The sequence below is a fragment of the Eleutherodactylus coqui genome, chromosome 3, assembly GCF_035609145.1.
Source record: "Eleutherodactylus coqui strain aEleCoq1 chromosome 3, aEleCoq1.hap1, whole genome shotgun sequence".
NCBI lineage: Eukaryota > Metazoa > Chordata > Amphibia > Anura > Eleutherodactylidae > Eleutherodactylus > Eleutherodactylus coqui.
The window spans coordinates 54,910,877-55,186,284 of NC_089839.1; the positions used below are offsets into that span (position 1 = coordinate 54,910,877).

Below are 275,408 nucleotides of genomic sequence, written 5' to 3' on the forward strand. Positions count from 1 at the left end.
TTGGCACCCGTGAAAGTGCGAAATCAGCAGCAAGTGTGGCAGTTTGGGAAAATTCTAAAAATAAAGCAAGACAAAGCAGGTCTGTGAGAAGTGTGTTAAAATGACAGTCCCAGACACATTCTTGGTTTTCTGCAACCTATTTTGAATATGATTTTGATTTCTCTTTTCCTTTGTCGATGTTTGGAGTTTTCACCGTCGAAAAGATCAAAACACCACAAATTTGACGGTCTTAGAATATCGTAAAAAGTTGTGCTTGCAGCCGAAATAGCTCAGTTGGGAGAGCGTTAGACTGAAGATCTAAAGGTCCCTGGTTCGATCCCGGGTTTCGGCATGTTGCTATGAGTGTACTTGGTACTCGTTTCTCTCTTCGTGTGTTGTAGTTTTGGCACCCATGAAAGTGCGAAATCAGCAGAAAGTCTGGCAGTTTGGGAAAATTCTAAAAATAAAGCAAGACAAAGCAGGTCTGTGAGAAGTGTGTTAAAATGACAGTCCCAGACACAATCTTGGTTTTCTGCAACCTATGTTGAATATGATTTTGATTTCTCTTTTCCTTTGTCGATGTTTGGAGTTTTCTCCCAGGAAAACATCAAAACACCACAAATTTGACGGTCTTAGAATATCGTAAAACATTGCATATGCAGCCGAAATAGCTCAGTTGGGAGAGCGTTAGACTGAAGATCTAAAGGTCCCTGGTTCGATCCCGGGTTTTGGCAGGTTGCTATGTGCGTACTTGATTCTCTTTTCTCTCTTCGTTTGTTGTAGTTTTGGCACCCGTGAAAGTGCAAAATCAGCAGCAAGTCTGGCAGTTTGGGAAAATTCTAAAAATAAAGCAAGACAAAGCAGGTCTGTGAGAAGTGTGTTAAAATGACAGTCCCAGACACATTCTTGGTTTTCTGCAACCTATTTTGAATATGATTTTGATTTCTCTTTTCCTTTGTCGATGTTTGGAGTTTTCACCGTGGAAAAGATCAAAACACCACAAATTTAACGGTCTTAGAATATCGTAAAAAGTTGTGCTTGCAGCCGAAATAGCTCAGTTGGGAGAGCGTTAGACTGAAGATTTAAAGGTCCCTGGTTCAATCCCGGGTTTCGGCATGTTGCTATGAGCGTATTTGGTTCTCGTTTCTCTCTTCGTGTGTTGTAGTTTTGGCACCCATGAAAGTGCGAAATCAGCAGAAAGTCTGGCAGTTTGGGAAAATTCTAAAAATAAAGCAAGACAAAGCAGGTGTGTGAGAAGTGTGTTAAAATGACAGTCCCAGACACAATCTTGGTTTTCTGCAACCTATGTTGAATATGATTTTGATTTCTCTTTTCCTTTGTCGATGTTTGGAGTTTTCTCCCTGGAAAACATCAAAACACCACAAATTTGACGGTCTTAGAATATCGTAAAACGTTGCATATGCAGCCGAAATAGCTCAGTTGGGAGAGCGTTAGACTGAAGATCTAAAGGTCCCTGGTTCGATCCCGGGTTTTGGCAGGTTGCTATGTGCGTACTTGATTCTCTTTTCTCTCTTCGTTTGTTGTAGTTTTGGCACCCGTGAAAGTGCGAAATCAGCAGCAAGTCTGGCAGTTTGGGAAAATTCTAAAAATAAAGCAAGACAAAGCAGGTCCGTGAGAAGTGTGTTAAAATGACAGTCCCAGACACATTCTTGGTTTTCTGCAACCTATTTTGAATATGATTTTGATTTCTCTTTTCCTTTGTCGATGTTTGGAGTTTTCAACGTGGAAAAGATCAAAACACCACAAATTTAACGGTCTTAGAATATCGTAAAAAGTTGCGCTTGGAGCCGAAATAGCTCAGTTGGGAGAGCGTTAGACTGAAGATCTAAAGGTCCCTGGTTCGATCCCGGGATTCGGCATGTTGCTATGAGCGTATTTGGTTCTCGTTTCTCTCTTCGTGTGTTGTAGTTTTGGCACCCATGGAAGTGCGAAATCAGCAGAAAGTCAGGCAGTTTGGGAAAATTCTAAAAATAAAGCAAGAAAAAGCAGGTCTGTGAGAAGTGTGTTAAAATGACAGTCCCAGACACATTCTTGGTTTTCTGCAACCTATGTTGAATATGATTTTGATTTCTCTTTTCCTTTGTCGATGTTTGGAGTTTTCACCGTGGAAAAGATCAAAACACCACAAATTTGACGGTCTTAGAATATCGTAAAAAGTTGTGCTTGCAGCCAAAATAGCTCAGTTGGGAGAGCGTTAGACTGAAGATCTAAAGGTCCCTGGTTCGATCCCGGGTTTCGGCATGTTGCTATGAGTGTACTTGGTACTCGTTTCTCTCTTCGTGTGTTGTAGTTTTGGCACCCATGAAAGTGCGAAATCAGCAGAAAGTCTGGCAGTTTGGGAAAATTCTAAAAATAAAGCAAGACAAAGCAGGTCTGTGAGAAGTGTGTTAAAATGACAGTCCCAGACACAATCTTGGTTTTCTGCAACCTATGTTGAATATGATTTTGATTTCTCTTTTCCTTTGTCGATGTTTGGAGTTTTCTCCCAGGAAAACATCAAAACACCACAAATTTGACGGTCTTAGAATATCGTAAAACATTGCATATGCAGCCGAAATAGCTCAGTTGGGAGAGCGTTAGACTGAAGATCTAAAGGTCCCTGGTTCGATCCCGGGTTTTGGCAGGTTGCTATGTGCGTACTTGATTCTCTTTTCTCTCTTCGTTTGTTGTAGTTTTGGCACCCGTGAAAGTGCGAAATCAGCAGCAAGTCTGGCAGTTTGGGAAAATTCTAAAAATAAAGCAAGTCAAAGCAGGTCTGTGAGAAGTGTGTTAAAATGACAGTCCCAGACACATTCTTGGTTTTCTGCAACCTATTTTGAATATGATTTTGATTTCTCTTTTCCTTTGTCGATGTTTGGAGTTTTCACCGTGGAAAAGATCAAAACACCACAAATTTAACGGTCTTAGAATATCGTAAAAAGTTGTGCTTGCAGCCGAAATAGCTCAGTTGGGAGAGCGTTAGACTGAAGATTTAAAGGTCCCTGGTTCAATCCCGGGTTTCGGCATGTTGCTATGAGCGTATTTGGTTCTCGTTTCTCTCTTCGTGTGTTGTAGTTTTGGCACCCATGAAAGTGCGAAATCAGCAGAAAGTCTGGCAGTTTGGGAAAATTCTAAAAATAAAGCAAGACAAAGCAGGTCTGTGAGAAGTGTGTTAAAATGACAGTCCCAGACACAATCTTGGTTTTCTGCAGCCTATGTTGAATATGATTTTGATTTCTCTTTTCCTTTGTCGATGTTTGGAGTTTTCTCCCTGGAAAACATCAAAACACCACAAATTTGACGGTCTTAGAATATCATAAAACATTGCATATGCAGCCGAAATAGCTCAGTTGGGAGAGCGTTAGACTGAAGATCTAAAGGTCTCTGGTTCGATCCCGGGTTTTGGCAGGTTGCTATGTGCGTACTTGATTCTCTTTTCTCTCTTCGTTTGTTGTAGTTTTGGCACCCGTGAAAGTGCGAAATCAGCAGCAAGTCTGGCAGTTTGGGAAAATTCTAAAAATAAAGCAAGACAAAGCAGGTCCGTGAGAAGTGTGTTAAAATGACAGTCCCAGACACATTCTTGGTTTTCTGCAACTTATTTTGAATATGATTTTGATTTCTCTTTTCCTTTGTCGATGTTTGGAGTTTTCACCGTGGAAAAGATCAAAACACCACAAATTTAACGGTCTTAGAATATCGTAAAAAGTTGTGCTTGCAGCCGAAATAGCTCAGTTGGGAGAGCGTTAGACTGAAGATCTGAAGGTCCCTGGTTCGATCCTGGGTTTTCGCAGGTTGCTATGTGCGTACTTGATTCTCTTTTCTCTCTTCGTTTGTTGTAGTTTTGGCACCCGTGAAAGTGCGAAATCAGCAGCAAGTCTGGCAGTTTGGGAAAATTCTAAAAATAAAGCAAGTCAAAGCAGGTCTGTGAGAAGTGTGTTAAAATGACAGCCCCAGACACAATCTTGGTTTTCTGCAACCTATGTTGAATATGATTTTGATTTCTCTTTTCCTTTGTCGATGTTTGGAGTTTTCACCGTGGAAAAGATCAAAACACCACAAATTTGACGGTCTTAGAATATCGTAAAAAGTTGTGTTTGCAGCCGAAAAAGCTCAGTTGGGAGAGCGTTAGACTGAAGATCTGAAGGTCCCTGGTTCGATCCTGGGTTTTGGCAGGTTGCTATGTGCGTACTTGATTCTCTTTTCTCTCTTCGTTTGTTGTAGTTTTGGCACCCGTGAAAGTGCGAAATCAGCAGCAAGTCTGGCAGTTTGGGAAAATTCTAAAAATAAAGCAAGACAAAGCAGGTCCGTGAGAAGTGTGTTAAAATGACAGTCCCAGACACATTCTTGGTTTTCTGCAACCTATTTTGAATATGATTTTGATTTCTCTTTTCCTTTGTCGATGTTTGGAGTTTTCACCGTGGAAAAGATCAAAACACAACAAATTTAACGGTCTTAGAATATCGTAAAAAGTTGCACTTGCAGCCGAAATAGCTCAGTTGGGAGAGCGTTAGACTGAAGATCTAAAGGTCCCTGGTTCGATCCTGGGTTTCGGCATGTTGCTATGAGTGTACTTGGTACTCGTTTCTCTCTTCGTGTGTTGTAGTTTTGGCACCCATGAAAGTGCGAAATCAGCAGAAAGTCTGGCAGTTTGGGAAAATTCTAAAAATAAAGCAAGACAAAGCAGGTCTGTGAGAAGTGTGTTAAAATGACAGTCCCAGACACAATCTTGGTTTTCTGCAACCTATGTTGAATATGATTTTGATTTCTCTTTTCCTTTGTCGATGTTTGGAGTTTTCTCCCTGGAAAACATCAAAACACCACAAATTTGACGGTCTTAGAATATCATAAAACATTGCATATGCAGCCGAAATAGCTCAGTTGGGAGAGCGTTAGACTGAAGATCTAAAGGTCTCTGGTTCGATCCCGGGTTTTGGCAGGTTGCTATGTGCGTACTTGATTCTCTTTTCTCTCTTCGTTTGTTGTAGTTTTGGCACCCGTGAAAGTGCGAAATCAGCAGCAAGTCTGGCAGTTTGGGAAAATTCTAAAAATAAAGCAAGACAAAGCAGGTCCGTGAGAAGTGTGTTAAAATGACAGTCCCAGACACATTCTTGGTTTTCTGCAACTTATTTTGAATATGATTTTGATTTCTCTTTTCCTTTGTCGATGTTTGGAGTTTTCACCGTGGAAAAGATCAAAACACCACAAATTTAACGGTCTTAGAATATCGTAAAAAGTTGTGCTTGCAGCCGAAATAGCTCAGTTGGGAGAGCGTTAGACTGAAGATCTAAAGGTCCCTGGTTCGATCCCGGGTTTCGGCATGTTGCTATGAGCGTATTTGGTTCTCGTTTCTCTCTTCGTGTGTTGTAGTTTTGGCACCCATGGAAGTGCGAAATCAGCAGAAAGTCTGGCAGTTTGGGAAAATTCTAAAAATAAAGCAAGACAAAGCAGGTCTGTTAGAAGTGTGTTAAAATGACAGTCCCAGACACATTCTTGGTTTTCTGCAACCTATGTTGAATATGATTTTGATTTCTCTTTTCCTTTGTCGATGTTTGGAGTTTTCACCGTGGAAAAGATCAAAACACCACAAATTTGACGGTCTTAGAATATCGTAAAAAGTTGTGCTTGCAGCCGAAATAGCTCAGTTGGGAGAGCGTTGGACTGAAGATCTAAAGGTCCCTGGTTCGATCCCGGGTTTTGGCAGGTTGCTATGTGCGTACTTAATTCTCTTTTCTCTCTTCGTTTGTTGTAGTTTTGGCACCCGTGAAAGTGCGAAATCAGCAGCAAGTGTGGCAGTTTGGGAAAATTCTAAAAATAAAGCAAGACAAAGCAGGTCTGTGAGAAGTGTGTTAAAATGACAGTCCCAGACACATTCTTGGTTTTCTGCAACCTATTTTGAATATGATTTTGATTTCTCTTTTCCTTTGTTGATGTTTGGAGTTTTCACCGTCGAAAAGATCAAAACACCACAAATTTGACGGTCTTAGAATATCGTAAAAAGTTGTGCTTGCAGCCGAAATAGCTCAGTTGGGAGAGCGTTAGACTGAAGATCTAAAGGTCCCTGGTTCGATCCCGGGTTTCGGCATGTTGCTATGAGCGTACTTGGTTCTCGTTTCTCTCTTCGTGTGTTGTAGTTTTGGCACCCATGAAAGTGCGAAATCAGCAGAAAGTCTGGCAGTTTGGGAAAATTCTAAAAATATAGCAAGAAAAAGCAGGTCCGTCAGAAGAGTGTTAAAATGATGGTCCCAGACACAATCTAGGATTTCTGCAACCTATGTTGAATATGATTCTGAGTTCTCTTTTCCTTTGCCGATGTTTGGAGTTTTTTCCCTGGAAAACATCAAAACACCACAAATTTGACGGTCTTATAATATCATAAAAAGTTGTGTATGCAGCCCAAATAGCTCAGTTGGGAGAGCGTTAGACTGAAGATCTAAAGGTCCCTGGTTCGATCCCGGGTTTCGGCATGTTGCTATGAGCGTATTTGGTTCTCGTTTCTCTCTTCGTTTGTTGCAGTTTTGGCACCCGTGAATGTGCGAAATCAGCAACAAGTGTGGCAGTTTGGGAAAATTCTAAAAATAAAGCAAGACAAAGCAGGTCCGTGAGAAGTGTGTTAAAATGACAGTCCCAGACACATTCTTGGTTTTCTGCAACCTATTTTGAATATGATTTTGATTTCTCTTTTCCTTTGTCGATGTTTGGAGTTTTCAACGTGGAAAAGATCAAAACACCACAAATTTGACGGTCTTAGAATATCGTAAAAAGTTGTGCTTGCAGCCGAAATAGCTCAGTTGGGAGAGCGTTAGACTGAAGATCTAAAGGTCCCTGGTTCGATCCTGGGTTTGGGCAGGTTGCTATGTGCGTACTTAATTCTCTTTTCTCTCTTCGTTTGTTGTAGTTTTGGCACCCGTGAAAGTGCGAAATCAGCAGCAAGTGTGGCAGTTTGGGAAAATTCTAAAAATAAAGCAAGACAAAGCAGGTCTGTGAGAAGTGTGTTAAAATGACAGTCCCAGACACATTCTTGGTTTTCTGCAACCTATTTTGAATATGATTTTGATTTCTCTTTTCCTTTGTCGATGTTTGGAGTTTTCACCGTGGAAAAGATCAAAACACCACAAATTTGACGGTCTTAGAATATCGTAAAAAGTTGTGCTTGCAGCCGAAATAGCTCAGTTGGGAGAGCGTTAGACTGAAGATCTAAAGGTCCCTGGTTCGATCCCGGGTTTCGGCATGTTGCTATGAGCGTACTTGGTTCTCGTTTCCCTCTTCGTGTGTTGTAGTTTTGGCACCCATGAAAGTGCGAAATCAGCAGAAAGTCTGGCAGTTTGGGAAAATTCTAAAAATATAGCAAGAAAAAGCAGGTCCGTCAGAAGAGTGTTAAAATGATGGTCCCAGACACATTCTTGGTTTTCTGCAACCTATGTTGAATATGATTTTGATTTCTCTTTTCCTTTGTCGATGTTTGGAGTTTTCTCCCTGGAAAACATCAAAACACCACAAATTTGACGGTCTTAGAATATCGTAAAACATTGCATATGCAGCCGAAATAGCTCAGTTGGGAGAGCGTTAGACTGAAGATCTAAAGGTCCCTGGTTCGATCCCGGGTTTCGGCATGTTGCTATGAGCGTATTTGGTTCTCGTTTCTCTCTTCGTGGGTTGTAGTTTTGGCACCCATGAAAGTGCGAAATCAGCAGAAAGTCTGGCAGTTTGGGAAAATTCTAAAAATAAAGCAAGACAAAGCAGGTCTGTGAGAAGTGTGTTAAAATGACAGTCCCAGACACAATCTTGGTTTTCCGCAACCTATGTTGAATATGATTTTGATTTCTCTTTTCCTTTGTCGATGTTTGGAGTTTTCTCCCTGGAAAACATCAAAACACCACAAATTTGACGGTCTTAGAATATCGTAAAACATTGCATATGCAGCCGAAATAGCTCAGTTGGGAGAGCGTTAGACTGAAGATCTAAAGGTCCCTGGTTCGATCCCGGGTTTTGGCAGGTTGCTATGTGCGTACTTGATTCTCTTTTCTCTCTTCGTTTGTTGTAGTTTTGGCACCCGTGAAAGTGCGAAATCAGCAGCAAGTCTGGCAGTTTGGGAAAATTCTAAAAATAAAGCAAGACAAAGCAGGTCCGTGAGAAGTGTGTTAAAATGACAGTCCCAGACACATTCTTGGTTTTCTGCAACCTATTTTGAATATGATTTTGATTTCTCTTTTCCTTTGTCGATGTTTGGAGTTTTCACCGTGGAAAAGATCAAAACACCACAAATTTAACGGTCTTAGAATATTGTAAAAAGTTGTGCTTGCAGCCGAAATAGCTCAGTTGGGAGAGCGTTAGACTGAAGATCTAAAGGTCCCTGGTTCGATCCCGGGTTTCGGCATGTTGCTATGAGTGTACTTGGTACTCGTTTCTCTCTTCGTGTGTTGTAGTTTTGGCACTCATGAAAGTGCGAAATCAGCAGAAAGTCTGGCAGTTTGGGAAAATTCTAAAAATAAAGCAAGACAAAGCAGGTCTGTGAGAAGTGTGTTAAAATGACAGTCCCAGACACAATCTTGGTTTTCTGCAACCTATGTTGAATATGATTTTGATTTCTCTTTTCCTTTGTCGATGTTTGGAGTTTTCTCCCTGGAAAACATCAAAACACCACAAATTTGACGGTCTTAGAATATCGTAAAATATTGTGTATGCAGCCGAAATAGCTCAGTTGGGAGAGTGTTAGACTGAAGTTCTAAAGGTCCCTGGTTCGATCCCGGGTTTTGGCAGGTTGCTATGTGCGAACTTAATTCTCTTTTCTCTCTTCGTTTGTTATAGTTTTGGCACCCGTGAAAGTGCGAAATCAGCAGCAAGTGTGGCAGTTTGGGAAAATTCTAAAAATAAAGCAAGACAAAGCAGGTCTGTGAGAAGAGTGTTAAAATGATGGTCCCAGACACAATCTAGGATTTCTGCAACCTATGTTGAATATGATTCTGAGTTCTCTTTTCCTTTGCCGATGTTTGGAGTTTTTTCACTGGAAAACATCAAAACACCACAAATTTGACGGTCTTATAATATCATAAAAAGTTGTGTATGCAGCCCAAATAGCTCAGTTGGGAGAGCGTTAGACTGAAGATCTAAAGGTCCCTGGTTCGATCCCGGGTTTCGGCATGTTGCTATGAGCGTATTTGGTTCTCGTTTCTGTCTTCGTTTGTTGCAGTTTTGGCACCCGTGAATGTGCGAAATCAGCAACAAGTGTGGCATTTTGGGAAAATTCTAAAAATAAAGCAAGACAAAGCAGGTCCGTGAGAAGTGTGTTAAAATGACAGTCCCAGACACATTCTTGGTTTTCTGCAACCTATTTTGAATATGATTTTGATTTCTCTTTTCCTTTGTCGATGTTTGGAGTTTTCACCGTGGAAAAGATCAAAACACCACAAATTTGACGGTCTTAGAATATCGTAAAAAGTTGTGCTTGCAGCCGAAATAGCTCAGTTGGGAGAGCGTTAGACTGAAGATCTAAAGGTCCCTGGTTCGATCCCGGGTTTTGGCAGGTTGCTATGTGCGTACTTAATTCTCTTTTCTCTCTTCGTTTGTTGTAGTTTTGGCACCCGTGAAAGTGCGAAATCAGCAGCAAGTGTGGCAGTTTGGGAAAATTCTAAAAATAAAGCAAGACAAAGCAGGTCTGTGAGAAGTGTGTTAAAATGACAGTCCCAGACACATTCTTGGTTTTCTGCAACCTATTTTGAATATGATTTTGATTTCTCTTTTCCTTTGTCGATGTTTGGAGTTTTCACCGTCGAAAAGATCAAAACACCACAAATTTGACGGTCTTAGAATATCGTAAAAAGTTGTGCTTGCAGCCGAAATAGCTCAGTTGGGAGAGCGTTAGACTGAAGATCTAAAGGTCCCTGGTTCGATCCCGGGTTTCGGCATGTTGCTATGAGCGTACTTGGTTCTCGTTTCTCTCTTCGTGTGTTGTAGTTTTGGCACCCATGAAAGTGCGAAATCAGCAGAAAGTCTGGCAGTTTGGGAAAATTCTAAAAATATAGCAAGAAAAAGCAGGTCCGTCAGAAGAGTGTTAAAATGATGGTCCCAGACACATTCTTGGTTTTCTGCAACCTATGTTGAATATGATTTTGATTTCTCTTTTCCTTTGTCGATGTTTGGAGTTTTCTCCCTGGAAAACATCAAAACACCACAAATTTGACGGTCGTAGAATATCGTAAAACATTGCATATGCAGCCGAAATAGCTCAGTTGGGAGAGCGTTAGACTGAAGATCTAAAGGTCCCTGGTTCGATCCCGGGTTTTGGCAGGTTGCTATGTGCGTACTTGATTCTCTTTTCTCTCTTCGTTTGTTGCAGTTTTGGCACCCGTGAAAGTGCGAAATCAGCAGCAAGTCTGGCAGTTTGGGAAAATTCTAAAAATAAAGCAAGACAAAGCAGGTCCGTGAGAAGTGTGTTAAAATGACAGTCCCAGACACATTCTTGGTTTTCTGCAACCTATTTTGAATATGATTTTGATTTCTCTTTTCCTTTGTCGATGTTTGGAGTTTTCACCGTGGAAAAGATCAAAACACAACAAATTTAACGGTCTTAGAATATCGTAAAAAGTTGCACTTGCAGCCGAAATAGCTCAGTTGGGAGAGCGTTAGACTGAAGATCTAAAGGTCCCTGGTTCGATCCCGGGTTTCGGCATGTTGCTATGAGCGTATTTGGTTCTCGTTTCTCTTTTCGTGTGTTGTAGTTTTGGCACCCATGAAAGTGCGAAATCAGTAGAAAGTCTGGCAGTTTGGGAAAATTCTAAAAATAAAGCAAGACAAAGCAGGTCTGTGAGAAGTGTGTTAAAATGACAGTCCCAGACACATTCTTGGTTCTCTGCAACCTATGTTGAATATGATTTTGATTTCTCTTTTCCTTTGTCGATGTTTGGAGTTTTCACCGTGGAAAAGATCAAAACACCACAAATTTGACGGTCTTAGAATATCGTAAAAAGTTGTGCTTGCAGCCGAAATAGCTCAGTTGGGAGAGCGTTAGACTGAAGATCTAAAGGTCCCTGGTTCGATCCTGGGTTTCGGCATGTTGCTATGAGTGTACTTGGTACTCGTTTCTCTCTTCGTGTGTTGTAGTTTTGGCACCCATGAAAGTGCGAAATCAGCAGAAAGTCTGGCAGTTTGGGAAAATTCTAAAAATAAAGCAAGACAAAGCAGGTCTGTGAGAAGTGTGTTAAAATGACAGTCCCAGACACAATCTTGGTTTTCTGCAGCCTATGTTGAATATGATTTTGATTTCTCTTTTCCTTTGTCGATGTTTGGAGTTTTCTCCCTGGAAAACATCAAAACACCACAAATTTGACGGTCTTAGAATATCATAAAACATTGCATATGCAGCCGAAATAGCTCAGTTGGGAGAGCGTTAGACTGAAGATCTAAAGGTCTCTGGTTCGATCCCGGGTTTTGGCAGGTTGCTATGTGCGTACTTGATTCTCTTTTCTCTCTTCGTTTGTTGTAGTTTTGGCACCCGTGAAAGTGCGAAATCAGCAGCAAGTCTGGCAGTTTGGGAAAATTCTAAAAATAAAGCAAGACAAAGCAGGTCCGTGAGAAGTGTGTTAAAATGACAGTCCCAGACACATTCTTGGTTTTCTGCAACTTATTTTGAATATGATTTTGATTTCTCTTTTCCTTTGTCGATGTTTGGAGTTTTCACCGTGGAAAAGATCAAAACACCACAAATTTAACGGTCTTAGAATATCGTAAAAAGTTGTGCTTGCAGCCGAAATAGCTCAGTTGGGAGAGCGTTAGACTGAAGATCTAAAGGTCCCTGGTTCGATCCCGGGTTTCGGCATGTTGCTATGAGCGTATTTGGTTCTCGTTTCTCTCTTCGTGTGTTGTAGTTTTGGCACCCATGGAAGTGCGAAATCAGCAGAAAGTCTGGCAGTTTGGGAAAATTCTAAAAATAAAGCAAGACAAAGCAGGTCTGTGAGAAGTGTGTTAAAATGACAGTCCCAGACACATTCTTGGTTTTCTGCAACCTATGTTGAATATGATTTTGATTTCTCTTTTCCTTTGTCGATGTTTGGAGTTTTCACCGTGGAAAAGATCAAAACACCACAAATTTGACGGTCTTAGAATATCGTAAAAAGTTGTGCTTGCAGCCGAAATAGCTCAGTTGGGAGAGCATTAGACTGAAGATCTAAAGGTCCCTGGTTCGATCCCGGGTTTCGGCATGTTGCTATGAGTGTACTTGGTACTCGTTTCTCTCTTCGTGTGTTGTAGTTTTGGCACCCATGAAAGTGCGAAATCAGCAGAAAGTCTGGCAGTTTGGGAAAATTCTAAAAATAAAGCAAGACAAAGCAGGTCTGTGAGAAGTGTGTTAAAATGACAGTCCCAGACACAATCTTGGTTTTCTGCAACCTACGTTGAATATGATTTTGATTTCTCTTTTCCTTTGTCGATGTTTGGAGTTTTCTCCCTGGAAAACATCAAAACACCACAAATTTGACGGTCTTAGAATATCGTAAAACATTGCCTATGCAGCCGAAATAGCTCAGTTGGGAGAGCGTTAGACTGAAGATCTAAAGGTCTCTGGTTCGATCCCGGGTTTTGGCAGGTTGCTATGTGCGTACTTGATTCTCTTTTCTCTCTTCGTTTGTTGTAGTTTTGGCACCCGTGAAAGTGCGAAATCAGCAGCAAGTCTGGCAGTTTGGGAAAATTCTAAAAATAAAGCAAGACAAAGCAGGTCCGTGAGAAGTGTGTTAAAATGACAGTCCCAGACACATTCTTGGTTTTCTGCAACCTATTATGAATATGATTTTGATTTCTCTTTTCCTTTGTCGATGTTTGGAGTTTTCACCGTCGAAAAGATCAAAACACCACAAATTTAACGGTCTTAGAATATCGTAAAAAGTTGCGCTTGCAGCCGAAATAGCTCAGTTGGGAGAGCGTTAGACTGAAGATCTAAAGGTCCCTGGTTCGATCCCGGGTTTTGGCAGGTTGCTATGTGCGTACTTAATTCTCTTTTCTCTCTTCGTTTGTTGTAGTTTTGGCACCCGTGAAAGTGCGAAATCAGCAGCAAGTGTGGCAGTTTGGGAAAATTCTAAAAATAAAGCAAGACAAAGCAGGTCTGTGAGAAGTGTGTTAAAATGACAGTCCCAGACACATTCTTGGTTTTCTGCAACCTATTTTGAATATGATTTTGATTTCTCTTTTCCTTTGTCGATGTTTGGAGTTTTCACCGTCGAAAAGATCAAAACACCACAAATTTGACGGTCTTAGAATATCGTAAAAAGTTGTGCTTGCAGCCGAAATAGCTCAGTTGGGAGAGCGTTAGACTGAAGATCTAAAGGTCCCTGGTTCGATCCCGGGTTTCGGCATGTTGCTATGAGTGTACTTGGTACTCGTTTCTCTCTTCGTGTGTTGTAGTTTTGGCACCCATGAAAGTGCGAAATCAGCAGAAAGTCTGGCAGTTTGGGAAAATTCTAAAAATAAAGCAAGACAAAGCAGGTCTGTGAGAAGTGTGTTAAAATGACAGTCCCAGACACAATCTTGGTTTTCTGCAACCTATGTTGAATATGATTTTGATTTCTCTTTTCCTTTGTCGATGTTTGGAGTTTTCTCCCAGGAAAACATCAAAACACCACAAATTTGACGGTCTTAGAATATCGTAAAACATTGCATATGCAGCCGAAATAGCTCAGTTGGGAGAGCGTTAGACTGAAGATCTAAAGGTCCCTGGTTCGATCCCGGGTTTTGGCAGGTTGCTATGTGCGTACTTGATTCTCTTTTCTCTCTTCGTTTGTTGTAGTTTTGGCACCCGTGAAAGTGCGAAATCAGCAGCAAGTCTGGCAGTTTGGGAAAATTCTAAAAATAAAGCAAGACAAAGCAGGTCTGTGAGAAGTGTGTTAAAATGACAGTCCCAGACACATTCTTGGTTTTCTGCAACCTATTTTGAATATGATTTTGATTTCTCTTTTCCTTTGTCGATGTTTGGAGTTTTCACCGTGGAAAAGATCAAAACACCACAAATTTAACGGTCTTAGAATATCGTAAAAAGTTGTGCTTGCAGCCGAAATAGCTCAGTTGGGAGAGCGTTAGACTGAAGATTTAAAGGTCCCTGGTTCAATCCCGGGTTTCGGCATGTTGCTATGAGCGTATTTGGTTCTCGTTTCTCTCTTCGTGTGTTGTAGTTTTGGCACCCATGAAAGTGCGAAATCAGCAGAAAGTCTGGCAGTTTGGGAAAATTCTAAAAATAAAGCAAGACAAAGCAGGTGTGTGAGAAGTGTGTTAAAATGACAGTCCCAGACACAATCTTGGTTTTCTGCAACCTATGTTGAATATGATTTTGATTTCTCTTTTCCTTTGTCGATGTTTGGAGTTTTCTCCCTGGAAAACATCAAAACACCACAAATTTGACGGTCTTAGAATATCGTAAAACGTTGCATATGCAGCCGAAATAGCTCAGTTGGGAGAGCGTTAGACTGAAGATCTAAAGGTCCCTGGTTCGATCCCGGGTTTTGGCAGGTTGCTATGTGCGTACTTGATTCTCTTTTCTCTCTTCGTTTGTTGTAGTTTTGGCACCCGTGAAAGTGCGAAATCAGCAGCAAGTCTGGCAGTTTGGGAAAATTCTAAAAATAAAGCAAGACAAAGCAGGTCCGTGAGAAGTGTGTTAAAATGACAGTCCCAGACACATTCTTGGTTTTCTGCAACCTATTTTGAATATGATTTTGATTTCTCTTTTCCTTTGTCGATGTTTGGAGTTTTCAACGTGGAAAAGATCAAAACACCACAAATTTAACGGTCTTAGAATATCGTAAAAAGTTGCGCTTGGAGCCGAAATAGCTCAGTTGGGAGAGCGTTAGACTGAAGATCTAAAGGTCCCTGGTTCGATCCCGGGATTCGGCATGTTGCTATGAGCGTATTTGGTTCTCGTTTCTCTCTTCGTGTGTTGTAGTTTTGGCACCCATGGAAGTGCGAAATCAGCAGAAAGTCTGGCAGTTTGGGAAAATTCTAAAAATAAAGCAAGAAAAAGCAGGTCTGTGAGAAGTGTGTTAAAATGACAGTCCCAGACACATTCTTGGTTTTCTGCAACCTATGTTGAATATGATTTTGATTTCTCTTTTCCTTTGTCGATGTTTGGAGTTTTCACCGTGGAAAAGATCAAAACACCACAAATTTGACGGTCTTAGAATATCGTAAAAAGTTGTGCTTGCAGCCAAAATAGCTCAGTTGGGAGAGCGTTAGACTGAAGATCTAAAGGTCCCTGGTTCGATCCCGGGTTTCGGCATGTTGCTATGAGTGTACTTGGTACTCGTTTCTCTCTTCGTGTGTTGTAGTTTTGGCACCCATGAAAGTGCGAAATCAGCAGAAAGTCTGGCAGTTTGGGAAAATTCTAAAAATAAAGCAAGACAAAGCAGGTCTGTGAGAAGTGTGTTAAAATGACAGTCCCAGACACAATCTTGGTTTTCTGCAACCTATGTTGAATATGATTTTGATTTCTCTTTTCCTTTGTCGATGTTTGGAGTTTTCTCCCAGGAAAACATCAAAACACCACAAATTTGACGGTCTTAGAATATCGTAAAACATTGCATATGCAGCCGAAATAGCTCAGTTGGGAGAGCGTTAGACTGAAGATCTAAAGGTCCCTGGTTCGATCCCGGGTTTTGGCAGGTTGCTATGTGCGTACTTGATTCTCTTTTCTCTCTTCGTTTGTTGTAGTTTTGGCACCCGTGAAAGTGCGAAATCAGCAGCAAGTCTGGCAGTTTGGGAAAATTCTAAAAATAAAGCAAGTCAAAGCAGGTCTGTGAGAAGTGTGTTAAAATGACAGTCCCAGACACATTCTTGGTTTTCTGCAACCTATTTTGAATATGATTTTGATTTCTCTTTTCCTTTGTCGATGTTTGGAGTTTTCACCGTGGAAAAGATCAAAACACCACAAATTTAACGGTCTTAGAATATCGTAAAAAGTTGTGCTTGCAGCCGAAATAGCTCAGTTGGGAGAGCGTTAGACTGAAGATTTAAAGGTCCCTGGTTCAATCCCGGCTTTCGGCATGTTGCTATGAGCGTATTTGGTTCTCGTTTCTCTCTTCGTGTGTTGTAGTTTTGGCACCCATGAAAGTGCGAAATCAGCAGAAAGTCTGGCAGTTTGGGAAAATTCTAAAAATAAAGCAAGACAAAGCAGGTCTGTGAGAAGTGTGTTAAAATGACAGTCCCAGACACAATCTTGGTTTTCTGCAACCTATGTTGAATATGATTTTGATTTCTCTTTTCCTTTGTCGATGTTTGGAGTTTTCTCCCTGGAAAACATCAAAACACCACAAATTTGACGGTCTTAGAATATCGTAAAACGTTGCATATGCAGCCGAAATAGCTCAGTTGGGAGAGCGTTAGACTGAAGATCTAAAGGTCCCTGGTTCGATCCCGGGTTTTGGCAGGTTGCTATGTGCGTACTTGATTCTCTTTTCTCTCTTCGTTTGTTGTAGTTTTGGCACCCGTGAAAGTGCGAAATCAGCAGCAAGTCTGGCAGTTTGGGAAAATTCTAAAAATAAAGCAAGACAAAGCAGGTCCGTGAGAAGTGTGTTAAAATGACAGTCCCAGACACATTCTTGGTTTTCTGCAACCTATTTTGAATATGATTTTGATTTCTCTTTTCCTTTGTCGATGTTTGGAGTTTTCAACGTGGAAAAGATCAAAACACCACAAATTTAACGGTCTTAGAATATCGTAAAAAGTTGCGCTTGGAGCCGAAATAGCTCAGTTGGGAGAGCGTTAGACTGAAGATCTAAAGGTCCCTGGTTCAATCCCGGGATTCGGCATGTTGCTATGAGCGTATTTGGTTCTCGTTTCTCTCTTCGTGTGTTGTAGTTTTGGCACCCATGGAAGTGCGAAATCAGCAGAAAGTCAGGCAGTTTGGGAAAATTCTAAAAATAAAGCAAGAAAAAGCAGGTCTGTGAGAAGTGTGTTAAAATGACAGTCCCAGACACATTCTTGGTTTTCTGCAACCTATGTTGAATATGATTTTGATTTCTCTTTTCCTTTGTCGATGTTTGGAGTTTTCACCGTGGAAAAGATCAAAACACCACAAATTTGACGGTCTTAGAATATCGTAAAAAGTTGTGCTTGCAGCCAAAATAGCTCAGTTGGGAGAGCGTTAGACTGAAGATCTAAAGGTCCCTGGTTCGATCCCGGGTTTCGGCATGTTGCTATGAGTGTACTTGGTACTCGTTTCTCTCTTCGTGTGTTGTAGTTTTGGCACCCATGAAAGTGCGAAATCAGCAGAAAGTCTGGCAGTTTGGGAAAATTCTAAAAATAAAGCAAGACAAAGCAGGTCTGTGAGAAGTGTGTTAAAATGACAGTCCCAGACACAATCTTGGTTTTCTGCAACCTATGTTGAATATGATTTTGATTTCTCTTTTCCTTTGTCGATGTTTGGAGTTTTCTCCCAGGAAAACATCAAAACACCACAAATTTGACGGTCTTAGAATATCGTAAAACATTGCATATGCAGCCGAAATAGCTCAGTTGGGAGAGCGTTAGACTGAAGATCTAAAGGTCCCTGGTTCGATCCCGGGTTTTGGCAGGTTGCTATGTGCGTACTTGATTCTCTTTTCTCTCTTCGTTTGTTGTAGTTTTGGCACCCGTGAAAGTGCGAAATCAGCAGCAAGTCTGGCAGTTTGGGAAAATTCTAAAAATAAAGCAAGACAAAGCAGGTCTGTGAGAAGTGTGTTAAAATGACAGTCCCAGACACATTCTTGGTTTTCTGCAACCTATTTTGAATATGATTTTGATTTCTCTTTTCCTTTGTCGATGTTTGGAGTTTTCACCGTGGAAAAGATCAAAACACCACAAATTTAACGGTCTTAGAATATCGTAAAAAGTTGTGCTTGCAGCCGAAATAGCTCAGTTGGGAGAGCGTTAGACTGAAGATTTAAAGGTCCCTGGTTCAATCCCGGGTTTCGGCATGTTGCTATGAGCGTATTTGGTTCTCGTTTCTCTCTTCGTGTGTTGTAGTTTTGGCACCCATGAAAGTGCGAAATCAGCAGAAAGTCTGGCAGTTTGGGAAAATTCTAAAAATAAAGCAAGACAAAGCAGGTCTGTGAGAAGTGTGTTAAAATGACAGTCCCAGACACAATCTTGGTTTTCTGCAACCTATGTTGAATATGATTTTGATTTCTCTTTTCCTTTGTCGATGTTTGGAGTTTTCTCCCTGGAAAACATCAAAACACCACAAATTTGACGGTCTTAGAATATCGTAAAACGTTGCATATGCAGCCGAAATAGCTCAGTTGGGAGAGCGTTAGACTGAAGATCTAAAGGTCCCTGGTTCGATCCCGGGTTTTGGCAGGTTGCTATGTGCGTACTTGATTCTCTTTTCTCTCTTCGTTTGTTGTAGTTTTGGCACCCGTGAAAGTGCGAAATCAGCAGCAAGTCTGGCAGTTTGGGAAAATTCTAAAAATAAAGCAAGACAAAGCAGGTCCGTGAGAAGTGTGTTAAAATGACAGTCCCAGACACATTCTTGGTTTTCTGCAACCTATTTTGAATATGATTTTGATTTCTCTTTTCCTTTGTCGATGTTTGGAGTTTTCAACGTGGAAAAGATCAAAACACCACAAATTTAACGGTCTTAGAATATCGTAAAAAGTTGCACTTGGAGCCGAAATAGCTCAGTTGGGAGAGCGTTAGACTGAAGATCTAAAGGTCCCTGGTTCGATCCCGGGATTCGGCATGTTGCTATGAGCGTATTTGGTTCTCGTTTCTCTCTTCGTGTGTTGTAGTTTTGGCACCCATGGAAGTGCGAAATCAGCAGAAAGTCAGGCAGTTTGGGAAAATTCTAAAAATAAAGCAAGAAAAAGCAGGTCTGTGAGAAGTGTGTTAAAATGACAGTCCCAGACACATTCTTGGTTTTCTGCAACCTATGTTGAATATGATTTTGATTTCTCTTTTCCTTTGTCGATGTTTGGAGTTTTCACCGTGGAAAAGATCAAAACACCACAAATTTGACGGTCTTAGAATATCGTAAAAAGTTGTGCTTGCAGCCAAAATAGCTCAGTTGGGAGAGCGTTAGACTGAAGATCTAAAGGTCCCTGGTTCGATCCCGGGTTTCGGCATGTTGCTATGAGTGTACTTGGTACTCGTTTCTCTCTTCGTGTGTTGTAGTTTTGGCACCCATGAAAGTGCGAAATCAGCAGAAAGTCTGGCAGTTTGGGAAAATTCTAAAAATAAAGCAAGACAAAGCAGGTCTGTGAGAAGTGTGTTAAAATGACAGTCCCAGACACAATCTTGGTTTTCTGCAACCTATGTTGAATATGATTTTGATTTCTCTTTTCCTTTGTCGATGTTTGGAGTTTTCTCCCAGGAAAACATCAAAACACCACAAATTTGACGGTCTTAGAATATCGTAAAACATTGCATATGCAGCCGAAATAGCTCAGTTGGGAGAGCGTTAGACTGAAGATCTAAAGGTCCCTGGTTCGATCCCGGGTTTTGGCAGGTTGCTATGTGCGTACTTGATTCTCTTTTCTCTCTTCGTTTGTTGTAGTTTTGGCACCCGTGAAAGTGCGAAATCAGCAGCAAGTCTGGCAGTTTGGGAAAATTCTAAAAATAAAGCAAGACAAAGCAGGTCTGTGAGAAGTGTGTTAAAATGACAGTCCCAGACACATTCTTGGTTTTCTGCAACCTATTTTGAATATGATTTTGATTTCTCTTTTCCTTTGTCGATGTTTGGAGTTTTCACCGTGGAAAAGATCAAAACACCACAAATTTAACGGTCTTAGAATATCGTAAAAAGTTGTGCTTGCAGCCGAAATAGCTCAGTTGGGAGAGCGTTAGACTGAAGATTTAAAGGTCCCTGGTTCGATCCCGGGTTTCGGCATGTTGCTATGAGCGTATTTGGTTCTCGTTTCTCTCTTCGTGTGTTGTAGTTTTGGCACCCATGAAAGTGCGAAATCAGCAGAAAGTCTGGCAGTTTGGGAAAATTCTAAAAATAAAGCAAGACAAAGCAGGTCTGTGAGAAGTGTGTTAAAATGACACAATCTTGGTTTTCTGCAACCTATGTTGAATATGATTTTGATTTCTCTTTTCCTTTGTCGATGTTTGGAGTTTTCTCCCTGGAAAACATCAAAACACCACAAATTTGACGGTCTTAGAATATCGTAAAACGTTGCATATGCAGCCGAAATAGCTCAGTTGGGAGAGCGTTAGACTGAAGATCTAAAGGTCCCTGGTTCGATCCCGGGTTTTGGCAGGTTGCTATGTGCGTACTTGATTCTCTTTTCTCTCTTCGTTTGTTGTAGTTTTGGCACCCGTGAAAGTGCGAAATCAGCAGCAAGTCTGGCAGTTTGGGAAAATTCTAAAAATAAAGCAAGACAAAGCAGGTCCGTGAGAAGTGTGTTAAAATGACAGTCCCAGACACATTCTTGGTTTTCTGCAACCTATTTTGAATATGATTTTGATTTCTCTTTTCCTTTGTCGATGTTTGGAGTTTTCAACGTGGAAAAGATCAAAACACCACAAATTTAACGGTCTTAGAATATCGTAAAAAGTTGCGCTTGGAGCCGAAATAGCTCAGTTGGGAGAGCGTTAGACTGAAGATCTAAAGGTCCCTGGTTCGATCCCGGGATTCGGCATGTTGCTATGAGCGTATTTGGTTCTCGTTTCTCTCTTCGTGTGTTGTAGTTTTGGCACCCATGGAAGTGCGAAATCAGCAGAAAGTCAGGCAGTTTGGGAAAATTCTAAAAATAAAGCAAGAAAAAGCAGGTCTGTGAGAAGTGTGTTAAAATGACAGTCCCAGACACATTCTTGGTTTTCTGCAACCTATGTTGAATATGATTTTGATTTCTCTTTTCCTTTGTCGATGTTTGGAGTTTTCACCGTGGAAAAGATCAAAACACCACAAATTTGACGGTCTTAGAATATCGTAAAAAGTTGTGCTTGCAGCCAAAATAGCTCAGTTGGGAGAGCGTTAGACTGAAGATCTAAAGGTCCCTGGTTCGATCCCGGGTTTCGGCATGTTGCTATGAGTGTACTTGGTACTCGTTTCTCTCTTCGTGTGTTGTAGTTTTGGCACCCATGAAAGTGCGAAATCAGCAGAAAGTCTGGCAGTTTGGGAAAATTCTAAAAATAAAGCAAGACAAAGCAGGTCTGTGAGAAGTGTGTTAAAATGACAGTCCCAGACACAATCTTGGTTTTCTGCAACCTATGTTGAATATGATTTTGATTTCTCTTTTCCTTTGTCGATGTTTGGAGTTTTCTCCCAGGAAAACATCAAAACACCACAAATTTGACGGTCTTAGAATATCGTAAAACATTGCATATGCAGCCGAAATAGCTCAGTTGGGAGAGCGTTAGACTGAAGATCTAAAGGTCCCTGGTTCGATCCCGGGTTTTGGCAGGTTGCTATGTGCGTACTTGATTCTCTTTTCTCTCTTCGTTTGTTGTAGTTTTGGCACCCGTGAAAGTGCGAAATCAGCAGCAAGTCTGGCAGTTTGGGAAAATTCTAAAAATAAAGCAAGACAAAGCAGGTCTGTGAGAAGTGTGTTAAAATGACAGTCCCAGACACATTCTTGGTTTTCTGCAACCTATTTTGAATATGATTTTGATTTCTCTTTTCCTTTGTCGATGTTTGGAGTTTTCACCGTGGAAAAGATCAAAACACCACAAATTTAACGGTCTTAGAATATCGTAAAAAGTTGTGCTTGCAGCCGAAATAGCTCAGTTGGGAGAGCGTTAGACTGAAGATTTAAAGGTCCCTGGTTCAATCCCGGGTTTCGGCATGTTGCTATGAGCGTATTTGGTTCTCGTTTCTCTCTTCGTGTGTTGTAGTTTTGGCACCCATGAAAGTGCGAAATCAGCAGAAAGTCTGGCAGTTTGGGAAAATTCTAAAAATAAAGCAAGACAAAGCAGGTCTGTGAGAAGTGTGTTAAAATGACAGTCCCAGACACAATCTTGGTTTTCTGCAACTTATGTTGAATATGATTTTGATTTCTCTTTTCCTTTGTCGATGTTTGGAGTTTTCTCCCTGGAAAACATCAAAACACCACAAATTTGACGGTCTTAGAATATCGTAAAACGTTGCATATGCAGCCGAAATAGCTCAGTTGGGAGAGCGTTAGACTGAAGATCTAAAGGTCCCTGGTTCGATCCCGGGTTTTGGCAGGTTGCTATGTGCGTACTTGATTCTCTTTTCTCTCTTCGTTTGTTGTAGTTTTGGCACCCGTGAAAGTGCGAAATCAGCAGCAAGTCTGGCAGTTTGGGAAAATTCTAAAAATAAAGCAAGACAAAGCAGGTCCGTGAGAAGTGTGTTAAAATGACAGTCCCAGACACATTCTTGGTTTTCTGCAACCTATTTTGAATATGATTTTGATTTCTCTTTTCCTTTGTCGATGTTTGGAGTTTTCAACGTGGAAAAGATCAAAACACCACAAATTTAACGGTCTTAGAATATCGTAAAAAGTTGCGCTTGGAGCCGAAATAGCTCAGTTGGGAGAGCGTTAGACTGAAGATCTAAAGGTCCCTGGTTCGATCCCGGGATTCGGCATGTTGCTATGAGCGTATTTGGTTCTCGTTTCTCTCTTCGTGTGTTGTAGTTTTGGCACCCATGGAAGTGCGAAATCAGCAGAAAGTCAGGCAGTTTGGGAAAATTCTAAAAATAAAGCAAGAAAAAGCAGGTCTGTGAGAAGTGTGTTAAAATGACAGTCCCAGACACATTCTTGGTTTTCTGCAACCTATGTTGAATATGATTTTGATTTCTCTTTTCCTTTGTCGATGTTTGGAGTTTTCACCGTGGAAAAGATCAAAACACCACAAATTTGACGGTCTTAGAATATCGTAAAAAGTTGTGCTTGCAGCCAAAATAGCTCAGTTGGGAGAGCGTTAGACTGAAGATCTAAAGGTCCCTGGTTCGATCCCGGGTTTCGGCATGTTGCTATGAGTGTACTTGGTACTCGTTTCTCTCTTCGTGTGTTGTAGTTTTGGCACCCATGAAAGTGCGAAATCAGCAGAAAGTCTGGCAGTTTGGGAAAATTCTAAAAATAAAGCAAGACAAAGCAGGTCTGTGAGAAGTGTGTTAAAATGACAGTCCCAGACACAATCTTGGTTTTCTGCAACCTATGTTGAATATGATTTTGATTTCTCTTTTCCTTTGTCGATGTTTGGAGTTTTCTCCCAGGAAAACATCAAAACACCACAAATTTGACGGTCTTAGAATATCGTAAAACATTGCATATGCAGCTGAAATAGCTCAGTTGGGAGAGCGTTAGACTGAAGATCTAAAGGTCCCTGGTTCGATCCCGGGTTTTGGCAGGTTGCTATGTGCGTACTTGATTCTCTTTTCTCTCTTCGTTTGTTGTAGTTTTGGCACCCGTGAAAGTGCGAAATCAGCAGCAAGTCTGGCAGTTTGGGAAAATTCTAAAAATAAAGCAAGACAAAGCAGGTCTGTGAGAAGTGTGTTAAAATGACAGTCCCAGACACATTCTTGGTTTTCTGCAACCTATTTTGAATATGATTTTGATTTCTCTTTTCCTTTGTCGATGTTTGGAGTTTTCACCGTGGAAAAGATCAAAACACCACAAATTTAACGGTCTTAGAATATCGTAAAAAGTTGTGCTTGCAGCCGAAATAGCTCAGTTGGGAGAGCGTTAGACTGAAGATTTAAAGGTCCCTGGTTCAATCCCGGGTTTCGGCATGTTGCTATGAGCGTATTTGGTTCTCGTTTCTCTCTTCGTGTGTTGTAGTTTTGGCACCCATGAAAGTGCGAAATCAGCAGAAAGTCTGGCAGTTTGGGAAAATTCTAAAAATAAAGCAAGACAAAGCAGGTCTGTGAGAAGTGTGTTAAAATGACAGTCCCAGACACAATCTTGGTTTTCTGCAACCTATGTTGAATATGATTTTGATTTCTCTTTTCCTTTGTCGATGTTTGGAGTTTTCTCCCTGGAAAACATCAAAACACCACAAATTTGACGGTCTTAGAATATCGTAAAACGTTGCATATGCAGCCGAAATAGCTCAGTTGGGAGAGCGTTAGACTGAAGATCTAAAGGTCCCTGGTTCGATCCCGGGTTTTGGCAGGTTGCTATGTGCGTACTTGATTCTCTTTTCTCTCTTCGTTTGTTGTAGTTTTGGCACCCGTGAAAGTGCGAAATCAGCAGCAAGTCTGGCAGTTTGGGAAAATTCTAAAAATAAAGCAAGACAAAGCAGGTCCGTGAGAAGTGTGTTAAAATGACAGTCCCAGACACATTCTTGGTTTTCTGCAACCTATTTTGAATATGATTTTGATTTCTCTTTTCCTTTGTCGATGTTTGGAGTTTTCAACGTGGAAAAGATCAAAACACCACAAATTTAACGGTCTTAGAATATCGTAAAAAGTTGCGCTTGGAGCCGAAATAGCTCAGTTGGGAGAGCGTTAGACTGAAGATCTAAAGGTCCCTGGTTCGATCCCGGGATTCGGCATGTTGCTATGAGCGTATTTGGTTCTCGTTTCTCTCTTCGTGTGTTGTAGTTTTGGCACCCATGGAAGTGCGAAATCAGCAGAAAGTCAGGCAGTTTGGGAAAATTCTAAAAATAAAGCAAGAAAAAGCAGGTCTGTGAGAAGTGTGTTAAAATGACAGTCCCAGACACATTCTTGGTTTTCTGCAACCTATGTTGAATATGATTTTGATTTCTCTTTTCCTTTGTCGATGTTTGGAGTTTTCACCGTGGAAAAGATCAAAACACCACAAATTTGACGGTCTTAGAATATCGTAAAAAGTTGTGCTTGCAGCCAAAATAGCTCAGTTGGGAGAGCGTTAGACTGAAGATCTAAAGGTCCCTGGTTCGATCCCGGGTTTCGGCATGTTGCTATGAGTGTACTTGGTACTCGTTTCTCTCTTCGTGTGTTGTAGTTTTGGCACCCATGAAAGTGCGAAATCAGCAGAAAGTCTGGCAGTTTGGGAAAATTCTAAAAATAAAGCAAGACAAAGCAGGTCTGTGAGAAGTGTGTTAAAATGACAGTCCCAGACACAATCTTGGTTTTCTGCAACCTATGTTGAATATGATTTTGATTTCTCTTTTCCTTTGTCGATGTTTGGAGTTTTCTCCCAGGAAAACATCAAAACACCACAAATTTGACGGTCTTAGAATATCGTAAAACATTGCATATGCAGCCGAAATAGCTCAGTTGGGAGAGCGTTAGACTGAAGATCTAAAGGTCCCTGGTTCGATCCCGGGTTTTGGCAGGTTGCTATGTGCGTACTTGATTCTCTTTTCTCTCTTCGTTTGTTGTAGTTTTGGCACCCGTGAAAGTGCGAAATCAGCAGCAAGTCTGGCAGTTTGGGAAAATTCTAAAAATAAAGCAAGACAAAGCAGGTCTGTGAGAAGTGTGTTAAAATGACAGTCCCAGACACATTCTTGGTTTTCTGCAACCTATTTTGAATATGATTTTGATTTCTCTTTTCCTTTGTCGATGTTTGGAGTTTTCACCGTGGAAAAGATCAAAACACCACAAATTTAACGGTCTTAGAATATCGTAAAAAGTTGTGCTTGCAGCCGAAATAGCTCAGTTGGGAGAGCGTTAGACTGAAGATTTAAAGGTCCCTGGTTCAATCCCGGGTTTCGGCATGTTGCTATGAGCGTATTTGGTTCTCGTTTCTCTCTTCGTGTGTTGTAGTTTTGGCACCCATGAAAGTGCGAAATCAGCAGAAAGTCTGGCAGTTTGGGAAAATTCTAAAAATAAAGCAAGACAAAGCAGGTCTGTGAGAAGTGTGTTAAAATGACAGTCCCAGACACATTCTTGGTTTTCTGCAACCTATGTTGAATATGATTTTGATTTCTCTTTTCCTTTGTCGATGTTTGGAGTTTTCACCGTGGAAAAGATCAAAACACCACAAATTTGACGGTCTTAGAATATCGTAAAAAGTTGTGCTTGCAGCCAAAATAGCTCAGTTGGGAGAGCGTTAGACTGAAGATCTAAAGGTCCCTGGTTCGATCCCGGGTTTCGGCATGTTGCTATGAGTGTACTTGGTACTCGTTTCTCTCTTCGTGTGTTGTAGTTTTGGCACCCATGAAAGTGCGAAATCAGCAGAAAGTCTGGCAGTTTGGGAAAATTCTAAAAATAAAGCAAGACAAAGCAGGTCTGTGAGAAGTGTGTTAAAATGACAGTCCCAGACACAATCTTGGTTTTCTGCAACCTATGTTGAATATGATTTTGATTTCTCTTTTCCTTTGTCGATGTTTGGAGTTTTCTCCCAGGAAAACATCAAAACACCACAAATTTGACGGTCTTAGAATATCGTAAAACATTGCATATGCAGCCGAAATAGCTCAGTTGGGAGAGCGTTAGACTGAAGATCTAAAGGTCCCTGGTTCGATCCCGGGTTTTGGCAGGTTGCTATGTGCGTACTTGATTCTCTTTTCTCTCTTCGTTTGTTGTAGTTTTGGCACCCGTGAAAGTGCGAAATCAGCAGCAAGTCTGGCAGTTTGGGAAAATTCTAAAAATAAAGCAAGACAAAGCAGGTCTGTGAGAAGTGTGTTAAAATGACAGTCCCAGACACATTCTTGGTTTTCTGCAACCTATTTTGAATATGATTTTGATTTCTCTTTTCCTTTGTCGATGTTTGGAGTTTTCACCGTGGAAAAGATCAAAACACCACAAATTTAACGGTCTTAGAATATCGTAAAAAGTTGTGCTTGCAGCCGAAATAGCTCAGTTGGGAGAGCGTTAGACTGAAGATTTAAAGGTCCCTGGTTCAATCCCGGGTTTCGGCATGTTGCTATGAGCGTATTTGGTTCTCGTTTCTCTCTTCGTGTGTTGTAGTTTTGGCACCCATGAAAGTGCGAAATCAGCAGAAAGTCTGGCAGTTTGGGAAAATTCTAAAAATAAAGCAAGACAAAGCAGGTCTGTGAGAAGTGTGTTAAAATGACAGTCCCAGACACAATCTTGGTTTTCTGCAACCTATGTTGAATATGATTTTGATTTCTCTTTTCCTTTGTCGATGTTTGGAGTTTTCTCCCTGGAAAACATCAAAACACCACAAATTTGACGGTCTTAGAATATCGTAAAACGTTGCATATGCAGCCGAAATAGCTCAGTTGGGAGAGCGTTAGACTGAAGATCTAAAGGTCCCTGGTTCGATCCCGGGTTTTGGCAGGTTGCTATGTGCGTACTTGATTCTCTTTTCTCTCTTCGTTTGTTGTAGTTTTGGCACCCGTGAAAGTGCGAAATCAGCAGCAAGTCTGGCAGTTTGGGAAAATTCTAAAAATAAAGCAAGACAAAGCAGGTCCGTGAGAAGTGTGTTAAAATGACAGTCCCAGACACATTCTTGGTTTTCTGCAACCTATTTTGAATATGATTTTGATTTCTCTTTTCCTTTGTCGATGTTTGGAGTTTTCAACGTGGAAAAGATCAAAACACCACAAATTTAACGGTCTTAGAATATCGTAAAAAGTTGCGCTTGGAGCCGAAATAGCTCAGTTGGGAGAGCGTTAGACTGAAGATCTAAAGGTCCCTGGTTCGATCCCGGGATTCGGCATGTTGCTATGAGCGTATTTGGTTCTCGTTTCTCTCTTCGTGTGTTGTAGTTTTGGCACCCATGGAAGTGCGAAATCAGCAGAAAGTCAGGCAGTTTGGGAAAATTCTAAAAATAAAGCAAGAAAAAGCAGGTCTGTGAGAAGTGTGTTAAAATGACAGTCCCAGACACATTCTTGGTTTTCTGCAACCTATGTTGAATATGATTTTGATTTCTCTTTTCCTTTGTCGATGTTTGGAGTTTTCACCGTGGAAAAGATCAAAACACCACAAATTTGACGGTCTTAGAATATCGTAAAAAGTTGTGCTTGCAGCCAAAATAGCTCAGTTGGGAGAGCGTTAGACTGAAGATCTAAAGGTCCCTGGTTCGATCCCGGGTTTCGGCATGTTGCTATGAGTGTACTTGGTACTCGTTTCTCTCTTCGTGTGTTGTAGTTTTGGCACCCATGAAAGTGCGAAATCAGCAGAAAGTCTGGCAGTTTGGGAAAATTCTAAAAATAAAGCAAGACAAAGCAGGTCTGTGAGAAGTGTGTTAAAATGACAGTCCCAGACACAATCTTGGTTTTCTGCAACCTATGTTGAATATGATTTTGATTTCTCTTTTCCTTTGTCGATGTTTGGAGTTTTCTCCCAGGAAAACATCAAAACACCACAAATTTGACGGTCTTAGAATATCGTAAAACATTGCATATGCAGCCGAAATAGCTCAGTTGGGAGAGCGTTAGACTGAAGATCTAAAGGTCCCTGGTTCGATCCCGGGTTTTGGCAGGTTGCTATGTGCGTACTTGATTCTCTTTTCTCTCTTCGTTTGTTGTAGTTTTGGCACCCGTGAAAGTGCGAAATCAGCAGCAAGTCTGGCAGTTTGGGAAAATTCTAAAAATAAAGCAAGACAAAGCAGGTCTGTGAGAAGTGTGTTAAAATGACAGTCCCAGACACATTCTTGGTTTTCTGCAACCTATTTTGAATATGATTTTGATTTCTCTTTTCCTTTGTCGATGTTTGGAGTTTTCACCGTGGAAAAGATCAAAACACCACAAATTTAACGGTCTTAGAATATCGTAAAAAGTTGTGCTTGCAGCCGAAATAGCTCAGTTGGGAGAGCGTTAGACTGAAGATTTAAAGGTCCCTGGTTCAATCCCGGGTTTCGGCATGTTGCTATGAGCGTATTTGGTTCTCGTTTCTCTCTTCGTGTGTTGTAGTTTTGGCACCCATGAAAGTGCGAAATCAGCAGAAAGTCTGGCAGTTTGGGAAAATTCTAAAAATAAAGCAAGACAAAGCAGGTCTGTGAGAAGTGTGTTAAAATGACAGTCCCAGACACAATCTTGGTTTTCTGCAACCTATGTTGAATATGATTTTGATTTCTCTTTTCCTTTGTCGGTTTGGAGTTTTCTCCCTGGAAAACATCAAAACACCACAAATTTGACGGTCTTAGAATATCGTAAAACGTTGCATATGCAGCCGAAATAGCTCAGTTGGGAGAGCGTTAGACTGAAGATCTAAAGGTCCCTGGTTCGATCCCGGGTTTTGGCAGGTTGCTATGTGCGTACTTGATTCTCTTTTCTCTCTTCGTTTGTTGTAGTTTTGGCACCCGTGAAAGTGCGAAATCAGCAGCAAGTCTGGCAGTTTGGGAAAATTCTAAAAATAAAGCAAGACAAAGCAGGTCCGTGAGAAGTGTGTTAAAATGACAGTCCCAGACACATTCTTGGTTTTCTGCAACCTATTTTGAATATGATTTTGATTTCTCTTTTCCTTTGTCGATGTTTGGAGTTTTCAACGTGGAAAAGATCAAAACACCACAAATTTAACGGTCTTAGAATATCGTAAAAAGTTGCGCTTGGAGCCGAAATAGCTCAGTTGGGAGAGCGTTAGACTGAAGATCTAAAGGTCCCTGGTTCAATCCCGGGATTCGGCATGTTGCTATGAGCGTATTTGGTTCTCGTTTCTCTCTTCGTGTGTTGTAGTTTTGGCACCCATGGAAGTGCGAAATCAGCAGAAAGTCAGGCAGTTTGGGAAAATTCTAAAAATAAAGCAAGAAAAAGCAGGTCTGTGAGAAGTGTGTTAAAATGACAGTCCCAGACACATTCTTGGTTTTCTGCAACCTATGTTGAATATGATTTTGATTTCTCTTTTCCTTTGTCGATGTTTGGAGTTTTCACCGTGGAAAAGATCAAAACACCACAAATTTGACGGTCTTAGAATATCGTAAAAAGTTGTGCTTGCAGCCAAAATAGCTCAGTTGGGAGAGCGTTAGACTGAAGATCTAAAGGTCCCTGGTTCGATCCCGGGTTTCGGCATGTTGCTATGAGTGTACTTGGTACTCGTTTCTCTCTTCGTGTGTTGTAGTTTTGGCACCCATGAAAGTGCGAAATCAGCAGAAAGTCTGGCAGTTTGGGAAAATTCTAAAAATAAAGCAAGACAAAGCAGGTCTGTGAGAAGTGTGTTAAAATGACAGTCCCAGACACAATCTTGGTTTTCTGCAACCTATGTTGAATATGATTTTGATTTCTCTTTTCCTTTGTCGATGTTTGGAGTTTTCTCCCAGGAAAACATCAAAACACCACAAATTTGACGGTCTTAGAATATCGTAAAACATTGCATATGCAGCCGAAATAGCTCAGTTGGGAGAGCGTTAGACTGAAGATCTAAAGGTCCCTGGTTCGATCCCGGGTTTTGGCAGGTTGCTATGTGCGTACTTGATTCTCTTTTCTCTCTTCGTTTGTTGTAGTTTTGGCACCCGTGAAAGTGCGAAATCAGCAGCAAGTCTGGCAGTTTGGGAAAATTCTAAAAATAAAGCAAGACAAAGCAGGTCTGTGAGAAGTGTGTTAAAATGACAGTCCCAGACACATTCTTGGTTTTCTGCAACCTATTTTGAATATGATTTTGATTTCTCTTTTCCTTTGTCGATGTTTGGAGTTTTCACCGTGGAAAAGATCAAAACACCACAAATTTAACGGTCTTAGAATATCGTAAAAAGTTGTGCTTGCAGCCGAAATAGCTCAGTTGGGAGAGCGTTAGACTGAAGATTTAAAGGTCCCTGGTTCAATCCCGGGTTTCGGCATGTTGCTATGAGCGTATTTGGTTCTCGTTTCTCTCTTCGTGTGTTGTAGTTTTGGCACCCATGAAAGTGCGAAATCAGCAGAAAGTCTGGCAGTTTGGGAAAATTCTAAAAATAAAGCAAGACAAAGCAGGTCTGTGAGAAGTGTGTTAAAATGACAGTCCCAGACACAATCTTGGTTTTCTGCAACCTATGTTGAATATGATTTTGATTTCTCTTTTCCTTTGTCGATGTTTGGAGTTTTCTCCCTGGAAAACATCAAAACACCACAAATTTGACGGTCTTAGAATATCGTAAAACGTTGCATATGCAGCCGAAATAGCTCAGTTGGGAGAGCGTTAGACTGAAGATCTAAAGGTCCCTGGTTCGATCCCGGGTTTTGGCAGGTTGCTATGTGCGTACTTGATTCTCTTTTCTCTCTTCGTTTGTTGTAGTTTTGGCACCCGTGAAAGTGCGAAATCAGCAGCAAGTCTGGCAGTTTGGGAAAATTCTAAAAATAAAGCAAGACAAAGCAGGTCCGTGAGAAGTGTGTTAAAATGACAGTCCCAGACACATTCTTGGTTTTCTGCAACCTATTTTGAATATGATTTTGATTTCTCTTTTCCTTTGTCGATGTTTGGAGTTTTCAACGTGGAAAAGATCAAAACACCACAAATTTAACGGTCTTAGAATATCGTAAAAAGTTGCACTTGGAGCCGAAATAGCTCAGTTGGGAGAGCGTTAGACTGAAGATCTAAAGGTCCCTGGTTCAATCCCGGGATTCGGCATGTTGCTATGAGCGTATTTGGTTCTCGTTTCTCTCTTCGTGTGTTGTAGTTTTGGCACCCATGGAAGTGCGAAATCAGCAGAAAGTCAGGCAGTTTGGGAAAATTCTAAAAATAAAGCAAGAAAAAGCAGGTCTGTGAGAAGTGTGTTAAAATGACAGTCCCAGACACATTCTTGGTTTTCTGCAACCTATGTTGAATATGATTTTGATTTCTCTTTTCCTTTGTCGATGTTTGGAGTTTTCACCGTGGAAAAGATCAAAACACCACAAATTTGACGGTCTTAGAATATCGTAAAAAGTTGTGCTTGCAGCCAAAATAGCTCAGTTGGGAGAGCGTTAGACTGAAGATCTAAAGGTCCCTGGTTCGATCCCGGGTTTCGGCATGTTGCTATGAGTGTACTTGGTACTCGTTTCTCTCTTCGTGTGTTGTAGTTTTGGCACCCATGAAAGTGCGAAATCAGCAGAAAGTCTGGCAGTTTGGGAAAATTCTAAAAATAAAGCAAGACAAAGCAGGTCTGTGAGAAGTGTGTTAAAATGACAGTCCCAGACACAATCTTGGTTTTCTGCAACCTATGTTGAATATGATTTTGATTTCTCTTTTCCTTTGTCGATGTTTGGAGTTTTCTCCCAGGAAAACATCAAAACACCACAAATTTGACGGTCTTAGAATATCGTAAAACATTGCATATGCAGCCGAAATAGCTCAGTTGGGAGAGCGTTAGACTGAAGATCTAAAGGTCCCTGGTTCGATCCCGGGTTTTGGCAGGTTGCTATGTGCGTACTTGATTCTCTTTTCTCTCTTCGTTTGTTGTAGTTTTGGCACCCGTGAAAGTGCGAAATCAGCAGCAAGTCTGGCAGTTTGGGAAAATTCTAAAAATAAAGCAAGACAAAGCAGGTCTGTGAGAAGTGTGTTAAAATGACAGTCCCAGACACATTCTTGGTTTTCTGCAACCTATTTTGAATATGATTTTGATTTCTCTTTTCCTTTGTCGATGTTTGGAGTTTTCACCGTGGAAAAGATCAAAACACCACAAATTTAACGGTCTTAGAATATCGTAAAAAGTTGTGCTTGCAGCCGAAATAGCTCAGTTGGGAGAGCGTTAGACTGAAGATTTAAAGGTCCCTGGTTCAATCCCGGGTTTCGGCATGTTGCTATGAGCGTATTTGGTTCTCGTTTCTCTCTTCGTGTGTTGTAGTTTTGGCACCCATGAAAGTGCGAAATCAGCAGAAAGTCTGGCAGTTTGGGAAAATTCTAAAAATAAAGCAAGACAAAGCAGGTCTGTGAGAAGTGTGTTAAAATGACAGTCCCAGACACAATCTTGGTTTTCTGCAACCTATGTTGAATATGATTTTGATTTCTCTTTTCCTTTGTCGATGTTTGGAGTTTTCTCCCTGGAAAACATCAAAACACCACAAATTTGACGGTCTTAGAATATCGTAAAACGTTGCATATGCAGCCGAAATAGCTCAGTTGGGAGAGCGTTAGACTGAAGATCTAAAGGTCCCTGGTTCGATCCCGGGTTTTGGCAGGTTGCTATGTGCGTACTTGATTCTCTTTTCTCTCTTCGTTTGTTGTAGTTTTGGCACCCGTGAAAGTGCGAAATCAGCAGCAAGTCTGGCAGTTTGGGAAAATTCTAAAAATAAAGCAAGACAAAGCAGGTCCGTGAGAAGTGTGTTAAAATGACAGTCCCAGACACATTCTTGGTTTTCTGCAACCTATTTTGAATATGATTTTGATTTCTCTTTTCCTTTGTCGATGTTTGGAGTTTTCACCGTGGAAAAGATCAAAACACCACAAATTTGACGGTCTTAGAATATCGTAAAAAGTTGTGCTTGCAGCCAAAATAGCTCAGTTGGGAGAGCGTTAGACTGAAGATCTAAAGGTCCCTGGTTCGATCCCGGGTTTCGGCATGTTGCTATGAGTGTACTTGGTACTCGTTTCTCTCTTCGTGTGTTGTAGTTTTGGCACCCATGAAAGTGCGAAATCAGCAGAAAGTCTGGCAGTTTGGGAAAATTCTAAAAATAAAGCAAGACAAAGCAGGTCTGTGAGAAGTGTGTTAAAATGACAGTCCCAGACACAATCTTGGTTTTCTGCAACCTATGTTGAATATGATTTTGATTTCTCTTTTCCTTTGTCGATGTTTGGAGTTTTCTCCCAGGAAAACATCAAAACACCACAAATTTGACGGTCTTAGAATATCGTAAAACATTGCATATGCAGCCGAAATAGCTCAGTTGGGAGAGCGTTAGACTGAAGATCTAAAGGTCCCTGGTTCGATCCCGGGTTTTGGCAGGTTGCTATGTGCGTACTTGATTCTCTTTTCTCTCTTCGTTTGTTGTAGTTTTGGCACCCGTGAAAGTGCGAAATCAGCAGCAAGTCTGGCAGTTTGGGAAAATTCTAAAAATAAAGCAAGACAAAGCAGGTCTGTGAGAAGTGTGTTAAAATGACAGTCCCAGACACATTCTTGGTTTTCTGCAACCTATTTTGAATATGATTTTGATTTCTCTTTTCCTTTGTCGATGTTTGGAGTTTTCACCGTGGAAAAGATCAAAACACCACAAATTTAACGGTCTTAGAATATCGTAAAAAGTTGTGCTTGCAGCCGAAATAGCTCAGTTGGGAGAGCGTTAGACTGAAGATTTAAAGGTCCCTGGTTCAATCCCGGGTTTCGGCATGTTGCTATGAGCGTATTTGGTTCTCGTTTCTCTCTTCGTGTGTTGTAGTTTTGGCACCCATGAAAGTGCGAAATCAGCAGAAAGTCTGGCAGTTTGGGAAAATTCTAAAAATAAAGCAAGACAAAGCAGGTCTGTGAGAAGTGTGTTAAAATGACAGTCCCAGACACAATCTTGGTTTTCTGCAACCTATGTTGAATATGATTTTGATTTCTCTTTTCCTTTGTCGATGTTTGGAGTTTTCTCCCTGGAAAACATCAAAACACCACAAATTTGACGGTCTTAGAATATCGTAAAACGTTGCATATGCAGCCGAAATAGCTCAGTTGGGAGAGCGTTAGACTGAAGATCTAAAGGTCCCTGGTTCGATCCCGGGTTTTGGCAGGTTGCTATGTGCGTACTTGATTCTCTTTTCTCTCTTCGTTTGTTGTAGTTTTGGCACCCGTGAAAGTGCGAAATCAGCAGCAAGTCTGGCAGTTTGGGAAAATTCTAAAAATAAAGCAAGACAAAGCAGGTCCGTGAGAAGTGTGTTAAAATGACAGTCCCAGACACATTCTTGGTTTTCTGCAACCTATTTTGAATATGATTTTGATTTCTCTTTTCCTTTGTCGATGTTTGGAGTTTTCAACGTGGAAAAGATCAAAACACCACAAATTTAACGGTCTTAGAATATCGTAAAAAGTTGCACTTGGAGCCGAAATAGCTCAGTTGGGAGAGCGTTAGACTGAAGATCTAAAGGTCCCTGGTTCGATCCCGGGATTCGGCATGTTGCTATGAGCGTATTTGGTTCTCGTTTCTCTCTTCGTGTGTTGTAGTTTTGGCACCCATGGAAGTGCGAAATCAGCAGAAAGTCAGGCAGTTTGGGAAAATTCTAAAAATAAAGCAAGAAAAAGCAGGTCTGTGAGAAGTGTGTTAAAATGACAGTCCCAGACACATTCTTGGTTTTCTGCAACCTATGTTGAATATGATTTTGATTTCTCTTTTCCTTTGTCGATGTTTGGAGTTTTCACCGTGGAAAAGATCAAAACACCACAAATTTGACGGTCTTAGAATATCGTAAAAAGTTGTGCTTGCAGCCAAAATAGCTCAGTTGGGAGAGCGTTAGACTGAAGATCTAAAGGTCCCTGGTTCGATCCCGGGTTTCGGCATGTTGCTATGAGTGTACTTGGTACTCGTTTCTCTCTTCGTGTGTTGTAGTTTTGGCACCCATGAAAGTGCGAAATCAGCAGAAAGTCTGGCAGTTTGGGAAAATTCTAAAAATAAAGCAAGACAAAGCAGGTCTGTGAGAAGTGTGTTAAAATGACAGTCCCAGACACAATCTTGGTTTTCTGCAACCTATGTTGAATATGATTTTGATTTCTCTTTTCCTTTGTCGATGTTTGGAGTTTTCTCCCAGGAAAACATCAAAACACCACAAATTTGACGGTCTTAGAATATCGTAAAACATTGCATATGCAGCCGAAATAGCTCAGTTGGGAGAGCGTTAGACTGAAGATCTAAAGGTCCCTGGTTCGATCCCGGGTTTTGGCAGGTTGCTATGTGCGTACTTGATTCTCTTTTCTCTCTTCGTTTGTTGTAGTTTTGGCACCCGTGAAAGTGCGAAATCAGCAGCAAGTCTGGCAGTTTGGGAAAATTCTAAAAATAAAGCAAGACAAAGCAGGTCTGTGAGAAGTGTGTTAAAATGACAGTCCCAGACACATTCTTGGTTTTCTGCAACCTATTTTGAATATGATTTTGATTTCTCTTTTCCTTTGTCGATGTTTGGAGTTTTCACCGTGGAAAAGATCAAAACACCACAAATTTAACGGTCTTAGAATATCGTAAAAAGTTGTGCTTGCAGCCGAAATAGCTCAGTTGGGAGAGCGTTAGACTGAAGATTTAAAGGTCCCTGGTTCGATCCCGGGTTTCGGCATGTTGCTATGAGCGTATTTGGTTCTCGTTTCTCTCTTCGTGTGTTGTAGTTTTGGCACCCATGAAAGTGCGAAATCAGCAGAAAGTCTGGCAGTTTGGGAAAATTCTAAAAATAAAGCAAGACAAAGCAGGTCTGTGAGAAGTGTGTTAAAATGACAGTCCCAGACACAATCTTGGTTTTCTGCAACCTATGTTGAATATGATTTTGATTTCTCTTTTCCTTTGTCGATGTTTGGAGTTTTCTCCCTGGAAAACATCAAAACACCACAAATTTGACGGTCTTAGAATATCGTAAAACGTTGCATATGCAGCCGAAATAGCTCAGTTGGGAGAGCGTTAGACTGAAGATCTAAAGGTCCCTGGTTCGATCCCGGGTTTTGGCAGGTTGCTATGTGCGTACTTGATTCTCTTTTCTCTCTTCGTTTGTTGTAGTTTTGGCACCCGTGAAAGTGCGAAATCAGCAGCAAGTCTGGCAGTTTGGGAAAATTCTAAAAATAAAGCAAGACAAAGCAGGTCCGTGAGAAGTGTGTTAAAATGACAGTCCCAGACACATTCTTGGTTTTCTGCAACCTATTTTGAATATGATTTTGATTTCTCTTTTCCTTTGTCGATGTTTGGAGTTTTCAACGTGGAAAAGATCAAAACACCACAAATTTAACGGTCTTAGAATATCGTAAAAAGTTGCGCTTGGAGCCGAAATAGCTCAGTTGGGAGAGCGTTAGACTGAAGATCTAAAGGTCCCTGGTTCGATCCCGGGATTCGGCATGTTGCTATGAGCGTATTTGGTTCTCGTTTCTCTCTTCGTGTGTTGTAGTTTTGGCACCCATGGAAGTGCGAAATCAGCAGAAAGTCTGGCAGTTTGGGAAAATTCTAAAAATAAAGCAAGACAAAGCAGGTCTGTGAGAAGTGTGTTAAAATGACACAATCTTGGTTTTCTGCAACCTATGTTGAATATGATTTTGATTTCTCTTTTCCTTTGTCGATGTTTGGAGTTTTCTCCCTGGAAAACATCAAAACACCACAAATTTGACGGTCTTAGAATATCGTAAAACGTTGCATATGCAGCCGAAATAGCTCAGTTGGGAGAGCGTTAGACTGAAGATCTAAAGGTCCCTGGTTCGATCCCGGGTTTTGGCAGGTTGCTATGTGCGTACTTGATTCTCTTTTCTCTCTTCGTTTGTTGTAGTTTTGGCACCCGTGAAAGTGCGAAATCAGCAGCAAGTCTGGCAGTTTGGGAAAATTCTAAAAATAAAGCAAGACAAAGCAGGTCCGTGAGAAGTGTGTTAAAATGACAGTCCCAGACACATTCTTGGTTTTCTGCAACCTATTTTGAATATGATTTTGATTTCTCTTTTCCTTTGTCGATGTTTGGAGTTTTCAACGTGGAAAAGATCAAAACACCACAAATTTAACGGTCTTAGAATATCGTAAAAAGTTGCGCTTGGAGCCGAAATAGCTCAGTTGGGAGAGCGTTAGACTGAAGATCTAAAGGTCCCTGGTTCGATCCCGGGATTCGGCATGTTGCTATGAGCGTATTTGGTTCTCGTTTCTCTCTTCGTGTGTTGTAGTTTTGGCACCCATGGAAGTGCGAAATCAGCAGAAAGTCAGGCAGTTTGGGAAAATTCTAAAAATAAAGCAAGAAAAAGCAGGTCTGTGAGAAGTGTGTTAAAATGACAGTCCCAGACACATTCTTGGTTTTCTGCAACCTATGTTGAATATGATTTTGATTTCTCTTTTCCTTTGTCGATGTTTGGAGTTTTCACCGTGGAAAAGATCAAAACACCACAAATTTGACGGTCTTAGAATATCGTAAAAAGTTGTGCTTGCAGCCAAAATAGCTCAGTTGGGAGAGCGTTAGACTGAAGATCTAAAGGTCCCTGGTTCGATCCCGGGTTTCGGCATGTTGCTATGAGTGTACTTGGTACTCGTTTCTCTCTTCGTGTGTTGTAGTTTTGGCACCCATGAAAGTGCGAAATCAGCAGAAAGTCTGGCAGTTTGGGAAAATTCTAAAAATAAAGCAAGACAAAGCAGGTCTGTGAGAAGTGTGTTAAAATGACAGTCCCAGACACAATCTTGGTTTTCTGCAACCTATGTTGAATATGATTTTGATTTCTCTTTTCCTTTGTCGATGTTTGGAGTTTTCTCCCAGGAAAACATCAAAACACCACAAATTTGACGGTCTTAGAATATCGTAAAACATTGCATATGCAGCCGAAATAGCTCAGTTGGGAGAGCGTTAGACTGAAGATCTAAAGGTCCCTGGTTCGATCCTGGGTTTTGGCAGGTTGCTATGTGCGTACTTGATTCTCTTTTCTCTCTTCGTTTGTTGTAGTTTTGGCACCCGTGAAAGTGCGAAATCAGCAGCAAGTCTGGCAGTTTGGGAAAATTCTAAAAATAAAGCAAGACAAAGCAGGTCTGTGAGAAGTGTGTTAAAATGACAGTCCCAGACACATTCTTGGTTTTCTGCAACCTATTTTGAATATGATTTTGATTTCTCTTTTCCTTTGTCGATGTTTGGAGTTTTCACCGTGGAAAAGATCAAAACACCACAAATTTAACGGTCTTAGAATATCGTAAAAAGTTGTGCTTGCAGCCGAAATAGCTCAGTTGGGAGAGCGTTAGACTGAAGATTTAAAGGTCCCTGGTTCAATCCCGGGTTTCGGCATGTTGCTATGAGCGTATTTGGTTCTCGTTTCTCTCTTCGTGTGTTGTAGTTTTGGCACCCATGAAAGTGCGAAATCAGCAGAAAGTCTGGCAGTTTGGGAAAATTCTAAAAATAAAGCAAGACAAAGCAGGTCTGTGAGAAGTGTGTTAAAATGACAGTCCCAGACACAATCTTGGTTTTCTGCAACCTATGTTGAATATGATTTTGATTTCTCTTTTCCTTTGTCGATGTTTGGAGTTTTCTCCCTGGAAAACATCAAAACACCACAAATTTGACGGTCTTAGAATATCGTAAAACGTTGCATATGCAGCCGAAATAGCTCAGTTGGGAGAGCGTTAGACTGAAGATCTAAAGGTCCCTGGTTCGATCCCGGGTTTTGGCAGGTTGCTATGTGCGTACTTGATTCTCTTTTCTCTCTTCGTTTGTTGTAGTTTTGGCACCCGTGAAAGTGCGAAATCAGCAGCAAGTCTGGCAGTTTGGGAAAATTCTAAAAATAAAGCAAGACAAAGCAGGTCCGTGAGAAGTGTGTTAAAATGACAGTCCCAGACACATTCTTGGTTTTCTGCAACCTATTTTGAATATGATTTTGATTTCTCTTTTCCTTTGTCGATGTTTGGAGTTTTCAACGTGGAAAAGATCAAAACACCACAAATTTAACGGTCTTAGAATATCGTAAAAAGTTGCGCTTGGAGCCGAAATAGCTCAGTTGGGAGAGCGTTAGACTGAAGATCTAAAGGTCCCTGGTTCGATCCCGGGATTCGGCATGTTGCTATGAGCGTATTTGGTTCTCGTTTCTCTCTTCGTGTGTTGTAGTTTTGGCACCCATGGAAGTGCGAAATCAGCAGAAAGTCAGGCAGTTTGGGAAAATTCTAAAAATAAAGCAAGAAAAAGCAGGTCTGTGAGAAGTGTGTTAAAATGACAGTCCCAGACACATTCTTGGTTTTCTGCAACCTATGTTGAATATGATTTTGATTTCTCTTTTCCTTTGTCGATGTTTGGAGTTTTCACCGTGGAAAAGATCAAAACACCACAAATTTGACGGTCTTAGAATATCGTAAAAAGTTGTGCTTGCAGCCAAAATAGCTCAGTTGGGAGAGCGTTAGACTGAAGATCTAAAGGTCCCTGGTTCGATCCCGGGTTTCGGCATGTTGCTATGAGTGTACTTGGTACTCGTTTCTCTCTTCGTGTGTTGTAGTTTTGGCACCCATGAAAGTGCGAAATCAGCAGAAAGTCTGGCAGTTTGGGAAAATTCTAAAAATAAAGCAAGACAAAGCAGGTCTGTGAGAAGTGTGTTAAAATGACAGTCCCAGACACAATCTTGGTTTTCTGCAACCTATGTTGAATATGATTTTGATTTCTCTTTTCCTTTGTCGATGTTTGGAGTTTTCCCCCCGGAAAACATCAAAACACCACAAATTTGACGGTCTTAGAATATCGTAAAACATTGCATATGCAGCTGAAATAGCTCAGTTGGGAGAGCGTTAGACTGAAGATCTAAAGGTCCCTGGTTCGATCCCGGGTTTTGGCAGGTTGCTATGTGCGTACTTGATTCTCTTTTCTCTCTTCGTTTGTTGTAGTTTTGGCACCCGTGAAAGTGCGAAATCAGCAGCAAGTCTGGCAGTTTGGGAAAATTCTAAAAATAAAGCAAGACAAAGCAGGTCTGTGAGAAGTGTGTTAAAATGACAGTCCCAGACACATTCTTGGTTTTCTGCAACCTATTTTGAATATGATTTTGATTTCTCTTTTCCTTTGTCGATGTTTGGAGTTTTCACCGTGGAAAAGATCAAAACACCACAAATTTAACGGTCTTAGAATATCGTAAAAAGTTGTGCTTGCAGCCGAAATAGCTCAGTTGGGAGAGCGTTAGACTGAAGATTTAAAGGTCCCTGGTTCAATCCCGGGTTTCGGCATGTTGCTATGAGCGTATTTGGTTCTCGTTTCTCTCTTCGTGTGTTGTAGTTTTGGCACCCATGAAAGTGCGAAATCAGCAGAAAGTCTGGCAGTTTGGGAAAATTCTAAAAATAAAGCAAGACAAAGCAGGTCTGTGAGAAGTGTGTTAAAATGACAGTCCCAGACACAATCTTGGTTTTCTGCAACCTATGTTGAATATGATTTTGATTTCTCTTTTCCTTTGTCGATGTTTGGAGTTTTCTCCCTGGAAAACATCAAAACACCACAAATTTGACGGTCTTAGAATATCGTAAAACGTTGCATATGCAGCCGAAATAGCTCAGTTGGGAGAGCGTTAGACTGAAGATCTAAAGGTCCCTGGTTCGATCCCGGGTTTTGGCAGGTTGCTATGTGCGTACTTGATTCTCTTTTCTCTCTTCGTTTGTTGTAGTTTTGGCACCCGTGAAAGTGCGAAATCAGCAGCAAGTCTGGCAGTTTGGGAAAATTCTAAAAATAAAGCAAGACAAAGCAGGTCCGTGAGAAGTGTGTTAAAATGACAGTCCCAGACACATTCTTGGTTTTCTGCAACCTATTTTGAATATGATTTTGATTTCTCTTTTCCTTTGTCGATGTTTGGAGTTTTCAACGTGGAAAAGATCAAAACACCACAAATTTAACGGTCTTAGAATATCGTAAAAAGTTGCGCTTGGAGCCAAAATAGCTCAGTTGGGAGAGCGTTAGACTGAAGATCTAAAGGTCCCTGGTTCGATCCTGGGATTCGGCATGTTGCTATGAGCGTATTTGGTTCTCGTTTCTCTCTTCGTGTGTTGTAGTTTTGGCACCCATGGAAGTGCGAAATCAGCAGAAAGTCAGGCAGTTTGGGAAAATTCTAAAAATAAAGCAAGAAAAAGCAGGTCTGTGAGAAGTGTGTTAAAATGACAGTCCCAGACACATTCTTGGTTTTCTGCAACCTATGTTGAATATGATTTTGATTTCTCTTTTCCTTTGTCGATGTTTGGAGTTTTCACCGTGGAAAAGATCAAAACACCACAAATTTGACGGTCTTAGAATATCGTAAAAAGTTGTGCTTGCAGCCAAAATAGCTCAGTTGGGAGAGCGTTAGACTGAAGATCTAAAGGTCCCTGGTTCGATCCCGGGTTTCGGCATGTTGCTATGAGTGTACTTGGTACTCGTTTCTCTCTTCGTGTGTTGTAGTTTTGGCACCCATGAAAGTGCGAAATCAGCAGAAAGTCTGGCAGTTTGGGAAAATTCTAAAAATAAAGCAAGACAAAGCAGGTCTGTGAGAAGTGTGTTAAAATGACAGTCCCAGACACAATCTTGGTTTTCTGCAACCTATGTTGAATATGATTTTGATTTCTCTTTTCCTTTGTCGATGTTTGGAGTTTTCTCCCAGGAAAACATCAAAACACCACAAATTTGACGGTCTTAGAATATCGTAAAACATTGCATATGCAGCCGAAATAGCTCAGTTGGGAGAGCGTTAGACTGAAGATCTAAAGGTCCCTGGTTCGATCCCGGGTTTTGGCAGGTTGCTATGTGCGTACTTGATTCTCTTTTCTCTCTTCGTTTGTTGTAGTTTTGGCACCCGTGAAAGTGCGAAATCAGCAGCAAGTCTGGCAGTTTGGGAAAATTCTAAAAATAAAGCAAGACAAAGCAGGTCTGTGAGAAGTGTGTTAAAATGACAGTCCCAGACACATTCTTGGTTTTCTGCAACCTATTTTGAATATGATTTTGATTTCTCTTTTCCTTTGTCGATGTTTGGAGTTTTCACCGTGGAAAAGATCAAAACACCACAAATTTAACGGTCTTAGAATATCGTAAAAAGTTGTGCTTGCAGCCGAAATAGCTCAGTTGGGAGAGCGTTAGACTGAAGATTTAAAGGTCCCTGGTTCAATCCCGGGTTTCGGCATGTTGCTATGAGCGTATTTGGTTCTCGTTTCTCTCTTCGTGTGTTGTAGTTTTGGCACCCATGAAAGTGCGAAATCAGCAGAAAGTCTGGCAGTTTGGGAAAATTCTAAAAATAAAGCAAGACAAAGCAGGTCTGTGAGAAGTGTGTTAAAATGACAGTCCCAGACACATTCTTGGTTTTCTGCAACCTATGTTGAATATGATTTTGATTTCTCTTTTCCTTTGTCGATGTTTGGAGTTTTCACCGTGGAAAAGATCAAAACACCACAAATTTGACGGTCTTAGAATATCGTAAAAAGTTGTGCTTGCAGCCAAAATAGCTCAGTTGGGAGAGCGTTAGACTGAAGATCTAAAGGTCCCTGGTTCGATCCCGGGTTTCGGCATGTTGCTATGAGTGTACTTGGTACTCGTTTCTCTCTTCGTGTGTTGTAGTTTTGGCACCCATGAAAGTGCGAAATCAGCAGAAAGTCTGGCAGTTTGGGAAAATTCTAAAAATAAAGCAAGACAAAGCAGGTCTGTGAGAAGTGTGTTAAAATGACAGTCCCAGACACAATCTTGGTTTTCTGCAACCTATGTTGAATATGATTTTGATTTCTCTTTTCCTTTGTCGATGTTTGGAGTTTTCTCCCAGGAAAACATCAAAACACCACAAATTTGACGGTCTTAGAATATCGTAAAACATTGCATATGCAGCCGAAATAGCTCAGTTGGGAGAGCGTTAGACTGAAGATCTAAAGGTCCCTGGTTCGATCCCGGGTTTTGGCAGGTTGCTATGTGCGTACTTGATTCTCTTTTCTCTCTTCGTTTGTTGTAGTTTTGGCACCCGTGAAAGTGCGAAATCAGCAGCAAGTCTGGCAGTTTGGGAAAATTCTAAAAATAAAGCAAGACAAAGCAGGTCTGTGAGAAGTGTGTTAAAATGACAGTCCCAGACACATTCTTGGTTTTCTGCAACCTATTTTGAATATGATTTTGATTTCTCTTTTCCTTTGTCGATGTTTGGAGTTTTCACCGTGGAAAAGATCAAAACACCACAAATTTAACGGTCTTAGAATATCGTAAAAAGTTGTGCTTGCAGCCGAAATAGCTCAGTTGGGAGAGCGTTAGACTGAAGATTTAAAGGTCCCTGGTTCAATCCCGGGTTTCGGCATGTTGCTATGAGCGTATTTGGTTCTCGTTTCTCTCTTCGTGTGTTGTAGTTTTGGCACCCATGAAAGTGCGAAATCAGCAGAAAGTCTGGCAGTTTGGGAAAATTCTAAAAATAAAGCAAGACAAAGCAGGTCTGTGAGAAGTGTGTTAAAATGACAGTCCCAGACACAATCTTGGTTTTCTGCAACCTATGTTGAATATGATTTTGATTTCTCTTTTCCTTTGTCGATGTTTGGAGTTTTCTCCCTGGAAAACATCAAAACACCACAAATTTGACGGTCTTAGAATATCGTAAAACGTTGCATATGCAGCCGAAATAGCTCAGTTGGGAGAGCGTTAGACTGAAGATCTAAAGGTCCCTGGTTCGATCCCGGGTTTTGGCAGGTTGCTATGTGCGTACTTGATTCTCTTTTCTCTCTTCGTTTGTTGTAGTTTTGGCACCCGTGAAAGTGCGAAATCAGCAGCAAGTCTGGCAGTTTGGGAAAATTCTAAAAATAAAGCAAGACAAAGCAGGTCCGTGAGAAGTGTGTTAAAATGACAGTCCCAGACACATTCTTGGTTTTCTGCAACCTATTTTGAATATGATTTTGATTTCTCTTTTCCTTTGTCGATGTTTGGAGTTTTCAACGTGGAAAAGATCAAAACACCACAAATTTAACGGTCTTAGAATATCGTAAAAAGTTGCGCTTGGAGCCGAAATAGCTCAGTTGGGAGAGCGTTAGACTGAAGATCTAAAGGTCCCTGGTTCGATCCCGGGATTCGGCATGTTGCTATGAGCGTATTTGGTTCTCGTTTCTCTCTTCGTGTGTTGTAGTTTTGGCACCCATGGAAGTGCGAAATCAGCAGAAAGTCAGGCAGTTTGGGAAAATTCTAAAAATAAAGCAAGAAAAAGCAGGTCTGTGAGAAGTGTGTTAAAATGACAGTCCCAGACACATTCTTGGTTTTCTGCAACCTATGTTGAATATGATTTTGATTTCTCTTTTCCTTTGTCGATGTTTGGAGTTTTCACCGTGGAAAAGATCAAAACACCACAAATTTGACGGTCTTAGAATATCGTAAAAAGTTGTGCTTGCAGCCAAAATAGCTCAGTTGGGAGAGCGTTAGACTGAAGATCTAAAGGTCCCTGGTTCGATCCCGGGTTTCGGCATGTTGCTATGAGTGTACTTGGTACTCGTTTCTCTCTTCGTGTGTTGTAGTTTTGGCACCCATGAAAGTGCGAAATCAGCAGAAAGTCTGGCAGTTTGGGAAAATTCTAAAAATAAAGCAAGACAAAGCAGGTCTGTGAGAAGTGTGTTAAAATGACAGTCCCAGACACAATCTTGGTTTTCTGCAACCTATGTTGAATATGATTTTGATTTCTCTTTTCCTTTGTCGATGTTTGGAGTTTTCTCCCAGGAAAACATCAAAACACCACAAATTTGACGGTCTTAGAATATCGTAAAACATTGCATATGCAGCCGAAATAGCTCAGTTGGGAGAGCGTTAGACTGAAGATCTAAAGGTCCCTGGTTCGATCCCGGGTTTTGGCAGGTTGCTATGTGCGTACTTGATTCTCTTTTCTCTCTTCGTTTGTTGTAGTTTTGGCACCCGTGAAAGTGCGAAATCAGCAGCAAGTCTGGCAGTTTGGGAAAATTCTAAAAATAAAGCAAGACAAAGCAGGTCTGTGAGAAGTGTGTTAAAATGACAGTCCCAGACACATTCTTGGTTTTCTGCAACCTATTTTGAATATGATTTTGATTTCTCTTTTCCTTTGTCGATGTTTGGAGTTTTCACCGTGGAAAAGATCAAAACACCACAAATTTAACGGTCTTAGAATATCGTAAAAAGTTGTGCTTGCAGCCGAAATAGCTCAGTTGGGAGAGCGTTAGACTGAAGATTTAAAGGTCCCTGGTTCAATCCCGGGTTTCGGCATGTTGCTATGAGCGTATTTGGTTCTCGTTTCTCTCTTCGTGTGTTGTAGTTTTGGCACCCATGAAAGTGCGAAATCAGCAGAAAGTCTGGCAGTTTGGGAAAATTCTAAAAATAAAGCAAGACAAAGCAGGTCTGTGAGAAGTGTGTTAAAATGACAGTCCCAGACACAATCTTGGTTTTCTGCAACCTATGTTGAATATGATTTTGATTTCTCTTTTCCTTTGTCGATGTTTGGAGTTTTCTCCCTGGAAAACATCAAAACACCACAAATTTGACGGTCTTAGAATATCGTAAAACGTTGCATATGCAGCCGAAATAGCTCAGTTGGGAGAGCGTTAGACTGAAGATCTAAAGGTCCCTGGTTCGATCCCGGGTTTTGGCAGGTTGCTATGTGCGTACTTGATTCTCTTTTCTCTCTTCGTTTGTTGTAGTTTTGGCACCCGTGAAAGTGCGAAATCAGCAGCAAGTCTGGCAGTTTGGGAAAATTCTAAAAATAAAGCAAGACAAAGCAGGTCTGTGAGAAGTGTGTTAAAATGACAGTCCCAGACACATTCTTGGTTTTCTGCAACCTATTTTGAATATGATTTTGATTTCTCTTTTCCTTTGTCGATGTTTGGAGTTTTCACCGTGGAAAAGATCAAAACACCACAAATTTAACGGTCTTAGAATATCGTAAAAAGTTGTGCTTGCAGCCGAAATAGCTCAGTTGGGAGAGCGTTAGACTGAAGATCTAAAGGTCCCTGGTTCGATCCCGGGTTTTGGCAGGTTGCTATGTGCGTACTTGATTCTCTTTTCTCTCTTCGTTTGTTGTAGTTTTGGCACCCGTGAAAGTGCGAAATCAGCAGCAAGTCTGGCAGTTTGGGAAAATTCTAAAAATAAAGCAAGACAAAGCAGGTCTGTGAGAAGTGTGTTAAAATGACAGTCCCAGACACATTCTTGGTTTTCTGCAACCTATTTTGAATATGATTTTGATTTCTCTTTTCCTTTGTCGATGTTTGGAGTTTTCACCGTGGAAAAGATCAAAACACCACAAATTTAACGGTCTTAGAATATCGTAAAAAGTTGTGCTTGCAGCCGAAATAGCTCAGTTGGGAGAGCGTTAGACTGAAGATTTAAAGGTCCCTGGTTCAATCCCGGGTTTCGGCATGTTGCTATGAGCGTATTTGGTTCTCGTTTCTCTCTTCGTGTGTTGTAGTTTTGGCACCCATGAAAGTGCGAAATCAGCAGAAAGTCTGGCAGTTTGGGAAAATTCTAAAAATAAAGCAAGACAAAGCAGGTCTGTGAGAAGTGTGTTAAAATGACAGTCCCAGACACAATCTTGGTTTTCTGCAACCTATGTTGAATATGATTTTGATTTCTCTTTTCCTTTGTCGATGTTTGGAGTTTTCTCCCTGGAAAACATCAAAACACCACAAATTTGACGGTCTTAGAATATCGTAAAACGTTGCATATGCAGCCGAAATAGCTCAGTTGGGAGAGCGTTAGACTGAAGATCTAAAGGTCCCTGGTTCGATCCCGGGTTTTGGCAGGTTGCTATGTGCGTACTTGATTCTCTTTTCTCTCTTCGTTTGTTGTAGTTTTGGCACCCGTGAAAGTGCGAAATCAGCAGCAAGTCTGGCAGTTTGGGAAAATTCTAAAAATAAAGCAAGACAAAGCAGGTCCGTGAGAAGTGTGTTAAAATGACAGTCCCAGACACATTCTTGGTTTTCTGCAACCTATGTTGAATATGATTTTGATTTCTCTTTTCCTTTGTCGATGTTTGGAGTTTTCTCCCAGGAAAACATCAAAACACCACAAATTTGACGGTCTTAGAATATCGTAAAACATTGCATATGCAGCCGAAATAGCTCAGTTGGGAGAGCGTTAGACTGAAGATCTAAAGGTCCCTGGTTCGATCCCGGGTTTTGGCAGGTTGCTATGTGCGTACTTGATTCTCTTTTCTCTCTTCGTTTGTTGTAGTTTTGGCACCCGTGAAAGTGCGAAATCAGCAGCAAGTCTGGCAGTTTGGGAAAATTCTAAAAATAAAGCAAGACAAAGCAGGTCTGTGAGAAGTGTGTTAAAATGACAGTCCCAGACACATTCTTGGTTTTCTGCAACCTATTTTGAATATGATTTTGATTTCTCTTTTCCTTTGTCGATGTTTGGAGTTTTCACCGTGGAAAAGATCAAAACACCACAAATTTAACGGTCTTAGAATATCGTAAAAAGTTGTGCTTGCAGCCGAAATAGCTCAGTTGGGAGAGCGTTAGACTGAAGATTTAAAGGTCCCTGGTTCAATCCCGGGTTTCGGCATGTTGCTATGAGCGTATTTGGTTCTCGTTTCTCTCTTCGTGTGTTGTAGTTTTGGCACCCATGAAAGTGCGAAATCAGCAGAAAGTCTGGCAGTTTGGGAAAATTCTAAAAATAAAGCAAGACAAAGCAGGTCTGTGAGAAGTGTGTTAAAATGACAGTCCCAGACACAATCTTGGTTTTCTGCAACCTATGTTGAATATGATTTTGATTTCTCTTTTCCTTTGTCGATGTTTGGAGTTTTCTCCCTGGAAAACATCAAAACACCACAAATTTGACGGTCTTAGAATATCGTAAAACGTTGCATATGCAGCCGAAATAGCTCAGTTGGGAGAGCGTTAGACTGAACATCTAAAGGTCCCTGGTTCGATCCCGGGTTTTGGCAGGTTGCTATGTGCGTACTTGATTCTCTTTTCTCTCTTCGTTTGTTGTAGTTTTGGCACCCGTGAAAGTGCGAAATCAGCAGCAAGTCTGGCAGTTTGGGAAAATTCTAAAAATAAAGCAAGACAAAGCAGGTCCGTGAGAAGTGTGTTAAAATGACAGTCCCAGACACATTCTTGGTTTTCTGCAACCTATTTTGAATATGATTTTGATTTCTCTTTTCCTTTGTCGATGTTTGGAGTTTTCAACGTGGAAAAGATCAAAACACCACAAATTTAACGGTCTTAGAATATCGTAAAAAGTTGCGCTTGGAGCCGAAATAGCTCAGTTGGGAGAGCGTTAGACTGAAGATCTAAAGGTCCCTGGTTCGATCCCGGGATTCGGCATGTTGCTATGAGCGTATTTGGTTCTCGTTTCTCTCTTCGTGTGTTGTAGTTTTGGCACCCATGGAAGTGCGAAATCAGCAGAAAGTCAGGCAGTTTGGGAAAATTCTAAAAATAAAGCAAGAAAAAGCAGGTCTGTGAGAAGTGTGTTAAAATGACAGTCCCAGACACATTCTTGGTTTTCTGCAACCTATGTTGAATATGATTTTGATTTCTCTTTTCCTTTGTCGATGTTTGGAGTTTTCTCCCTGGAAAACATCAAAACACCACAAATTTGACGGTCTTAGAATATCGTAAAACGTTGCATATGCAGCCGAAATAGCTCAGTTGGGAGAGCGTTAGACTGAAGATCTAAAGGTCCCTGGTTCGATCCCGGGTTTTGGCAGGTTGCTATGTGCGTACTTGATTCTCTTTTCTCTCTTCGTTTGTTGTAGTTTTGGCACCCGTGAAAGTGCGAAATCAGCAGCAAGTCTGGCAGTTTGGGAAAATTCTAAAAATAAAGCAAGACAAAGCAGGTCCGTGAGAAGTGTGTTAAAATGACAGTCCCAGACACATTCTTGGTTTTCTGCAACCTATTTTGAATATGATTTTGATTTCTCTTTTCCTTTGTCGATGTTTGGAGTTTTCAACGTGGAAAAGATCAAAACACCACAAATTTAACGGTCTTAGAATATCGTAAAAAGTTGCGCTTGGAGCCGAAATAGCTCAGTTGGGAGAGCGTTAGACTGAAGATCTAAAGGTCCCTGGTTCGATCCCGGGTTTCGGCATGTTGCTATGAGCATATTTGGTTCTCGTTTCTCTCTTCGTGTGTTGTAGTTTTGGCACCCATGGAAGTGCGAAATCAGCAGAAAGTCAGGCAGTTTGGGAAAATTCTAAAAATAAAGCAAGAAAAAGCAGGTCTGTGAGAAGTGTGTTAAAATGACAGTCCCAGACACATTCTTGGTTTTCTGCAACCTATGTTGAATATGATTTTGATTTCTCTTTTCCTTTGTCGATGTTTGGAGTTTTCACCGTGGAAAAGATCAAAACACCACAAATTTGACGGTCTTAGAATATCGTAAAAAGTTGTGCTTGCAGCCAAAATAGCTCAGTTGGGAGAGCGTTAGACTGAAGATCTAAAGGTCCCTGGTTCGATCCCGGGTTTCGGCATGTTGCTATGAGAGTACTTGGTACTCGTTTCTCTCTTCGTGTGTTGTAGTTTTGGCACCCATGAAAGTGCGAAATCAGCAGAAAGTCTGGCAGTTTGGGAAAATTCTAAAAATAAAGCAAGACAAAGCAGGTCTGTGAGAAGTGTGTTAAAATGACAGTCCCAGACACAATCTTGGTTTTCTGCAACCTATGTTGAATATGATTTTGATTTCTCTTTTCCTTTGTCGATGTTTGGAGTTTTCTCCCTGGAAAACATCAAAACACCACAAATTTGACGGTCTTAGAATATCGTAAAACATTCCATATGCAGCCGAAATAGCTCAGTTGGGAGAGCGTTAGACTGAAGATCTAAAGGTCCCTGGTTCGATCCCGGGTTTTGGCAGGTTGCTATGTGCGTACTTGATTCTCTTTTCTCTCTTCGTTTGTTGTAGTTTTGGCTCCCGTGAAAGTGCGAAATCAGCAGCAAGTCTGGCAGTTTGGGAAAATTCTAAAAATAAAGCAAGACAAAGCAGGTCCGTGAGAAGTGTGTTAAAATGACAGTCCCAGACACATTCTTGGTTTTCTGCAACCTATTTTGAATATGATTTTGATTTCTCTTTTCCTTTGTCGATGTTTGGAGTTTTCACCGTGGAAAAGATCAAAACACCACAAATTTAACGGTCTTAGAATATCGTGAAAAGTTGTGCTTGCAGCCGAAATAGCTCAGTTGGGAGAGCGTTACACTGAAGATCTAAAGGTCCCTGGTTCGATCCCGGGTTTCGGCATGTTGCTATGAGCGTATTTGGTTCTCGTTTCTCTCTTCGTGTGTTGTAGTTTTGGCACCCATGAAAGTGCGAAATCAGCAGAAAGTCTGGCAGTTTGGGAAAATTCTAAAAATAAAGCAAGACAAAGCAGGTCTGTGAGAAGTGTGTTAAAATGACAGTCCCAGACACAATCTTGGTTTTCTGCAACCTATGTTGAATATGATTTTGATTTCTCTTTTCCTTTGTCGATGTTTGGAGTTTTCTCCCTGGAAAACATCAAAACACCACAAATTTGACGGTCTTAGAATATCGTAAAACGTTGCATATGCAGCCGAAATAGCTCAGTTGGGAGAGCGTTAGACTGAAGATCTAAAGGTCCCTGGTTCGATCCCGGGTTTTGGCAGGTTGCTATGTGCGTACTTGATTCTCTTTTCTCTCTTCGTTTGTTGTAGTTTTGGCACCCGTGAAAGTGCGAAATCAGCAGCAAGTCTGGCAGTTTGGGAAAATTCTAAAAATAAAGCAAGACAAAGCAGGTCCGTGAGAAGTGTGTTAAAATGACAGTCCCAGACACATTCTTGGTTTTCTGCAACCTATTTTGAATATGATTTTGATTTCTCTTTTCCTTTGTCGATGTTTGGAGTTTTCACCGTGGAAAAGATCAAAACACCACAAATTTAACGGTCTTAGAATATCGTAAAAAGTTGTGCTTGCAGCCGAAATAGCTCAGTTGGGAGATCGTTAGACTGAAGATCTAAAGGTCCCTGGTTCAATCCCGGGTTTCGGCATGTTGCTATGAGCGTATTTGGTTCTCGTTTCTCTCTTCGTGTGTTGTAGTTTTGGCACCCATGAAAGTGCGAAATCAGCAGAAAGTCTGGCAGTTTGGGAAAATTCTAAAAATAAAGCAAGACAAAGCAGGTCTGTGAGAAGTGTGTTAAAATGACAGTCCCAGACACAATCTTGGTTTTCTGCAACCTATGTTGAATATGATTTTGATTTCTCTTTTCCTTTGTCGATGTTTGGAGTTTTCTCCCTGGAAAACATCAAAACACCACAAATTTGACGGTCTTAGAATATCGTAAAACGTTGCATATGCAGCCGAAATAGCTCAGTTGGGAGAGCGTTAGACTGAAGATCTAAAGGTCCCTGGTTCGATCCCGGGTTTTGGCAGGTTGCTATGTGCGTACTTGATTCTCTTTTCTCTCTTCGTTTGTTGTAGTTTTGGCACCCGTGAAAGTGCGAAATCAGCAGCAAGTCTGGCAGTTTGGGAAAATTCTAAAAATAAAGCAAGACAAAGCAGGTCCGTGAGAAGTGTGTTAAAATGACAGTCCCAGACACATTCTTGGTTTTCTGCAACCTATTTTGAATATGATTTTGATTTCTCTTTTCCTTTGTCGATGTTTGGAGTTTTCAACGTGGAAAAGATCAAAACACCACAAATTTAACGGTCTTAGAATATCGTAAAAAGTTGCGCTTGGAGCCGAAATAGCTCAGTTGGGAGAGCGTTAGACTGAAGATCTAAAGGTCCCTGGTTCGATCCCGGGTTTCGGCATGTTGCTATGAGCATATTTGGTTCTCGTTTCTCTCTTCGTGTGTTGTAGTTTTGGCACCCATGGAAGTGCGAAATCAGCAGAAAGTCAGGCAGTTTGGGAAAATTCTAAAAATAAAGCAAGAAAAAGCAGGTCTGTGAGAAGTGTGTTAAAATGACAGTCCCAGACACATTCTTGGTTTTCTGCAACTTATGTTGAATATGATTTTGATTTCTCTTTTCCTTTGTCGATGTTTGGAGTTTTCACCGTGGAAAAGATCAAAACACCACAAATTTGACGGTCTTAGAATATCGTAAAAAGTTGTGCTTGCAGCCAAAATAGCTCAGTTGGGAGAGCGTTAGACTGAAGATCTAAAGGTCACTGGTTCGATCCCGGGTTTCGGCATGTTGCTATGAGTGTACTTGGTACTCGTTTCTCTCTTCGTGTGTTGTAGTTTTGGCACCCATGAAAGTGCGAAATCAGCAGAAAGTCTGGCACTTTGGGAAAATTCTAAAAATAAAGCAAGAAAAAGCAGGTCTGTGAGAAGTGTGTTAAAATGACAGTCCCAGACACATTCTTGGTTTTCTGCAACCTATGTTGAATATGATTTTGATTTCTCTTTTCCTTTGTCGATGTTTGGAGTTTTCACTGTGGAAAAGATCAAAACACCACAAATTTGACGGTCTTAGAATATCGTAAAAAGTTGTGCTTGCAGCCAAAATAGCTCAGTTGGGAGAGCGTTGGACTGAAGATCTAAAGGTCCCTGGTTCGATCCCGGGTTTTGGCATGTTGCTATGAGAGTACTTGGTACTCGTTTCTCTCTTCGTGTGTTGTAGTTTTGGCACCCATGAAAGTGCGAAATCAGCAGAAAGTCTGGCAGTTTGGGAAAATTCTAAAAATAAAGCAAGACAAAGCAGGTCTGTGAGAAGTGTGTTAAAATGACAGTCCCAGACACAATCTTGGTTTTCTGCAACCTATGTTGAATATGATTTTGATTTCTCTTTTCCTTTGTCGATGTTTGGAGTTTTCTCCCTGGAAAACATCAAAACACCACAAATTTGACGGTCTTAGAATATCGTAAAAAGTTGTGCTTGCAGCCAAAATAGCTCAGTTGGGAGAGCGTTAGACTGAAGATCTAAAGGTCCCTGGTTCGATCCCGGGTTTCGGCATGTTGCTATGAGAGTACTTGGTACTCGTTTCTCTCTTCGTGTGTTGTAGTTTTGGCACCCATGAAAGTGCGAAATCAGCAGAAAGTCTGGCAGTTTGGGAAAATTCTAAAAATAAAGCAAGACAAAGCAGGTCTGTGAGAAGTGTGTTAAAATGACAGTCCCAGACACAATCTTGGTTTTCTGCAACCTATGTTGAATATGATTTTGATTTCTCTTTTCCTTTGTCGATGTTTGGAGTTTTCTCCCTGGAAAACATCAAAACACCACAAATTTGACGGTCTTAGAATATCGTAAAACATTGCATATGCACCCGAAATAGCTCAGTTGGGAGAGCGTTAGACTGAAGATCTAAAGGTCCCTGGTTCGATCCCGGGTTTTGGCAGGTTGCTATGTGCGTACTTGATTCTCTTTTCTCTCTTCGTTTGTTGTAGTTTTGGCACCCGTGAATGTGCGAAATCAGCAGCAAGTCTGGCAGTTTGGGAAAATTCTAAAAATAAAGCAAGACAAAGCAGGTCCGTGAGAAGTGTGTTAAAATGACAGTCCCAGACACATTCTTGGTTTTCTGCAACCTATTTTGAATATGATTTTGATTTCTCTTTTCCTTTGTCGATGTTTGGAGTTTTCACCGTGGAAAAGATCAAAACACCACAAATTTAACGGTCTTAGAATATCGTAAAAAGTTGTGCTTGCAGCCGAAATAGCTCAGTTGGGAGAGCGTTAGACTGAAGATCTAAAGGTCCCTGGTTCGATCCCGGGTTTTGGCAGGTTGCTATGTGCGTACTTGATTCTCTTTTCTCTCTTCGTTTGTTGTAGTTTTGGCACCCGTGAAAGTGCGAAATCAGCAGCAAGTCTGGCAGTTTGGGAAAATTCTAAAAATAAAGCAAGACAAAGCAGGTCCGTGAGAAGTGTGTTAAAATGACAGTCCCAGACACATTCTTGGTTTTCTGCAACCTATTTTGAATATGATTTTGATTTCTCTTTTCCTTTGTCGATGTTTGGAGTTTTCACCGTGGAAAAGATCAAAACACCACAAATTTAACGGTCTTAGAATATCGTAAAAAGTTGTGCTTGCAGCCGAAATAGCTCAGTTGGGAGAGCGTTAGACTGAAGATCTAAAGGTCCCTGGTTCGATCCCGGGTTTCGGCATGTTGCTATGAGCGTATTTGGTTCTCGTTTCTCTCTTCGTGTGTTGTAGTTTTGGCACCCATTAAAGTGCGAAATCAGCAGAAAGTCTGGCAGTTTGGGAAAATTCTAAAAATAAAGCAAGAAAAAGCAGGTCTGTGAGAAGTGTGTTAAAATGACAGTCCCAGACACATTCTTGGTTTTCTGCAACCTATGTTGAATATGATTTTGATTTCTCTTTTCCTTTGTCGATGTTTGGAGTTTTCACCGTGGAAAAGATCAAAACACCACAAATTTGACGGTCTTAGAATATCGTAAAAAGTTGTGCTTGCAGCCAAAATAGCTCAGTTGGGAGAGCGTTAGACTGAAGATCTAAAGGTCCCTGGTTCGATCCCGGGTTTCGGCATGTTGCTATGAGCGTATTTGGTTCTCGTTTCTCTCTTCGTGTGTTGTAGTTTTGGCACCCATGAAAGTGCGAAATCAGCAGAAAGTCTGGCAGTTTGGGAAAATTCTAAAAATAAAGCAAGACAAAGCAGGTCTGTGAGAAGTGTGTTAAAATGACAGTCCCAGACACAATCTTGGTTTTCTGCAACCTATGTTGAATATGATTTTGATTTCTCTTTTCCTTTGTCGATGTTTGGAGTTTTCTCCCTGGAAAACATCAAAACACCACAAATTTGACGGTCTTAGAACATCGTAAAACATTGCATATGCAGCCGAAATAGCTCAGTTGGGAGAGCGTTAGACTGAAGATCTAAAGGTCCCTGGTTCGATCCCGGGTTTTGGCAGGTTGCTATGTGCGTACTTGATTCTCTTTTCTCTCTTCGTTTGTTGTAGTTTTGGCACCCGTGAAAGTGCGAAATCAGCAGCAAGTCTGGCAGTTTGGGAAAATTCTAAAAATAAAGCAAGACAAAGCAGGTCCGTGAGAAGTGTGTTAAAATGACAGTCCCAGACACATTCTTGGTTTTCTGCAACCTATTTTGAATATGATTTTGATTTCTCTTTTCCTTTGTCGATGTTTGGAGTTTTCACCGTGGAAAAGATCAAAACACCACAAATTTAACGGTCTTAGAATATCGTAAAAAGTTGCACTTGCAGCCGAAATAGCTCAGTTGGGAGAGCGTTAGACTGAAGATCTAAAGGTCTCTGGTTCGATCCCGGGTTTCGGCATGTTGCTATGAGTGTATTTGGTTCTCGTTTCTCTCTTCGTGTGTTGTAGTTTTGGCACCCATGAAAGTGCGAAATCAGCAGAAAGTCTGGCAGTTTGGGAAAATTCTAAAAATATAGCAAGAAAAAGCAGGTCTGTGAGAAGTGTGTTAAAATGACAGTCCCAGACACATTCTTGGTTTTCTGCAACCTTTGTTGAATATGATTTTGATTTCTCTTTTCCTTTGTCGATGTTTGGAGTTTTCTCCCTGGAAAACATCAAAACACCACAAATTTGACGGTCTTAGAACATCGTAAAACATTGCATATGCAGCCGAAATAGCTCAGTTGGGAGAGCGTTAGACTGAAGATCTAAAGGTCCCTGGTTCGATCCCGGGTTTTGGCAGGTTGCTATGTGCGTACTTGATTCTCTTTTCTCTCTTCGTTTGTTGTAGTTTTGGCACCCGTGAAAGTGCGAAATCAGCAGCAAGTCTGGCAGTTTGGGAAAATTCTAAAAATAAAGCAAGACAAAGCAGGTCCGTGAGAAGTGTGTTAAAATGACAGTCCCAGACACATTCTTGGTTTTCTGCAACCTATTTTGAATATGATTTTGATTTCTCTTTTCCTTTGTCGATGTTTGGAGTTTTCACCGTGGAAAAGATCAAAACACCACAAATTTAACGGTCTTAGAATATCGTAAAAAGTTGCACTTGCAGCCGAAATAGCTCAGTTGGGAGAGCGTTAGACTGAAGATCTAAAGGTCTCTGGTTCGATCCCGGGTTTCGGCATGTTGCTATGAGTGTATTTGGTTCTCGTTTCTCTCTTCGTGTGTTGTAGTTTTGGCACCCATGAAAGTGCGAAATCAGCAGAAAGTCTGGCAGTTTGGGAAAATTCTAAAAATATAGCAAGAAAAAGCAGGTCTGTGAGAAGTGTGTTAAAATGACAGTCCCAGACACATTCTTGGTTTTCTGCAACCTATGTTGAATATGATTTTGATTTCTCTTTTCCTTTGTCGATGTTTGGAGTTTTCTCCCTGGAAAACATCAAAACACCACAAATTTGACGGTCTTAGAATATCGTAAAACATTGCATATGCAGCCGAAATAGCTCAGTTGGGAGAGCGTTAGACTGAAGATCTAAAGGTCCCTGGTTCGATCCCGGGTTTTGGCAGGTTGCTATGTGCGTACTTGATTCTCTTTTCTCTCTTCGTTTGTTGTAGTTTTGGCACCCGTGAAAGTGCGAAATCAGCAGCAAGTCTGGCAGTTTGGGAAAATTCTAAAAATAAAGCAAGACAAAGCAGGTCCGTGAGAAGTGTGTTAAAATGACAGTCCCAGACACATTCTTGGTTTTCTGCAACCTATGTTGAATATGATTTTGATTTCTCTTTTCCTTTGTCGATGTTTGGAGTTTTCTCCCTGGAAAACATCAAAACACCACAAATTTGACGGTCTTAGAATATCGTAAATCATTGCATATGCAGCCGAAATAGCTCAGTTGGGAGAGCGTTAGACTGAAGATCTAAAGGTCCCTGGTTCGATCCCGGGTTTCGGCATGTTGCTATGAGCGTATTTGGTTCTCGTTTCTCTCTTCGTGTGTTGTAGTTTTGGCACCTATTAAAGTGCGAAATCAGCAGAAAGTCTGGCAGTTTGGGAAAATTCTAAAAATAAAGCAAGAAAAAGCAGGTCTGTGAGAAGTGTGTTAAAATGACAGTCCCAGACACATTCTTGGTTTTCTGCAACCTATGTTGAATATGATTTTGATTTCTCTTTTCCTTTGTCGATGTTTGGAGTTTTCACCGTGGAAAAGATCAAAACACCACAAATTTGACGGTCTTAGAATATCGTAAAAAGTTGTGCTTGCAGCCAAAATAGCTCAGTTGGGAGAGCGTTAGACTGAAGATCTAAAGGTCCCTGGTTCGATCCCGGGTTTCGGCATGTTGCTATGAGAGTACTTGGTACTCGTTTCTCTCTTCGTGTGTTGTAGTTTTGGCACCCATGAAAGTGCGAAATCAGCAGAAAGTCTGGCAGTTTGGGAAAATTCTAAAAATAAAGCAAGACAAAGCAGGTCTGTGAGAAGTGTGTTAAAATGACAGTCCCAGACACAATCTTGGTTTTCTGCAACCTATGTTGAATATGATTTTGATTTCTCTTTTCCTTTGTCGATGTTTGGAGTTTTCTCCCTGGAAAACATCAAAACACCACAAATTTGACGGTCTTAGAATATCGTAAACCATTGCATATGCAGTCGAAATAGCTCAGTTGGGAGAGCGTTAGACTGAAGATCTAAAGGTCCCTGGTTCGATCCTGGGTTTTGGCAGGTTGCTATGTGCGTACTTGATTCTCTTTTCTCTCTTCGTTTGTTGTAGTTTTGGCTCCCGTGAAAGTGCGAAATCAGCAGCAAGTCTGGCAGTTTGGGAAAATTCTAAAAATAAAGCAAGACAAAGCAGGTCCGTGAGAAGTGTGTTAAAATGACAGTCCCAGACACATTCTTGGTTTTCTGCAACCTATTTTGAATATGATTTTGATTTCTCTTTTCCTTTGTCGATGTTTGGAGTTTTCACCGTGGAAAAGATCAAAACACCACAAATTTAACGGTCTTAGAATATCGTAAAAAGGTGTGCTTGCAGCCAAAATAGCTCAGTTGGGAGAGCGTTAGACTGAAGATCTAAAGGTCCCTGGTTCGATCCCGGGTTTCTGCATGTTGCTATGAGCGTATTTGGTTCTCGTTTCTCTCTTCGTGTGTTGTAGTTTTGGCACCCATGAAAGTGCGAAATCAGCAGAAAGTCTGGCAGTTTGGGAAAATTCTAAAAATAAAGCAAGACAAAGCAGGTCTGTGAGAAGTGTGTTAAAATGACAGTCCCAGACACAATCTTGGTTTTCTGCAACCTATGTTGAATATGATTTTGATTTCTCTTTTCCTTTGTCGATGTTTGGAGTTTTCTCCCTGGAAAACATCAAAACACCACAAATTTGACGGTCTTAGAACATCGTAAAACATTGCATATGCAGCCGAAATAGCTCAGTTGGGAGAGCGTTAGACTGAAGATCTAAAGGTCCCTGGTTCGATCCCGGGTTTTGGCAGGTTGCTATGTGCGTACTTGATTCTCTTTTCTCTCTTCGTTTGTTGTAGTTTTGGCTCCCGTGAAAGTGCGAAATCAGCAGCAAGTCTGGCAGTTTGGGAAAATTCTAAAAATAAAGCAAGACAAAGCAGGTCCGTGAGAAGTGTGTTAAAATGACAGTCCCAGACACATTCTTGGTTTTCTGCAACCTATTTTGAATATGATTTTGATTTCTCTTTTCCTTTGTCGATGTTTGGAGTTTTCACCGTGGAAAAGATCAAAGCACCACAAATTTAACGGTCTTAGAATATCGTAAAAAGTTGTGCTTGCAGCCGAAATAGCTCAGTTGGGAGAGCGTTAGACTGAAGATCTAAAGGTCCCTGGTTCGATCCCGGGTTTCGGCATGTTGCTATGAGCGTATTTGGTTCTCGTTTCTCTCTTCGTGTGTTGTAGTTTTGGCACCCATGAAAGTGCGAAATCAGCAGAAAGTCTGGCAGTTTGGGAAAATTCTAAAAATAAAGCAAGACAAAGCAGGTCTGTGAGAAGTGTGTTAAAATGACAGTCCCAGACACAATCTTGGTTTTCTGCAACCTATGTTGAATATGATTTTGATTTCTCTTTTCCTTTGTCGATGTTTGGAGTTTTCTCCCTGGAAAACATCAAAACACCACAAATTTGACGGTCTTAGAACATCGTAAAACATTGCATATGCAGCCGAAATAGCTCAGTTGGGAGAGCGTTAGACTGAAGATCTAAAGGTCCCTGGTTCGATCCCGGGTTTTGGCATGTTGCTATGTGCGTACTTGATTCTCTTTTCTCTCTTCGTTTGTCGTAGTTTTGGCACCCGTGAAAGTGCGAAATCAGCAGCAAGTCTGGCAGTTTGGGAAAATTCTAAAAATAAAGCAAGACAAAGCAGGTCCGTGAGAAGTGTGTTAAAATGACAGTCCCAGACACATTCTTGGTTTTCTGCAACCTATTTTGAATATGATTTTGATTTCTCTTTTCCTTTGTCGATGTTTGGAGTTTTCACCGTGGAAAAGATCAAAACACCACAAATTTAACGGTCTTAGAATATCGTAAAAAGTTGCGCTTGCAGCCGAAATAGCTCAGTTGGGAGAGCGTTAGACTGAAGATCTAAAGGTCCCTGGTTCGATCCCGGGTTTCGGCATGTTGCTATGAGTGTATTTGGTTCTCGTTTCTCTCTTCGTGTGTTGTAGTTTTGGCACCCATGAAAGTGCGAAATCAGCAGAAAGTCTGGCAGTTTGGGAAAATTCTAAAAATATAGCAAGAAAAAGCAGGTCTGTGAGAAGTGTGTTAAAATGACAGTCCCAGACACATTCTTGGTTTTCTGCAACCTATGTTGAATATGATTTTGATTTCTCTTTTCCTTTGTCGATGTTTGGAGTTTTCTCCCTGGAAAACATCAAAACACCACAAATTTGACGGTCTTAGAATATCGTAAAACATTGCATATGCAGCCGAAATAGCTCAGTTGGGAGAGCGTTAGACTGAAGATCTAAAGGTCCCTGGTTCGATCCCGGGTTTTGGCAGGTTGCTATGTGCGTACTTGATTCTCTTTTCTCTCTTCGTTTGTTGTAGTTTTGGCACCCGTGAAAGTGCGAAATCAGCAGCAAGTCTGGCAGTTTGGGAAAATTCTAAAAATAAAGCAAGACAAAGCAGGTCCGTGAGAAGTGTGTTAAAATGACAGTCCCAGACACATTCTTGGTTTTCTGCAACCTATGTTGAATATGATTTTGATTTCTCTTTTCCTTTGTCGATGTTTGGAGTTTTCTCCCTGGAAAACATCAAAACACCACAAATTTGACGGTCTTAGAATATCGTAAATCATTGCATATGCAGCCGAAATAGCTCAGTTGGGAGAGCGTTAGACTGAAGATCTAAAGGTCCCTGGTTCGATCCCGGGTTTCGGCATGTTGCTATGAGCGTATTTGGTTCTCGTTTCTCTCTTCGTGTGTTGTAGTTTTGGCACCCATTAAAGTGCGAAATCAGCAGAAAGTCTGGCAGTTTGGGAAAATTCTAAAAATAAAGCAAGAAAAAGCAGGTCTGTGAGAAGTGTGTTAAAATGACAGTCCCAGACACATTCTTGGTTTTCTGCAACCTATGTTGAATATGATTTTGATTTCTCTTTTCCTTTGTCGATGTTTGGAGTTTTCACCGTGGAAAAGATCAAAACACCACAAATTTGACGGTCTTAGAATATCGTAAAAAGTTGTGCTTGCAGCCAAAATAGCTCAGTTGGGAGAGCGTTAGACTGAAGATCTAAAGGTCCCTGGTTCGATCCCGGGTTTCGGCATGTTGCTATGAGAGTACTTGGTACTCGTTTCTCTCTTCGTGTGTTGTAGTTTTGGCACCCATGAAAGTGCGAAATCAGCAGAAAGTCTGGCAGTTTGGGAAAATTCTAAAAATAAAGCAAGACAAAGCAGGTCTGTGAGAAGTGTGTTAAAATGACAGTCCCAGACACAATCTTGGTTTTCTGCAACCTATGTTGAATATGATTTTGATTTCTCTTTTCCTTTGTCGATGTTTGGAGTTTTCTCCCTGGAAAACATCAAAACACCACAAATTTGACGGTCTTAGAATATCGTAAACCATTGCATATGCAGTCGAAATAGCTCAGTTGGGAGAGCGTTAGACTGAAGATCTAAAGGTCCCTGGTTCGATCCCGGGTTTTGGCAGGTTGCTATGTGCGTACTTGATTCTCTTTTCTCTCTTCGTTTGTTGTAGTTTTGGCTCCCGTGAAAGTGCGAAATCAGCAGCAAGTCTGGCAGTTTGGGAAAATTCTAAAAATAAAGCAAGACAAAGCAGGTCCGTGAGAAGTGTGTTAAAATGACAGTCCCAGACACATTCTTGGTTTTCTGCAACCTATTTTGAATATGATTTTGATTTCTCTTTTCCTTTGTCGATGTTTGGAGTTTTCACCGTGGAAAAGATCAAAACACCACAAATTTAACGGTCTTAGAATATCGTAAAAAGGTGTGCTTGCAGCCAAAATAGCTCAGTTGGGAGAGCGTTAGACTGAAGATCTAAAGGTCCCTGGTTCGATCCCGGGTTTCTGCATGTTGCTATGAGCGTATTTGGTTCTCGTTTCTCTCTTCGTGTGTTGTAGTTTTGGCACCCATGAAAGTGCGAAATCAGCAGAAAGTCTGGCAGTTTGGGAAAATTCTAAAAATAAAGCAAGACAAAGCAGGTCTGTGAGAAGTGTGTTAAAATGACAGTCCCAGACACAATCTTGGTTTTCTGCAACCTATGTTGAATATGATTTTGATTTCTCTTTTCCTTTGTCGATGTTTGGAGTTTTCTCCCTGGAAAACATCAAAACACCACAAATTTGACGGTCTTAGAACATCGTAAAACATTGCATATGCAGCCGAAATAGCTCAGTTGGGAGAGCGTTAGACTGAAGATCTAAAGGTCCCTGGTTCGATCCCGGGTTTTGGCAGGTTGCTATGTGCGTACTTGATTCTCTTTTCTCTCTTCGTTTGTTGTAGTTTTGGCTCCCGTGAAAGTGCGAAATCAGCAGCAAGTCTGGCAGTTTGGGAAAATTCTAAAAATAAAGCAAGACAAAGCAGGTCCGTGAGAAGTGTGTTAAAATGACAGTCCCAGACACATTCTTGGTTTTCTGCAACCTATTTTGAATATGATTTTGATTTCTCTTTTCCTTTGTCGATGTTTGGAGTTTTCACCGTGGAAAAGATCAAAGCACCACAAATTTAACGGTCTTAGAATATCGTAAAAAGTTGTGCTTGCAGCCGAAATAGCTCAGTTGGGAGAGCGTTAGACTGAAGATCTAAAGGTCCCTGGTTCGATCCCGGGTTTCGGCATGTTGCTATGAGCGTATTTGGTTCTCGTTTCTCTCTTCGTGTGTTGTAGTTTTGGCACCCATGAAAGTGCGAAATCAGCAGAAAGTCTGGCAGTTTGGGAAAATTCTAAAAATAAAGCAAGACAAAGCAGGTCTGTGAGAAGTGTGTTAAAATGACAGTCCCAGACACAATCTTGGTTTTCTGCAACCTATGTTGAATATGATTTTGATTTCTCTTTTCCTTTGTCGATGTTTGGAGTTTTCTCCCTGGAAAACATCAAAACACCACAAATTTGACGGTCTTAGAACATCGTAAAACATTGCATATGCAGCCGAAATAGCTCAGTTGGGAGAGCGTTAGACTGAAGATCTAAAGGTCCCTGGTTCGATCCCGGGTTTTGGCATGTTGCTATGTGCGTACTTGATTCTCTTTTCTCTCTTCGTTTGTTGTAGTTTTGGCACCCGTGAAAGTGCGAAATCAGCAGCAAGTCTGGCAGTTTGGGAAAATTCTAAAAATAAAGCAAGACAAAGCAGGTCCGTGAGAAGTGTGTTAAAATGACAGTCCCAGACACATTCTTGGTTTTCTGCAACCTATTTTGAATATGATTTTGATTTCTCTTTTCCTTTGTCGATGTTTGGAGTTTTCACCGTGGAAAAGATCAAAACACCACAAATTTAACGGTCTTAGAATATCGTAAAAAGTTGCGCTTGCAGCCGAAATAGCTCAGTTGGGAGAGCGTTAGACTGAAGATCTAAAGGTCCCTGGTTCGATCCCGGGTTTCGGCATGTTGCTATGAGTGTATTTGGTTCTCGTTTCTCTCTTCGTGTGTTGTAGTTTTGGCACCCATGAAAGTGCGAAATCAGCAGAAAGTCTGGCAGTTTGGGAAAATTCTAAAAATATAGCAAGAAAAAGCAGGTCTGTGAGAAGTGTGTTAAAATGACAGTCCCAGACACATTCTTGGTTTTCTGCAACCTATGTTGAATATGATTTTGATTTCTCTTTTCCTTTGTCGATGTTTGGAGTTTTCTCCCTGGAAAACATCAAAACACCACAAATTTGACGGTCTTAGAATATCGTAAAACATTGCATATGCAGCCGAAATAGCTCAGTTGGGAGAGCGTTAGACTGAAGATCTAAAGGTCCCTGGTTCGATCCCGGGTTTTGGCAGGTTGCTATGTGCGTACTTGATTCTCTTTTCTCTCTTCGTTTGTTGTAGTTTTGGCACCCGTGAAAGTGCGAAATCAGCAGCAAGTCTGGCAGTTTGGGAAAATTCTAAAAATAAAGCAAGACAAAGCAGGTCCGTGAGAAGTGTGTTAAAATGACAGTCCCAGACACATTCTTGGTTTTCTGCAACCTATGTTGAATATGATTTTGATTTCTCTTTTCCTTTGTCGATGTTTGGAGTTTTCTCCCTGGAAAACATCAAAACACCACAAATTTGACGGTCTTAGAATATCGTAAATCATTGCATATGCAGCCGAAATAGCTCAGTTGGGAGAGCGTTAGACTGAAGATCTAAAGGTCCCTGGTTCGATCCCGGGTTTCGGCATGTTGCTATGAGCGTATTTGGTTCTCGTTTCTCTCTTCGTGTGTTGTAGTTTTGGCACCCATTAAAGTGCGAAATCAGCAGAAAGTCTGGCAGTTTGGGAAAATTCTAAAAATAAAGCAAGAAAAAGCAGGTCTGTGAGAAGTGTGTTAAAATGACAGTCCCAGACACATTCTTGGTTTTCTGCAACCTATGTTGAATATGATTTTGATTTCTCTTTTCCTTTGTCGATGTTTGGAGTTTTCACCGTGGAAAAGATCAAAACACCACAAATTTGACGGTCTTAGAATATCGTAAAAAGTTGTGCTTGCAGCCAAAATAGCTCAGTTGGGAGAGCGTTAGACTGAAGATCTAAAGGTCCCTGGTTCGATCCCGGGTTTCGGCATGTTGCTATGAGCGTATTTGGTTCTCGTTTCTCTCTTCGTGTGTTGTAGTTTTGGCACCCATGAAAGTGCGAAATCAGCAGAAAGTCTGGCAGTTTGGGAAAATTCTAAAAATAAAGCAAGACAAAGCAGGTCTGTGAGAAGTGTGTTAAAATGACAGTCCCAGACACAATCTTGGTTTTCTGCAACCTATGTTGAATATGATTTTGATTTCTCTTTTCCTTTGTCGATGTTTGGAGTTTTCTCCCTGGAAAACATCAAAACACCACAAATTTGACGGTCTTAGAACATCGTAAAACATTGCATATGCAGCCGAAATAGCTCAGTTGGGAGAGCGTTAGACTGAAGATCTAAAGGTCCCTGGTTCGATCCCGGGTTTTGGCAGGTTGCTATGTGCGTACTTGATTCTCTTTTCTCTCTTCGTTTGTTGTAGTTTTGGCACCCGTGAAAGTGCGAAATCAGCAGCAAGTCTGGCAGTTTGGGAAAATTCTAAAAATAAAGCAAGACAAAGCAGGTCCGTGAGAAGTGTGTTAAAATGACAGTCCCAGACACATTCTTGGTTTTCTGCAACCTATTTTGAATATGATTTTGATTTCTCTTTTCCTTTGTCGATGTTTGGAGTTTTCACCGTGGAAAAGATCAAAACACCACAAATTTAACGGTCTTAGAATATCGTAAAAAGTTGCGCTTGCAGCCGAAATAGCTCAGTTGGGAGAGCGTTAGACTGAAGATCTAAAGGTCCCTGGTTCGATCCCGGGTTTCGGCATGTTGCTATGAGTGTATTTGGTTCTCGTTTCTCTCTTCGTGTGTTGTAGTTTTGGCACCCATGAAAGTGCGAAATCAGCAGAAAGTCTGGCAGTTTGGGAAAATTCTAAAAATATAGCAAGAAAAAGCAGGTCTGTGAGAAGTGTGTTAAAATGACAGTCCCAGACACATTCTTGGTTTTCTGCAACCTATGTTGAATATGATTTTGATTTCTCTTTTCCTTTGTCGATGTTTGGAGTTTTCTCCCTGGAAAACATCAAAACACCACAAATTTGACGGTCTTAGAATATCGTAAAACATTGCATATGCAGCCGAAATAGCTCAGTTGGGAGAGCGTTAGACTGAAGATCTAAAGGTCCCTGGTTCGATCCCGGGTTTTGGCAGGTTGCTATGTGCGTACTTGATTCTCTTTTCTCTCTTCGTTTGTTGTAGTTTTGGCACCCGTGAAAGTGCGAAATCAGCAGCAAGTCTGGCAGTTTGGGAAAATTCTAAAAATAAAGCAAGACAAAGCAGGTCCGTGAGAAGTGTGTTAAAATGACAGTCCCAGACACATTCTTGGTTTTCTGCAACCTATGTTGAATATGATTTTGATTTCTCTTTTCCTTTGTCGATGTTTGGAGTTTTCTCCCTGGAAAACATCAAAACACCACAAATTTGACGGTCTTAGAATATCGTAAATCATTGCATATGCAGCCGAAATAGCTCAGTTGGGAGAGCGTTAGACTGAAGATCTAAAGGTCCCTGGTTCGATCCCGGGTTTCGGCATGTTGCTATGAGCGTATTTGGTTCTCGTTTCTCTCTTCGTGTGTTGTAGTTTTGGCACCCATTAAAGTGCGAAATCAGCAGAAAGTCTGGCAGTTTGGGAAAATTCTAAAAATAAAGCAAGAAAAAGCAGGTCTGTGAGAAGTGTGTTAAAATGACAGTCCCAGACACATTCTTGGTTTTCTGCAACCTATGTTGAATATGATTTTGATTTCTCTTTTCCTTTGTCGATGTTTGGAGTTTTCACCGTGGAAAAGATCAAAACACCACAAATTTGACGGTCTTAGAATATCGTAAAAAGTTGTGCTTGCAGCCAAAATAGCTCAGTTGGGAGAGCGTTAGACTGAAGATCTAAAGGTCCCTGGTTCGATCCCGGGTTTCGGCATGTTGCTATGAGAGTACTTGGTACTCGTTTCTCTCTTCGTGTGTTGTAGTTTTGGCACCCATGAAAGTGCGAAATCAGCAGAAAGTCTGGCAGTTTGGGAAAATTCTAAAAATAAAGCAAGACAAAGCAGGTCTGTGAGAAGTGTGTTAAAATGACAGTCCCAGACACAATCTTGGTTTTCTGCAACCTATGTTGAATATGATTTTGATTTCTCTTTTCCTTTGTCGATGTTTGGAGTTTTCTCCCTGGAAAACATCAAAACACCACAAATTTGACGGTCTTAGAATATCGTAAACCATTGCATATGCAGCCGAAATAGCTCAGTTGGGAGAGCGTTAGACTGAAGATCTAAAGGTCCCTGGTTCGATCCCGGGTTTTGGCAGGTTGCTATGTGCGTACTTGATTCTCTTTTCTCTCTTCGTTTGTTGTAGTTTTGGCTCCCGTGAAAGTGCGAAATCAGCAGCAAGTCTGGCAGTTTGGGAAAATTCTAAAAATAAAGCAAGACAAAGCAGGTCCGTGAGAAGTGTGTTAAAATGACAGTCCCAGACACATTCTTGGTTTTCTGCAACCTATTTTGAATATGATTTTGATTTCTCTTTTCCTTTGTCGATGTTTGGAGTTTTCACCGTGGAAAAGATCACAACACCACAAATTTAACGGTCTTAGAATATCGTAAAAAGTTGCGCTTGCAGCCGAAATAGCTCAGTTGGGAGAGCGTTAGACTGAAGATCTAAAGGTCCCTGGTTCGATCCCGGGTTTCGGCATGTTGCTATGAGTGTATTTGGTTCTCGTTTCTCTCTTCGTGTGTTGTAGTTTTGGCACCCATGAAAGTGCGAAATCAGCAGAAAGTCTGGCAGTTTGGGAAAATTCTAAAAATATAGCAAGAAAAAGCAGGTCTGTGAGAAGTGTGTTAAAATGACAGTCCCAGACACATTCTTGGTTTTCTGCAACCTATGTTGAATATGATTTTGATTTCTCTTTTCCTTTGTCGATGTTTGGAGTTTTCTCCCTGGAAAACATCAAAACACCACAAATTTGACGGTCTTAGAATATCGTAAAACATTGCATATGCAGCCGAAATAGCTCAGTTGGGAGAGCGTTAGACTGAAGATCTAAAGGTCCCTGGTTCGATCCCGGGTTTTGGCAGGTTGCTATGTGCGTACTTGATTCTCTTTTCTCTCTTCGTTTGTTGTAGTTTTGGCACCCGTGAAAGTGCGAAATCAGCAGCAAGTCTGGCAGTTTGGGAAAATTCTAAAAATAAAGCAAGACAAAGCAGGTCCGTGAGAAGTGTGTTAAAATGACAGTCCCAGACACATTCTTGGTTTTCTGCAACCTATGTTGAATATGATTTTGATTTCTCTTTTCCTTTGTCGATGTTTGGAGTTTTCTCCCTGGAAAACATCAAAACACCACAAATTTGACGGTCTTAGAATATCGTAAATCATTGCATATGCAGCCGAAATAGCTCAGTTGGGAGAGCGTTAGACTGAAGATCTAAAGGTCCCTGGTTCGATCCCGGGTTTCGGCATGTTGCTATGAGCGTATTTGGTTCTCGTTTCTCTCTTCGTGTGTTGTAGTTTTGGCACCCATTAAAGTGCGAAATCAGCAGAAAGTCTGGCAGTTTGGGAAAATTCTAAAAATAAAGCAAGAAAAAGCAGGTCTGTGAGAAGTGTGTTAAAATGACAGTCCCAGACACATTCTTGGTTTTCTGCAACCTATGTTGAATATGATTTTGATTTCTCTTTTCCTTTGTCGATGTTTGGAGTTTTCACCGTGGAAAAGATCAAAACACCACAAATTTGACGGTCTTAGAATATCGTAAAAAGTTGTGCTTGCAGCCAAAATAGCTCAGTTGGGAGAGCGTTAGACTGAAGATCTAAAGGTCCCTGGTTCGATCCCGGGTTTCGGCATGTTGCTATGAGAGTACTTGGTACTCGTTTCTCTCTTCGTGTGTTGTAGTTTTGGCACCCATGAAAGTGCGAAATCAGCAGAAAGTCTGGCAGTTTGGGAAAATTCTAAAAATAAAGCAAGACAAAGCAGGTCTGTGAGAAGTGTGTTAAAATGACAGTCCCAGACACAATCTTGGTTTTCTGCAACCTATGTTGAATATGATTTTGATTTCTCTTTTCCTTTGTCGATGTTTGGAGTTTTCTCCCTGGAAAACATCAAAACACCACAAATTTGACGGTCTTAGAATATCGTAAACCATTGCATATGCAGCCGAAATAGCTCAGTTGGGAGAGCGTTAGACTGAAGATCTAAAGGTCCCTGGTTCGATCCCGGGTTTTGGCAGGTTGCTATGTGCGTACTTGATTCTCTTTTCTCTCTTCGTTTGTTGTAGTTTTGGCTCCCGTGAAAGTGCGAAATCAGCAGCAAGTCTGGCAGTTTGGGAAAATTCTAAAAATAAAGCAAGACAAAGCAGGTCCGTGAGAAGTGTGTTAAAATGACAGTCCCAGACACATTCTTGGTTTTCTGCAACCTATTTTGAATATGATTTTGATTTCTCTTTTCCTTTGTCGATGTTTGGAGTTTTCACCGTGGAAAAGATCAAAACACCACAAATTTAACGGTCTTAGAATATCGTAAAAAGGTGTGCTTGCAGCCGAAATAGCTCAGTTGGGAGAGCGTTAGACTGAAGATCTAAAGGTCCCTGGTTCGATCCCGGGTTTCGGCATGTTGCTATGAGCGTATTTGGTTCTCGTTTCTCTCTTCGTGTGTTGTAGTTTTGGCACCCATGAAAGTGCGAAATCAGCAGAAAGTCTGGCAGTTTGGGAAAATTCTAAAAATAAAGCAAGACAAAGCAGGTCTGTGAGAAGTGTGTTAAAATGACAGTCCCAGACACAATCTTGGTTTTCTGCAACCTATGTTGAATATGATTTTGATTTCTCTTTTCCTTTGTCGATGTTTGGAGTTTTCTCCCTGGAAAACATCAAAACACCACAAATTTGACGGTCTTAGAACATCGTAAAACATTGCATATGCAGCCGAAATAGCTCAGTTGGGAGAGCGTTAGACTGAAGATCTAAAGGTCCCTGGTTCGATCCCGGGTTTTGGCAGGTTGCTATGTGCGTACTTGATTCTCTTTTCTCTCTTCGTTTGTTGTAGTTTTGGCTCCCGTGAAAGTGCGAAATCAGCAGCAAGTCTGGCAGTTTGGGAAAATTCTAAAAATAAAGCAAGACAAAGCAGGTCCGTGAGAAGTGTGTTAAAATGACAGTCCCAGACACATTCTTGGTTTTCTGCAACCTATTTTGAATATGATTTTGATTTCTCTTTTCCTTTGTCGATGTTTGGAGTTTTCACCGTGGAAAAGATCAAAGCACCACAAATTTAACGGTCTTAGAATATCGTAAAAAGTTGTGCTTGCAGCCGAAATAGCTCAGTTGGGAGAGCGTTAGACTGAAGATCTAAAGGTCCCTGGTTCGATCCCGGGTTTCGGCATGTTGCTATGAGTGTACTTGGTACTCGTTTCTCTCTTCGTGTGTTGTAGTTTTGGCACCCATGAAAGTGCGAAATCAGCAGAAAGTCTGGCAGTTTGGGAAAATTCTAAAAATAAAGCAAGAAAAAGCAGGTCTGTGAGAAGTGTGTTAAAATGACAGTCCCAGACACATTCTTGGTTTTCTGCAACCTATGTTGAATATGATTTTGATTTCTCTTTTCCTTTGTCGATGTTTGGAGTTTTCACCGTGGAAAAGATCAAAACACCACAAATTTGACGGTCTTAGAATATCGTAAAAAGTTGTGCTTGCAGCCAAAATAGCTCAGTTGGGAGAGCGTTAGACTGAAGATCTCAAGGTCCCTGGTTCGATCCCGGGTTTCGGCATGTTGCTATGAGAGTACTTGGTACTCGTTTCTCTCTTCGTGTATTGTAGTTTTGGCACCCATGAAAGTGCGAAATCAGCAGAAAGTCTGGCAGTTTGGGAAAATTCTAAAAATAAAGCAAGACAAAGCAGGTCTGTGAGAAGTGTGTTAAAATGACAGTCCCAGACACAATCTTGGTTTTCTGCAACCTATGTTGAATATGATTTTGATTTCTCTTTTCCTTTGTCGATGTTTGGAGTGTTCTCCCTGGAAAACATCAAAACACCACAAATTTGACGGTCTTAGAATATCGTAAAAAGTTGTGCTTGCAGCCAAAATAGCTCAGTTGGGAGAGCGTTAGACTGAAGATCTAAAGGTCCCTGGTTCGATCCCGGGTTTCGGCATGTTGCTATGAGAGTACTTGGTACTCGTTTCTCTCTTCGTGTGTTGTAGTTTTGGCACCCATGAAAGTGCGAAATCAGCAGAAAGTCTGGCAGTTTGGGAAAATTCTAAAAATAAAGCAAGACAAAGCAGGTCTGTGAGAAGTGTGTTAAAATGACAGTCCCAGACACAATCTTGGTTTTCTGCAACCTATGTTGAATATGATTTTGATTTCTCTTTTCCTTTGTCGATGTTTGGAGTTTTCTCCCTGGAAAACATCAAAACACCACAAATTTGACGGTCTTAGAATATCGTAAAACATTGCATATGCACCCGAAATAGCTCAGTTGGGAGAGCGTTAGACTGAAGATCTAAAGGTCCCTGGTTCGATCCCGGGTTTTGGCAGGTTGCTATGTGCGTACTTGATTCTCTTTTCTCTCTTCGTTTGTTGTAGTTTTGGCACCCGTGAAAGTGCGAAATCAGCAGCAAGTCTGGCAGTTTGGGAAAATTCTAAAAATAAAGCAAGACAAAGCAGGTCCGTGAGAAGTGTGTTAAAATGACAGTCCCAGACACATTCTTGGTTTTCTGCAACCTATTTTGAATATGATTTTGATTTCTCTTTTCCTTTGTCGATGTTTGGAGTTTTCACCGTGGAAAAGATCAAAACACCACAAATTTAACGGTCTTAGAATATCGTAAAAAGTTGTGCTTGCAGCCGAATTAGCTCAGTTGGGAGAGCGTTAGACTGAAGATCTAAAGGTCCCTGGTTCGATCCCGGGTTTTGGCAGGTTGCTATGTGCGTACTTGATTCTCTTTTCTCTCTTCGTTTGTTGTAGTTTTGGCACCCGTGAAAGTGCGAAATCAGCAGCAAGTCTGGCAGTTTGGGAAAATTCTAAAAATAAAGCAAGACAAAGCAGGTCCGTGAGAAGTGTGTTAAAATGACAGTCCCAGACACATTCTTGGTTTTCTGCAACCTATTTTGAATATGATTTTGATTTCTCTTTTCCTTTGTCGATGTTTGGAGTTTTCACCGTGGAAAAGATCAAAACACCACAAATTTAACGGTCTTAGAATATCGTAAAAAGTTGTGCTTGCAGCCGAAATAGCTCAGTTGGGAGAGCGTTAGACTGAAGATCTAAAGGTCCCTGGTTCGATCCCGGGTTTCGGCATGTTGCTATGAGCGTATTTGGTTCTCGTTTCTCTTTTCGTGTGTTGTAGTTTTGGCACCCATTAAAGTGCGAAATCAGCAGAAAGTCTGGCAGTTTGGGAAAATTCTAAAAATAAAGCAAGAAAAAGCAGGTCTGTGAGAAGTGTGTTAAAATGACAGTCCCAGACACATTCTTGGTTTTCTGCAACCTATGTTGAAAATGATTTTGATTTCTCTTTTCCTTTGTCGATGTTTGGAGTTTTCACCGTGGAAAAGATCAAAACACCACAAATTTGACGGTCTTAGAATATCGTAAAAAGTTGTGCTTGCAGCCAAAATAGCTCAGTTGGGAGAGCGTTAGACTGAAGATCTAAAGGTCCCTGGTTCGATCCCGGGTTTCGGCATGTTGCTATGAGAGTACTTGGTACTCGTTTCTCTCTTCGTGTGTTGTAGTTTTGGCACCCATGAAAGTGCGAAATCAGCAGAAAGTCTGGCAGTTTGGGAAAATTCTAAAAATAAAGCAAGACAAAGCAGGTCTGTGAGAAGTGTGTTAAAATGACAGTCCCAGACACAATCTTGGTTTTCTGCAACCTATGTTGAATATGATTTTGATTTCTCTTTTCCTTTGTCGATGTTTGGAGTTTTCTCCCTGGAAAACATCAAAACACCACAAATTTGACGGTCTTAGAATATCGTAAAACATTCCATATGCAGCCGAAATAGCTCAGTTGGGAGAGCGTTAGACTGAAGATCTAAAGGTCCCTGGTTCGATCCCGGGTTTTGGCAGGTTGCTATGTGCGTACTTGATTCTCTTTTCTCTCTTCGTTTGTTGTAGTTTTGGCTCCCGTGAAAGTGCGAAATCAGCAGCAAGTCTGGCAGTTTGGGAAAATTCTAAAAATAAAGCAAGACAAAGCAGGTCCGTGAGAAGTGTGTTAAAATGACAGTCCCAGACACATTCTTGGTTTTCTGCAACCTATTTTGAATATGATTTTGATTTCTCTTTTCCTTTGTCGATGTTTGGAGTTTTCACCGTGGAAAAGATCAAAACACCACAAATTTAACGGTCTTAGAATATCGTGAAAAGTTGTGCTTGCAGCCGAAATAGCTCAGTTGGGAGAGCGTTACACTGAAGATCTAAAGGTCCCTGGTTCGATCCCGGGTTTCGGCATGTTGCTATGAGCGTATTTGGTTCTCGTTTCTCTCTTCGTGTGTTGTAGTTTTGGCACCCATGAAAGTGCGAAATCAGCAGAAAGTCTGGCAGTTTGGGAAAATTCTAAAAATAAAGCAAGACAAAGCAGGTCTGTGAGAAGTGTGTTAAAATGACAGTCCCAGACACAATCTTGGTTTTCTGCAACCTATGTTGAATATGATTTTGATTTCTCTTTTCCTTTGTCGATGTTTGGAGTTTTCTCCCTGGAAAACATCAAAACACCACAAATTTGACGGTCTTAGAATATCGTAAAACGTTGCATATGCAGCCGAAATAGCTCAGTTGGGAGAGCGTTAGACTGAAGATCTAAAGGTCCCTGGTTCGATCCCGGGTTTTGGCAGGTTGCTATGTGCGTACTTGATTCTCTTTTCTCTCTTCGTTTGTTGTAGTTTTGGCACCCGTGAAAGTGCGAAATCAGCAGCAAGTCTGGCAGTTTGGGAAAATTCTAAAAATAAAGCAAGACAAAGCAGGTCCGTGAGAAGTGTGTTAAAATGACAGTCCCAGACACATTCTTGGTTTTCTGCAACCTATTTTGAATATGATTTTGATTTCTCTTTTCCTTTGTCGATGTTTGGAGTTTTCACCGTGGAAAAGATCAAAACACCACAAATTTAACGGTCTTAGAATATCGTAAAAAGTTGTGCTTGCAGCCGAAATAGCTCAGTTGGGAGATCGTTAGACTGAAGATCTAAAGGTCCCTGGTTCAATCCCGGGTTTCGGCATGTTGCTATGAGCGTATTTGGTTCTCGTTTCTCTCTTCGTGTGTTGTAGTTTTGGCACCCATGAAAGTGCGAAATCAGCAGAAAGTCTGGCAGTTTGGGAAAATTCTAAAAATAAAGCAAGACAAAGCAGGTCTGTGAGAAGTGTGTTAAAATGACAGTCCCAGACACAATCTTGGTTTTCTGCAACCTATGTTGAATATGATTTTGATTTCTCTTTTCCTTTGTCGATGTTTGGAGTTTTCTCCCTGGAAAACATCAAAACACCACAAATTTGACGGTCTTAGAATATCGTAAAACGTTGCATATGCAGCCGAAATAGCTCAGTTGGGAGAGCGTTAGACTGAAGATCTAAAGGTCCCTGGTTCGATCCCGGGTTTTGGCAGGTTGCTATGTGCGTACTTGATTCTCTTTTCTCTCTTCGTTTGTTGTAGTTTTGGCACCCGTGAAAGTGCGAAATCAGCAGCAAGTCTGGCAGTTTGGGAAAATTCTAAAAATAAAGCAAGACAAAGCAGGTCCGTGAGAAGTGTGTTAAAATGACAGTCCCAGACACATTCTTGGTTTTCTGCAACCTATTTTGAATATGATTTTGATTTCTCTTTTCCTTTGTCGATGTTTGGAGTTTTCAACGTGGAAAAGATCAAAACACCACAAATTTAACGGTCTTAGAATATCGTAAAAAGTTGCGCTTGGAGCCGAAATAGCTCAGTTGGGAGAGCGTTAGACTGAAGATCTAAAGGTCCCTGGTTCGATCCCGGGTTTCGGCATGTTGCTATGAGCATATTTGGTTCTCGTTTCTCTCTTCGTGTGTTGTAGTTTTGGCACCCATGGAAGTGCGAAATCAGCAGAAAGTCAGGCAGTTTGGGAAAATTCTAAAAATAAAGCAAGAAAAAGCAGGTCTGTGAGAAGTGTGTTAAAATGACAGTCCCAGACACATTCTTGGTTTTCTGCAACCTATGTTGAATATGATTTTGATTTCTCTTTTCCTTTGTCGATGTTTGGAGTTTTCACCGTGGAAAAGATCAAAACACCACAAATTTGACGGTCTTAGAATATCGTAAAAAGTTGTGCTTGCAGCCAAAATAGCTCAGTTGGGAGAGCGTTAGACTGAAGATCTAAAGGTCCCTGGTTCGATCCCGGGTTTCGGCATGTTGCTATGAGAGTACTTGGTACTCGTTTCTCTCTTCGTGTGTTGTAGTTTTGGCACCCATGAAAGTGCGAAATCAGCAGAAAGTCTGGCAGTTTGGGAAAATTCTAAAAATAAAGCAAGACAAAGCAGGTCTGTGAGAAGTGTGTTAAAATGACAGTCCCAGACACAATCTTGGTTTTCTGCAACCTATGTTGAATATGATTTTGATTTCTCTTTTCCTTTGTCGATGTTTGGAGTTTTCTCCCTGGAAAACATCAAAACACCACAAATTTGACGGTCTTAGAATATCGTAAAACATTCCATATGCAGCCGAAATAGCTCAGTTGGGAGAGCGTTAGACTGAAGATCTAAAGGTCCCTGGTTCGATCCCGGGTTTTGGCAGGTTGCTATGTGCGTACTTGATTCTCTTTTCTCTCTTCGTTTGTTGTAGTTTTGGCTCCCGTGAAAGTGCGAAATCAGCAGCAAGTCTGGCAGTTTGGGAAAATTCTAAAAATAAAGCAAGACAAAGCAGGTCCGTGAGAAGTGTGTTAAAATGACAGTCCCAGACACATTCTTGGTTTTCTGCAACCTATTTTGAATATGATTTTGATTTCTCTTTTCCTTTGTCGATGTTTGGAGTTTTCACCGTGGAAAAGATCAAAACACCACAAATTTAACGGTCTTAGAATATCGTGAAAAGTTGTGCTTGCAGCCGAAATAGCTCAGTTGGGAGAGCGTTACACTGAAGATCTAAAGGTCCCTGGTTCGATCCCGGGTTTCGGCATGTTGCTATGAGCGTATTTGGTTCTCGTTTCTCTCTTCGTGTGTTGTAGTTTTGGCACCCATGAAAGTGCGAAATCAGCAGAAAGTCTGGCAGTTTGGGAAAATTCTAAAAATAAAGCAAGACAAAGCAGGTCTGTGAGAAGTGTGTTAAAATGACAGTCCCAGACACAATCTTGGTTTTCTGCAACCTATGTTGAATATGATTTTGATTTCTCTTTTCCTTTGTCGATGTTTGGAGTTTTCTCCCTGGAAAACATCAAAACACCACAAATTTGACGGTCTTAGAATATCGTAAAACGTTGCATATGCAGCCGAAATAGCTCAGTTGGGAGAGCGTTAGACTGAAGATCTAAAGGTCCCTGGTTCGATCCCGGGTTTTGGCAGGTTGCTATGTGCGTACTTGATTCTCTTTTCTCTCTTCGTTTGTTGTAGTTTTGGCACCCGTGAAAGTGCGAAATCAGCAGCAAGTCTGGCAGTTTGGGAAAATTCTAAAAATAAAGCAAGACAAAGCAGGTCCGTGAGAAGTGTGTTAAAATGACAGTCCCAGACACATTCTTGGTTTTCTGCAACCTATTTTGAATATGATTTTGATTTCTCTTTTCCTTTGTCGATGTTTGGAGTTTTCACCGTGGAAAAGATCAAAACACCACAAATTTAACGGTCTTAGAATATCGTAAAAAGTTGTGCTTGCAGCCGAAATAGCTCAGTTGGGAGATCGTTAGACTGAAGATCTAAAGGTCCCTGGTTCAATCCCGGGTTTCGGCATGTTGCTATGAGCGTATTTGGTTCTCGTTTCTCTCTTCGTGTGTTGTAGTTTTGGCACCCATGAAAGTGCGAAATCAGCAGAAAGTCTGGCAGTTTGGGAAAATTCTAAAAATAAAGCAAGACAAAGCAGGTCTGTGAGAAGTGTGTTAAAATGACAGTCCCAGACACAATCTTGGTTTTCTGCAACCTATGTTGAATATGATTTTGATTTCTCTTTTCCTTTGTCGATGTTTGGAGTTTTCTCCCTGGAAAACATCAAAACACCACAAATTTGACGGTCTTAGAATATCGTAAAACGTTGCATATGCAGCCGAAATAGCTCAGTTGGGAGAGCGTTAGACTGAAGATCTAAAGGTCCCTGGTTCGATCCCGGGTTTTGGCAGGTTGCTATGTGCGTACTTGATTCTCTTTTCTCTCTTCGTTTGTTGTAGTTTTGGCACCCGTGAAAGTGCGAAATCAGCAGCAAGTCTGGCAGTTTGGGAAAATTCTAAAAATAAAGCAAGACAAAGCAGGTCCGTGAGAAGTGTGTTAAAATGACAGTCCCAGACACATTCTTGGTTTTCTGCAACCTATTTTGAATATGATTTTGATTTCTCTTTTCCTTTGTCGATGTTTGGAGTTTTCAACGTGGAAAAGATCAAAACACCACAAATTTAACGGTCTTAGAATATCGTAAAAAGTTGCGCTTGGAGCCGAAATAGCTCAGTTGGGAGAGCGTTAGACTGAAGATCTAAAGGTCCCTGGTTCGATCCCGGGTTTCGGCATGTTGCTATGAGCATATTTGGTTCTCGTTTCTCTCTTCGTGTGTTGTAGTTTTGGCACCCATGGAAGTGCGAAATCAGCAGAAAGTCAGGCAGTTTGGGAAAATTCTAAAAATAAAGCAAGAAAAAGCAGGTCTGTGAGAAGTGTGTTAAAATGACAGTCCCAGACACATTCTTGGTTTTCTGCAACCTATGTTGAATATGATTTTGATTTCTCTTTTCCTTTGTCGATGTTTGGAGTTTTCACCGTGGAAAAGATCAAAACACCACAAATTTGACGGTCTTAGAATATCGTAAAAAGTTGTGCTTGCAGCCAAAATAGCTCAGTTGGGAGAGCGTTAGACTGAAGATCTAAAGGTCACTGGTTCGATCCCGGGTTTCGGCATGTTGCTATGAGTGTACTTGGTACTCGTTTCTCTCTTCGTGTGTTGTAGTTTTGGCACCCATGAAAGTGCGAAATCAGCAGAAAGTCTGGCACTTTGGGAAAATTCTAAAAATAAAGCAAGAAAAAGCAGGTCTGTGAGAAGTGTGTTAAAATGACAGTCCCAGACACATTCTTGGTTTTCTGCAACCTATGTTGAATATGATTTTGATTTCTCTTTTCCTTTGTCGATGTTTGGAGTTTTCACTGTGGAAAAGATCAAAACACCACAAATTTGACGGTCTTAGAATATCGTAAAAAGTTGTGCTTGCAGCCAAAATAGCTCAGTTGGGAGAGCGTTGGACTGAAGATCTAAAGGTCCCTGGTTCGATCCCGGGTTTTGGCATGTTGCTATGAGAGTACTTGGTACTCGTTTCTCTCTTCGTGTGTTGTAGTTTTGGCACCCATGAAAGTGCGAAATCAGCAGAAAGTCTGGCAGTTTGGGAAAATTCTAAAAATAAAGCAAGACAAAGCAGGTCTGTGAGAAGTGTGTTAAAATGACAGTCCCAGACACAATCTTGGTTTTCTGCAACCTATGTTGAATATGATTTTGATTTCTCTTTTCCTTTGTCGATGTTTGGAGTTTTCTCCCTGGAAAACATCAAAACACCACAAATTTGACGGTCTTAGAATATCGTAAAAAGTTGTGCTTGCAGCCAAAATAGCTCAGTTGGGAGAGCGTTAGACTGAAGATCTAAAGGTCCCTGGTTCGATCCCGGGTTTCGGCATGTTGCTATGAGAGTACTTGGTACTCGTTTCTCTCTTCGTGTGTTGTAGTTTTGGCACCCATGAAAGTGCGAAATCAGCAGAAAGTCTGGCAGTTTGGGAAAATTCTAAAAATAAAGCAAGACAAAGCAGGTCTGTGAGAAGTGTGTTAAAATGACAGTCCCAGACACAATCTTGGTTTTCTGCAACCTATGTTGAATATGATTTTGATTTCTCTTTTCCTTTGTCGATGTTTGGAGTTTTCTCCCTGGAAAACATCAAAACACCACAAATTTGACGGTCTTAGAATATCGTAAAACATTGCATATGCACCCGAAATAGCTCAGTTGGGAGAGCGTTAGACTGAAGATCTAAAGGTCCCTGGTTCGATCCCGGGTTTTGGCAGGTTGCTATGTGCGTACTTGATTCTCTTTTCTCTCTTCGTTTGTTGTAGTTTTGGCACCCGTGAAAGTGCGAAATCAGCAGCAAGTCTGGCAGTTTGGGAAAATTCTAAAAATAAAGCAAGACAAAGCAGGTCCGTGAGAAGTGTGTTAAAATGACAGTCCCAGACACATTCTTGGTTTTCTGCAACCTATTTTGAATATGATTTTGATTTCTCTTTTCCTTTGTCGATGTTTGGAGTTTTCACCGTGGAAAAGATCAAAACACCACAAATTTAACGGTCTTAGAATATCGTAAAAAGTTGTGCTTGCAGCCGAAATAGCTCAGTTGGGAGAGCGTTAGACTGAAGATCTAAAGGTCCCTGGTTCGATCCCGGGTTTTGGCAGGTTGCTATGTGCGTACTTGATTCTCTTTTCTCTCTTCGTTTGTTGTAGTTTTGGCACCCGTGAAAGTGCGAAATCAGCAGCAAGTCTGGCAGTTTGGGAAAATTCTAAAAATAAAGCAAGACAAAGCAGGTCCGTGAGAAGTGTGTTAAAATGACAGTCCCAGACACATTCTTGGTTTTCTGCAACCTATGTTGAATATGATTTTGATTTCTCTTTTCCTTTGTCGATGTTTGGAGTTTTCACCGTGGAAAAGATCAAAACACCACAAATTTGACGGTCTTAGAATATCGTAAAAAGTTGTGCTTGCAGCCAAAATAGCTCAGTTGGGAGAGCGTTAGACTGAAGATCTAAAGGTCCCTGGTTCGATCCCGGGTTTCGGCATGTTGCTATGAGCGTATTTGGTTCTCGTTTCTCTCTTCGTGTGTTGTAGTTTTGGCACCCATGAAAGTGCGAAATCAGCAGAAAGTCTGGCAGTTTGGGAAAATTCTAAAAATAAAGCAAGACAAAGCAGGTCTGTGAGAAGTGTGTTAAAATGACAGTCCCAGACACAATCTTGGTTTTCTGCAACCTATGTTGAATATGATTTTGATTTCTCTTTTCCTTTGTCGATGTTTGGAGTTTTCTCCCTGGAAAACATCAAAACACCACAAATTTGACGGTCTTAGAACATCGTAAAACATTGCATATGCAGCCGAAATAGCTCAGTTGGGAGAGCGTTAGACTGAAGATCTAAAGGTCCCTGGTTCGATCCCGGGTTTTGGCAGGTTGCTATGTGCGTACTTGATTCTCTTTTCTCTCTTCGTTTGTTGTAGTTTTGGCACCCGTGAAAGTGCGAAATCAGCAGCAAGTCTGGCAGTTTGGGAAAATTCTAAAAATAAAGCAAGACAAAGCAGGTCCGTGAGAAGTGTGTTAAAATGACAGTCCCAGACACATTCTTGGTTTTCTGCAACCTATTTTGAATATGATTTTGATTTCTCTTTTCCTTTGTCGATGTTTGGAGTTTTCACCGTGGAAAAGATCAAAACACCACAAATTTAACGGTCTTAGAATATCGTAAAAAGTTGCACTTGCAGCCGAAATAGCTCAGTTGGGAGAGCGTTAGACTGAAGATCTAAAGGTCTCTGGTTCGATCCCGGGTTTCGGCATGTTGCTATGAGTGTATTTGGTTCTCGTTTCTCTCTTCGTGTGTTGTAGTTTTGGCACCCATGAAAGTGCGAAATCAGCAGAAAGTCTGGCAGTTTGGGAAAATTCTAAAAATATAGCAAGAAAAAGCAGGTCTGTGAGAAGTGTGTTAAAATGACAGTCCCAGACACATTCTTGGTTTTCTGCAACCTATGTTGAATATGATTTTGATTTCTCTTTTCCTTTGTCGATGTTTGGAGTTTTCTCCCTGGAAAACATCAAAACACCACAAATTTGACGGTCTTAGAATATCGTAAAACATTGCATATGCAGCCGAAATAGCTCAGTTGGGAGAGCGTTAGACTGAAGATCTAAAGGTCCCTGGTTCGATCCCGGGTTTTGGCAGGTTGCTATGTGCGTACTTGATTCTCTTTTCTCTCTTCGTTTGTTGTAGTTTTGGCACCCGTGAAAGTGCGAAATCAGCAGCAAGTCTGGCAGTTTGGGAAAATTCTAAAAATAAAGCAAGACAAAGCAGGTCCGTGAGAAGTGTGTTAAAATGACAGTCCCAGACACATTCTTGGTTTTCTGCAACCTATGTTGAATATGATTTTGATTTCTCTTTTCCTTTGTCGATGTTTGGAGTTTTCTCCCTGGAAAACATCAAAACACCACAAATTTGACGGTCTTAGAATATCGTAAATCATTGCATATGCAGCCGAAATAGCTCAGTTGGGAGAGCGTTAGACTGAAGATCTAAAGGTCCCTGGTTCGATCCCGGGTTTCGGCATGTTGCTATGAGCGTATTTGGTTCTCGTTTCTCTCTTCGTGTGTTGTAGTTTTGGCACCCATTAAAGTGCGAAATCAGCAGAAAGTCTGGCAGTTTGGGAAAATTCTAAAAATAAAGCAAGAAAAAGCAGGTCTGTGAGAAGTGTGTTAAAATGACAGTCCCAGACACATTCTTGGTTTTCTGCAACCTATGTTGAATATGATTTTGATTTCTCTTTTCCTTTGTCGATGTTTGGAGTTTTCACCGTGGAAAAGATCAAAACACCACAAATTTGACGGTCTTAGAATATCGTAAAAAGTTGTGCTTGCAGCCAAAATAGCTCAGTTGGGAGAGCGTTAGACTGAAGATCTAAAGGTCCCTGGTTCGATCCCGGGTTTCGGCATGTTGCTATGAGAGTACTTGGTACTCGTTTCTCTCTTCGTGTGTTGTAGTTTTGGCACCCATGAAAGTGCGAAATCAGCAGAAAGTCTGGCAGTTTGGGAAAATTCTAAAAATAAAGCAAGACAAAGCAGGTCTGTGAGAAGTGTGTTAAAATGACAGTCCCAGACACAATCTTGGTTTTCTGCAACCTATGTTGAATATGATTTTGATTTCTCTTTTCCTTTGTCGATGTTTGGAGTTTTCTCCCTGGAAAACATCAAAACACCACAAATTTGACGGTCTTAGAATATCGTAAACCATTGCATATGCAGCCGAAATAGCTCAGTTGGGAGAGCGTTAGACTGAAGATCTAAAGGTCTCTGGTTCGATCCCGGGTTTTGGCAGGTTGCTATGTGCGTACTTGATTCTCTTTTCTCTCTTCGTTTGTTGTAGTTTTGGCTCCCGTGAAAGTGCGAAATCAGCAGCAAGTCTGGCAGTTTGGGAAAATTCTAAAAATAAAGCAAGACAAAGCAGGTCCGTGAGAAGTGTGTTAAAATGACAGTCCCAGACACATTCTTGGTTTTCTGCAACCTATTTTGAATATGATTTTGATTTCTCTTTTCCTTTGTCGATGTTTGGAGTTTTCACCGTGGAAAAGATCAAAGCACCACAAATTTAACGGTCTTAGAATATCGTAAAAAGTTGTGCTTGCAGCCGAAATAGCTCAGTTGGGAGAGCGTTAGACTGAAGATCTAAAGGTCCCTGGTTCGATCCCGGGTTTCGGCATGTTGCTATGAGCGTATTTGGTTCTCGTTTCTCTCTTCGTGTGTTGTAGTTTTGGCACCCATGAAAGTGCGAAATCAGCAGAAAGTCTGGCAGTTTGGGAAAATTCTAAAAATAAAGCAAGACAAAGCAGGTCCGTGAGAAGTGTGTTAAAATGACAGTCCCAGACACAATCTTGGTTTTCTGCAACCTATGTTGAATATGATTTTGATTTCTCTTTTCCTTTGTCGATGTTTGGAGTTTTCTCCCTGGAAAACATCAAAACACCACAAATTTGACGGTCTTAGAACATCGTAAAACATTGCATATGCAGCCGAAATAGCTCAGTTGGGAGAGCGTTAGACTGAAGATCTAAAGGTCCCTGGTTCGATCCCGGGTTTTGGCAGGTTGCTATGTGCGTACTTGATTCTCTTTTCTCTCTTCGTTTGTTGTAGTTTTGGCACCCGTGAAAGTGCGAAATCAGCAGCAAGTCTGGCAGTTTGGGAAAATTCTAAAAATAAAGCAAGACAAAGCAGGTCCGTGAGAAGTGTGTTAAAATGACAGTCCCAGACACATTCTTGGTTTTCTGCAACCTATTTTGAATATGATTTTGATTTCTCTTTTCCTTTGTCGATGTTTGGAGTTTTCACCGTGGAAAAGATCAAAACACCACAAATTTAACGGTCTTAGAATATCGTAAAAAGTTGCGCTTGCAGCCGAAATAGCTCAGTTGGGAGAGCGTTAGACTGAAGATCTAAAGGTCCCTGGTTCGATCCCGGGTTTCGGCATGTTGCTATGAGTGTATTTGGTTCTCGTTTCTCTCTTCGTGTGTTGTAGTTTTGGCACCCATGAAAGTGCGAAATCAGCAGAAAGTCTGGCAGTTTGGGAAAATTCTAAAAATATAGCAAGAAAAAGCAGGTCTGTGAGAAGTGTGTTAAAATGACAGTCCCAGACACATTCTTGGTTTTCTGCAACCTATGTTGAATATGATTTTGATTTCTCTTTTCCTTTGTCGATGTTTGGAGTTTTCTCCCTGGAAAACATCAAAACACCACAAATTTGACGGTCTTAGAATATCGTAAAACATTGCATATGCAGCCGAAATAGCTCAGTTGGGAGAGCGTTAGACTGAAGATCTAAAGGTCCCTGGTTCGATCCCGGGTTTTGGCAGGTTGCTATGTGCGTACTTGATTCTCTTTTCTCTCTTCGTTTGTTGTAGTTTTGGCACCCGTGAAAGTGCGAAATCAGCAGCAAGTCTGGCAGTTTGGGAAAATTCTAAAAATAAAGCAAGACAAAGCAGGTCCGTGAGAAGTGTGTTAAAATGACAGTCCCAGACACATTCTTGGTTTTCTGCAACCTATGTTGAATATGATTTTGATTTCTCTTTTCCTTTGTCGATGTTTGGAGTTTTCTCCCTGGAAAACATCAAAACACCACAAATTTGACGGTCTTAGAATATCGTAAATCATTGCATATGCAGCCGAAATAGCTCAGTTGGGAGAGCGTTAGACTGAAGATCTAAAGGTCCCTGGTTCGATCCCGGGTTTCGGCATGTTGCTATGAGCGTATTTGGTTCTCGTTTCTCTCTTCGTGTGTTGTAGTTTTGGCACCCATTAAAGTGCGAAATCAGCAGAAAGTCTGGCAGTTTGGGAAAATTCTAAAAATAAAGCAAGAAAAAGCAGGTCTGTGAGAAGTGTGTTAAAATGACAGTCCCAGACACATTCTTGGTTTTCTGCAACCTATGTTGAATATGATTTTGATTTCTCTTTTCCTTTGTCGATGTTTGGAGTTTTCACCGTGGAAAAGATCAAAACACCACAAATTTGACGGTCTTAGAATATCGTAAAAAGTTGTGCTTGCAGCCAAAATAGCTCAGTTGGGAGAGCGTTAGACTGAAGATCTAAAAGTCCCTGGTTCGATCCCGGGTTTCGGCATGTTGCTATGAGAGTACTTGGTACTCGTTTCTCTCTTCGTGTGTTGTAGTTTTGGCACCCATGAAAGTGCGAAATCAGCAGAAAGTCTGGCAGTTTGGGAAAATTCTAAAAATAAAGCAAGACAAAGCAGGTCTGTGAGAAGTGTGTTAAAATGACAGTCCCAGACACAATCTTGGTTTTCTGCAACCTATGTTGAATATGATTTTGATTTCTCTTTTCCTTTGTCGATGTTTGGAGTTTTCTCCCTGGAAAACATCAAAACACCACAAATTTGACGGTCTTAGAATATCGTAAACCATTGCATATGCAGTCGAAATAGCTCAGTTGGGAGAGCGTTAGACTGAAGATCTAAAGGTCCCTGGTTCGATCCTGGGTTTTGGCAGGTTGCTATGTGCGTACTTGATTCTCTTTTCTCTCTTCGTTTGTTGTAGTTTTGGCTCCCGTGAAAGTGCGAAATCAGCAGCAAGTCTGGCAGTTTGGGAAAATTCTAAAAATAAAGCAAGACAAAGCAGGTCCGTGAGAAGTGTGTTAAAATGACAGTCCCAGACACATTCTTGGTTTTCTGCAACCTATTTTGAATATGATTTTGATTTCTCTTTTCCTTTGTCGATGTTTGGAGTTTTCACCGTGGAAAAGATCAAAACACCACAAATTTAACGGTCTTAGAATATCGTAAAAAGGTGTGCTTGCAGCCAAAATAGCTCAGTTGGGAGAGCGTTAGACTGAAGATCTAAAGGTCCCTGGTTCGATCCCGGGTTTCTGCATGTTGCTATGAGCGTATTTGGTTCTCGTTTCTCTCTTCGTGTGTTGTAGTTTTGGCACCCATGAAAGTGCGAAATCAGCAGAAAGTCTGGCAGTTTGGGAAAATTCTAAAAATAAAGCAAGACAAAGCAGGTCTGTGAGAAGTGTGTTAAAATGACAGTCCCAGACACAATCTTGGTTTTCTGCAACCTATGTTGAATATGATTTTGATTTCTCTTTTCCTTTGTCGATGTTTGGAGTTTTCTCCCTGGAAAACATCAAAACACCACAAATTTGACGGTCTTAGAACATCGTAAAACATTGCATATGCAGCCGAAATAGCTCAGTTGGGAGAGCGTTAGACTGAAGATCTAAAGGTCCCTGGTTCGATCCCGGGTTTTGGCAGGTTGCTATGTGCGTACTTGATTCTCTTTTCTCTCTTCGTTTGTTGTAGTTTTGGCTCCCGTGAAAGTGCGAAATCAGCAGCAAGTCTGGCAGTTTGGGAAAATTCTAAAAATAAAGCAAGACAAAGCAGGTCCGTGAGAAGTGTGTTAAAATGACAGTCCCAGACACATTCTTGGTTTTCTGCAACCTATTTTGAATATGATTTTGATTTCTCTTTTCCTTTGTCGATGTTTGGAGTTTTCACCGTGGAAAAGATCAAAGCACCACAAATTTAACGGTCTTAGAATATCGTAAAAAGTTGTGCTTGCAGCCGAAATAGCTCAGTTGGGAGAGCGTTAGACTGAAGATCTAAAGGTCCCTGGTTCGATCCCGGGTTTCGGCATGTTGCTATGAGCGTATTTGGTTCTCGTTTCTCTCTTCGTGTGTTGTAGTTTTGGCACCCATGAAAGTGCGAAATCAGCAGAAAGTCTGGCAGTTTGGGAAAATTCTAAAAATAAAGCAAGACAAAGCAGGTCTGTGAGAAGTGTGTTAAAATGACAGTCCCAGACACAATCTTGGTTTTCTGCAACCTATGTTGAATATGATTTTGATTTCTCTTTTCCTTTGTCGATGTTTGGAGTTTTCTCCCTGGAAAACATCAAAACACCACAAATTTGACGGTCTTAGAACATCGTAAAACATTGCATATGCAGCCGAAATAGCTCAGTTGGGAGAGCGTTAGACTGAAGATCTAAAGGTCCCTGGTTCGATCCCGGGTTTTGGCATGTTGCTATGTGCGTACTTGATTCTCTTTTCTCTCTTCGTTTGTCGTAGTTTTGGCACCCGTGAAAGTGCGAAATCAGCAGCAAGTCTGGCAGTTTGGGAAAATTCTAAAAATAAAGCAAGACAAAGCAGGTCCGTGAGAAGTGTGTTAAAATGACAGTCCCAGACACATTCTTGGTTTTCTGCAACCTATTTTGAATATGATTTTGATTTCTCTTTTCCTTTGTCGATGTTTGGAGTTTTCACCGTGGAAAAGATCAAAACACCACAAATTTAACGGTCTTAGAATATCGTAAAAAGTTGCGCTTGCAGCCGAAATAGCTCAGTTGGGAGAGCGTTAGACTGAAGATCTAAAGGTCCCTGGTTCGATCCCGGGTTTCGGCATGTTGCTATGAGTGTATTTGGTTCTCGTTTCTCTCTTCGTGTGTTGTAGTTTTGGCACCCATGAAAGTGCGAAATCAGCAGAAAGTCTGGCAGTTTGGGAAAATTCTAAAAATATAGCAAGAAAAAGCAGGTCTGTGAGAAGTGTGTTAAAATGACAGTCCCAGACACATTCTTGGTTTTCTGCAACCTATGTTGAATATGATTTTGATTTCTCTTTTCCTTTGTCGATGTTTGGAGTTTTCTCCCTGGAAAACATCAAAACACCACAAATTTGACGGTCTTAGAATATCGTAAAACATTGCATATGCAGCCGAAATAGCTCAGTTGGGAGAGCGTTAGACTGAAGATCTAAAGGTCCCTGGTTCGATCCCGGGTTTTGGCAGGTTGCTATGTGCGTACTTGATTCTCTTTTCTCTCTTCGTTTGTTGTAGTTTTGGCACCCGTGAAAGTGCGAAATCAGCAGCAAGTCTGGCAGTTTGGGAAAATTCTAAAAATAAAGCAAGACAAAGCAGGTCCGTGAGAAGTGTGTTAAAATGACAGTCCCAGACACATTCTTGGTTTTCTGCAACCTATGTTGAATATGATTTTGATTTCTCTTTTCCTTTGTCGATGTTTGGAGTTTTCTCCCTGGAAAACATCAAAACACCACAAATTTGACGGTCTTAGAATATCGTAAATCATTGCATATGCAGCCGAAATAGCTCAGTTGGGAGAGCGTTAGACTGAAGATCTAAAGGTCCCTGGTTCGATCCCGGGTTTCGGCATGTTGCTATGAGCGTATTTGGTTCTCGTTTCTCTCTTCGTGTGTTGTAGTTTTGGCACCCATTAAAGTGCGAAATCAGCAGAAAGTCTGGCAGTTTGGGAAAATTCTAAAAATAAAGCAAGAAAAAGCAGGTCTGTGAGAAGTGTGTTAAAATGACAGTCCCAGACACATTCTTGGTTTTCTGCAACCTATGTTGAATATGATTTTGATTTCTCTTTTCCTTTGTCGATGTTTGGAGTTTTCACCGTGGAAAAGATCAAAACGTGAAAGTGCGAAATCAGCAGCAAGTCTGGCAGTTTGGGAAAATTCTAAAAATAAAGCAAGACAAAGCAGGTCCGTGAGAAGTGTGTTAAAATGACAGTCCCAGACACATTCTTGGTTTTCTGCAACCTATTTTGAATATGATTTTGATTTCTCTTTTCCTTTGTCGATGTTTGGAGTTTTCACCGTGGAAAAGATCAAAACACCACAAATTTAACGGTCTTAGAATATCGTAAAAAGGTGTGCTTGCAGCCGAAATAGCTCAGTGGGGAGAGCGTTAGACTGAAGATCTAAAGGTCCCTGGTTCGATCCCGGGTTTCTGCATGTTGCTATGAGCGTATTTGGTTCTCGTTTCTCTCTTCGTGTGTTGTAGTTTTGGCACCCATGAAAGTGCGAAATCAGCAGAAAGTCTGGCAGTTTGGGAAAATTCTAAAAATAAAGCAAGACAAAGCAGGTCTGTGAGAAGTGTGTTAAAATGACAGTCCCAGACACAATCTTGGTTTTCTGCAACCTATGTTGAATATGATTTTGATTTCTCTTTTCCTTTGTCGATGTTTGGAGTTTTCACCGTGGAAAAGATCAAAACACCACAAATTTGACGGTCTTAGAATATCGTAAAAAGTTGTGCTTGCAGCCAAAATAGCTCAGTTGGGAGAGCGTTAGACTGAAGATCTAAAGGTCCCTGGTTCGATCCCGGGTTTCGGCATGTTGCTATGAGAGTACTTGGTACTCGTTTCTCTCTTCGTGTGTTGTAGTTTTGGCACCCATGAAAGTGCGAAATCAGCAGAAAGTCTGGCAGTTTGGGAAAATTCTAAAAATAAAGCAAGACAAAGCAGGTCTGTGAGAAGTGTGTTAAAATGACAGTCCCAGACACAATCTTGGTTTTCTGCAACCTATGTTGAATATGATTTTGATTTCTCTTTTCCTTTGTCGATGTTTGGAGTTTTCTCCCTGGAAAACATCAAAACACCACAAATTTGACGGTCTTAGAATATCGTAAACCATTGCATATGCAGCCGAAATAGCTCAGTTGGGAGAGCGTTAGACTGAAGATCTAAAGGTCTCTGGTTCGATCCCGGGTTTTGGCAGGTTGCTATGTGCGTACTTGATTCTCTTTTCTCTCTTCGTTTGTTGTAGTTTTGGCTCCCGTGAAAGTGCGAAATCAGCAGCAAGTCTGGCAGTTTGGGAAAATTCTAAAAATAAAGCAAGACAAAGCAGGTCCGTGAGAAGTGTGTTAAAATGACAGTCCCAGACACATTCTTGGTTTTCTGCAACCTATTTTGAATATGATTTTGATTTCTCTTTTCCTTTGTCGATGTTTGGAGTTTTCACCGTGGAAAAGATCAAAGCACCACAAATTTAACGGTCTTAGAATATCGTAAAAAGTTGTGCTTGCAGCCGAAATAGCTCAGTTGGGAGAGCGTTAGACTGAAGATCTAAAGGTCCCTGGTTCGATCCCGGGTTTCGGCATGTTGCTATGAGCGTATTTGGTTCTCGTTTCTCTCTTCGTGTGTTGTAGTTTTGGCACCCATGAAAGTGCGAAATCAGCAGAAAGTCTGGCAGTTTGGGAAAATTCTAAAAATAAAGCAAGACAAAGCAGGTCTGTGAGAAGTGTGTTAAAATGACAGTCCCAGACACAATCTTGGTTTTCTGCAACCTATGTTGAATATGATTTTGATTTCTCTTTTCCTTTGTCGATGTTTGGAGTTTTCTCCCTGGAAAACATCAAAACACCACAAATTTGACGGTCTTAGAACATCGTAAAACATTGCATATGCAGCCGAAATAGCTCAGTTGGGAGAGCGTTAGACTGAAGATCTAAAGGTCCCTGGTTCGATCCCGGGTTTTGGCAGGTTGCTATGTGCGTACTTGATTCTCTTTTCTCTCTTCGTTTGTTGTAGTTTTGGCACCCGTGAAAGTGCGAAATCAGCAGCAAGTCTGGCAGTTTGGGAAAATTCTAAAAATAAAGCAAGACAAAGCAGGTCCGTGAGAAGTGTGTTAAAATGACAGTCCCAGACACATTCTTGGTTTTCTGCAACCTATTTTGAATATGATTTTGATTTCTCTTTTCCTTTGTCGATGTTTGGAGTTTTCACCGTGGAAAAGATCAAAACACCACAAATTTAACGGTCTTAGAATATCGTAAAAAGTTGCGCTTGCAGCCGAAATAGCTCAGTTGGGAGAGCGTTAGACTGAAGATCTAAAGGTCCCTGGTTCGATCCCGGGTTTCGGCATGTTGCTATGAGTGTATTTGGTTCTCGTTTCTCTCTTCGTGTGTTGTAGTTTTGGCACCCATGAAAGTGCGAAATCAGCAGAAAGTCTGGCAGTTTGGGAAAATTCTAAAAATATAGCAAGAAAAAGCAGGTCTGTGAGAAGTGTGTTAAAATGACAGTCCCAGACACATTCTTGGTTTTCTGCAACCTATGTTGAATATGATTTTGATTTCTCTTTTCCTTTGTCGATGTTTGGAGTTTTCTCCCTGGAAAACATCAAAACACCACAAATTTGACGGTCTTAGAATATCGTAAAACATTGCATATGCAGCCGAAATAGCTCAGTTGGGAGAGCGTTAGACTGAAGATCTAAAGGTCCCTGGTTCGATCCCGGGTTTTGGCAGGTTGCTATGTGCGTACTTGATTCTCTTTTCTCTCTTCGTTTGTTGTAGTTTTGGCACCCGTGAAAGTGCGAAATCAGCAGCAAGTCTGGCAGTTTGGGAAAATTCTAAAAATAAAGCAAGACAAAGCAGGTCCGTGAGAAGTGTGTTAAAATGACAGTCCCAGACACATTCTTGGTTTTCTGCAACCTATGTTGAATATGATTTTGATTTCTCTTTTCCTTTGTCGATGTTTGGAGTTTTCTCCCTGGAAAACATCAAAACACCACAAATTTGACGGTCTTAGAATATCGTAAATCATTGCATATGCAGCCGAAATAGCTCAGTTGGGAGAGCGTTAGACTGAAGATCTAAAGGTCCCTGGTTCGATCCCGGGTTTCGGCATGTTGCTATGAGCGTATTTGGTTCTCGTTTCTCTCTTCGTGTGTTGTAGTTTTGGCACCCATTAAAGTGCGAAATCAGCAGAAAGTCTGGCAGTTTGGGAAAATTCTAAAAATAAAGCAAGAAAAAGCAGGTCTGTGAGAAGTGTGTTAAAATGACAGTCCCAGACACATTCTTGGTTTTCTGCAACCTATGTTGAATATGATTTTGATTTCTCTTTTCCTTTGTCGATGTTTGGAGTTTTCACCGTGGAAAAGATCAAAACACCACAAATTTGACGGTCTTAGAATATCGTAAAAAGTTGTGCTTGCAGCCAAAATAGCTCAGTTGGGAGAGCGTTAGACTGAAGATCTAAAGGTCCCTGGTTCGATCCCGGGTTTCGGCATGTTGCTATGAGAGTACTTGGTACTCGTTTCTCTCTTCGTGTGTTGTAGTTTTGGCACCCATGAAAGTGCGAAATCAGCAGAAAGTCTGGCAGTTTGGGAAAATTCTAAAAATAAAGCAAGACAAAGCAGGTCTGTGAGAAGTGTGTTAAAATGACAGTCCCAGACACAATCTTGGTTTTCTGCAACCTATGTTGAATATGATTTTGATTTCTCTTTTCCTTTGTCGATGTTTGGAGTTTTCTCCCTGGAAAACATCAAAACACCACAAATTTGACGGTCTTAGAATATCGTAAACCATTGCATATGCAGTCGAAATAGCTCAGTTGGGAGAGCGTTAGACTGAAGATCTAAAGGTCCCTGGTTCGATCCTGGGTTTTGGCAGGTTGCTATGTGCGTACTTGATTCTCTTTTCTCTCTTCGTTTGTTGTAGTTTTGGCTCCCGTGAAAGTGCGAAATCAGCAGCAAGTCTGGCAGTTTGGGAAAATTCTAAAAATAAAGCAAGACAAAGCAGGTCCGTGAGAAGTGTGTTAAAATGACAGTCCCAGACACATTCTTGGTTTTCTGCAACCTATTTTGAATATGATTTTGATTTCTCTTTTCCTTTGTCGATGTTTGGAGTTTTCACCGTGGAAAAGATCAAAACACCACAAATTTAACGGTCTTAGAATATCGTAAAAAGGTGTGCTTGCAGCCAAAATAGCTCAGTTGGGAGAGCGTTAGACTGAAGATCTAAAGGTCCCTGGTTCGATCCCGGGTTTCTGCATGTTGCTATGAGCGTATTTGGTTCTCGTTTCTCTCTTCGTGTGTTGTAGTTTTGGCACCCATGAAAGTGCGAAATCAGCAGAAAGTCTGGCAGTTTGGGAAAATTCTAAAAATAAAGCAAGACAAAGCAGGTCTGTGAGAAGTGTGTTAAAATGACAGTCCCAGACACAATCTTGGTTTTCTGCAACCTATGTTGAATATGATTTTGATTTCTCTTTTCCTTTGTCGATGTTTGGAGTTTTCTCCCTGGAAAACATCAAAACACCACAAATTTGACGGTCTTAGAACATCGTAAAACATTGCATATGCAGCCGAAATAGCTCAGTTGGGAGAGCGTTAGACTGAAGATCTAAAGGTCCCTGGTTCGATCCCGGGTTTTGGCAGGTTGCTATGTGCGTACTTGATTCTCTTTTCTCTCTTCGTTTGTTGTAGTTTTGGCTCCCGTGAAAGTGCGAAATCAGCAGCAAGTCTGGCAGTTTGGGAAAATTCTAAAAATAAAGCAAGACAAAGCAGGTCCGTGAGAAGTGTGTTAAAATGACAGTCCCAGACACATTCTTGGTTTTCTGCAACCTATTTTGAATATGATTTTGATTTCTCTTTTCCTTTGTCGATGTTTGGAGTTTTCACCGTGGAAAAGATCAAAGCACCACAAATTTAACGGTCTTAGAATATCGTAAAAAGTTGTGCTTGCAGCCGAAATAGCTCAGTTGGGAGAGCGTTAGACTGAAGATCTAAAGGTCCCTGGTTCGATCCCGGGTTTCGGCATGTTGCTATGAGCGTATTTGGTTCTCGTTTCTCTCTTCGTGTGTTGTAGTTTTGGCACCCATGAAAGTGCGAAATCAGCAGAAAGTCTGGCAGTTTGGGAAAATTCTAAAAATAAAGCAAGACAAAGCAGGTCTGTGAGAAGTGTGTTAAAATGACAGTCCCAGACACAATCTTGGTTTTCTGCAACCTATGTTGAATATGATTTTGATTTCTCTTTTCCTTTGTCGATGTTTGGAGTTTTCTCCCTGGAAAACATCAAAACACCACAAATTTGACGGTCTTAGAACATCGTAAAACATTGCATATGCAGCCGAAATAGCTCAGTTGGGAGAGCGTTAGACTGAAGATCTAAAGGTCCCTGGTTCGATCCCGGGTTTTGGCATGTTGCTATGTGCGTACTTGATTCTCTTTTCTCTCTTCGTTTGTCGTAGTTTTGGCACCCGTGAAAGTGCGAAATCAGCAGCAAGTCTGGCAGTTTGGGAAAATTCTAAAAATAAAGCAAGACAAAGCAGGTCCGTGAGAAGTGTGTTAAAATGACAGTCCCAGACACATTCTTGGTTTTCTGCAACCTATTTTGAATATGATTTTGATTTCTCTTTTCCTTTGTCGATGTTTGGAGTTTTCACCGTGGAAAAGATCAAAACACCACAAATTTAACGGTCTTAGAATATCGTAAAAAGTTGCGCTTGCAGCCGAAATAGCTCAGTTGGGAGAGCGTTAGACTGAAGATCTAAAGGTCCCTGGTTCGATCCCGGGTTTCGGCATGTTGCTATGAGTGTATTTGGTTCTCGTTTCTCTCTTCGTGTGTTGTAGTTTTGGCACCCATGAAAGTGCGAAATCAGCAGAAAGTCTGGCAGTTTGGGAAAATTCTAAAAATATAGCAAGAAAAAGCAGGTCTGTGAGAAGTGTGTTAAAATGACAGTCCCAGACACATTCTTGGTTTTCTGCAACCTATGTTGAATATGATTTTGATTTCTCTTTTCCTTTGTCGATGTTTGGAGTTTTCTCCCTGGAAAACATCAAAACACCACAAATTTGACGGTCTTAGAATATCGTAAAACATTGCATATGCAGCCGAAATAGCTCAGTTGGGAGAGCGTTAGACTGAAGATCTAAAGGTCCCTGGTTCGATCCCGGGTTTTGGCAGGTTGCTATGTGCGTACTTGATTCTCTTTTCTCTCTTCGTTTGTTGTAGTTTTGGCACCCGTGAAAGTGCGAAATCAGCAGCAAGTCTGGCAGTTTGGGAAAATTCTAAAAATAAAGCAAGACAAAGCAGGTCCGTGAGAAGTGTGTTAAAATGACAGTCCCAGACACATTCTTGGTTTTCTGCAACCTATGTTGAATATGATTTTGATTTCTCTTTTCCTTTGTCGATGTTTGGAGTTTTCTCCCTGGAAAACATCAAAACACCACAAATTTGACGGTCTTAGAATATCGTAAATCATTGCATATGCAGCCGAAATAGCTCAGTTGGGAGAGCGTTAGACTGAAGATCTAAAGGTCCCTGGTTCGATCCCGGGTTTCGGCATGTTGCTATGAGCGTATTTGGTTCTCGTTTCTCTCTTCGTGTGTTGTAGTTTTGGCACCCATTAAAGTGCGAAATCAGCAGAAAGTCTGGCAGTTTGGGAAAATTCTAAAAATAAAGCAAGAAAAAGCAGGTCTGTGAGAAGTGTGTTAAAATGACAGTCCCAGACACATTCTTGGTTTTCTGCAACCTATGTTGAATATGATTTTGATTTCTCTTTTCCTTTGTCGATGTTTGGAGTTTTCACCGTGGAAAAGATCAAAACGTGAAAGTGCGAAATCAGCAGCAAGTCTGGCAGTTTGGGAAAATTCTAAAAATAAAGCAAGACAAAGCAGGTCCGTGAGAAGTGTGTTAAAATGACAGTCCCAGACACATTCTTGGTTTTCTGCAACCTATTTTGAATATGATTTTGATTTCTCTTTTCCTTTGTCGATGTTTGGAGTTTTCACCGTGGAAAAGATCAAAACACCACAAATTTAACGGTCTTAGAATATCGTAAAAAGGTGTGCTTGCAGCCAAAATAGCTCAGTTGGGAGAGCGTTAGACTGAAGATCTAAAGGTCCCTGGTTCGATCCCGGGTTTCTGCATGTTGCTATGAGCGTATTTGGTTCTCGTTTCTCTCTTCGTGTGTTGTAGTTTTGGCACCCATGAAAGTGCGAAATCAGCAGAAAGTCTGGCAGTTTGGGAAAATTCTAAAAATAAAGCAAGACAAAGCAGGTCTGTGAGAAGTGTGTTAAAATGACAGTCCCAGACACAATCTTGGTTTTCTGCAACCTATGTTGAATATGATTTTGATTTCTCTTTTCCTTTGTCGATGTTTGGAGTTTTCTCCCTGGAAAACATCAAAACACCACAAATTTGACGGTCTTAGAACATCGTAAAACATTGCATATGCAGCCGAAATAGCTCAGTTGGGAGAGCGTTAGACTGAAGATCTAAAGGTCCCTGGTTCGATCCCGGGTTTTGGCAGGTTGCTATGTGCGTACTTGATTCTCTTTTCTCTCTTCGTTTGTTGTAGTTTTGGCTCCCGTGAAAGTGCGAAATCAGCAGCAAGTCTGGCAGTTTGGGAAAATTCTAAAAATAAAGCAAGACAAAGCAGGTCCGTGAGAAGTGTGTTAAAATGACAGTCCCAGACACATTCTTGGTTTTCTGCAACCTATTTTGAATATGATTTTGATTTCTCTTTTCCTTTGTCGATGTTTGGAGTTTTCACCGTGGAAAAGATCAAAGCACCACAAATTTAACGGTCTTAGAATATCGTAAAAAGTTGTGCTTGCAGCCGAAATAGCTCAGTTGGGAGAGCGTTAGACTGAAGATCTAAAGGTCCCTGGTTCGATCCCGGGTTTCGGCATGTTGCTATGAGCGTATTTGGTTCTCGTTTCTCTCTTCGTGTGTTGTAGTTTTGGCACCCATGAAAGTGCGAAATCAGCAGAAAGTCTGGCAGTTTGGGAAAATTCTAAAAATAAAGCAAGACAAAGCAGGTCTGTGAGAAGTGTGTTAAAATGACAGTCCCAGACACAATCTTGGTTTTCTGCAACCTATGTTGAATATGATTTTGATTTCTCTTTTCCTTTGTCGATGTTTGGAGTTTTCTCCCTGGAAAACATCAAAACACCACAAATTTGACGGTCTTAGAACATCGTAAAACATTGCATATGCAGCCGAAATAGCTCAGTTGGGAGAGCGTTAGACTGAAGATCTAAAGGTCCCTGGTTCGATCCCGGGTTTTGGCATGTTGCTATGTGCGTACTTGATTCTCTTTTCTCTCTTCGTTTGTCGTAGTTTTGGCACCCGTGAAAGTGCGAAATCAGCAGCAAGTCTGGCAGTTTGGGAAAATTCTAAAAATAAAGCAAGACAAAGCAGGTCCGTGAGAAGTGTGTTAAAATGACAGTCCCAGACACATTCTTGGTTTTCTGCAACCTATTTTGAATATGATTTTGATTTCTCTTTTCCTTTGTCGATGTTTGGAGTTTTCACCGTGGAAAAGATCAAAACACCACAAATTTAACGGTCTTAGAATATCGTAAAAAGTTGCGCTTGCAGCCGAAATAGCTCAGTTGGGAGAGCGTTAGACTGAAGATCTAAAGGTCCCTGGTTCGATCCCGGGTTTCGGCATGTTGCTATGAGTGTATTTGGTTCTCGTTTCTCTCTTCGTGTGTTGTAGTTTTGGCACCCATGAAAGTGCGAAATCAGCAGAAAGTCTGGCAGTTTGGGAAAATTCTAAAAATATAGCAAGAAAAAGCAGGTCTGTGAGAAGTGTGTTAAAATGACAGTCCCAGACACATTCTTGGTTTTCTGCAACCTATGTTGAATATGATTTTGATTTCTCTTTTCCTTTGTCGATGTTTGGAGTTTTCTCCCTGGAAAACATCAAAACACCACAAATTTGACGGTCTTAGAATATCGTAAAACATTGCATATGCAGCCGAAATAGCTCAGTTGGGAGAGCGTTAGACTGAAGATCTAAAGGTCCCTGGTTCGATCCCGGGTTTTGGCAGGTTGCTATGTGCGTACTTGATTCTCTTTTCTCTCTTCGTTTGTTGTAGTTTTGGCACCCGTGAAAGTGCGAAATCAGCAGCAAGTCTGGCAGTTTGGGAAAATTCTAAAAATAAAGCAAGACAAAGCAGGTCCGTGAGAAGTGTGTTAAAATGACAGTCCCAGACACATTCTTGGTTTTCTGCAACCTATGTTGAATATGATTTTGATTTCTCTTTTCCTTTGTCGATGTTTGGAGTTTTCTCCCTGGAAAACATCAAAACACCACAAATTTGACGGTCTTAGAATATCGTAAATCATTGCATATGCAGCCGAAATAGCTCAGTTGGGAGAGCGTTAGACTGAAGATCTAAAGGTCCCTGGTTCGATCCCGGGTTTCGGCATGTTGCTATGAGCGTATTTGGTTCTCGTTTCTCTCTTCGTGTGTTGTAGTTTTGGCACCCATTAAAGTGCGAAATCAGCAGAAAGTCTGGCAGTTTGGGAAAATTCTAAAAATAAAGCAAGAAAAAGCAGGTCTGTGAGAAGTGTGTTAAAATGACAGTCCCAGACACATTCTTGGTTTTCTGCAACCTATGTTGAATATGATTTTGATTTCTCTTTTCCTTTGTCGATGTTTGGAGTTTTCACCGTGGAAAAGATCAAAACACCACAAATTTGACGGTCTTAGAATATCGTAAAAAGTTGTGCTTGCAGCCAAAATAGCTCAGTTGGGAGAGCGTTAGACTGAAGATCTAAAGGTCCCTGGTTCGATCCCGGGTTTCGGCATGTTGCTATGAGAGTACTTGGTACTCGTTTCTCTCTTCGTGTGTTGTAGTTTTGGCACCCATGAAAGTGCGAAATCAGCAGAAAGTCTGGCAGTTTGGGAAAATTCTAAAAATAAAGCAAGACAAAGCAGGTCTGTGAGAAGTGTGTTAAAATGACAGTCCCAGACACAATCTTGGTTTTCTGCAACCTATGTTGAATATGATTTTGATTTCTCTTTTCCTTTGTCGATGTTTGGAGTTTTCTCCCTGGAAAACATCAAAACACCACAAATTTGACGGTCTTAGAATATCGTAAACCATTGCATATGCAGTCGAAATAGCTCAGTTGGGAGAGCGTTAGACTGAAGATCTAAAGGTCCCTGGTTCGATCCCGGGTTTTGGCAGGTTGCTATGTGCGTACTTGATTCTCTTTTCTCTCTTCGTTTGTTGTAGTTTTGGCTCCCGTGAAAGTGCGAAATCAGCAGCAAGTCTGGCAGTTTGGGAAAATTCTAAAAATAAAGCAAGACAAAGCAGGTCCGTGAGAAGTGTGTTAAAATGACAGTCCCAGACACATTCTTGGTTTTCTGCAACCTATTTTGAATATGATTTTGATTTCTCTTTTCCTTTGTCGATGTTTGGAGTTTTCACCGTGGAAAAGATCAAAACACCACAAATTTAACGGTCTTAGAATATCGTAAAAAGGTGTGCTTGCAGCCAAAATAGCTCAGTTGGGAGAGCGTTAGACTGAAGATCTAAAGGTCCCTGGTTCGATCCCGGGTTTCTGCATGTTGCTATGAGCGTATTTGGTTCTCGTTTCTCTCTTCGTGTGTTGTAGTTTTGGCACCCATGAAAGTGCGAAATCAGCAGAAAGTCTGGCAGTTTGGGAAAATTCTAAAAATAAAGCAAGACAAAGCAGGTCTGTGAGAAGTGTGTTAAAATGACAGTCCCAGACACAATCTTGGTTTTCTGCAACCTATGTTGAATATGATTTTGATTTCTCTTTTCCTTTGTCGATGTTTGGAGTTTTCTCCCTGGAAAACATCAAAACACCACAAATTTGACGGTCTTAGAACATCGTAAAACATTGCATATGCAGCCGAAATAGCTCAGTTGGGAGAGCGTTAGACTGAAGATCTAAAGGTCCCTGGTTCGATCCCGGGTTTTGGCAGGTTGCTATGTGCGTACTTGATTCTCTTTTCTCTCTTCGTTTGTTGTAGTTTTGGCTCCCGTGAAAGTGCGAAATCAGCAGCAAGTCTGGCAGTTTGGGAAAATTCTAAAAATAAAGCAAGACAAAGCAGGTCCGTGAGAAGTGTGTTAAAATGACAGTCCCAGACACATTCTTGGTTTTCTGCAACCTATTTTGAATATGATTTTGATTTCTCTTTTCCTTTGTCGATGTTTGGAGTTTTCACCGTGGAAAAGATCAAAGCACCACAAATTTAACGGTCTTAGAATATCGTAAAAAGTTGTGCCTGCAGCCGAAATAGCTCAGTTGGGAGAGCGTTAGACTGAAGATCTAAAGGTCCCTGGTTCGATCCCGGGTTTCGGCATGTTGCTATGAGCGTATTTGGTTCTCGTTTCTCTCTTCGTGTGTTGTAGTTTTGGCACCCATGAAAGTGCGAAATCAGCAGAAAGTCTGGCAGTTTGGGAAAATTCTAAAAATAAAGCAAGACAAAGCAGGTCTGTGAGAAGTGTGTTAAAATGACAGTCCCAGACACAATCTTGGTTTTCTGCAACCTATGTTGAATATGATTTTGATTTCTCTTTTCCTTTGTCGATGTTTGGAGTTTTCTCCCTGGAAAACATCAAAACACCACAAATTTGACGGTCTTAGAACATCGTAAAACATTGCATATGCAGCCGAAATAGCTCAGTTGGGAGAGCGTTAGACTGAAGATCTAAAGGTCCCTGGTTCGATCCCGGGTTTTGGCATGTTGCTATGTGCGTACTTGATTCTCTTTTCTCTCTTCGTTTGTCGTAGTTTTGGCACCCGTGAAAGTGCGAAATCAGCAGCAAGTCTGGCAGTTTGGGAAAATTCTAAAAATAAAGCAAGACAAAGCAGGTCCGTGAGAAGTGTGTTAAAATGACAGTCCCAGACACATTCTTGGTTTTCTGCAACCTATTTTGAATATGATTTTGATTTCTCTTTTCCTTTGTCGATGTTTGGAGTTTTCACCGTGGAAAAGATCAAAACACCACAAATTTAACGGTCTTAGAATATCGTAAAAAGTTGCGCTTGCAGCCGAAATAGCTCAGTTGGGAGAGCGTTAGACTGAAGATCTAAAGGTCCCTGGTTCGATCCCGGGTTTCGGCATGTTGCTATGAGTGTATTTGGTTCTCGTTTCTCTCTTCGTGTGTTGTAGTTTTGGCACCCATGAAAGTGCGAAATCAGCAGAAAGTCTGGCAGTTTGGGAAAATTCTAAAAATATAGCAAGAAAAAGCAGGTCTGTGAGAAGTGTGTTAAAATGACAGTCCCAGACACATTCTTGGTTTTCTGCAACCTATGTTGAATATGATTTTGATTTCTCTTTTCCTTTGTCGATGTTTGGAGTTTTCTCCCTGGAAAACATCAAAACACCACAAATTTGACGGTCTTAGAATATCGTAAAACATTGCATATGCAGCCGAAATAGCTCAGTTGGGAGAGCGTTAGACTGAAGATCTAAAGGTCCCTGGTTCGATCCCGGGTTTTGGCAGGTTGCTATGTGCGTACTTGATTCTCTTTTCTCTCTTCGTTTGTTGTAGTTTTGGCACCCGTGAAAGTGCGAAATCAGCAGCAAGTCTGGCAGTTTGGGAAAATTCTAAAAATAAAGCAAGACAAAGCAGGTCCGTGAGAAGTGTGTTAAAATGACAGTCCCAGACACATTCTTGGTTTTCTGCAACCTATGTTGAATATGATTTTGATTTCTCTTTTCCTTTGTCGATGTTTGGAGTTTTCTCCCTGGAAAACATCAAAACACCACAAATTTGACGGTCTTAGAATATCGTAAATCATTGCATATGCAGCCGAAATAGCTCAGTTGGGAGAGCGTTAGACTGAAGATCTAAAGGTCCCTGGTTCGATCCCGGGTTTCGGCATGTTGCTATGAGCGTATTTGGTTCTCGTTTCTCTCTTCGTGTGTTGTAGTTTTGGCACCCATTAAAGTGCGAAATCAGCAGAAAGTCTGGCAGTTTGGGAAAATTCTAAAAATAAAGCAAGAAAAAGCAGGTCTGTGAGAAGTGTGTTAAAATGACAGTCCCAGACACATTCTTGGTTTTCTGCAACCTATGTTGAATATGATTTTGATTTCTCTTTTCCTTTGTCGATGTTTGGAGTTTTCACCGTGGAAAAGATCAAAACACCACAAATTTGACGGTCTTAGAATATCGTAAAAAGTTGTGCTTGCAGCCAAAATAGCTCAGTTGGGAGAGCGTTAGACTGAAGATCTAAAGGTCCCTGGTTCGATCCCGGGTTTCGGCATGTTGCTATGAGAGTACTTGGTACTCGTTTCTCTCTTCGTGTGTTGTAGTTTTGGCACCCATGAAAGTGCGAAATCAGCAGAAAGTCTGGCAGTTTGGGAAAATTCTAAAAATAAAGCAAGACAAAGCAGGTCTGTGAGAAGTGTGTTAAAATGACAGTCCCAGACACAATCTTGGTTTTCTGCAACCTATGTTGAATATGATTTTGATTTCTCTTTTCCTTTGTCGATGTTTGGAGTTTTCTCCCTGGAAAACATCAAAACACCACAAATTTGACGGTCTTAGAATATCGTAAACCATTGCATATGCAGTCGAAATAGCTCAGTTGGGAGAGCGTTAGACTGAAGATCTAAAGGTCCCTGGTTCGATCCCGGGTTTTGGCAGGTTGCTATGTGCGTACTTGATTCTCTTTTCTCTCTTCGTTTGTTGTAGTTTTGGCACCCGTGAAAGTGCGAAATCAGCAGCAAGTCTGGCAGTTTGGGAAAATTCTAAAAATAAAGCAAGACAAAGCAGGTCCGTGAGAAGTGTGTTAAAATGACAGTCCCAGACACATTCTTGGTTTTCTGCAACCTATTTTGAATATGATTTTGATTTCTCTTTTCCTTTGTCGATGTTTGGAGTTTTCACCGTGGAAAAGATCAAAACACCACAAATTTAACGGTCTTAGAATATCGTAAAAAGGTGTGCTTGCAGCCAAAATAGCTCAGTTGGGAGAGCGTTAGACTGAAGATCTAAAGGTCCCTGGTTCGATCCCGGGTTTCTGCATGTTGCTATGAGCGTATTTGGTTCTCGTTTCTCTCTTCGTGTGTTGTAGTTTTGGCACCCATGAAAGTGCGAAATCAGCAGAAAGTCTGGCAGTTTGGGAAAATTCTAAAAATAAAGCAAGACAAAGCAGGTCTGTGAGAAGTGTGTTAAAATGACAGTCCCAGACACAATCTTGGTTTTCTGCAACCTATGTTGAATATGATTTTGATTTCTCTTTTCCTTTGTCGATGTTTGGAGTTTTCTCCCTGGAAAACATCAAAACACCACAAATTTGACGGTCTTAGAACATCGTAAAACATTGCATATGCAGCCGAAATAGCTCAGTTGGGAGAGCGTTAGACTGAAGATCTAAAGGTCCCTGGTTCGATCCCGGGTTTTGGCAGGTTGCTATGTGCGTACTTGATTCTCTTTTCTCTCTTCGTTTGTTGTAGTTTTGGCTCCCGTGAAAGTGCGAAATCAGCAGCAAGTCTGGCAGTTTGGGAAAATTCTAAAAATAAAGCAAGACAAAGCAGGTCCGTGAGAAGTGTGTTAAAATGACAGTCCCAGACACATTCTTGGTTTTCTGCAACCTATTTTGAATATGATTTTGATTTCTCTTTTCCTTTGTCGATGTTTGGAGTTTTCACCGTGGAAAAGATCAAAGCACCACAAATTTAACGGTCTTAGAATATCGTAAAAAGTTGTGCTTGCAGCCGAAATAGCTCAGTTGGGAGAGCGTTAGACTGAAGATCTAAAGGTCCCTGGTTCGATCCCGGGTTTCGGCATGTTGCTATGAGCGTATTTGGTTCTCGTTTCTCTCTTCGTGTGTTGTAGTTTTGGCACCCATGAAAGTGCGAAATCAGCAGAAAGTCTGGCAGTTTGGGAAAATTCTAAAAATAAAGCAAGACAAAGCAGGTCTGTGAGAAGTGTGTTAAAATGACAGTCCCAGACACAATCTTGGTTTTCTGCAACCTATGTTGAATATGATTTTGATTTCTCTTTTCCTTTGTCGATGTTTGGAGTTTTCTCCCTGGAAAACATCAAAACACCACAAATTTGACGGTCTTAGAACATCGTAAAACATTGCATATGCAGCCGAAATAGCTCAGTTGGGAGAGCGTTAGACTGAAGATCTAAAGGTCCCTGGTTCGATCCCGGGTTTTGGCATGTTGCTATGTGCGTACTTGATTCTCTTTTCTCTCTTCGTTTGTTGTAGTTTTGGCACCCGTGAAAGTGCGAAATCAGCAGCAAGTCTGGCAGTTTGGGAAAATTCTAAAAATAAAGCAAGACAAAGCAGGTCCGTGAGAAGTGTGTTAAAATGACAGTCCCAGACACATTCTTGGTTTTCTGCAACCTATTTTGAATATGATTTTGATTTCTCTTTTCCTTTGTCGATGTTTGGAGTTTTCACCGTGGAAAAGATCAAAACACCACAAATTTAACGGTCTTAGAATATCGTAAAAAGTTGCGCTTGCAGCCGAAATAGCTCAGTTGGGAGAGCGTTAGACTGAAGATCTAAAGGTCCCTGGTTCGATCCCGGGTTTCGGCATGTTGCTATGAGTGTATTTGGTTCTCGTTTCTCTCTTCGTGTGTTGTAGTTTTGGCACCCATGAAAGTGCGAAATCAGCAGAAAGTCTGGCAGTTTGGGAAAATTCTAAAAATATAGCAAGAAAAAGCAGGTCTGTGAGAAGTGTGTTAAAATGACAGTCCCAGACACATTCTTGGTTTTCTGCAACCTATGTTGAATATGATTTTGATTTCTCTTTTCCTTTGTCGATGTTTGGAGTTTTCTCCCTGGAAAACATCAAAACACCACAAATTTGACGGTCTTAGAATATCGTAAAACATTGCATATGCAGCCGAAATAGCTCAGTTGGGAGAGCGTTAGACTGAAGATCTAAAGGTCCCTGGTTCGATCCCGGGTTTTGGCAGGTTGCTATGTGCGTACTTGATTCTCTTTTCTCTCTTCGTTTGTTGTAGTTTTGGCACCCGTGAAAGTGCGAAATCAGCAGCAAGTCTGGCAGTTTGGGAAAATTCTAAAAATAAAGCAAGACAAAGCAGGTCCGTGAGAAGTGTGTTAAAATGACAGTCCCAGACACATTCTTGGTTTTCTGCAACCTATGTTGAATATGATTTTGATTTCTCTTTTCCTTTGTCGATGTTTGGAGTTTTCTCCCTGGAAAACATCAAAACACCACAAATTTGACGGTCTTAGAATATCGTAAATCATTGCATATGCAGCCGAAATAGCTCAGTTGGGAGAGCGTTAGACTGAAGATCTAAAGGTCCCTGGTTCGATCCCGGGTTTCGGCATGTTGCTATGAGCGTATTTGGTTCTCGTTTCTCTCTTCGTGTGTTGTAGTTTTGGCACCCATTAAAGTGCGAAATCAGCAGAAAGTCTGGCAGTTTGGGAAAATTCTAAAAATAAAGCAAGAAAAAGCAGGTCTGTGAGAAGTGTGTTAAAATGACAGTCCCAGACACATTCTTGGTTTTCTGCAACCTATGTTGAATATGATTTTGATTTCTCTTTTCCTTTGTCGATGTTTGGAGTTTTCACCGTGGAAAAGATCAAAACACCACAAATTTGACGGTCTTAGAATATCGTAAAAAGTTGTGCTTGCAGCCAAAATAGCTCAGTTGGGAGAGCGTTAGACTGAAGATCTAAAGGTCCCTGGTTCGATCCCGGGTTTCGGCATGTTGCTATGAGCGTATTTGGTTCTCGTTTCTCTCTTCGTGTGTTGTAGTTTTGGCACCCATGAAAGTGCGAAATCAGCAGAAAGTCTGGCAGTTTGGGAAAATTCTAAAAATAAAGCAAGACAAAGCAGGTCTGTGAGAAGTGTGTTAAAATGACAGTCCCAGACACAATCTTGGTTTTCTGCAACCTATGTTGAATATGATTTTGATTTCTCTTTTCCTTTGTCGATGTTTGGAGTTTTCTCCCTGGAAAACATCAAAACACCACAAATTTGACGGTCTTAGAACATCGTAAAACATTGCATATGCAGCCGAAATAGCTCAGTTGGGAGAGCGTTAGACTGAAGATCTAAAGGTCCCTGGTTCGATCCCGGGTTTTGGCAGGTTGCTATGTGCGTACTTGATTCTCTTTTCTCTCTTCGTTTGTTGTAGTTTTGGCACCCGTGAAAGTGCGAAATCAGCAGCAAGTCTGGCAGTTTGGGAAAATTCTAAAAATAAAGCAAGACAAAGCAGGTCCGTGAGAAGTGTGTTAAAATGACAGTCCCAGACACATTCTTGGTTTTCTGCAACCTATTTTGAATATGATTTTGATTTCTCTTTTCCTTTGTCGATGTTTGGAGTTTTCACCGTGGAAAAGATCAAAACACCACAAATTTAACGGTCTTAGAATATCGTAAAAAGTTGCGCTTGCAGCCGAAATAGCTCAGTTGGGAGAGCGTTAGACTGAAGATCTAAAGGTCCCTGGTTCGATCCCGGGTTTCGGCATGTTGCTATGAGTGTATTTGGTTCTCGTTTCTCTCTTCGTGTGTTGTAGTTTTGGCACCCATGAAAGTGCGAAATCAGCAGAAAGTCTGGCAGTTTGGGAAAATTCTAAAAATATAGCAAGAAAAAGCAGGTCTGTGAGAAGTGTGTTAAAATGACAGTCCCAGACACATTCTTGGTTTTCTGCAACCTATGTTGAATATGATTTTGATTTCTCTTTTCCTTTGTCGATGTTTGGAGTTTTCTCCCTGGAAAACATCAAAACACCACAAATTTGACGGTCTTAGAATATCGTAAAACATTGCATATGCAGCCGAAATAGCTCAGTTGGGAGAGCGTTAGACTGAAGATCTAAAGGTCCCTGGTTCGATCCCGGGTTTTGGCAGGTTGCTATGTGCGTACTTGATTCTCTTTTCTCTCTTCGTTTGTTGTAGTTTTGGCACCCGTGAAAGTGCGAAATCAGCAGCAAGTCTGGCAGTTTGGGAAAATTCTAAAAATAAAGCAAGACAAAGCAGGTCCGTGAGAAGTGTGTTAAAATGACAGTCCCAGACACATTCTTGGTTTTCTGCAACCTATGTTGAATATGATTTTGATTTCTCTTTTCCTTTGTCGATGTTTGGAGTTTTCTCCCTGGAAAACATCAAAACACCACAAATTTGACGGTCTTAGAATATCGTAAACCATTGCATATGCAGCCGAAATAGCTCAGTTGGGAGAGCGTTAGACTGAAGATCTAAAGGTCCCTGGTTCGATCCCGGGTTTCGGCATGTTGCTATGAGCGTATTTGGTTCTCGTTTCTCTCTTCGTGTGTTGTAGTTTTGGCACCCATTAAAGTGCGAAATCAGCAGCAAGTCTGGCAGTTTGGGAAAATTCTAAAAATAAAGCAAGACAAAGCAGGTCCGTGAGAAGTGTGTTAAAATGACAGTCCCAGACACATTCTTGGTTTTCTGCAACCTATTTTGAATATGATTTTGATTTCTCTTTTCCTTTGTCGATGTTTGGAGTTTTCACCGTGGAAAAGATCAAAACACCACAAATTTAACGGTCTTAGAATATCGTAAAAAGGTGTGCTTGCAGCCGAAATAGCTCAGTTGGGAGAGCGTTAGACTGAAGATCTAAAGGTCCCTGGTTCGATCCCGGGTTTCGGCATGTTGCTATGAGCGTATTTGGTTCTCGTTTCTCTCTTCGTGTGTTGTAGTTTTGGCACCCATGAAAGTGCGAAATCAGCAGAAAGTCTGGCAGTTTGGGAAAATTCTAAAAATAAAGCAAGACAAAGCAGGTCTGTGAGAAGTGTGTTAAAATGACAGTCCCAGACACAATCTTGGTTTTCTGCAACCTATGTTGAATATGATTTTGATTTCTCTTTTCCTTTGTCGATGTTTGGAGTTTTCTCCCTGGAAAACATCAAAACACCACAAATTTGACGGTCTTAGAACATCGTAAAACATTGCATATGCAGCCGAAATAGCTCAGTTGGGAGAGCGTTAGACTGAAGATCTAAAGGTCCCTGGTTCGATCCCGGGTTTTGGCAGGTTGCTATGTGCGTACTTGATTCTCTTTTCTCTCTTCGTTTGTTGTAGTTTTGGCTCCCGTGAAAGTGCGAAATCAGCAGCAAGTCTGGCAGTTTGGGAAAATTCTAAAAATAAAGCAAGACAAAGCAGGTCCGTGAGAAGTGTGTTAAAATGACAGTTTCAGACACATTCTTGGTTTTCTGCAACCTATTTTGAATATGATTTTGATTTCTCTTTTCCTTTGTCGATGTTTGGAGTTTTCACCGTGGAAAAGATCAAAGCACCACAAATTTAACGGTCTTAGAATATCGTAAAAAGTTGTGCTTGCAGCCGAAATAGCTCAGTTGGGAGAGCGTTAGACTGAAGATCTAAAGGTCCCTGGTTCGATCCCGGGTTTCGGCATGTTGCTATGAGCGTATTTGGTTCTCGTTTCTCTCTTCGTGTGTTGTAGTTTTGGCACCCATGAAAGTGCGAAATCAGCAGAAAGTCTGGCAGTTTGGGAAAATTCTAAAAATAAAGCAAGACAAAGCAGGTCTGTGAGAAGTGTGTTAAAATGACAGTCCCAGACACAATCTTGGTTTTCTGCAACCTATGTTGAATATGATTTTGATTTCTCTTTTCCTTTGTCGATGTTTGGAGTTTTCTCCCTGGAAAACATCAAAACACCACAAATTTGACGGTCTTAGAACATCGTAAAACATTGCATATGCAGCCGAAATAGCTCAGTTGGGAGAGCGTTAGACTGAAGATCTAAAGGTCCCTGGTTCGATCCCGGGTTTTGGCAGGTTGCTATGTGCGTACTTGATTCTCTTTTCTCTCTTCGTTTGTTGTAGTTTTGGCACCCGTGAAAGTGCGAAATCAGCAGCAAGTCTGGCAGTTTGGGAAAATTCTAAAAATAAAGCAAGACAAAGCAGGTCCGTGAGAAGTGTGTTAAAATGACAGTCCCAGACACATTCTTGGTTTTCTGCAACCTATTTTGAATATGATTTTGATTTCTCTTTTCCTTTGTCGATGTTTGGAGTTTTCACCGTGGAAAAGATCAAAACACCACAAATTTAACGGTCTTAGAATATCGTAAAAAGTTGCGCTTGCAGCCGAAATAGCTCAGTTGGGAGAGCGTTAGACTGAAGATCTAAAGGTCCCTGGTTCGATCCCGGGTTTCGGCATGTTGCTATGAGCGTATTTGGTTCTCGTTTCTCTCTTCGTGTGTTGTAGTTTTGGCACCCATGAAAGTGCGAAATCAGCAGAAAGTCTGGCAGTTTGGGAAAATTCTAAAAATATAGCAAGAAAAAGCAGGTCTGTGAGAAGTGTGTTAAAATGACAGTCCCAGACACATTCTTGGTTTTCTGCAACCTATGTTGAATATGATTTTGATTTCTCTTTTCCTTTGTCGATGTTTGGAGTTTTCTCCCTGGAAAACATCAAAACACCACAAATTTGACGGTCTTAGAATATCGTAAAACATTGCATATGCAGCCGAAATAGCTCAGTTGGGAGAGCGTTAGACTGAAGATCTAAAGGTCCCTGGTTCGATCCCGGGTTTTGGCAGGTTGCTATGTGCGTACTTGATTCTCTTTTCTCTCTTCGTTTGTTGTAGTTTTGGCACCCGTGAAAGTGCGAAATCAGCAGCAAGTCTGGCAGTTTGGGAAAATTCTAAAAATAAAGCAAGACAAAGCAGGTCCGTGAGAAGTGTGTTAAAATGACAGTCCCAGACACATTCTTGGTTTTCTGCAACCTATGTCGAATATGATTTTGATTTCTCTTTTCCTTTGTCGATGTTTGGAGTTTTCTCCCTGGAAAACATCAAAACACCACAAATTTGACGGTCTTAGAATATCGTAAATCATTGCATATGCAGCCGAAATAGCTCAGTTGGGAGAGCGTTAGACTGAAGATCTAAAGGTCCCTGGTTCGATCCCGGGTTTCGGCATGTTGCTATGAGCGTATTTGGTTCTCGTTTCTCTCTTCGTGTGTTGTAGTTTTGGCACCCATTAAAGTGCGAAATCAGCAGAAAGTCTGGCAGTTTGGGAAAATTCTAAAAATAAAGCAAGAAAAAGCAGGTCTGTGAGAAGTGTGTTAAAATGACAGTCCCAGACACATTCTTGGTTTTCTGCAACCTATGTTGAATATGATTTTGATTTCTCTTTTCCTTTGTCGATGTTTGGAGTTTTCACCGTGGAAAAGATCAAAACACCACAAATTTGACGGTCTTAGAATATCGTAAAAAGTTGTGCTTGCAGCCAAAATAGCTCAGTTGGGAGAGCGTTAGACTGAAGATCTAAAGGTCCCTGGTTCGATCCCGGGTTTCGGCATGTTGCTATGAGAGTACTTGGTACTCGTTTCTCTCTTCGTGTGTTGTAGTTTTGGCACCCATGAAAGTGCGAAATCAGCAGAAAGTCTGGCAGTTTGGGAAAATTCTAAAAATAAAGCAAGACAAAGCAGGTCTGTGAGAAGTGTGTTAAAATGACAGTCCCAGACACAATCTTGTTTTTCTGCAACCTATGTTGAATATGATTTTGATTTCTCTTTTCCTTTGTCGATGTTTGGAGTTTTCTCCCTGGAAAACATCAAAACACCACAAATTTGACGGTCTTAGAATATCGTAAAACATTGCATATGCAGCCGAAATAGCTCAGTTGGGAGAGCGTTAGACTGAAGATCTAAAGGTCCCTGGTTCGATCCCGGGTTTTGGCAGGTTGCTATGTGCGTACTTGATTCTCTTTTCTCTCTTCGTTTGTTGTAGTTTTGGCACCCGTGAAAGTGCGAAATCAGCAGCAAGTCTGGCAGTTTGGGAAAATTCTAAAAATAAAGCAAGACAAAGCAGGTCCGTGAGAAGTGTGTTAAAATGACAGTCCCAGACACATTCTTGGTTTTCTGCAACCTATTTTGAATATGATTTTGATTTCTCTTTTCCTTTGTCGATGTTTGGAGTTTTCACCGTGGAAAAGATCAAAACACCACAAATTTAACGGTCTTAGAATATCGTAAAAAGTTGTGCTTGCAGCCGAAATAGCTCAGTTGGGAGAGCGTTAGACTGAAGATCTAAAGGTCCCTGGTTCGATCCCGGGTTTCGGCATGTTGCTATGAGCGTATTTGGTTCTCGTTTCTATCTTCGTGTGTTGTAGTTTTGGCACCCATGAAAGTGCGAAATCAGCAGCAAGTCTGGCAGTTTGGGAAAATTCTAAAAATAAAGCAAGACAAAGCAGGTCTGTGAGAAGTGTGTTAAAATGACAGTCCCAGACACAATCTTGGTTTTCTGCAACCTATGTTGAATATGATTTTGATTTCTCTTTTCCTTTGTCGATGTTTGGAGTTTTCTCCCTGGAAAACATCAAAACACCACAAATTTGACGGTCTTAGAATATCGTAAAACATTGCATATGCAGCCGAAATAGCTCAGTTGGGAGAGCGTTAGACTGAAGATCTAAAGGTCCCTGGTTCGATCCCGGGTTTCGGCATGTTGCTATGAGTGTATTTGGTTCTCGTTTCTCTCTTCGTGTGTTGTAGTTTTGGCACCCATGAAAGTGCGAAATCAGCAGAAAGTCTGGCAGTTTGGGAAAATTCTAAAAATATAGCAAGAAAATGCAGGTCTGTGAGAAGTGTGTTAAAATGACAGTCCCAGACACATTCTTGGTTTTCTGCAACCTATGTTGAATATGATTTTGATTTCTCTTTTCCTTTGTCGATGTTTGGAGTTTTCACCGTGGAACAGATCAAAACACCACAAATTTGACGGTCTTAGAATATCGTAAAAAGTTGTGCTTGCAGCCGAAATAGCTCAGTTGGGAGAGCGTTAGACTGAAGATCTAAAGGTCCCTGGTTCGATCCCGGGTTTCGGCATGTTGCTATGAGCGTATTTGGTTCTCGTTTCTATCTTCGTGTGTTGTAGTTTTGGCACCCATGAAAGTGCGAAATCAGCAGCAAGTCTGGCAGTTTGGGAAAATTCTAAAAATAAAGCAAGACAAAGCAGGTCTGTGAGAAGTGTGTTAAAATGACAGTCCCAGACACAATCTTGGTTTTCTGCAACCTATGTTGAATATGATTTTGATTTCTCTTTTCCTTTGTCGATGTTTGGAGTTTTCTCCCTGGAAAACATCAAAACACCACAAATTTGACGGTCTTAGAATATCGTAAAACATTGCATATGCAGCCGAAATAGCTCAGTTGGGAGAGCGTTAGACTGAAGATCTAAAGGTCCCTGGTTCGATCCCGGGTTTTGGCAGGTTGCTATGTGCGTACTTGATTCTCTTTTCTCTCTTCGTTTGTTGTAGTTTTGGCACCCGTGAAAGTGCGAAATCAGCAGCAAGTCTGGCAGTTTGGGAAAATTCTAAAAATAAAGCAAGACAAAGCATGTCCGTGAGAAGTGTGTTAAAATGACAGTCCCAGACACATTCTTGGTTTTCTGCAACCTATTTTGAATATGATTTTGATTTCTCTTTTCCTTTGTCGATGTTTGGAGTTTTCACCGTGGAAAAGATCAAAACACCACAAATTTAACGGTCTTAGAATATCGTAAAAAGTTGCGCTTGCAGCCGAAATAGCTCAGTTGGGAGAGCGTTAGACTGAAGATCTAAAGGTCCCTGGTTCGATCCCGGGTTTCGGCATGTTGCTATGAGCGTATTTGGTTCTCGTTTCTCTCTTCGTGTGTTGTAGTTTTGGCACCCATGAAAGTGCGAAATCAGCAGAAAGTCTGGCAGTTTGGGAAAATTCTAAAAATATAGCAAGAAAATGCAGGTCTGTGAGAAGTGTGTTAAAATGACAGTCCCAGACACATTCTTGGTTTTCTGCAACCTATGTTGAATATGATTTTGATTTCTCTTTTCCTTTGTCGATGTTTGGAGTTTTCACCGTGGAACAGATCAAAACACCACAAATTTGACGGTCTTAGAATATCGTAAAAAGTTGTGCTTGCAGCCGAAATAGCTCAGTTGGGAGAGCGTTAGACTGAAGATCTAAAGGTCCCTGGTTCGATCCCGGGTTTTGGCAGGTTGCTATGTGCGTACTTGATTCTCTTTTCTCTCTTCGTTTGTTGTAGTTTTGGCACCCGTGAAAGTGCGAAATCAGCAGCAAGTCTGGCAGTTTGGGAAAATTCTAAAAATAAAGCAAGACAAAGCAGGTCCGTGAGAAGTGTGTTAAAATGACAGTCCCAGACACATTCTTGGTTTTCTGCAACCTATTTTGAATATGATTTTGATTTCTCTTTTCCTTTGTCGATGTTTGGAGTTTTCACCGTGGAAAAGATCAAAACACCACAAATTTAACGGTCTTAGAATATCGTAAAAAGTTGCGCTTGCAGCCGAAATAGCTCAGTTGGGAGAGCGTTAGACTGAAGATCTAAAGGTCCCTGGTTCGATCCCGGGTTTCGGCATGTTGCTATGAGCGTATTTGGTTCTCGTTTCTCTCTTCGTGTGTTGTAGTTTTGGCACCCATGAAAGTGCGAAATCAGCAGAAAGTCTGGCAGTTTGGGAAAATTCTAAAAATATAGCAAGAAAATGCAGGTCTGTGAGAAGTGTGTTAAAATGACAGTCCCAGACACATTCTTGGTTTTCTGCAACCTATGTTGAATATGATTTTGATTTCTCTTTTCCTTTGTCGATGTTTGGAGTTTTCACCGTGGAACAGATCAAAACACCACAAATTTGACGGTCTTAGAATATCGTAAAAAGTTGTGCTTGCAGCCGAAATAGCTCAGTTGGGAGAGCGTTAGACTGAAGATCTAAAGGTCCCTGGTTCGATCCCGGGTTTCGGCATGTTGCTATGAGCGTATTTGGTTCTCGTTTCTCTCTTCGTGTATTGTAGTTTTGGCACCCATGAAAGTGCGAAATCAGCAGAAAGTCTGGCAGTTTGGGAAAATTCTAAAAATATAGCAAGAAAATGCAGGTCTGTGAGAAGTGTGTTAAAATGACAGTCCCAGACACATTCTTGGTTTTCTGCAACCTATGTTGAATATGATTTTGATTTCTCTTTTCCTTTGTCGATGTTTGGAGTTTTCACCGTGGAACAGATCAAAACACCACAAATTTGACGGTCTTAGAATATCGTAAAAAGTTGTGCTTGCAGCCGAAATAGCTCAGTTGGGAGAGCGTTAGACTGAAGATCTAAAGGTCCCTGGTTCGATCCCGGGTTTCGGCATGTTGCTATGAGCGTATTTGGTTCTCGTTTCTATCTTCGTGTGTTGTAGTTTTGGCACCCATGAAAGTGCGAAATCAGCAGCAAGTCTGGCAGTTTGGGAAAATTCTAAAAATAAAGCAAGACAAAGCAGGTCTGTGAGAAGTGTGTTAAAATGACAGTCCCAGACACAATCTTGTTTTTCTGCAACCTATGTTGAATATGATTTTGATTTCTCTTTTCCTTTGTCGATGTTTGGAGTTTTCTCCCTGGAAAACATCAAAACACCACAAATTTGACGGTCTTAGAATATCGTAAAACATTGCATATGCAGCCGAAATAGCTCAGTTGGGAGAGCGTTAGACTGAAGATCTAAAGGTCCCTGGTTCGATCCCGGGTTTTGGCAGGTTGCTATGTGCGTACTTGATTCTCTTTTCTCTCTTCGTTTGTTGTAGTTTTGGCACCCGTGAAAGTGCGAAATCAGCAGCAAGTCTGGCAGTTTGGGAAAATTCTAAAAATAAAGCAAGACAAAGCAGGTCCGTGAGAAGTGTGTTAAAATGACAGTCCCAGACACATTCTTGGTTTTCTGCAACCTATTTTGAATATGATTTTGATTTCTCTTTTCCTTTGTCGATGTTTGGAGTTTTCACCGTGGAAAAGATCAAAACACCACAAATTTGACGGTCTTAGAATATCGTAAAAAGTTGCGCTTGCAGCCGAAATAGCTCAGTTGGGAGAGCGTTAGACTGAAGATCTAAAGGTCCCTGGTTCGATCCCGGGTTTCGGCATGTTGCTATGAGCGTATTTGGTTCTCGTTTCTCTCTTCGTGTGTTGTAGTTTTGGCACCCATGAAAGTGCGAAATCAGCAGAAAGTCTGGCAGTTTGGGAAAATTCTAAAAATATAGCAAGAAAATGCAGGTCTGTGAGAAGTGTGTTAAAATGACAGTCCCAGACACATTCTTGGTTTTCTGCAACCTATGTTGAATATGATTTTGATTTCTCTTTTCCTTTGTCGATGTTTGGAGTTTTCACCGTGGAACAGATCAAAACACCACAAATTTGACGGTCTTAGAATATCGTAAAAAGTTGTGCTTGCAGCCGAAATAGCTCAGTTGGGAGAGCGTTAGACTGAAGATCTAAAGGTCCCTGGTTCGATCCCGGGTTTTGGCAGGTTGCTATGTGCGTACTTGATTCTCTTTTCTCTCTTCGTTTGTTGTAGTTTTGGCACCCGTGAAAGTGCGAAATCAGCAGCAAGTCTGGCAGTTTGGGAAAATTCTAAAAATAAAGCAAGACAAAGCAGGTCCGTGAGAAGTGTGTTAAAATGACAGTCCCAGACACATTCTTGGTTTTCTGCAACCTATTTTGAATATGATTTTGATTTCTCTTTTCCTTTGTCGATGTTTGGAGTTTTCACCGTGGAAAAGATCAAAACACCACAAATTTAACGGTCTTAGAATATCGTAAAAAGTTGCGCTTGCAGCCGAAATAGCTCAGTTGGGAGAGCGTTAGACTGAAGATCTAAAGGTCCCTGGTTCGATCCCGGGTTTCGGCATGTTGCTATGAGCGTATTTGGTTCTCGTTTCTCTCTTCGTGTGTTGTAGTTTTGGCACCCATGAAAGTGCGAAATCAGCAGAAAGTCTGGCAGTTTGGGAAAATTCTAAAAATATAGCAAGAAAATGCAGGTCTGTGAGAAGTGTGTTAAAATGACAGTCCCAGACACATTCTTGGTTTTCTGCAACCTATGTTGAATATGATTTTGATTTCTCTTTTCCTTTGTCGATGTTTGGAGTTTTCACCGTGGAACAGATCAAAACACCACAAATTTGACGGTCTTAGAATATCGTAAAAAGTTGTGCTTGCAGCCGAAATAGCTCAGTTGGGAGAGCGTTAGACTGAAGATCTAAAGGTCCCTGGTTCGATCCCGGGTTTCGGCATGTTGCTATGAGCGTATTTGGTTCTCGTTTCTCTCTTCGTGTATTGTAGTTTTGGCACCCATGAAAGTGCGAAATCAGCAGAAAGTCTGGCAGTTTGGGAAAATTCTAAAAATATAGCAAGAAAATGCAGGTCTGTGAGAAGTGTGTTAAAATGACAGTCCCAGACACATTCTTGGTTTTCTGCAACCTATGTTGAATATGATTTTGATTTCTCTTTTCCTTTGTCGATGTTTGGAGTTTTCACCGTGGAACAGATCAAAACACCACAAATTTGACGGTCTTAGAATATCGTAAAAAGTTGTGCTTGCAGCCGAAATAGCTCAGTTGGGAGAGCGTTAGACTGAAGATCTAAAGGTCCCTGGTTCGATCCCGGGTTTCGGCATGTTGCTATGAGCGTATTTGGTTCTCGTTTCTATCTTCGTGTGTTGTAGTTTTGGCACCCATGAAAGTGCGAAATCAGCAGCAAGTCTGGCAGTTTGGGAAAATTCTAAAAATAAAGCAAGACAAAGCAGGTCTGTGAGAAGTGTGTTAAAATGACAGTCCCAGACACAATCTTGTTTTTCTGCAACCTATGTTGAATATGATTTTGATTTCTCTTTTCCTTTGTCGATGTTTGGAGTTTTCTCCCTGGAAAACATCAAAACACCACAAATTTGACGGTCTTAGAATATCGTAAAACATTGCATATGCAGCCGAAATAGCTCAGTTGGGAGAGCGTTAGACTGAAGATCTAAAGGTCCCTGGTTCGATCCCGGGTTTTGGCAGGTTGCTATGTGCGTACTTGATTCTCTTTTCTCTCTTCGTTTGTTGTAGTTTTGGCACCCGTGAAAGTGCGAAATCAGCAGCAAGTCTGGCAGTTTGGGAAAATTCTAAAAATAAAGCAAGACAAAGCAGGTCCGTGAGAAGTGTGTTAAAATGACAGTCCCAGACACATTCTTGGTTTTCTGCAACCTATTTTGAATATGATTTTGATTTCTCTTTTCCTTTGTCGATGTTTGGAGTTTTCACCGTGGAAAAGATCAAAACACCACAAATTTAACGGTCTTAGAATATCGTAAAAAGTTGTGCTTGCAGCCGAAATAGCTCAGTTGGGAGAGCGTTAGACTGAAGATCTAAAGGTCCCTGGTTCGATCCCGGGTTTTGGCAGGTTGCTATGTGCGTACTTGATTCTCTTTTCTCTCTTCGTTTGTTGTAGTTTTGGCACCCGTGAAAGTGCGAAATCAGCAGCAAGTCTGGCAGTTTGGGAAAATTCTAAAAATAAAGCAAGACAAAGCAGGTCCGTGAGAAGTGTGTTAAAATGACAGTCCCAGACACATTCTTGGTTTTCTGCAACCTATTTTGAATATGATTTTGATTTCTCTTTTCCTTTGTCGATGTTTGGAGTTTTCACCGTGGAAAAGATCAAAACACCACAAATTTAACGGTCTTAGAATATCGTAAAAAGTTGTGCTTGCAGCCGAAATAGCTCAGTTGGGAGAGCGTTAGACTGAAGATCTAAAGGTCCCTGGTTCGATCCCGGGTTTCGGCATGTTGCTATGAGCGTATTTGGTTCTCGTTTCTATCTTCGTGTGTTGTAGTTTTGGCACCCATGAAAGTGCGAAATCAGCAGCAAGTCTGGCAGTTTGGGAAAATTCTAAAAATAAAGCAAGACAAAGCAGGTCTGTAAGAAGTGTGTTAAAATGACAGTCCCAGACACAATCTTGGTTTTCTGCAACCTATGTTGAATATGATTTTGATTTCTCTTTTCCTTTGTCGATGTTTGGAGTTTTCTCCCTGGAAAACATCAAAACACCACAAATTTGACGGTCTTAGAATATCGTAAAACATTGCATATGCAGCCGAAATAGCTCAGTTGGGAGAGCGTTAGACTGAAGATCTAAAGGTCCCTGGTTCGATCCCGGGTTTTGGCAGGTTGCTATGTGCGTACTTGATTCTCTTTTCTCTCTTCGTTTGTTGTAGTTTTGGCACCCGTGAAAGTGCGAAATCAGCAGCAAGTCTGGCAGTTTGGGAAAATTCTAAAAATAAAGCAAGACAAAGCAGGTCCGTGAGAAGTGTGTTAAAATGACAGTCCCAGACACATTCTTGGTTTTCTGCAACCTATTTTGAATATGATTTTGATTTCTCTTTTCCTTTGTCGATGTTTGGAGTTTTCACCGTGGAAAAGATCAAAACACCACAAATTTAACGGTCTTAGAATATCGTAAAAAGTTGCTCTTGCAGCCGAAATAGCTCAGTTGGGAGAGCGTTAGACTGAAGATCTAAAGGTCCCTGGTTCGATCCCGGGTTTCGGCATGTTGCTATGAGTGTATTTGGTTCTCGTTTCTCTCTTCGTGTGTTGTAGTTTTGGCACCCATGAAAGTGCGAAATCAGCAGAAAGTCTGGCAGTTTGGGAAAATTCTAAAAATATAGCAAGAAAATGCAGGTCTGTGAGAAGTGTGTTAAAATGACAGTCCCAGACACATTCTTGGTTTTCTGCAACCTATGTTGAATATGATTTTGATTTCTCTTTTCCTTTGTCGATGTTTGGAGTTTTCACCGTGGAACAGATCAAAACACCACAAATTTGACGGTCTTAGAATATCGTAAAAAGTTGTGCTTGCAGCCGAAATAGCTCAGTTGGGAGAGCGTTAGACTGAAGATCTAAAGGTCCCTGGTTCGATCCCGGGTTTCGGCATGTTGCTATGAGCGTATTTGGTTCTCGTTTCTATCTTCGTGTGTTGTAGTTTTGGCACCCATGAAAGTGCGAAATCAGCAGCAAGTCTGGCAGTTTGGGAAAATTCTAAAAATAAAGCAAGACAAAGCAGGTCTGTGAGAAGTGTGTTAAAATGACAGTCCCAGACACAATCTTGGTTTTCTGCAACCTATGTTGAATATGATTTTGATTTCTCTTTTCCTTTGTCGATGTTTGGAGTTTTCTCCCTGGAAAACATCAAAACACCACAAATTTGACGGTCTTAGAATATCGTAAAACATTGCATATGCAGCCGAAATAGCTCAGTTGGGAGAGCGTTAGACTGAAGATCTAAAGGTCCCTGGTTCGATCCCGGGTTTTGGCAGGTTGCTATGTGCGTACTTGATTCTCTTTTCTCTCTTCGTTTGTTGTAGTTTTGGCACCCGTGAAAGTGCGAAATCAGCAGCAAGTCTGGCAGTTTGGGAAAATTCTAAAAATAAAGCAAGACAAAGCAGGTCCGTGAGAAGTGTGTTAAAATGACAGTCCCAGACACATTCTTGGTTTTCTGCAACCTATTTTGAATATGATTTTGATTTCTCTTTTCCTTTGTCGATGTTTGGAGTTTTCACCGTGGAAAAGATCAAAACACCACAAATTTAACGGTCTTAGAATATCGTAAAAAGTTGCGCTTGCAGCCGAAATAGCTCAGTTGGGAGAGCGTTAGACTGAAGATCTAAAGGTCCCTGGTTCGATCCCGGGTTTCGGCATGTTGCTATGAGCGTATTTGGTTCTCGTTTCTCTCTTCGTGTGTTGTAGTTTTGGCACCCATGAAAGTGCGAAATCAGCAGAAAGTCTGGCAGTTTGGGAAAATTCTAAAAATAAAGCAAGAAAAAGCAGGTCTGTGAGAAGTGTGTTAAGATGACAGTCCCAGACACATTCTTGGTTTTCTGCAACCTATGTTGAATATGATTTTGATTTCTCTTTTCCTTTGTCGATGTTTGGAGTTTTCACCGTGGAAAAGATCAAAACACCACAAATTTGACGGTCTTAGAATATCGTAAAAAGTTGTGCTTGCAGCCAAAATAGCTCAGTTGGGAGAGCGTTAGACTGAAGATCTAAAGGTCCCTGGTTCGATCCCGGGTTTCGGCATGTTGCTATGAGAGTACTTGGTACTCGTTTCTCTCTTCGTGTGTTGTAGTTTTGGCACCCATGAAAGTGCGAAATCAGCAGAAAGTCTGGCAGTTTGGGAAAATTCTAAAAATAAAGCAAGACAAAGCAGGTCTGTGAGAAGTGTGTTAAAATGACAGTCCCAGACACAATCTTGTTTTTCTGCAACCTATGTTGAATATGATTTTGATTTCTCTTTTCCTTTGTCGATGTTTGGAGTTTTCTCCCTGGAAAACATCAAAACACCACAAATTTGACGGTCTTAGAATATCGTAAAACATTGCATATGCAGCCGAAATAGCTCAGTTGGGAGAGCGTTAGACTGAAGATCTAAAGGTCCCTGGTTCGATCCCGGGTTTTGGCAGGTTGCTATGTGCGTACTTGATTCTCTTTTCTCTCTTCGTTTGTTGTAGTTTTGGCACCCGTGAAAGTGCGAAATCAGCAGCAAGTCTGGCAGTTTGGGAAAATTCTAAAAATAAAGCAAGACAAAGCAGGTCCGTGAGAAGTGTGTTAAAATGACAGTCCCAGACACATTCTTGGTTTTCTGCAACCTATTTTGAATATGATTTTGATTTCTCTTTTCCTTTGTCGATGTTTGGAGTTTTCACCGTGGAACAGATCAAAACACCACAAATTTGACGGTCTTAGAATATCGTAAAAAGTTGTGCTTGCAGCCAAAATAGCTCAGTTGGGAGAGCATTAGACTGAAGATCTAAAGGTCCCTGGTTCGATCCCGGGTTTCGGCATGTTGCTATGAGTGTACTTGGTACTCGTTTCTCTCTTCGTGTGTTGTAGTTTTGGCACCCATGAAAGTGCGAAATCAGCAGAAAGTCTGGCAGTTTGGGAAAATTCTAAAAATAAAGCAAGACAAAGCAGGTCTGTGAGAAGTGTGTTAAAATGACAGTCCCAGACACAATCTTGGTTTTCTGCAACCTATGTTGAATATGATTTTGATTTCTCTTTTCCTTTGTCGATGTTTGGAGTTTTCTCCCTGGAAAACATCAAAACACCACAAATTTGACGGTCTTAGAATATCGTAAAACATTGCATATGCAGCCGAAATAGCTCAGTTGGGAGAGCGTTAGACTGAAGATCTAAAGGTCCCTGGTTCGATCCCGGGTTTTGGCAGGTTGCTATGTGCGTACTTGATTCTCTTTTCTCTCTTCGTTTGTTGTAGTTTTGGCACCCGTGAAAGTGCGAAATCAGCAGCAAGTCTGGCAGTTTGGGAAAATTCTAAAAATAAAGCAAGACAAAGCAGGTCCGTGAGAAGTGTGTTAAAATGACAGTCCCAGACACATTCTTGGTTTTCTGCAACCTATTTTGAATATGATTTTGATTTCTCTTTTCCTTTGTCGATGTTTGGAGTTTTCACCGTGGAAAAGATCAAAACACCACAAATTTGACGGTCTTAGAATATCGTAAAAAGTTGTGCTTGAAGCCGAAATAGCTCAGTTGGGAGAGCGTTAGACTGAAGATCTAAAGGTCCCTGGTTCGATCCCGGGTTTCGGCATGTTGCTATGAGCGTATTTGGTTCTCGTTTCTCTCTTCGTGTATTGTAGTTTTGGCACCCATGAAAGTGCGAAATCAGCAGAAAGTCTGGCAGTTTGGGAAAATTCTAAAAATATAGCAAGAAAAGGCAGGTCCGTCAGAAGAGTGTTAAAATGATGGTCCCAGACACAATCTAGGATTTCTGCAGCCTATGTTGAATATGATTCTGAGTTCTCTTTTCCTTTGCCGATGTTTGGAGTTTTTTCCCTGGAAAACATCAAAACACCACAAATTTGACGGTCTTATAATATCATAAAAAGTTGTGTATGCAGCAGAAAAAGCTCAGTTGGGAGAGCATTAGACTGAAGATCTAAAGGTCCCTGGTTCGATCCCAGGTTTCGGCAGGTTGCTATGAGCGTACTTGATTCTCGTTTCTCTCTTCGTTTGTTGCAGTTTTGGCACCCGTGAATGTGCGAAATCAGCAACAAGTGTGGCATTTTGGGAAAATTCTAAAAATAAAGCAAGACAAAGCAGGTCCGTGAGAAGTGTGTTAAAATGACAGTCCCAGACACATTCTTGGTTTTCTGCAACCTATGTTGAATATGATTTTGATTTCTCTTTTCCTTTGTCGATGTTTGGAGTTTTCTCCCTGGAAAACATCAAAACACCACAAATTTGACGGTCTTAGAATATCGTAAAACGTTGCATATGCAGCCGAAATAGCTCAGTTGGGAGAGCGTTAGACTGAAGATCTAAAGGTCCCTGGTTCGATCCTGGGTTTTGGCAGGTTGCTATGTGCGTACTTGATTCTCTTTTCTCTCTTCGTTTGTTGTAGTTTTGGCACCCGTGAAAGTGCGAAATCAGCAGCAAGTCTGGCAGTTTGGGAAAATTCTAAAAATAAAGCAAGACAAAGCAGGTCCGTGAGAAGTGTGTTAAAATGACAGTCCCAGACACATTCTTGGTTTTCTGCAACCTATTTTGAATATGATTTTGATTTCTCTTTTCCTTTGTCGATGTTTGGAGTTTTCAACGTGGAAAAGATCAAAACACCACAAATTTAACGGTCTTAGAATATCGTAAAAAGTTGCGCTTGGAGCCGAAATAGCTCAGTTGGGAGAGCGTTAGACTGAAGATCTAAAGGTCCCTGGTTCGATCCCGGGTTTCGGCATGTTGCTATGAGCGTATTTGGTTCTCGTTTCTCTCTTCGTGTGTTGTAGTTTTGGCACCCATGGAAGTGCGAAATCAGCAGAAAGTCAGGCAGTTTGGGAAAATTCTAAAAATAAAGCAAGAAAAAGCAGGTCTGTGAGAAGTGTGTTAAAATGACAGTCCCAGACACATTCTTGGTTTTCTGCAACCTATGTTGAATATGATTTTGATTTCTCTTTTCCTTTGTCGATGTTTGGAGTCTTAGAATATCGTAAAAAGTTGTGCTTGCAGCCAAAATAGCTCAGTTGGGAGAGCGTTAGACTGAAGATCTAAAGGTCCCTGGTTCGATCCCGGGTTTCGGCATGTTGCTATGAGTGTACTTGGTACTCGTTTCTCTCTTCGTGTGTTGTAGTTTTGGCACCCATGAAAGTGCGAAATCAGCAGAAAGTCTGGGAAAATTCTAAAAATAAAGCAAGACAAAGCAGGTCTGTGAGAAGTGTGTTAAAATGACAGTCCCAGACACAATCTTGGTTTTCTGCAACCTATGTTGAATATGATTTTGATTTCTCTTTTCCTTTGTCGATGTTTGGAGTTTTCTCCCTGGAAAACATCAAAACACCACAAATTTGACAGTCTTAGAATATCGTAAAACATTGCATATGCAGCCGAAATAGCTCAGTTGGGAGAGCGTTAGACTGAAGATCTAAAGGTCCCTGGTTCGATCCCGGGTTTTGGCAGGTTGCTATGTGCGTACTTGATTCTCTTTTCTCTCTTCGTTTGTTGTAGTTTTGGCACCCGTGAAAGTGCGAAATCAGCAGCAAGTCTGGCAGTTTGGGAAAATTCTAAAAATAAAGCAAGACAAAGCAGGTCCGTGAGAAGTGTGTTAAAATGACAGTCCCAGACACATTCTTGGTTTTCTGCAACCTATTTTGAATATGATTTTGATTTCTCTTTTCCTTTGTCGATGTTTGGAGTTTTCACCGTGGAAAAGATCAAAACACCACAAATTTAACGGTCTTAGAATATCGTAAAAAGTTGTGCTTGCAGCCGAAATAGCTCAGTTGGGAGAGCGTTAGACTGAAGATCTAAAGGTCCCTGGTTCGATCCCGGGTTTCGGCATGTTGCTATGAGCGTATTTGGTTCTCGTTTCTCTCTTCGTGTGTTGTAGTTTTGGCACCCATTAAAGTGCGAAATCAGCAGAAAGTCTGGCAGTTTGGGAAAATTCTAAAAATAAAGCAAGAAAAAGCAGGTCTGTGAGAAGTGTGTTAAAATGACAGTCCCAGACACAATCTTGGTTTTCTGCAACCTATGTTGAATATGATTTTGATTTCTCTTTTCCTTTGTCGATGTTTGGAGTTTTCTCCCTGGAAAACATCAAAACACCACAAATTTGACGGTCTTAGAATATCGTAAAACATTGCATATGCAGCCGAAATAGCTCAGTTGGGAGAGCGTTAGACTGAGGATCTAAAGGTCCCTGGTTCGATCCCGGGTTTTGGCAGGTTGCTATGTGCGTACTTGATTCTCTTTTCTCTCTTCGTTTGTTGTAGTTTTGGCACCCGTGAAAGTGCGAAATCAGCAGCAAGTCTGGCAGTTTGGGAAAATTCTAAAAATAAAGCAAGACAAAGCAGGTCCGTGAGAAGTGTGTTAAAATGACAGTCCCAGACACATTCTTGGTTTTCTGCAACCTATTTTGAATATGATTTTGATTTCTCTTTTCCTTTGTCGATGTTTGGAGTTTTCACCGTGGAAAAGATCAAACCACCACAAATTTAACGGTCTTAGAATATCGTAAAAAGTTGTGCTTGCAGCCGAAATAGCTCAGTTGGGAGAGCGTTAGACTGAAGATCTAAAGGTCCCTGGTTCGATCCCGGGTTTTGGCAGGTTGCTATGTGCGTACTTGATTCTCTTTTCTCTCTTCGTTTGTTGTAGTTTTGGCACCCGTGAAAGTGCGAAATCAGCAGCAAGTCTGGCAGTTTGGGAAAATTCTAAAAATAAAGCAAGACAAAGCAGGTCCGTGAGAAGTGTGTTAAAATGACAGTCCCAGACACATTCTTGGTTTTCTGCAACCTATTTTGAATATGATTTTGATTTCTCTTTTCCTTTGTCGATGTTTGGAGTTTTCACCGTGGAAAAGATCAAAACACCACAAATTTAACGGTCTTAGAATATCGTAAAAAGTTGTGCTTGCAGCCGAAATAGCTCAGTTGGGAGAGCGTTAGACTGAAGATCTAAAGGTCCCTGGTTCGATCCCGGGTTTCGGCATGTTGCTATGAGCGTATTTGGTTCTCGTTTCTCTCTTCGTGTGTTGTAGTTTTGGCACCCATTAAAGTGCGAAATCAGCAGAAAGTCTGGCAGTTTGGGAAAATTCTAAAAATAAAGCAAGAAAAAGCAGGTCTGTGAGAAGTGTGTTAAAATGACAGTCCCAGACACATTCTTGGTTTTCTGCAACCTATGTTGAATATGATTTTGATTTCTCTTTTCCTTTGTCGATGTTTGGAGTTTTCACCGTGGAAAAGATCAAAACACCACAAATTTGACGGTCTTAGAATATCGTAAAAAGTTGTGCTTGCAGCCAAAATAGCTCAGTTGGGAGAGCGTTAGACTGAAGATCTAAAGGTCCCTGGTTCGATCCCGGGTTTCGGCATGTTGCTATGAGAGTACTTGGTACTCGTTTCTCTCTTCGTGTGTTGTAGTTTTGGCACCCATGAAAGTGCGAAATCAGCAGAAAGTCTGGCAGTTTGGGAAAATTCTAAAAATAAAGCAAGACAAAGCAGGTCTGTGAGAAGTGTGTTAAAATGACAGTCCCAGACACAATCTTGGTTTTCTGCAACCTATGTTGAATATGATTTTGATTTCTCTTTTCCTTTGTCGATGTTTGGAGTTTTCTCCCTGGAAAACATCAAAACACCACAAATTTGACGGTCTTAGAATATCGTAAAACATTGCATATGCAGCCGAAATAGCTCAGTTGGGAGAGCGTTAGACTGAAGATCTAAAGGTCCCTGGTTCGATCCCGGGTTTTGGCAGGTTGCTATGTGCGTACTTGATTCTCTTTTCTCTCTTCGTTTGTTGTAGTTTTGGCACCCGTGAAAGTGCGAAATCAGCAGCAAGTCTGGCAGTTTGGGAAAATTCTAAAAATAAAGCAAGACAAAGCAGGTCCGTGAGAAGTGTGTTAAAATGACAGTCCCAGACACATTCTTGGTTTTCTGCAACCTATTTTGAATATGATTTTGATTTCTCTTTTCCTTTGTCGATGTTTGGAGTTTTCACCGTGGAAAAGATCAAAACACCACAAATTTAACGGTCTTAGAATATCGTAAAAAGTTGTGCTTGCAGCCGAAATAGCTCAGTTGGGAGAGCGTTAGACTGAAGATCTAAAGGTCCCTGGTTCGATCCCGGGTTTTGGCAGGTTGCTATGTGCGTACTTGATTCTCTTTTCTCTCTTCGTTTGTTGTAGTTTTGGCACCCGTGAAAGTGCGAAATCAGCAGCAAGTCTGGCAGTTTGGGAAAATTCTAAAAATAAAGCAAGACAAAGCAGGTCCGTGAGAAGTGTGTTAAAATGACAGTCCCAGACACATTCTTGGTTTTCTGCAACCTATTTTGAATATGATTTTGATTTCTCTTTTCCTTTGTCGATGTTTGGAGTTTTCACCGTGGAAAAGATCAAAACACCACAAATTTAACGGTCTTAGAATATCGTAAAAAGTTGTGCTTGCAGCCGAAATAGCTCAGTTGGGAGAGCGTTAGACTGAAGATCTAAAGGTCCCTGGTTCGATCCCGGGTTTCGGCATGTTGCTATGAGCGTATTTGGTTCTCGTTTCTCTCTTCGTGTGTTGTAGTTTTGGCACCCATTAAAGTGCGAAATCAGCAGAAAGTCTGGCAGTTTGGGAAAATTCTAAAAATAAAGCAAGAAAAAGCAGGTCTGTGAGAAGTGTGTTAAAATGACAGTCCCAGACACATTCTTGGTTTTCTGCAACCTATGTTGAATATGATTTTGATTTCTCTTTTCCTTTGTCGATGTTTGGAGTTTTCACCGTGGAAAAGATCAAAACACCACAAATTTGACGGTCTTAGAATATCGTAAAAAGTTGTGCTTGCAGCCAAAATAGCTCAGTTGGGAGAGCGTTAGACTGAAGATCTAAAGGTCCCTGGTTCGATCCCGGGTTTCGGCATGTTGCTATGAGAGTACTTGGTACTCGTTTCTCTCTTCGTGTGTTGTAGTTTTGGCACCCATGAAAGTGCGAAATCAGCAGAAAGTCTGGCAGTTTGGGAAAATTCTAAAAATAAAGCAAGACAAAGCAGGTCTGTGAGAAGTGTGTTAAAATGACAGTCCCAGACACAATCTTGGTTTTCTGCAACCTATGTTGAATATGATTTTGATTTCTCTTTTCCTTTGTCGATGTTTGGAGTTTTCTCCCTGGAAAACATCAAAACACCACAAATTTGACGGTCTTAGAATATCGTAAAACATTGCATATGCAGCCGAAATAGCTCAGTTGGGAGAGCGTTAGACTGAAGATCTAAAGGTCCCTGGTTCGATCCCGGGTTTTGGCAGGTTGCTATGTGCGTACTTGATTCTCTTTTCTCTCTTCGTTTGTTGTAGTTTTGGCACCCGTGAAAGTGCGAAATCAGCAGCAAGTCTGGCAGTTTGGGAAAATTCTAAAAATAAAGCAAGACAAAGCAGGTCCGTGAGAAGTGTGTTAAAATGACAGTCCCAGACACATTCTTGGTTTTCTGCAACCTATTTTGAATATGATTTTGATTTCTCTTTTCCTTTGTCGATGTTTGGAGTTTTCACCGTGGAAAAGATCAAAACACCACAAATTTAACGGTCTTAGAATATCGTAAAAAGTTGTGCTTGCAGCCGAAATAGCTCAGTTGGGAGAGCGTTAGACTGAAGATCTAAAGGTCCCTGGTTCGATCCCGGGTTTCGGCATGTTGCTATGAGCGTATTTGGTTCTCGTTTCTATCTTCGTGTGTTGTAGTTTTGGCACCCATGAAAGTGCGAAATCAGCAGAAAGTCTGGCAGTTTGGGAAAATTCTAAAAATAAAGCAAGACAAAGCAGGTCTGTGAGAAGTGTGTTAAAATGACAGTCCCAGACACAATCTTGGTTTTCTGCAACCTATGTTGAATATGATTTTGATTTCTCTTTTCCTTTGTCGATGTTTGGAGTTTTCTCCCTGGAAAACATCAAAACACCACAAATTTGACGGTCTTAGAATATCGTAAAACATTGCATATGCAGCCGAAATAGCTCAGTTGGGAGAGCGATAGACTGAAGATCTAAAGGTCCCTGGTTCGATCCCGGGTTTTGGCAGGTTGCTATGTGCGTACTTGATTCTCTTTTCTCTCTTCGTTTGTTGTAGTTTTGGCACCCGTGAAAGTGCGAAATCAGCAGCAAGTCTGGCAGTTTGGGAAAATTCTAAAAATAAAGCAAGACAAAGCAGGTCCGTGAGAAGTGTGTTAAAATGACAGTCCCAGACACATTCTTGGTTTTCTGCAACCTATTTTGAATATGATTTTGATTTCTCTTTTCCTTTGTCGATGTTTGGAGTTTTCACCGTGGAAAAGATCAAAACACCACAAATTTGACGGTCTTAGAATATCGTAAAAAGTGGTGCTTGCAGCCGAAATAGCTCAGTTGGGAGAGCGTTAGATTGAAGATCTAAAGGTCCCTGGTTCGATCCCGGGTTTCGGCATGTTGCTATGAGCGTATTTGGTTCTCGTTTCTCTCTTCGTGTGTTGTAGTTTTGGCACCCATGAAAGTGCGAAATCAGCAGAAAGTCTGGCAGTTTGGGAAAATTCTAAAAATATAGCAAGAAAAGGCAGGTCCGTCAGAAGAGTGTTAAAATGATGGTCCCAGACACAATCTAGGATTTCTGCAGCCTATGTTGAATATGATTCTGAGTTCTCTTTTCCTTTGCCGATGTTTGGAGTTTTTTCCCTGGAAAACATCAAAACACCACAAATTTGACGGTCTTATAATATCATAAAAAGTTGTGTATGCAGCAGAAAAAGCTCAGTTGGGAGAGCATTAGACTGAAGATCTAAAGGTCCCTGGTTCGATCCCAGGTTTCGGCAGGTTGCTATGAGCGTACTTGATTCTCGTTTCTCTCTTCGTTTGTTGTAGTTTTGGCACCCGTGAAAGTGCGAAATCAGCAGCAAGTCTGGCAGTTTGGGAAAATTCTAAAAATAAAGCAAGACAAAGCAGGTCCGTGAGAAGTGTGTTAAAATGACAGTCCCAGACACATTCTTGGTTTTCTGCAACCTATTTTGAATATGATTTTGATTTCTCTTTTCCTTTGTCGATGTTTGGAGTTTTCACCGTGGAAAAAATCAAAACACCACAAATTTAACGGTCTTAGAATATCGTAAAAAGTTGTGCTTGCAGCCGATATAGCTCAGTTGGGAGAGCGTTAGACTGAAGATCTAAAGGTCCCTGGTTCGATACCGGGTTTCGGCATGTTGCTATGAGTGTACTTGGTACTCGTTTCTCTCTTCGTGTGTTGTAGTTTTGGCACCCATGAAAGTGCGAAATCAGCAGAAAGTCTGGCAGTTTGGGAAAATTCTAAAAATAAAGCAAGACAAAGCAGGTCTGTGAGAAGTGTGTTAAAATGACAGTCCCAGACACAATCTTGGTTTTCTGCAACCTATGTTGAATATGATTTTGATTTCTCTTTTCCTTTGTCGATGTTTGGAGTTTTCTCCCTGGAAAACATCAAAACACCACAAATTTGACGGTCTTAGAATATCGTAAAACATTGCATACGCAGCCGAAATAGCTCAGTTGGGAGAGCGTTAGACTGAAGATCTAAAGGTCCCTGGTTCGATCCCGGGTTTTGGCAGGTTGCTATGTGCGTACTTGATTCTCTTTTCTCTCTTCGTTTGTTGTAGTTTTGGCACCCGTGAAAGTGCGAAATCAGCAGCAAGTCTGGCAGTTTGGGAAAATTCTAAAAATAAAGCAAGACAAAGCAGGTCCGTGAGAAGTGTGTTAAAATGACAGTCCCAGACACATTCTTGGTTTTCTGCAACCTATTTTGAATATGATTTTGATTTCTCTTTTCCTTTGTCGATGTTTGGAGTTTTCACCGTGGAAAAGATCAAAACACCACAAATTTAACGGTCTTAGAATATCGTAAAAAGTTGCGCTTGCAGCCGAAATAGCTCAGTTGGGAGAACGTTAGACTGAAGATCTAAAGGTCCCTCGTTGGATCCCGGGTTTCGGCATGTTGCTATGAGCGTATTTGGTTCTCATTTCTCTCTTCGTGTGTTGTAGTTTTGGCACCCATGAAAGTGCGAAATCAGCAGAAAGTCTGGCAGTTTGGGAAAATTCTAAAAATATAGCAAGAAAAAGCAGGTCCGTCAGAAGAGTGTTAAAATGATGGTCCCAGACACAATCTAGGATTTCTGCAACCTATGTTGAATATGATTCTGAGTTCTCTTTTCCTTTGCCGATGTTTGGAGTTTTTTCCCTGGAAAACATCAAAACACCACAAATTTGACGGTCTTAGAATATCGTAAAAAGTTGTGCTTGCAGCCCAAATAGCTCAGTTGGGAGAGCGCTAGACTGAAGATCTAAAGGTCCCTGGTTCGATCTCGGGTTTTGGCAGGTTGCTATGTGCGTACTTGATTCTCTTTTCTCTCTTCGTTTGTTGTAGTTTTGGCACCCGTGAAAGTGCGAAATCAGCAGCAAGTCCGGCAGTTTGGGAAAATTCTAAAAATAAAGCAAGACAAAGCAGGTCCGTGAGAAGTGTGTTAAAATGACAGTCCCAGACACAATCTAGGATTTCTGCAGCCTATGTTGAATATGATTCTGAGTTTTCTTTTCCTTTGCCGATGTTTGGAGTTTTTTCCCTGGAAAACATCAAAACACCACAAATTTGACGGTCTTATAATATCATAAAAAGTTGTGTATGCAGCAGAAAAAGCTCAGTTGGGAGAGCGTTAGACTGAAGATCTAAAGGTCCCTGGTTCGATACCGAGTTTCGGCATGTTGCTATGAGTGTACTTGGTACTCGTTTCTCTCTTCGTGTGTTGTAGTTTTGGCACCCATGAAAGTGCGAAATCAGCAGAAAGTCTGGCAGTTTGGGAAAATTCTAAAAATAAAGCAAGACAAAGCAGGTCTGTGAGAAGTGTGTTAAAATGACAGTCCCAGACACAATCTTGGTTTTCTGCAACCTATGTTGAATATGATTTTGATTTCTCTTTTCCTTTGTCGATGTTTGGAGTTTTCTCCCTGGAAAACATCAAAACACCACAAATTTGACAGTCTTAGAATATCGTAAAACATTGCATACGCAGCCGAAATAGCTCAGTTGGGAGAGCGTTAGACTGAAGATCTAAAGGTCCCTGGTTCGATCCCGGGTTTTGGCAGGTTGCTATGTGCGTACTTGATTCTCTTTTCTCTCTTTGTTTGTTGTAGTTTTGGCACCCGTGAAAGTGCGAAATCAGCAGCAAGTCTGGCAGTTTGGGAAAATTCTAAAAATAAAGCAAGACAAAGCAGGTCCGTGAGAAGTGTGTTAAAATGACAGTCCCAGACACATTCTTGGTTTTCTGCAACCTATTTTGAATATGATTTTGATTTCTCTTTTCCTTTGTCGATGTTTGGAGTTTTCACCGTGGAAAAGATCAAAACACCACAAATTTAACGGTCTTAGAATATCGTAAAAAGTTGCACTTGCAGCCGAAATAGCTCAGTTGGGAGAGCGTTAGACTGAAGATCTAAAGGTCCCTGGTTGGATCCCGGGTTTCGGCATGTTGCTATGAGCGTATTTGGTTCTCATTTCTCTCTTCGTGTGTTGTAGTTTTGGCACCCATGAAAGTGCGAAATCAGCAGCAAGTCTGGCAGTTTGGGAAAATTCTAAAAATAAAGCAAGACAAAGCAGGTCCGTGAGAAGTGTGTTAAAATGACAGTCCCAGACACATTCTTGGTTTTCTGCAACCTATTTTGAATATGATTTTGATTTCTCTTTTCCTTTGTCGATGTTTGGAGTTTTCACCGTGGAAAAGATCAAAACACCACAAATTTAACGGTCTTAGAATATCGTAAAAAGTTGTGCTTGCAGCCGAAATAGCTCAGTTGGGAGAGCGTTAGACTGAAGATCTAAAGGTCCCTGGTTCGATCCCGGGTTTCGGCATGTTGCTATGAGCGTATTTGGTTCTCGTTTCTCTCTTCGTGTGTTGTAGTTTTGGCACCCATGAAAGTGCGAAATCAGCAGAAAGTCTGGCAGTTTGGGAAAATTCTAAAAATATAGCAAGAAAAAGCAGGTCTGTGAGAAGTGTGTTAAAATGACAGTCCCAGACACATTCTTGGTTTTCTGCAACCTATGTTGAATATGATTTTGATTTCTCTTTTCCTTTGTCGATGTTTGGAGTTTTCACCGTGGAACAGATCAAAACACCACAAATTTGACGGTCTTAGAATATCGTAAAAAGTTGTGCTTGCAGCCAAAATAGCTCAGTTGGGAGAGCGTTAGACTGAAGATCTAAAGGTCCCTGGTTCGATCCCGGGTTTCGGCATGTTGCTATGAGTGTACTTGGTACTCGTTTCTCTCTTCGTGTGTTGTAGTTTTGGCACCCATGAAAGTGCGAAATCAGCAGAAAGTCTGGCAGTTTGGGAAAATTCTAAAAATAAAGCAAGACAAAGCAGGTCTGTGAGAAGTGTGTTAAAATGACAGTCCCAGACACAATCTTGGTTTTCTGCAACCTATGTTGAATATGATTTTGATTTCTCTTTTCCTTTGTCGATGTTTGGAGTTTTCTCCCTGGAAAACATCAAAACACCACAAATTTGACGGTCTTAGAATATCGTAAAACATTGCATATGCAGCCGAAATAGCTCAGTTGGGAGAGCGTTAGACTGAAGATCTAAAGGTCCCTGGTTCGATCCCGGGTTTTGGCAGGTTGCTATGTGCGTACTTGATTCTCTTTTCTCTCTTCGTTTGTTGTAGTTTTGGCACCCGTGAAAGTGCGAAATCAGCAGCAAGTCTGGCAGTTTGGGAAAATTCTAAAAATAAAGCAAGACAAAGCAGGTCCGTGAGAAGTGTGTTAAAATGACAGTCCCAGACACATTCTTGGTTTTCTGCAACCTATTTTGAATATGATTTTGATTTCTCTTTTCCTTTGTCGATGTTTGGAGTTTTCACCGTGGAAAAGATCAAAACACCACAAATTTAACGGTCTTAGAATATCGTAAAAAGTTGTGCTTGCAGCCGAAATAGCTCAGTTGGGAGAGCGTTAGACTGAAGATCTAAAGGTCCCTGGTTCGATCCCGGGTTTCGGCATGTTGCTATGAGCGTATTTGGTTCTCGTTTCTCTCTTCGTGTGTTGTAGTTTTGGCACCCATGAAAGTGCGAAATCAGCAGAAAGTCTGGCAGTTTGGGAAAATTCTAAAAATATAGCAAGAAAAAGCAGGTCCGTCAGAAGAGTGTTAAAATGATGGTCCCAGACACAATCTAGGATTTCTGCAGCCTATGTTGAATATGATTCTGAGTTCTCTTTTCCTTTGCCGATGTTTGGAGTTTTTTCCCTGGAAAACATCAAAACACCACAAATTTAACGGTCTTAGAATATCGTAAAAAGTTGCGCTTGCAGCCGAAATAGCTCAGTTGGGAGAGCGTTAGACTGAAGATCTAAAGGTCCCTGGTTCGATCCCGGGTTTCGGCATGTTGCTATGAGTGTACTTGGTACTCGTTTCTCTCTTCGTGTGTTGTAGTTTTGGCACCCATGAAAGTGCGAAATCAGCAGAAAGTCTGGCAGTTTGGGAAAATTCTAAAAATAAAGCAAGACAAAGCAGGTCTGTGAGAAGTGTGTTAAAATGACAGTCCCAGACACAATCTTGGTTTTCTGCAACCTATGTTGAATATGATTTTGATTTCTCTTTTCCTTTGTCGATGTTTGGAGTTTTCTCCCTGGAAAACATCAAAACACCACAAATTTGACGGTCTTAGAATATCGTAAAACATTGCATATGCAGCCGAAATAGCTCAGTTGGGAGAGCGTTAGACTGAAGATCTAAAGGTCCCTGGTTCGATCCCGGGTTTTGGCAGGTTGCTATGTGCGTACTTGATTCTCTTTTCTCTCTTCGTTTGTTGTAGTTTTGGCACCCATGAAAGTGCGAAATCAGCAGCAAGTCTGGCAGTTTGGGAAAATTCTAAAAATAAAGCAAGACAAAGCAGGTCCGTGAGAAGTGTGTTAAAATGACAGTCCCAGACACATTCTTGGTTTTCTGCAACCTATTTTGAATATGATTTTGATTTCTCTTTTCCTTTGTCGATGTTTGGAGTTTTCACCGTGGAAAAGATCAAAACACCATAAATTTAACGGTCTTAGAATATCGTAAAAAGTTGTGCTTGCAGCCAAAATAGCTCAGTTGGGAGAGCGTTAGACTGAAGATCTAAAGCTCCCTGGTTCGATCCCGGGTTTCGGCATGTTGCTATGAGCGTATTTGGTTCTCGTTTCTCTCTTCGTGTGTTGTAGTTTTGGCACCCATGAAAGTGCGAAATCAGCAGAAAGTCTGGCAGTTTGGGAAAATTCTAAAAATATAGCAAGAAAAAGCAGGTCCGTCAGAAGAGTGTTAAAATGATGGTCCCAGACACAATCTAGGATTTCTGCAGCCTATGTTGAATATGATTCTGAGTTCTCTTTTCCTTTGCCGATGTTTGGAGTTTTTTCCCTGGAAAACATCAAAACACCACAAATTTGACGGTCTTATAATATCATAAAAAGTTGTGTTTGCAGCAGAAAAAGCTCATTTGGGAGAGCGTTAGACTGAAGATCTAAAGGTCCCTGGTTCGATCCCAGGTTTCGGCAGGTTGCTATGAGCGTACTTGATTCTCGTTTCTCTCTTCGTTTGTTGCAGTTTTGGCACCCGTGAATGTGCGAAATCAGCAACAAGTGTGGCATTTTGGGAAAATTCTAAAAATAAAGCAAGACAAAGCAGGTCCGTGAGAAGTGTGTTAAAATGACAGTCCCAGACACATTCTTGGTTTTCTGCAACCTATTTTGAATATGATTTTGATTTCTCTTTTCCTTTGTCGATGTTTGGAGTTTTCACCGTGGAAAAGATCAAAGCACCACAAATTTGACGGTCTTAGAATATCGTAAAAAGTTGTGCTTGCAGCCGAAATAGCTCAGTTGGGAGAGCGTTAGACTGAAGATCTAAAGGTCCCTGGTTCGATCCCGGGTTTCGGCATGTTGCTATGAGCGTACTTGGTTCTCGTTTCTCTCTTCGTGTGTTGTAGTTTTGGCACCCATGAAAGTGCGAAATCAGCAGAAAGTCTGGCAGTTTGGGAAAATTCTAAAAGTATAGCAAGACAAAGCAGGTCCGTGAGAAGTGTGTTAAAATGACAGTCCCAGACACATTCTTGGTTTTCTGCAACCTATTTTGAATATGATTTTGATTTCTCTTTTTCTTTGTCGATGTTTGGAGTTTTCACCGTGGAAAAGATCAAAACACCACAAATTTGACGGTCTTAGAATATCGTAAAAAGTTGTGCTTGCAGCCGAAATAGCTCAGTTGGGAGAGCGTTAGACTGAAGATCTAAAGGTCCCTGGTTCGATCCCGGGTTTCGGCATGTTGCTATAAGCGTACTTGGTTCTCGTTTCTCTCTTCGTGTGTTGTAGTTTTGGCACCCATGAAAGTGCGAAATCAGCAGAAAGTCTGGCAGTTTGGGAAAATTCTAAAAATATAGCAAGAAAAAGCAGGTCCGTCAGAAGAGTGTTAAAATGATGGTCCCAGACACAATCTAGGATTTCTGCAACCTATGTTGAATATGATTCTGAGTTCTCTTTTCCTTTGCCGATGTTTGGAGTTTTTTCCCTGGAAAACATCAAAACACCACAAATTTGACGGTCTTATAATATCATAAAAAGTTGTGTATGCAGCCGAAATAGCTCAGTTGGGAGAGCGTTAGACTGAAGATCTAAAGGTCCCTGGTTCGATCCCGGGTTTTGGCAGGTTGCTATGTGCGTACTTAATTCTCTTTTCTCTCTTCGTTTGCTGTAGTTTTGGCACCCGTGAAAGTGCGAAATCAGCAGCAAGTCTGGCAGTTTGGGAAAATTCTAAAAATAAAGCAAGACAAAGCAGGTCTGTGAGAAGTGTGTTAAAATGACAGTCCCAGACACATTCTTGGTTTTCTGCAACCTATTTTGAATATGATTTTGATTTCTCTTTTCCTTTGTCGATGTTTGGAGTTTTCACCGTGGAAAAGATCAAAACACCACAAATTTGACGGTCTTAGAATATCATAAAAAGTTGTGTATGCAGCAGAAATAGCTCAGTTGGGAGAGCGTTAGACTGAAGTTCTAAAGGTCACTGGTTCGATCCCAGGTTTCGGCAGGTTGCTATGAGCGTACTTGGTTCTTGTTTCTCTCTTCGTGTGTTGTAGTTTTGGCACCCATGAAAGTGCGAAATCAGCAGAAAGTCTGGCAGTTTGGGAAAATTCTAAAAATAAAGCAAGACAAAGCAGGTCTGTGAGAAGTGTGTTAAAATGACAGTCCCAGACACATTCTTGGTTTTCTGCAACCTATTTTGAATATGATTTTGATTTCTCTTTTCCTTTGTCGATGTTTGGAGTTTTCACCGTGGAAAAGATCAAAACACCACAAATTTGACGGTCTTAGAATATCATAAAAAGTTGTGTATGCAGCAGAAATAGCTCAGTTGGGAGAGCGTTAGACTGAAGTTCTGAAGGTCCCTGGTTCGATCCCAGGTTGCTATGAGCGTACTTGGTTCTCGTTTCTCTCTTCGTGTGTTGTAGTTTTGGCACCCATGCAAGTGCGAAATCAGCAGAAAGTCTGGCAGTTTGGGAAAATTCTAAAAATAAAGCAAGACAAAGCAGGTCTGTGAGAAGTGTGTTAAAATGACAGTCCCAGACACTATCTTGGTTTTCTGCAACCTATGTTGAATATGATTTTGATTTCTCTTTTCCTTTGTCGATGTTTGGAGTTTTCTCCCTGGAAAACATCAAAACACCACAAATTTGACGGTCTTAGAATATCGTAAAACATTGCGTATGCAGCCGAAATAGCTCAGTTGGGAGAGCGTTAGACTGAAGATCTAAAGGTCCCTGGTTCGATCCCGGGTTTTGGCAGGTTGCTATGTGCGTACTTGATTCTCTTTTCTCTCTTCGTTTGTTGTAGTTTTGGCACCCGTGAAAGTGCGAAATCAGCAGCAAGTCTGGCAGTTTGGGAAAATTCTAAAAATAAAGCAAGACAAAGCAGGTCCGTGAGAAGTGTGTTAAAATGACAGTCCCAGACACATTCTTGGTTTTCTGCAACCTATTTTGAATATGATTTTGATTTCTCTTTTCCTTTGTCGATGTTTGGAGTTTTCACCGTGGAAAAGATCAAAACACCACAAATTTAACGGTCTTAGAATATCGTAAAAAGTTGTGCTTGCAGCCGAAATAGCTCAGTTGGGAGAGCGTTAGACTGAAGATGTAAAGGTCCCTGGTTCGATCCCGGGTTTCGGCATGTTGCTATGAGCGTATTTGGTTCTCGTTTCTATCTTCGTTTGTTGTAGTTTTGGCACCCATGAAAGTGCGAAATCAGCAGAAAGTCTGGCAGTTTGGGAAAATTCTAAAAATAAAGCAAGACAAAGCAGGTCTGTGAGAAGTGTGTTAAAATGACAGTCCCAGACACATTCTTGGTTTTCTGCAACCTATGTTGAATATGATTTTGATTTCTCTTTTCCTTTGTCGGTTTGGAGTTTTCACCGTGGAAAAGATCAAAACACCACAAATTTGACGGTCTTAGAATATCGTAAAAAGTTGTGCTTGCAGCCGAAATAGCTCAGTTGGGAGAGCGTTAGACTGAAGATCTAAAGGTCCCTGGTTCGATCCCGGGTTTTGGCAGGTTGCTATGTGCGTACTTGATTTTCTTTTCTCTCTTCGTTTGTTGTAGTTTTGGCACCCGTGAAAGTGCGAAATCAGCAGCAAGTGTGGCAGTTTGGGAAAATTCTAAAAATAAAGCAAGACAAAGCAGGTCTGTGAGAAGTGTGTTAAAATGACAGTCCCAGACACATTCTTGGTTTTCTGCAACCTATGTTGAATATGATTTTGATTTCTCTTTTTTTTTGTCGATGTTTGGAGTTTTCACCGTGGAAAAGATCAAAACACCACAAATTTGACGGTCTTAGAATATCGTAAAAAGTTGTGCTTGCAGCCGAAATAGCTCAGTTGGGAGAGCGTTAGACTGAAGATCTAAAGGTCCCTGGTTCGATCCCGGGTTTCGGCATGTTGCTATGAGCGTATTTGGTTCTCGTTTCTCTCTTCGTGTGTTGTAGTTTTGGCACCCATGAAAGTGCGAAATCAGCAGAAAGTCTGGCAGTTTGGGAAAATTCTAAAAATATAGCAAGAAAAAGCAGGTCCGTCAGAAGAGTGTTAAAATGATGGTCCCAGACACAATCTAGGATTTCTGCAACCTATGTTGAATATGATTCTGAGTTCTCTTTTCCTTTGCCGATGTTTGGAGTTTTCACCGTGGAAAAGATCAAAACACCACAAATTTGACGGTCTTAGAATATCGTAAAAAGTTGTGCTTGCAGCCGAAATAGCTCAGTTGGGAGAGCGTTAGACTGAAGATCTAAAGGTCCCTGGTTCGATCCCGGGTTTTGGCAGGTTGCTATGTGCGTACTTGATTCTCTTTTCTCTCTTCGTTTGTTGTAGTTTTGGCACCCGTGAAAGTGCGAAATCAGCAGCAAGTCTGGCAGTTTGGGAAAATTCTAAAAATAAAGCAAGACAAAGCAGGTCTGTGAGAAGTGTGTTAAAATGACAGTCCCAGACACATTCTTGGTTTTCTGCAACCTATGTTGAATATGATTTTGATTTCTCTTTTTCTTTGTCGATGTTTGGAGTTTTCACCGTGGAAAAGATCAAAACACCACAAATTTGACGGTCTTAGAATATCGTAAAAAGTTGTGCTTGCAGCTGAAATAGCTCAGTTGGGAGAGCGTTAGACTGAAGATCTAAAGGTCCCTGGTTCGATCCCGGGTTTCGGCATGTTGCTATGAGCGTACTTGGTTCTCGTTTCTCTCTTCGTGTGTTGTAGTTTTGGCACCCATGAAAGTGCGAAATCAGCAGAAAGTCTGGCAGTTTGGGAAAATTCTAAAAATATAGCAAGAAAAAGCAGGTCCGTCAGAAGAGTGTTAAAATGATGGTCCCAGACACAATCTAGGATTTCTACAACCTATGTTGAATATGATTCTGAGTTCTCTTTTCCTTTGCCGATGTTTGGAGTTTTTTCCCTGGAAAACATCAAAACACCACAAATTTGACGGTCTTATAATATCATGAAAAGTTGTGTATGCAGCCGAAATAGCTCAGTTGGGAGAGCGTTAGACTGAAGATCTAAAGGTCCCTGGTTCAATCCCGGGTTTTGGCAGGTTGCTATCTGCGTACTTAATTCTCTTTTCTCTCTTCGTTTGTTGTAGTTTTGGCACCCGTGAAAGTGCGAAATCAGCAGCAAGTGTGGCAGTTTGGGAAAATTCTAAAAATAAAGCAAGACAAAGCAGGTCTGTGAGAAGTGTGTTAAAATGACAGTCCCAGACACATTCTTGGTTTTCTGCAACCTATTTTGAATATGATTTTGATTTCTCTTTTCCTTTGTCGATGTTTGGAGTTTTCACCGTGGAAAAGATCAAAACACCACAAATTTGACGGTCTTAGAATATCGTAAAACATTGCGTATGCAGCCGAAATAGCTCAGTTGGGAGAGCGTTAGACTGAAGATCTAAAGGTCCCTGGTTCGATCCCGGGTTTTGGCAGGTTGCTATGTGCGTACTTGATTCTCTTTTCTCTCTTCGTTTGTTGTAGTTTTGGCACCCGTGAAAGTGCGAAATCAGCAGCAAGTCTGGCAGTTTGGGAAAATTCTAAAAATAAAGCAAGACAAAGCAGGTCCGTGAGAAGTGTGTTAAAATGACAGTCCCAGACACATTCTTGGTTTTCTGCAACCTATTTTGAATATGATTTTGATTTCTCTTTTCCTTTGTCGATGTTTGGAGTTTTCACCGTGGAAAAGATCAAAACACCACAAATTTGACGGTCTTAGAATATCGTAAAAAGTTGTGCTTGCAGCCGAAATAGCTCAGTTGGGAGAGCGTTAGACTGAAGATCTAAAGGTCCCTGGTTCGATCCTGGGTTTCGGCATGTTGCTATGAGCGTATTTGGTTCTCGTTTCTCTCTTCATGTGTTGTAGTTTTGGCACCCATGAAAGTGCGAAATCAGCAGAAAGTCTGGCAGTTTGGGAAAATTCTAAAAATAAAGCAAGACAAAGCAGGTCCGTGAGAAGTGTGTTAAAATGACAGTCCCAGACACATTCTTGGTTTTCTGCAACCAATGTTGAATATGATTTTGATTTCTCTTTTCCTTTGTCGGTTTGGAGTTTTCACCGTGGAAAAGATCAAAACACCACAAATTTGACGGTCTTAGAATATCGTAAAAAGTTGTGCTTGCATCCGAAATAGCTCAGTTGGGAGAGCGTTAGACTGAAGATCTAAAGGTCCCTGGTTCGATCCCGGGTTTTGGCAGGTTGCTATGTGCGTACTTGATTTTCTTTTCTCTCTTCGTTTGTTGTAGTTTTGGCACCCGTGAAAGTGCGAAATCAGCAGCAAGTGTGGCAGTTTGGGAAAATTCTAAAAATAAAGCAAGACAAAGCAGGTCTGTGAGAAGTGTGTTAAAATGACAGTCCCAGACACATTCTTGGTTTTCTGCAACCTATGTTGAATATGATTTTGATTTCTCTTTTTCTTTGTCGATGTTTGGAGTTTTCACCGTGGAAAAGATCAAAACACCACAAATTTGACGGTCTTAGAATATCGTAAAAAGTTGTGCTTGCAGCCGAAATAGCTCAGTTGGGAGAGCGTTAGACTGAAGATCTAAAGGTCCCTGGTTCGATCCCGGGTTTCGGCATGTTGCTATGAGCGTACTTGGTTCTCGTTTCTCTCTTCGTGTGTTGTAGTTTTGGCACCCATGAAAGTGCGAAATCAGCAGAAAGTCTGGCAGTTTGGGAAAATTCTAAAAGTATAGCAAGACAAAGCAGGTCCGTGAGAAGTGTGTTAAAATGACAGTCCCAGACACATTCTTGGTTTTCTGCAACCTATTTTGAATATGATTTTGATTTCTCTTTTTCTTTGTCGATGTTTGGAGTTTTCACCGTGGAAAAGATCAAAACACCACAAATTTGACGGTCTTAGAATATCGTAAAAAGTTGTGCTTGCAGCCGAAATAGCTCAGTTGGGAGAGCGTTAGATTGAAGATCTAAAGGTCCCTGGTTCGATCCCGGGTTTCGGCATGTTGCTATGAGCGTACTTGGTTCTCGTTTCTCTCTTCGTGTGTTGTAGTTTTGGCACCCATGAAAGTGCGAAATCAGCAGAAAGTCTGGCAGTTTGGGAAAATTCTAAAAATATAGCACGAAAAAGCAGGTCCGTCAGAAGAGTGTTAAAATGATGGTCCCAGACACAATCTAGGATTTCTGCAACCTATGTTGAATATGATTCTGAGTTCTCTTTTCCTTTGCCGATGTTTGGAGTTTTTTCCCTGGAAAACATCAAAACACCACAAATTTGATGGTCTTAGAATATCATAAAAAGTTGTGTATGCAGCAGAAATAGCTCAGTTGGGAGAGCGTTAGACTGAAGATCTAAAGGTCCCTGGTTCGATCCCAGGTTTCGGCAGGTTGCTATGAGCGTACTTGATTCTCGTTTCTCTCTTAGTTTGTTGCAGTTTTGGCACCCGTGAAAGTGCGAAATCAGCAGCAAGTCTGGCAGTTTGGGAAAATTCTAAAAATAAAGCAAGACAAAGCAGGTCCGTGAGAAGTGTGTTAAAATGACAGTCCCAGACACATTCTTGGTTTTCTGCAACCTATTTTGAATATGATTTTGATTTCTCTTTTCCTTTGTCGATGTTTGGAGTTTTCACCGTGGAAAAGATCAAAACACCACAAATTTGACGGTCTTAGAATATCGTAAAAAGTTGTGCTTGCAGCCGAAATAGCTCAGTTGGGAGAGCGTTAGACTGAAGATCTAAAGGTCCCTGGTTCGATCCCGGGTTTCGGCATGTTGCTATGAGAGTACTTGGTACTCGTTTCTCTCTTCGTGTGTTGTAGTTTTGGCACCCATGAAAGTGCGAAATCAGCAGAAAGTCTGGCAGTTTGGGAAAATTCTAAAAATAAAGCAAGACAAAGCAGGTCTGTGAGAAGTGTGTTAAAATGACAGTCCCAGACACAATCTTGGTTTTCTGCAACCTATGTTGAATATGATTTTGATTTCTCTTTTCCTTTGTCGATGTTTGGAGTTTTCTCCCTGGAAAACATCAAAACACCACAAATTTGACGGTCTTAGAATATCGTAAAACATTGCATATGCAGCCGAAATAGCTCAGTTGGGAGAGCGTTAGACTGAAGATCTAAAGGTCCCTGGTTCGATCCCGGGTTTTGGCAGGTTGCTATGTGCGTACTTGATTCTCTTTTCTCTCTTCGTTTGTTGTAGTTTTGGCACCCGTGAAAGTGCGAAATCAGCAGCAAGTCTGGCAGTTTGGGAAAATTCTAAAAATAAAGCAAGACAAAGCAGGTCCGTGAGAAGTGTGTTAAAATGACAGTCCCAGACACATTCTTGGTTTTCTGCAACCTATTTTGAATATGATTTTGATTTCTCTTTTCCTTTGTCGATGTTTGGAGTTTTCACCGTGGAAAAGATCAAAACACCACAAATTTAACGGTCTTAGAATATCGTAAAAAGTTGTGCTTGCAGCCGAAATAGCTCAGTTGGGAGAGCGTTAGACTGAAGATCTAAAGGTCCCTGGTTCGATCCCGGGTTTCGGCATGTTGCTATGAGCGTATTTGGTTCTCGTTTCTATCTTCGTGTGTTGTAGTTTTGGCACCCATGAAAGTGCGAAATCAGCAGAAAGTCTGGCAGTTTGGGAAAATTCTAAAAATAAAGCAAGACAAAGCAGGTCTGTGAGAAGTGTGTTAAAATGACAGTCCCAGACACAATCTTGGTTTTCTGCAACCTATGTTGAATATGATTTTGATTTCTCTTTTCCTTTGTCGATGTTTGGAGTTTTCTCCCTGGAAAACATCAAAACACCACAAATTTGACGGTCTTAGAATATCGTAAAACATTGCATATGCAGCCGAAATAGCTCAGTTGGGAGAGCGATAGACTGAAGATCTAAAGGTCCCTGGTTCGATCCCGGGTTTTGGCAGGTTGCTATGTGCGTACTTGATTCTCTTTTCTCTCTTCGTTTGTTGTAGTTTTGGCACCCGTGAAAGTGCGAAATCAGCAGCAAGTCTGGCAGTTTGGGAAAATTCTAAAAATAAAGCAAGACAAAGCAGGTCCGTGAGAAGTGTGTTAAAATGACAGTCCCAGACACATTCTTGGTTTTCTGCAACCTATTTTGAATATGATTTTGATTTCTCTTTTCCTTTGTCGATGTTTGGAGTTTTCACCGTGGAAAAGATCAAAACACCACAAATTTGACGGTCTTAGAATATCGTAAAAAGTGGTGCTTGCAGCCGAAATAGCTCAGTTGGGAGAGCGTTAGATTGAAGATCTAAAGGTCCCTGGTTCGATCCCGGGTTTCGGCATGTTGCTATGAGCGTATTTGGTTCTCGTTTCTCTCTTCGTGTGTTGTAGTTTTGGCACCCATGAAAGTGCGAAATCAGCAGAAAGTCTGGCAGTTTGGGAAAATTCTAAAAATATAGCAAGAAAAGGCAGGTCCGTCAGAAGAGTGTTAAAATGATGGTCCCAGACACAATCTAGGATTTCTGCAGCCTATGTTGAATATGATTCTGAGTTCTCTTTTCCTTTGCCGATGTTTGGAGTTTTTTCCCTGGAAAACATCAAAACACCACAAATTTGACGGTCTTATAATATCATAAAAAGTTGTGTATGCAGCAGAAAAAGCTCAGTTGGGAGAGCATTAGACTGAAGATCTAAAGGTCCCTGGTTCGATCCCAGGTTTCGGCAGGTTGCTATGAGCGTACTTGATTCTCGTTTCTCTCTTCGTTTGTTGTAGTTTTGGCACCCGTGAAAGTGCGAAATCAGCAGCAAGTCTGGCAGTTTGGGAAAATTCTAAAAATAAAGCAAGACAAAGCAGGTCCGTGAGAAGTGTGTTAAAATGACAGTCCCAGACACATTCTTGGTTTTCTGCAACCTATTTTGAATATGATTTTGATTTCTCTTTTCCTTTGTCGATGTTTGGAGTTTTCACCGTGGAAAAAATCAAAACACCACAAATTTAACGGTCTTAGAATATCGTAAAAAGTTGTGCTTGCAGCCGATATAGCTCAGTTGGGAGAGCGTTAGACTGAAGATCTAAAGGTCCCTGGTTCGATACCGGGTTTCGGCATGTTGCTATGAGTGTACTTGGTACTCGTTTCTCTCTTCGTGTGTTGTAGTTTTGGCACCCATGAAAGTGCGAAATCAGCAGAAAGTCTGGCAGTTTGGGAAAATTCTAAAAATAAAGCAAGACAAAGCAGGTCTGTGAGAAGTGTGTTAAAATGACAGTCCCAGACACAATCTTGGTTTTCTGCAACCTATGTTGAATATGATTTTGATTTCTCTTTTCCTTTGTCGATGTTTGGAGTTTTCTCCCTGGAAAACATCAAAACACCACAAATTTGACGGTCTTAGAATATCGTAAAACATTGCATACGCAGCCGAAATAGCTCAGTTGGGAGAGCGTTAGACTGAAGATCTAAAGGTCCCTGGTTCGATCCCGGGTTTTGGCAGGTTGCTATGTGCGTACTTGATTCTCTTTTCTCTCTTCGTTTGTTGTAGTTTTGGCACCCGTGAAAGTGCGAAATCAGCAGCAAGTCTGGCAGTTTGGGAAAATTCTAAAAATAAAGCAAGACAAAGCAGGTCCGTGAGAAGTGTGTTAAAATGACAGTCCCAGACACATTCTTGGTTTTCTGCAACCTATTTTGAATATGATTTTGATTTCTCTTTTCCTTTGTCGATGTTTGGAGTTTTCACCGTGGAAAAGATCAAAACACCACAAATTTAACGGTCTTAGAATATCGTAAAAAGTTGCGCTTGCAGCCGAAATAGCTCAGTTGGGAGAACGTTAGACTGAAGATCTAAAGGTCCCTCGTTGGATCCCGGGTTTCGGCATGTTGCTATGAGCGTATTTGGTTCTCATTTCTCTCTTCGTGTGTTGTAGTTTTGGCACCCATGAAAGTGCGAAATCAGCAGAAAGTCTGGCAGTTTGGGAAAATTCTAAAAATATAGCAAGAAAAAGCAGGTCCGTCAGAAGAGTGTTAAAATGATGGTCCCAGACACAATCTAGGATTTCTGCAACCTATGTTGAATATGATTCTGAGTTCTCTTTTCCTTTGCCGATGTTTGGAGTTTTTTCCCTGGAAAACATCAAAACACCACAAATTTGACGGTCTTAGAATATCGTAAAAAGTTGTGCTTGCAGCCCAAATAGCTCAGTTGGGAGAGCGCTAGACTGAAGATCTAAAGGTCCCTGGTTCGATCTCGGGTTTTGGCAGGTTGCTATGTGCGTACTTGATTCTCTTTTCTCTCTTCGTTTGTTGTAGTTTTGGCACCCGTGAAAGTGCGAAATCAGCAGCAAGTCCGGCAGTTTGGGAAAATTCTAAAAATAAAGCAAGACAAAGCAGGTCCGTGAGAAGTGTGTTAAAATGACAGTCCCAGACACAATCTAGGATTTCTGCAGCCTATGTTGAATATGATTCTGAGTTTTCTTTTCCTTTGCCGATGTTTGGAGTTTTTTCCCTGGAAAACATCAAAACACCACAAATTTGACGGTCTTATAATATCATAAAAAGTTGTGTATGCAGCAGAAAAAGCTCAGTTGGGAGAGCGTTAGACTGAAGATCTAAAGGTCCCTGGTTCGATACCGAGTTTCGGCATGTTGCTATGAGTGTACTTGGTACTCGTTTCTCTCTTCGTGTGTTGTAGTTTTGGCACCCATGAAAGTGCGAAATCAGCAGAAAGTCTGGCAGTTTGGGAAAATTCTAAAAATAAAGCAAGACAAAGCAGGTCTGTGAGAAGTGTGTTAAAATGACAGTCCCAGACACAATCTTGGTTTTCTGCAACCTATGTTGAATATGATTTTGATTTCTCTTTTCCTTTGTCGATGTTTGGAGTTTTCTCCCTGGAAAACATCAAAACACCACAAATTTGACAGTCTTAGAATATCGTAAAACATTGCATACGCAGCCGAAATAGCTCAGTTGGGAGAGCGTTAGACTGAAGATCTAAAGGTCCCTGGTTCGATCCCGGGTTTTGGCAGGTTGCTATGTGCGTACTTGATTCTCTTTTCTCTCTTTGTTTGTTGTAGTTTTGGCACCCGTGAAAGTGCGAAATCAGCAGCAAGTCTGGCAGTTTGGGAAAATTCTAAAAATAAAGCAAGACAAAGCAGGTCCGTGAGAAGTGTGTTAAAATGACAGTCCCAGACACATTCTTGGTTTTCTGCAACCTATTTTGAATATGATTTTGATTTCTCTTTTCCTTTGTCGATGTTTGGAGTTTTCACCGTGGAAAAGATCAAAACACCACAAATTTAACGGTCTTAGAATATCGTAAAAAGTTGCACTTGCAGCCGAAATAGCTCAGTTGGGAGAGCGTTAGACTGAAGATCTAAAGGTCCCTGGTTGGATCCCGGGTTTCGGCATGTTGCTATGAGCGTATTTGGTTCTCATTTCTCTCTTCGTGTGTTGTAGTTTTGGCACCCATGAAAGTGCGAAATCAGCAGCAAGTCTGGCAGTTTGGGAAAATTCTAAAAATAAAGCAAGACAAAGCAGGTCCGTGAGAAGTGTGTTAAAATGACAGTCCCAGACACATTCTTGGTTTTCTGCAACCTATTTTGAATATGATTTTGATTTCTCTTTTCCTTTGTCGATGTTTGGAGTTTTCACCGTGGAAAAGATCAAAACACCACAAATTTAACGGTCTTAGAATATCGTAAAAAGTTGTGCTTGCAGCCGAAATAGCTCAGTTGGGAGAGCGTTAGACTGAAGATCTAAAGGTCCCTGGTTCGATCCCGGGTTTCGGCATGTTGCTATGAGCGTATTTGGTTCTCGTTTCTCTCTTCGTGTGTTGTAGTTTTGGCACCCATGAAAGTGCGAAATCAGCAGAAAGTCTGGCAGTTTGGGAAAATTCTAAAAATATAGCAAGAAAAAGCAGGTCTGTGAGAAGTGTGTTAAAATGACAGTCCCAGACACATTCTTGGTTTTCTGCAACCTATGTTGAATATGATTTTGATTTCTCTTTTCCTTTGTCGATGTTTGGAGTTTTCACCGTGGAACAGATCAAAACACCACAAATTTGACGGTCTTAGAATATCGTAAAAAGTTGTGCTTGCAGCCAAAATAGCTCAGTTGGGAGAGCGTTAGACTGAAGATCTAAAGGTCCCTGGTTCGATCCCGGGTTTCGGCATGTTGCTATGAGTGTACTTGGTACTCGTTTCTCTCTTCGTGTGTTGTAGTTTTGGCACCCATGAAAGTGCGAAATCAGCAGAAAGTCTGGCAGTTTGGGAAAATTCTAAAAATAAAGCAAGACAAAGCAGGTCTGTGAGAAGTGTGTTAAAATGACAGTCCCAGACACAATCTTGGTTTTCTGCAACCTATGTTGAATATGATTTTGATTTCTCTTTTCCTTTGTCGATGTTTGGAGTTTTCTCCCTGGAAAACATCAAAACACCACAAATTTGACGGTCTTAGAATATCGTAAAACATTGCATATGCAGCCGAAATAGCTCAGTTGGGAGAGCGTTAGACTGAAGATCTAAAGGTCCCTGGTTCGATCCCGGGTTTTGGCAGGTTGCTATGTGCGTACTTGATTCTCTTTTCTCTCTTCGTTTGTTGTAGTTTTGGCACCCGTGAAAGTGCGAAATCAGCAGCAAGTCTGGCAGTTTGGGAAAATTCTAAAAATAAAGCAAGACAAAGCAGGTCCGTGAGAAGTGTGTTAAAATGACAGTCCCAGACACATTCTTGGTTTTCTGCAACCTATTTTGAATATGATTTTGATTTCTCTTTTCCTTTGTCGATGTTTGGAGTTTTCACCGTGGAAAAGATCAAAACACCACAAATTTAACGGTCTTAGAATATCGTAAAAAGTTGTGCTTGCAGCCGAAATAGCTCAGTTGGGAGAGCGTTAGACTGAAGATCTAAAGGTCCCTGGTTCGATCCCGGGTTTCGGCATGTTGCTATGAGCGTATTTGGTTCTCGTTTCTCTCTTCGTGTGTTGTAGTTTTGGCACCCATGAAAGTGCGAAATCAGCAGAAAGTCTGGCAGTTTGGGAAAATTCTAAAAATATAGCAAGAAAAAGCAGGTCCGTCAGAAGAGTGTTAAAATGATGGTCCCAGACACAATCTAGGATTTCTGCAGCCTATGTTGAATATGATTCTGAGTTCTCTTTTCCTTTGCCGATGTTTGGAGTTTTTTCCCTGGAAAACATCAAAACACCACAAATTTAACGGTCTTAGAATATCGTAAAAAGTTGCGCTTGCAGCCGAAATAGCTCAGTTGGGAGAGCGTTAGACTGAAGATCTAAAGGTCCCTGGTTCGATCCCGGGTTTCGGCATGTTGCTATGAGTGTACTTGGTACTCGTTTCTCTCTTCGTGTGTTGTAGTTTTGGCACCCATGAAAGTGCGAAATCAGCAGAAAGTCTGGCAGTTTGGGAAAATTCTAAAAATAAAGCAAGACAAAGCAGGTCTGTGAGAAGTGTGTTAAAATGACAGTCCCAGACACAATCTTGGTTTTCTGCAACCTATGTTGAATATGATTTTGATTTCTCTTTTCCTTTGTCGATGTTTGGAGTTTTCTCCCTGGAAAACATCAAAACACCACAAATTTGACGGTCTTAGAATATCGTAAAACATTGCATATGCAGCCGAAATAGCTCAGTTGGGAGAGCGTTAGACTGAAGATCTAAAGGTCCCTGGTTCGATCCCGGGTTTTGGCAGGTTGCTATGTGCGTACTTGATTCTCTTTTCTCTCTTCGTTTGTTGTAGTTTTGGCACCCATGAAAGTGCGAAATCAGCAGCAAGTCTGGCAGTTTGGGAAAATTCTAAAAATAAAGCAAGACAAAGCAGGTCCGTGAGAAGTGTGTTAAAATGACAGTCCCAGACACATTCTTGGTTTTCTGCAACCTATTTTGAATATGATTTTGATTTCTCTTTTCCTTTGTCGATGTTTGGAGTTTTCACCGTGGAAAAGATCAAAACACCATAAATTTAACGGTCTTAGAATATCGTAAAAAGTTGTGCTTGCAGCCAAAATAGCTCAGTTGGGAGAGCGTTAGACTGAAGATCTAAAGCTCCCTGGTTCGATCCCGGGTTTCGGCATGTTGCTATGAGCGTATTTGGTTCTCGTTTCTCTCTTCGTGTGTTGTAGTTTTGGCACCCATGAAAGTGCGAAATCAGCAGAAAGTCTGGCAGTTTGGGAAAATTCTAAAAATATAGCAAGAAAAAGCAGGTCCGTCAGAAGAGTGTTAAAATGATGGTCCCAGACACAATCTAGGATTTCTGCAGCCTATGTTGAATATGATTCTGAGTTCTCTTTTCCTTTGCCGATGTTTGGAGTTTTTTCCCTGGAAAACATCAAAACACCACAAATTTGACGGTCTTATAATATCATAAAAAGTTGTGTTTGCAGCAGAAAAAGCTCATTTGGGAGAGCGTTAGACTGAAGATCTAAAGGTCCCTGGTTCGATCCCAGGTTTCGGCAGGTTGCTATGAGCGTACTTGATTCTCGTTTCTCTCTTCGTTTGTTGCAGTTTTGGCACCCGTGAATGTGCGAAATCAGCAACAAGTGTGGCATTTTGGGAAAATTCTAAAAATAAAGCAAGACAAAGCAGGTCCGTGAGAAGTGTGTTAAAATGACAGTCCCAGACACATTCTTGGTTTTCTGCAACCTATTTTGAATATGATTTTGATTTCTCTTTTCCTTTGTCGATGTTTGGAGTTTTCACCGTGGAAAAGATCAAAGCACCACAAATTTGACGGTCTTAGAATATCGTAAAAAGTTGTGCTTGCAGCCGAAATAGCTCAGTTGGGAGAGCGTTAGACTGAAGATCTAAAGGTCCCTGGTTCGATCCCGGGTTTCGGCATGTTGCTATGAGCGTACTTGGTTCTCGTTTCTCTCTTCGTGTGTTGTAGTTTTGGCACCCATGAAAGTGCGAAATCAGCAGAAAGTCTGGCAGTTTGGGAAAATTCTAAAAGTATAGCAAGACAAAGCAGGTCCGTGAGAAGTGTGTTAAAATGACAGTCCCAGACACATTCTTGGTTTTCTGCAACCTATTTTGAATATGATTTTGATTTCTCTTTTTCTTTGTCGATGTTTGGAGTTTTCACCGTGGAAAAGATCAAAACACCACAAATTTGACGGTCTTAGAATATCGTAAAAAGTTGTGCTTGCAGCCGAAATAGCTCAGTTGGGAGAGCGTTAGACTGAAGATCTAAAGGTCCCTGGTTCGATCCCGGGTTTCGGCATGTTGCTATAAGCGTACTTGGTTCTCGTTTCTCTCTTCGTGTGTTGTAGTTTTGGCACCCATGAAAGTGCGAAATCAGCAGAAAGTCTGGCAGTTTGGGAAAATTCTAAAAATATAGCAAGAAAAAGCAGGTCCGTCAGAAGAGTGTTAAAATGATGGTCCCAGACACAATCTAGGATTTCTGCAACCTATGTTGAATATGATTCTGAGTTCTCTTTTCCTTTGCCGATGTTTGGAGTTTTTTCCCTGGAAAACATCAAAACACCACAAATTTGACGGTCTTATAATATCATAAAAAGTTGTGTATGCAGCCGAAATAGCTCAGTTGGGAGAGCGTTAGACTGAAGATCTAAAGGTCCCTGGTTCGATCCCGGGTTTTGGCAGGTTGCTATGTGCGTACTTAATTCTCTTTTCTCTCTTCGTTTGCTGTAGTTTTGGCACCCGTGAAAGTGCGAAATCAGCAGCAAGTCTGGCAGTTTGGGAAAATTCTAAAAATAAAGCAAGACAAAGCAGGTCTGTGAGAAGTGTGTTAAAATGACAGTCCCAGACACATTCTTGGTTTTCTGCAACCTATTTTGAATATGATTTTGATTTCTCTTTTCCTTTGTCGATGTTTGGAGTTTTCACCGTGGAAAAGATCAAAACACCACAAATTTGACGGTCTTAGAATATCATAAAAAGTTGTGTATGCAGCAGAAATAGCTCAGTTGGGAGAGCGTTAGACTGAAGTTCTAAAGGTCACTGGTTCGATCCCAGGTTTCGGCAGGTTGCTATGAGCGTACTTGGTTCTTGTTTCTCTCTTCGTGTGTTGTAGTTTTGGCACCCATGAAAGTGCGAAATCAGCAGAAAGTCTGGCAGTTTGGGAAAATTCTAAAAATAAAGCAAGACAAAGCAGGTCTGTGAGAAGTGTGTTAAAATGACAGTCCCAGACACATTCTTGGTTTTCTGCAACCTATTTTGAATATGATTTTGATTTCTCTTTTCCTTTGTCGATGTTTGGAGTTTTCACCGTGGAAAAGATCAAAACACCACAAATTTGACGGTCTTAGAATATCATAAAAAGTTGTGTATGCAGCAGAAATAGCTCAGTTGGGAGAGCGTTAGACTGAAGTTCTGAAGGTCCCTGGTTCGATCCCAGGTTGCTATGAGCGTACTTGGTTCTCGTTTCTCTCTTCGTGTGTTGTAGTTTTGGCACCCATGCAAGTGCGAAATCAGCAGAAAGTCTGGCAGTTTGGGAAAATTCTAAAAATAAAGCAAGACAAAGCAGGTCTGTGAGAAGTGTGTTAAAATGACAGTCCCAGACACTATCTTGGTTTTCTGCAACCTATGTTGAATATGATTTTGATTTCTCTTTTCCTTTGTCGATGTTTGGAGTTTTCTCCCTGGAAAACATCAAAACACCACAAATTTGACGGTCTTAGAATATCGTAAAACATTGCGTATGCAGCCGAAATAGCTCAGTTGGGAGAGCGTTAGACTGAAGATCTAAAGGTCCCTGGTTCGATCCCGGGTTTTGGCAGGTTGCTATGTGCGTACTTGATTCTCTTTTCTCTCTTCGTTTGTTGTAGTTTTGGCACCCGTGAAAGTGCGAAATCAGCAGCAAGTCTGGCAGTTTGGGAAAATTCTAAAAATAAAGCAAGACAAAGCAGGTCCGTGAGAAGTGTGTTAAAATGACAGTCCCAGACACATTCTTGGTTTTCTGCAACCTATTTTGAATATGATTTTGATTTCTCTTTTCCTTTGTCGATGTTTGGAGTTTTCACCGTGGAAAAGATCAAAACACCACAAATTTAACGGTCTTAGAATATCGTAAAAAGTTGTGCTTGCAGCCGAAATAGCTCAGTTGGGAGAGCGTTAGACTGAAGATGTAAAGGTCCCTGGTTCGATCCCGGGTTTCGGCATGTTGCTATGAGCGTATTTGGTTCTCGTTTCTATCTTCGTTTGTTGTAGTTTTGGCACCCATGAAAGTGCGAAATCAGCAGAAAGTCTGGCAGTTTGGGAAAATTCTAAAAATAAAGCAAGACAAAGCAGGTCTGTGAGAAGTGTGTTAAAATGACAGTCCCAGACACATTCTTGGTTTTCTGCAACCTATGTTGAATATGATTTTGATTTCTCTTTTCCTTTGTCGGTTTGGAGTTTTCACCGTGGAAAAGATCAAAACACCACAAATTTGACGGTCTTAGAATATCGTAAAAAGTTGTGCTTGCAGCCGAAATAGCTCAGTTGGGAGAGCGTTAGACTGAAGATCTAAAGGTCCCTGGTTCGATCCCGGGTTTTGGCAGGTTGCTATGTGCGTACTTGATTTTCTTTTCTCTCTTCGTTTGTTGTAGTTTTGGCACCCGTGAAAGTGCGAAATCAGCAGCAAGTGTGGCAGTTTGGGAAAATTCTAAAAATAAAGCAAGACAAAGCAGGTCTGTGAGAAGTGTGTTAAAATGACAGTCCCAGACACATTCTTGGTTTTCTGCAACCTATGTTGAATATGATTTTGATTTCTCTTTTTTTTTGTCGATGTTTGGAGTTTTCACCGTGGAAAAGATCAAAACACCACAAATTTGACGGTCTTAGAATATCGTAAAAAGTTGTGCTTGCAGCCGAAATAGCTCAGTTGGGAGAGCGTTAGACTGAAGATCTAAAGGTCCCTGGTTCGATCCCGGGTTTCGGCATGTTGCTATGAGCGTATTTGGTTCTCGTTTCTCTCTTCGTGTGTTGTAGTTTTGGCACCCATGAAAGTGCGAAATCAGCAGAAAGTCTGGCAGTTTGGGAAAATTCTAAAAATATAGCAAGAAAAAGCAGGTCCGTCAGAAGAGTGTTAAAATGATGGTCCCAGACACAATCTAGGATTTCTGCAACCTATGTTGAATATGATTCTGAGTTCTCTTTTCCTTTGCCGATGTTTGGAGTTTTCACCGTGGAAAAGATCAAAACACCACAAATTTGACGGTCTTAGAATATCGTAAAAAGTTGTGCTTGCAGCCGAAATAGCTCAGTTGGGAGAGCGTTAGACTGAAGATCTAAAGGTCCCTGGTTCGATCCCGGGTTTTGGCAGGTTGCTATGTGCGTACTTGATTCTCTTTTCTCTCTTCGTTTGTTGTAGTTTTGGCACCCGTGAAAGTGCGAAATCAGCAGCAAGTCTGGCAGTTTGGGAAAATTCTAAAAATAAAGCAAGACAAAGCAGGTCTGTGAGAAGTGTGTTAAAATGACAGTCCCAGACACATTCTTGGTTTTCTGCAACCTATGTTGAATATGATTTTGATTTCTCTTTTTCTTTGTCGATGTTTGGAGTTTTCACCGTGGAAAAGATCAAAACACCACAAATTTGACGGTCTTAGAATATCGTAAAAAGTTGTGCTTGCAGCTGAAATAGCTCAGTTGGGAGAGCGTTAGACTGAAGATCTAAAGGTCCCTGGTTCGATCCCGGGTTTCGGCATGTTGCTATGAGCGTACTTGGTTCTCGTTTCTCTCTTCGTGTGTTGTAGTTTTGGCACCCATGAAAGTGCGAAATCAGCAGAAAGTCTGGCAGTTTGGGAAAATTCTAAAAATATAGCAAGAAAAAGCAGGTCCGTCAGAAGAGTGTTAAAATGATGGTCCCAGACACAATCTAGGATTTCTACAACCTATGTTGAATATGATTCTGAGTTCTCTTTTCCTTTGCCGATGTTTGGAGTTTTTTCCCTGGAAAACATCAAAACACCACAAATTTGACGGTCTTATAATATCATGAAAAGTTGTGTATGCAGCCGAAATAGCTCAGTTGGGAGAGCGTTAGACTGAAGATCTAAAGGTCCCTGGTTCAATCCCGGGTTTTGGCAGGTTGCTATCTGCGTACTTAATTCTCTTTTCTCTCTTCGTTTGTTGTAGTTTTGGCACCCGTGAAAGTGCGAAATCAGCAGCAAGTGTGGCAGTTTGGGAAAATTCTAAAAATAAAGCAAGACAAAGCAGGTCTGTGAGAAGTGTGTTAAAATGACAGTCCCAGACACATTCTTGGTTTTCTGCAACCTATTTTGAATATGATTTTGATTTCTCTTTTCCTTTGTCGATGTTTGGAGTTTTCACCGTGGAAAAGATCAAAACACCACAAATTTGACGGTCTTAGAATATCGTAAAACATTGCGTATGCAGCCGAAATAGCTCAGTTGGGAGAGCGTTAGACTGAAGATCTAAAGGTCCCTGGTTCGATCCCGGGTTTTGGCAGGTTGCTATGTGCGTACTTGATTCTCTTTTCTCTCTTCGTTTGTTGTAGTTTTGGCACCCGTGAAAGTGCGAAATCAGCAGCAAGTCTGGCAGTTTGGGAAAATTCTAAAAATAAAGCAAGACAAAGCAGGTCCGTGAGAAGTGTGTTAAAATGACAGTCCCAGACACATTCTTGGTTTTCTGCAACCTATTTTGAATATGATTTTGATTTCTCTTTTCCTTTGTCGATGTTTGGAGTTTTCACCGTGGAAAAGATCAAAACACCACAAATTTGACGGTCTTAGAATATCGTAAAAAGTTGTGCTTGCAGCCGAAATAGCTCAGTTGGGAGAGCGTTAGACTGAAGATCTAAAGGTCCCTGGTTCGATCCTGGGTTTCGGCATGTTGCTATGAGCGTATTTGGTTCTCGTTTCTCTCTTCATGTGTTGTAGTTTTGGCACCCATGAAAGTGCGAAATCAGCAGAAAGTCTGGCAGTTTGGGAAAATTCTAAAAATAAAGCAAGACAAAGCAGGTCCGTGAGAAGTGTGTTAAAATGACAGTCCCAGACACATTCTTGGTTTTCTGCAACCAATGTTGAATATGATTTTGATTTCTCTTTTCCTTTGTCGGTTTGGAGTTTTCACCGTGGAAAAGATCAAAACACCACAAATTTGACGGTCTTAGAATATCGTAAAAAGTTGTGCTTGCATCCGAAATAGCTCAGTTGGGAGAGCGTTAGACTGAAGATCTAAAGGTCCCTGGTTCGATCCCGGGTTTTGGCAGGTTGCTATGTGCGTACTTGATTTTCTTTTCTCTCTTCGTTTGTTGTAGTTTTGGCACCCGTGAAAGTGCGAAATCAGCAGCAAGTGTGGCAGTTTGGGAAAATTCTAAAAATAAAGCAAGACAAAGCAGGTCTGTGAGAAGTGTGTTAAAATGACAGTCCCAGACACATTCTTGGTTTTCTGCAACCTATGTTGAATATGATTTTGATTTCTCTTTTTCTTTGTCGATGTTTGGAGTTTTCACCGTGGAAAAGATCAAAACACCACAAATTTGACGGTCTTAGAATATCGTAAAAAGTTGTGCTTGCAGCCGAAATAGCTCAGTTGGGAGAGCGTTAGACTGAAGATCTAAAGGTCCCTGGTTCGATCCCGGGTTTCGGCATGTTGCTATGAGCGTACTTGGTTCTCGTTTCTCTCTTCGTGTGTTGTAGTTTTGGCACCCATGAAAGTGCGAAATCAGCAGAAAGTCTGGCAGTTTGGGAAAATTCTAAAAGTATAGCAAGACAAAGCAGGTCCGTGAGAAGTGTGTTAAAATGACAGTCCCAGACACATTCTTGGTTTTCTGCAACCTATTTTGAATATGATTTTGATTTCTCTTTTTCTTTGTCGATGTTTGGAGTTTTCACCGTGGAAAAGATCAAAACACCACAAATTTGACGGTCTTAGAATATCGTAAAAAGTTGTGCTTGCAGCCGAAATAGCTCAGTTGGGAGAGCGTTAGATTGAAGATCTAAAGGTCCCTGGTTCGATCCCGGGTTTCGGCATGTTGCTATGAGCGTACTTGGTTCTCGTTTCTCTCTTCGTGTGTTGTAGTTTTGGCACCCATGAAAGTGCGAAATCAGCAGAAAGTCTGGCAGTTTGGGAAAATTCTAAAAATATAGCACGAAAAAGCAGGTCCGTCAGAAGAGTGTTAAAATGATGGTCCCAGACACAATCTAGGATTTCTGCAACCTATGTTGAATATGATTCTGAGTTCTCTTTTCCTTTGCCGATGTTTGGAGTTTTTTCCCTGGAAAACATCAAAACACCACAAATTTGATGGTCTTAGAATATCATAAAAAGTTGTGTATGCAGCAGAAATAGCTCAGTTGGGAGAGCGTTAGACTGAAGATCTAAAGGTCCCTGGTTCGATCCCAGGTTTCGGCAGGTTGCTATGAGCGTACTTGATTCTCGTTTCTCTCTTAGTTTGTTGCAGTTTTGGCACCCGTGAAAGTGCGAAATCAGCAGCAAGTCTGGCAGTTTGGGAAAATTCTAAAAATAAAGCAAGACAAAGCAGGTCCGTGAGAAGTGTGTTAAAATGACAGTCCCAGACACATTCTTGGTTTTCTGCAACCTATTTTGAATATGATTTTGATTTCTCTTTTCCTTTGTCGATGTTTGGAGTTTTCACCGTGGAAAAGATCAAAACACCACAAATTTGACGGTCTTAGAATATCGTAAAAAGTTGTGCTTGCAGCCGAAATAGCTCAGTTGGGAGAGCGTTAGACTGAAGATCTAAAGGTCCCTGGTTCGATCCCGTGTTTCGGCATGTTGCTACGAGCGTACTTGGTTCTAGTTTCTCTCTTCGTGTGTTGTAGTTTTGGCACCCATGAAAGTGCGAAATCAGCAGAAAGTCTGGCAGTTTGGGAAAATTCTAAAAATATAGCAAGAAAAAGCAGGTCCGTCAGAAGAGTGTTAAAATGATGGTCCCAGACACAATCTAGGATTTCTGCAACCTATGTTGAATATGATTCTGAGTTCTCTTTTCCTTTGCCGATGTTTGGAGTTTTTTCCCTGGAAAACATCAAAACACCACAAATTTGACGGTCTTAGAATATCGTAAAAAGTTGTGTTTGCAGCCGAAATAGCTCAGTTGGGAGAGCGCTAGACTGAAGATCTAAAGGTCCCTGGTTCGATCTCGGGTTTTGGCAGGTTGCTATGTGCGTACTTGATTCTCTTTTCTCTCTTCGTTTGTTGTAGTTTTGGCACCCGTGAAAGTGCGAAATCAGCAGCAAGTCCGGCAGTTTGGGAAAATTCTAAAAATAAAGCAAGACAAAGCAGGTCCGTGAGAAGTGTGTTAAGATGACAGTCCCAGACACATTCTTGGTTTTCTGCAACCTATTTTGAATATGATTTTGATTTCTCTTTTTCTTTGTCGATGTTTGGAGTTTTCACCGTGGAAAAGATCAAAACACCACAAATTTGACGGTCTTAGAATATCGTAAAAAGTTGTGCTTGCAGCCGAAATAGCTCAGTTGGGAGAGCGTTAGACTGAAGATCTAAAGGTCCCATGTTCGATCCCGGGTTTCGGCATGTTGCTATGAGCGTACTTGATTCTCGTTTCTCTCTTCGTTTGTTGCAGTTTTGGCACCCGTGAATGTGCGAAATCAGCAGCAAGTGTGGCAGTTTGGGAAAATTCTAAAAATAAAGCAAGACAAAGCAGGTCCGTGAGAAGTGTATTAAAATGACAGTCCCAGACACATTCTTGGTTTTCTGCAACCTATTTTGAATATGATTTTGATTTCTCTTTTCCTTTGTCGATGTTTGGAGTTTTCACCGTGGAAAAGATCAAAACACCACAAATTTGATGGTCTTAGAATATCGTAAAAAGTTGTGCTTGCAGCCGAAATAGCTCAGTTGGGAGAGCGTTAGACTGAAGATCTAAAGGTCCCTGGTTCGATCCTGGGTTTCGGCATGTTGCTATGAGTGTACTAGGTACTCGTTTCTCTCTTCGTGTGTTGTAGTTTTGGCACCCATGGAAGTGCGAAATCAGCAGCAAGTGTGGCAGTTTGGGAAAATTCTAAAAATAAAGCAAGACAAAGCAGGTCCGTGAGAAGTGTGTTAAAATGACAGTCCCAGACACAATCTTGGTTTTCTGCAACCTATGTTGAATATGATTTTGATTTCTCTTTTCCTTTGTCGATGTTTGGAGTTTTCACCGTGGAAAACATCAAAACACCACAAATTTGACGGTCTTAGAATATCGTAAAATGTTGTGTATGCAGCAGAAATAGCTCAGTTGGGAGAGCGTTAGACTGAAGTTCTAAATGTCCCTGGTTCGATCCCGGGTTTTGGCAGGTTGCTATGTGCGTACTTGATTCTCTTTTCTCTCTCCGTTTGTTGTAGTTTTGGCGCCCGTGAAAGTGCGAAATCAGCAGCAAGTCTGGCAGTTTGGGAAAATTCTAAAAATAAAGCAAGACAAAGCAGGTCCGTCAGAAGAGTGTTAAAATGATGGTCTCAAACACAATCTAGGATTTCTGCAGCATATGTTGAATATGATTTTGAGTTCTCTTTTCCTTTGCCGATGTTTGGAATTTTTTCCCTGGAAAACATCAAAACACCACAAATTTGACGGTCTTAGAATATCGTAAAAAGTTGTGTATGCAGCCGAAATAGCTCAGTTAGGACAGCGTTAGACTGACGATCTAGAAGTCCCTGGATCGATCCCGGGTTTCGGCATGTTGCTATGAGTGTACTTGGTACTCGTTTCTCTCTTCGTGTGTTGTAGTTTTGGCACCCATGAAAGTGCGAAATCAGCAGCAAGTCTGGCAGTTTGGGAAAATTCTAAAAATAAAGCAAGACAAAGCAGGTCCGTGAGAAGTGTGTTAAAATGACAATCCCAGACACATTCTTGGTTTTCTGCAACCTATTTTGAATATGATTTTGATTTCTCTTTTCCTTTGTCGATGTTTGGAGTTTTCACCGTGGAAAAGATCAAAACACCACAAATTTGACGGTCTTAGAATATCGTAAAAAGTTGTACTTGTAGCCAAAATAGCTCAGTTGGGAGAGCGTTAGACTGAAGATCTAAAGGTCCCGGGTGTCGGCATGTTGCTATGAGTGTACTTGGTACTCGTTTTTCTCTTCGTGTGTTGTAGTTTTGGCACCCATGAAAGTGCGAAATCAGCAGAAAGTCTGGCAGTTTGGGAAAATTCTAAAAATATAGCAAGAAAAAGCAGGTCCGTCAGAAGAGTGTTAAAATGATGGTCCCAGACACAATCTAGGATTTCTGCAACCTATGTTGAATATGATTCTGAGTTCTCTTTTCCTTTGCCGATGTTTGGAGTTTTTTCCCTGGAAAACATCAAAACACCACAAATTTGACGGTCTTAGAATATCGTAAAAAGTTGTGCTTGCAGCTGAAATAGCTCAGTTGGGAGAGCGCTAGACTGAAGATCTAAAGGTCCCTGGTTCAATCTCGGGTTTTGGCAGGTTGCTATGTGCGTACTTGATTCTCTTTTCTCTCTTCGTTTGTTGTAGTTTTGGCACCCGTGAAAGTGCGAAATCAGCAGCAAGTCCGGCAGTTTGGGAAAATTCTAAAAATAAAGCAAGACAAAGCAGGTCCGTGAGAAGTGTGTTAAGATGACAGTCCCAGACACATTCTTGGTTTTCTGCAACCTATTTTGAATATGATTTTGATTTCTCTTTTTCTTTGTCGATGTTTGGAGTTTTCACCGTGGAAAAGATCAAAACACCACAAATTTGACGGTCTTAGAATATCGTAAAAAGTTGTGCTTGCAGCCGAAATAGCTCAGTTGGGAGAGCGTTAGACTGAAGATCTAAAGGTCCCATGTTCGATCCCGGGTTTCGGCATGTTGCTATGAGCGTACTTGATTCTCGTTTCTCTCTTCGTTTGTTGCAGTTTTGGCACCCGTGAATGTGCGAAATCAGCAGCAAGTGTGGCAGTTTGGGAAAATTCTAAAAATAAAGCAAGACAAAGCAGGTCCGTGAGAAGTGTGTTAAAATGACAGTCCCAGACACATTCTTGGTTTTCTGCAACCTATTTTGAATATGATTTTGATTTCTCTTTTCCTTTGTCGATGTTTGGAGTTTTCACCGTGGAAAACATCAAAACACCACAAATTTGACGGTCTTAGAATATCATAAAATGTTGTGTATGCAGCAGAAATAGCTCAGTTGGGAGAGCATTAGACTGAAGTTCTAAATGTCCCTGGTTCGATCCTGGGTTTTGGCAGGTTGCTATGTGCGTACTTGATTCTCTTTTCTCTCTTCGTTTGTTGTAGTTTTGGCACCCGTGAAAGTGCGAAATCAGCAGCAAGTCTGGCAGTTTGGGAAAATTCTAAAAATAAAGCAAGACAAAGCAGGTCCGTCAGAAGAGTGTTAAAATGATGGTCTCAAACACAATCTAGGATTTCTGCAGCATATGTTGAATATGATTTTGAGTTCTCTTTTCCTTTGCCGATGTTTGGAATTTTTTCCCTGGAAAACATCAAAACACCACAAATTTGACGGTCTTAGAATATCGTAAAAAGTTGTGTATGCAGCCGAAATAGCTCAGTTGGGACAGCGTTAGACTGAAGATCTAGAAGTCCCTGGATCGATCCCGGGTTTCGGCATGTTGCTATGAGTGTACTTGGTACTCGTTTCTCTCTTCGTGTGTTGTAGTTTTGGCACCCATGAAAGTGCGAAATCAGCAGCAAGTCTGGCAGTTTGGGAAAATTCTAAAAATAAAGCAAGACAAAGCAGGTCCGTGAGAAGTGTGTTAAAATGACAATCCCAGACACATTCTTGGTTTTCTGCAACCTATTTTGAATATGATTTTGATTTCTCTTTTCCTTTGTCGATGTTTGGAGTTTTCACCGTGGAAAAGATCAAAACACCACAAATTTGACGGTCTTAGAATATCGTAAAAAGTTGTACTTGTAGCCAAAATAGCTCAGTTGGGAGAGCGTTAGACTGAAGATCTAAAGGTCCCGGGTGTCGGCATGTTGCTATGAGTGTACTTGGTACTCGTTTTTCTCTTCGTGTGTTGTAGTTTTGGCACCCATGAAAGTGCGAAATCAGCAGCAAGTCTGGCAGTTTGGGAAAATTCTAAAAATAAAGCAAGACAACGCAGGTCCATCAGAAGAGTGTTAAAATGACAGTCCCAGACACAATCTTGGTTTTCTGCAGTCTATGTTGAATATGATTTTGATTTCTCTTTTCCTTTGCCGATGTTTGGAGTTTTCTCCATGGAAAACATCAAAACACCACAAATTTGACGGTCTTAGGGCTCATGTCCACGGGGAAAATAGGATTTAGGATCCGCAGCGGATTTCCTGCATGCGGATCCGCATCCCATAGGGATGCATTGACCACCCGCGGGTACATAAATACCCGCGGATCGTCAATAAAAGTGATTTAAAAAAAAATGGAGCATGAAAAAATCTGGACCATGCTCCATTTTCATGCGGATCTCCCGCGGGGACGGCTCCCGCGGGCTTCTATTGAAGCCTATGGAAGCCGTCCGGATCCGCGGGAGACCTAAAATAGGAATTTAAAAGCATTTACTCACCCGCAGCGGACCGCGAAGCTCTTCTCTTCCTCACGGCCGCATCTCCCTTGCTTCGGCTCGGCGGATGTGCCCGGCGCATGCGCGCGGCACGTCGAAGACGTGCCGGCGACGTGCCGCCGGCGTCAGGAATTCATCCGCCGGCCGAAAATGAAGATCCGGCCGTGAGGAACAGCAGAGCTTCGTCGCCCGCGCCGGAAAGGTAAATGCTTTAAATTGCTATTTTCGGCGCTCATGTCCGCGGGGCAGGAGGGACCCGCTGCAGATTCTCCATGTAGAATCTGCAGCGGATCTGATTTTCCCCGTGGACATGAGGCCTTAGAATATCATAAAAAGTTGTTAACGCAGCCAAAATAGCTCAGTTGGGAGAGCGTTAGCCTGAAGATCTAAAGGTTCCTGGCTCGATCCAGGTTTCGGCAGGTTGCCAAGAGAGTACTTGATTCTCGTTTCTCTCTTCGTTTGTTGTATTTTTGGCACCCGTGAAAGTGCGAAATCAGCAGCAAGTCTGGCAGTTTGGGAAAATTCTAAGAATAAAGCAAGACAAAGCAGGTCCGTCAGAAGAGTGTTAAAATGACGGTCCCAGACACAATCTTGGTTTTCTGCAGCGTACGTTGAATATGATTTTGATTTCTCTTTTCCTTTGTCGATGTTTCGAGTTTTCTCCATGGAAAACATCAAAACACCACAAATTTGACGGTCTTAGAATATCGTAAAAAGTTGCATATGCAGTCGAAATAGCTCAGTTGGGAGAGCGTTAGACTAAAGATCTAAAGGTCTCTTGTTCGATCCCAGGTTTCGGCAGGTTGCTATGAGCGTACTTGATTCTCGTTTCTCTCTTCTTTTGTTGTAGTTTTGGCACCCGTGAAAGTGCGAAATCAGCAGCAAGTCTGCCAGTTTTGGAAAATTCTAAAAATAAAGCAAGACAAAGCAGGTCCGTCAGAAGAGTGTTAAAATGACAGTCCCAGACACAATCTTGGTTTTCTGCAGTCTATGTTGAATATGATTTTGATTTCTCTTTTCCTTTGCCGATGTTTGGAGTTTTCTCCATGGAAAACATCAAAACACCACAAATTTGACGGTCTTAGAATATCATTAAAAGTTGTTAACGCAGCCAAAATAGCTCAGTTGGGAGAGCGTTAGCCTGAAGATCTAAAGGTCCCTGGTTCGATCCCGGGTTTCGGCATGTTGCTAAGAGCGCACTTGGTTCTCGTTTCTCTCTTGGTTTGTTGTAGTTTTGGCACCCATGAAAGTGCGAAATCAGCAGCAAGTCTGCCAGTTTGGGAAAATTCTAAAAATAAAGCAAGACAACGCAGGTCCGTCAGAAGAGTGTTAAAATGACGGTCCCAGACACAATCTTGGTTTTCTGCAGCCTATGTTGAATATGATTTTGATTTCTCTTTTCCTTTGTCGATGTTTGGAGTTTTCTCCGTGGAAAAGATCAAAACACCACAAATATGACGGTATTAGAATATCATAAAAAGTTGTGCTTGCAGCCGATATTGCTCAGTTGGGAGAGCGTTAGACTGAAGATCTAAAGGTCCCTGGTTTGGTCCCTGGTTTCAGCATGTTGTTATGAGCGTACTTGATTCTCGTTTCTCTCTTCGTTTGTTGTAGTTTTGGCACCCATGAAAGTGCGAAATCAGCAGCAAGTCTGGCAGTTTTGGAAAATTCTAAAAATAAAGCAAGACAAAGCAGGTCCGTCAGAAGAGTGTTAAAATGATGGTCTCAAACACAATCTAGGATTTCTGCAGCATATGTTGAATATGATTTTGAGTTCTCTTTTCCTTTGCCGATGTTTGGAATTTTTTCCCTGGAAAACATCAAAACACCACAAATTTGACGGTCTTAGAATATCGCAAAAAGTTGTGTATGCAGCCGAAATAGCTCAGTTGGGACAGCGTTAGACTGAAGATCTAGAGGTCCCAGGATCGATCCCGGGTTTCGGCATGTTGCTATGAGTGTACTTAGTACTCGTTTCTTTCTTCGTGTGTTGTAGTTTTGTCACACATGAAAGTGCGAAATCAGCAGCAAGTCTGGCAGTTTGGGAAAATTCTAAAAATAAAGCAAGACAAAGCAGGTCCGTGAGAAGTGTGTTAAAATGACAATCCCAGACACATTCTTGGTTTTCTGCAACCTATTTTGAATATGATTTTGATTTCTCTTTTCCTTTGTCGATGTTTGGAGTTTTCACCGTGGAAAAGATCAAAACACCACAAATTTGACGGTCTTAGAATATCGTAAAAAGTTGTGTATGCAGCCGAAATAGCTCAGTTGGGACAGGGTTAGACTGAACATCTAGAGGTCCCAGGATCGATCCCGGGTTTCGGCATGTTGCTATGAGTGTACTTAGTACTCGTTTCTTTCTTCGTGTGTTGTAGTTTTGGCACCCATGAAAGTGCGAAATCAGCAGCAAGTCTGGCACTTTGGGAAAATTCTAAAAATAAAGCAAGACAAAGCAGGTCCGTGAGAAGTGTGTTAAAATGACAATCCCAGACACATTCTTGGTTTTCTGCAACCTATTTTGAATATGATTTTGATTTCTCTTTTCCTTTGTCGATGTTTGGAGTTTTCACCGTGGAAAAGATCAAAACACCACAAATTTGACGGTCTTAGAATATCGTAAAAAGTTGTGCTTGCAGCCGAAATAGCTCAGTTGGGACAGCGTTAGACTGAAGATCTAAAGGTCCCTGGTTCGATCCCGGGTTTTGGCATGTTGCTAAGAGCGTACTTGGTTCTCGTTTCTCTTTTTGTTTGTTGTAGTTTTGGCACCCATGAAAGTGCGAAATCAGCAGCAAGTCTGCCAGTTTGTGAAAATTCTAAAAATAAAGCAAGACAACGCAGGTCCGTCAGAAGAGTGTTAAAATGACGGTCCCAGACACAATCTTGGTTTTCTGCAGCCTATGTTGAATATGATTTTGATTTCTCTTTTCCTTTGTCGATGTTTGGAGTTTTCTCCGTGGAAAACATCAAAACACCACAAATTTGACGGTCTTAGAATATCATAAAAAGTTGTGTATGCAGCCGAAATAGCTCAGTTGGGAGAGCGTTAGACTGAAGATCTAAAGGTCCCTGGTTTGGTCCCGGGTTTCGGCATGTTGCTATGAGCGTACTTGATTCTCGTTTCTCTCTTCGTTTGTTGTAGTTTGGCACCCGTGAATGTGCGAAATCAGCAGCAAGTCTGGCAGTTTGGGAAAATTCTAAAAATAAAGCAAGACAAAGCAGGTCCGTGAGAAGTGTGTTAAAATGACAGTCGCAGACACGTTCTTGGTTTTCTGCAACCTATTTTGAATATGATTTTGATTTCTCTTTTCCTTTGTCGATGTTTGGAGTTTTCACGGTGGAAATGATCAAAACACCACAAATTTGACGGTCTTAGAATATCGTAAAAAGTTGTGCTTGCAGCCGAAATAGCTCAGTTGGGACAGCGTTAGACTGAAGATCTAAAGGTCCCTGGTTCGATCCCTGGTTTCGGCATGTTGCTATGAGCGTACTTGGTTCTAGTTTCTCTCTTCGTGTGTTGTAGTTTTGGCACCCATGAAAGTGCGAAATCAGCAGCAAGTCTGGCAGTTTTGGAAAATTCTAAAAATAAAGCAAGACAAAGCAGGTCCGTCAGAAGAGTGTTAAAATGATGGTCTCAAACACAATCTAGGATTTCTGCAGCATATGTTGAATATGATTTTGAGTTCTCTTTTCCTTTGCCGATGTTTGGAATTTTTTCCCTGGAAAACATCAAAACACCACAAATTTGACGGTCTTAGAATATCGTAAAAAGTTGTGTATGCAGCCGAAATAGCTCAGTTGGGACAGCATTAGACTGAAGATCTAGAGGTCCCTGGATCGATCCCGGGTTTCGGCATGTTGCTATGAGTGTACTTGATTCTCTTTGTTTGTTGTAGTTTTGGCACCCGTGAAAGTGCGAAATCAGCAGCAAGTCTGGCAGTTTGGGAAAATTCTAAAAATAAAGCAAGACAAAGCAGGTCCGTGAGAAGTGTGTTAAAATGACAATCCCAGACACATTCTTGGTTTTCTGCAACCTATTTTGAATATGATTTTGATTTCTCTTTTCCTTTGTCGATGTTTGGAGTTTTCACCGTGGAAAAGATCAAAACACCACAAATTTGACGGTCTTAGAATATCGTAAAAAGTTGTGCTTGCAGCCGAAATAGCTCAGTTGGGAGAGCGTTAGACTGAAGATCTAAAGGTCCCGGTTTTCGGCATGTTGCTATGAGTGTACTTGGTACTCGTTTCTCTCTTCGTGTGTTGTAGTTTTGGCACCCATGAAAGTGCGAAATCAGCAGCAAGTCTGGCAGTTTGGGAAAATTCTAAAAATAAAGCAAGACAACGCAGGTCCATCAGAAGAGTGTTAAAATGACAGTCCCAGACACAATCTTGGTTTTCTGCAGTCTATGTTGAATATGATTTTGATTTCTCTTTTCCTTTGCCGATGTTTGGAGTTTTCTCCATGGAAAACATCAAAACACCACAAATTTGACGGTCTTAGAATATCATAAAAAGTTGTTAACACAGCCAAAATAGCTCAGTTGGGAGAGCGTTAGCCTGAAGATCTAAAGGTCCCTGGCTCGATCCAGGTTTCGGCAGGTTGCCAAGAGAGTACTTGATTCTCGTTTCTCTCTTCGTTTGTTGTATTTTTGGCACCCGTGAAAGTGCAAAATCAGCAGCAAGTCTGGCAGTTTGGGAAAATTCTAAAAATAAAGCAAGACAAAGCAGGTCCGTCAGAAGAGTGTTAAAATGACGGTCCCAGACACAATCTTGGTTTTCTGCAGCGTACGTTGAATATGATTTTGATTTCTCTTTTCCTTTGCCGATGTTTGGAGTTTTCTCCATGGAAAACATCAAAACACCACAAATTTGACGGTCTTAGAATATCATAAAAAGTTGTGTATGCAGCCGAAATAGCTCAGTTGGGAGAGCGTTAGCCTGAAGATCTGAATGTCCCTGGTTCGATCCCGGGTTTCGGCATGTTGCTATGAGCGTACTTGGTTCTCGTTTCTCTCTTCGTTTGTTGTATTTTTGGCACCCGTGAAAGTGCAAAATCAGCAGCAAGTCTGGCAGTTTGGGAAAATTCTAAAAATAAAGCAAGACAAAGCAGGTCCGTGAGAAGTGTGTTAAAATGACAGTCCCAGACACAATCTTGGTTTTCTGCAACCTATGTTGAATATGATTTTGATTTCTCTTTTCCTTTGTCGATGTTTGGAGTTTTCTCCCTGAAAAAGATCAAAACACCACAAATTTGACGGTCTTAGAATATCCTAAAAAGTTGTGTATGCACCCGAAATAGCTCAGTTGGGAGAGCGTTAAACTAAAGATCTAAAGGTTCCTAGTTCAATCCCGGGTTTCGGCAGGTTGCTATAAGTGTACTTGATTCTCTTTTCTCTCTTCGTTTGTTGTAGTTCTGGCACCCGTGAAAGTGCGAAATCAGCAGCAAGTCTGGCAGTTTGGGAAAATTCTAAAAATAAAGCAAGACAAAGCAAGTCCGTCAGAAGAGTGTTAAAATGACGGTCCCAGACACAATCTTGGTTTTCTGCAGCGTATGTTGATTATGATTTTGATTTCTCTTTTCCTTTGTTGATGTTTGGAGTTTTCTTTGTGGAAAAGATCACAAACCACAAATATGACGGTCTTAGAATATCATAAAAAGTTGTGTATGCACCCGAAATAGCTCAGTTGGGAGAGCATTAGACTGAAGATTAGAGATGAGCAAGCACCAAAATGCTCGTTACTTGGGATGAACTTTTCGCGATGCTCGAGGGTTCGTTTCGAGTAACGAACCCCATTGAAGTCAATGGGCGACCCGAGCATTTTTGTATTTCGCCGATGCTCGCTAAGGTTTCCTTGTGTGAAAATCTGGGCAATTCAAGAAAGTGATGGGAACGACACAGCAACGGATAGGGCAGGCGAGGGGCTACATGTTGGGCTGCATCTCAAGTTCGCAGGTCCCATTATTAAGCCACAATAGCGGCAAGAGTGGGGGCCCCCCCTCCCAACAACTTTTACTTCTGAAAAGCCCTCATTAGCATGGCATACCTTTGCTAAGCACCACACTACCTCCAACAAAGCACAATCACTGCCTGCATGGCACTGCACTGCCACTTCTCCTGGGTTACATGCTGCCCAACTGCCCCCCCCTCCCCCCCACAGCGCACACCAAAGTGTCCCTGCGCAGCCTTCAGCTGCCCTCATGCCACACCACCCTCATGTCTATTTAGAAGTGCGTCTGCCATGAGGAGGAACCGCAGGCACACACTGCAGACGGTTTGCACGGCTAGGCAGCGACCCTCTTTAAAAGGGGCGGGGCGATAGCCCACAATGCTGTACAGAAGCAATGAGAAATAGAATCCTGTGCCACCGCCATCAGGAGCTGCACACGTGGGCATAGCAATGGGGAACCTATGTGCCACACACTATTCATTCTGTCAAGGTGTCTGCATGCCCCAGTCAGACCGGGCTTTTTAATTCATAGACACAGGCAGGTACAACTCCCTATTGTGAAGTCCCTGTCGACCGACAGCATGGGTGGCTCCCTGGAACCCACCGGCGATACACAAAAATATCCCATTGCATTGCCCAACACAGCTGAGGTAGTAATGTCGTGCTTAATGCAGGTGGGCTTCGGCCCACACTGCATGCCCCAGTCAGACTGGGGTTCTTTAGAAGTGGAAACAGATGCATTTATAATTCCCTGTGGACCCACAGCATGGGTGGGTGCCAGGAAGCCACCGGCGGTACATAGAAATATCCCATTGCATTGCCCAACACAGCTGAGGTAGTAATGTCGTGCTTAATGCAGGTGGGCTTCGGCCCACACTGCATGCCCCAGTCAGACTGGGGTTCTTTACAAGTGGACACATGTAGGTTAAACTCCGTGTGCACCTACAGCATGGGTGGCTCCCTGGAACCCACCGGCAATACACAAAAATATCCCATTGCATTGCCCAACACAGCTGAGGTAGTAATGTCGTGCTTAATGCAGGTGGGCTTCGGCCCACACTGCATGCCCCAGTCAGACTGGTAATATGTACCTTAACAGTAACCGCGTTGGTGGTAATGTGGTGGTGACTGCGGACCTAGTAGCACGGTTTTATTTTGTTGGTTTTCGGAATGTGGCCAGGATTAAGTGGGCCGTGGCGGGGGATGTTTTTGAGGCACTACGTGTCCTCTCCACGTGTCCGTGGTTATATGCACCTTAACAGTAACAGCGTTGGTGGGAAATGGCCTCGCCGCCATCATGTCTTTGGGAAGCCTCTGTTTCCACACCCCAGAGACATACCATTAGCAGCAGTATAGGCAGAGCCCAGAATTAGTAACATCTCAGGCGTAGCATTAGCGACAGGCCCCACTAACATATCACTAGCAGCATTATAGGGGGAGCACAGTCTTAGTTCCATTTCAGTAATAGTAGCAGCCTACACAGGCCCCAGTAACAATTCTGAAGCAGCAGTATAGTGGGAGCGCAGTCTTCGTTCCATTTCAGTAATAGTAGCAGCCTACACAGGCCCCAGGAACAATTCCGAAGCAGCAGTATAGTGGGAGCGCAGTCTTAGTTTCATTTCAGTAGCTGCAGTATAGCCAAGGCCCAAGTTACATTTATGTAGCTAAAGTGTAGGCCAACCCCACACACACTTCTGTACCATGAGTGCAGGCGAAGAACATACAAATTGCTATGATTACACTGTAGGTGAGGGCCCCAAAACATTGGTGTACCAACAGTACTAATGTACCTCAGTAAAAATTGGCCATGCCCAACCAAGATGGCAGGTGAAACCCATTAATCGCTTTGGTTAATGTGGCTTAAGTGGTAACTAGGCCTGGAGGCAGCCCAGTTTAACGAAAAATTGGTTCAAGTTAAAGTTTCAACGCTTTTAAGAGCATTGAAACATATAAAAATTGTTTAGAAAAATTAGATGAGTGAGCCTTGTGGCCCTAAGAAAAATTGCCCGTTCAGCGTGATTACGTGAGGTTTCAGGAGGAGGAGCAGGAGGAGGAGGAGGAATATTAGACACAGATTGATGAAGCAGAAATGTCCCCGTTTTGGATGGTGAGAGAGAACGTAGCTTCTATCCGCGGGTGCAGCCTACGTATTGCTTACGTATCGCTGCTGTCCGCTGGTGGAGAAGAGAAGTCTGGGGAAATCCAGGCTTTGTTCATCTTGATGAGTGTTAGCCTGTCGGCACTGTCGGTTGACAGGCGGGTACGCTTATCTGTGATGATTCCCCCAGCCGCACTAAACACCCTTTCCGACAAGACGCTAGCCGCAGGACAAGCAAGCACCTCCAGGGCATACAGCGCTAGTTCAGGCCACGTGTCCAGCTTCGACACCCAGTAGTTGTAGGTGGCAGAGGCGTCACGGAGGACGGTCGTGCGATCGGCTACGTACTCCCTCACCATCCTTTTACAGTGCTCCCGCCGACTCAGCCTTGACTGGGGAGCGGTGACACAGTCTTGGTGGGGAGCCATAAAGCTGTCCAGGCCCTTAAAGACTGTTGCACTGCCTGGGCTGTACATGCTGCTCGATCTCCGCACATCCCCTGCTACCTGGCCCTCGGAACTGCGCCTTCTGCCACTAGCGCTGTCGGATGGGAATTTTACATTCAGCTTGTCCGCCAGGGTCCTGTGGTATAGCAACACTCTCGAACCCCTTTCCTCTTCGGGAATGAGAGTGGGAAGGTTCGCCTTATAGCGTGGGTCGAGCAGTGTGTACACCCAGTAATCCGTAGTGGCCAGAATGCGTGTAACGCGAGGGTCACGAGAAAGGCATCCTAACATGAAGTCAGCCATGTGTGCCAGGGTACCTGTACGCAACACATGGCTGTCCGCACTAGGAAGATCACTTTCAGGATCCTCCTCCTCCTCCTCAGGCCATACACGCTGAAATGATGACAGGCAAGCAGCATGGGTACCGTCAGCAGTGGGCCAAGCTATCTCTTCCCCCTCCTCCTCCTCCTCCTCCTCATGCTCCTCCTCCTCCTCCTGAACGCGCTGAGATATAGACAGGAGGGTGCTCTGACTATCCAGCGACATACTGTCTTCCCCCGCCTGTTTCCGAGCGCAAAGCGGCTGCCTTTATGGTTTGCTGGGAACTTCTCAAGATGCATAGCAGAGGAATGGTGACGCTAATGATTGCAGCATCGCCGCTCACCACCTGGGTAGACTCCTCAAAGTTTCGAAGGACCTGGCAGATGTCTGCCAACCAGGCCCACTCTTCTGAAAAGAATTGAGGAGGCTGACTCCCACTGCGCCGCCCATGTTGGAGTTGGTATTCCACTATAGCTCTACGCTGCTCATAGAGCCTAGCCAACATGTGGAGCGTAGAGTTCCACCGTGTGGGCACGTCGCACAGCAGTCGGTGCACTGGCAGATTAAACCGATGTTGCAGGGTGCGCAGGGTGGCAGCGTCCGTGTGGGACTTGCGGAAATGTGCGCAGAGCCGGCGCACCTTTACGAGCAGGTCTGACAAGCGTGGGTAGCTTTTCAGAAAGCGCTGAACCACCAAATTAAAGACGTGGGCCAGGCATGGCACGTGCGTGAGGCTGCCGAGCTGCAGAGCCGCCACCAGGTTATGGCCGTTGTCACACACGACCATGCCCGGTTGGAGGCTCAGCGGCGCAAGACAACGGTCGGTCTGCTCTGTCAGACCCTGCAGCAGTTCGTGGGCCGTGTGCCTCCTATCTCCTAAGCTGAGTAGTTTCAGTACGGCCTGCTGACGCTTGCCCACCGCTGTGCTGCCACGCCGCGCGACACCGACTGCTGGCGACGTGCTGCTGACACATCTTGATTGCGAGACAGAGGTTGCGTTGGAGGAGGAGGAGGAGGAAGGTGCTTTAGTGGAAGAAGCATACACCGCCGCAGATACCACCACCGAGCTGTGGCCCGCAATTCTGGGGGTGGGTAGGACGTGAGCGGTCCCAGGCTCTGACTCTGTCCCAGCCTCCACTAAATTCACCCAATGTGCCGTCAGGGAGATATAGTGGCCCTGCCCGCCTGTGCTTGTCCACGTGTCTGTTGTTAAGTGGACCTTGGCAGTAACCGCGTTGGTGAGGGCGCGTACAATGTTGCGGGAGACGTGGTCGTGCAGGGCTGGGACGGCACATCGGGAAAAGTAGTGGCGACTGGGAACTGAGTAGCGCGGGGCCGCCGCCGCCATCATAGCTTTGAAAGCCTCCGTTTCCACAACCCTATATGGCAGCATCTCATGGCTGATAAATTTGGCTATGTGGACGGTTAACGATTGAGCGTGCGGGTGCGTGGCGGAGTACTTGCGCTTGTGCTCCAACACTTGCGCTAGCGACGGCTGGACTGTGCGGTGCGAGACATTGGTGGATGGGGCCGAGGACAGCGGAGGTGAGGGTTTGGGTGCAGGCCATGAAACGGTAGTGCCTGTGTCCTGAGAGGGGGGTTGGATCTCAGTGGCAGGTTGGGGCACAGGGGGAGAGGCAGCGGTGCAAACCGGAGGCGGTGAACGGCCTTCGTCCCACCTTGTGGGGTGCTTGGCCATCATATGTCTGCGCATGCTGGTGGTGGTGAGGCTGTTGGTGGTGGCTCCCCGGCTGATCTTGGCGCGACAAAGGTTGCACACCACTGTTCGTCGGTCGTCAGGCGTCTCGGTGAAAAACTGCCAGACCTTAGAGCACCTCGGCCTCTGCAGGGTGGCATGGCGCGAGGGTGTGCTTTGGGAAACAGTTGGTGGATTATTTGGTCTGGCCCTGCCTCTACCCCTGGACACCGCACTGCCTCTTGCAACCTCCCCTGCTGCTGCCCGTGCCTCCCCCTCTGAAGACCTGTCCTGTGTAGGCGTTTCACACCAGGTGGGGTCAGTCACCTCATCGTCCTGCTGCTCTTCCTCCGAATCCTCTGTGCGCTCCTCCTCGGACTTACTGCCCTTACTACTACCTCACTGCAAGACAACTGTGTCTCATCGTCATCGTCCTCCTCACCCACTGAAAGGTATTGAGACAGTTGCCGGAAGTCCCCAGCCTCATCCCCCGGACCCCGGGAACTTTCCAATGGTTGTGCATCAGTGACGATAAACTCATCTGGTGGGAGAGGAACCACTGCTGCCCAATCTGAGCAGGGGCCCGAGAACAGTTCCTGGGAGTCTTCCCGCTCCTGAGCATGTGTCATTGTAGTGGAGTGAGGAGGCTGGGAGGAAGGAGGAGCAGCAGACAGAGGATTTGGATTTGCAGCACTGGACGGCGCAGAACTCTGGGTGGATGATAGCTTGCTCGAAGCACTTTCTGCCATCCACGACAGGACCTGCTCACACTGCTCATTTTCTAATAAAGATCTCCCGCGTGGACCCATTAATTGGGCGATGAATGTGGGGATGCCAGAAACGTGCCTCTCTCCTAATCGCGCAACAGTCGGCTGCGACACACCTGGATCAGGAGCTCGGCCTGTGCCCACACCCTCACTTGGGCCCACGCGTCCTGGGCCGCGTCCACGTCCTCTCGGCCTACCCCTACCCCTCAGCATGCTGTATTACCAGTGATTTCCAAGCTAGGAAAGAAATTGGCGCAAGCCTGCAGCCAAAATAGAATTTTTTCCCTAGTTTTTCAAAGGACAAGCCACACTGCATGTATTCAATGAATACTACTAAGTTTAATAACTGTGTTGTGGCCCTGCAAATGTGTCAGAGAACTGCAGTGATGCAAAGTTATTGGCTCCAGCAGATCAGGGATTTCCCATGCAGGAAAAAAATTGGCGCAAGCCTGCAGTAAAACGTAGCTGGCTGCGTCTGATTTTTTTTAACGTTCTGCACGCAGCACACACGTACCCAGAGCCCTGAGGACTGTCAGAGGCAGGCGAAATAGAATTTTTTCCCTTGTTTTTCAAAGGACAAGCCACACTGCGTCTATTCAATGAATACTACTAAGTTTAATAACTGTGTTGTGGCCCTGCAAATGTGTCAGAGAACTGCAGTGATGCAAAGTTATTGGCTCCAGCAGATCAGGGATTTCCCATGCAGGAAAAAAATTGGCACAAGCCTGCAGTAAAACGTAGCTGGCTGCGTCTGATTTTTTTTAACGTTCTGCACGCAGCACACACGTACCCAGAGCCCTGAGGACTGTCAGAGGCAGGCGAAATAGAATTTTTTCCCTTGTTTTTCAAAGGACAAGCCACACTGCGTCTATTCAATGAATAATGTATGTCTTCTGGCCCTGCCTACACAATTCTATCCCTGTAGTATTAATGCCGGGCGCAATGGTCTGCACAGCCGGTTTTGAGAAAAAAAAATAAATGCAACACTGCTAACAGCAGCCTGGACAGTACTGCACACGGATAGATGTGGCCCTAGAAAGGACCGTTGGGGTTCTTGAAGCCTACACTCACTGCTAACACTCTCCCTGCCTAACCACCACTTCTGTCCCTATTGCAGGGCGCAATGCTCTGCAGATCGAATTTTGAAAAAAAAAAAAAAATACAGTGCTAACACAGTACTGCACACTATTAGATGTGGCCCTGAGAAGGACCGTTGGGGTTCTTGAAGCCTACACTAACTCCTAACGCTCTCCCTACAGCAGCTCCAGCACGATACCACTGTCCCTCAGCTAACTCACAAGGCATGTGTGGCGAGCCGCGGGAGGGGCCGACTTTTATACTCGGGTGACATCTGATCGCCCCAGCCACTCACAGCAGGGGGGTGGTATAGGGCTTGAACGTCACAGGGGGAAGTTGTAATGCCTTCCCTGTCTTTCAATTGGCCAAAAAAGCGCGCTAACGTCTCAGAGAGGAAACTGAAAGTAACCGGAACACCGCGTGGTACTCGTTACGAGTAACGAGCATCCCGAACACACTAATATTCGCACGAATATCAAGCTCGGACGAGTACGTTCGCTCATCTCTAATTATTATCTCAAAAGACACAACTCAGCGATCCTGACAGAACACACTGACCTACCGTCACCACAGAGATTCGGTGGGCTAAAGGACCTGTGGTGATGTCACTGCTGTAGGAGAAGCCAAGCTGTGTGTGTGTGATGTGTGGGGATCATAATGTATGTACCATGCAGCAGAGCCGAGTGGCGCATTGCGCCACCAGAAACACTGGTACTATAATTTCTAACAACTCGACAGTCCTGACAGAACACACTGACCTACCTACACCACAGAGATCCGGTGGGCTGAAGGATCTGTGGTGATGTCACTGCTGTGGGAGGAGCCAAGATGTGTTTGTCTTGTGTGGTAATCAAGCGACTGTGTGTGTGATGTGCCACCAGAAACACTGGGACTATAATGTACTAATAATTACTAGTCACTATATATAGTAGATGTATAACTTATACCAGCTATACATATATATTTATATACAGGAGACATTCAGGTTATACCAGTATGGTCTATATCACTATATACAGGGGATGTATAACTTATACCAACTGTACATACATAATTCTATACAGGAGATACCCAGATTATGCCAGCATGGTCTATATCACTATATACAGGAGATGTATAACTTATACCAGCTATACATATATAATTATATACAGCAGATACCCAGGTTATACCAGCATGGTCTATATCACTATATACAGGGGATGTATAGCTTATATCAGCTGTACATATATAATTATTAGAGATGAGCGAACGTACTCGTCCGAGCTTGATATTCGTGCGAATATTACGGTGTTCGGGATGCTCGTTACTCGTAACGAGTACCACGCGGTGTTCTGGTTACTTTCAGTTTCCTCTCTGAGACGTTAGCGCGCTTTTCTGGCCAATTGAAAGACAGGGAAGGCATTACAACTTCCCCCTGTGACGTTCAAGCCCTATACTACCCCCCTGCTGTGAGTGGCTGGGAAGATCAGATGTCACCCGAGTATAAAAGTCGGCCCCTCCCGCGGCTCGCCACACATGCCTTGTGAGTTAGCTGAGGGACAGTGCTGCTGGTGCCTGAGCTGCTGTAGGGAGAGTGTTAGTAGTGAGTGTAGGCTTCAAGAACCCCAAAGGTCCTTCTTAGGGCCACATCTACCTGTGTGCAGGCTGCTGCTAGCAGTGGGTTTTTTTTTTTCTCTCAAAATCGGCTCTGCAGAGCATTGCACCCGGCATTAGGGACAGAAGTGGTGCTTAGGCAGGGAGAGTGTTAGGAGTGAGTGTAGCCTTCAAGAACCTCAACGGTCCTTTCTAGGGCCACATTTAACTGTGTGGAGTACTGTGCAGGCTGCTGTTAGCTGTGTTGCTTTTTTTTTTTTTTTCTCAAAATCGGCGGTGCAGAGCATTGCACCCGGCATTAGGGACAGAAGTGGTGCTTAGGCAGGGAGAGTGTTAGGAGTGAGTGTAGCCTTCAAGAACCTCAACGGTCCTTTCTAGGGCCAAATTTAACCGTGTGCAGTACTGTGCTGGCTGCTGTTAGCAGTGTTGCATTTTTTTTTTTTTCTAAAAATCGTCTGTGCAGAGCATTGCACCCTCCATTGATACTACAGGGACAGAATTGTGTAGGCAGGGCCACAACACAGTTATTGTTCATTGAATATACGCAGTGGGGCCTTCCCTTTGCAAAAAAGCGAAAAAATTATATTTGGCCTGCCTGTGTCAGTCCTAAGGTCTCCGTGTACGTGTGTGCTGCGTGGAGAACGTACAAAAATCAGACGCAACCAGCTACGGTTTACTGCAGGCTTGCGCCATTGTCTTTCCTGACTGGCAAATACCTGCTCTGCCAGAGTTAATAACTCTGCTACACTAAAGTTGTGTGACACTTTTTCAGGGCCACACCACAGTTATTAAACGTATTGTTCATTGAATATACGCAGTGGGGCCTTCCCTTTGCAAAAAAGCGAAAAAATTATATTTGGCCTGCCTGTGTCAGTCCTAAGGTCTCCGTGTACGTGTGTGCTGCGTGGAGAACGTACAAAAATCAGACGCAACCAGCTACGGTTGAGTGCAGCCTTGCGCCAATTTCTTTCCTGCCTGGGAAATCAAATCACTGGTAATACAGCATGCTGAGGGGTAGGGGTAGGCCTAGAGGATGTGGACGCGGCCGAGGACGCGGAGGGCCAAGTGAGGGTATGGGCACAGGCCGAACCAGTGCGGTGGCCAGGGGTAGAGGCAGGGCCAGACCGAATAATCCACCAACTGTTTCCCAAAGCGCCCCCTCGCGCCATGCCACCCTGCACAGGTCAAGGTGCTCTACGGTCTGGCAGTTTTTCACAGAGACGCCTGACGACCGACGAACAGTGGTGTGCAACCTTTGTCGCGCCAAGATCAGCTGGGGAGGCACCACCAACAGCATGCGCAGGCATATGATGGCCAAGCACCCCACAAGGTGGGACGATGCCCGTTCACCGCCTCCGGTTTGCACCACTGCCTCTCCCCCTGTGCCCCAACCTGCCACTGAGATCCAACCCCCCTCTGAGGACACAGGCACTACCGTCTCCTCGCCTGCAACCACAACCTCACCTCCGCTGTCCTCGGCCCCATCCAGCAATGTCTCTCAGCGCAGCGTCCAGACGTCGCTAGCGCCACAGTTTGAGCGCAAGCGCAAGTACGACGCCACGCACCCGCACGCTCAAGCGTTAAACGTGCACATTGCAAAATTGATCAGCCTAGAGATGCTGCCGTATAGGCTTGTGAAATGGAGGCTTTCAAAAGCATGATGGCGGCGGCTGCCCCGCGCTACTCGGTTCCCAGTCGCCACTACTTTTCTCGATGTGCCGTCCCAGCCCTGCACGACCACGTCTCCCGCAACATTGTACGCGCCCTCACCAACGCGCTTACTGCCAAGGTCCACTTAACAACGGACACGTGGACAAGCACAGGCGGGCAGGGCCACTATATCTCACTGACGGCACATTGGGTGAATTTAGTGGAGGCTGGGACAGAGTCAGAGCCTGGGACCGCTCACGTCCTACCCACCCCCAGAATTGCGGGCCACAGCTCGGTGGTGGTATCTGCGGCGGTGTATGCTTCCTCCACTAAAGCACCTTCCTCCTCCTCCTCCTCCAACGCAACCTCTGTCTCGCAATCAAGATGTGTCAGCAGCACGTTGCCAGCAGTCGGTGTCGCGCGGCGTGGCAGCACAGCGGTGGGCAAGCGTCAGCAGGCCGTGCTGAAACTACTCAGCTTAGGAGAGAAGAGGCACACGGCCCACGAACTGCTGCAGGGTCTGACAGAGCAGACCGACCACTGGCTTGCGCCACTGAGCCTCCAACCGGGCATGGTCGTGTGTGACAACGGCCAAAAGCTGGTGGCGGCTCTGCAGCTCGGCAGCCTCACGCACGTGCCATGCCTGGCCCATGTCTTTAATTTGGTGGTTCAGCGCTTTCTGAAAAGCTACCCCCACTTGTCATACCTGCTCGGAAACGTGCGCCAGGTCTGCGCACATTTCCGCAAATCCCACACGCACGCTGCCACCATGCGGACACTGCAACATAGGTTTAATCTGCCAGTGCACCGACTGCTGTGCGACGTGCCCACACAGTGGAACTCTACGCTCCACATGTTGGCCAGACTCTATGAGCAGAGTAGAGCTATAGTGGAATACCAACTCCAACTTGCGCGGCGCAGTGGGAGTCAGCCTCCTCAATTATTTACAGAAGAGTAGCTGGTTGGCAGCCATCTGCCATGTCCTTGGAAAATTTGAGGAGTCTACCCAGGTGGTAAGCGGCGATGCTGCAATCATTAGCGTCACCATTCCTCTGCTATGCATCTTGAGAAGTTCCCTGCAAAGCATAAAGGCAGACGCTTTGCGCTCGGAAACAGAGCCGGGAGAAGACAGTATGTCGCTGGATAGTCAGAGCACCCTCCTGTCTATATCTCAGCGTGTTGATGAGGAGGAGGAGGAGCATGAGGAGGATGAGGAGGAGGGGGAAGAGACAGCTTGGCCCACTGCTGACGGTACCCATGCTGCTTGCCTGTCATCCTTTCAGCGTGTATGGCCTGAGGAGGAGGAGGAGGATCCTGAAAGTGATCTTCCTAGTGAAGACAGCCATGTGTTGCGTACAGGTACCCTGGCACACATGGCTGACTTCATGTTAGGATGCCTTTCTCGTGACCCTCGCGTTACACGCATTCTGGCCACTACGGATTACTGGGTGTACACACTGCTCGATCCACGGTATAAGGAGAGCCTTTGCACTCTCATTCCCGAAGAGGAAAGGGGCTCGAGAATGATGCTATACCACAGGGCGCTGGTGGACAAACTGATGGTAAACTTCCCATCCGACAGCGCTAGTGGCAGAAGGCGCAGTTCCGAGGGCCAGGTAGCAGGGGAGGCGCAGAGATCAGGCAGCATGTACAGCGCAGGCAGGGGAACATTCTCCAAGGCCTTTGCCAGCTTTATGGCTCCCCAGTCATGGCTGAGTCGGCGGGAGCACTGTAAAAGGATGGTGAGGGAGTACGTAGCCGATCGCACGACCGTCCTCCGTGACGCCTCTGCCCCCTACAACTACTGGGTGTCGAAGCTGGACACGTGGCCTGAACTCGCGCTGTATGCCCCGGAGGTGCTTGCTTGTCCTGCGGCTAGCGTCTTGTCAGACAGTGTGTTTAGTGTGGCTGGGGGAATCATCACGGATAAGCGTACCCACCTGTCAACCGACAGGGCCGACAGGCTTACACTCATCAAGATGAACAAAGCCTGGATTTCCCCAGACTTCTCTTCTCCACCAGCGGACAGCAGCGATACGTAAGCAATACGTAGGCTGCACCCGCGGATGGAAGCTACGTTCTCTCTCACCATCCAAAACGGGGATATTTCTACTTCATCAATCTGTGTCTAATATTCCTCCTCCTCCTCCTGCTCCTCCTCCTGAAACCTCACGTAATCACACTGAACGGGCAATTTTTCTTAGGGCCACAAGGCTCACTCATCTAATTTTTCTAAACAATTTTTATATGTTTCAATGCTCTTAAAAGCGTTGAAACTTTAACTTGAACCAATTTTTCGTTAAACTGGGCTGCCTCCAGGCCTAGTTACCACTTAAGCCACATTAACCAAAGCGATTAATCAGTTTCACCTGCCCTCTTGGTTGGCCATGGCCAATTTTTTGGATGTACATTAGTACTGTTGATACAGCAATTTTTGTGGGCCCTCGCCTACAGTGTAATCAAATGAATTTTTAGCCCACCTGCATTACAGCTGACGTTACATCCGCTGTGTTGGGCAATGCAATGGGATATTTTTGTATATCGCCGGTGGGTTCCAGGGAGCCACCCATGCTGTAGGTGCACACGGAGTTTAACCTACATGTGTCCACTTGTAAAGAACCCCAGTCAGACTGGGGCATGCAGTGTGGGCCGAAGCCCACCTGCCTTAAGCACGACATTACTACCTCAGCTGTGTTGGGCAATGCAATGGGATATTTTTATGTACCGCCGGTGGGTTCCTGGCACCCACCCATGCTGTGGGTCCACAGGGAATTATAAATGCATCTGTTTCCACTTGTAAAGAACCCCAGTCTGACTGGGGCATGCAGTGTGGGCCGAAGCCCACCTGCATTAAACATGACATTACTACCTCAGCTGTGATGGGCACTGCAATGGGATATTTTTATGTACCGCCGGTGGGTTCCAGGGAGCCACCCATGCTGTCGGTCCACAGGGACTTCACAATAGGGAGTTGTACCTGCCTGTGTCTATGAATTAAAAAGCCCGGTCTGACTGGGGCATGCAGACACCTTGACAGAATGAATAGTGTGTGGCACATAGGTTCCCCATTGCTATGCCCACGTGTGCAGCTCCTGATGGCGGTGGCACAGGATTCTATTTCTCATTGCTTCTGTACAGCATTGTGGGCTATCGCCCCGCCCCTTTTAAAGAGGGTCGCTGCCTAGCCGTGCCAACCCTCTGTAGTGTGTGCCTGCGGTTCCTCCTCATGGCAGACGCACTTATAAATAGACATGAGTGTGGCGTGGCATGAGGGCAGCTGAAGGCTGCGCAGGGACAATTTGGTGTGCGCTGTGGACACTGGGTCGTGCGGGGGGGTTGGGCAGCATGTAACCCAGGAGAAGTGGCAGCGGAGTGTCATGCAGGCAGTGATTGTGCTTTGTTGGAGGTAGTGTGGTGCTTAGCTAAGGTATGCATTGCTAATGAGGGCTTTTCAGAAGTAAAAGTTGTTGGGAGGGGGGGGGGCCCACTCTTGCCGGTATTGTGGCTTAATAGTGGGACCTGTGAACTTGAGATGCAGCCCAACATGTAGCCCCTCGCCTGCCCTATCCGTTGCTGTGTCGTTCCCATCACTTTCTTGAATTGCCCAGATCTTCACACATGAAAACCTTAGCGAGCATCGGCGAAATACAAAAATGCTCGGGTCGCCCATTGACTTCAATGGGGTTCGTTACTCGAAACGAACCCTCGAGCATCGCGATAATTTCATCCCGAGTAACGAGCACCCGAGCATTTTGGTGCTCGCTCATCTCTAATAATTATATACAGGAGACACCCAGGTTATACCAGCATAGTCCATATCACTATATACAGGAGATGTATAGCTTATACCAGCTGTACATATATAATTATATACAGGAGACACCCAGGTTATACCAGCATGTTCTATATCACTATATACAGAAGATGTCTAACTTATATCAACTATACATATATAATTATATATAGGAGACACCGAGGTTATACCAGCATAGTCCATATCACTATATACAGGAGATGTATAACTTATACCAGCTGTACATATATAATTATATGCAGGAGATACCCAGGTTACACCAGCATGGTCGATATCACTATATACAGGAGATGTATAACTTATACCAGCTATAAATATGTAATTTTTTCATGGCATTCGATGTGCAGGTTAAATAACTTACTAACTTTTTTTTCTTGGTCATTACAAATGCAGCGATACCGCGTGTGATTAATAAATATATATTTCTTTACATAGTAAAGGGGGATAGGGGGGGGGTTCTGACAGGGATAGTTGGAGTTCTGATGTTTTTTTATTTTACTATTTCTTTTTAAACTGTTTAAACATTTTATTTTGGTCCCACTAGGGGACCTGAGTATAGCCATGTGTTATTATTCCTCTAATGCACTTCCAGTGGCTGAGCCTCATAGACCACCATAGCTGGCAGACATGGAGGCCATATTCAAGCCTTTGGGTGACATTGCCTCCTCCCTCTGTCAACGTTTTACATGCCGTGATATGCAAAGGGTTAAATAGTGTGAATCCGTGGTTTATTGGGTTCCCGCTGTTAGAGCAGGTGTCAGGCTGTTATCCAACAGCTGAGCATCCACTGTCCTTGGCATGAAACACCTGTCAAAAGACAATGCATCAGAATAAAGCCCCTTAATGGCCGCGGTCAAAAGACGTATGCGCTGTCATTAAGGAGTTAAATATCATGAAGGGATTAAAAAGAAATGTTAAAATAAATTAAACAAATATTAATTATGGGAAATAAATGAAGAAAAGTTCAAGAAAAAAAATTCCAATTGATACAAAAAAATAAAAACATATTTGGAATAGCCGCGTCCGTAAAATTCCGATCTATGAAGGTAACTTCTTATTTATCCAGCATGGTGAACATCATCAGAAAAAAAACAATGCAGCATTGTACTTTTTAAGTCACCCTGTCTCCAAGAGGAAAATTAATAAAAAACTATCAAAAAGTCACATTAACTCCAACGTGATTCCAATAGTAACTACAGGACTTCTGCAAAAAATAACCCCCACACAACTATCTGCAGTGAAAGTAAAATAGTTCTGTCTGTCAGAAGATGGCGTTGGAGGTGTTCAGTTATACGCGGCATGTAGAGAAGCACGGAGAACCCTTCTAGGGCCTGGAGCATTAAGGAAGATGCTTGACGAGAAGACCATCAACTTTAACCCGGAAGACACAAAGAATCAGAGTAAAGCCCAACTGATGAATGATAATACAGTCAGTAGGTAAATAAAGCGTAGGGGGGCCGGGTGGTCTCCGCTCTCTAGGGAACACCATAGCGGACATCCATCACCATCAGCAACAAAAGCCCCATGGCTCGTACTCACAGATTGTTTGAAAGGGTTTCAGATCTCATCTCCAATATTCCTGATTGGGGCTACTTGATGCTGAAAACACCCGTCAGCTCCAGAGAGCCCCTCACATATGTGTGATACAGGGCGTCACTGTCCCTACAAGGGCTCCCATGTCTATGCTGGGGACACTATGGTGGTCACTATTACTACCGGGCCCACTATAGGGGTCATTATTACTACTGGGGACACCATGGGGTGCTATTACTACCCGGGCCACTATAGGGGTCGTTATTACTACTGGGGACACCATGGGGTGCTATTACTACCGGGGCCACTATAGGGGTCATTATTACTACTGGGGACACCATGGGGTGCTATTACTACTAGGCACACTATGGAGGTGCAATTACTACTGGGGACACTATTACTACTAAGAAACTAAAAAGTCACCCGCACGGCTTACAAGATGACATGCAACAAAACATGCAACTGTTATACACCAAAACACTGAATGCCTTCAGTAAATCTGCCCAGTTGCACCCAGATGTGCCTATTTTACCAGCTATGCCATGTGTGAGCGAGACCTCAGTGCTGTGGGAGGAGATACATACCTACACCCATCATCTTCAAGTCATTGAGCTCAACTGACACAAGATGGCCCCGGGTTAGAACTCTGGACATTCCGTAGCAATAGTGATGTCATATGAGGTCTATGATGTCATTTGTCATGTGCTGTCTCCATAATAGCCAGTGTTCTTGTGTATCAAGTTAAGAGCATTAACCCCTTAGTGACGCAACCTGTTTTGGGCTTAAGGGCACGGTTCAGATTTTACTTGATATGGGGATCACTATTACAACTGGGGACTACTATGGGGATCACTACTACTACTTGGGCCACTATGGGGTCTCTATTACTACTGCGGCCATGAAGGGGAAACAACAGCTACTGGGACCACTATGAGGTCACTATTACTATTGGGTACACTATGGGGTCATTATTACTATTGGGGACACTATGGAAGGGTCATTACTACTACTGGGACCACTATGGAAGGGTCATTATTCCCACTGGGGACCACTATGGGGGTCATTATTACTACTGGGGACCACTATGGGGATGCTATTACTACTGGGACCACTATGGGGATGCTATTACTAGTGGGACTACTACAGGGGTCACTATGGAGGTTTTTATTACTAATTGGGACCACTAGACTATGTATGACTTGTGTGTCTCCATGACTACGCTACAGACCAACCACACTACATAACACTGGATAATATGCAGCACAACCTACCCTGCTAGATACAATAATGACGCTGATTGGCTGCAACCGCTCCATGCTTGCATCTGTGAGGGTTTCTGGGAGTTGATCAGTTCTTCCCGATTGTTATCATTAGTGATGGCGGCTTTATTGTTATTGGTGGTGGCTTGTACTCAGTATATACTAATATGTCATGTATGTAGCGTCTGTGTATGCAGTGTACATGTATGTAGTGTCCATGTATGCGGCATCTGTATATGCAGCGTCCATGTAACAGGCGTACGTGTAACTGGCTACCGTGTATGTAGCATCCGTGTATGCAATGGACGTGTAACTGATATCTGAGTATGCAGCATCCGAGTATGTAGTGTCCGTGTATGTAGCGTCCATGTAACAGGCGTCCGTGTAACTGGCATCTGTGTACGCAGCGTCCATGTATGCGGCATCTGTGTATGTAGTAGACGTGTAATTAGCATCGGTGTAACTAACATCCGTGTATGTAGTTAACGTGCACGCTGTGTCCTTGTATGTAACATCCGTGTATGTGGCATCCGTGTATGCGGCGTCCATGTAACTGGCGTCTGTGTAATCAGCAACCGTGTATGTAGTGGACATGTAACTGGTGTTTGTGTATGCAGTGTCCGTGTATGCTGCATCAGTGTATGTAATGGACATCTAACTGGTGTCTGTGTAACTAGCGTCCATGTATGTAGCATCCGTGTATGCAGTGGTTGTGTAACTGGCATCCGTGTATGCGGCTTCCGTGTACGTAGTGGACGTGCACGCATTGTCCGCGTATGTGGCGTCCGTATATACAGCATCTATGTATGCAGTGTCCAGGTAACTGGTGTCTGTGTAACTGGCATCCATGTATGTAGCGTCCGTGTAACTATTGTCCTTATATGTACTGTCCGTGTATGTAGCGTCCATGTAACTATTGTTCTTATATGTACTGTCTGTGTATGTAGCGTCCGTGTATGCGCCGCTACACATTACAATGCGCAATTTGTGAATGTTCACTAGAATGGAAATGAACGGCTCTGCTGCAAAAATGGTAGAGAGAAGGAAAGCCGGAGCAGCGGTGTGAGCGAGGTTGGAATGACCCCAACTTTAGACACGTGTTGCACATGTCAGTAATATGGCGGCGTGTTCTGAGCGCGTTAAAGGGGATATTACACGCGGACGCCACAGTGTTAAAGGGACGCTGTCGCCTCCATACAGCGCCATAAACTAAATTTTGCTTCAGTTCGTGGGGTGACAGGGAGCGGGATGGATTTTATACTCGCTGCTTCGTGGTGTCCCCTGGTGGAAAATCTGACTCTCTTCTATCCGCTGTGTGCACACTCTCCTCTAGAAGTCTATGAAAGCGTGAACAGTGGTCTGAAAAGAGTCAGATTTTCAGACTGTGCGCTGACTTCACAGGGGGGCGCTGTGGGAACCGGGAGAATGGATGAGAATATAACATATACCCCCCTGTCACCTCCATGAACAGTTCTATAACCTGCTGCTGTTTGGTGGCGTCCCTTTCTGCTTCTGCTGACTTTGGCGCACCATATAAGTAACCACAATCTGCTCCGCTTTCCCACCTGACAGTGTGAGATCGAGATATCTGTGGAGCCGCCATATCCCAGAAGATCCGTTATGTCACTCGAACTCTGTAGTTCTTCAGCCCAGTGGATTTCATTTCTGGTTCTCTCCTGTTGCAGCTCGCCTCCGTTCTCCAATCCCGGCCGTTGCTAGATTTGGTTACTTGTGCTGAAAATGTGTTAACTAGACAATATCCACGGCTCGCTATCATTCAGATCTAACGTCACCCGTTGACAGTGAATGAGGAGGACCGCCCACTTGGCACATTTAGCGTGTGTTCGCACAGGGTGGAAATGCTGTTCTTACTTTTCCACTGTAGCCGCATCCATAGGAGCCTCAGTTACAGAGGAAACATCCCCCTGTACTGACAATAGTCACTGTCAGAGCTGATTGGGGTCTGCTAGGACCCTGCAGCTCTGCTGTAACAGGGGGCTCCCACCGGTCACATGATCACTGGGTCACATAGCGAAAAAAACACTTTGACTTTCACTGTAGTACATAATGTTCATTTAGCGCTATGTAATCAGTAAAGGAGAAGGCAGGAGTGGTTGAAAGATGCATATCCCTTCTCCTCCAAGTCCTCAGCTATGGCTGATTGATTGCAAGAGGAAAGGACTTAAATTAGTGCAGATTCTGCTCCAGATGTCACAGGGAATCTTTCCACATCTTGTGATGAGATTTTCTGACCTTGTGCTGTATGATGGGGATTTTCTATGTGGAAGTTTCCCACGGGCATATTTGCGCTCTGTATTATATGTGCAATTGATTTCCAATGGGGTATGCAGACATGCGGTTTTCACGCTCTTGAAAATTGCTGCATGTTCTATTTTGGCTCCAATTACAGACCAAAAAGGTCACTGTAAAATAGGACACCGCTGGGTGTAAGAGGGTGATGCTTATGAAGAGCAGCAATGTCCTATCCTATGGACCCTGCCATAAACTAGACTCCCTTAATAACCATATTGGGTCTAGAATTATATGTATTGTTATCACACAGCAGCGCCTCACTGTGGAGTGAAAGCAGAAGGCGTATTACTATAACCGGGCAGTTCTAGAACTTATCTCTACGTAGAAGCTGGTGTGACAGGAGTGATCGCTCATAAACCCATGCTGATACAGAGATATACGGCCATTTTCCTTGAGGTCCTCCAGGATAACGTCTCTTAGAGACCCTTCAAACATTTCACCCACAATAGAAGTCAGACTTACTGGACTGTAGTTGTCAGGGTCACTTTTGACTCCTTTTTGAATATCGGCACCACGATGATGCACCAATCCAGTGGTACAGACCCCATTCCTATAGAGTCCTTAACACCGCATACAAGGCACATGCCAGCTCTCTGTGCTAGCAGACACCCGCCAGAAACTGTAACGCTGAGCAAGGCTGTTAATCCTCTAAATGTCACCGTTAAGTCCGACAGCGGCATTTAAATGCCCCGATTGTTGTAAGGGGTCTTGAATGCCTTCCCACTACACAAAATAATTGTGGGGTGAAGTTCGGTTGCCATGAAGGCCCCCAGGGATGCCATACCTATGAAAGGAATAATGTAATTGAATGGTAGATTATACTGCATGAGTGATCAAATGATCGCAAGTTCAAGTCCCCTGCATGTAGTGTTATTTCTCCCGACAAAAAGCTGGGCAACTGCGCAGAAAGCGAAAGGATTGCTTTATAGTGAATGGGGTCCGTTCGACGCGTTTCGGTCCAGTTATAAGACGGAGCTGTACGACTATGGGATACCGTAGTCATGCCTTATGAATGGAGCAGCAAACCAGATGCCCCGACACAGCTGTAAAGCCACCCTCACTGTACTTATTAGCTGGTAGACCATGTTCATTAGTCTAAGGGCGCCCACCCACTGGCGATTTTTTTTTCTTTGCGTTTTGCGTTTTTTCTGCAGAGCAATTAGAATTGAATGTACTCCTGTCCACTGGCGTTTTGCGTTGCGTTGCGTTTTTTAACATAGGAACTGTCAGTTGCATATGTGTCCTTATTTTTCTCCTAATGCACCCATGAAAGTCAATGGAAATTAATGGAAAAGCCGCGAAAACGCGTTTTTTACGCACGAAAATCGCAAACGCCGGTGGGTGGGCGCCCTAAGGCTAGATAGTTCAGGAATATATCTCACACTGAACCATCTATCCAGCCTTAGTTGTGGATGACCCCAGCTGAACGGAAGTGGTCCAGGCTTAAAACACAGGTTTTATGCCGCTTTGAATTTATTCAATAAAATAGTTTTGAATTGATCGTTCCCTACCTTGTATGTGGAGAGCTGCACCCAGCAGCAGATTGTAGCCCAACTCCTTCACCTACACTGCTGCCTGCATCTTAGAGACATAACTGGTTCGCAGCACCTCCGCCAATACTTATACACCTCCAGGCAAACCCAAGGCCCATGAGATCTGGGCACTGAAGAGCCTCTTCTGAGCCATTGCCAGCAATATGCGCCAGCACAATGTGGACTCATTTGCAGCCCGCTGCATGTTAGTCCTACACTGACGTTGCATGCATGCAGACTGAGTGCTGTAGCCGTCACTACAGCCCCCCAGAGCCTTTGGTGTGCACCTTGCTGTCCGCTTCTTCCACTGAGCCCATCCTGCAGTACAGTGTCGCTGGTCCTCACTACCATCCTGCAGAAGACAGTCTGTTCCAGCACACCTGTCCATATCTTGACCGCCGGCTGCACAGATCAGAGGGGATGTTAAACTACTTCTTGTCCCAGTGAGTGTGGACTCAGCCCTAAGGAAGTTTTGGGAACCTTCCACTAGGTTCAGCTAACTCCCAGATTGTTTTTAAGGTGTTGGGTTGGACCAGGTAGTCAGAGAAAAGGAAATACAGTCTTACAATTACAATCCATTATACTAATGTGGCCCTCAGTAGCCTTGCTAGACAGATTTTAAGTCAGTCAGGACCATGTGATTTGTCCACCTCCTTAAGCTTGTCACTACTGCAACACAGACCAGATGACAACTGTGACCTCACATCAGCCTCATTGGGCCGTCACTTTCTCCGACATTCTTATTTTGTATGTCTTCTCTTTCAGAAAGTAGATGTAACATCAACTGCTCTTCCCTGTGCTATTGGGGTTTTAAAAGAATGCAGGCCATCTCTAAGCAGAGAGATTGTGAGCACGTACGTAAATGAATTAGAGTTTCCAGCTCCAGATGAATTACATCCTAGGGTACTAAAGGCAGTAGCAGAGGTAAGTGAAGAGCCACTCACCATCATCTGTTCTCCAGAACTTTCAAAGAAGTCCCCGTCTGGGTGATATCTTGACTTTAGTAAAGCATTTGACAAAGTATCTCATACCATACTAATTGAAAAAAATGACCAACTATGGGATTGACAAGGCAAGTGTTAGGTGGATTCACAACTTGAGTGATTGTATTCCAAGAGTGGTAATAAATGGCTGCACACCCGAGTGGAAGAATGTATCGAGTGGGGACAACAAGGCTGTCCTAGGCCAGTGTTGGTCAACATTTTTATAAATGGTCTGGAGGAGAGAATTGATGGGAAACTGATCAAACTTGCCCATGACAGAAAGCTAGGAGGGATAGCCAACACTAGGGAAGAGAGAGTATACAAAAACAATCTAGAAACGCTTGAACAGTGGGCAGCGACTAACAGAATGGTATCTAACAATGAGAAATACAAAGTCCTACATCTGAGCAAGAAAAATGGGGGGGGGGGGGGGTGGAGAGCACATACAGAATGTGAGGAATCAGACTAAGCAGAAGCATGTGCGAAAAAGAATTGGGTATACTAATAGATCACAGACTGAACATGAGTCAACAATGTGATGCAGCAGCCAAAAAGGCAAACAATTCTGGGATGTATTAAGAGAAGCATAGAGTCTAGATCACGTGAGGTAATTATCCCCCTCTACTCTTCCTTAGTCAGACCTCATCTGGAATACTGTGTCCAATTCTGGGCACCCCACTTTAAAAAAGACAAGCTGGAGAAAGTTCAGAGAAGAGTTCCCAAGATGGTGAGCAGTCTGCAAATCATGTCCTATGAGGATCGGTTCAAGGATCTGGCAATGTTTAGCTTGCAGAAGAGAAGGCTGAGAGACTTAATAGCAGTCTACAAATATCTGAAGGGCTGTCACAGTACAGAGGGATCAGCCCTATTCTCATCTGCAGAAGGAAAGACTAGAAGCAATGGGAGGAAACTGAAAGGGAGGAGACATAAATTAGATATTGGTCCCTTACATCTCTACCATTCTGTGATTCTACATAAGATTGATGGTTTCCTGTAAGGGCCGTTGTTCCTCACCCCTGCTGGTAAAGTTGTGACTAACCAGTGTCCAGATCCACAAGTCAGCGCTCGGAACACGAAGCATCAATTAATTCTTTATTACTGTTACAAAACCACATAAGACATTTATAAAACAGACTCCGGACGACCTCCGCTTGACATCACGTGACCAACGCCAGGTTACAGCGTCAAGTTGACCCGTTGCCCCTGCAAGATTCTGTGAAGATGATGCTTTTGCGCACAGGTTGGTGAGCTGACCCTGAGGAGACAGGTAGAAGCAGATAGTGTATGTAGACCAAGGTGATGGGAGGATTAAAGGGGCGTCTAGAGCTGAACTACTGGTGGCCTATCCAGAGAATAGTGCCAGTATGTCAGTCCTAGAAGATGCCTTTAATCACTAATGGAAACTTCTACACCTTCCTATAAGACCATGAAAGTGGTGAAGATGTGAAACAGCGTGTTCACCGTCAGTACATGAGAACATTCCTTACATCCAGAGGATGGCAGCCGCTCCTGATCCCTCACTTCACAGCTGAGGTTTGCTACAGTTCTATCCTGTCTACACTCATCCATCAGTGGCACAACCTCTCCTGACTTCTACAATGCAGGTAATGACGAGTATCAGACTAGGATCCAACACCGTATCCCAAACCAGATGTAACATTCTCACAGCTGAGGGTTTGCCAAGCAATAGGAAGGTTTTCATTCGCCTATAGCAAGCAGAGGTCTTAGATATGAGTAAGTTACAGGGATTGTCATGTGAGTTATAGTAATACAAGACTGGGGGACCACTTTAATGTAGAGGTCTAACAGTCCTTAGTTACTACCGTAGTCCATGTATGCAGCATGCGTGTCAGTATGAGGACCACCTACCACCAGCGTGTGGATGTGCTGGACCGTGTCTTATCTCAGCAGCTGCACATTCAGGGACTCCAGGTCATCGTATGCTGATGATAAAGTCTGCAGGGAAAGAAGAAATATTCTGTGAGGTCCCAACCTATAGATGAGTGCAGGATGAGGCTGGGCAGGCCGTAGAGGTGGAGCGCACAGAACCTGGCAGATAACAGTATGGGCATTTGGGGCAGACACTCAAACCACCTCTAATGCCCCCGGGTCACCCAGTGGTGTCTTCATAGCAAGCTTCCTGCCACAGCACCACTCAGTCATGTGATCACCAGCAGCATCAGAGTCTGACTCCTCCCCTTTGTCTCCAGCACAAAGCGGGGGAGGTGTTGGGCTCTGAGGCTGCCAGGCGATTGCTGGAACTGCTGGCTAGAGCGGTATATTGCCATGTTTGGGGCACCATTACTATAAAGGTTGTATTCACATGTAGTTGATTTGGTGTAGATCTGCAGCAGACTTTATCCCTTTAATTGAAAGGGTGAAATCTGTTGCAGAGCCGCATCAAGATCTGCAGTTATTCTGTAAGTTTTGGTATGGATCCCGTCAGAGCGACACCTTTAGTTGTGGATTTTCCACTGCAGAAAATCTGCATAAAATCCGCCACATGTGAACACATCCCGAGAGTCTGGATTGTGGAGCCCTTACTAGAGGGGGCTAATTAAAGGTTTTATTGGAAACTATTCTATTATCACCCCCTTCCCCAAGTTGTGTGAAGAACCCAAGGTTAGAGCGCTAGTCAGCCACCACATGCAGGTCTGGTTGGCATGGGATACTAAAAGTCTTGGGATACTAAAAGTCAGGAACCCGTGCAGGATTCTTCGGAGAAACTGTTTGGTTGGACGATGGAGGATAAGGAATTGGCCCAATGTCATGAAATATGTGGAGGGGGTAACAAATCTGTTCTGGGTAGCAAAACCCAGCACCATAATGGGGCCAGTTCTGACCTGTCCGGCTTCCTTTCTGCTATGCAGACCACTAGCCCAAGACAAGCTGTAGTCCCATTACCTGACCATCCACCAGTGGTATATGTACGAAAGGAAGGCCTTTATGTAGCGGGTCATCACTCAGCGACGAGGCAGTCCGGTTTCTTGTGGACCGGGTGACCAGACCGGTCATATTTCTAAAACCATAAGAGAAGTGCACCATTGCAAATACAAGGAGCAACCGCAACGCTCAGGGTATGTAGTCAGAGCTACCTTGAAGGTCTGGATCCAGTATTTAAGGAGGACGTTGACGTCATTTTTTTGGGAGCTTTACCGAGTGGAGTTACAGATATTGATCTATATACAGAGAAGACAACAGGTTACTACAGTCACGCAGAGGTTGTGGGAGACTAAACATGGCTGCCTTCTTCCAGAAACAGCGCCACTCCTCCATAGGCTCGTGGTATTGCAGTGACTCTGGGAAGGCGTTTTTTTCCTCTGCATTGGCCAGGAAAATTACTAAATAATTTAGCGATTATCGGATTGTAGGCTACACAAGCCTATTATAAAAGAGTGGGTCTGCAGCTACCACTAGGGGGCACTTCTTACATACAGATTACATTGAACTGAAATCTGTATGATGAGCTCCTCCTAGTGGTGAAGGTTATAGCTTAAAGGTTGTCCAGGAGAAAACTAGTGATGGCCTTGTAGGCTAGGCCATCAACAGTAGATCAGCTGGGGTCTGCCACCCAGGACCCTTACCAGTTAGTTGTTTGCTCAATTGGAGTGTAGCTATCTGGTGAACAGTTAATGGCAGGGGTCCTGGGGGGTGGACCCCTACTGATCTACACCTGAGGCCTGTCCCAAGGCTAGGCCATCAATATTTTACAACTGAACAACACCTTTAGGGTCAGCAGCTCTAAGGATATAAGAGCCATGATCTAAGGCTTATGCACCAAAGTTTTGATTTGACATCAACAAGAGTTGATCCAAGATAAAGTAGAACACCCTTGCACCCACACCGTTTAGCCTGTGATCTTGGTTCAATTTGATCCCCCAATTTTGGCGGATCAAACTGGCTGAACTTAGTTTAGCAGCTGAAATCCAAAATGGCTGACTCAGCCAATAAGCTTTTCCTGAGTTATGAGCTTACATCAAGCAGTTGCTGATGTAGTAGCCATGTTTTTACTATTGCCATGAGAGCTGGCAAGATCACCTGACTACAGTCACCAATCACCATGTAGGATACACTTCTAGTTTCAACCTTCAATCAGATCAAGTGAAATTGGTTTTGCAAGTTTTAGATCAGGAAGTGTTGGCGCAGAACATTCCTTAAACCAAGGTCAAGAACTGATGAGTTTAAACCCAGATCAACAGGGTGGTTGGCGCAACCGGCCCTGGAGAATTTAAAGGGGTTGTCCAGGATTAGATCAACATGTCTGCTTTCTTCCAAACAGCGCCACCCTCGTCCAAAGGGTTATGTGTTGTATTGCAGCTCAGCTAAATTGTAGTGAATGGGAGCTAAGTTGCAGTACTCAACAACTCAGGGACAAGGGTGGCACCAAGGTGGGAAGAAAGCAGCCATGATCTTTTAAACCCTGGACAATCTCTTTAATCTACAGAGGTTGTAGACCCAAAACAAGACAAAGTTGGATAAACATCAAGTGTTTCCCACTAGTTATAGCATCATCATATACTGCAGCAGATTATTGAGAGTGCTTTACTTGCCCGTGTGGCGGGGACGCAGTGTTATGCCCCTTTCACACTTGCGCCAGGGCTCTAGGGCTCCCCCTTCTTCCCATTATAGATATCGCACTGGTTCCCATCATACATATTAGGACATCAGTGAGTCATTGCAGAGTGGGAAAAGCTAATGCAAGAACTGATATAATAGACGCCCTGTAGTTGTACAGCCCAGCACCTCGGGGGATAGTGCAGACCTCTCATTGGGTATTACCTTGGTAAAGATGTAGACGTCTTCCCTGTATATTTAGTCAGCGATATAAGAGATCAATCGGTGGATCAATCAAATGCACTGGATTACACAATTCCACTCACATTAGAGGCTTGGAATTACGTAATCCACTCGCACAAAACAGAGCGCAACATTCGCAACATAGAGCCCATTGTGCTCTATGGTCGCAGATATACCCACGGACCCCATACAATTACATTGTATATGGGCTGCAGGAACTCGCATCATCACTAAGCGACGACACAGGAAATACAAGCAAAAAAGGTGTGCAGCGCATGACCATCTGTGTGAGTATACAGGTATACACAGTAGATATGTGACCATACATAGGGCCACAGGCGGGCTCACAGCTGGGATCCGCTGCAGGCCTCTGCAAGTGGATACCACATACGGCGTTATTCAGACCGCTATCCATAATATATAATTTCCAAGAAGCCCCGGGAACGTTCGCCTTCCTGCAGTTCCAGGAGCAGCTTGTTGAGTGCCTTCTTTGTGAGATCACCGCACCTCAGCCAGCTTATGAACCCTCACAGAGCGCTACTTTTTACTCCCAATCCCTGCGGTAAAGAAATACTCCCACAAAAGCATGAGAGGAGGAGGGATACCCAGTTGTATTGCCCCATGAGCCCATCCCAACCAGGCCTCCATAATTACCCGTCTTCGGACATACCAAACAGTTTACATTATTACTTTTATCTAAGATTTAGGGAATGCCAAAAAGGGCACGGAGGGGAGGGGGGGGGATTACTTTTAGGGAGTCAATTTGTTTCTCCGCACAAGTGAGCAATGGGGCCTGGAATTTATTCAGTTGCGCCATGAAAATGGGTGATCCCGCCATTATAGGCCAAGTCATGTGTCCTATAAGTAGATTGGGGGATACAATGGGTATCTTTCTGAACATGGGACAAACGGAGGAATCCATTTTGGAGTGAAAGTCTTCATTCATATGTGTGCTGTACAAAAGAAACCGTTTTTAGATTGACAATTGTCAAAAAAATGAAAATGTCTCCTTCAGCTTTGCTTAGATTCATTCAAAAACTATGGAATCAAAATTCGCAGTACACCCCTAGATGAATTCGTTAAGGGGTCTAGTTTTCAAAATGGGGTCATTTGTGGGGGTTCTCCATCATTTTGGCTGCTTCAAGCAAAATTTCTGTTCTGAAAGCCACAGGCTGCTCCTTCCATTTAGGGCCCTATTGTGCATAGAGACATATAGTTAGGACCACAATGGGTATGGGTTTGTGAACACAGGAGAAACAAGGGTTTTCATTCTAGGGTGTGAGTCTTCATTCATATGTGTGCTGTACAAGGAAAAATTTTTAAAATGACACAATTTGCACAAAAATGAAAATCGTAATTTTTTCTTCTGCTTTGCTTACATTCATTCAAAAACTGTGGGGTCAAAATATGCAGTAGACCGATACATGAATTAATTAAGGAGTCTAGTTTTTAAAATGGAGTCATTTGTGGGGGTTCTCTATCGTTTTAGCCGCTCAAGGGCTCTACAAGTGGGTAATGGGACCTAAATCACCATCAAGCAAAATGTCTGTTCCGAAAGCCACCGGCTGCTCCTTTCCTTTTGGGCCCCGTTGTGCAAACAGACAAAATATTAGGGCCACAATGGGTATGTTTCTGAACATGGGACAAACACAATATCAGAATTATTTGCAAAACCTTTACGGAGTGTTTCTATAATAAAGAAACATCTATCAGATTTCCAAAAATTGGCACCGTCACTAAGGCGCAAGCAGGCTTCATCACTATGATTTTAAATACATTTAATAGATGAAACAAGAACAAAAAAATAAATAAATGCCAACAAAACTAGTAATAACAGAGCATATTAGGTATCTGTAGAGTTTGGGTAAAAAGGGAAGGTAGAGGGTGCATGTTAATCCAGTGTGATTCATGAACAGTTCAGATAGATATTAGGGGAATCTCCTATACCAACCAAAGATAAGATTGTACAGGACCCGTAGAGCCACCTCCTTCTATCCCCTTTACCCAAACCCTGTGGACAGGACCAGCATTGTCAGGGTAAGGTGGGGGCAAACTGGGCAACTGCCCAGGGATCCCAGCCACAAAAAGGCCCTCCTGCCTTAAGAGGCTGCCATTGTTTTTTGGCTGTTTTTCAGTCGCGTGTCCCCAGCAGCAATGGCTTCTTCCTAATAAAGATGCCTCTGCTTTCCTCCCGCTGCAACTCCCCCACATTGAGGTTGGATGATCTCTCCACAGGCGGTGGTGCAAGTATGGATCAATGTGTTAAAATGTAATATGTCTGTGTATGCCCCGGTGTATGTATGTGAAATATATGTGTAAAAGCCGCACTTGTATGTCTTGTGATAACTTGGGGGCTGTTAGCTCATCAGATCGCCATCTTTCCTCCACCAGATGGATGGTTGTACACTAGTGAACCACATCCAGGCCAGAAGTTTAGTACAAACTTAGTAAATCCATCCTGTATTGTGGCAAATCAACAGAACTCATAACACAATCTTCACAATGTTACCTTTTGTTGCAGTGTACACAAATCCATATAATTTCCTGGCCGTTTGTCTATCATATAGACCTAGCGTCTCAATACAACATCACAATGTCCATATCTCATATCCATCCAGAGTGTCAGTCTAGGGGGGCGTCCTTCCATGTCAGATTTGTGATATTCAGTCAGAAGCAGAAGTTTGGTAACAGACCGCTCCCAGGTCCACTGAGCTTTGTTGGTCTGGAGGTTGTCTTTCCTCAACACATACCCACACTGGTGACAAATTATCAGACTAAACTAGAACACTTTCCCAAAAAGCCTGCTCTCAAGCGCCCTACTGGCTAATTTCATCACTGCACTTCTTCAGTGTGCAGATGTATATTGTGGCAAGCTGGGGTTTCTTGCCTGCAGATTGCAAATCTCTCGGTCTGGACATCGGTGTATAAAGACTCAAGGAAACTTGACATCTTTAAAACTGGTACCTGCCAGCATTTATTGCACATAGCAAAGCAAACTTGTATGGTACACAACACACACCTCAGGCTCTCAGTTCCCGATGCAGCATCTTCACGCCACTTCTCACTCTTCCACACTAGACCTCAGGCTTGCAGCCCTTTCAGCTTTGCTAAGCTGTCACTTCCCCCTGAGTAAGGTAGGAACTGCTCCTTTTATCTTATTTCATGCCACACCCATAGGTGTTTTCTTTCTGCAAGTATCAGAATGCCTGTCTAACACCATCTGCAGGCCATCCTGTACACTGCATTCCCATAATGTATGTGCACATGGGCTACTTCTGCTGCAAATTTTACACATTGGAAAATCTACTGTGAATCTTCACAGCCATCGGTGAGAATTTGCTGCAGATTTCATCCTTAAAATCCATAACGTATCAGCTCTGCTGCAGATTCCGTGAGGGAATTTCTACACCTCGTGGATGAGCTATTTTGAATCTCATCCACATGGCTTAAATAGTAAACACTGCGGAGTCACCATGTGGAAAATCTGCAACATTTATGGCCCATGCAACCACATCCTAAGGGTATGTTTCTATGTGGCAGAAATGCTGCAAAAAAATTTTGTGGGAAATTCTGCAGCATTTCTGCATACAAACCTGTGTCAAAATCCACACCGTGAATAGAACTTATTGATTTTAATGGGTGCGCTCACATGAGCATATTTTATCTGCACACTTTGCTCACTCAGAAAAAAAAACAGCATGCTCTATTTTCCTGCACATTTGCACACCCAAAGTCCCGATAGAAGTCAATGGGGATGTGCAATTGTAATATGTTAAGATGTGTGAAACACTGCATAATTGTGTAAAAACAAAAACACAGACTAATTAGTAATTCAATCGGTGTGTCTTGGTTTGCTGTGTACAAATAAACATGCAACGTGGGTGCAAAAGTATAGAAAAATTATCAGATGAGCGCAAAAATGGCTTGCTCATGGTTCAAATATTTTGAGCTGAAGCACGCGCAAAAGCGCGTTCACTCGTGTGAAGGAGCCCTTATACTGCAGATTAGTTGCAAATTTGCTGCAAATTTTCCCAATTGAGTTCAATGGAAATGTAAAAATCCACAATAAAGTCAAACTGTTGATATGCAGCAAAATCTGCAGGTAAGAGCTCAAAAAAGCGTGGATACAATTATAGGTCAGCTATACGCTGGTTTTTTTTTTACACTGGTATACAATTGACTTTTTTGAGAAAGGCAAACAAATCAGTTCTGGCATTGTATTTATGATATTGGTTCTAATATCTTATCTACCAATATAAAATCAATCTTCTACATATAAACATGTCTATACATGTTCTAGAATGTTCCTAAAGGCAGTGGATGACATCACAATGGTAAGATGACATCACAATGCTGAGATGACATCACAAGGCAGTTATGACATCAAAATGGCACAAGCCTTCTTATACAGATGCACGGGTCAGAATCCTTGCATTCACTTGCTGCAGCTAGCAGAGAATAAGTGAGAGCGTCAATCCATACGGATTTCTAGATTTTCTATATTTTCGCCTTTGTGATAAAATGAAGGCAAAAAAGAAGACCAACCATTTACAGGAAGAAGCTGATAAGATCGAGCACATTCCTGAAGAGAAGAACAATGGCCGTGATGGCCAGGACAAGCCAATTAAAGCTAAGAAACCAAGAAAGAACCGGTTCTTAGCATGCTTGCGAAAAACCTGGGCAAGGTTTACTGGGTGTATAAGGTGCAGCACTACCATCCAAAAGGAGAGAAGTGCGGAAGTACTCCCAACACCCAGTGGAATAATCATGGAGGAGGAACTCCCAACATCCAGCGGGATAATCATGGAGGAGGAACTCCAAACACCCAACGGGATAATTATGGGAGAGGAACTCCAAACACCCAGCGGGATAATCATGGAGGAGGAACTCCCAACACCCAGCGGGATAATTATGGGAGAGGAATTCCAAACACCCAGCGGGATAATCATGGAGGAGGAACTCCCAACACCCAGCGGGATAATCATGGAGGAGGAACTCCAAACACCCAGCGGGATAATTATGGGAGAGGAACTCCAAACACCCAGCAGGATAATCATGGAAGAGGAACTCCCAAGACCTATTGGTATTAATATGGAGAAGGAACTCCTAGAGCCCAGTGATACCAATATGGAGGAGGAACTCCCAGGATCCAGCATCAATATAGAGGACAGCAAAGGTAGGATACATGCAACTTCTCATATAAAAAAAGATTATGGTTATAATTACAGCCCCCACCCCACCCGTTTGTTACTGCCAAAAGGACCCCAATAATATAGGAAGTAACTGCAAGAGAAATTGGGGGAGGGGACAAAGGGAAAGTGCAGTAAGGGAAGTGCTCGGGATTCTCTGGGTGTCATGATGAAAGTTGTAGTTTAACCTTTATAATGTAATGTATAATATGCTGCTGCAAAGGAAAAGTGGAAGAGCCACCCAAAACAATCCACCAGATTTCAGTTTTCACTTCAACAGTAAAAATATGATCTGATTGGTTAATATGGGCAACTGCTCCATTTATCCTTTGTAAACTTTCTACAGTTAGTGAAGAGCAATTATGACATCATAGTAAATATGGAATGCTGCATACCAGCCCGGGATACAGTTATAAGCTAATAGGCCATGGTATAAAACAACAGCCCCAATATGCAAATGCACAGTTCTCTGCCAATGTGGGTGATGGGGGCACAGTAGAGCTTATTTCCCTGGGAAATGTAAAACCTGCCACCAGTTACGTGTTCTCCTTGTCTCTTCTGATGCCCGGCTTCCACCTAAGCCTTCAAAAACATTATGGATTACAAAATGGAATTCGCTGACCAGAACAAAGAACAAGGTTATAATTTCCCTTTAACCCTTTAATGACTCAGTCTATTTTGGTCTTAAGGACACAATTTTTTTTAGATTTTCATCTCCACTTTTCAAAAGCCATAATGTTTTTACTTTTCCATCAACATTTCTGTATGAGGACCTGTTGGCTGTTTTTATTTATAGGGTTTGCTGTGTGGGATAAAAGTGTTTACAATTTATAGTAGGGTTGTTATGGATGTGGTTATACCAAGCATAAGGCTTTTTAAATGAATTTCTTTAAACCAAAAAGGGAAAGTGCGCATAAAAAAATGTTATATTATTATTAACATGTTGGTTTTGTAGAATTTGTTTTTCACAATTTATGTCCCTTTGGGGAATCTGAACCTGCAGTATAAGTGCTCAGATATTACACTGCATTACTTCTTTACTACAGTGTATTCTGGTTATTGATTTACATTGACAGTCGTAGCAGACTGGAAGTCACTGTTAGGCCTCCAGTTGCCATGGCAATTCATTGTCCCACTGCCTCAACATCACAGAGGACACTCCCTCGCTGTTAACTCCATGCATGCTGTAATCAATAGTGCAGCATAAGGCCTGTTGTCAGTCATAGCCAGCTCCCACTGCGGATGGCGTGGGATCAGCTTTTGAGCCAGCACCATCCATATGATGTAAATGTATGTAATTTCACGTGAACTCCTTCCCACCCAGGATGTACATATCCATCCTGCAGCAGTGAGCGGTTCAAGTTAAATCATCACCACTAGGACGACTCTTTTTAGATTGGATCACTACGTGTTTTGCTACTGGCACCTATGAAAATTAAATGTAATATGATGTACCAGCCATTAAGATTAATGGCCCTCCCCATAATTCTTGGACATTTGGGTCCCCTGGAGCATGAAATGTTCCTCGTGTGTGAGAGCCCCTCTATAATGTCCATGTGCCCTAATAGGCCATACAAAGCAATGGGTGAGGTCTTATTTTGGAAAGTTCTCTAAACATCCACTTTATTATTCCTTAGTTATATCTCATTTATCCTTCATTATGTATAAAGCTGGCTTCAGGTTTCCTGATTTGGACTCCTTATCATATAACTATACATTTTTTCTTTATAGCCAACATGTCACCTGAAGAGCAGGAAAGAGAGATCGATGTAGAAGAAAACCAAAACAACGAGACCAACTATGAGGAGGCAGAACTGGTGAAAGACAGCTTTGTGGAACAGGAAATACAAGCACAATGCCAACGTCTTAATGACCTGATCCACATCCTGGAAGATTTGTGCGCCCAGTGCAATGCTACTCAGTTGGAAATACGGGCAGAGTTTAATCACATTAACGACCAAATCCAGAGCCTCGAAGATCTGTATATCCAGCACTATAATGCAGAGGATACACAGAGTGGAGAAGAAAAACTGGAAGATAATGAAGAAGTAAAGATAAAGGAAGTTGGAGAGAATGGAGAGAGCATAAGAGATAGCCAAAGAGCTTCTTATGAAATGCCAGGGCCCAGTAACATCAACAGTAGAGGTAGGATATCCGGAAGTAGCTGGGAATGTTCATGAGAATTGTTTATAATCCTTTCAAATGTTATAATCTTTAACCATAGAAACAAGCTCCGCACAAGAGCTGCAGACACAAAACAATATTTAGATCTTTGTTTAGGATTTTGCACTTTAGTGAATATAATGTCAGTTTTATGTTCCGTGATCTGACTATATATGAATATGTGTTGCTGTGGGATAGCAATGAAGACTGTAATAATTCTTATACATATTAACACGTGTTCCTTTGTTTCCTATAAACAGACAATGAATCATCTAAAGGGAAGGAAAAGGACGATGATAAAGGGGAAAATACAGGCATTGGTATCAATACAGAAAAAGAAGTGTGTCAATCTGAGGAGTTAAGCAAGAGCAATTCTCTAGAAAAGGAACTCCACAAAACCATCAAAAGCTCTCAGAGTGGCAGTAGCCATGATGAAGGACCCATACCAAGCAACATTTGCATGGACAAACTCGAACAACCTGGCAAGGAAACACATACCACAGTACCCCTCAAATTACAGTCCTTTACATTCCATCGGACACTGGGAGAAGGAAGCTTTGGAGAAGTTTATTTGGCAAGAGACATCATCCGCAAGGAATGTGTCGCCATTAAAGTAACTAACAAACTATATTTCACGAATTATGCGTGCAGTTTTGTAGAGCGCCATATCTTAGAACTGTCCCACCAGAGCCCTTACCTGATTCACGGCCTGGCAGCCTTCCACACAAAAGAATTTGTCTATTATGTGATGGAATTGGCCACCAGAGGGGACCTGAATGATTTTATGCTTAAGCACCGTCCTCTTGATCACCCCACAATACAATTTATCATATCCGAAGTGATCTGTGGCACACAATTCCTGCACAGGTTAGGCATCATACACCGGGACCTAAAACCAGCAAACATCCTTCTGTGCGCAGATGGCCATGTCAAAATTACTGACTTTGGTGTGGCTGCAATGGATGCAAAAGACAGGACTATAGGACACTGTGTAGGTACAGTTAAGTATATGGCCCCAGAAATGGTGAGGAGCCAGCAACATGGAGAAGGGGTAGATTTTTTTGCCATAGGTGTGATACTGTATAAGATGTACACATCTAAGTCTCCTTTTACTGGACAAAATGAGCATGAAGTTAAGCTTGCCATCCTCCGCTATTCTCCAAATTACCCAGAGTCACTGTCTCCTGACACACTGAACTTCTTACTAGGACTGCTGCATAAAGATCAGCACCATCGGCTAGGAGTAGAAGGAGACGTGCGGAAACATCCATATTTTTCCAACATCAATTGGGAAGATGTGGAAGCCAGGAGGGTCGTACCACCACCAATCATGACAGCAGCTTCTGTTAACCTGAAAATGGACCAAATTTTGCACTATGAAGAACAACAGAACAAAGTAAGATCTAAAAACCAGAAGATCTTTAAAGGATTTAGCTTTATTTGTCCGGAGTGGTCTCATCATTATCATCCTGTTGATACCATCAAGACCACATTTTGGATGGCTAATCTGTTTGCCAGGCGGCCATTCAAGAAGAAAGCAAACTAAGTGTTCAACAAAGCTGGTGGACGACCAACTCAAACCAGCAGAACTAATGACATCCATCCATGTTACCCCGTCTATCAATTCCTACTACTTTCCACAACATACCTGATACCATGTACAGACTCTTGTAAAGGGCAGCGCTGCCACTACTAATACCACAGTATAGCTCAATGCTGACTGAACACCCACCACTTAACATCCACATAGATTCGAGCTTCAACAACCCAGGGACTTATTCCGATCGCCATATTTGGGGTCAGGGAGGAATTTTCCCCCCTAATATGAGGACAAACCAACAATCCTCAGGGGTTTTTCGCCTTCCTCTGGGAAAACATAGCAAGGAATAACAGGTTGAAATCGAAGAACTTCTTTCGACCTTACTTGCTATGTAACCATCTGGACGTCTCATCTACAATGTGGTGACAATGAAAGAAAGAAGCTGCTAATGAAGAATGCAGCTTCACCACCCATCGGACTTGACAGAAGGAAGCAGCTAAGATTGTAAGCAGCTCCTTCACACCCCGGACTTGACAAACAGAGGGCCCAAAGGCTGAACGAGGCATGTTGTAGGAATCCAGGAAAGTGTCACCTATGTGTGATCTTCACCTGCATTTCCAAAAATAACACAAAAGTAAGCTGATGTTGTAGGAATCCAGGAAAGCGTCACCTATGTGTGATCTTCACCTGCATTTCGAAAAACAACACAAAAGTAAGCCCATGTTGTAGGAATCCAGGAAAGCGTCACCTATGTGTGATCTTCACCTGCATTTCGAAAAACAACACAAAAGTAAGCCAAGGCCTGAAGAGCGGAATGACCATCATCTGCTCCTTTCCACTTACTGCATGATGGGAACATCTTTAACATCTTTCATTCATTAATAATAAATATATATTACCATCTATAGAGAATCTCTTTTCATCATTCCCCCATACAGAGGGGTGGTGCGTATATGATATAGTACACTATTTCAGTAAGCACGTACCTGCTTTCTGAATATTAAATCTGCACTGCTGATGGTCCGCACGGCTCGCCATTGGACATGCGCAGGGCCTTAGTTTTTTTTTAATCTCCAGCTTTTCCTGTGGAATCCCGTCTGCAATGTCAATGGAAGTCATGCATGCAGGAACCGCAGAAAAATGGAGCATGCTGCGATTTTTTTACCTGCATGAAGAATCATTTCTCCATAACATTCTATGGAGGGTTATTGCTCCGGAACCAATTATTTCTACTGGGGACACTACGGGGGTAGTTATTACTACTGGGGACACTATGGGGGTAGTTATTACTACTGGGGACACTATGGGGGTAGTTATTACTACTGGGGACACTATGGGGGTAGTTATTACTACTGGGGATACTATGGGGGTAGTTATTACTACTGGGGACACTATGGGGGTAGTTATTACTACTGGGGACACTAAATAAAAATAAATAAATCTTGGTATTTGTATAGCGCCAACTTATTACGCAGCGCTTTCAGGTAATTGGGTAAGCTGGGTTCTCATTTTACCGACCTCGGAAGGATGGAAGGCTGAGTCAACCTTAAGCCGGCTACCCGACGCATGTGGGGATCGAACTTGCAACCTTCAGGTCGTAGGCGAGAGCTTACACTCTGCGCCACGCAAGGGGGTAGTAATTACTACCAAGGCCACTATAGGGGTAGTTATTACTACTGGGGATACTATGGAACTGCTATTACTACTGGGGACACTATTACTACTGTGGAACTAAATAGTCACCCGCACAAGATGCCATGCAACAAAATGTGCGACTGTTCTACACCAAAACACTGAATGCCTTAAGTAAATCTGGCCCGTTGTGCCCAGATGTACCCCTTTTACCAGCTACGCCATGTGTGAGCGAGACCTCAGCGCTGTGGGAGGAGCTACGTACTTGCAGCCATCGTCTTCTAAGCCGTCGAGCTCAACTGACACCAGATGGCGCCGAGTTAGAACTCTGGACATTCCGTAGCTATTGTGATGTCATGCGAGGTCTATGATGTCATGTGTCAGATGACATCTCCATAAGGCCTCGTTCACACAGACGACAAAGTCGCGCGATTTTGTAGCGTTGCTACAATGCTACGAATCGCATGTATGAGGCCTCTTCCGTATGGGTGATTTCCTTGTACGATTTTCTCGCATTGCGAGACTGTTAGAATTCACATGTTGGCAGAGCCCATGCTTTCCTGTGGGTTCTTGCACACATGCTATGTTTTGTAGCGTGTGTGATAGCGAGGTTACAACATCGCTGCATGCTTTATGAGGCCTCGTTCACACTATGCGATGTGATGCAACAGGGAGGAGGGCTCCATAGAGAAACATACACTACAAAATTTTACAAGTGGCATGCATATCGTGGAACACACGAGGTTTTTGTGTCGTTTATATGTGAAGTAACCCAAAGGAAAGCATGGGCTTCTCATACATGCGATTTGTAGCATTGTAGCAACGCTACAAAATTGCGCGACTTTGTTGCCCGTGTGAACGCTGCCTAATGCTGAAATTTGCGATTTTTTTTGTAGCCCATGTTTCTCTATGGAGGCTGCAATTTTCTAGCATCGCATCGCAGGCACTAGCGACTCGCATGCTATGCTATAAAACCCCGGCTGCCACGGAGATCTATGCAGATCCTGCAGAGCGCGGTTTTTGAGCCTCTCAGAAGGGAGTGGTGTCTATCCAGCAGCGTGGGGGAAGCTTCCGGAGAGCGGCTACCATTTCGCTGACATTCGGCACCTGGAGTGAATAGGTGGTTGACGGTCGCTGCGGCGCGCCCGGCTCGGCCTTTGGAATACTGCAAGAGAAGACTTTCATATACGGAGCAGACGCGACACGGCGTGGACAGAGGTGGTGGAAGTGGTGATGGCAGTTACTGGGTTTGGGCCGGGTTACAGACAGTTTACTGCACACCGGACGGATAAGTAATCTAGTGCTATAAAACCGCAACGACACACTCTGCGATGGGAGAATATTTGCGAGAAAAATCGCATTTCTGGCGTAAGAAAATCGCAAGCACATAGCCCAAACAAGCACAATCGCAATCACTATTGCCTATGCGGAAGAGGCTTATTGGCCAATGTTGTTATGTATCAAGTTAAGAGCATTAATCCCTTAATGACACAAGCTGTTTTGGGTGTAAAGGTGCATTTTATCTTCGCTTGCTATGGGGATAACTATTACAACTGAAACCACGATTACTACTGGGACCACTATGGGGTTAACTATTACTACTGGGATCACTATGGGGATAACTATTACTACTGGGACCACTATGGGGATAACTATTACTACTGGGACCACTATGGGAATCACTATTACTACTGGCAACACTATGGGGTTCATTATTACTACTGAGGACACTATGGGGTCACTATTACTACTGGGGACCACTATGGGGTCACTATTACTACTGGGGACCATTATGGGGTTCATTATTACTACTGAGGACACTATGGGGTCACGATTACTACTGGGGACCACTATGGGGTTCATTATTACTACTGAGGACACTATGGGGTCACTATTACTACTGGGGACCACTATGGGGTCATTATTACTACTGGGACCACTATGGGGTCATTATTACTACTGAGGACACTATGGGGTCACTATTATTTATTACTACTGGGACCACTATGGGGTCATTATTACTATTGGGGACACTATGGGGTCATTATTACTACTGGGAACACTATGGGGTCACTATTACTACTGGGAACACTATGGGGTCACTATTACTACTGGGAACACTATGGGGTCACTATTACTACTGGGGACCACTATGGGGTCATTATTACTATTGGGGACACTATGGGGTCATTATTACTACTGGGAACACTATGGGGTCACTATTACTACTGGGGACCACTTTGGAGGTCACTATTACTACTGGAAACACTATGGGGTCAATATTACTACTGGGACCACAATAGGGGGTCATTATTACTACTGGGACCACTATAGGGGTCATTATTCCTACTGGGGACCACTATGGAGCTCATTATTACTACTGGGACCACTATGAGGGAGTCATTATTTCTACTGGGGAACACTATGGAGGTCATTAAAACTACTTGGGCCACTATTACTATTAGGAACACTATAGAAGTCATTATTACTACTGAGGACACTATGGGGTCACTATTACTACTGGGGACACTATGGAGGTCATTATTACTACTGGGGGCCACTATGGAGGTCATTAAAACTACTGTGGCCACTGTGGGGGTCATTATTACTACTGGGACCACTATGGGGGTCATTATTACTACTGGGGACCACTATGGGGGTCATTATTACTACTGGGGACCTCTATGGATGTCATTATTACTACTGGGGACCACTATGGAGGTCATTATTACTACTGGGGACCACTATGGAGGTCATTATTACTACCGGGAACCACTATGGAGGTCATTATTACTACTGGGGACCACTATGGAGGTCATTATTACTACTGGGGACCACTATGGAGGTCATTATTACTACTGGGGACCACTATGGAGGTCATTAAAACTACTGGGGCCACTGTGGGGGTCATTATTACTACTGGGGACCACTATGGATGTCATTACTACTACTGGGGACACTATGGAAGTCATTAAAACTACTGGGGCCACTATGGAGGTCATTATTACTACTGGGGACCACTATGGGGGCGATTATTACTACTGGGGCCACTATGGAAGGCATTATTACTACTGGGGACCACTATGGATGTCATTATTACTACTGGAGACCACTATGGAGGTCATTAAAACTACTGGGGCCACTGTGGGGGTCATTATTACTACTGGGGACCACTCTGGATGTCATTATTACTACTGGGGACCACTATGGAGGTCATTAAAACTACTGGGGCCACTATGGAGGTCATTATTACTACTGGGGACCACTATGGGGGCCATAATTACTACTAGGGGGCCACTATGGAAGGCATTATTACTACTGGGGACCACTATGGATATCATTTTTACTACTGGGGACCACTTTGGAGGTCATTAAAACTACTGGGGCCACTATGGAGGTCATTATTCCTACTGGGGACCACTATGGAGGTTATTAAAACTACTGGGGCCACTATTGAGGTCATTATTACTCCTGGGGACCACTATGGGGGCCATTATTACTACTGGGGCCACTATGGAAGGCATTATTACTCCTGGGGACCACTATGGGGGCCATTATTACTACTGGGGCCACTATGGAAGGCATTATTACTACTGGGGACCCCTATGGATGTCATTATTACTACTGGGGACCACTATGGAGGTCATTAAAACTACTGGGGCCCCTGTGGGGGTCATTATTACTACTGGGGACCACTATGGATGTCATTATTACTACTGGGGACCACTATGGAGGTCATTAAAACTACTGGGGCCACTATGGAGGTCATTATTACTACTGGGGACCACTATGTAGGTCATTATTACTACTGGGGCCACTATGGAGGTCATTATTACTACTGGGGACCACTATGGAGGTCATTAAAACTACTGGGGCCACTATTACTATAGTATACTATTTAGGAACACTATAGGAGTCATTATTACTAGTTGGTACCACTATGAAGGTCACTATGGGGGTCTCTATTACTAGTTGGGACCACTAGAACAATGGTGATAAAAGTATAAGCCCTGCCCCCAGTTACAATGGCCGCTGTATGTTTATGACAGATGACAACACTAACATACACTTAAAACACTTCGTTGTTCAAGGACCAAAAATCCAACCAGATGTCTGAATGAGTCTTTCCTGCCCTCATAAAGTTCTGCCATCTGCCTCATGTGCCGCTGCCATCATACAATCATGTATGACTTGTGTGTCTCCATGACTATGCTACAGACCAACTACACTACATAACACTGGATAATATGCAGCACAGCCTACCCTGCTGGATTCAATAATGCCACTGATTGGCTGGACGGCTTCTTGTTTGCAGCTGTGAGGGTTTCTGGGAGTTGTAGTCTTGGTGAGCTCTGAATGTCTTTTCAGAACACTGATATAAACTACAACTGCCAGCAACCTCCAGCTGACAAGGCGTCCCCCTCTAGTGATCCGACCAATGGAGAGAAAGAGCTCCTGGTGAGTCTGTAAACCAGTCCGAGGGGGCGGTGATGGGGCCTAGCGTGGTTACCATGGAAACCAGACAGTGCCGCTGGCTTCAGCTCCCAGTCTTCACAATTTTATCATCAGTGTTATTGGTGACGGCTTGTACTCAGTATATACTGATATGTCATGTATGTAGTGTCCATGTATGTAGTGGACATGTATGTAGTGTCCGTGTATGTAGTAAAAGTGTATGTAATGTCCGTGTATGTAGCATCTGCATATGTAGTGGACATGTATGTGGCGTCCGTGTATGCAGCGGACATGTAACTGGCGTCTGTGTAACTAGCGTCCGTGAATACGGCGTTTGTGTATATAGTGGATGTGTAACTAGCGTCTGTGTATGCGTACACGGACACTATGTATGCAGTGTCTGTGTAACTGGCGTCCATGTATGTATCATCTGTATACGTAGTGGATGTGCACACAGTGTCTGTGTATGTAGTGTCCGTGTATGCAGCGGACATGTAACTGGAGTCTGTGTAACTGGCCTCTGTGAATGCAGCGTCCGTGTATGTAGTGAACATGTATGTAGTGTCCATGTGACTGGTGTCCGTGTATGCGGCGTCCGTGTAACTGGCGTCCTTATATGTGTCTGTGTACATATTGGATGTGCACGCAGTGTCTGTGTATGCGGCATCCATGTATGTAGCGTCTGTGTATGTAGTGGACATGTATGTAGTGTCCATGTGACTGGTGTCCGTGTATGCGGCGTTCGTGTATGCGGCATCTGTGTATGCAGTGTCCGTGTATGTAGCGTCCATGTAGCTGGCGTCCGTGTAACTATTGTCCTTATATGTAGTCTCTGTGTATGCGGCATCCGTGTATGTGGTGTCTGTGTAACTGGCGTCCGTGTACGTAGCATCCGTGTATGTAGCGTCCGTGTACGTAGCGTCTGTGTATGCAGTGTCCGTGTATGTAGCGTCCATGTAATCGGCGTTCATCTATTTAGCGTCCGTGTATGTATTGGACGTTTATGTAGCGTCCGTGTATGCACTGTCCATGTATGCAGCGTCCGTGTAACTCTCGTCTATGTATGTAGCATCCGTGTATGCGTCGCTCCACATTACAATGCACGGAAATGAACGGCTCCGCCCCCTAGTGATTTTAATGAGTGTTTTAAAAACTAAAATCAAATTGTACGTTTTCAGTGAGTTTCCGTTCCGTTGGGTTTCTGGTTTTTTTCTTACAGGGGACAAATCCCGCTGCCGGCTGCGCACTTTGGGTCCGCTAACAATGGAAACCTAACGGAACCAAAGAAAATTGAAAGTTTTGTGTTTTTGGGGCGGGGGGGGGGGGCAGTAAAGGGGGGTCTCCAGGCTGAAGGGTCCCCTTTGACTATAATGGGGTCTGTTCAGCTGTCTGACATTTTACTGGACACAAAAGTCCTACATTTTGTGCCGAATCTACGACGGCGGCTCCGAACGCAGACGCGAACATAACCTCAATGCCGTCTCTGCTGCAAAAATGGAAGAGAGAAGGAAAGCCGGAGTAGCGGTGTGAGCGAGGCTGGAATGACCCCAACTTCAGACACGTGTGTTGTACATGTCAGTAATATGGCGGCGTGTTCTGAGCGCTTTAAAGTGGATATTACACGCGGACGCCATATAGCGCCATAAACTAAGTTCTGGTGGTATATTAGTGCTAAGAGTGCTGCCGATTCCAGCCAATGAGGTGGCTGGAAGCGGCACCACGTGACTTCTCATTGTGCACGCAGAATACAGTTCAGCAGCCGTGCACGATGAGCTGTGCCCGCGCGTCACGTGACCTGTAATGTCATCGCGGGCGTGGATTCCGCTGGCACTATTACTCTGGAGAAGAACCTTGCACCTGATGCTTGGACGGTTTCTACAACTTACGCAACCTGACCTTTTCCACCTCCAGCAGAAGAATTTCGCTTCGCTATCTCACATCACTCGGGGAGGTAAGCTGCTGCATATGACACATTTTCCATCGCGTGCATCTGCTCATCATATGTGCATTATTTGCGCATAGTTCCCTATTTTCGTTTGCATTTACACAGTTTCGCTTCCATCTGCTAATATGTGCATAATTTGCGCATATTTGCAGGTTTTCGCTTGCATTTGCGCCGTTTCGCTTGCATCTGCTCATATGTGCATATTTTGCACTTATGTGCTTGTTTTCACTTGCATTTGCGCACTTTTGCGCATCTTTTCCCATGCCTCTTCTCAGTTTAGCTGCCATCTGCTCATATGTGCATATTTTGCGCATATTTGCAGGTTTTCGCTTGCATTTGCGCCGTTTCACTTGCATCTGCTCATATATGCATATTTTGCGCATATTTTCGCTTGCATTTGCGCCGTTTCGCTTGCATCTACTCATATGTGCATATTTTGTACGTCACCTGAGATTTGCACGACGCCAGCTGACGCAACCCGACTTTTTTTTGCAGATTTGTGCGCTTTGTGTGAAGACGCCACCCGTGATTTGTGCGCTACGTCTGAAGAATACGCCACCCGAGATTTGTGCGGTACGTGTGGTGAGTACGTCACCTTAGATTTGCGCGACGCCACCTGACGCAACCTGACTTTTTTTGCAGATTTGTGCTCTACGTGTGGAGACGCCACCCGAGATTTGTGCTCTACGTGTGGAGACGCCACCCGAGATTTGTGCTCTACGTGTGGAGACGCCACCCGAGATTTGTGCTCTACGTGTGGAGACGCCACCCGAGATTTGTGCTCTACGTGTGGTGAGTACGTCACCCGAGATTTGTGCTCTACGTGTGGTGAGTACGTCACCCGAGATTAGTGCGCTACGTGTGGTGAGTACGTCACCCGAGATTAGTGCGCTACGTGTGGTGAGTACGTCACCCGAGATTAGTGCGCTACGTGTGGTGAGTACGTCACCTGAGATTTGCGTGACGCCACCTGACACAACCTGACTTTTTTTGCAGATTTGTGCGCTGCGTGTGGACAATACGCCGTGTGTGTGTGTGCGCGCTGCGTGTGGACAATACGCCGTGTGTGTGTGTGTGCGCTGCGTGTGGACAATACGCCGTGTGTGTGTGCGCTGCGTGTGGACAATACGCCGTGTGTGTGTGTGTGTGCGCGCTGCGTGTGGACAATACGCCGTGTGTGTGTGTGTGCGCTGCGTGTGGACAATACGCCGTGTGTGTGTGTGCGCGCTGCGTGTGGACAATACGCCGTGTGTGTGTGTGTGTGTGCGCTGCGTGTGGACAATACGCCGTGTGTGTGTGTGCGCTGCGTGTGGACAATACGCCGTGTGTGTGTGTGTGTGTGCGCTGCGTGTGGACAATACGCCGTGTGTGTGTGTGTGCGCTGCGTGTGGACAATACGCCGTGTGTGTGTGTGTGCGCTGCGTGTGGACAATACGCCGTGTGTGTGTGTGTGTGCGCTGCGTGTGGACAATACGCCGTGTGTGTGTGCGTGTGTGCGTGCGTGCGTGTGTTTCTTCTGACCTGGTTGGGGGAGTAGTGGTCAATGTAAGTGCGTGGAGCGGCTCTAGGGATCAGTAATACTAGTGGGATGTGATTGTTAACCTGCAGATTTTTCGTCATTTCCTGCAGATCTGACGTCCTTCAGAACGGGAAGGCTGGCAGACAGTGAAGAGACCCTCGACGTTCAGCAATCTTGAAACCCTTCCTTTTATGAACTGCTTTTTGCCTGTGACTCACCTTTTTTTTTTTAATAAGCTTTTTCTTTCAAAGAATTATGACGGAGGATCCTGAAAAACTGCGCAATATTTTACTATGATGGAGTAAACAGAAAATACCCGCAAACAGAAAAGATCCGGCCTCTTGTTTATATCAGGGAATGAAACTTGGTGTAAAATCCACATTTTTAATAAATAATAAAACGTGATTTGCATTTGTTTTTTTGTTTAACCATATTTATGTTTTCAGACTCACTGTAAAGCCAGCTGCACACGGCCGCGAAGGGCTCCGCACCGGAATTCCGTGGCGGAGCACGTCACGGCGCCCCCCCAGAGACCCCAATACCACGTTCCGCATGACGCTTCGGCACGCATGCGCAATAGAGCGCATGACGCCGCAGCAGCATGTGACGCGCCGGCCGCATCATATGACGCGGCTGGCAGTAGGAGTAGAGGCGGTTTCACGCTATATTCCGCTGTGCTACAGCAGAAGATAGAGTGAACGGACGGCTTCGATAGACCGCAATGGAAGCCGTCCACGCGTATTCCCCGCGCAAATAGAGCATGGGTGATTTCATAGAACCTAATAGCTGCGGGCAACACAGCGGATTTCCGCCTGTGGGTAGGAGCCCTAAGGTGTCATGTCCACTAGCAAAATGGAATTGCGGATTCCACAGCGGATTTCCGCTGCAGAATCCGCAGCGGATTTTGCCTATAGGGAATCATTCGCCATCCGCGGTCCATTAAACTGATTTTTGCACCCGCGGATGGCATTTTAATAGAATTGCGTTTTTCACGCGTGGGAGAAAAAACACGGCATGCTCCATTTTACCGCAGATCGGCAACATTGCTAGCAATGTGTGCGGATATCTGCATGCAAAAAAAATACCATTTAAAGCAGATTCCGCGCGGATTGTATTTTTGTAGTGGACAGGAGACCTAAGGCCGCCTGTAGACGGCCGGGTCAGATCCGGCTGCGAGAATTCTCGCAGCAGGACCCGACCCGAGCGCCTGCAGAGAGCAGTGCGGAACTCACCCGCTCCCGCAGCTCCGACTCATGTGCCAGCAGCCGGCGCATGCGCAGAGCCGGCAGCCAGTGAGACGTTTCTGTACGGGGCTCTGCGAGCCCTGCACAGAATTAGAGCATGCCGCGGTTTGTTTTCTGCGCGTCATTTCACGTAGACAAACCGCGGCCTTCTGCATAGGATTGCGTATTGTAATGCAATCCTATGCAGGCGTGTACGGGCGGAAATGTACGGTGCTGCGTCTGGCATAGACTGAAGTGGCAGCGGTGCTCACTTGTCATCAGCTGATTGGCAGGGATTCTGAAAGGCAGATCACCACTTCACTGCGTCCCAGGAAACCCTTTTAACCCCTTGCCACCGCAGCACGTGAATGTATGTATACGTTAGGAAGCAGCTTTCTGGAATGGACTTGCATCTACATCCTACAGATCTGAGCCCACACCATCTACTGCTGGAGACTGTTGCTAATGACAGTTGGCCTCCCACAGCCACAGCGGGGATGGGTGAGACAACCGATTCCCGCTGTTAATGCTTTGCATGCAATGATTGCTCTAATATCATTAGGCTTTTGCATGTAATCAGATATACTTCAGTCTAACCCGACCTGAGTATAAGCCAAGGTACCAAGTTTTACCCCAAAAACCTAGGGACAATTATTGACTTGAGTATAAGCCTAGGGGTAATATTAGGTACCTTGGCTTACACTCGGAGCGGCTATACTCGTGTATGTATTGTGGCTGCTGCTACAGGCAAAATGGGCAGCACACCCCTAGATACATTCATTAAGGAGTCTAGTTTTCACAATGTGGTCATTTGTGGGGGTTCTCTATGGTTTTGGCCGCTCAAGAGCTCTACAAGTGTGCAATGGGGCCTAAAAGGCTTTCAAGCTAAATGTCTGTTCAGAAAGCCACCGACTACTCCTTTCATTTTGGGCCCCATTGTGCATCCAGACATAATATTGGGGCCACAATGTGTATATTTCCGAACACGAGACAAACAGGGGTATCAATCCTCATTTTCATGTGCACTATGGAAAAAACACTGTCTGGAAAATGACATTTGCAAAAATATGAAATTTTTTCCCTTCTACATTGCATTAATTCCTGAAAGAAAATTGTGGGATCAAAATCCTCCTGACCCCTCAGTGAATACGTTAAGGTGTGTAGTTTATAAAATGGGGTCATTTGTGGGGGTATCTATCATTCTGACACCCACGAGCCTTTCCAATCTTGGCTTGGTGCCGGAAAGCAAAGTGTTCCTCAAAATACTGAAAAGTAATGTTAAATTTGTATGTCTCCTAAATGGAAAGAAAGGGGTTTTCAAAACGTGCTTCCAGAATAAAGTAGAGAGATGGAAATATATATCTTAGCACATATTAGAGATATAACATTTGAAAATGTGAAAAAAAGTACAGTTTATTGAAATTTTTGCCAATATTTGCAATTTTAATAAATATACACAAGTTCTAACAGTCTATTTTTACCACCTAAATGAAGAACAACAAGGGGATGAAAAAACAATGTCCGAATCAATTGGATATGCAAAGCCTTTACAGAGTTGTGATATGTTAAGTGACACATGGGAGATTTCTAAAAGTTCGCTCCAGCACAAACAGGCTTGGCCACTAAGCGGTGAAATAGCTTAGTGTACAAACTTTGAAGCCACTGTAATGAGGGACAGTGAGCAGCACCACATGCAGCCTGATAATAATCTTCATCGTATTCCTCCATCAGGTCCCGTTTATGTATTTCCATAGCATGTGATGGGCCATTACCAGCTCTAAGGATAAAAGAGCCATGATCTAAGGCTTTTACACCAAAGTTTTGATTTGACATCAACAAGAGTTGATCCAAGATAAAGTAGAACACCCTTGCACCCACACCGTTTAGCCTGTGATCTTGGTTCAATTTGATCCCCCAATTTTGGCGGATCAAACTGGCTGAACTTAGTTTAGCAGCTGAAATCCAAAATGGCTGACTCAGCCAATAAGCTTTTCCTGAGTTATGAGCTTACATCAAGCAGTTGCTGATGTAGTAGCCATGTTTTTACTATTGCCATGAGAGCTGGCAAGATCACCTGACTACAGTCACCAATCACCATGTAGGATACACTTCTAGTTTCAACCTTCAATCAGATCAAGTGAAATTGGTTTTGCAAGTTTTAGATCAGGAAGTGTTGGCGCAAAACATTCCTTAAACCAAGGTCAAGAACTGATGAGTTTAAACCCAGATCAACAGGGTGGTTGGCGCAACCGGCCCTGGAGAATTTAGAGGGGTTGTCCAGGACTAGATCAACATGTCTGCTTTCTTCAAAACAGCGCCACCCTCGTCCAAAGGGTTATGTGTTGTATTGCAGCTCAGCTAAATTGTAGTGAATGGGAGCTAAGTTGCAGTACTCAACAACTCAGGGACAAGGGTGGCACCAAGGTGGGAAGAAAGCAGCCATGATCTTTTAAACCCTGGACAATCCCTTTAATCTACAGAGGTTGTAGACCCAAAACAAGACAAAGTTGGATAAACATCAAGTGTTTCCCACTAGTTATAGCATCATCATATACTGCAGCAGATTATTGAGCGTGCTTTACTTGCCCGTGTGGCGGGGACGCAGTGTTATGCCCCTTTCACACTTGCGCCAGGGCTCTAGGGCTCCCCCTTCTTCCCATTATAGATATCGCACTGGGGCCCAGCAGCTTCAGAGTACATCTCTCCATCACACATATTAGGACATCAGTGAGTCATTGCAGAGTGCGAAAAGCTAATGCAAGAACTGATGTAATAGACGCCCTGTAGTTGTACAGCCCAGCACCTCGGGGGTTAGTGCAGACTTCTCATTGGGTATTACCTTGGTAAAGATGTAGACGTCATCCCTGTATATTTAGTCAGCGATATAAGAGATCAATCGGTGGATCAATCAAATGCACTGGATTACACAATTCCACTCACATTAGAGGCTTGGAATTACGTAATCCACTCGCACAAAACAAAGCGCAACATTCGCAACATAGAGCCCATTGTGCTCTATGGTCGCAGATATACCCACGGACCCCATACAATTACATTGTATATGGGCTGCAGGAACTCGCATCATCACTAAGCGACGACGCAGGAAATACAAGCAAAAAAGGTGTGCAGCGCATGACCATCTGTGTGAGTATACAGGTATACACAGTAGATATGTGACCATACATAGGGCCACAGGCGGGCTCACAGCTGGGATCCGCTGCAGGCCTCTGCAAGTGGATACCACATACGGCGTTATTCAGACCGCTATCCATAATATATAATTTCCAAGAAGCCCCGGGAACGTTCGCCTTCCTGCAGTTCCAGGAGCAGCTTGTTGAGTGCCTTCTTTGTGAGATCACCGCACCTCAGCCAGCTTATGAACCCTCACAGAGCGCTACTTTTTACTCCCAATCCCTGCGGTAAAGAAATACTCCCACAAAAGCATGAGAGGAGGAGGGATACCCAGTTGTATTGCCCCATGAGCCCATCCCAACCAGGCCTCCATAATTACCCCGGTCTTCGGACATACCAAACAGTTTACATTATTACTTTTATCTAAGATTTAGGGAATGCCAAAAAGGGCGCGGAGGGGAGGGGGGGGGGCGGATTATTTTTAGGGAGTCAATTTGTTTCTCCGCACAAGTGAGCAATGGGGCCTGGAATTTATTCAGTTGCGCCATGAAAATGGGTGATCCCGCCATTATAGGCCAAGTCATGTGTCCTATAAGTAGATTGGGGGATACAATGGGTATCTTTCTGAACATGGGACAAACGGGGGAATCCATTTTGGAGTGAAAGTCTTCATTCATATCTGTGCTGTACAAAAGAAACTGTTTTTAGATTGACAATTGTCAAAAAAATGAAAATGTCTCCTTCAGCTTTGCTTAGATTCATTCAAAAACTATGGAATCAAAATTCGCAGTACACCCCTAGATGAATTCGTTAAGGGGTCTAGTTTTCAAAATGGGGTCATTTGTGGGGGTTCTCCATCATTTTGGCTGCTTCAAGCAAAATTTCTGTTCTGAAAGCCACAGGCTGCTCCTTCCATTTAGGGCCCTATTGTGCATAGAGACATATAGTTAGGGCCACAATAAGTAGGGGTTTGTGAACACAGGAGAAACAAGGGTTTTCATTCTAGGGTGTGAGTCTTCATTCATATGTGTGCTGTACAAGGAAAACTTTTTAAAATGACACAATTTGCACAAAAATGAAAATCGTAATTTTTTCTTCTGCTTTGCTTACATTCATTCAAAAACTGTGGGGTCAAAATATGCAGTAGACCGATACATGAATTAATTAAGGAGTCTAGTTTTTAAAATGGAGTCATTTGTGGGGGTTATCTATCGTTTTAGCCGCTCAAGGGCTCTACAAGTGGGTAATGGGACCTAAATCACCATCAAGCAAAATGTCTGTTCCGAAAGCCACTGGCTGCTCCTTTCCTTTTGGGCCCCGTTGTGCAAACAGACAAAATATTAGGGCCACAATGGGTATGTTTCTGAACATGGGACAAACACAATATCAGAATTATTTGCAAAACCTTTACGGAGTGTTTCTATAATAAAGAAACATCTATCAGATTTCCAAAAATTGGCACCGTCACTAAGGCGCAAGCAGGCTTCATCACTATGATTTTAAATACATTTAATAGATGAAACAAGAACAAAAAAATAAATAAATGCCAACAAAACTAGTAATAACAGAGCATATTAGGTATCTGTAGAGTTTGGGTAAAAAGGGAAGGTAGAGGGTGCATGTTAATCCAGTGTGATTCATGAACAGTTCAGATAGATATTAGGGGAATCTCCTATACCAACCAAAGACAAGATTGTACAGGACCCGTAGAGCCACCTCCTTCTATCCCCTTTACCCAAACCCTGTGGACAGGACCAGCATTGTCAGGGTAAGGTGGGGGCAAACTGGGCAACTGCCCAGGGATCCCAGCCACAAAAAGGCCCTCCTGCCTTAAGAGGCTGCCATTGTTTTTTGGCTGTTTTTCAGTCGCGTGTCCCCAGCAGCAATGGCTTCTTCCTAATAAAGATGCCTCTGCTTTCCTCCCGCTGCAACTCCCCCACATTGAGGTTGGATGATCTCTCCACAGGCGGTGGTGCAAGTATGGATCAATGTGTTAAAATGTAATATGTCTGTGTATGCCCCGGTGTATGTATGTGAAATATATGTGTAAAAGCCGCACTTGTATGTCTTGTGATAACTTGGGGGCTGTTAGCTCATCAGATCGCCATCTTTCCTCCACCAGATGGATGGTTGTACACTAGTGAACCACATCCAGGCCAGAAGTTTAGTACAAACTTAGTAAATCCATCCTGTATTGTGGCAAATCAACAGAACTCATAACACAATCTTCACAATGTTACCTTTTGTTGCAGTGTACACAAATCCATATAATTTCCTGGCCGGTTGTCTATCATATAGACCTACCGTCTCAATGCAACATCACAATGTCCATATCTCATATCCATCCAGAGTGTCAGTCTAGGGGGGCGTCCTTCCATGTCAGATTTGTGATATTCAGTCAGAAGCAGAAGTTTTGTAACAGACCGCTCCCAGGTCCACTGAGCTTTGTTGGTCTGGAGGTTGTCTTTCCTCAACACATACCCACACTGGTGACAAATTATCAGACTAAACTAGAACACTTTCCCAAAAAGCCTGTTCTCAAGCGCCCTACTAGCTAATTTCATCACTGCACTTCTTCAGTGTGCAGATGTATGTTGTGGCAAGCTGGGGTTTCTTGCCTGCAGATTGCAAATCTCTCGGTCTGGACATCGGTGTATAAAGACTCAAGGAAACTTGACATCTTTAAAACTGGTACCTGCCAGCATTTATTGCACATAGCAAAGCAAACTTGTATGGTACACAACACACACCTCAGGCTCTCAGTTCCTGATGCGGCATCTTCACGCCACCTCTCACTCTTCCACACTAGACCTCAGGCTTGCAGCCCTTTCAGCTTTTCTAAGCTGTCACTTCCCCCTGAGTAAGGTAGGAACTGCTCCTTTTATCTTATTTCATGCCACACCCATAGGTGTTTTCTTTCTGCAAGTATCAGAATGCCTGTCTAACACCATCTGCAGGCCATCCTGTACACTGCATTCCCATAATGTATGTGCACATGGGCTACTTCTGCTGCAAATTTTACACATTGGAAAATCTACTGTGAATCTTCACAGCCATCGGTTAGAATTTGCTGCAGATTTCATCCTTAAAATCCATAACGTATCAGCTCTGCTGCAGATTCCGTGAGGGAATTTCTACACCGCGTGGATGAGCTATTTTAAATCTCATCCACATAGCTTAAATAGTAAACACTGCGGAGTCACCATGTGGAAAATCTGCAACATTTATGGCCCATGCAACCACATCCTAAGGGTATGTTTCTATGTGGCAGAAATGCTGCAAAAAAATTTTGTGGGAAATTCTGCAGCATTTCTGCATACAAACCTGTGTCAAAATCCACACCGTGAATAGAACTTATTGATTTTAATGGGTGCGCTCACATGAGCATATTTTATCTGCACATTTTGCTCACTCAGAAAAAAAAACAGCATGCTCTATTTTCCTGCATCTTTGTTTGCTGTGTACAAATAAACATGCAACATGGGTGCAAAAGTATAGAAAAATTATCAGATGACCGCAAAAATGGCTTGCTCATGGTTCAAATATTTTGAGCTGAAGCACGCGCAAAAGCACGTTCACTCGTGTGAAGGAGCCCTTATACTGCAGATTAGTTGCAAATTTGCTGCAAATTTTCCCAATTGAGTTCAATGGAAATGTAAAAATCCACAATAAAGTCAAACTGTTGATATGCAGCAAAATCTGCAGGTAAGAGCTCATAAAAGCGTGGATACAATTATAGGTCAGCTATACGCTGTTTTTTTACACTGGTATACAATTGACTTTTTTGAGAAAGGCAAACAAATCAGTTCTGGCATTGTATTTATGATATTGGTTCTAATATCTTATCTACCAATATAAAATCAATCTTCTACATATAAACATGTCTATACATGTTCTAGAATGTTCCTAAAGGCAGTGGATGACATCACAATGGTGAGATGACATCACAATGCTGAGATGACATCACAAGGCAGTTATGACATCACAAGGCAGTTATGACATCACAATGGCACAAGCCTTCTTATACAGATGCACGGGTCAGAATCCTTGCATTCACTTGCTGCAGCTAGCAGAGAATAAGTGAGAGCGTCAATCCATACGGATTTCTAGATTTTCTATATTTTCGCCTTTGTGATAAAATGAAGGCAAAAAAGAAGACCAACCATTTACAGGAAGAAGCTGATAAGATCGAGCACATTCCTGAAGAGAAGAACAATGGCCGTGATGGCCAGGACAAGCCAATTAAAGCTAAGAAACCAAGAAAGAACTGGTTCTTAGCATGCTTGCGAAAAACCTGGGCAAGGTTTACTGGGTGTATAAGGTGCAGCACTACCATCCAAAAGGAGAGAAGTGCGGAAGTACTCCCAACACCCAGTGGAATAATCATGGAGGAGGAACTCCCAACATCCAGCGGGATAATCATGGAGGAGGAACTCCAAACACCCAGCGGGATAATTATGGGAGAGGAACTCCAAACACCCAGCGGGATAATCATGGAGGAGGATCTCCAAACACCCAGCGGGACAATCATGGAGGAGGAACTCCCAAGACCTATTGGTATTAATATGGAGAAGGAACTCCTAGAGCCCAGTGATACCAATATGGAGGAGGAACTCCCAGGATCCAGCATCAATATAGAGGACAGCAAAGGTAGGATACATGCAACTTCTCATATAAAAAAAGATTATGGTTATAGTTACAGCCCCCATCCCACCCGTTTGTTACTGCCAAAAGGACCCCAATAATATAGGAAGTAACTGCAAGAGATATTGAGGGAGGGGACAAAGGGAAAGTGCAGTAAGGGAAGTGCTCGGGATTCTCTGGGTGTCATGATGAAAGTTGTAGTTTAACCTTTATAATGTAATGTATAATATGCTGCTGCAAAGGAAAAGTGGAAGAGCCACCCAAAACAATCCACCAGATTTCAGTTTTCACTTCAACAGTAAAAATGTGATCTGATTGGTTAATATGGGCAACTGCTCCATTTATCCTTTGTAAACTTTCTACAGTTAGTGAAGAGCAATTATGACATCATAGTAAATATGGAATGCTGCATACCAGCCCGGGATACAGTTATAAGCTAATATGCCTTGGTATAAAACAGCCCCAATATGCAAATGCACAGTTCTCTGCCAATGTGGGTGATGGGGGCACAGTAGAGCTTATTTCCTTGGGAAATGTAAAACCTGCCACCAGTTACGTGTTCTCCTTGTCTCTTCTGATGCCCGGCTTCCACCTAAGCCTTCAAAAACATTATGGATTACAAAATGGAATTCGCTGACCAGAACAAAGAACAAGGTTATAATTTCCCTTTAACCCTTTAATGACTCAGTCTATTTTGGTCTTAAGGACACAAATTTTTTTAGATTTTCATCTCCACTTTTCAAAAGCCATAATGTTTTTACTTTTCCATCAACATTTCTGTATGAGGACCTGTTGGCTGTTTTTATTTATAGGGTTTGCTGTGTGGGATAAAAGTGTTTACAATTTATAGTAGGGTTGTTATGGATGTGGTTATACCAAGCATAAGGCTTTTTAAATGAATTTCTTTAAACCAAAAAGGGAAAGTGCGCATAAAAAAATGTTATATTATTATTAACATGATGGTTTTGTAGAATTTGTTTTTCACAATTTATGTCCCTTTGGGGAATCTGAACCTGCAGTATAAGTGCTCAGATATTACACTGCATTACTTCTTTACTACAGTGTATTCTGGTTATTGATTTACATTGGCAGTCATAGCAGACTGGAAGTCACTGTTAGGCCTCCAGTTGCCATGGCAATTCATTGTCCCACTGCCTCAACATCACAGAGGACACTCCCTCGCTGTTAACTCCATGCATGCTGTAATCAATAGTGCAGCATAAGGCCTGTTGTCAGTCATAGCCAGCTCCCACTGCGGATGGCGTGGGATCAGCTTTTGAGCCAGCACCATCCATATGATGTAAATGTATGTAATTTCACGTGAACTCCTTCCCACCCAGGATGTACATATCCATCCTGCGGCAGTGAGCGGTTCAAGTTAAATCATCACCACTAGGACGACTCTTTTTAGATTGGATCACTACGTGTTTTGCTACTGGCACCTATGAAAATTAAATGTAATATGATGTACCAGCCATTAAGATTAATGGCCCTCCCCATAATTCTTGGACATTTGGGTCCCCTGGAGCATGAAATGTTCCTCGTGTGTGAGAGCCCCTCTATAATGTCCATGTGCCCTAATAGGCCATACAAAGCAATGGGTGAGGTCTTATTTTGGAAAGTTCTCTAAACATCCACTTTATTATTCCTTAGTTATATCTCATTTATCCTTCATTATGTATAAAGCAGGCTTCAGGTTTCCTGATTTGACTCCTTATCATATAACTATACATTTTTTCTTTATAGCCAACATGTCACCTGAAGAGCAGGAAAGAGAGATCGATGTAGAGGAAAACCAAAACATCGAGACCAACTATGAGGAGGCAGAACTGGTGAAAGACAGCTTTGTGGAACAGGAAATACAAGCACAATACCAACGTCTTAATGACCTGATCCACATCCTGGAAGATTTGTGCGCCCAGTGCAATGCTACTCAGTTGGAAATACGGGCAGAGTTTAATCACATTAACGACCAAATCCAGAGCCTCGAAGATCTGTACATCCAGCACTATAATGCAGAGGATGCACAGAGTGGAGAAGAAAAACTGGAAGATAATGAAGAAGTAAAGATAAAGGAAGTTGGAGAGAATGGAGAGAGCATAAGAGATAGCCAAAGAGCTTCTTATGAAATGCCAGGGCCCAGTAACATCAACAGTAGAGGTAGGATATCCGGAAGTAGCTGGGAATGTTCATGGGAATTGTTTATAATCCTTTCAAATGTTATAATCTTTAACCATAGAAACACATAGATCCGCACAAGAGCTGCAGACACAAAACAATATTTAGGTCTTTGTTTAGGATTTTGCACTTTAGTGAATATAATGTCAGTTTTATGTTCCGTGATCTGACTATATATGAATATGTGTTGCTGTGGGATAGCAATGAAGACTGTAATAATTCTTATACATATTAACATGTGTTCCTTTGTTTCCTATAAACAGACAATGAATCATCTAAAGGGAAGGAAAAGGACTGTAATAAAGGGGAAAATACAGGCATAAGCATCAACACAGAGAGAGAAGAGTGTAGATCTGAGCAGTCAAGCAGCAATGGCACTTCTCTAGACGCGGAGCTGCACAAATCTACCAACACCTCTCAGAGTTGCAGTAGCCATTATGAGGAACCCATACCAAGCAACAACTGTATGGAGAAACCCGAACAACCTGGCGAGGTAACACCTGCCACGGTACCCCTAACGTTACAGTCTTTTATATTCCATCGGACACTTGGAGAAGGAGCCTTTGGAAAAGTCTATTTGGCAAGAGACATCATCCGCAATGAATGTGTTGCCGTTAAAGTTACAAACAAACAGGAGTTCACGAGTCGTACGCTCAATTTCAGAGAGTGCAATATCTTAAAACGAACCCACATGAGCCCTCACCTGATTCACGGCCTGGCCGCCTTCCACACAGCAGAATGTGTCTATTATGTGATGGAATTGGCCACCAGAGGGGACCTGTTAACGTTTATGCGTAAGAACCGTCCTCTTGATCACCCCACAATACAATTTATCACATCCGAAGTGATTTGTGGCACACAGTTCCTGCACACGAAAGGTTTCATACACCGGGACCTCAAACCAGATAACATCCTTCTGTGTGCAGACGGCCATGTCAAAATAGCAGACTTTGGTATTGCTGCAAGGATGGATGCAAATGGAAGGATCAAAGGACGGTGTATAGGTACATTACAGTATATGGCCCCAGAAGTGGTGAGGTGCCAGGAATACGGACAAGGGGTAGACTATTTTGCCATAGGTGTAATACTGTATCAGATGTACACATATAAGGTTCCTTTCAAAGGAAAAAATACCAATGCCACTAAGCTTGCCATCCTCGAATATACTCCGCACTACCCAGAGTCACTGACTCCTGACACTCTGAGCATCTTACAAGGACTGCTGCATAAAGATCAGCACCAGCGGCTAGGAGTAGAAGGAGACGTGAGGAAACATCCATATTTTTCCAACATCAATTGGGAAGATGTAGAAGCCAGGAGATTCGTACCACCGGCAATCATGACAGCGGCTTCTGTTAAACAGAATATAAAGCGAACTCTACGCTATAAGGAAAAACGGAACAAAATAAGCGCTGAAGAGCAGAAAATCTTCGAAGGAATCAGCTTTTTGTGTCCGGAATGGTCTCATCAATATCATCTTATTGACACCATTGACACCATCGAGACCAAATCTTGGATGGCCAACTTGTTTGACAGGAGGCCATTCAGGAGGAAAGAAAACTAAGTGCTCAACTTAGTGGTATATAGGATTTTCCTATATACCAGACGCATATATCTATATTACGCTCAAACAAGCAATCAAGTTGAATCACACAACCCAAACAACCAATCAGGTTGAATCACACAACTCAAACAACCAAACAGGTTGCTGGAATTCTGAATCAGAACCAATGAGGTTGCTGGAATTGCTCCATAGTACTGAGCTTCAGCGTAATATAGATATATGCATACCAGACTTCACAACACCATTGAACATCCACCCCTTAACATTCAGGTAGATTCGAGCTTCAACAACCCAGGGACTCATTCCGATCGCCATATTTGGGGTCAGGGAGGAATTTTCTCCCCTAACATGAGGACAAACCAACAATCCTCAGGGGTTTTTGCCTCCCTCTGGGACAACATAGCAAGGAATTACAGGTTGAAATTGAAGAACTTCTTTCGACCTTACTTGCTATGTAACCATCTGGACGTCTCATCTACAATGTGGTGACGATGATAAAAGGAAGCTGCTAATGAAGAAAGCAGCTCCACCACCCATCGGACTTGACGGAAGGAAGCAGCTAAGATTGCAAAGCGCTCCTTCACCCCCCGGACTTGACAAACAGAGGGCCCAAAGGCTGAACGAGGCATGTTATAGGAATCCAGGAAAGTGTCACCTATGTGTGATCTTCACCTGCATTTCGAAAAATAACACAAGAGTAAGCCGATGTTGTAGGAATCCAGGAAAGCGTCACCTATGTGTGATCTTCACCTGCATTTCGAAAAATAACACAACAGTAAGCCAATGTTGTAGGAATCCAGGAAAGCGTCACCTATGTGTGATCTTCACCTGTATTTCGAAAAACAACACAAAAGTAAGCCGAGGCCTGAAGAGCGGAATGACCATCATCTGCTCCTTTCCACTTACTGCATGATGGGAACATCTTTAACATCTTTCATTCATTAATAATAAATATATATTACCATCTATAGAGAATCTCTCTTCATTATTCCCCCATACAGAGGGGTGGTGCGTATATGATATAGTACACTATTTCAGGAAGCACGTACCTGCTTTCTGAATATTAAATCTGCACTGCTGATGGGCCGCATGGCTCGCCATTGGACATGCGCAGGACTTTTTTTTTTTTTTTAATCTCCAGCTTTTCCTGTGGAATCTGTCTGCAATGTCAATTGCGGACAGACCGCAGGTCAGACAGCTTACATTGACTTCAACGGAAGCCATGTGTGCAGGAACCACAGGAAAATGGAGCAATTTTTATCCGCATGAAGAATCATTTTTCCATAGCATGCTATGGAGGGTTATTGCTGCGGAACCCGGAGGTGGACCCCTACTCTGGATTCCACAGCAAAAATCCACCAATGTGCATGAGGTCTAATTCTTAAGGTATTGTTTTAGAATATTTAGTGAACTTGCGTGTCAGTGAGCTACAAACACTTACATGTGTAACTTATACAAGCTGTACATATATTATTATATACAGGAGATACCCAGGTTATACCAGCATGCTCAATATCTCTATATGTAGGAGATGTATAACTTATACCAGCTGTACATATATAATTATATACAGGAGATACCCAGGTTATACCAGCATGCTCAATATCTCTATATATAGGAGATGTATAACTTATACCAACTGTACATATATAATTATATACAGGAGACACCCAGGTTATACCAGCATGCTGCATATCACTTTATACAGGATGTATAACTTATACCAGCTGTACATATATAATTATATACAGGAAATACCCAAGTTATACCAGCATGTTCCATAAAACTACTAACAACCACTTGCCTGTATGTATGTGTGTGAGTGATTCTTATGCTCCACCCGTGGTAACATCATCGCTCTGCCCCCTGGTCATGCCATCAAAGGTCCTACAACATATATAAAACACAAAGTCTGACTAACAGAAGAACAACACAGTTAGGGCTCTTGGAAGGGGAGCACAAAAAAATGAGATTACAAATAAACCATTATTATCTCAAAAGACACAACTCAGCGATCCTGACAGAACACACTGACCTACCGTCACCACAGAGATTCGGTGGGCTAAAGGACCTGTGGTGATGTCACTGCTGTAGGAGAAGCCAAGCTGTGTGTGTGTGATGTGTGGGGATCATAATGTATGTACCATGCAGCAGAGCCGAGTGGCGCATTGCGCCACCAGAAACACTGGTACTATAATTTCTAACAACTCGACAGTCCTGACAGAACACACTGACCTACCTACACCACAGAGATCCAGTGGGCTGAAGGATCCGTAGTGATGTCACTGCTGTGGGAGGAGCCAAGATGTGTTTGTCTTGTGTGGTAATCAAGCGACTGTGTGTGTGATGTGCCACCAGAAACACTGGGACTATAATGTACTAATAATTACTAGTCACTATATATAGTAGATGTATAACTTATACCAGCTATACATATATATTTATATACAGGAGACATTCAGGTTATACCAGTATGGTCTATATCACTATATACAGGGGATGTATAACTTATACCAACTGTACATACATAATTCTATACAGGAGATACCCAGATTATGCCAGCATGGTCTATATCACTATATACAGGAGATGTATAACTTATACCAGCTATACATATATAATTATATACAGCAGATACCCAGGTTATACCAGCATGGTCTATATCACTATATACAGGGGATGTATAGCTTATATCAGCTGTACATATATAATTATATACAGGAGACACCCAGGTTATACCAGCATGGTATATATCACTATATACAGAAGATGTATAACTTATATCAACTATACATATATAATTATATATAGGAGACACCCAGGTTACACCAGCATGGTCGATATCACTATATACAGGAGATGTATAACTTATACCAGCTATAAATATGTAATTTTTTCATGGCATTCGATGTGCAGGTTAAATAATTTACTAACTTTTTTTCTTGGTCATTACAAATGCAGCGATACCGCGTGTGATTAATAAATATATATTTCTTTACATAGTAAAGGGGGATAGGTGGAGTTCTGATGTTTTTTTATTTTACTATTTCTTTTTAAACTGTTTAAACATTTTATTTTGGTCCCACTAGGGGACCTGAGTATAGCCATGTGTTATTATTCCTCTAATACACTTCCAGTGGCTGAGCCTCATAGACCACCATAGCTGGCAGACATGGAGGCCATATTCAAGCATGGCTTATTTATCCAGCATGGTGAACATCATCAGAAAAAAAACAATGCAGCATTGTACTTTTTAAGTCACCCTGTCTCCAAGAGGAAAATTAATAAAAAACTATCAAAAAGTCACATTAACTCCAACGTGATTCCAATAGTAACTACAGGACTTCTGCAAAAAATGACCCCCACACAACTATCTGCAGTGAAAGTAAAATAGTTCTGTCTGTGAGAAGATGGCGTCCGATGCGTTGGAGGTGTTCAGTTATACGCGGCATGTAGAGAAGCACGGAGAACCCTTCTAGGGCCTGGAGCATTAAGGAAGATGCTTGACGAGAAGACCATCAACTTTAACCCGGAAGACACAAAGAATCAGAGTAAAGCCCAACTGATGAATGATAATACAGTCAGTAGGTAAATAAAGCGTCGAGGGGCCGGGTGGTCTCCGCTCTCTAGGGAACACCATAGCAGACATCCATCACCATCAGCAACAAAACCCCCATGGCTCGTACTCACAGATTGTTGGAAAGGGTTTCAGATCTCATCTCCAATATTCCTGATTGGGGCTACTTGATGCTGAAAACACCCGTCAGCTCCAGAGAGCCCCTCACATGTGTGATACAGGGCGTCACTGTCCCTACAAGGGCTCCCATGTCTATGCTGGGGACACTATGGGGGTCACTATTACTACCGGGCCCACTATAGGGGTCGTTATTACTACTGGGGACACCATGGGGTGCCATTACTACCCAGGCCACTATAGGGGTCGTTATTACTACTGGGGACACCATGGGGTGCTATTACTACCGGGGCCACTATAGGGGTCATTATTACTACTGGGGACACCATGGGGTGCTATTACTACTAGGCACACTATGGAGGTGCAATTACTACTGGGGACACTATTACTACTAAGAAACTAAAAAGTCACCCGCACGGCTTACAAGATGACATGCAACAAAACATGCAACTGTTATACACCAAAACACTGAATGCCTTCAGTAAATCTGCCCAGTTGCACCCAGATGTGCCCATTTTACCAGCTACGCCATGTGTGAGCGAGACCTCAGTACTGTGGGAGGAGATACATACCTACACCCATCATCTTCAAGTCATTGAGCTCAACTGACACAAGATGGCCCCGGGTTAGAACTCTGGACATTCCGTAGCAATAGTGATGTCATATGAGGTCTATGATGTCATTTGTCATGTGCTGTCTCCATAATAGCCAGTGTTCTTGTGTATCAAGTTAAGAGCATTAACCCCTTAGTGATGCAACCTGTTTTGGGCTTAAGGGCACGGTTCAGATTTTACTTGATATGGGGATCACTATTACAACTGGGGACTACTATGGGGATCACTACTACTACTTGGGCCACTATGGGGTCTCTATTACTACTGCGGCCATGAAGGGGAATCAACAGCTACTGTAGGACACGTATATAAGCTATTGTTCTCAGTTACCAGCCACGTCAAGTTTGGGAGAAGAGTGTTGTTTATGTTAAAGAGTGATATGGATGTATAAATGACCCTACAACATACTCACTACTTCATGTCACATATCTCCACTGTGGAGTGATCCGCCCTAAGTGGGGGTACAGATATCAGAGGATTCTCTTGTACCAACTACGGGGTAAAGGGGTTCTACTATCGCCTCTCCACAGGCTAGTTGATAAAAATCTGATTAGTGGGGGTCCCACCGCTGAAGCCCCCACTCATCCCGAGAACAGTGGTGGCAGGTCCCTCGCTCCTCCTCCCTGCGGCTCGCTACACCCACAGGCCCAGCGTCACTTCCTTCAACTTCAAGGGGGCAGACAGAATTAGCAGAGTACAAAGCCTTCGCCATCTCCGGGAGTCCCAATGAAGATGACTGTAGCAGCACCACACCTGTGTGACTGCTGCCCTATTCATCACTGTGGGTGGGGGGGGAAGTGGGGGCGGCAGATGAGAAGCAGGGAACATAAGACCCCCAGTCTCAAGAACGATGAGCCCCCTACTAATCAGTCTGTTATTCTATATACACGTGATAGAAGTCACGCTTGGCACAACCACTTTAACAAGTTGCCAACTTCCCTTTGTGTCGGCCGTTTTCACCCAGACGACCAGATCATGCAATTTTGCCACAATTCGATAGTGTGAGAGAAAGCCTGTATATAAAGCCGATGCTTTCCAATGGGTTCCTTCACATTTGCGATGTTTTCTCTGATGCCATCTTGCGATTTTTTGTTTTGTTTTGGAGCCCATCAAACTGGTATCGACCACTTGTCCGTCAGTCCATATGTGCTGTCTGAGTTACCTGCACAGCCCGACAGCACCTATTATGTCAGTTACCGGCTCTTAGCTCCGCCCCCTGATCACGACAGTGACGTCATCACAGGTCCTTTATCCTCCTTGTGCACTGAATGAGGGATTATGGGTGGACTACATCCCCCACAAAGCCCCACGGCCTCAGTTGCTATGGATACAGCAGTACTCAGTCTGGCGGTTTGCAGCTGGTGTGGAGACTCCCTACCCCAAAAACTAAGCCCTAGCTGCACTGCAAATAAAAAAAAATGAGTGATGCTTATCTAGCAGGCTCGGTCCAGGTCCTCCAATCAATGCAGTGCTGGATGAACCAATCACAGCATCACTTCCTGGAGGTGGGGTTTATGAATCCGGCAACCAGGAAGTGATCTTCTGTGGGGGTGAACTGCAGGACCCCCAGCGGAGCTCTGGAGAGCAGCGGGACGACCCGGATGAGCCTTTTAGAGAAATACTTTTTTTTTTTCTGGAGTGCAGGTAGGGCTTAGTTTCGAGGTACGACTAAACCTTCTTGCGATTTTATCTCGGCAAGCAGCGATGCAATGCGCGATTTTACAAAGTCACGGGGATAAAGCTGCGATATCACCGTGGCGATATTGTTGTCACCCGTGTGAAAGAGGCTTAAATAAATACAACCCAGTAGTGGTGTCAGTAAGAAAAAACATAAAATAAAAAACTTGCCTAAAGTGATAAGTCCCGTCTCGCTGCCCAAATCCGCTTCCAGGAACGACGCAGATCCCGGTCTCCTCCAGCAACCGCATGCAGTAAAACATGTCAGGGGCCGTCTGCAACTCCTGTGGGGACAAACGAAAACGCAGCCTTGTTTTAGATTTAACCCCGTCTGCAAAGAATCCAGGAACGGCAACAGAATGGAGGGGAATTAAAAGCCCGTCGGCCATATAACAATCCCCTATACATTAACAACGTGGCTTGGTGCTGCAACAGGCAAAAGTGTCTTAAAGGGTTGTTCCAGGACTAAATTGCTGATGAGCCGTTTCCAGGATAAGTCATAGTTGACTGGCAAGGTCCAGCGCTCAGAGATCCCTGCCAATCAGCTGATTGCAGAGGCTGCTGTGTTAAGGGGTCTACTCCACCCTATTGTCACATTGATCAATCCCATGGCCTGACAGTAGATCAGTCTCATGCAAGTGAGTGGAACTGAGGTGCTGTACCAAGCACAGCCACTATACAATGACCAGTGCTGTGTCTGGTATGAACTGATGTGACGCTGGCGTGCACCCGAGTGCCATTGTCAGTACAATCAGCTAATATCAGGGATCCCAAGTGGGGGACCCCACCAATCAACTAGTGATGACTGATCATCACTAGTTTAGTCCTGGAAACCCACTTTAACCCCTTAACGCTACAGGATGTACAGTTACATCCTGCAGGTTTGGGGAAATGCATGAAGAGAGGTCGTGGGTCGATCCCGCTCCATACAACGCAGGTGCCGGCTGTTTCTTACAGCTGAAACCCGCCCGCAACAGCTCTGATACGCAGCGCTGCTCATCAGAGCTGTTTACCCTTTAAATGTTGCAGTCCGTTCTGACAGTGGCATTTAAATGCTCTGATCGATGTTTGGGGGTCTCACACTGCGCCCAGCAATGAGATCACGGGAGCGTTTCCTGGAGGAATTCTTCTGAAAGCCACCAGGGCTACCATTGCACATTGCCTATCAGGCCATGCTTGTGATGTGGCTTGATAGATTGCCTGTCAGATCAGACCTGCTATGGCATTACACCATACCGCAGGAGCGATCAAACCTCAAACCATCGCAAGTTCTTGTCCCCTCTGGGGACTAAAAAAAAAGACTGTACAAATTAGTTTTAAAAACACTTTTATTAAAAAAAAGTAATAAAAGTTAAAAAAAAAACAAAAAACCCTTTTGCCATATTTATAATAAAAGGATCAGAAGTGCACTTTTTTGATTACCTTATCTCCAAGAAAAAATATAAAAAGCGATCAAAAAGTTGATGGCAGGAGAAGATAATTAAATTAAATATCTTCAGGGTTAAAAAAAAAAAAAAAAAAAAAAAACGCAAACAAAAAAAAAACACACACTATATATATTTGGTGTCTAAGTATTTGTACTGACTCACAGAAAAAAGTTATCATGTTTTTGTTGCAGTGTGCACGCCAAAGATGGTGGAATTAAGTTTTTTTTCCCCATTTCACTTCATTTAGAATTTTTAAAAACTTTTTCAGTAGATTTTACGGTACATTTTATAGTACCGGTGAAAGATACAGCTCGTCCCACAGAAAACAACAATCCCTCAGACAGCTGCGGCGATGGATAAATAAACAGATATGATTTTTTTAAAAAGTGCGGAAGAAAAAGCGAAAATGGGGAAAAAACAGGGCCGCATCCTTAAGGGGTATTCCCATCTTATAAAGTGGTGGCATATTGTCGCCTGACTGGGAACACTGCTGTCCATAAAAGGGGACACAGCACTACATCAGCACTGGGTTCCCTTCATTCCATGGATTGATGCAGATCCCAGATGCCCACCCATCATACTGATCCCATATCCTGGGGATACAGCATCTATATATATAAAATTGAATGTATGTCTGTCTGCGTGCGTGTCTGTTTGTCCTTTATGCGCTACTACACCATTCATCCGATCGCCATGAAACTTTGGGAAGTTGTTAAGTACACTCCTGGGAAGATTATAGGCATAGTACAAATATCCTACGATAAATGGCGCGCGCGCGAGCGTCGTCAAAAGTTACCCCCCCCCACGTAGATCGAATAAGTAAGCCACCTGCTATTGTGATGTCATCACTGATGTCATCAACATCGGACGCCCTTGAACATGCCCCAACATGTTCTATAAAGCTGCATTGTGATGTCATTAAGGCTGTATTATGACACGTACAGCTTGGAACCACTAGAGCACGCCAGCCAATTACCATTGGAGTTGGAAGTGGGTAAACAAGTACTAGGATATATTCCTAAGAAGCCACAGCAGCCGGATAAATTGTATGTTCCACCCAATGGCTATTTTATTCAGCCCGCAAGGGGGAAGCAGCGGCCTACAAAATCTCATTCAGGTAGGTAGGTTCAGTTCTTGGAGGTTGGGGAATGCTTATGGGCAAGGCCTTATGTCTCATCCCAACTTAATTCTCTCACTTCCCAATGTCATAGAAACTTGAAATTTGGCACGAGCATTGATTAGGTCATAAATAGGAAAAGGTAATGGGTCCCAACTCGATTATTCAATTCAAAGCGCCAAAGAATTAGCGTTCAAATTTTATGTACGGAATCTAATTCTCTCATTTCCTGATGTCATAGATAGATAGATAGATAGATAGATAGACTGTATGCAATAACCCAGATAGATAGATAGATAGATAGATAGATAGATAGATAGATAGATAGATAGATAGATAGATAGATAGATAGATAGATAGATAGACTGTATGCAATGACACGTACAGCTTGAAACCATAAATACTAGAGCACGCCAGCCATTTACAGTCAGTCTCCATTGGAGTTGGAAGTGGGCAAACATGTACTAGGATATCTTCCTAAGAAGCCACAGCAGCCGGATAAATTGGATGTTCCACCCAACGGCTATTTTATTCAGCCTGCAAGGGGGAAGCAGCGGCCTACAAAACCTCAGTGGTCGCTGCTGCCGTCATCTAGATATATAAAAATGAATGTATATATGCATGTCTGTCTTCGCAGCAACGCGCGACGGGTACGCTAGTTACTTTATAAGATGGAAATAGCCATTTATTGTCTGGGAATAATCATGACAGGAAACAAGATTTTCTTTTGCGCAATTCCTGCTATAAGCACCAGGTGGCGCTCTGCAGCCATTCATCTATCTGGATGTGAAAGAGAAGCGTAGAAGATACATTACTGCACACTGACCTCAGCCTCAGCGTAGAGGAATAAAGATTCGGGGGAAGGCGTACATCGCAACCTGCAGGGGATTACACTGAATGCCAGGAACCTGGTTGAACAATTCCTCCGTTAGCCGAGCCTTGTGAGCCAGAGAGGAGAGAACAGCTTCCTTCTCCTGCAAGGACATTACATGGTTGGGGGTCTTCACAGAACGGCCGACACTTGCGTAGACTCCCGTGGGGGCTGCAACGGACATACCTGGATGAACTGCTGATGGGACTCCTCGTCGGGCTTTGGGGGGGGGTTCACCACCACATCCATGGCTGCCTGGCCGGACACCGGAGGACACAGGCGCACGGAGAGCATCTTCACCAGCTGGGCCTGGATGTCGGGGTGCAGGTTCAGCACCTCCATGCACCCCCCACGGTAGCCACACCTGAAACACACAGGGGGTCGCTGTAACAGGGTCAGAGAAGAAGCATGGAGTTTGCAGGTCCTTTACGGTTTCTTTTCTAGACCCCCCCCCCCTCTATTAATTAAAGAATGGTTGGATCTGCTGGTTGCTAATTAATATGAATGACGGATATAAGTGATACATGGGGTCACCATCTTAAGGAGTTCCCCCACATTGCAGGAGCTTGACCCTCCGCCACTTACTCTCCCATGTAACCTTTGGAGGTGGAGTGGAACGAGGCGAGCTCCACGGTGCCGCTGTATTCTGGACCCATCTCATGCAGGACTTTCTTGAAGGAATGGAACTGGCAGTCCTCAGAATAGACGTTATCCTGATAGACCTGCAAATACACAACGAAGACCAATGAGTGGCCAGCAGCGGTTGGAGAGGCTCCACCCCCACAGATTAGTTAGGCCCACAGCGTTCCATTGGCTATAATGCATTGCTTAACCCCTTAAGGACACAGACATTTCTCCTCCAATCCCCACTTCCCCATAAATTTTTGGTTTCTCTTCCTCACTTTCAAAACATCATGACCTTTCTACGTTTCGGGCGACACCGCTATCTGAGGGCTTGCTGCGGGGCGAGTTGTATTTCCCAATGGGACCATATAATGCAGTGAAAGCCTTTTAAAAATTTCTAAGTGCAGCAAAATGGCGAAAACTTAATTCCGCAATCTTTTGGGAGCGGGGCGGAGGGGGGGGGGGGGTGTCTTGTGTTTACAGCGACAAAAGCATCATGACAACTTCATTCTGCGGATCAGCCGCTAGGATTGTGAGGACACCAGACTGATTTTGTTTTCTTTCCCCTGACCAGCATAACAGGCTGGCCTTTCTGTCACCGGGGTTGTGCGAGGGTCCGTGTTTTGCGGGACGCAGTGTAGTTTCTACCGGCACCATTGGAGTATGTACAACATTTTATTCACTTAAAAAAAAAAAAAAATTCTTGAAGATGGGGTAACCAAAAACGTGCAATTCTGTCTTTGTGTACTTTTTTTCTGATGAAGTTGACCGTTCCGGAATAAATGATGCATTATTCTAACGGACTGGACTTTTATGGATGCGGCAAATAGCAAATACACTTCGATTTTCATTATAAATGCAGAAAAAAGTTTTTAAACTTTAATATACTTTTTTAAATTTTTTTTTATTTAAGGGGACTGGAACTTGTGACCGTTCTATTGCTTACACCATGTACTGCAATACTTCAATATGTCTGCCACAGGCCTTAATAGGCAGAAACACATTACAACCCTGGGGTCTTCAGAAGGCTCCCAATTGCCACGATACCTGGGAAAGCCCCTCGCTATCTAATCCTGGGGCAGAGTGGGGTACTCAAGACCCCTGAATGTCAAACTAAACATTTAAATGTCATAGGGAAAATTGACAGCGGCATTTAAAGGGTTAACTGCTGCGATTGGGGTGAACACTGATCAATGTTGTGGTGACCCGGTGTTGGCCGTGTATGAACCGATCCTGCTACATACAAACCCTGTGCACCTAGGACATACATATACATCCTGTAGTACTAAGGGGGGTAGAGGCCCTTTTACATGGTTATCGGACCTACAACCAGCCGGCCGGGTGAAAGCGCCAAAGATGAGCCAATCAGTGAGCAAACATGGATTGGTCAGCTGATCGGCTGTACATCGCCACGTGTGACGAGTGACATATACAGCTGACCAAAACTGTTCTTACCTCATCGGCCAGAAGGAACAGCCCCTCCTCCCAGGCAAAGTGGATGACTTCTTCTATGCAGCGCCGGCTCTGCACCTGCCCTATACGAGGGGGAGAGGACGGTGAGCTCCAATAACACCATATATACCCCGGAGCCTATATACCCCCCTTACTCACCGGTGGGGTTCCCAGGGTTTATAATACACAGCACCTTGGGGTTGGAGTATTCCTTGGCCCGGTACAAGGCCTTCCGCAACTCGCTGACATCCAGAGCCCAGCAGTGCTCCTCGTCCAGGTAGTAGTTCACCTGCACGGCGTTCAGCTCAGATATGGCTGCCGAGTATAAGGGATACTGAGGGATGGGGATCATGACCCTCGTCCGGGCCGTCCCCTCCCCAGATACCAGGATCTTCAGGATGCTCTGAAACACAAAGACCACTCGGTGTTCGGGTTTGCTGATAAATCCCCCCAACTTCTCAGCCATCCCAGGACATTTTAAACCCTACTGGCTACAAAGCTGCCCTTAGACCTTTCATGGCCGCCAGTCGTCGGACCAACAGCTCCCCCACCAAACGCATGAGCGCTCACTTGTATTACAGGGGTGCAGCGGCGTCCTGGTGGTAACTTATCTCCACCGAGGACAAAGGGAGCGGACATTGTATACAAGGAGTCCCCCACCCAACATCATCTATTGGGGTAAAGTTAGGAACCCCCAGACGCATCCAACAGCGCCCGCTCCTGCTAAAACTGGTGGGTTCGGATTCTCCCCTAATACATGCAGTGGGCATCAGCTACTTGCATGCAAACAATATTTCTGCCCGATTTTCAGTCCACAATGGATATCCACATGCTGACCGATGCAAGCTGCTGGGCACAACGTCTTAGTAGTCTGCGTAGAATTAGCCTTAAAGGGCTTGTCCATCCTAATAAAATAGGAGATAGCCTGTTAATGGGCATTACCAGGGTCATGTGACCTGAAGAATGTGGCGTTTAAAGGGACCCTCCAGATTTAGGACAAAGTTCTGCCAGATAGTCATAGCCATTTTCTGACTACCGAATGCACACTGGGCACTGCCCTCCAATTGGCCAATACTGATCATGCCAGCAAGTCAGGTAAATCAGAGAGAAGGTCCAGTGTATTAGTAGTCTAAAGGCCCATTTACACGGAGCGATGATCACTCCAAATTAGCTCAAACGATATTTCAAGTGATCATCTTTGCAGAACTCTAAGTAGCTAATTAGCTACTTAAGAGTAAAGCTGGGTTTACATGGGACGAATGTCGGGAAAACGATGCCTGACACTCGTCCCTGTGTGTCCTCGCTCCAGTGCTGCTGCATGGGTGCTAGTATCGCTGGTTCGCTCACAGAGCGGCCAGTAGGAGGACGGGGCGGCTGCAGGAGATTTCTCTCCTCGCTCTCCCCCGCCCCTCTCCAATGACATAACATAGCGGCCGTTCAGTACTGAACGGCTGCTATATACACTGAACAATGAGCGATCAGCTCATTGGCCATCGTTTATGCATAGCGGCCATTCAGTACTGAACAACCACTATGTTATGTCAATGAAGAGGGGTGGGGGAGAGAAATCTCCTGCAGCCTCCCCGCTGAAAGCTAACGATACAAGCTCCTGTGCGGGTGCACGGCAGCTAGTAAGTGCGGGGATGAGTATCGGGCATCGTTTGCCCAACACTCGTCCCATCTAAAAGGGCCTTAATGCAGGCGGAACAGGATACTGCCGCGATGTCTCCGAGAACAATGCAGCCGTTTTGTATATGCAAACAGCTGCATTGTTCTCGGCACTTTCAGCTGATGTCCCGCTAAGAACTGAAGAATTGAAAATCGCAACATGTTAATTGTATCGCCGTTTCCGATGCGGGTTCTCTTCTCTCTATGGGTAGAGATTTCCGCAGCGGAATACAAATGGCGCGGGTTTTGAAGAAGCCTGCGGAAATCTCGTGGAATTCCTATGCACTTCCGCTGCAGACATTCTTCAAGATTTCCGTCCCATGGGAACCCAACCTAAGAGATACCCGGAGACTCAAAAGACCCTTTGATATGAAAATCAGTGTAAATGAGGAGCATTTTGCTCACTGATTCCATAGACTGTGTCCAGAGCGGCAGCCAAACCCCGGACCCTCCATCTATAATCCCCAGCAGTGAGATACCCTACACTACATAGTAGTTGTACCCCGGCCCTTAGAGTGGGCAACTACCAGATGTAAAAAAGTTCACTCAAATGACACTTGTCCAGCGGAAACACGAGATCCGACAGGCTAGTAAGCGAGAAACCACTCATCAGTTGTTGGTCGCGTCAGCTCCGTAAAATGAAGCAACTAGTAAGCGGTTTCTCGCTCCCTGGAACAGGCAGTCTGTACTCTTTGAGCGGCTGCCTGTTCAGTGACTGGATGCGGCCAGCCGGAAGAGATCTCCAACACGCTCCGCTCTGAGCGACCATCGATCCTATGTGAACGCACAAGGGTGATAAGTATCTGACAGTTTCCCCTAAAATGTACGCACCCAACAGTCATCCCATGTAAAGCCCCCCTTGCAACGCAGCACCTCTCACTTGCCTCCATTTATATGACCCAGTCGGTCGGCAGAACTTACAGCGATGCCATCACTGGCTCCAGTGGTGAGATAGATATTGTCTGGGTCCGCAGGAATGCCTCCGTCCCGCCGCTCGATATACCGAGCGACATCTTACCGGATACAGGAGACCCCCTGGCTGGCGCTGTAGGAGCCTGGAAATGAGAATAAGACTATTTGGGCCGAGAGTCACACAGGTCAGCTTGACATAAATCTGATCTGGGGCAATGCCAGTAATGGCTACTAATCGCTCGTATGGGGGAAGGGAGTGTGTGTGCACCAAACCGAATTCTGCAGGAAACAGACAGCTCCGTTCACGCCGCAGTGGCCTATTTTGGTATTGCAGGCCAAATTCTTAATGAAATGAATGGCCTGTAATACCAAGCTTGACCACTGCAGTGAGACCAGAGCTGTCTACTTCCTGCAGAACGCAGCTCAATACAGCAGCCCACCAGCCCAGCAAACAGCTGATGAGCGGGGGTCTTCGGTAACAGCCCCTCTAGTACTGATGAGCTATCCTGAGGACAGGCATCAAGTGCTTAGAACTGAACAACCCTTTACGGCTTTGCTTTATTTTTTTAAGCAGAACACTAAAAACTCGGAAAACCGTAAATGAAGAGAAATGGAGTCATTCTCTGCGCCAATGTCTTGGACTCAGCGTCACTCACCGAGGCTCTGTCCTCCGCACGACTGCAGGATGCGCCTGGCCCGGTCTTTGGCATCTGGTGGGAAGCGAGGGCTATCTAACAGGTCGGGATACGTGCAAAGAGCAACCACCTGCGGTAAGACGACAAGCATAAAGGGAGACGCTGGCACCGAGGGTCAGCAGCGTACAACGGGCGCCACTTACCTGCCGCAGGAACGTGATTGGCTGCTGTCCCATGGCATGAGCGTCGCCGATGTTCGCCTTAATGACCTCGCTGAACGGCTTCTTGATTCCCTGGAGAGAGAGAACAAGATCAGTCAACTCAACCACTGTTCTTCCTGAGCCTCCTGGTTCACGAATAGAATGCAAGCAGCACAGAACTACTGACACAGGAAGCCCTGTAGGCGAGATGAACCTCTATATAAGTTGGATCACTCCCCCCTACGGCCACAGTAATAGGAGTCACATGCTGTATAAACCCCCCCCACCCCCTCCCCACACCGTGTATCCGGTAGCGGCAGGGACGAGGGCTCGGCTGTTGCCATGGTAACTGTATTCCATACAAAGAGCCCATTGTGGAGATTTCCAGAAATATTCAATATTTCTCAGCTCTAAAAATAAATAGTCTCAAAATGTTGACATTTCAGACGGCGTCGGGAACGGTCGCCACCGCCATCGCCATCCGCAGCCTTTATGCTTAGCTTTACTATTTCTTAATTTTGCCCAAATTTACCAAACTGTAATATTATTTGCGCTCTCGGTCACCCATCTTACAGATGTGACGATACCAAACTTGGCTTTTTTAAAAAAAATTAAAACACAAAAGTAAATGTGCGCAAGGTTTTTTTTTTTTTTCACTATTTTTTATTCCCTTTTTTGTGGCCCTGTAGGGGACTTGAACCGGTGACTCCATGATCACTGTAATACATTGATCGCTGCATGCAAGGGGTTAACAGCAGGGATCGGTGTTCCCACTGAGGCCGATGCCTGCTGTGGTTGGCGCAGGCTCAGCTTCTCAGCCGCACCATCCATTGGACCTACCCATACGCCCGCACGTGGGACCGCCTCCTTGGGGCGGGGTTAGATCCGTCGCCGCGCAGGAATGGAGGCCTTTCCAACAGACAACCCCCCCATGTGTTGTTCCCAGGGTGGACTCCGCCCAGCGGCGCCACGGAATCCGCTTTGCTTCCGCGCGTGGATGTTATATCGCTGTGCAGACGCGGCGCAGAATCCCATTAAACGTAGTCAGATGTAAATTTGCGCAAATTCCGCTACAAAAAAACCCCGCGGTGCGAACCGACCGACAGATCGCAGCGGCAGAAACAGGCGGCTCCATTATCAGCGCCGCTCGTCTTCATTCTTATGGCGCCGATGATCACAGGGATGATACTTGTGCGCAGGGGGAGAGCAGCGGCGCCGCCGATGATGTAATTGTCACCCGCAGCGCCGGAAAGAGAAGACGATCAGCGAGGAGATTTAGCTTCCATCCGGAATGAGCAGCAGAAGGACTACAACCCCCAGCAGACGCTCCCTGCCGTGTGATGGCCTGAATCATGGACTTTGTGATTACAACTCCCAGCATGATGGCTCTAGTTCTCCCCCCCTAGACATGCTGGGACTTGTAGTCCTATCCCCCTCAACACATGCTTGGACTTGTAGTTCTCCTCCAGCCCAATGGGCATGCTGAGACTTGTAGTTCTCTCCGTCCCCTGAGCATGCTGGGACTTGCAGTCCTCCCCCCCACTCCATGGGCATGCTGGGACTTGTAGTCCTCTCCCTCCCCTGGGCATGCTGGGACTTGTAGTCCTCTCCCTCCCCTGGGCATGCTGGGACTTGTAGTGCTCCTCACCTGCTGCAGCTCCCTCTCTATCTCCCCGGCTTTCAGCACAATGGCTCCCCGCACCGCGTACTCCACCGCCCGGACCTGCGGGTTCATGGACTGCAGAGTGAGGATCCTGTCCCGGGAGCGGCGGGCGGGCGGCCGGGGCCTCCGCGGCGGAGCTGCTGCACCTGCGGAGACCGCGGAACAGGTCCCGAAGCGCGGAGCGGAGCCGCATGTCACCGGCACGGACTACAACTCCCGCTTTCCTCGCCGGGCACCACGTGACCTGCCAGGTGACGGGCAGTGTCCGCAGCGCCCTCTAGTGGTAATACGTAAACACTACAGAGCCTGGTGGAAGCCAGAGGCGTTGTCTCTAATAACCAATCAGAGCCCGGCTGATATGACGTGCCGTGATCGTTGCTATGGGCAACCACCCATAACAAATGTCACGTGATCACATGGCAGGGCACATTTGGGGTCCCTTATTAGAGGGGCTGTTTGGGGGCCTAAAGAAAAAGCTTCTAAAGATGTAAAGTGCAAAACACAATGGGGAAAGAACTCGGAATGACAGCCAATCACAGAGGAGCTTCCATCCTTCAAGGCAGAATGTGAAATGAATGCTGCGCTGTGATTGGTTGCCCGGGGGAACGAAGACGCAAAACGCACGCATTTTGAGTGTGGGGGAAAAACACGCGATATGAGCTATTTATGAGGGGGTGAGCGGTTTGGGCAGCGCAATAAAGTGCAATAGCGAGTTTAAGTAGGCTAACGCTTGTATGAGGCCGGCCTAAGGGCGCCCACAGACTTCGTTTTTTTAACGCGAATGTCAATGTAGTGTTAAAAACGCATCGCACAAAAATCACGCCAACTTGCGATGCGTTTTTAACATTCGCATAAAAAAACGTAGCGTTAACCGGTGAAAAAAACGCGCAAGAAAAACGCAAGTGTGCAAGAGCCTTTAGGGTGGCGTCACACGAGTGTTTGCGCAAATACGTTCGCCACAGAGCAGCGTATTTTGCGCATAAACAAAGCTTGAAGAGGCCGTTCTGTGCGCGTCTGCGCATAGTACTGTAATTTTGGCGCACGCAGGGCCAGTTCACATGAACGCGTTTCCCTTTCCGTGGAAAAAAATGGCTATTACATCCTAATGAGGGCGGTCTGTCTTCTCCCCTCGGATGTTGCGCAGTGCGTCACGTTTCTGCTTGTGTATTTGCGCACCAACGGTAAAGTTTTTGCGCACGTATTTTGTTGACTAAGCGACCTCATTGACGGCACAACTATGTTTCGCTGAGGCGCAAGGATCTGCGCACACGCTCGTCTGAAGGCGTCACACGGGCGTATGTGTAATTGCGCACGCCTCAGCCCAATATATTTGCGCTATGAACGCGACTCTTTTGCGTGTGCATCGGCATATTTCCCACCATTTACGCCCGCTGGGATGTTTTGTGGCCCATGGAGTACAATCCCGCCATCATTTTATTGGCCCAATGACTTCCGGATGGTCTTTTTCCAGCTGAATTGCGCATCTCTTGGCGCTATTGTGGGCGTTTTTGCATCCTAATTGACGTCTTTGGGGTCTTTTGGTGCGAAAATATGCAGGAAAACAGAGACGATGCGTTTTGTTTTTTTGGCGTGACCAAATTGCGCAGGAAAATATGCGCCCGTGAACGAACACATTGAAATAATTATATTCCGCTGACTACGTAACGCACGCAGTGATGTCATACTAGTATAATGATGCCGCAGCGCAGGGATGACCCCCACAGGAGAGGTCACGGTGTGCCCATCATAGAATTCAGGAAGGGGCAAGAAAATACACTGTATAATTAAAACCGGCAGCAATATAACTGGGAGAGGAGCAGGTTGTGTGCATGCGTGACGTCTGCGGCTCCCGGACAACTAACAGATTGTATCAGCGCTCTCCCCACTGACCAATCAGATCACAGCATCCATTTATCCTCGGTATAGAGTATAATGAAAGCTCCATTCTGATTGGTTGCTATAGGCAACGCTGCTCCTCTATCAGACCAGCCTAGTTTGATTGACTCTCAGAACTCCACGTCCCCTCCGTTGTGGCTGAGCCAATCCTGGACGCACGTTTGACGTCATGCGCGTTCACGAGAGGCGGGGAAGCGGGCTGTGCATAGGAGGGGGCGAGGCGGGGATGCGCGCTGTGGACGCGCCCGGCGAGAGGGAGCATGTCCACGGCCAGAGCCAAGAAAGTGAAGATGGCCACCAAGTCCTGCCCGCAGTGCGACCAACAGGTGAGGGCAGCCCGAGGCCCCCGAGGGCCACACAACCCGGGCAACAGCTGCCTGAGCGTGCCTGGCATCCCTGCGGAGAGGAGGGCGCTGCTGTGATTATATACTGGGGCTGATCCTATGTATCATGTGTGTGATATGGGGACTGGTTGGATATTATTATATGGGGCATGTTATAATCCTGTATTTATTATATATTGTAACTATTTTATATATTTTCTAAAAAAATGCAACATTTTATTTGTTCTCTGCAGCCTGGAGATATCAGCTGGGCTGCAGGGCTGAAGGGGTTAATTGTAGGGGGCAGAGGGGTCATTTGATACTTTGTAGCCGCATTGCTTTAATTACAGGGGGAGATGGGGGTCTACAGGAAGTGCAGCCCGGACACTGAGGGGTTAATGTGCCGGAGAGAATAGAGACTGGGTGGTTTGTTTGTTTTGTTTTTTTGATTTTTTTTTATTTTACTTTTTGTATTTCATTTTGGGGTGACTTAATGTTCTTCCCCCAAACTCCATGGCTGGGGGAGGGGGTGTAATGATGGAGGAGGGGCGACCCCTCTGCAGGGATCAGATCAGGTTTCCTTTCTTTGCGCCAGTTAATAGTTACTGTAAATAGTATTTGCCTGGAGGGAAGTGAGAGGATGTGGGGAGGGAGGGGTTAACGGCAGGCGCCGGCCTCGTGTGCAGCTGTCTACGGGGGCCGCATGCCTGGGCCTTGTGATCTACAGGGGGTGTAATATGTGTCCGGTAATATATTACATGTCTGTGATATAGACTTATTATAATTTTTTTTTTTTATATATACTTTTTTTAACCCCTTGTTTGGTAATATGTTGCAGCCGATGCCCCCGTATAGTTTCTGCACGTTTCCACCTCCATGCGTATAATGTACATAGAACACCCCATCGCCCGCCATAACAACGGGACTAGATTTACGCAAATCGTAATATCCCCCCCACCAAAAAAAAGTATTTAGAGGCACAGAAAGAGGAAAAAATCCCATCGACTGTTCTCCATCATCTAAAGGCCGCCGACGCTCGATATTAAGGGAGGCTTCACATCTAGGGCAGGAAAGGGGAACCCCCACGCCCCCCCCCCCCCATCTGCCCACTGATAGCACCCAGCATGCAAGGTCTGGCACCGATGTCCACAATATGTGTTCAATCACCTCTATTACCCCCCAGTTGTACCCAACCCCGGCCCGCGTGCCTTACGTCTGCCCCAGTCTAAGTATCTTATATACGTGCTAAACCACTTTAATGGAGTCCGATGAACTACACGCACCTGCGGCACTCGCAGACTGTCAGGCAGAGGTATCGAAGCCTACAGAACGCCATGGCCTGTTGATCTCCACGAATACGGCCCACATCATCCCGTTCTTCTACCTTCACTGCGAACGGCTGTGAATCGTAAGAAAGCTTCTGTCCAGAGAAATAAGTCATTAACCCCTCGTAGCTCCAGAACACTCAAGGAAGTTCACCGAAGGGTGCCGGACTGCGAGTGCAGATACTGAAATGGGTCCTAGATGGTCCCGCTCCTCTCACATCCCTTCCATCATATTTATAAGTGCGGGCTGTAATATTGGGACTGGGCTGTGTCTGTGAGCTGGACTGCAGTACCCGATGCAGCCTGTGGACCGTCATGGCGCCATTTTTAGTAGAAACAAAAAATGCAGCCATCTTTTTTTTTTTCTGTTCCCAGATAAACCCTTTAACGCGACCCTCCTCCGGCCTGGAGAGACCAAGATGGCCGCAGCGCTTCTCTGACTGCGTTAGTACGCATCCTTAGCCTCAGGGCAGCCATATTACACACGCAGTGAATGGACATTGGTTTTCATCGGCGCCCGCGCAATAGCATTTTATAATTGTATATATGATACGCGTAAAAAAGAACACCGCGGTACTGATTTACCGTGTATAATTTTTTGTAAATTAAACTGCTCTTTTGGTGGAGCTGGCTTATGTGTTTTGCCTGGTAGCCGCTGCGGAAATTCAGCTTTCCATGGATCCTGACAAATTATGGGCCACCTACAAGACAGACGTAGGGAAATTGAATGTACCCACCATGATAATATATACGAGACCCAGATACACACCCCTGGGTCAAACAGTATCCCCTTAGTGAAGAAAAAAAAAAAAAGGGGTGAAGGGTCAGCCACGCTGATGATCTGATGATCTTGGAAAACTGCCGACTGGCCACAACTTCACTGTTATTTTCCCTTGCAGAAGATGGCTGTAAGGCCTGGAGGCCTCCTCCAAAGCCTAACCAAGTTCTGCAAGAAAGGTTGTTCTCCTGGCCAGGCCATACCTGTACATACATCCGTTGCCAAATTCCGCACCTTTCTGGGCCTTGTTTCATACTGCCGCCCATACGACAGTATTGACACAAAAGCACGGAGGACAACCACGGCCACTGAGATACTACTCCATGAGGTTGGATCCAGTGACTCGAGGAGCTCCCTCATGTGTTTGTGCAGTGGCAGCAGTACAGACAATGGCTGACAAATCTTCTAAGTTGGTATTGGACTACCCCCTAGTGGTCCACACCCCAAATGACATCCAGAACATACTCATGCAAGTACAACCCAAGCACTTATCTCTGGCCTATTAGATTCGGCTACAATGTGCTCTTTCCATGCTTCCCCTAATATTTCTTCCCAATGTTGTACTACCTTGAACCCAGCTACTTTTCTTTTAATCAGGTATTCCGGTTCAAACGGGGGAGGAGAGGCATAGGTGATTTGAGTATGGCAGATCAAATATTTTCTTAAAAATTTTTTTAATTCTTTGCAACAAGATTCTGACAAAAACTGTTATTAGAATCCACTATTAATGATGCATATTTTGAGTTTTCTTTTGTAGATGGTACCAGGGTGAGGATTGATGACTCCGAACCAGAGATGCAGAGGTCACACAACAAGATGTCCTAAAACGCAGAAGCTCTGCCTCCGCATGCTCCAGTGCAAGAAGCGGAACCGAAGGCCCTCACTGAGGCGTGTAGAGTGGTAGAAGGTAAGACGGCAACTCTTTACATTGACTCCTGGAATGCATTTGGCATAGCTCAAGATTACGGCCCAATATGGAAGGCCAGACAGCTTGTTATCTCAGTAGGACAGCCAATTAAGAATGGTGCAGCGGTACAGAGTCTCATGGAAACCCTACTACTACTACCTGGCAATGGAGAGCTCACACCGATTCCTACAATGGAGAAGCGAGAGACGACACCCTCGCCGACAGCACAGCAAAGGCAGCGGCCCTCAAGCCATGCAAGAAAGAAGAAAAGTTACTGACAGCATTCAGAGTCAGTGATAAAAACTTTGGACATTGACAAAACTTTGGACATTGACAAAACTTTGAACATTAATATGCCAAGGACTTTACAGTTACAAGCCAACGAGGAAGGAAAGCAAAATGGGCTAAAAGACGGGAGCAACAGAACAGGACGGCGTATGGTGAACAATCAGCAGAACTTGCCTACAGAGGTCCCTGTCCCCCATGATGGCCCAACTGGTACACAGAATCAAAAGCAGCAATGACGTCGACACTGAACAAGAATGGGTGACACCTGGGTTCTCTGTAGCTGCTGCATCATTTGTCCAGTTAGCATGATCTTTGCCATATGCGAGTCAGGACAGAAGTAAGGTGGCCATATAACACTTGCCTGGACCACTCTACCCATTTCAGAGATTGCCAATTTGACCACATTCAGCTCACACCTGTTGGGGAGTATGAATATGTGCTTGTTGTTGTTGTTGGAGTCTTTTTCAGGTTGGAGGCCCACCCTGATACTAAGGTAAATGAGCAGGTAACCACACAGAAGCTCATGAATGAGCTAATCTGCAGATACAGGGTACCGGAAGTGAATAAGGTAAACGAAGGTACACACTTCATAGGTGAAATAATGTGACATCATGTCTGGAAGGTAATTGGACAGGGGAGTGTGCCTTGGTAAAGCCCTTATGCTCCTCCACATCCTGTCAGACAGCATTGAGGATAATGAGGTTACCCCCAATAGTTACTTTATCTCAATCCAACTCTGCTGTGTTCTGTAGTTATCCTGTCATGTTGGTCTATCCTTGTTTTCTGCATAGGTACGGCGGTTCTTTCCAGTCTTGTCACTAGGTAGTGTAGGGTCAGTGTTGGCGGCCTGGACCTGTCCACCATCAGGGCTATCTCCAGGAGGGACATTGATGTGGGTGAAGATCAGGGAGTCCCACGCCGTGCGTACCTGTGCACACTACTAGCATTGTAACAGTACACTAGAATGAGAAGAGAGGCTCCTGGTGGTAGTTTTGACCTACACGTGTACATTGACGTCATAGGACAGCCAAGGGGGGTACCTGACGAGTTTTTAAAACTTAGAGACCACGTTAAAGCTGGATTCGAGTCCATTTTTCTGATCATTATGGTAAATAAAATGTTGACTGGATTAATTATGTTTATTATAATTAGCAGCGGTTTATAAATTATACTAGAGATGCCTTAAAGGAACTAGTCGACCAATAGGACCTACCTCGACTATGACTTTTCAAAATAAAATGGCACGAGGTACGATTTTAGCCAAAAAGGGGAGACTTGTACCTACATTCCAGACAAAACGTGACCCGCAGGTAAAGACGCAGTTGCCATTAAGAAGCTAACCGCACTAACTAAAAAGAGCTAACCTTAGTCTGTTTCCTCAGTTAGGTACATACCTAACAGCAGAATAGAAAAAATAAGTTTTAAAACATTGTGTATTTAGAACACTGTGATAGGTTTTCGCTAAGATTTTCCTTTATTTTATCTGCAGTGCACTCTGCTCATGCCACGCAACATGCCGGTGTTACAACGCCCCTGGTCCTGTTACCTTGCCGCCTCTGGAAAAGGGAAGTTGGAATAATCACCTTGTAGTTTCTTCCTTCCAGACTGATAGATATGATCATGCACGTACTAATGGAGCAGAGGTTCAGTCATGTTGATCAGGCATTAGATAGCCCTAATTTTGCACTCTTTGTGGATGAATCGAGGTAGTGTCAAGAAGGCGGGTTCTACACAAGAGGTTACTCTGATAAAAAAAAAGATACTAACTATATTTGTTGCCATTATAATTGTCCTAATTTCTGTTTGTTGTTGCATACAGTGAATTCCGACCCTGATGACTACCTGGTCCACCTGTCTCACTATGATGTCCAACAAAAAGCCCACTGTCAGCACAAACGTCGTCATCATGGATCCAGAATATGATGATGTCGAACCATCCTATACCCCCATGGCAGTGGTAGCCCCAGTCTACAACACAATGCAGATCTAGGGTCAATGGTGGGGGGTTAGGGTGGGACAGAGTAGGGACACATAGTGTGGTGAGTTTAGTGAAACAGATAGTTTCAAGGGGGGCTGTAGTGGAAACCCAATATATCTATATTCTGGACTGTGGACCTTTGATAGTGGACAGTGAACCTGTATTTGTACGTTTAACATTCTGTATAACAAATGACATGTTTGCCTTCTGTTTTGATACAAATATAGATATGTTTTTACATTTATGCAATATTTCTACTTCCTTAATCAAACATCTTTTTCCTAAACTTTGCTGACAAAGATAATATTTAACATGAACACGCCATACTTTTCCATCTGTTTTGTAACTTTAGAAGAAGTAAAGATCAGACAGATAACCGCAGGTTAAGCAAGTACCGCTTTTAGAATACCGCAATAATAACCCAAGCAATTTTACTGGAAACATATGCAAATAACATGGGAGATTTAGGCAATTACTAATTCATGATGTAACATCCAATCATATCAAAGGAACCACACGTGGGTCCAAGACAACCCACTCATCTCGTCCACCACCTGATGGCCAATCACAAATGACCGGAGGATGGAAGAATTGCAAGACGCTTATCCAATAATTAAATAATACGTTGTATCTATGTAATCTTTGACCTGCCCAGATGGGCAGATATGTTAAACTCTTTTAAAAGAGGCTGCGCGCCCAACAATAAAGCAGAATTGAGGAAGCTTATACATGCTGAACCTGTGTCAGTGTGAAATCTTCTTATGCGCATAATCAATTCAGAATTAATCTGGAAGGGTGTAAACATTCCTAATTGAGTAAGACATTGGATGCAAAAGGAAATCCACGACAGTGTATTTGTGCCAGACGGGTAAAACAACGCAATGGGAAGTCTTTGTGCACCCACAGCATAGGTCAGCCCAAGGAACTCAAACATGGTATTACACATGAGGAAATCAGAGTGCCCAAACATGGCAGAGTTTCACCCTGCTAAGGGCCTCAGCCTTGGCCCACATTTCTGCCCTAGTCAGTCAGTGTATTTGTGCAAGACAGGTAAAACACCGCAATGGGTAGTCTTTGTGCACCCACAGCATAGGCAGACCCCTGTAACATTTCTGTAGCAAGAGTATAGGCAGACCCCAGTAACATTTCTGTAGCAAAAGTATAGGCAGACCCCAGTAACATTTCTGTAGCAAAAGTATAGGCGAACCCGTGTAACATTTCTGTATCAAGAGTATAGGCGTACCCCAGTAACATTTCTGTAGCAAAAGTATAGGCAGACCTCAGTAACATTTCTGTAGCAAGAGTATAGGCGAACCCCTCAAACCATTCAGTAGAAAAGGTATAGGCAGACCCCAGTAACATTTCTGTAGCAAGAGTATAGGCGAACCCCTGTAACATTGCTGTAGCAAGAGTATAGGCGAACCTCTGTAACATTTCTGTAGCGAAAGTATAGGTGAGTTGAAAAAATTAACCCGCTGTCTTGCGCTGATACCTAGGGGTAATTTACTGCTCGCAGAGGCTTGTAGATAGGAGAGGCTGTATGGAGGGGGAGAAGACTCTAAAGCCAGTGGATAGTGCTGGTAACTGCGGCTATCTCAACCCCACCAAGGAAAGGGTATTGTGAGATGCTCTGCACAGTGGCAGAGCTGAAATACTTTGCAGTGGCCTAGGAAATATTACAGTACTGTTTAGCGGTGAGACCTCTGTCTAATGCACTGCAGACATAGAACGATTCAAGGTATAAGCAGACCCTAGTAACATTTCTGTAGCCAAAGTATAGGCGGACCCAGTAACATTTCTGTAGCAAAAGTATAGGCGAACCTCTGTAACATTTCTGTAGCAAGAGTATAGGCAGACCCCAGTAACATTTCAGTAGCAAAAGTATAGGCAGGCCCCTGTAACATTTCTGTAGCAAGAGTATAGGCAAACCCCTCAAACCATTCAGTAGAAAAAGTATAGGCAGAGCCCAGTAACATTTCAGAAGCCAAAGTATAGGCAGACCCCAGTAACATTTCTGTAGCAAGAGTATAGGCGGACACCAGTAACATTTCTGTAGCACGAGTATAGGCGGACCCTAGTAACATTGGTGTACCAAGAGTATAGGCGAACACCTATAAAAAGTTGTTTACTAAGAGGACAGGCGAAGCCTGGAAAAATCAGTTTGCTAACAGTATTGGCGATGGCCTGAAAAATTGGTGTACCAAGAGTACAAGTGTACCATCTCCAGGGCGTACAGCGCAAGTTCGTGCCACGTGTCCAGCTTTGACACCCAATAGTTGTATGGAGCAGAGGCATCACGGAGAATGGTGGTACTATTGGCTACGTACTCCCTCACCACCTTTTTACACTGCTCCGTCCAACTGAGCCTTGACTAGGGAGTGGTGACACTCCCTGCTGGAGAGCCATAAATCTGGCAAAGGCCTTGGAGAGTGTTCCCCTGCCTACGCCTGACATGCTGCCTGATCCCCATGCCTCTCCTGCTAGTTGGCCCTCTGAACCGCATCCTATGTCACTAGCGCTATCAGTTGGGAACTTTAGCATCACTTTTTCCACCACGGCCCTGTGGTATTGCATCACTCTTGTACCCCTTTCCTCTTCGGGAATGAGAATCTCCTTATACCGTGGGTCGAGAAGGCTGTACACTCAGTAATCCGTGTTGGCCAGAATGCGTCTAAAGCGAACAGGAAAGGCAGCCTAACATGAAGTCAGCCATATATGCCAGGGTCCCAGTAGGTAACACATCGCTGTCCTCACTAGGAATATGACTTTCAGGATCCTCCTCCTCCTCTTCAGCCCATGCACGCTGAACAGATGAGAGGCAAGCAGTATGGGTACCCTCTGCAGTGTGGCCAGCTGTCTCTTCCCCCCTCCTCCTCCTCCTCCTCCAGAACGCACTGAGATATAGATATGAGGGTGGTCTGGCTATCAAGTGACATACTGTCATCCCCTGTCTCCTATTCCAACTGCAAAGCGTTGGCCTTTATGCTTTGCAGCAAACTTCTTAGCAGGCAAAGCAGCGGGATGGTAATGCTAATGATGGCCGCATCACCGCTCACCATCTGGGTAGACTCCTCAAAATTCCGAGGACTTGGCAGATATCTGCCATCCATGCCCACTCTTCAGTAAAGAATTGCAGAGGCTGACTACCACTCTGCCGCCCATGTTGCAGCTGGTATTCCACTATTGCTCTATGCTGCTCGTCCAGTCTGGCCAACATGTTCAGCGAAGAATTCCAGCATGTGGGCACGTCGCACAGCAGTTGGTGCTCTGGCAGCTGAAACCGATGTTGCAGGGTCCTCAGGGTGGCAGCGTCCGTGGTGGAGTTGCGGAAATGTGTGCAGATGCGGTGCACCTTGCCGAGCAGGTCAGACAAGTGGGGGTATTTTTGAGAAACCACTGAACCACCAGATTGAAGACGTGGGCCAGGCATGGCACGTGTGTGAGGCTGCAGAGCTGCCACCAGGTTACGGCGTTTGTCACACACGACCATGCCCGGTTGGAGGCTCAGCGGCGAAAGCCAGAGGTCGGTCTGCTCTGTCAGACCCTGCAACAGCTTGAGGGCTGTGTGCCTCTTGTCACCTAAGCTGATTAGTTTCAGCACGGCTTGCTGACGCTTGCCCACCGCCGTGCTGCTGCGCACTACCGACTGCTGGCGACGTGCTTACACTTCTTAATTGAGAGGTAGAGGTGGCGGAGGAGGAGGAAGGGGAGGGTTTGGAGGAGGTGCCATAAAACGCCGCAGATAGCAGCCCCGAGGTAGGACCCGCTATTCTGGGTGTGGGTAGGATGTGAGCGGTCCCAGGCTCTGACTCGGTCCCAGCCTCCACCAAGTACACCCAATGTGCCATCAGGGAGATATAGTGGCCCTGCCCGGCAGTACTTGTCCCTGTGTCCGTGGTTAAGTGAACCTTCCCAGTAACCGCGTTGGTGAGGGCACGATTGATGTTGCGGGAGACCGAGTAGCGCGGAACCGCCGCCGCCATCATGTTTTTGAAAGCCTCCGTTTCCACAAGCCTGTACGGCAGCATCTTTAGGCTGATTAATTTGGCAATGTGCACGTTTAAAGCTTGTGCATGCGGGTGGGTGGCGGCATATTTGCACTTTCGCTCCAACACTTGTGTTAGAGACAGCTGAACGCTGTGCTGAGAAACATTGCTTGCTGGAGTGGAGGACCATGGAGGTGAGGGTGTGGGTGCAGGCAGGGAGGCGCTCGTGCCTGTGTCCTGGGAGGGGGATTGGATCTGTGTGGCAGATTGGGGCACAGGAGAAGAGGCAGTGGTGTGACTCGGAGGCGGTGAATGGCCTTCGTCCCACCTTGTGGGGTGCTTGGCCATCATATGCCTGCCTCCCCCTCTGAAGCCCTGTCCTCAGTTGGCTTAGCAAACCAGGTGGGGTCAGTCACCTCATCGTCCATCTGCTCTTCGTCCGAATCCTCTGTGCGCTCCTCCCTCGGACTTACTGCCCTTACTACTACCTCACTGACAGACAACTGTGTCTCATAATCATCGACCTCCTCATCCATAAAAAGCTCTTGAGACAGTTGCCAGAAGTCTACAGCCTCATCACCTGGACTCTGGGAACTTTCCAAAGGTTGGGCATCGGTCACGACAAACTCCTGAGGTGAGAGAGAAACCGTATTGTCCCACTCATGGCAGGGACCCGAGAACAGTTCCTGGGAGTCTGCCTGCTCAGAATATGTCATTTTCATGGGGTGAGGAGGCTGGGAGGAAGGAGGAGCAGCCAGAGAATTCAGAGTTGCAGTCCATAGGCCGGGAGTAGTGGACTGCGTAGAAGACTGGGTGGTCGATACATTGCTGGACGCGTTTTCTGCCATCCACGACAGGACCTGCTTGCACTGTTTTGTTTGTAATGAAAGTCTACCACGCAGACCCGTAAATTGTGATATGAAGCTGGGGAGCTCAGAAACTTGCCTCTCTCCTAATACCTCAGCATCCGGCTGTGATTCACCACACCCAGGAACTCATTTAGCGGTGAGACCGCTGTCTAATTCACTGCAGACAGAGAATGGTATAACTGAAATAGTAGGCAATAGGCTAGGAAATGTTGGAGTGCAGTTTCACGGTGAGAGCTGGTTGTACAGCACTGCAGGCTGAGAACACTATTACGAAAAGGCTGGGAACAGACCTAGATGCGTGATACAAAAGTTGGTGCACTACAACTCCCAGCAGGCCCCAACTAAAATGCACACTGTCAGATGTAGCCCTAAGGAGGACCGTTAGGGTTCTTGTACGGAGGATCAGGACTGTATAACTTTCCCTATAGAAGTCGCTGTGTCCCTAAACTTTGCGTTATGCACAGCACACACAGAACGGTATAACTGAACTAGTTTGCAGCAGGCTAGGAAATGTTAGAGTGCAGTTTCACGGTGAGAGCTGGTTGCACGGCACTGCAGCCTGAGAACGCTATTACTGAAAGGCAGGGAACAGGCTTAGATGCGTAATACAAAAGTTGGTGCACTACAACTCCCAGCCAGCCACAACTGTAAAGCACACGGTCAGATGTAGCACTAAAAAGGACAGTTGGGGTTCTTGCACAGAGGATCAGGAGTCCTGTAAAACTTTCCCTATATAGGCAGCTCTGTCCCTAAACTCTGCGTAATGCACTGCAGACTGAGAACGCTATAGCTGAAATGGCCTGCATAGCCCAAGATGCATAAAAAAAAAGTTGGTGCACTACTGCTCCCAGCCAGCAACAACAATAAGGCACACCATGTGGAGTAGCCCTAAGAAGGACCGTTGGGGTTCTTGAAGACAGGATCCTACACTAACACTGTCTCTATATCAGCAGCAGCACTATCCCTAACCTCTGGGCGGGACCAGTTTAAGTAATTGGCGGTCACCTGATCAGTCCAGCCACTCACTGTTGGGGGGTGGGATAGGGCTGGCACGTCACAGCAGGAAGTGGCAATGCCTTCCCCGCATGTCTATTGGCTAGAAAATGGCACTAAACATGCGGGGGGAAAAATGAAATTGACTCGAGTACCGCGTGGTGTTCATCTCGAGTACCCTTATACTCAAACGAGCATCAAGCTAGGACAAGTGTGCTCGCTCATCTCTAGTCCCAACCTATAAATGAGTGCAGGATGAGGCTGGACAGGCCGTAAAGGTAGAACGCACAGAACCTGACAGATTACAGTAGGGGCATTTGGGGCAGACACTCAAACCACCTCTAATGCCCCCAGGCCACCCAGTGGTGTCCTCATAGCTAGCTTCCTGTAATGCCACAGCACTGCTCAGTCATGTGATCACCAGCAGCATCAGAGCCTGACTCCTCCCCTTTGCCTGCAGCGCAAAGCAGGGGAGGCGTTGGGCTCGGAGGCTGCCAGGTGATTGTTCGGCAGCAACAGCACTGCTGACTAGAGAGGTATATTGCCACGTTTGGGGCACCATTACAATAAGGGTGTATTCACATGCAATGGATTTGGTGTAGATCTGCAGCAGACTTTATCCCTTCACTTGAAAGGGTGAAATCTGTTGCAGATCCGCATCAAAATCTGCTGTTATTCTGTAGGTTTTGGTATTGATCCCATCAGAGCGACGCTTTTGTTTGTTGATTTTCCACTGCAGAAAACCTGCAGTCAGAACTACCTTGAAGATCTGGATCCAGTATTCCAGGAGAACGTTGGCGTCATCTTTTTGGGAGCTTTACTGAGTGGAGTTACAGATATTGATCTATAGAGAGAAGACAACAGGTTACTACAGTCTTGCAGAAACAGCACCACTCATGCATAAGCTCGTGGTACTGCATTGACTCTGGGCAGGAAAACTACTAATGTGGAGCAGATTTTTTGATTCTAGGCTACACAATCCCATTATAAGAGTGGGTCTGCAGCTACCACTAGGGGGAACTTCTTTCATACAGATTACATTGAACTGAAGTCTGTATGATAAGCTCCCCCTAGCGATGAAGGTTATAGCTTAAAGTTTGTCCAGGGGCAAACTAGTGATGGCCTGGTCTATAGTCTGTGCCATCAACAGTAGAACAGCTGAGGTCTGCAGCCCAGGACCTTTACCAGTTAGTCGTTGGCTGGGTTGGAGTGCATAAATCTGGTGAACAGCTAATGGCAGATGCCCTTGGCTGTGGATCCCTACTGATCTACACCTGAGGCCTGTCCTAAGGCTAGGCCATCTATATTTTACAACTGGACAACCCCTTTAGGGTCAGCAGCTCTAATGATATAAAAAGCCATGATCTAGGGCTATTGCACCAAAGTTTTGATCTAAAAAGAGTTGATCCAAGATAAAGTAGAAGAGCCTTGCACCCACACCGTTTAGCCTGTGATCTTGATTCAATTTGATCCCCCAATTTTGGCAGATCAAACTAGTTGACCAATCACCAATCACCATGTAGGATACACCTCTAGCTTCAACCTTCAATCAGATCAAGTGAAATTGGTTTTGCAAGTTTTAGATCAGGAAGTGTTGGTGCACAACTGGTGACCTTACACTAAGGTCAACAACTGATGTGTTTAAACCCAGATCAACAGGATGGTTGGCGCAAGCGGCCATGGAGAATTTAAAGAGGTTGTCCAGGATTAGATCAACATGTCTGCTTTCTTCCAAACAGCGCCACCCTTGTCCATAGGGTTAGGTGTTGTATTGCAGCTCAGCTACATTGGTAAAGATGTAGAAGTCTTCCCTGTATCCTTAGTAAGCGATATAAGAGATTTACTTTTGGGAACCTATGAGGGGAAAGCATGAGATTCTTTATGACAAGGCAGAAGTCACAGCCGCTCCCCACAGGTCCCCAATGTCACATATTACAGTAGCTATATGTAGGCACAGTGGGGGGCAGGGGGTCTAACAAAGCAAATGCACCAGAATTGGGGCTCAGGGTGCAGCAAAAATCTAGTTCATGCATTGTACACCACACAGTTATATTGTAGAATTTTTTTTTTTTTTATTTCAGTTGACAAGAGGGCGTGGTTTAGAGAGAACACTAAAAGTTGTGCAATGATTTGGTGCAAATTACTGCTGTAGACCAACCATCCAATAGAAAGTACTAAAGATGCACCAAGTTTATCATCTAGCATGGACCGCTGAAGTTTGGTGCATTTTCAGACTATCCGGTCTAAGTTTATGATAAGTATTTGAAAGGGTTAGTCAGTCGGCCCTAAAAACTCGTCGGCTCTGCTCTGCAGCTGGACAGATGCATAGAAGTCTATGCGCCCATCCACAGCAGTCGTGAAGTCTATACGCCCGTCCTCAGCAGCCGTGAAATGTATGTGCCCGTCCTCAGCAGTCGTGAAATCTATGCACCCGTCTTCAGCAGCCGAGAAGATTATGCTCCCGTACTCAGCAGCCGAGAAGTCTATGCTCCCGTCTTCAGCAGCCGAAAAGCACTGACAAACAACGATGATGGTTTAAGGGGCACAGGGCTTATGTGCGCGTTGCAACCCCTTCATATCACTGATCAGTGGAGGTTTCAGCACCTGGACCCCACTGATCAAAACATTTTACCTTTCAAGTTTCCTAAAAGTGCAGTTACTCTTTGCTTCTGTCTCAGGGTACCATCACAAACAAGTGAAACAGGGAATCTCTTTAAGATTCCTTGTGTGTTTATCACATTCTTCATGGACAAATGCAAAAGCGATTTCACTGAATGACTGCGCTAACCAAGTATTATAGATGGTGCACCCACTTGCTTTATAACAGACCACTCCCAGGTACACTGAGTTTGTTGGTCTGGAGGTAGTCTTTCCTCAACACATACCCACACAGGTGTTACCTGACAAATTATCAGAACACTTTCCCAAAAAGCCTGCTCTCTAGCGCCATACTGGCTACTTTCGTCACTGCACTTCTACAGTGTGCAGATGTATGTTGTGGCAAGCCGGGGTTTCTTGCATGCACATTGACGATCTTTTGGTCTGGACATTGATGTATAAAGACTCCAGGAGACTTGACGTCTTTAAAACTGGCACCTGCCTGCATTTATTGCACACAGCAAAGCAAACTTGTATGGTACACAACAGCATACAATTGCCCAGGGTTCATTACCCACAGGGTCACCGTCACTAACCCGCTACAGGGCGTCTAGAGGGCATCCTCCTTTTACAGACAAAGTGACAGGCCAAACCGGTCAGCACAGACCTCAGGCTCTCAGTTCCTAATGCAGCATCTTCACATCACCTCTCACTCTTCCACACTGGACCTCAGGCTTGCAGACCTTTTAGCTTTGCTAAGCTGTCACTTCCCCCTGAGTAAGGTAGGAACTGCTCCTTTTATCTTATTTCATGCCACACCCATAGGTGTTTTCTCTCTGCAAGTATCAGAATGGCTGTTTAACACCCTCTGCAGACCATCCTGTACACTGCAGTCCCATAATGTGCAAGAGTATGTGTACGTGGGCTATATCTGCTGCAGATTTTACACATTGAAAAATCTGCAGTTACAAAATCCACATCCATCGGTGCGGATTTGCTGCAGATTTCATCCTTAAAATCCGTAGCATATCAGCTCCGCTGTGGATTCCGTGAGGGAATTTCCACATAGATGAGCTATTTTAAATCTCATCCACATGGCTTAAATAGCAAACTCTGCAGAGTTACCATATGCAAAATCTGCAGTATTTATGGGCCATGTAACCACATCCTAAGGGTATGTTTCTATGTAGCGGAAATGCTGCTCAGAATTTAGTGGGAAATTCTGCAGCATTTCTGCATACAAACCTGTGTCAAAATCCACACCGTAGGTATCCACAGCAAAAAAATGTTCAGTGCGTGTGGGCATACACTAAGCCCCCTTCACAAGGGCGTGTTTCCACGTGCAATTGATAGTGAATAGAACTTATTGATTTCAATGGGTTAGCTCACATGAGCATATTTTATCTGCACATTTTGCTCGCTCAGAAAAAAAACAGCATGCTCTATTTTCTTGCACACTTGCACACGAAAATCCCCATATTAGTCAATGGGGATGTGCAAGTGCAATATGTTAAGATGTGTGAAACACTGCATAATTGCGTAGAAAAAAGAACACATCTGGAACTCAGACTAATTTGTCATTCAATGGGTGTGTCTTTGTTTGCTGTGTGCAATTGAACATGCATCATGGGTGCAAAAGTATAGAAAAATAATCAGATGCATGCAAAAATGGCATGTTCATGGTACAAATACGTTGAGCTGAAGCACGTGTAAAAGCACGTTTACTCGTGTGAAGGAGCCCTTATACTGCGGATTGCTCACTTTGGTCTCTGGAAAAAAACAAAAAGGCACCCAATATTCCTTATAGAACTCAATGGGGATGCGAACATTCACGTGCAATATGCTAGAATATGTGTGAAACAATGCCTAATTACATGGGGAAAAGAACACATCTCGAACCCATTAGACTAATTAGTCATTTCAATCCATGAGTCTTTGCTGTGTGCAAATGAACATGCTTTACGGGTGCAAAAAGTATAGTAAAATAAGCAGACATGTGCAATAATGCTTTATTCACGTCAGCTGAAGCATGTGCATCCGTGTGAAGGAGTTCTTATTCTGCAGATTGGTTGCAAATTTGCTGCAGATTTTCCCAATTGAGTTCAATAGAAATTTAAAAATTTACAATTGTAAGTCTGCTATATGCTGGTTTTATTTTTTTAAATTAGTATACAATAGACTTTTTTTACAAAGGCAAACAAATTAGTTCTGCTACTGTATGTAGTACGATCAGTTCTGGCACTGTATTTATGTTCTTGGTTCTAATATCTTATCTACCAATGTAAGATCCATCTTGTACCTATAAACATGTCTATACATGTTCTAGAATGTTCCTGAAGGCAGTTGATGACATCACAATGGTGAGATGGCATCACAATGGCAGTTATGACATCACAATGGCACAAGCCTTCTCATACCGGTGCACGGGTCAGAATCCTTGCATTCACTTGCTGCAGCTAGCAGAGAATAAGTGAGAGCGTCAATCCATACGGATTTCTAGATTTTCTATATATTCGCCTTTGTGATAAAATGAAGGCAAAAAAGAAGACCAACCATTTACAGGAAGTAGCTGATAAGATCAAGCACATTCCTGAAGAGAACAACAATGGCCGTGATGGCCAGGACAAGCCAAATGAAGCTAAGAAACCAAGAAAGAACCGGTTCTTAGCGCGCTTGCAAAAAAGCTGGGCAAGGATTACTGGGTTTATGAGGCGCAGCACTACCATCCAAGAGGAGAGAAGTGCTGAAGAACTCCCAACACCCAGCAGATTAAACATAGAGGAGGAACTCCCCAGTTCCAGCGGGATAATCATGGAGGAAGAACTCCCTGGACCCAGCGGAATAAACATGGAGGATGAACTCCCCAGAGCCAGCGGGATAATAATTGAGGAGGAACTCCCAACACCCAGCGAGATAATCATGGAGGAGGAATTCCCAAAACCTATTGGTATGGAGAAGGAACTCCTAGAGCCCAGTGCTACCAATATAGAGGAGGAACTCCCAGAACCCAGCATCAATATGGAGGATAGCAAAGGTAGGATACATGCAACTTCTCATATAAGAAAAGATTATGGTTAAAGTTACAGCATGTAATATTATGGACCAGCCATTAAGATGAATGGCCCTCCCCATAATTCTTGGACATTTGGGTCCCCTGAGGCATGACTTATTCTTATTGTGTTAGCCTCTCTGCCCTAATAAGACATATGGACAGGGGTATCTTCATGAGGCAACACTATGAAATACAAGTACTTGGATGAGATCTTATTTTGGAAAATTCTCTAACCATCTACTTTATCATTCCTTAGTTATATCTCATTTATCCTTCATTATGTATAAAGCAGGCTTCAGGTTTCCTGATTTGACTCCTTATCATATAACTATACATTTTTTTCTTTACAGCCAATGTGTCATCTGAAGAGCAGGAAAAAGAGGACGATGTGGAGGAAAACCAAAACATCGAGACCAACAATGAGGAGGCAGAACTGGTGACAGACAGCTTTGTGGAACAGGAAATACAAGCAGAACACCAACATCTTAATGACCTGATCCACATCCTGGAAGATCTGTGCACCCAGTACAATGCTGCTAATTTGGAAATACTGGAAGAGTACAATCGTATTAATGACCAAATCCAGAGACTCGAAGATCTGTACATCCAGCACTATAATGCAGAGGATGAACAGAATGGAAAAGAACAAATGGAGATTAAAGTAGAAGATAATCAAGAACTTCCAATCAAGGAAGTTGGAGAGGATGAAGAGAGCATCAAAGATAGCCAAAGAGCTTCTTGTGAAATGCCAGGACCCAGTAACATCAACAGTAGAGGTAAAAGATCGGGAAGTAACAGAGCTATAAAAGCTGCAGACACAAGACAGTATTTAGGTCTTTGTTTAGGGTTTTACACTTTAGTGAATATACTGTCAGTTTTATGTTCCGTGATCTGACTATATATGAATATGTGTTGCTGTGGGATAGCAATGAAGACTGTAATAATTCTTATACATATTAACACGTGTTCCTTTGTTTTCTATAAACAGACAATGAATCATCTAAAGGGAAGGAAAAGAACGATGATAAACGGGAAAATACAGGCATTGGTATCAATACAGAAAGAGAAGTGTGTCAATCTGAGGAGTTAAGCAAGAGCAATTCTCTAGAAAAGGAGCTCCACAAAAGCATCAAAAGCTCTCAGAGTGGCAGTAGTCATGATGAGGGACCCATACCAAGCAACATTTGTATGGACAAACTCGAACAACCTGGCAAGGAAACACCTGCCACAGTACCCCTCAAATTACAGTCCTTTACATTCCATCGGACACTGGGAGAAGGAAGCTTTGGAGAAGTTTATTTGGCAAGAGACATCATCCGCAAGGAATGTGTTGCCATTAAAGTAACTAACAAACTATATTTCACGAATTATGCGTGCAGTTTTGTAGAGCGCCATATCTTAGAACTGTCCCACCAGAGCCCTTACCTGATTCACGGCCTGGCAGCCTTCCACACAAAAGAATTTGTCTATTATGTGATGGAATTGGCCACCAGAGGGGACCTGCATGATTTTATGCTTAAAGGAGATGTCCCGCGCCGAAACGGGTTTTTTTTTTTTTAAACCCCCCCCCCGTTCGGCGCGAGACAACCCCGATGCAGGGGTTAAAAAAACCACCCGCACAGCGCTTACCTGAATCCCGGCGGTCTGGCGTCTTCATACTCACCTGCTGAAGATGGCCGCCGGGATCCTCTGTCTTCGTGGACCGCAGCTCTTCTGTGCGGTCCACTGCCGATTCCAGCCTCCTGATTGGCTGGAATCGGCACGTGACGGGGCGGAGCTACACGGAGCCGCTCTCTGGCACGAGCGGCTCCATAGAAGACTGCTGAAGACCCGGACTGCGCAAGCGCGGCTAATTTGGCCATCGGAGGCCAAAAATTAGTCGGCACCATGGAGACGAGGACGCTAGCAACGGAGCAGGTAAGTAAAAAACTTTTTATAACTTCTGTATGGCTCATAATTAATGCACAATGTATATTACAAAGTGCATTATTATGGCCATACAGAAGTGTATAGACCCACTTGCTGCCTCGGGACAACCCCTTTAAGCACCGTCCTCTTGATCACCCCACAATACAATTTATCATATCCAAAGTGATCTGTGGCACACAATTCCTGCACAGGTTAGGCATCATACACCGGGACCTAAAACCAGCAAACATCCTTCTGTGCGCAGATGGCCATGTCAAAATTACTGACTTTGGTGTGGCTGCAATGGATGCAAAAGACAGGACTATAGGACACTGTGTAGGTACAGTTAAGTATATGGCCCCAGAAATGGTGAGGAGCCAGCAACATGGAGAAGGGGTAGATTTTTTTGCCATAGGTGTGATACTGTATAAGATGTACACATCTAAGTCTCCTTTTACTGGACAAAATAAGCATGAAGTTAAGCTTGCCATCCTCTGCTATTCTCCAAATTACCCAGAGTCACTGTCTCCTGACACACTGAACTTCTTACTAGGACTGCTGCATAAAGATCAGCACCATCGGCTAGGAGTAGAAGGAGACATGCGGAAACATCCATATTTTTCCAACATCAATTGGGAAGATGTGGAAGCCAGGAGGGTCGTACCACCACCAATCATGACAGCAGCTTCTGTTAACCTGAAAATGGACCAAATTCTGCACTATGAAGAACAACAGAACAAAGTAAGATCTAAAGACCAGAAGATCTTTAAAGGATTTAGCTTTATTTGTCCGGAGTGGTCTCATCATTATCATCCTGTTGATACCATCAAGACCACATTTTGGATGGCTAATCTGTTTGCCAGGCGGCCATTCAAGAAGAAAGCAAACTAAGCTGGTGGACGACCAACCAGCAGAACTAATGACATCCATCCATGTTACCCCGTCTATCAATTCCTACTACTTTCCACAACATACCTGATACCATGTACAGACTCTTGTAAAGGGCAGCCCTGCCACTACTAATACTGCAGTATAGCTCAATGCTGACTGAACATCCACCACTTAACATTCACGTAGATTCGAGCTTCAACAACCCAGGGACTTACTCCGATCGCCATATTTGGGGTCAGGGAGGAATTTTCCCCCCTAATATGAGGACAAACCAACAATCCTCAGGGGTTTTTCGCCTTCCTCTGGGACAACATAGCAAGAAATAACAGGTTGAAATCGAAGAACTTCTTTCGACCTTACTTGCTATGTAACCATCTGGACGTCTCATCTACAATGTGGTGACAATGAAAGAAAGAAGCTGCTAATGAAGAATGCAGCTTCACCACCCATCGGACTTGACAGAAGGAAGCAGCTAAGATTGTAAGCAGCTCATTCACCCCCCGGACTTGACAAACAGAGGGCCCAAAGGCTGAACGAGGCATGTTGTAGGAATCCAGGAAAGTGTCACCTATGTGTGATCTTCACCTGCATTTCGAAAAATAACACAAAAGTAAGCTGATGTTGTAGGAATCCAGGAAAGCGTCACCTATGTGTGATCTTCACCTGCATTTCGAAAAATAACACAAAAGTAAGCCCATGTTGTAGGAATCCAGGAAAGCGTCACCTATGTGTGATCTTCACCTGCATTTCGAAAAACAACACAAAAGTATGCCGAGGCCTGAAGAGCGGAATGACCATCATCTGCTCCTTTCCATTTACTGCATGATGGGAACATCTTTAAAGGGGTTGTCCCGCGCCGAAACGGGTTTTTTTTTTTTCAACCCCCCCCCCCGTTCGGCGCGAGACAACCCCGATGCAGGGAGGTAAAGAAAGCTCACCGGAGCGCTTACCTGAATCCCCGCGCTCCGGTGACTTCTCTACTCACCGCTGAAGATGGCCTCTTCCTCCGTGGACCGCAGCTCTTCTGTGCGGTCCATTGCCGATTCCAGCCTCCTGATTGGCTGGAATCGGCACGTGACGGGGCGGAGCTACACGGAGCTACACGGAGCCCCATAGAAGACTGCAGAAGACCCGGACTGCGCAAGCGCGGCTAATTTGGCCATCGGAGGGCGAAAATTAGTCGGCACCATGGAGACGAGGACGCCAGCAACGGAACAGGTAAGTATAAAACTTTTTATAACTTCTGCATGGCTCATAATTAATGCACAATGTACATTACAAAGTGCATTATTATGGCCATGCAGAAGTGTACAGACCCACTTGCTGCCTCGGGACAACCCCTTTAACATCTTTCATTCATTAATAATAAATATATATTACCATCTATAGAGAATCTCTTTTCATCATTCCCCCATACAGAGGGGTGGTGCGTATATGATATAGTACACTATTTCAGTAAGCACGTACCTGCTTTCTGAATATTAAATCTGCACTGCTGATGGTCCGCACGGCTCGCCATTGGACATGCGCAGGGCTTTAGATTTTTTTTAATCTCCAGCTTTTCCTGTGGAATCCCGTCTGCAATGTCAATGGAAGTCATGCATGCAGGAACCGCAGAAAAATGGAGCATGCTGCGATTTTTTTATCCCCATGAAGAATCATTTCTCCATAACATTCTATGGAGGGTTATTGCTCCGGAACCGGTTATTACTACTGGGGACACTATGGGGGTAGTTATTACTACTGGGGACACTATGGGGGTAGTTATTACTACCAAGGCCACTATGGGGGTAGTTATTACTACTGGGGACACTATGGAACTGCTATTACTACTGGGGACACTATTACTTCTGTGGAACTAAATAGTCACCCGCACAAGATGCCATGCAACAAAATGTGTGACTGTTCTACACCAAAACACTGAATGCCTTAAGTAAATCTGCCCCGTTGTGCCCAGATGTACCCCTTTTACCAGCTACGCCATGTGTGAGCGAGACCTCAGCGCTGTGGGAGGAGCTACGTACTTGCAGCCATCGTCTTCTAAGCCGTCGAGCTCAACTGACACCAGATGGCGCCGAGTTAGAACTCTGGACATTCCGTAGCTATTGTGATGTCATGCGAGGTCTATGATGTCATGTGTCAGATGACATCTCCATAAGGCCTCGTTCACACAGGAGACAAAGTCGCGCGATTTTGTAGCGTTGCTACAATGCTACGAATCGCATGTATGAGGCCTCTTCCGTATGGGTAATTTCCTTGTACGATTTTCTCGCATTGCGAGACTGTTAGAATTCACATGTTGGCAGAGCCCGTGCTTTCCTGTGGGTTCTTGCACACATGCTATGTTTTGTAGCGTGTGTGATAGCGAGGTTACAACATCGCAGCATGCTTTATGAGGCCTCGTTCACACTATGCGATGTGATGCAACAGGGGGGAGGGCTCCATAGAGAAACATGCACTACAAAATTTTACGAGTGGCATGCATATCGTGGAACACACGAGGTTTTTGTGTCGTTTATATGTGAAGTAACCCAAAGGAAAGCATGGGCTTCTCATACATGCGATTTGTAGCATTGTAGCAACGCTACAAAATTGCGTGACTTTGTTGCCCGTGTGAACGCTGCCTAATGCTGAAATTTGCGATTTTTTTTGTAGCCCATGTTTCTCTATGGAGGCTGCGATTTTCTAGCATCGCATCGCAGGCACTAGCGACTCGCATGCTATGCTATAAAACCCCGGCTGCCACGGAGATCTATGCAGATCCTGCAGGGCGCGGTTTTTGAGCCTCTCAGAAGGGAGTGGTGTCTATCCAGCAGCGTGGGGGAAGCTTCCGGAGAGCGGCTACCATTTCGCTGACATTCGGCACCTGGAGTGAATAGGTGGTTGACGGTCGCTGCAGCGCGCCCGGCTCGGCCTTTGGAATACTGCAAGAGAAGACTTTCATATACGGAGCAGACGCGACACGGCGTGGACAGAGGTGGTGGAAGTGGTGATGGCAGTTACTGGGTTTGGGCCGGGTTACAGACAGTTTACTGCACACCGGACGGATAAGTAATCTAGTGCTATAAAACCGCAACGACACACTCTGCGATGGGAGAATATTTGCGAGAAAAATCGCATTTCTGGCGTAAGAAAATCGCAAACACATAGCCCAAACAAGCACAATCGCAATCACTATTGCCTATGCGGAAGAGGCTTATTGGCCAATGTTGTTATGTATCAAGTTAAGAGCATTAATCCCTTAATGACACAAGCTGTTTTGGGTGTAAAGGTGCATTTTATCTTCGCTTGCTATGGGGATAACTATTACAACTGAAACCACGATTACTACTGGGACCACTATGAGGATAACTATTACTACTGGGACCACTATGGGGATAACTATTACTACTGGGACCACTATGGGGATAACTATTACTACTGGGACCACTATGGGAATCACTATTACTACTGGCAACACTATGGGGTTCATTATTACTACTGAGAACACTATGGGGTCACTATTACTACTGGGGACCACTATGGGGTCACTATTACTACTGGGGACCACTATGGGGTTCATTATTACTACTGGGGACCACTATGGGGTTCATTATTACTACTGAGGACACTATGGGGTCACTATTACTACTGGGGACCACTATGGGGTCATTATTACTACTGGGGACCATTATGGGGTCATTATCACTACTGGGACCACTATGGGGTCATTATTACTACTGAGGACACTATGGGGTCACTATTACTACTGGGACCACTATGGGGTCATTATTACCATTGGGGACACTATGGGGTCATTATTACTACTGGGAACACTATGGGGTCACTATTACTACTGGGAACACTATGGGGTCACTATTACTACTGGGAACACTATGGGGTCACTATTACTACTGGGGACCACTATGGGGTCATTATTACTATTGGGGACACTATGGGGTCATTATTACTACTGGGAACACTATGGGGTCACTATTACTACTGGGGACCACTTTGGGGTCATTATTACTACTGGGACCACTATGGGGTCATTATTACTACTGGGAACACTATGGGGTCACTATTACTACTGGGGACCACTATAGGGTCATTATTACTATTGGGGACAGTATGGGGTCATTATTACTACTGGGAACACTATTAAGTCATTATTACTACTAGGACCACTATGGGTCATTATTACTACTGGGAACACTATGGGGTCATTATTACTACTGGGACCACTATGGGGATAACCATTACTACTGGGACCACTATGGGAATCACTATTACTACTTGGAACACTATTGGGTCATTATTACTACTGGGAACACTATTGGGTCATTATTACTACTGGGAACACTATGGTGTCACTATTACTACTGGGGACCACTATGGAGGTCACTATTACTACTGGGAACACTATGGGGTCAATATTACTACTGGGACCACAATAGGGGGTCATTATTACTACTGGGACCACTATAGGGGTCATTATTCCAACTGGGGACCACTATGGAGCTCATTATTACTACTGGGACCACTATGAGGGAGTCATTATTACTACTGGGAACACTATGGAGGTCATTAAAACTACTTGGGCCACTATTACTATTAGGAACACTATAGAAGTCATTATTACTACTGAGGACACTATGGGGTCACTATTACTACTGGGGACACTATGGAGGTCATTATTACTACTGGGGGCCACTATGGAGGTCATTAAAACTACTGTGGCCACTGTGGGGGTCATTATTACTACTGGGACAACTATGGGGGTCATTATTACTACTGGGGACCACTATGGGGGTCATTATTACTACTGGGGACCTCTATGGATGTCATTATTACTACTGGGGACCACTATGGAGGTCATTATTACTACTGGGGACCACTATGGAGGTCATTATTACTACCGGGAACCACTATGGAAGTCATTATTACTACTGGGGACCACTATGGAGGTCATTAAAACTACTGGGGCCACTGTGGGGGTCATTATTACTACTGGGGACCACTATGGATGTCATTACTACTACTGGGGACCACTATGGAAGTCATTAAAACTACTGGGGCCACTATGGAGGTCATTATTACTACTGGGGACCACTATGGGGGCGATTATTACTACTGGGGCCACTATGGAAGGCATTATTACTACTGGGGACCACTATGGATGTCATTATTACTACTGGAGACCACTATGGAGGTCATTAAAACTACTGGGGCCACTGTGGGGGTCATTATTACTACTGGGGACCACTCTGGATGTCATTATTACTACTGGGGACCACTATGGAGGTCATTAAAACTACTGGGGCCACTATGGAGGTCATTATTACTACTGGGGACCACTATGGGGGCCATAATTACTACTGGGGCCACTATCGAAGGCATTATTACTACTGGGGACCACTATGGATATCATTATTACTACTGGGGACCACTATGGAGGTCATTAAAACTACTGGGGCCACTATGGAGGTCATTATTCCTACTGGGGACCACTATGGAGGTTATTAAAACTACTGGGGCCACTATGGAGGTCATTATTACTACTGGGGACCACTATGGAGGTCATTATTACTACTGGGGACCACTATGGAGGTCATTATTACTACTGAGGGCCACTATGGAGGTCATGATTACTACTGGGGACCACTATGGAGGTCATTAAAACTACTGGGGCCACTGTGGGGGTCATTATTACTACTGGGGACCACTATGGATGTCATTATTATTACTGGGGACCACTATGGAGGTCATTAAAACTACTGGGGCCACTATTGAGGTCATTATTACTCCTGGGGACCACTATGGGGGCCATTATTACTACTGGGGCCACTATGGAAGGCATTATTACTACTGGGGACCCCTATGGATGTCATTATTACTACTGGGGACCACTATGGAGGTCATTAAAACTACTGGGGCCCCTGTGGGGGTCATTATTACTACTGGGGACCACTATGGATGTCATTATTACTACTGGGGACCACTATGGAGGTCATTAAAACTACTGGGGCCACTATGGAGGTCATTATTACTACTGGGGACCACTATGTAGGTCATTATTACTACTGGGGCCACTATGGAGGTCATTATTACTACTGGGGACCACTATGGAGGTCATTAAAACTACTGGGGCCACTATTACTATAGTATACTGTTTAGGAACACTATAGGAGTCATTATTACTAGTTGGTACCACTATGAAGGTCACTATGGGGGTCTCTATTACTAGTTGGGACCACTAGAACAATGGTGATAAAAGTATAAGCCCTGCCCCCAGTTACAATGGCCGCTGTATGTTTATGACAGGTGACAACACTAACATACACTTAAAACACTTCGTTGTTCAAGGACCAAAAATCCAACCAGATGTCTGAATGAGTCTTTCCTGCCCTCATAAAGTTCTGCCATCTGCCTCATGTGCCGCTGCCATCATACAATCATGTATGACTTGTGTGTCTCCATGACTACGCTACAGACCAACTACACTACATAACACTGGATAATATGCAGCACAGCCTACCCTGCTGGATTCAATAATGCCACTGATTGGCTGGACGGCTTCTTGTTTGCAGCTGTGAGGGTTTCTGGGAGTTGTAGTCTTGGTGAGCTCTGAATGTCTTTTCAGAACACTGATATAAACTACAACTGCCAGCAACCTCCAGCTGACAAGGCGTCCCCCTCTAGTGATCCGACCAATGGAGAGAAAGAGCTCCTGGTGAGTCTGTAAACCAGTCCGAGGGGGCGGTGATGGGGCCTAGCGTGGTTACCATGGAAACCAGACAGTGCCGCTGGCTTCAGCTCCCAGTCTTCACAATTTTATCATCAGTGTTATTGGTGACGGCTTGTACTCAGTATATACTGATATGTCATGTATGTAGTGTCCATGTATGTAGTGGACATGTATGTAGTGTCCGTGTATGTAGTAAAAGTGTATGTAATGTCCGTGTATGTAGCATCTGCATATGTAGTGGACATGTATGTGGCGTCCGTGTATGCAGCGGACATGTAACTGGCGTCTGTGTAACTAGCGTCCGTGAATACGGCGTTTGTGTATATAGTGGATGTGTAACTAGCGTCTGTGTATGCGTACACGGACACTATGTATGCAGTGTCTGTGTAACTGGCGTCCATGTATGTATCATCTGTATACGTAGTGGATGTGCACACAGTGTCTGTGTATGTAGTGTCCGTGTATGCAGCGGACATGTAACTGGAGTCTGTGTAACTGGCCTCTGTGAATGCAGCGTCCGTGTATGTAGTGAACATGTATGTAGTGTCCATGTGACTGGTGTCCGTGTATGCGGCGTCCGTGTAACTGGCGTCCTTATATGTGTCTGTGTACATATTGGATGTTCACGCAGTGTCTGTGTATGCGGCATCCATGTATGTAGCGTCTGTGTATGTAGTGGACATGTATGTAGTGTCCATGTGACTGGTGTCCGTGTATGCGGCGTTCGTGTATGCGGCATCTGTGTATGCAGTGTCCGTGTATGTAGCGTCCATGTAGCTGGCGTCCGTGTAACTATTGTCCTTATATGTAGTCTCTGTGTATGCGGCATCCGTGTATGTGGTGTCTGTGTAACTGGCGTCCGTGTACGTAGCATCCGTGTATGTAGCATCCGTGTACGTAGCGTCTGTGTATGCAGTGTCCGTGTATGTAGCGTCCATGTAATCGGCGTTCATCTATTTAGCGTCCGTGTATGTATTGGACATTTATGTAGCGTCCGTGTATGCACTGTCCATGTATGCAGCGTCCGTGTAACTCTCGTCTATGTATGTAGCATCCGTGTATGCGTCGCTCCACATTACAATGCACAGAAATGAACAGCTCCGCCCCCTAGTGATTTTAATGAGTGTTTTAAAAACTAAAATCAAATTGTACGTTTTCAGTGAGTTTCCGTTCCGTTGGGTTTCTGGTTTTTTTCTTACAGGGGACAAATCCCGCTGCCGGCTGCGCACTTTGTGCCGCTAACAATGGAAACCTAACGGAACCAAAGAAAATTGAAAGTTTTGTGTTTTTTTTTGGGGGGGGGGCAGTAAAGGGGGGTCTCCAGGCTGAAGGGTCCCCTTTGACTATAATGGGGTCTGTTCAGCTGTCTGACATTTTACTGGACACAAAAGTCCTACATTTTGTGCCGAATCTACGACGGCGGCTCCGAACGCAGACGCGAACATAACCTCAATACCGTCTCTGCTGCAAAAATGGAAGAGAGAAGGAAAGCCGGAGTAGCGGTGTGAGCGAGGCTGGAATCACCCCAACTTCAGACACGTGTGTTGTACATGTCAGTAATATGGCGGCGTGTTCTGAGCGCTTTAAAGTGGATATTACACGCGGACGCCATATAGCGCCATAAACTAAGTTCTGGTGGCATATTAGTGCTAAGAGTGCTGCCGATTCCAGCCAATGAGGTGGCTGGAAGCGGCACCACGTGACTTCTCATCGTGCACGCAGAATACAGTTCAGCAGCTGTGCACGATGAGCTGTGCCCGCGCGTCACGTGACCTGTAATGTCATCGCGGGCGTGGATTCCGCTGGCACTATTCTGGCACTATTACTCTGGAGAAGAACCTTGCACCTGATGCTTGGACGGTTTCTACAACTTACGCAACCTGACCTTTTCCACCTCCAGCAGAAGAATTTCGCTTCGCTATCTCACATCACTCGGGGAGGTAAGCTGCTGCATATGACACATTTTCCATCGCGTGCATCTGCTCATCATATGTGCATTATTTGCGCATAGTTCCCTATTTTCGTTTGCATTTGCGCCGTTTCGCTTGCATCTGCTCATATGTGCATATTTTGCACTTATGTGCTTGTTTTCACTTGCATTTGCGCACTTTTGCGCATCTTTTCCCATGCATCTGCTCAGTTTAGCTGCCATCTGCTCATATGTGCATATTTTGCGCATATTTGCAGGTTTTCGCTTGCATTTGCGCCGTTTCACTTGCATCTGCTCATATATGCATATTTTGCGCATATTTTCGCTTGCATTTGCGCCGTTTCGCTTGCATCTACTCATATGTGCATATTTTGTACGTCACCTGAGATTTGCACGACGCCAGCTGACGCAACCCGACTTTTTTTTGCAGATTTGTGCGCTTTGTGTGAAGACGCCACCCGAGATTTGTGCGCTACGTCTGGAGAATACGCCACCCGAGATTTGTGCGCTACGTGTGGTGAGTACGTCACCTTAGATTTGCGCGACGCCACCTGACGCAACCTGACGCAACCTGACTTTTTTTGCAGATTTGTGCGCTACGTGTGGAGACGCCACCCGAGATTTGTGCGCTACGTGTGGAGACGCCACCCGAGATTTGTGCGCTACGTGTGGAGACGCTACCCGAGATTTGTGCGCTATGTGTGGTGAGTACGTCACCCGAGATTAGTGCGCTACGTGTGGTGAGTACGTCACCTGAGATTTGCGTGACGCCACCTGACACAACCTGACTTTTTTTGCAGATTTGTGCGCTACGTGTGGAGACGCCACCGAGATTTGTGCGCTACGTATGGAGAATACGCCACCTGAGATTTGCGCGCTACGTGTGGAGACGCCACCCGAGATTAGTGCGCTACGGGTGGAGACGCCACCCGAGATTTGTGCGCTACGTATGGAGAATACGCCACCCGTATTTGCATGTTTTCGCTTGCATCTGCTCATATGTGCATATTTTGCGCATATTTGCATGTTTTCGCTTGCATCTGCTCATATGTGCATATTTGCATGTTTTAGCTTGCATCTGCTCATATGTGCATATTTTGCGCATATTTGCATGTTTTCGCTTGCATCTGCTCATATGTGCATATTTTGCGCATATTTGCAGGTTTTCGCTTGCATCTGCTCATATGTGTATATTTGCAGGTTTTCGCTTGCATCTGCTCATATGTGCATATTTTGCGCATATTTGCATGTTTTCGCTTGCATCTCCTCATATGTGCATATTTGCAGGTTTTCGCTTGCATCAGGACGACTGTATATATGTATGTGTATATATATGTATGTATATGTGTGTGTATATATATGTCTGCGTGTATATATGTATGTATGTAATATATATATATATATATATATACACACACACATATATGTATGTGTGTGTGTTTGTGTGTATATATGATTCTTCTGACCTGGTTGGGGGAGTAGTGGTCAATGTAAGTGCGTGGAGCGGATCTAGGGATCAGTAATACTAGTGGGATGTGATTGTTAACCTGCAGATTTTTCGTCATTTCCTGCAGATCTGACGTCCTTGAGAACGGGAAGGCTGGCAGACAGTGAAGAGACCCTCGACGTTCAGCAATCTTGAAACCCTTCCTTTTATGAACTGCTTTTTGCCTGTGACTCACCTTTTTTTTTTTAATAAGCTTTTTCTTTCAAAGAATTATGATGGAGGATCCTGAAAAACTGCGCAATATTTTACTATGATGGAGTAAACAGAAAATACCCGCAAACAGAAAAGACCCGGCCTCTTGTTTATATCAGGGAATGAAACTTGGTGCAAAATCCACATTTTTAATCTATACTAGCGTACCCGTCGCGCGTTGCTGCGAAGACAGACATACATACATACATTCGTTTTTATATATATAGATGACGGCAGCAGCGACCACTGAGGTTTTGTAGGCCGCTGGGTGGGAGACATTCTGACTGCTGGGAGAATCGCTGGCGGGGGAGCGGAGGCATGACTGCTGGGAGAATCGTTGGGGGGAGGGGGGGCATGGTGACTGCCAAGAAAATCTCTGTGGGGGAAGGGGGGCATGATGACTGCCAGGAGAACCGCTGGGGGGGGAGCCATTATGTCTGCTGGGGGAACCGCTTGGGGGGAGGGGGGCATTATTATTGCTGGCGGACAGCTGGGGGTGGCATTGTGACTGCTGGTGGACCACTGGGGGGGGGTATTATGACTGCTGGGGGAACCGCTGGGGGGGGGGGAGCGGGCATTATTACTGCTGGGGGACCGCTGGGGTATGTCACTCTTATGCGGAAATGCTGCAGAATTTTCCACAGAAATCTCCGCTGAGGACATTCTGCAGTATTTCCGCGTCCAAAAAGCAGTCAGAATCTGCACCCGGTCTATTCTGAAACAGCCTTGTCCTTTTTAGAACGACGGGGGTAAAATCATACGTTGTGATAAGCCCCGCCCCCTGACGTGTTGGCACTTTGCGATACATAAGTGGGTTTTGGGTTGTAGTTTGGGCACTCGGTCCCTAAAAGGTTCGCCATCACTGGCCTAGTACATGTTTGCCCACTTCCAACTCCAATGGAGACTGACTGTAAATGGCTGGCGTGCTCTAGTATTTATGGTTTCAAGCTGTACGTGTCATTGCATACAATCTATCTATCTATCTATCTATCTATCTATCTATCTATCTATCTATCTATCTATCTATCTGGGTTATTGCATACAGTCTATCTATCTATCTATCTATCTATCTATCTATCTATCTATCTATCTATCTATCTATCTATCTATCTATGACATCAGGAAATGAGAGAATTAGATTTTGTAGGCCGCTGCTTCCCCCTTGCGGGCTGAATAAAATAGCCGTTGGGTGGAACATACAATTTATCCGGCTGCTGTGGCTTCTTAGGAAGATATCCTAGTACTTGTTTACCCACTTCCAACTCCAATGGTAATTGGCTGGCGTGCTCTAGTGGTTCCAAGCTGTACGTGTCATAATACAGCCTTAATGACATCACAATGCAGCTTTATAGAACATGTTGGGGCATGTTCAAGGGCGTCCGATGTTGATGACATCAGTGATGACATCACAATAGCAGGTGGCTTACTTACTCGATCTACGTGGGGGGGGGGGGCGTAACTTTCGACGACGCTCGCGCGCCATTTATCGTAGGATATTTGTACTATGCCTATAATCTTCCCAGGAGTGTACTCAACAACTTCCCAAAGTTTCATGGCGATCGGATGAATGGTGTAGTAGCGCATAAAGGACAAACAGACACGCACGCAGACACGCACGCACGCACGCAGACAGACATACATTCAATTTTATATATCTATATATATAAAATTGAATGTATGTCTGTCTGCGTGCGTGCGTGCGTGTCTGCGTGCGTGTCTGTTTGTCCTTTATGCGCTACTACACCATTCATCCGATCGCCATGAAACTTTGGGAAGTTGTTGAGTACACTCCTGGGAAGATTATAGGCATAGTACAAATATCCTACGATAAATGGCGCGCGAGCGTCGTCGAAAGTTACGCCCCCCCCCCACGTAGATCGAGTAAGTAAGCCACCTGCTATTGTGATGTCATCACTGATGTCATCAACATCGGACGCCCTTGAACATGCCCCAACATGTTCTATAAAGCTGCATTGTGATGTCATTAAGGCTGTATTATGACACGTACAGCTTGGAACCACTAGAGCACGCCAGCCAATTACCATTGGAGTTGGAAGTGGGTAAACAAGTACTAGGATATCTTCCTAAGAAGCCACAGCAGCCGGATAAATTGTATGTTCCACCCAACGGCTATTTTATTCAGCCCGCAAGGGGGAAGCAGCGGCCTACAAAATCTAATTCTCTCATTTCCTGATGTCATAGATAGATAGATAGATAGATAGATAGATAGATAGACTGTATGCAATAACCCAGATAGATAGATAGATAGATAGATAGATAGATAGATAGATAGATAGATTGTATGCAATGACACGTACAGCTTGAAACCATAAATACTAGAGCACGCCAGCCATTTACAGTCAGTCTCCATTGGAGTTGGAAGTGGGCAAACATGTACTAGGCCAGTGATGGCGAACCTTTTAGGGACCGAGTGCCCAAACTACAACCCAAAACCCACTTATGTATCGCAAAGTGCCAACACGTCAGGGGGCGGGGCTTATCACAACGTATGATTTTACCCCCGTCGTTCTAAAAAGGACAAGGCTGTTTCAGAATAGACCGGGTGCAGATTCTGACTGCTTTTTGGACGCGGAAATACTGCAGAATGTCCTCAGCGGAGATTTCTGTGGAAAATTCTGCAGCATTTCCGCATCTAAAAAGCAGTCAAAATCTGCACCCGGTCTATTCTGAAAGAGCCCTGCCCATTTCTGCCACATGTACACATACCCCAGCGGTAATAGTGACACCTTCACCCCAGCGATAACAGTGACATCCCACAGCAGTAATAATAGTGACACTCCCCCCATTAGTAATAAGAGTGACATACCCCAGCGGTCCCCCAGCAGTAATAATGCCCGCTCCCCCCCCCCCCCCAGCGGTTCCCCCAGCAGTCATAATACCCCCCCCCCAGTGGTCCACCAGCAGTCACAATGCCACCCCCAGCTGTCCGCCAGCAATAATAATGCCCCCCTCCCCCCAAGCGGTTCCCCCAGCAGACATAATGGCTCCCCCCCCAGCGGTTCTCCTGGCAGTCATCATGCCCCCCTTCCCCCACAGAGATTTTCTTGGCAGTCACCATGCCCCCCCTCCCCCCAACGATTCTCCCAGCAGTCATGCCTCCGCTCCCCCGCCAGCGATTCTCCCAGCAGTCAGAATGTCTCCCACCCAGCGGCCTACAAAACCTCAGTGGTCGCTGCTGCCGTCATCTATATATATAAAAACGAATGTATGTATGTATGTCTGTCTTCGCAGCAACGCGCGACGGGTACGCTAGTATAGATATATAAAATTGAATGTATGTCTGTCTGCGTGCGTGCGTGTCTGTTTGTCCTTTATGCGCTACTACACCATTCATCCGATCGCCATGAAACTTTGGGAAGTTGTTAAGTACACTCCTGGGAAGATTATAGGCATAGTACAAATATCCTACGATAAATGGCGCGCGAGCGTCGTCGAAAGTTACGCCCCCCCCCCCCCACGTAGATCGCATAAGTAAGCCACCTGCTATTGTGATGTCATCACTGATGTCATCAACATCGGATGCATAGCATGTCATTAAGGCTGTATTATGACACGTACAGCTTGGAACCACTAGAGCACGCCAGCCAATTACCATTGGAGTTGGAAGTGGGTAAACAAGTACTAGGATATCTTCCTAAGAAGCCACAGCAGCCGGATAAATTGTATGTTCCACCCAACGGCTATTTTATTCAGCCCGCAAGGGGGAAGCAGCGGCCTACAAAATCTAATTCTCTCATTTCCTGATGTCATAGATAGATAGATAGATAGATAGATAGATAGATAGATAGATAGATAGATAGATAGATAGATAGATAGATAGATAGACTGTATGCAATAACCCAGATAGATAGATAGATAGATAGATAGATAGATAGATAGATAGATAGATAGATAGACTGTATGCAATGACACGTACAGCTTGAAACCATAAATACTAGAGCACGCCAGCCATTTACAGTCAGTCTCCATTGGAGTTGGAAGTGGGCAAACATGTACTAGGCCAGTGATGGCGAACCTTTTAGGGACCGAGTGCCCAAACTACAACCCAAAACCCACTTATGTATCGCAAAGTGCCAACACGTCAGGGGGCGGGGCTTATCACAACGTATGATTTTACCCCCGTCGTTCTAAAAAGGACAAGGCTGTTTCAGAATAGACCGGGTGCAGATTCTGACTGCTTTTTGGACGCGGAAATACTGCAGAATGTCCTCAGCGGAGATTTCTGTGGAAAATTCTGCAGCATTTCCGCATCTAAAAAGCAGTCAAAATCTGCACCCGGTCTATTCTGAAAGAGCCCTGCCCATTTCTGCCACATGTACACATACCCCAGCGGTAATAGTGACACCTTCACCCCAGCGATAATAGTGACATCCCACAGCAGTAATAATAGTGACACTCCCCCCATTAGTAATAAGAGTGACATACCCCAGCGGTAAACCTCAGTGGTCGCTGCTGCCGTCATCTAGATATATAAAAACGTAGTATGTATGTATGTCTGTCTTCGCAGCAACGCGCGAGCATGCCCCAACATGTTCTCTAAAGCTGCATTGTGATGTAATTAAGGCTCTATTATGACACGTACAGCTTGGAACCACTAGAGCACGCCAGCCAATTACCATTGGAGTTGGAAGTGGGTAAACAAGTACTAGGATATCTTCCTAAGAAGCCACAGCAGCCGGATAAATTGTATGTTCCACCCAACGGCTATTTTATTCAGCCCGCAAGGG

The 275,408-nt window shown here is 43.3% G+C and overlaps 1 long non-coding RNA gene, 99 other non-coding genes and 1 pseudogene across 102 annotated transcripts; 100 read left to right on the plus strand and 1 right to left on the minus strand.

Annotated features, from left to right (window-relative positions):
• Positions 1-258: 258 nt before the first annotated feature.
• TRNAF-GAA (transfer RNA phenylalanine (anticodon GAA)) lies at positions 259-331 on the plus strand. Its single transcript has one exon. It is a non-coding gene; the product is annotated as a tRNA-Phe (tRNA).
• A 4,893-nt stretch (positions 332-5,224) lies between these two features.
• Positions 5,225-5,297, plus strand: TRNAF-GAA (transfer RNA phenylalanine (anticodon GAA)). Its single transcript has one exon. It is a non-coding gene; the product is annotated as a tRNA-Phe (tRNA).
• A 691-nt stretch (positions 5,298-5,988) lies between these two features.
• TRNAF-GAA (transfer RNA phenylalanine (anticodon GAA)) lies at positions 5,989-6,061 on the plus strand. Its single transcript has one exon. It is a non-coding gene; the product is annotated as a tRNA-Phe (tRNA).
• A 1,073-nt stretch (positions 6,062-7,134) lies between these two features.
• TRNAF-GAA (transfer RNA phenylalanine (anticodon GAA)) lies at positions 7,135-7,207 on the plus strand. Its single transcript has one exon. It is a non-coding gene; the product is annotated as a tRNA-Phe (tRNA).
• A 309-nt stretch (positions 7,208-7,516) lies between these two features.
• TRNAF-GAA (transfer RNA phenylalanine (anticodon GAA)) lies at positions 7,517-7,589 on the plus strand. Its single transcript has one exon. It is a non-coding gene; the product is annotated as a tRNA-Phe (tRNA).
• Positions 7,590-8,280: 691 nt separating this feature from the next.
• On the plus strand, positions 8,281-8,353 carry TRNAF-GAA (transfer RNA phenylalanine (anticodon GAA)). The gene has a single exon. It is a non-coding gene; the product is annotated as a tRNA-Phe (tRNA).
• A 1,455-nt stretch (positions 8,354-9,808) lies between these two features.
• Positions 9,809-9,881, plus strand: TRNAF-GAA (transfer RNA phenylalanine (anticodon GAA)). The gene has a single exon. It is a non-coding gene; the product is annotated as a tRNA-Phe (tRNA).
• Positions 9,882-10,572: 691 nt separating this feature from the next.
• On the plus strand, positions 10,573-10,645 carry TRNAF-GAA (transfer RNA phenylalanine (anticodon GAA)). Its single transcript has one exon. It is a non-coding gene; the product is annotated as a tRNA-Phe (tRNA).
• A 1,073-nt stretch (positions 10,646-11,718) lies between these two features.
• On the plus strand, positions 11,719-11,791 carry TRNAF-GAA (transfer RNA phenylalanine (anticodon GAA)). The gene has a single exon. It is a non-coding gene; the product is annotated as a tRNA-Phe (tRNA).
• Positions 11,792-12,100: 309 nt separating this feature from the next.
• On the plus strand, positions 12,101-12,173 carry TRNAF-GAA (transfer RNA phenylalanine (anticodon GAA)). The gene has a single exon. It is a non-coding gene; the product is annotated as a tRNA-Phe (tRNA).
• A 1,073-nt stretch (positions 12,174-13,246) lies between these two features.
• TRNAF-GAA (transfer RNA phenylalanine (anticodon GAA)) lies at positions 13,247-13,319 on the plus strand. Its single transcript has one exon. It is a non-coding gene; the product is annotated as a tRNA-Phe (tRNA).
• Positions 13,320-49,132: 35,813 nt separating this feature from the next.
• TRNAF-GAA (transfer RNA phenylalanine (anticodon GAA)) lies at positions 49,133-49,205 on the plus strand. Its single transcript has one exon. It is a non-coding gene; the product is annotated as a tRNA-Phe (tRNA).
• A 2,601-nt stretch (positions 49,206-51,806) lies between these two features.
• Positions 51,807-51,879, plus strand: TRNAF-GAA (transfer RNA phenylalanine (anticodon GAA)). The gene has a single exon. It is a non-coding gene; the product is annotated as a tRNA-Phe (tRNA).
• A 2,219-nt stretch (positions 51,880-54,098) lies between these two features.
• On the plus strand, positions 54,099-54,171 carry TRNAF-GAA (transfer RNA phenylalanine (anticodon GAA)). Its single transcript has one exon. It is a non-coding gene; the product is annotated as a tRNA-Phe (tRNA).
• Positions 54,172-56,772: 2,601 nt separating this feature from the next.
• Positions 56,773-56,845, plus strand: TRNAF-GAA (transfer RNA phenylalanine (anticodon GAA)). Its single transcript has one exon. It is a non-coding gene; the product is annotated as a tRNA-Phe (tRNA).
• Positions 56,846-58,682: 1,837 nt separating this feature from the next.
• TRNAF-GAA (transfer RNA phenylalanine (anticodon GAA)) lies at positions 58,683-58,755 on the plus strand. Its single transcript has one exon. It is a non-coding gene; the product is annotated as a tRNA-Phe (tRNA).
• A 691-nt stretch (positions 58,756-59,446) lies between these two features.
• Positions 59,447-59,519, plus strand: TRNAF-GAA (transfer RNA phenylalanine (anticodon GAA)). The gene has a single exon. It is a non-coding gene; the product is annotated as a tRNA-Phe (tRNA).
• A 691-nt stretch (positions 59,520-60,210) lies between these two features.
• TRNAF-GAA (transfer RNA phenylalanine (anticodon GAA)) lies at positions 60,211-60,283 on the plus strand. Its single transcript has one exon. It is a non-coding gene; the product is annotated as a tRNA-Phe (tRNA).
• A 1,837-nt stretch (positions 60,284-62,120) lies between these two features.
• Positions 62,121-62,193, plus strand: TRNAF-GAA (transfer RNA phenylalanine (anticodon GAA)). The gene has a single exon. It is a non-coding gene; the product is annotated as a tRNA-Phe (tRNA).
• A 691-nt stretch (positions 62,194-62,884) lies between these two features.
• On the plus strand, positions 62,885-62,957 carry TRNAF-GAA (transfer RNA phenylalanine (anticodon GAA)). The gene has a single exon. It is a non-coding gene; the product is annotated as a tRNA-Phe (tRNA).
• A 691-nt stretch (positions 62,958-63,648) lies between these two features.
• TRNAF-GAA (transfer RNA phenylalanine (anticodon GAA)) lies at positions 63,649-63,721 on the plus strand. Its single transcript has one exon. It is a non-coding gene; the product is annotated as a tRNA-Phe (tRNA).
• Positions 63,722-64,794: 1,073 nt separating this feature from the next.
• TRNAF-GAA (transfer RNA phenylalanine (anticodon GAA)) lies at positions 64,795-64,867 on the plus strand. The gene has a single exon. It is a non-coding gene; the product is annotated as a tRNA-Phe (tRNA).
• Positions 64,868-65,558: 691 nt separating this feature from the next.
• Positions 65,559-65,631, plus strand: TRNAF-GAA (transfer RNA phenylalanine (anticodon GAA)). The gene has a single exon. It is a non-coding gene; the product is annotated as a tRNA-Phe (tRNA).
• Positions 65,632-66,704: 1,073 nt separating this feature from the next.
• Positions 66,705-66,777, plus strand: TRNAF-GAA (transfer RNA phenylalanine (anticodon GAA)). Its single transcript has one exon. It is a non-coding gene; the product is annotated as a tRNA-Phe (tRNA).
• A 691-nt stretch (positions 66,778-67,468) lies between these two features.
• TRNAF-GAA (transfer RNA phenylalanine (anticodon GAA)) lies at positions 67,469-67,541 on the plus strand. Its single transcript has one exon. It is a non-coding gene; the product is annotated as a tRNA-Phe (tRNA).
• A 1,073-nt stretch (positions 67,542-68,614) lies between these two features.
• TRNAF-GAA (transfer RNA phenylalanine (anticodon GAA)) lies at positions 68,615-68,687 on the plus strand. The gene has a single exon. It is a non-coding gene; the product is annotated as a tRNA-Phe (tRNA).
• A 691-nt stretch (positions 68,688-69,378) lies between these two features.
• TRNAF-GAA (transfer RNA phenylalanine (anticodon GAA)) lies at positions 69,379-69,451 on the plus strand. The gene has a single exon. It is a non-coding gene; the product is annotated as a tRNA-Phe (tRNA).
• A 1,837-nt stretch (positions 69,452-71,288) lies between these two features.
• On the plus strand, positions 71,289-71,361 carry TRNAF-GAA (transfer RNA phenylalanine (anticodon GAA)). The gene has a single exon. It is a non-coding gene; the product is annotated as a tRNA-Phe (tRNA).
• A 2,601-nt stretch (positions 71,362-73,962) lies between these two features.
• On the plus strand, positions 73,963-74,035 carry TRNAF-GAA (transfer RNA phenylalanine (anticodon GAA)). The gene has a single exon. It is a non-coding gene; the product is annotated as a tRNA-Phe (tRNA).
• Positions 74,036-76,636: 2,601 nt separating this feature from the next.
• Positions 76,637-76,709, plus strand: TRNAF-GAA (transfer RNA phenylalanine (anticodon GAA)). Its single transcript has one exon. It is a non-coding gene; the product is annotated as a tRNA-Phe (tRNA).
• A 3,747-nt stretch (positions 76,710-80,456) lies between these two features.
• TRNAF-GAA (transfer RNA phenylalanine (anticodon GAA)) lies at positions 80,457-80,529 on the plus strand. Its single transcript has one exon. It is a non-coding gene; the product is annotated as a tRNA-Phe (tRNA).
• Positions 80,530-81,602: 1,073 nt separating this feature from the next.
• On the plus strand, positions 81,603-81,675 carry TRNAF-GAA (transfer RNA phenylalanine (anticodon GAA)). The gene has a single exon. It is a non-coding gene; the product is annotated as a tRNA-Phe (tRNA).
• Positions 81,676-82,366: 691 nt separating this feature from the next.
• On the plus strand, positions 82,367-82,439 carry TRNAF-GAA (transfer RNA phenylalanine (anticodon GAA)). The gene has a single exon. It is a non-coding gene; the product is annotated as a tRNA-Phe (tRNA).
• Positions 82,440-83,130: 691 nt separating this feature from the next.
• TRNAF-GAA (transfer RNA phenylalanine (anticodon GAA)) lies at positions 83,131-83,203 on the plus strand. Its single transcript has one exon. It is a non-coding gene; the product is annotated as a tRNA-Phe (tRNA).
• Positions 83,204-85,040: 1,837 nt separating this feature from the next.
• TRNAF-GAA (transfer RNA phenylalanine (anticodon GAA)) lies at positions 85,041-85,113 on the plus strand. The gene has a single exon. It is a non-coding gene; the product is annotated as a tRNA-Phe (tRNA).
• A 691-nt stretch (positions 85,114-85,804) lies between these two features.
• On the plus strand, positions 85,805-85,877 carry TRNAF-GAA (transfer RNA phenylalanine (anticodon GAA)). The gene has a single exon. It is a non-coding gene; the product is annotated as a tRNA-Phe (tRNA).
• A 691-nt stretch (positions 85,878-86,568) lies between these two features.
• TRNAF-GAA (transfer RNA phenylalanine (anticodon GAA)) lies at positions 86,569-86,641 on the plus strand. Its single transcript has one exon. It is a non-coding gene; the product is annotated as a tRNA-Phe (tRNA).
• A 1,657-nt stretch (positions 86,642-88,298) lies between these two features.
• TRNAF-GAA (transfer RNA phenylalanine (anticodon GAA)) lies at positions 88,299-88,371 on the plus strand. The gene has a single exon. It is a non-coding gene; the product is annotated as a tRNA-Phe (tRNA).
• Positions 88,372-89,062: 691 nt separating this feature from the next.
• TRNAF-GAA (transfer RNA phenylalanine (anticodon GAA)) lies at positions 89,063-89,135 on the plus strand. Its single transcript has one exon. It is a non-coding gene; the product is annotated as a tRNA-Phe (tRNA).
• Positions 89,136-89,826: 691 nt separating this feature from the next.
• On the plus strand, positions 89,827-89,899 carry TRNAF-GAA (transfer RNA phenylalanine (anticodon GAA)). The gene has a single exon. It is a non-coding gene; the product is annotated as a tRNA-Phe (tRNA).
• A 1,837-nt stretch (positions 89,900-91,736) lies between these two features.
• Positions 91,737-91,809, plus strand: TRNAF-GAA (transfer RNA phenylalanine (anticodon GAA)). The gene has a single exon. It is a non-coding gene; the product is annotated as a tRNA-Phe (tRNA).
• Positions 91,810-92,500: 691 nt separating this feature from the next.
• Positions 92,501-92,573, plus strand: TRNAF-GAA (transfer RNA phenylalanine (anticodon GAA)). Its single transcript has one exon. It is a non-coding gene; the product is annotated as a tRNA-Phe (tRNA).
• Positions 92,574-93,264: 691 nt separating this feature from the next.
• Positions 93,265-93,337, plus strand: TRNAF-GAA (transfer RNA phenylalanine (anticodon GAA)). Its single transcript has one exon. It is a non-coding gene; the product is annotated as a tRNA-Phe (tRNA).
• A 1,275-nt stretch (positions 93,338-94,612) lies between these two features.
• TRNAF-GAA (transfer RNA phenylalanine (anticodon GAA)) lies at positions 94,613-94,685 on the plus strand. The gene has a single exon. It is a non-coding gene; the product is annotated as a tRNA-Phe (tRNA).
• A 691-nt stretch (positions 94,686-95,376) lies between these two features.
• TRNAF-GAA (transfer RNA phenylalanine (anticodon GAA)) lies at positions 95,377-95,449 on the plus strand. Its single transcript has one exon. It is a non-coding gene; the product is annotated as a tRNA-Phe (tRNA).
• Positions 95,450-96,140: 691 nt separating this feature from the next.
• Positions 96,141-96,213, plus strand: TRNAF-GAA (transfer RNA phenylalanine (anticodon GAA)). Its single transcript has one exon. It is a non-coding gene; the product is annotated as a tRNA-Phe (tRNA).
• A 1,837-nt stretch (positions 96,214-98,050) lies between these two features.
• On the plus strand, positions 98,051-98,123 carry TRNAF-GAA (transfer RNA phenylalanine (anticodon GAA)). The gene has a single exon. It is a non-coding gene; the product is annotated as a tRNA-Phe (tRNA).
• A 691-nt stretch (positions 98,124-98,814) lies between these two features.
• On the plus strand, positions 98,815-98,887 carry TRNAF-GAA (transfer RNA phenylalanine (anticodon GAA)). The gene has a single exon. It is a non-coding gene; the product is annotated as a tRNA-Phe (tRNA).
• Positions 98,888-99,578: 691 nt separating this feature from the next.
• Positions 99,579-99,651, plus strand: TRNAF-GAA (transfer RNA phenylalanine (anticodon GAA)). The gene has a single exon. It is a non-coding gene; the product is annotated as a tRNA-Phe (tRNA).
• A 1,837-nt stretch (positions 99,652-101,488) lies between these two features.
• TRNAF-GAA (transfer RNA phenylalanine (anticodon GAA)) lies at positions 101,489-101,561 on the plus strand. The gene has a single exon. It is a non-coding gene; the product is annotated as a tRNA-Phe (tRNA).
• Positions 101,562-102,252: 691 nt separating this feature from the next.
• On the plus strand, positions 102,253-102,325 carry TRNAF-GAA (transfer RNA phenylalanine (anticodon GAA)). Its single transcript has one exon. It is a non-coding gene; the product is annotated as a tRNA-Phe (tRNA).
• Positions 102,326-103,016: 691 nt separating this feature from the next.
• On the plus strand, positions 103,017-103,089 carry TRNAF-GAA (transfer RNA phenylalanine (anticodon GAA)). Its single transcript has one exon. It is a non-coding gene; the product is annotated as a tRNA-Phe (tRNA).
• Positions 103,090-104,162: 1,073 nt separating this feature from the next.
• Positions 104,163-104,235, plus strand: TRNAF-GAA (transfer RNA phenylalanine (anticodon GAA)). The gene has a single exon. It is a non-coding gene; the product is annotated as a tRNA-Phe (tRNA).
• Positions 104,236-104,926: 691 nt separating this feature from the next.
• Positions 104,927-104,999, plus strand: TRNAF-GAA (transfer RNA phenylalanine (anticodon GAA)). Its single transcript has one exon. It is a non-coding gene; the product is annotated as a tRNA-Phe (tRNA).
• A 309-nt stretch (positions 105,000-105,308) lies between these two features.
• On the plus strand, positions 105,309-105,381 carry TRNAF-GAA (transfer RNA phenylalanine (anticodon GAA)). Its single transcript has one exon. It is a non-coding gene; the product is annotated as a tRNA-Phe (tRNA).
• A 691-nt stretch (positions 105,382-106,072) lies between these two features.
• TRNAF-GAA (transfer RNA phenylalanine (anticodon GAA)) lies at positions 106,073-106,145 on the plus strand. Its single transcript has one exon. It is a non-coding gene; the product is annotated as a tRNA-Phe (tRNA).
• Positions 106,146-106,836: 691 nt separating this feature from the next.
• Positions 106,837-106,909, plus strand: TRNAF-GAA (transfer RNA phenylalanine (anticodon GAA)). The gene has a single exon. It is a non-coding gene; the product is annotated as a tRNA-Phe (tRNA).
• Positions 106,910-107,600: 691 nt separating this feature from the next.
• TRNAF-GAA (transfer RNA phenylalanine (anticodon GAA)) lies at positions 107,601-107,673 on the plus strand. Its single transcript has one exon. It is a non-coding gene; the product is annotated as a tRNA-Phe (tRNA).
• Positions 107,674-108,746: 1,073 nt separating this feature from the next.
• TRNAF-GAA (transfer RNA phenylalanine (anticodon GAA)) lies at positions 108,747-108,819 on the plus strand. Its single transcript has one exon. It is a non-coding gene; the product is annotated as a tRNA-Phe (tRNA).
• Positions 108,820-109,128: 309 nt separating this feature from the next.
• On the plus strand, positions 109,129-109,201 carry TRNAF-GAA (transfer RNA phenylalanine (anticodon GAA)). The gene has a single exon. It is a non-coding gene; the product is annotated as a tRNA-Phe (tRNA).
• Positions 109,202-109,510: 309 nt separating this feature from the next.
• Positions 109,511-109,583, plus strand: TRNAF-GAA (transfer RNA phenylalanine (anticodon GAA)). Its single transcript has one exon. It is a non-coding gene; the product is annotated as a tRNA-Phe (tRNA).
• A 691-nt stretch (positions 109,584-110,274) lies between these two features.
• TRNAF-GAA (transfer RNA phenylalanine (anticodon GAA)) lies at positions 110,275-110,347 on the plus strand. The gene has a single exon. It is a non-coding gene; the product is annotated as a tRNA-Phe (tRNA).
• Positions 110,348-111,038: 691 nt separating this feature from the next.
• Positions 111,039-111,111, plus strand: TRNAF-GAA (transfer RNA phenylalanine (anticodon GAA)). The gene has a single exon. It is a non-coding gene; the product is annotated as a tRNA-Phe (tRNA).
• Positions 111,112-111,420: 309 nt separating this feature from the next.
• TRNAF-GAA (transfer RNA phenylalanine (anticodon GAA)) lies at positions 111,421-111,493 on the plus strand. Its single transcript has one exon. It is a non-coding gene; the product is annotated as a tRNA-Phe (tRNA).
• Positions 111,494-111,802: 309 nt separating this feature from the next.
• TRNAF-GAA (transfer RNA phenylalanine (anticodon GAA)) lies at positions 111,803-111,875 on the plus strand. The gene has a single exon. It is a non-coding gene; the product is annotated as a tRNA-Phe (tRNA).
• A 691-nt stretch (positions 111,876-112,566) lies between these two features.
• On the plus strand, positions 112,567-112,639 carry TRNAF-GAA (transfer RNA phenylalanine (anticodon GAA)). The gene has a single exon. It is a non-coding gene; the product is annotated as a tRNA-Phe (tRNA).
• A 691-nt stretch (positions 112,640-113,330) lies between these two features.
• On the plus strand, positions 113,331-113,403 carry TRNAF-GAA (transfer RNA phenylalanine (anticodon GAA)). Its single transcript has one exon. It is a non-coding gene; the product is annotated as a tRNA-Phe (tRNA).
• A 309-nt stretch (positions 113,404-113,712) lies between these two features.
• Positions 113,713-113,785, plus strand: TRNAF-GAA (transfer RNA phenylalanine (anticodon GAA)). The gene has a single exon. It is a non-coding gene; the product is annotated as a tRNA-Phe (tRNA).
• A 309-nt stretch (positions 113,786-114,094) lies between these two features.
• On the plus strand, positions 114,095-114,167 carry TRNAF-GAA (transfer RNA phenylalanine (anticodon GAA)). The gene has a single exon. It is a non-coding gene; the product is annotated as a tRNA-Phe (tRNA).
• A 1,073-nt stretch (positions 114,168-115,240) lies between these two features.
• On the plus strand, positions 115,241-115,313 carry TRNAF-GAA (transfer RNA phenylalanine (anticodon GAA)). Its single transcript has one exon. It is a non-coding gene; the product is annotated as a tRNA-Phe (tRNA).
• Positions 115,314-116,004: 691 nt separating this feature from the next.
• On the plus strand, positions 116,005-116,077 carry TRNAF-GAA (transfer RNA phenylalanine (anticodon GAA)). The gene has a single exon. It is a non-coding gene; the product is annotated as a tRNA-Phe (tRNA).
• Positions 116,078-116,386: 309 nt separating this feature from the next.
• On the plus strand, positions 116,387-116,459 carry TRNAF-GAA (transfer RNA phenylalanine (anticodon GAA)). The gene has a single exon. It is a non-coding gene; the product is annotated as a tRNA-Phe (tRNA).
• A 691-nt stretch (positions 116,460-117,150) lies between these two features.
• Positions 117,151-117,223, plus strand: TRNAF-GAA (transfer RNA phenylalanine (anticodon GAA)). Its single transcript has one exon. It is a non-coding gene; the product is annotated as a tRNA-Phe (tRNA).
• A 1,837-nt stretch (positions 117,224-119,060) lies between these two features.
• TRNAF-GAA (transfer RNA phenylalanine (anticodon GAA)) lies at positions 119,061-119,133 on the plus strand. Its single transcript has one exon. It is a non-coding gene; the product is annotated as a tRNA-Phe (tRNA).
• A 1,073-nt stretch (positions 119,134-120,206) lies between these two features.
• Positions 120,207-120,279, plus strand: TRNAF-GAA (transfer RNA phenylalanine (anticodon GAA)). The gene has a single exon. It is a non-coding gene; the product is annotated as a tRNA-Phe (tRNA).
• Positions 120,280-121,303: 1,024 nt separating this feature from the next.
• Positions 121,304-121,376, plus strand: TRNAF-GAA (transfer RNA phenylalanine (anticodon GAA)). Its single transcript has one exon. It is a non-coding gene; the product is annotated as a tRNA-Phe (tRNA).
• Positions 121,377-121,685: 309 nt separating this feature from the next.
• Positions 121,686-121,758, plus strand: TRNAL-GAG (transfer RNA leucine (anticodon GAG)). Its single transcript has one exon. It is a non-coding gene; the product is annotated as a tRNA-Leu (tRNA).
• Positions 121,759-122,449: 691 nt separating this feature from the next.
• Positions 122,450-122,522, plus strand: TRNAF-GAA (transfer RNA phenylalanine (anticodon GAA)). Its single transcript has one exon. It is a non-coding gene; the product is annotated as a tRNA-Phe (tRNA).
• A 1,455-nt stretch (positions 122,523-123,977) lies between these two features.
• TRNAF-GAA (transfer RNA phenylalanine (anticodon GAA)) lies at positions 123,978-124,050 on the plus strand. Its single transcript has one exon. It is a non-coding gene; the product is annotated as a tRNA-Phe (tRNA).
• A 1,073-nt stretch (positions 124,051-125,123) lies between these two features.
• Positions 125,124-125,196, plus strand: TRNAF-GAA (transfer RNA phenylalanine (anticodon GAA)). Its single transcript has one exon. It is a non-coding gene; the product is annotated as a tRNA-Phe (tRNA).
• Positions 125,197-129,325: 4,129 nt separating this feature from the next.
• TRNAF-GAA (transfer RNA phenylalanine (anticodon GAA)) lies at positions 129,326-129,398 on the plus strand. The gene has a single exon. It is a non-coding gene; the product is annotated as a tRNA-Phe (tRNA).
• Positions 129,399-130,471: 1,073 nt separating this feature from the next.
• TRNAF-GAA (transfer RNA phenylalanine (anticodon GAA)) lies at positions 130,472-130,544 on the plus strand. The gene has a single exon. It is a non-coding gene; the product is annotated as a tRNA-Phe (tRNA).
• Positions 130,545-130,853: 309 nt separating this feature from the next.
• Positions 130,854-130,926, plus strand: TRNAF-GAA (transfer RNA phenylalanine (anticodon GAA)). The gene has a single exon. It is a non-coding gene; the product is annotated as a tRNA-Phe (tRNA).
• A 1,455-nt stretch (positions 130,927-132,381) lies between these two features.
• On the plus strand, positions 132,382-132,454 carry TRNAF-GAA (transfer RNA phenylalanine (anticodon GAA)). The gene has a single exon. It is a non-coding gene; the product is annotated as a tRNA-Phe (tRNA).
• A 309-nt stretch (positions 132,455-132,763) lies between these two features.
• Positions 132,764-132,836, plus strand: TRNAF-GAA (transfer RNA phenylalanine (anticodon GAA)). Its single transcript has one exon. It is a non-coding gene; the product is annotated as a tRNA-Phe (tRNA).
• Positions 132,837-135,425: 2,589 nt separating this feature from the next.
• On the plus strand, positions 135,426-135,498 carry TRNAF-GAA (transfer RNA phenylalanine (anticodon GAA)). The gene has a single exon. It is a non-coding gene; the product is annotated as a tRNA-Phe (tRNA).
• Positions 135,499-138,097: 2,599 nt separating this feature from the next.
• On the plus strand, positions 138,098-138,170 carry TRNAF-GAA (transfer RNA phenylalanine (anticodon GAA)). Its single transcript has one exon. It is a non-coding gene; the product is annotated as a tRNA-Phe (tRNA).
• Positions 138,171-139,243: 1,073 nt separating this feature from the next.
• On the plus strand, positions 139,244-139,316 carry TRNAF-GAA (transfer RNA phenylalanine (anticodon GAA)). The gene has a single exon. It is a non-coding gene; the product is annotated as a tRNA-Phe (tRNA).
• Positions 139,317-140,007: 691 nt separating this feature from the next.
• Positions 140,008-140,080, plus strand: TRNAF-GAA (transfer RNA phenylalanine (anticodon GAA)). Its single transcript has one exon. It is a non-coding gene; the product is annotated as a tRNA-Phe (tRNA).
• Positions 140,081-144,209: 4,129 nt separating this feature from the next.
• Positions 144,210-144,282, plus strand: TRNAF-GAA (transfer RNA phenylalanine (anticodon GAA)). Its single transcript has one exon. It is a non-coding gene; the product is annotated as a tRNA-Phe (tRNA).
• A 1,073-nt stretch (positions 144,283-145,355) lies between these two features.
• On the plus strand, positions 145,356-145,428 carry TRNAF-GAA (transfer RNA phenylalanine (anticodon GAA)). Its single transcript has one exon. It is a non-coding gene; the product is annotated as a tRNA-Phe (tRNA).
• A 309-nt stretch (positions 145,429-145,737) lies between these two features.
• Positions 145,738-145,810, plus strand: TRNAF-GAA (transfer RNA phenylalanine (anticodon GAA)). The gene has a single exon. It is a non-coding gene; the product is annotated as a tRNA-Phe (tRNA).
• Positions 145,811-147,265: 1,455 nt separating this feature from the next.
• Positions 147,266-147,338, plus strand: TRNAF-GAA (transfer RNA phenylalanine (anticodon GAA)). The gene has a single exon. It is a non-coding gene; the product is annotated as a tRNA-Phe (tRNA).
• Positions 147,339-147,647: 309 nt separating this feature from the next.
• On the plus strand, positions 147,648-147,720 carry TRNAF-GAA (transfer RNA phenylalanine (anticodon GAA)). The gene has a single exon. It is a non-coding gene; the product is annotated as a tRNA-Phe (tRNA).
• Positions 147,721-150,309: 2,589 nt separating this feature from the next.
• On the plus strand, positions 150,310-150,382 carry TRNAF-GAA (transfer RNA phenylalanine (anticodon GAA)). Its single transcript has one exon. It is a non-coding gene; the product is annotated as a tRNA-Phe (tRNA).
• Positions 150,383-152,981: 2,599 nt separating this feature from the next.
• On the plus strand, positions 152,982-153,054 carry TRNAF-GAA (transfer RNA phenylalanine (anticodon GAA)). The gene has a single exon. It is a non-coding gene; the product is annotated as a tRNA-Phe (tRNA).
• Positions 153,055-156,037: 2,983 nt separating this feature from the next.
• TRNAV-GAC (transfer RNA valine (anticodon GAC)) lies at positions 156,038-156,110 on the plus strand. Its single transcript has one exon. It is a non-coding gene; the product is annotated as a tRNA-Val (tRNA).
• Positions 156,111-159,671: 3,561 nt separating this feature from the next.
• Positions 159,672-159,744, plus strand: TRNAF-AAA (transfer RNA phenylalanine (anticodon AAA)). Its single transcript has one exon. It is a non-coding gene; the product is annotated as a tRNA-Phe (tRNA).
• A 4,488-nt stretch (positions 159,745-164,232) lies between these two features.
• Positions 164,233-164,305, plus strand: TRNAF-AAA (transfer RNA phenylalanine (anticodon AAA)). Its single transcript has one exon. It is a non-coding gene; the product is annotated as a tRNA-Phe (tRNA).
• A 22,751-nt stretch (positions 164,306-187,056) lies between these two features.
• LOC136620683 (alanine aminotransferase 2-like) lies at positions 187,057-238,734 on the minus strand (annotated as a pseudogene).
• Positions 238,735-240,606: 1,872 nt separating this feature from the next.
• On the plus strand, positions 240,607-246,744 carry LOC136620689 (uncharacterized). Of its 3 annotated transcripts, none has more exons than XR_010791169.1 (2): positions 240,607-240,734; positions 243,592-246,744. It is a non-coding gene; the product is annotated as an uncharacterized lncRNA (long non-coding RNA). The 3 variants fall into 3 exon arrangements; XR_010791168.1 differs by having other exon boundaries at positions 245,519-246,744; XR_010791170.1 differs by lacking the exon at positions 240,607-240,734 and adding an exon at positions 241,400-241,477 and having other exon boundaries at positions 245,519-246,744.
• Positions 246,745-275,408: the final 28,664 nt, after the last annotated feature.